The sequence below is a fragment of the Mustela putorius genome, unplaced genomic scaffold (assembly GCF_011764305.1).
Source record: "Mustela putorius furo isolate JIRA1106 unplaced genomic scaffold, ASM1176430v1.1 tig00000450_pilon_pilon_pilon, whole genome shotgun sequence".
Lineage (NCBI taxonomy): Eukaryota > Metazoa > Chordata > Mammalia > Carnivora > Mustelidae > Mustela > Mustela putorius.
The window spans coordinates 26,192,444-26,480,801 of NW_025421385.1; the positions used below are offsets into that span (position 1 = coordinate 26,192,444).

Below are 288,358 nucleotides of genomic sequence, written 5' to 3' on the forward strand. Positions count from 1 at the left end.
TAAAGGTTGACAGCCAAGTTGTCTTACCCATAGAAATAACAATCCAGATATTAATCTCACTAGCAGATATCTTACACTCATGAGCTGTCTCCAGACAATTAAATCAAACAACCTTAATACCTACACATCCAAGCCTATATTATGGGCAGTGCTCAGAAATTTGTGGGTCAAATCAGTTTTATAGCAGTCATTCTTGAATTAATCCCACTTAAACACTTAGAAAAATTATCCACAACTGTACTGTAATGTCATTAAGAAGCTAAGTAGTATTGGGGTACTTGGGTGGCTTGGTCAGATAAGTGTCTGACTCTTGATTTTGGCTCAGGTCATGATCTCAGGCTCATGAGACTAAGGCCCACATCAGGCTCCAGCAGCCTACTTAAGATTCTCTCTCTCCATCTCCTCATGCCCCTCCCCCATAAAAAATTTTTAAAAAGTTTAAAAAGAAGCTCAGTAGTATTAACCTTTAAAAGGTTAAAGACAGGGGCACCTGGGTGGCTCAGTGGGTTAAGCCTCTGCCCTTGGCTCAGGTCATGATCTCGGGGTTCTGGGATCGAGCCCCGCATCGGGCTCTCTGCTCATCAGGGAGCCTGCTTCCTCCTCTCTCTCTGCTTGCCTCTCTGCCTACTTGTGATCTCTATCTGTCAAATAAATAAAATCTTTTAAAAAAAAAAAAAGGTTAAAGACAGAGTTTAAGCTTCTCCTTAATGATATGCCACAACTAGACACATCAATGTAATTTATCACCTTCATATCAATAATTATAACCCTATATGTTATATTTCAGCTAAAAATTTCAAATCACTATGACCCATCAAACCCAAATTAAAAACAAAGACATGGTAGTACTTCACCCTTTGAGAGAAAAAGTAAGTGAAAATCTATTTGCCTCTTTTATTATCCCAGTAATGATAGAGTTATCTATCATAATTTCAATTACTATATTCCCTACAACCTAACCAACTAATCAACAATTATCTAATTGCTATCAAAAATGACTAATTCAATTAACATCAAAACTATTAACTATCCATAATCATAGGACACAACCAAGGACAAAACTGAACCCTAATACTCCTCTTACTCATTCTATTTATTGGCTTAGCAAGCCTACAGGGCCCACTACCACACCTACCTCACAACTCCCAGTGAATCTAGGGATAGCCATTCCACCTTGAGCAGAGATAATAATTAATGGCTTTGTCAGGCCCAACTTCTACCCCAAAGAATAACCATCCCACTGATTCGAATACTAGCAATTATCAAAACCATTAGCTTTTTCATCCAACGAAGAGTACTAGCTGTATGGCTAACTGCCAGTATCACTGCTGAACACCTACTCATTCATTTAATTGTGGGAGGAAGCCTTGCGTTAATAAACATTAGCCCCACTATAGCTCTCATTACCTTCATCACTCTTAATTCTACTATCCTTGAATTCACTGTGGGCTTAATTCAAGCTTATGTATTTGCTCTACTAGTTATCCTTCACCTTACATGCTAACATCTAATGACCCACCAAACCCACACATACTATATAGTAAACTCCTGCTCCCAACCATTTAAGGCACTCTATTGGCTCTTCTTATAACATTGGGTCCATAGCTTTTACTTTACCTCAATCTTCCTATTATCTCTAGGCATTAACAACTAATATCTTGATGATGTATCATTGATGAAGAGACATTATTTGAAAGAGTACATTCCAAGGTCATCACACACCAGTTGTTCAAAAAGGGTTTCAGTACGGAGTAATTCTTTCATTATTTCAGAAATCTTTTTTACTTGCTTCCTCTAGGCTTTTACCATTTAAGTCGACCTCCAACACCTAAACTAGGTGGTTGCTGACCACACACTGGCATCCATCCCCTAAATCCTCTAGAAGTACTGTTTCTCAATACTTTTCTCCTATAAGCTCTGGGCTATATATATCACCTAAGCCCACAACAGCCTCACAGGAGGAAATCACAAACACAACTTCAAGCCCTATTCATTACAGTCTCTCTAGGAATTTATTTTACCTTATTACAAGCCTTTGAGTATTATGAAACATCATTTACAATCTCAGATGGAGTTTATGAATAGACATTTTTTATGGCTACAGGCTTTCATGGACTACGTGCAATTACTGGCTCTACCTTCCTCATCATCTGTCTCCTGCTGCAACTAAAATTTCATTTCACATCTAATTATCACTTTGAATTTGAAGCAGTTACTTGATATTCACATTTTGTAGATGTAGTAGGACTATTCCTATAGGTCTCCATTTATTGGTGAGGGTCTTATTCTTTTAGTATTAAACAGTACAATTCCATTTAATCAGTTTCAGTACAACCTGAGGAAGAATAATAAATATTAACCTATCAATTAGCACACTACTAAACTCATTGCTTGTATTAATTGTATTCTGACTTCTCCAGCTAAACATCCACATGGGGGAATAAAAAATCCCCTATGAATGTGGATTCAACCCCATAGGATCAGCCCACCTATGCTTCTCCATAAAATTTTTTCTGGTAGCTATTACATTTCTGTTATTTGACCTACAAATGCTGTTCTTCTACCTCTACCTTCACTGTCTCAAACAGCCTAAAAACCATCCTTATCATGGCTTTAATATCAATCTCATTACCAGCCATAAGTCTCACCTATGAATGTGCCGAAAAAGAATCAGAATGAAACCAAATGATAATTAGTTTAAACTAAAACCAGTGATTCCATTATGGCTAATTTCATAATTATCAAATGTCTCTAGTCTATATCAACATTATTCTACCAATCATTGTATCCTTAATGGAACTATTAATATACTGATTTCATTAAATACCATTTCCTTGTTTAAAGGGTATATTTATTCACCATTTATAGTAACCATAATAATTCTAAACACTCACTTTACAATACCTATCATCTTCTTAGTATTCATGGCATGTGAAGCTACACTATGATTATTTCTACTAATCATGGTGTCTAATATTTATAGTACTATGTACAAAACCTTAACCTCCTGCAATGCTAAAAATCATTCTAACCATTATACTACTACTACTGACATGATTATCAAAAAAACAATTTAATTTAAATTAATGAAACAGCCTATAGCCTATTAAATGGCCTTATTGACCTAATATTCCTAAATCATCTTAACAACAGCCTCAACTTTTCATTACTGTTCTTCTCTGACTCCCTATTGGGACCCCTATTGGCACTAACATAACTTCTTTCACTAATACTTATAGCTAGCCAATTTCATCAATCAATGGAAATCCTAACCCAGAAAAAGCTGTATAATACTAATTCTATTATAAATGTATTTTTTTAATTTTATGTATTTATTTAACAGAGAGAGAGAGAGAGCACAAGCAGGCAGAGTAGCAGGTAGAGGGAGAGGGAGAAGCAGGCTCACCCATTGAGCAAGGAACCCAACACGGGGCTCAATCCCAGGACCCTAGGATCATGACCCAAGACAAAGGGAGCCACCCAGGCATCCCTACAAATATTCTTTTTTTTTTTTTAATTTTACTTATTTATTTAACACACAGAGATCTCAAGTAGGCAGAGAGACAGGCAGAGGGAGAGAAGGGGGAGGAAGTAGGCTCTCTGCCGAGCAGAGAGCCCAATGCGGGGCTTGATCCCAGGACCCTGAGATTATGACCCAAGCCAAAGGCAGAGGCTTAACCCACTGAGCCACCCAGGCACCCCCCCTACAAATATTCTTAATCATAACTTTCATTGCCCTAGAATTATATTACATATCCTATTTGAAGCCACACTAGTACCAACCATAATTATTAGCACCCAGTGAGGGAATCAAACAGAATGATTAAATGAGGGGCTCTAGTTCCCATTTTATACTTTAGTAGGGTCACTCCCACTTCTCATTTAATTAATCTACAACCAAAACCTCATAGTCATTTAATTTCTTAAGTTAGTACTGAGGCTGATCAGTGTTCAACTCTTGATCTAACATTTTCCTGTGATTTGTATGCATAATAGTGTTCATAGTAAAAATACACCTTTATAGGCTATACCTCTGACTGCCAAAAGCACACATAGAAGACAGTATTACATGGTACTTGAAGTGGTACTTGGAATAAATCTAACCAGAGACAAAGCATCTATACTCAGAAAACTATAAAATACTCATGAAAGAAATTGAGGAAGACACAAAGAAATGGAAAAACCTTCCATGGTCATGGATGGGAAGAACAAATATTGTGAAGAATGTCTTTGCTACCTAGAGCAATCTACACATTTAATGCAATCCCTGTCAAAATACCACCAACTTTTTTCAAAGAAATGGAACAAATAATCCTAAAATTTATATGGAACCAGAAAAGACCCCAAATAGCCAGAGGTATGTTTGAAAAAGGAAACCTAGCTGGCGGCATCACAATTCCAGACTTCAAGCTCTATTACAAAGCTGTCATCATCAAGACAGTATGGTACTGGCACAAAAACAGACACATAGATCAATGCAATAGAGTAGAGAGCCCAGAAATGGACTCTCAACTCTTTGGTCAACTAATCTTTAACAAAGCGGGAAAGACAGTCTCTTCAACAAATGGTGCTGGGAAAATTGGACAGCTACATGCAGAAGAATGAAACTGGACCATTTCCTTATGCCACACACAAAAATAGACTCAAAATGGATGAAAGACCTCAATGTGAGATAGGAATCCATCAAAATCCTTGAGGAGATCACAGGCAGCAACCTTTTTTTACCTCAACTGCAGCAACTTCTTCCTAGAAACATGCCAAAGGCAAGGGAAGCAAGGGCAAAAATGAACTATTGGGACTTCATCAAGATCAAAAGCTTGTGCACAACAAAGGAACCAATCAACCAAACTAAAAGACAACTGACAGAATGGGAGAAGATATTTGCAAAAAACATATCAGAAAAGGGGCTAGTATCCAAAATCTATGAAGAACTTATCAAACTCAATGCCCAAAGAACAAATAATCCAATCAAGAAATGGGCAGAAGACATGGACAAACATTTATGCAAAGAAGACATCCAGATGGCCAACAGACACATGAAAAAGTGCTAAACATCACTCAGCACCAGGAAAATACAAATCAAAGCCATAGTGAGATACCACCTCACACCAGTCAGAATGGCTAAAATTAACAAGTCAGGAAAGGACAGGTTGTTGATGAGGATGCAGATAAAGCGGAACCCTTCTACACTGTTGGTTGGAATGCAAGCTGGTGCAGCCACTCTGGAAAACAATATTGAGGTTCCTCAAAAAGTTGAAAACAGGGAGTGCCCAGGTGGCTCAGTGGCTTAAGCCTCTGCCTTCTGATCAGGTCATGATCTCAGGGTCCTGGGATAGAGTCCCGCATCCGGCTCTCTGCTAGGAGGGGAGCCTGCTTCCTCTTCTCTCTCTCTCTGCCTGCCTCTCTGCCTACTTGTGATCTCTCTCTCTCTCTGTCAAATACATAAATAAATAAAATCCTTACAAAAAAATTTTTTTAATTGAAAACAGAACTACCTTATCACCCAGGAATTGCACAACTGGGTATTTACCCCCAAAGACACAAATGTAGTGATTCAAAGGGGCATGTGCTCCCCAATGTTTACAGCAGCAATGTCCACAATAGCCAAACTATGGAAAGAGCATAGATGTCCATCAATGGATGAATAGATTATGATGATGTGATACACACACACACACACACACACACACGAATATTATACAGCCATCAGAAAAACAAAATCTTGCCATTTGCAGTGATGTGAATGGAACTAGAGGCTATTAGGCTAAGCAAAATAAGTCAAATCAGAGAAAGACAATTATCATATGATCTCGCTGACATGAGGAGTTTGAGAAACAAGACAGACTTCATAGGGGAAGGGAGGAAAAAATGAAACAAGACAAAACCAGAGAGGGAGACAAACCACAAGAGACTCTCAATCTCAGGAAAGGAACTAAGGGCTGCTGGAGGGGAGGGGTGTAGGTGGGAAGGGGTGGCTGAGTAATGGATACTGGGGAGGGTATATGCTATGGTGAGTGCTGTGAATTGTGTAAGGCTGATGAATCACAGACCTGTACCCCTGAAACAAATAAAATATTATATGTTAATTTAAAAAAATAGGTGAATACAGGATTCTATTAGTTACAGCAATACTAAACCTTTTAATGAACTACATAGCCCACATAGGAGCACCTAAATGTATAAAGGAAACTTTAGCACACCTAAACAGAGAAATTAACAATAGCAATACAGTAATAGTAGGAGATTTTCACACCCCACTTACATCAATGGATAGATCATCCGGATGAAAATAAGGAAACATTGGCCTTAACTGACACATTAAACCAAATGGACTTTATAGATATATATATAGATATATAAAGCATCCTATCCAAAAACAGCAAAACACACGTTCTTTTCAAATACACTATTCTTTTTCAAGAATATATCATTTATTATGTCACAAAACAGGTTTTGATATATTTAAAAAGATTAAAACCGGATCAACCATCATTTGAGACTACAATGGTATAAAACTGAAATCATAAAGAACCTTAATGTGAATTTTATGTGTGTGAACTTTAAATATGTGAATTTTAAACAACATGCTACTGAACAACCAATAGGTGCATGAAGAAATCAAAGGGGAAATCAAAAAATACCTTGAGGTATAAAGCACACACTTATCTTGATGAACACTGAGTAATATATGGAACTGCTGAATCACTATATTGTATATCTGAAACTAATTAAAAAAAAACACTGTATGTTATCTACACTGGAATTAAAATTTACAAGTTTAAAAAAAAACAAAACAACCTCGAGACAAATGAAAATACAAATATAACATCCTGGGCACCTGAGTGGCTCAGTTGTTTTAAGCGACTGCCTTCAGCTTAGGTCATGATTCTGAGATCCTGGGATCAAGTCCCACATCAGGCCCCATATCAGGCCTCCTGCTCAGCAAGAAGTCTGCTTCTTCCTCTGACCCTCTCCCATTCATGCTCTCTCTCTCTCTCAAATAAGTAAATAAAATCTTTTTTTTTAAATAAATAATTTAAAAGAAAAAGAAAGAAAATACATCCAAACCCATGGGATGTAGCAAAAGCAGTTCTAAGAAGTTCGGAGACCAAAATTCATAGCATAGCAATAGGGGTCTACCTCAAAGAACAAGAAAAATCTCGATCTAACTTTACACCTAAGGGAACAAGAAAAAAAAAAACAAATGAAGCTCAAAATCGGTAGAAGGAAGGAAATAATAAAAATCAGAGCAGCAGGGTGCCTGGGTGGCATAGCTGCTTAAGCATCTGACTCTTGGTTTTGGCTCAGGTTGTGATCTCGGGTCATGAGGTCAAGCCCCTTCTCAGGCTCTGCACTCAGCACAGAGTCTGCTTGAGACTCTTTCTCCCTTTACCTCTCCTGTCTGTGCCTTATCTCTAAAAAAATAAATCCTTAAAAAAAAAAAAATCATCCAGGAGCACCTGGGTGGCTGAGTCATTAAGTGCTTGCCTTTGGCTCAGGTCATGATCTCAGGGTCCTGGGATCGAGCCCCGCATCAGGCTCCCTGCTCGTCAGGAAGCTTGCTTCTCCCTCTCCCACTCCCCCTGCTTGTGTTCCCTCTCTTGTTGTGTCTCTCTCTATCAAATACATAAATAAATCTAAAAAAAGAAATCCAAACAGAAAGAAATGAAAGAGACTGAAAGCACAATAGAAAAGATCAAGGAAACTAAGAACTGGTTCTTGAAAAGATAAAACAATTGAATAATATTTAGCTAGACTAAGAGGAGGCTCAAATAAATAAAATCAGAAATGAAAGAAGTTACAACTGATACCAAAGATATACAAAGGATTGTAAGAAACTACTATGAACAATTGTATAATTGTCCAACAAATTGGACAACATAGAAAAAACTAATACATTCCTAGAAACATACAGACTTGCAAATTTAGTCATAAAGATATAGAATATCTGAACAGACCCAGTACTAGCAAGGAGATTGAACCAGTAATCGAAACCTCCCAACCAAAGTTCAGGACCAGATGGCTTTACTAATGACTCCTACCAAATACTCAAAAGATTTAGTACCTATACTTCTCAAACTTCTCCAAAAAATTTGAAGATGTGGCAGTGCTTACAAACTTACTTCACAAGATCAGCATTACCCTGATAGCAAAACCAGATAAGGCACCACAAAAAAACAAATATACAGGTCAATATCCCTGATGAACACAGGTGTCAAAATCCTCAACAAAATATTAGTAAGCCAAATTCAACATTACATTATAAAAATCATATGTTATGATCAAGTGGGATTTATTCCAAGGATGCCAGTATAGCTCAATATATGCAAATCAATCAACATGATACACCACATTAGCAAAATGAAAGATAAACATATCAACTCAATAGATGCAAAAAGAACATTTGACAAAATTTAACATCCATTTATGATTTTAAAAATTATCAACAAAATGGGTCTAGAGGAAATATACCTCAATACAAAGGCCATATACAACAGACTCGTAGTTAACATCATACTTAACAATGAAAAACAAAGAAACAAAGAAAAGGAACAAGACAAGAATGCCCTCTCTTGCCACTTTTGTTAAATATGATATTGGAAGTACTGGCTGGAGAAATTATACAAGAAAAAGATATAAGAAGGCATCCAAATTGAAGAAGAAAGAAAGTAAACCATTATTTGCTGATGACATGATATTATATAGCGAAAATCCCTAAAGATTCCACCAAAAAAAACCATTAAAACTAATTAACAAATTTAGTCAAGTTAAAGGGTACAAAATCAATATACAAAAATCTGTTATATTTCTATACACTAATAATGTCAGTAATGCACTAATAATATAGTAACAATAAATAATAATATACTCATAATATACATATTATAAATAATAATATACTAATAATACACTAATAATATCAGAAAGGGATATTAAGAAAACAGTCCCATAATTACATCAAAAAGAATAAGAAACCTAGGAATAAGCTAAAACCAGAGGTGAAAGATGTGTACGCTGACAACTATAAAATAGTAATGAAAGAAATTAAAGATGACACAAATAAATGGAAAGATAGTCCATGCTTCTGGATTGGAAGAATTAATATTTTTTAAATGTCCATACTATCCAAAGAATCCAATACCCAAAAGATTCAATGCAATCCCTATCAAAATTCCAATCGTATTTTTTTATTCACCACACCCAGTGCTCCAGCAATACGTGCCTTCCTTAATACCCACCACCAGGCTCACCCATCCCTCCACCCCACTTCCCTCCAAAACCCTCAGTTTGTTTCTCAGAGTCCGCAGTCTCTCATGGTTTGTCTCCCCCTCTGATTTCCCCCAACTCACTTCTCTCCATCTCCCAATGTCCTCCGTGTTATTCCTTATGCTCCACAAGTAAGTGAAACCATATGATAATTGACTTTCTGTGCTTCTCCAATGGCATTTTTCACACACACAAAAAAGAACAATCTTGAAATTTTTATGGAAGCACAAAAGACTCCAACGAGCTAAAGCAATCTTGAGGGGAAAAAAAAAAAATCCGGAGGCATCATGTGCCCTGATTTCAAGCTATATTACAAAGCTATAATTATCAAAGCGGTATGGTACTAACATAAAAAGGAACACAGATCTGTGGAACAGAACAGGGAAGCCCAGAAATAAACCCACACATATTTGTCCGAATAATTTATGACAAAGTAGCCAAGAATATACAATGGGGAAAAAACAGTCTCTTCAATATAAAGTGTTGGGAAAACAGGACAGCCACGTGCAAAAACTAAGACTAGACCACGACCTTATACCATACACAAAAATTAACTTATAATAAATTAAAGGGTGTAACATAAAATCTGAATCCACAACACTCATAAAAGAAAACAAAGGTGGTAAGCTCCTCCACATAACCTTTGAGGATGATTTTTTGGGGGGATTTGACACAAAAAGTGAAAGCAACAATACCAATCTGGAAAGAACACAAAGATGTGGAGGCTAAACAGTATGTTACTGAGCAATGAATAAAACCAAGAAATCAAGGAGGAAATTAAAAAATACAGGTAGACAGGGGTGCTGGGTGGCTCAGTGGATTAAAGCCTCAACCTTCGGCTCAGGTCATGATCGCAGGGTCCTGGGATCCAGCATAGAGCATCCGGTTCTCTGCTCAGTAGAGAGCCTGCTTCCCTTCCTCTCTCTCTGCCTGCCTCTCTGCCTACTTGTGATCTCTGTCTGTCAAATAAATAAATAAAATCTTAAAAATAAATTAAAAATAAGAAATACAGGGAGACAAATGAAAATGAAACAAATGAGATGGCCCCAAAATATTTGGGACACAACAAAAGCAGTTCTATGATAGAAGTTTAAAACAATCAGGCCTACCTCAAGGAACAAGGAAAATCTCAAATAAACCACCTAACCTTACACTCAAAAGTTAGAAAAATAAATTCCAGAACAAGTAAAAAGAAGAAAATAAAAATTAGAACAGAAATAAATGAAATAGGGACTATAAAAATGGAAAAGTAAATGAAACCAGAGATGGAATTTTGACACAATGAAATTGATAAACCCTAAATCAGACTCATCAGGAAAAAAAAAAGAGGTTTCAAAATCAGACATGAAGGGGAAATAACAGCTGATACCACAGAAATACAAAAAGCCATAAAAAGGGATCATAGGGGAAGGGAGGGAAAAATAAAACTAGACAAAACCAGAGAGAGAGACAAACCATAAGAGACTCAATCTCAGGAAACAAACTGAGGGTTGCTGGAGGGGAGGGAGGTGGGAAGGATGAGGCGGCGGGGGGGGGGCGGTGGACACTGGGGAGGGCATGTGCTATGGTGAACCCTGATGAATCACACACCTGTACCCCTGAAACAAATAATACATTATAAGTTAATTTTAAAAACGTTATAAAGAGAATATTATGAAAAATTGTATGGCAACAAATTGGACAACCTAGAAGAAATGAATAAATTTCTAGAAACATATAATCTTCCAAAATTGAATCAGGAAAAGACAAAATTTGAATAGATGGATTCCTAGTAATGAAATTGGTCAGTAATGAAAAAACTCCCAACAAACTGAAGTCCAGGACTAGATAGGTTCGCAAGTGAGTTCTACCAAGCTTTTAAAGAATTAATACCTATTTTTCCTCAAACTATTCCAAAAAATAGAGGAAGGAAAATTTCCACATTCATTCTATGAGGCCAACATTACTCTGATACCGAAACCAGACAAAGACATTATAAAAAAAGAGAACTACAGGCCATTATCCTGACAAATATGGATGTAAAAATCCTCAACTAAATCTTAGCAAACCATATTCAACAATACATTAAAAGGAACATTTACCATAATCCAATTCCACCATGATCAAACTCCAGTATTAATTCCAGGAATGCAAGGGAGGGTCGATATTCATAAAATATGATACATCACATTAACAAAAGAAAGGATAAAAATTATATGATAACCTCAACAGATGAAGAAAAAGCATTTCACAAAATACATCTTTTTGTGATAAAAACTCAACAGAGTGGGTTTAGTGGGATCATATTTCAACATAATAAAAGTCAAATGTGGAAAACCCACAGTTACCATTATACTCAATGATAAACTGAGAGTTTTTTCCTCTAAGATCAGGAATAAGACAAAGATGTCCAGTCTATTCAACATAGAACTGAAAGTCCCACCTGCAGCACTCAGGAGAAACAAGTCATCCAAACTGGTAAACAAGAAGCAAAATTGTCACTGTTTGCAGATGACATGAAACCATGCATAGAAAACCCTAAAGACGCTACCAAAAAAACCATTATAGCTGATAAATAGCTCAGTAAAGTTGCAGGATACAAAATTAGTATGCAGAAATCTATAGCATTTCTGTACACTAATAATGAAGTAATCAAGAAATTAAGAAAAGAATCCCATTTTCAATTCCGGCAGAGAATAAAAATCCTAGGAATAAACTTAATAACTAAGGTGGTAAAAAAAAAAAAAATGTCCTCTGAAAACTATAAAACACTGATGAAAGAAATTGAATACAACGCAAGTAAATGAAGAGCTATTCCATACTTGTGGATTGGAAGAATATTATTTTCTTTTAAAGATTTTATTTATTTATTTAACAGAGAGAGATCACAAGCAGGCAGCGAGGCAGGCAGAGAGAGAGGAGGAAGCAGGCTCTCTGCTGAGCAGAGAGCCCGATGCGGGGCTCGATCCCAGGACCCTGAGATCATGACCTGAGCCAAAGGCAGCAGCTTAACCCACTAAGCCACCCAGGCGCCCCTGGAAGAATATTATTAAAATATCCCTACTACCCAAAGCAATCTGCAGTCAGATTGCTTTGGGTATCAGGGACAGGAACAAGGTCAGACCCAATAAGGTGGAAAACGGACTCCAGCAGAAGAGGAAAACAAGCATGAGGATCATTTAATGAACAAGTGGTCTTAGCTTCTTTAAGTTATTTGGAGCTTGGGATGGTAGGAAAACACCATTACAAAAATTGCACTGACCTACTATCTCCTGGATGGACTCAAATACATTATGCTAAGTTAAAGAAGCCAGACACAAATGACTACATACTCTAGGATTCCACTTATAGGAAATGCAAAAAAAGTCTGTTTAACACACAAGAATATAGGTAAGAGGTTGCCTGGAGCTGGGGTACGGTGGTTATGGGGCTTAACAGGCATGAAAGATTTTATTAGGACAATGAAAATGTTCTAAAACTGGATTACAGTAATGGATGCACAACCCAGTAAAAAAGTTTTTACTTTTACAGAGAAGTCCTTGAGTTGCACACTTGAAATCGGTGAGTTTTATGGTATGTATACTTCAATAAAATCAAAATTGGGGCACCTGGGTGGCTTAGTCAGTTGGGCATCTGCCTTTGCCTCAGGTCATGATCTTAGGGTCCTGGGATCAAGCCCCAAGTCTGCTTCTCCCTCTCCCCCCCCCACCCCACTCATCCTCTCTCTCTCAAATAAATAATAGCTTTAAAAATAAATATAAAATCAAAATTAACTCTGGCAGCGAAATAAAAAGGAACAAATGAATCTTTGGATAAGCAACATCCAGGAATAGCCACCTGGAGAGTTGCAATGTCAAGTAAAAGGCAGGTGGCAGGGAGCAATTGAGATTAAAGCTTGTTTATCAGGTTCCGGCTGGGAGGAGAAGGACTAGGAGGACTATTTTGAGCACTGGTCCTTAAGTCAGAGTTCACCTCTTGGGGCACAGCGCTCTCTCTCCCGAGTCTGCTCCTATAAGCCCAAACTGCAGATACCATGTCCTGCCAATAGCGCCCTGAATCCACTTCGCAGGCTTCTCTCTGCTGAGAAGCTCAAGGCCTCCCGCAGGCTGGTTACTGCACCCGCTGAAGGCAGGCAGAGACTACAGAAGCAATCAGGCTCCCGTTAACGCTGCGTGAACTAAGAAAGCCATCACTTTCTCTGGCGGACAAGGGAAAACGACCTGGTGGTCCTTTGTGGGAGTGATTAATGCCCAAATCACCCCTGGCATTGTCAACAAACTGCCTTCATGGTAATACATGATTTAGAAGATGACTTACATCTGAGTTGGCAATGAAATCATAATGCTCTTCTCCGGTTCCAAAATATTAATGGCATTGGTATCAAAGCTTCCAGAGCTTCCAGCCATTTTGAAGAGGGAGTCAAATGGAGGTTAACCTGAAAACAAAGTCGGTGTCAAGACAGAACAACCCTCAATTCTGAGGGAAACAATGGATGTGAACCCTGTGGGATTTCTCCTGGGACCCTTGGGCACTGGCCCTGCAACTGGCCAGTTCCAGAGAGCAAGGTTCCCGGCAAACTTAGCCCCCAAGAAGTTGCATGTACCTGTGGGTCTCCAGAAACACCAGGAATTCCATAGCTCCTAGCTCCGCACTGTTCTGCTCTTGCCTCAGAACTTAAAATTCCCTCCAGTTCATCCCAGGTAGTGGCTAAATGCCAGTATCTTTGAGGGGGGTAGGGACGGGAATGGGGTGGGGGGGACTAGAAGGGGCTTCATCCCTTGTCAACTCCTGAACTTCTTGAGTTGATTTTGCTGGTTCCAAGTGAATAACAAAGCTTCCAGGGATTTAAAAAAAAAATTTTTTTAATTAAAAAATTTTAAAAAAAAAGGGTTAAAGTGGGTTTCAGGTTTACTTGGCAAGGGAGAGAATGGTCAGAGTCAGGAGGCAGTTCTGGGAAGAGGTGATTGATTCCAGAGGGGAAAATAGAGAACAAATCCCGCAGACAGTTTGCCTCTCACTCTTGCTCTCAGTGGTTCAGTTCTGGAGTGCAGCCTCACCTGTCATGATCCCCAGGGGTCCCACGAGATCAGGAGCTTCAGCGGAGAGCAGGGATGAGGACAGCAGAAATACAGAGGTTTTGCAGCCTAAACCAGCCCAAACTGGTGAAGAAGGAAAATTATTAAACGTCCAGGAACCAGAACCAGTTCACATAGATTTTGTAACTTACATACACATTGTTTGAAGCACAGTGATTTTCTCACAGAAGCCATATACCCTTTAGAAGCTGTCTTTTACTAATACTTTTAGGTGTTGCACAAATGATTGTTGTTTGTAATTTTTTAACTTTGTAATTTAGATGTGCAGAAAAGTTGCTAAACTATACAGAAAGAACCCATATGCCCTTTGCTCAGATTTCCCTAATCATAACAGCTTCCATAGTGATAGTATCATTATCAGAAACTGGAAACCATCTCAGGCTATAGTACTATTAAATAACCTACACACCATATTCAGATGTTGCCAGTTTCCCCACTAAATGTCCTTCTTCTCTATACCAACAACAAGACAGAAGAAAGAGAAATTAAGGAGCCAATCCCATTTACAACTGCACCCCAAACCATAAGATACCTAGGAATAAACCTAACCAAAGAGGCACAGAATCTATACTCAGAAAACTATAAAGTACTCATGAAAGAAATTGAGGAAGACACAAAAAAATGGAAAAATGTTCCATGCTCATGGATTGGAAGAATAAATATTGTGAAAATGTCTATGCTACCTAAAGCAATCTACACATTTAATGCAATTCCTATCAAAGTACCATCCATCTTTTTCAAAGAAATGGAACAAATAATTCTAAAATTTATATGGAACCAGAAAAGACCTCGAATAGCCAAAGGGATATTGAAAAAGAAAGCCAAAGTTGGTGGCATCACAATTCCGGACTTCAAGCTCTATTACAAAGCTGTCATCATCAAGACAGCATGGTACTGCCACAAAAGCAGACACATAGATCAATGGAACAGAATAGAGAGCCCAGAAATAGACCCTCAACTCTATGGTCAACTAATCTTTGACAAAGCAGGAAAGAATGTCCAATGGAAAAAAGACAGCCTCTTCAATAAATGGTGTTGGGAAAATTGGACAGCCACATGCAGAAAAATGAAATTGGACCATTTCCTTACACCACACATAAAAATAGACTCAAAATGGATGAAGGACCTCAATGTGAGAAAGGAATCCATCAAAATCCTTGAGGAGAATACAGGCAGCAACCTCTTTGACCTCAGCCGCAGCAACATCTTCCTAGGAACATCGCCAAAGGCAAGGGAAGCCAGGGCAAAAATTAACTATTGGGACTTCATCAAGATCAAAAGCTTTTGCACAGCAAAGGAAACAGTTAACAAAATCAAAAGACAACTGACAGAATGGGAGAAGATATTTGCAAATGACATCAGATAAAGGACTAGTGTCCAAAATCTATAAAGAACTTAGCAAACTCAACACCCAAAGAACAAATAATCCAATCAAGAAATGGGCAGAGGACATGAACAGACATTTCTGCAAAGAAGACATCCAGATGGCCAACAGACACATGAAAAAGTGCTCCATATCACTCGGCATCAGGGAAATACAAATCAAAACCACAATGAGATATCACCTCACACCAGTCAGAATGGCTAAAATCAACAAGTCAGGAAATGACAGATGCTGGCAAGGATGCGGAGAAAGGGGAACCCTCCTACATTGTTGGTGGGAATGCAAGCTGGTGCAACCACTCTGGAGAACAGCATGGAGGTTCCTCAAAATGTTGAAAATAGAACTACCCTATGACCCAGCAATTGCACTACTGGGTATTTACCCTAAAGATACAAACGTAGTGATCCGAAGGGGCACGTGCACCCGAATGTTTATAGCAGCAATGTCCACAATAGCCAAACTATGGAAAGAACCTAGATGTCCATCAACAGATGAGTGGATAAAGAAGATGTGGTATATATACACAATGGAATACTATGCAGCCATCAAAAGAAACGAAATCTTGCCATTTGCGACAACATGGATGGAACTATAGCGTATCATGCTTAGCGAAATAAGTCAAGCAGAGAAAGACAACTATCATATGCTCTCCCTGATATGAGGAAGTGGTGATGCAACATGGGGGCTTAAGTGGGTAGGAGAAGAATCAATGAAACAAGATGGGATTGGGAGGGAGACAAACCATAAGTGACTCTTAATCTCACAAAACAAACTGAGGGTTGCTGGGGGGAGGGGTGTTGGGAGAAGGGGGGTGGTGTTATGGACATTGGGGAGGGTATGTGCTTTGATGAGTGCTGTGAAGTGTGTAAACCTGGTGATTCACAGACCTGTACCCCTGGGGATAAAAATATATGTTTATGAAAAATTAAAAATTAATAAAAAAATAAAAAATAAATAAATGTCCTTCTTCTTCCCCAGGTCCCACATTTGATTTGGTTGGCATGTCTCCATAGTCTTCCATTTATGACGGTGCCTTTTTTTTCTTCTTTCATTGCCCTTGAGACATGTGAAGAAGACTGGCCTGTTATTTTGTATAACGTCCTTCATTTTTAGTTTGCGTGGTGTTTTCTCATTACTAGAATGAGGCTATGCGTTTTTGCTAAGAATACCCCAGATGGAATGATGTTCCCATCTCATTGCATCGTAACAGGGGTACATGGTGTGGAGATGCCTTATCCCTCGTAACATTAATCTGTATCACGTGGTCAAGGTGAAGTCAGTTGGATTGTTCCACTGTAAAGTTACTTTTCCCTCTGAAAGATTTCGCTACTCTAAAGATAGTTATATTTTGCCTAAATTAGATAAACGATTTAAACACTACCTTTTGGAAAAGTACTTGAGACAAATCATAATGAAAGATGTATACAAATAAAGTTCTTTTGTGTCCTATCTCAATGAAAAGTCCTTACCATCTATACTATTCCCTGAGCCTGGAAGAAGTCTTGTTATTTCCTTGTAAAATCCAATCATCATAGTTTCTACCAAATCTCTCTTCGAATTATCCCTCAGCTGTGTCCTCACCACGTTTCATAATCCATCCCCCTAAATCCAAGTCTGGCTCCCCTCATATTCTATCTATGAACTAATTTCAGAATAAGCTTTAAAAAGCAAGTAAGGGGGCACCTGGGTGGCTCAGTAGTTAAGTGTCTGCCTTTGGCTCGGATCATGATCCCAGAGTCATGGGATCAAGCCCTGCATGGGGCTCCCTGCTCAGCAGGAAGTCTGCTTCTCCCTCTCCCACTCCCCCTGCTTGTGTACCCTCTCTCGCTGTGTCTCTCTCCGTCAAATAAGTAAATAAAATCCTAAAAAACAAACAAACAAAACAACAACAACAACAACAAAAAAGCTGGTAAGGTTGGGTCACCTCCCTCTTGGATCCTTCAGTGGCTTCCCACTGCCTTCAGGCAGAGGTGATCTGTGCAGCAAAGAATGGAATGAGCCCTGCAGTTGAACTGGTGATAAAATGATCCCCTGAGCAGCTGAACACGCTAATCTCCGTTACAAATCAGAATCAGCTGGGGAGCTTATTCAAAATACAAATTTGCAGGGGTCTGACTCCGAGAAGGATCTGCGCTGTAACAAGCTTTCCAGGTGATTCCAAGGTGGAGATCAGCTGAGGAATCAGTGGTTAACACCCCAAAATGCTGTTCGATCTGAAGGGGGACTTTTTTTCTCTAGTCTCCTAATTCATAATGCTATAATTCTCAACTTCTGTATAGCGGTTGCCATCCTGCTGTGAACCTTAATTTATTTAAAATTACATTAAATAAAAAATCAGCTAAATGAGAAGTCCTGGTATATTCTAAGTTCTGTGGAATTTGCATATATGATAAGGATGCTTTAATTTTTTTAAGCCAAGTGATCATTTTATTTTCTAAGACTCATTAAATTTAAGTCCCTCGTGGTATGGATACAACCTTTTGGGAATCATGACATGAAGTCTTACTGTCCTATTTTAAAGATCCCAACAACCGCCAGTATCCAGCACAGGCATTTGCCAAGCTCGGCTTCTCATCTTTTAAAATCCAGGCTGGGCACTGTGCCTGGTCAGGGAGTGCAAGAAATGTTACGTGTCATGTGGGCACCCAAAAGACAAATACAGTCAGTCCAGTGCTAAATATGTCGTTTTAGTCATTCCCAATATTTTCAAATCTAAATAAAAGTTAAGCAATTTCAAAAAAAAAAAAAAAAACACAACAACAACCCAGCGAGGAATTATTTATTTCAAGTTTATTATCTTTTAATAGGGGTCAAGACATTGCAGAACCCCTACGTCTGACTTATGTAAGCCTCAGAATAATTCCCCACAGTAACCCTTAGCCTCATTTTTAAGCAAAATACATAGGACACCAATGACATTTAAAGTTCAATTTAAACAGATGAAGTTGGCAGCCATTTTGTCTCCCAACAGAATAAAAGAAGTGGCATTTAATCAGACTCGTTACAGTCAACATACACCTCCTTCCACTCTGGGCTTACGTGTTTTGCAGTTAAATTTGCTGGAGAAATGCTGGGAGAGAGGAGATGGGGAGCAGGGGGTCCGTGAACTGGCCCATGGTGGGCTATAACTACCTGGTTCTCTAAGCTTCCCTGGCCTCAGTCAGACCATGTGTACTTCCTCTTCAGGCCAAGCATTGACTCCTTTGCCATGCCTTCCTTTGTTGGCTATGTCTGGGGACAAATGTATATATATTTTTTAACTCCCAAGAAACACTTGAACTGTAAAATATGGCAAAATCTTGATGAAACAATGGCTTTTCTGCTCTGATTAGTTAATGAGAAAACTATAGGTACTGAAATAGGTCTTTATCACAGACTGAGCGTATGCAAAACAGAGAGAAAAATGGAAAATGCATGACGTGGGAACATTCCATTCGACTATGTTTAACTATTTCCTCTTTAGTTTGGAGTACAAACTATAAATCCAAGAAGTGCCAAATTAGTGAGTCATAGAATCAACTGAGACAACTCATCAGGGGTTTCCCCAAATGCCAGTCTCATCCTGTGTGGCGTTTTCCATTTAGGAACACAGTAGCATTTTTATTAAAAGGTCAGTGATTGAGTCATTACCACAGTACCAGGCCACATTGCATTTTATCTCTTGGGAGTATGTATCTTGGAAGAATTCTGGGCCTTTTTCACAACAAAGCAAGACATCTCAGGGTAGAAACCGGATACAGATAAGAACCTTCCACGGAGCCAAGAGTGATGGTAAGCACCTAGATGAACCATTGGAGCTGAGGGTTGAATTGTGCCCTGAGGCTGCTGGCTCGTGGATGCACTTGGGTAAATGACTCTCAACTTCTGAAGCCACAGCTTCTTCAGCCACAGAATAAAACTATTATTTACCCCAAAGGACTAATACATCCCATATGGATTCAAGGAGGGAATGACTTGGCCGAGGGCAGCTCTTCTCCTCTAGCTGGTCTCTCACTTTTCTTCTAGGGACCAGTCCTTAATCACAGTGAAGCTCTGCTCCATGCCCTACACTGGTAACTCTGGAGTCTCAACAGGCTCATTGACCTGCCCCCTGCGGACAGCATTCTGTCATCTGCCACCAGGTTCCAGAGTGCTGGCCATTTGTCCTTACTCTCAAGCTCCAGGTAGTTCTCCCCAAATCTCTGAATTTCTTCAGTGGGCCTCTTGGAGATCTCTGGCTCCCCATAAACTTCCTGTGGGCTGTGGAGATCTGGGGGCTATACTGGGCCCATCTGTCATGACAACTTCTCCTTCAGGGATGTGCCATGGTCCATGTGCCAACCAGTGGATGTTACCAACCTCCCAGGGATCCAGAGGTTCAGGGCACAAAGCCCTTTGCTGTTGCCTCTACCAACTGACCTTGACTTTGGACATTGGCCCAAAGAGGGGTGGTTAGGACACCTGGGTCTCCCTGACTACGTTCCCTCATTTTCTCTCCTCATTCACACATGCCACCTACCCTCTGTCATACACTTACTTCTCTTTATCCCTGCCTTTTTTTTTTTTTTTTTAATGATCTGGTCCACAGGACAGCTCTTGACAGGTGCTAAAGAAATTCTCTCGCCACAAAGATTGACTTTCAAACAAATGATTTTCTGCAGAACCAGAAGTCCTCTTCTAGATGTCAAAGGCTGGACATTGAATCTTTCTCTTTGCATCCCTGCTCTGACACTCTTAATCTTCCTTCAACACAACCTAGATACTCCCAGTCAGAAAAGGCAAATCCGTATTTGAATGTCCGTATTTGAATATATTTCAAAGCACACACACATTTTTCAGAATGTCACATCTCTTCCTGTAAATTTCTCACTCTGCTTCACGTTTCCTCTCTCCTGATTAACAAGGCTAAAAAGATTCCCCCCAAAAGATTAGCTTAGACTGGGAACTTGAGGGATAACAGGGAAAGGGGACAGCTAAGGATGAAGCAACACAGGGACTTCTGGCTTTACCACATCAACTCTTGCCTTTCCGTCATGTGTATATCCTCAGACGACTCCATCAAAACCCGCCATCTCCTTTCCTTTAAATCCTTTTTCAGAAGATGATGTGTCCCCTGCTCTAAGAACTTGAGAACAGATTTTCAAAACTCTCCCAGCTACAGAAAGGTCTTTTGCTACCCCCAACGATTCATGATCAGCACTGAAAGAGGCTGTACATTCTCTGTCATGGTTCTATGAAATTCCTTTTGCAGACATTTTATTCCACTCCTCCCAGGGCCCGATGCTGTAGTCAGGAGGCATGTGGAGATGAGTAAGTCAGGGCATGCGTGGCTGGAATTTACAACCTAGTGAGGGCACAAGAGGAGACATGAACAAGTCCTTAATTAGCTGCAAAACAATGGAAAACAAAATGCAACAGAAGTGCTAAGAGTGGATCCTAAAGGCCAGTTCTCACATGTCATCTCATAGAAGCAATCCTGAGTCATGTGCTGGGAAATGCTCCATGACACTGACTTCTCATAATGACCATCAATAAAACCACTTTGAGCCAACCATCATGGTCCAAATCCATTGGCCGCTTCTTCTCATCATTCTCCTTCTCCTCTACCTCTTCCTCCTCCCATTCCTCCTCCTCTTCCTCCTTCCCCTCCTCCTCCTCCAAGGGTTTTATTTATTTATTTATTTGTTTGTTTGTCTCAGAGAGAGAGAGAGAGAGTGAAAACAAGCACAGCAGTAGCAGGCAAAGGGAGAAGCAGGCTTCCCACTGAGCAAGGAGCCAGATGTGGGACTAGATCCCAGGACCCTGGGATCATGACCTGAGCCGAAGGCAGATGATTAACTGACTGAACCACACAGGCGTTCCATGTCCATTGGCTTCTGATCAAGAGGAGGAGACTGAAGCACCAGCAAGGGCCTTAGGCTACCTGGCACTTCTCTACAGCAAGCTTTGTTAGCAGCTGGGTGGGAGACTCCAGTGGTTGGTATAGAAATCGGCAGCAGTTCTATGTGATGTTCTAACACACATGACTGTGTGTGTTAACACAGCTGACTGAGAACAGACATGTGCTTTGGAAACCAGATAAGTGGAAGGTAAGGTTGCTTTTGTGCCATGAAACTTGAGACTCTTTCTCCTCAGAATTTTTATCCAGATGGAAGGCAGAGAGAGGTCTACAAAGAAACAGAAGGGCACAATGAAACAAAGAGAGGTGGCAAGGGTTGGGTTCGCTCTGAAGGCGAGTAGGAAGAATACTCAAAACTGAAGACCATGGACATTCCTAAATACTGGATCCAGGAGCTGCTGTGTATTTGATAAATTCAGAATAACTCTTTTAATGAAGGAGCTAATGGAGTCAACAACTAGAAAAGGCACCATTGGAGGGAAGTTGGTAAATATAATGGGGGAAGAAATCAAGCAAAATGTAAATAAGCAACCCAAATATTTATTGGAAAATGTTGCTAGGACATCAGAAATTTTAAAAGATCCACTTAAATAAATACCCAAGGGTCTCTCACTTTACATCATGTGCTGGGAACTGCCAAAGCCCTATCATGATGACCAGGGTACACCACTCTGGGCCTGGAATGTGGCTAATGTACTTTACTCCATTGTTCTACAATCTGACAGTAGGAGTAATATGCTTAGGAAATTGTTGCTGAGGCTGAAGTCTTAAAAAAGTGTTAGTCAAGGGGCTGGGTGTGTGAGGGTTAGCCAACTCTGTATAATGAAAGGGATGCTGATTCTGGCCATTTTTATGTCTCCACCTAAATGAAAAACATGGTGTTCTGGCTTGCCATTTGGATCTTAACCCAGAGCACCTGAAGCAAGAGTCTACAAAGCAAAATGCAAAACCACAAAAGAAAGTGGAAAAATGGGACTTTACTGAAGGTGTCTGCTTGGGAGTGAGGCCAGCAAATACTCTTGCTACATACTTTATTTATTATTATTAATTTTTTTTGCCACATACTTTAAATAGAATGTGAAAAAATCTGTGACGCAAAAATTCAGTAGAAAGAATAAAATCTAAATGACGAATCTGGACATGAAAGTAAGGAAGCAGGACAAAACTTAAGTCATTTCCTGGTATCAACTTTCTGAATGTTAGTTACAGATGGCACATAGAAACAAAGTATGGAGATCTGATGGATAGAAAACTTTGTAGCCAGCCGTATGATGCGAGGACAAAGACTCAGCACATTTCTTAACTCTGCCATCAGAGGAAGTGGGGCATTATTTATAATTATTTATACATGGTTTCTTCTCAGTTTAACAAATGTGTTTAAGGCAGAAGACTACAAGATCTGGGTGTCCAGAATCAAACTCCACCCCCATAACAAATATGCACAAATTGATGGCTCTGGAGAGATACAACAGAAAGGGAGAAAGATGTGTACAACTCAGACAGGTGTGCCCTGAAAAAGGTCTTGTTAAGGAAGCAAAGTGAAACATCATAAAAGCGAGGGTCCAAGGACAAATAGGAAAATCCTATCCCATTGGGTGAAAATAGATGGAGAAAACTGAGGAACTGAAACAATCCTCGGGCTGTACTTGTTGCCTATCTAGACCTTAGACTCACATCTATCAAATAAGTTGGATTAGACAACCTCTGAGGTCAGATTCAGCTTGAAATTTCAATACTAAATGATATGTGGGCATCAGCAGAATACAGAAGAACTAGAGCACAGCAGAGTTATCCCATGAAATGTCTTCTATGACAAACTACATTAAAACCAATACAAAGCCCCCGTTCCAAGGTGGAGTTTGAGTAAAATATGGAGCACCGTGGGATTTATGCTACAAAGACTTTTTGAAGTCGGTTCTCTGGCACCATGAGGAGGAGGCTACAAATGCAAGAGATGAGAGAGAAAGTATAAGGAAACAAAATTTTTTTAACCTGATATTTACAATGAGTTCACATTTAATATCTTTTAAATTTTCATTGGTTGGGGGGCAAGAAGAAGAAATGCAAAGTTGTTTCATAATTTTAAAAAATTATAAGCACAACTTTAAAGCACTTCACAAATACACAGGAATTCCTATTTTTATCATGTAACTAGTTCAGTGGGAACACAGGCGCTCCAACTTCCCAGTGTACTCAGCACTTCCTTGGGGGACATTCAAACACATGCTAAAAAGCAGCAGTTGATGACCACCATTATAGACGGGCTCTTTCTTTCTTTCTTTCTTTTTTCCTTTTTTTTTTTAAGTTTTTTTTTTTTTTAATTCATTTGATAAAGAGACAAAGAGAGCACAAGCAGGCGGAGAAGGAGTGAGAGAGGGAGAAGCAACTCCCCACTGAGCAGGGAGCCTGACATGGGGCTTGATCCAGAACCTGGAGATCATGACCTGAGCTGAAGGCAGATGCTTAGCCATCTGAGCCACCCAGGTGCCCCATAGATGGGCTCTTAAAACAACAAATATGGCAAAATAAAAATCTTTATTGATGGAGGGCCAAATGACACTAAATGCAAAGGAACAAGTTGAAGGTCCTAGAAGAGCTTAAATTTTTAGTATCTGAGATCAACATTAGCATGAATATTAGCGCAAGTTTACGAATGGTTTAAAGTAAGCTTTTAGAAGTCTCTCGTGCTTTTAGCTGAGCTCTTAGAAATCTCTTGTGCTTTCATCCAAACTACGGAACAAGAGAGAATGCATTTCAAAACAAATAAATGGTAATAACGTTACACCAAACATCCTACATATTAGATAGACCTAACACTTGAGAACACATGGCAATTTTCTGGGTTGTTTTCTTACTTAGCTGTCTTTCTGACGCTTCCGTCTCTCCTCCTGTCATCCTTGCCAAAGATCATCAGTGAGGATACAATGGAAGTTTCCTTGCATTAAAACGAGAGTCTACACTGCTACACTCAATATGCTGTCACAAGTATAGGCAGCTGCACCAAGCCAAGAAGCAGCCTAAATGTTTAATGAAGCAGGAAAGTCATTCTTCAGTTGTAATGCAGACCCACTAGATGGTCTGAAAAGATCACCTCTGTTTGTTTTAAACTGGGAATAGATTGCTGAATATTTAATGAGCGCCACAGTATTTTCCTCTGTGAAGGGCCGAGCAAGGGTCAGGTTATGGCTGCCTGCTGCTCCTGCAATTTCCGATTCCCTCAGGTTTATTAAAGGTGGGAGAAATCAAGGTCAAACTAAGACCATCTTCAGCACATCCTCTGTAGTACTGTATCCATGGAAAGAAAAATGGGAGGGCACATGCCTGTCCTAATGAAGAATTGTTAAGAATTAGGAGCAATCTTTCAGGAAAACCAAAGTGGAGGCCACACATTTACTCCCCTTATTCACAAAAGCGGGGAAGAACAACAGGGTTAGGAAAGAGAAGCCATCACGCGTCCTTGCGACTCCGCTAGGAAAGAGAGCTTGCATCCAGCTGGCTCCATTACTTACTTATTTGTGGTATTAAGGACCCCATACTACCTGAACAATTCTAGCCCAAGAAAAAAGTACTTTAGTGAACAATTTATCCATAACCAGATACCATCTTTAACTGATTTAGAATCTGTTGCAGTGAGATGGGTGAGAAGTCACAGGGGTTTGGATAAGGATGACAGCAGTAGAAGTGGAAGCAAGAGGCATTTGCTAGTTGACCTGTTAGAGAGTGGGGGGTGGGGGGAAGCAGGGGCCCCTGGGTGGCTTCGTGAGTTAAGCATCTGACTCCTGATTTCAGCTCAGGTAGTGATCTCTGGGTTGTGGAATCAAGGCCCATGTCAAGTCCCCAGGCAGGCTCCACACTCAGTGGGGAGTCTGCTTAGGATTCTCCCTCTCCCTCTCCTTGTGCCCCTCTCCCACCTCTCTCTCTCTCTAATAAATGAAATCTTTAAAAAAAAGAAAGAAAGAAAGGCAGTGTGGCTGTGTGGTTCTGTTGGCTAAGCATCTGCCTTCAGCTCAGGTCATAATCCCAGGGTCCTGGGATTGAGTCCCATATTGGGCTCTCTGCTTAGCAGGGAGCCTGCTTCCCCCTCTCCCACTGCCCCTCCCCCTGCTTGTTCTCTCTCTCTTTCTCTCACAAATAAATAAATAAAATATTTTTAAAAACTAAAAAATGAACTTTAAAAAGAAAAAAATCATCAAGGATGACTCTAAGGTTTTGGCCAGACCATCTACTGAGGACAAGGAGCGAGAAAAGCAGTTAGAAGAGGAAAATAAAGAGTATAGTTTTAAACAATGATAAATTTGAAATGCCCTTTAGACAACCAAACCTAGGTGTCTACTAGCCAGTTGGATATACTGAGCTGTCATTCTGAGTCAAGATATTTGGGATGCACATTGTAGTAATGGAATATAATTAAATAAAATCACCTGGGTAATGGAGACCAGAAGAACTCTGAATACTGAGCCTGAGGCACTCCAACATTTAGTGGTCAGGAAGTTGAAAGGAATTCTCCAAGGAAATTGAGGAGGGGTCCTAGTATGTAGGAAGACAGAAGAAGTAGGTAAAGTTAGTCACATGAATAAATTGTTTCAAAGAGAAAGTAATGATATGTCAAATGTTCCTGGTAGGTTAAAAAATGTGAACTGAGAATTAGTTATTGGATTTGGTAACATGGAAGTCATTGGTGACTTTGATAAGCATCTTTGAAGAGTGGCCAAGAAAAAAGCCTGAATGGAGAGGGCTCAGAAGGGGAGAAAGTGGAGAATGTGAGGTATAGATGGATATTTCAAAGGATTTTGGTGCAATGGTAAGTGAGGAAACGGTAGAGTGACTACAATGGCAGATGAAGTCAAGCAGAAAGACTTTTGTTGTTTTGTTCTGTTCTGTTTTGAATGGGAGATATTACCCTGTATTTGTATGATGATCAAAATAATCAGAAGTGAAGAAAGAACTGACAGTGAGGAAGGAGACTGATGTCCTGCAGTAAGCAGAAACTGATGGCATTGATGCACAAATGGAGGGGTAGCATTCATACAGGAGCATGGACAGTCATCCACTGTAACAGAAGGGAAGCAGTCGTAGGTCCACAGGGGAGCAGATTAGTAGATATAATGGAGGTGTGTTGAAGTCACTTTTGAATTGCTTCTATTTTATAAGGTTCTTATATTTTTCAGGAAGTGGATTATCTCATGTAGAATGTTCTCTTTTTCATGTAGAATATTTTTTAAGAGTTTATTTATTTATTTGACAGAGAACACAAGTAGGCAGAGAATCAGGCAGAGAGAGACGAAGGGAAGCAGGCTCCCTGCTGATCAGAGACTCCAATGTGGGGCTCGATCCCAGGACCCTGAGATCATGACCTGAGCCAAAGGCAGAAGCTTAACCCACAGAGACACCCAGGAACCCCTCATGTAGAGTATTTTTGGCTGGAAAAAGCAACATATCCAAACAAAAGTGGCTTAAATAATGGGACCATTATAGGAAATTCCAAAGTAGACCAGTCTACTTCCAAACCAGTCCAAGGTTGTTTTTTTTTTTTTTTTCCCTGTAGCTCAGGGATGACTCCAAAGATCCAGGCTCTTACGGAATTTCCATTTGTAGTCCTCAAGTTGGGTTCTCCAACTTGTCCCTTCATGATTGCAAGATGGCTGCTCCAAACATAAGAGTATCTTGTGGAAGAAGAGAGGCATAGAGGAAGAATAGCAGCATTGCTCCTTATATGTCTCTTTTTTCTAGGCAGGAGCCCTTTCCCAACCAGCAGGCTTCCTCTCAGTCCCACGGGTGATGATTCTGTCTCATACTGTGTCCTTGATGGTAGATAGACCCGGCAAAGTGAGCATCTGGTATTTCTGACACTTTAGTGGGGAAGTCTGAAGATTAGCCTTTGGGTTGGGTATCAACATTACCAGCCCCCAAAGTAGAGATACTGATTAATCTTGGAAAAAATTAACAGGTATGAATTTTAAAATTTAAGGATAACTACTAAAAAATAGAAATAAAGTGAATAACTTCCTTATTTTGGCTTGAAATGAAGGACAATTTACGAAACAGGGGCAAAATGATTTGTCCAAGGTCAAGTAGGTAAGACAGAAAACTAGTGCTCATACATCTGGATGCCTAATCTAGAACTCTTTCTGCAAAAACAGCTAGTCCTTTGATTTATTGTTCTTACAGTTATACCCAGTGGTTATATTACTATCATTAAGTGAGCAGTCTTCCTGTTACACACACACACACACACACACACACACACACACACACACCACCAATCTCCTGATTCATTGTCACAAGACATTTGCTTTATATTTCAAAAGCAATGATGAAGTTGTATTATTCTATCAGTACTCCCTCCCATCTTCTTTAGACCCAAACTATGCATTCGCACAATACTTAACTAGGGCTAATGAGACAGTCAGAGCCTAAGCACTGTTCAGCTTTCTTATTTTTCCATCATTTTGTCTTCAACTGCCCTGACTCACTCTTCAGCCTCATTCATCCTCATTTTTATAGACTCCATTTGGGACTGCATCTTGGTAATAGCATTTTTTATTTCAGTCTCACTGGATTTTAGTTCTTTTATTTCTACAGTAAGGGATTTTATGCTTTTTTCAAGCCCAGCTATTATATCTATCTTTATAATCTTTATAAATATATAATATATAATATATAATCTTTATAATTGTTGTTTTAAATTCTAGTTCAGACACCTTACTTATATCCTATTGATTAAGCCTCTGGAAGTGAGTACTACCTCCTATTCTCTCTTTTGGTGTGAATTTCTCCATCTCACCATGTTGTCCAGTAAAGAATAGAATAAAGAAAAACAATAAGCAATAAAAACAACAGTGACAACAGAAAAAAACAAAAAACAGAACAAGAAAAAAAAAACAGGAAACAAAACAAAGCAAAACAAAAAACTAGTTCCTGGATGTGTTTTAGTCTGCTTGTTAAAAGAAACTAGATCTCAAAATAAGAAAGAAAAACATATACATATAAAAAGAAAATGAAATAAAATACAAATGAAAAGCAACAAAAATAAAACATCTATATAATGTATATATAAAAGTGAAAATTTAAAAAGAATGAAAAAGGAGTTGGAAAAATAATAACTAAAAAAATACTGAAACACTAAAGAAAAAAAAATGCTACATATTGTTTTCCCAAGAGCTGAAGCTTTGCAGCCCTCTATGATCCATAAATTTGGAGCAAGCCAGTTGTTCCTGCTGGTCTTCTGGGGGAGGGGCCTGCTGCACTGATTCTCAGGTGTCTTTGCCTGGGCAGTATTCCATCCCCCTTGCCAGGGGTCCAGGCTCTGTGTAAGTGGCTCCGGCTTGCACTATGTGGTGCTGTTTTGCTCCCTGAAGGTTTTCAGCACTATGGGTGGGATGAATATGGTGGCACCCGGCTCTCTAGCCCTGGAACTGAAAAGTTCTCACCCTCCACTCTTCAGTGAGCCCTCACATAAAAGCAGTCAATCACTCTTGTCTCCTCAGTTTCCCTCCCAACTCTGTGTTCACCCAGCCTGTGGCTGAGCATTTTGATCTCGGGCATGTGACCCCATTTTGAATCTACAGACCTTATAGACTCCCGCAGCACAGACCCATGCTGGAGGGGGAGGGGGATCTCACCATACATCTGCCTTTTGCTAGACCCCTGCCTAGAGAGCGGTCACCCAATAGTGTAGCGGTTCGTGGTTTATGGCAACACCATGCAGAAAGTCAGCACCTAGACTCACTGTTTGGAGCCCACTTCCCTGCTCCAGTGCTAGGACCTCTGCCATACTCAACACCCCCATTTTTCCTGCAACTCCAAGGGTCCTGAGACCATGCTGTCCCTACCTGTGATTCTGTCCTACTCTGTCACCTGAATACCTTTAAGCCAGGGATGTACTCCACTGTAGTAGACTCCTAAAAGTTTCAATTTTGTGCTCTACTGCTTATAATATTTTGCAGTAGCCTCCTTAAGCAAGCTCCTTCCCCTCCATCATACCCTCAGATATGTCACCCCAGATTCAAGTCTCCATACTTCCTACCTTCCAAAAAATGGTTGCTTTTCTACTTGTAGAATTGTAGCATTTCCTTTCTCAGGTCTCCATTTGATTTCACAGGTGTTCAGACTGATTTGATACCTAGTTGTATTCAAGGCACCAGACAAACTTAGGGTCCCCTTACTCCTCTGTCATCTTAACTCCATCCGGAAAGCCCAAGCACTAAAGAAAGCTGACAGGTCCATATGAACAGTCTACGACCTTGACACAGTTTTACCAACCATCAAATTCCCATATCTCTGAGTCACCACTACCCATCTTGTTCTCCATGCTTTTCATTTCAGAGTCCATGTTTGATGGCCATTCATCCAATTGTGTTTCTTCCCCTCCCCTTTCCTTTCTTTCTTTTCAAAAAAAAAAAAAGAAACTAGGAATTCTAGTACTATGGAATAAGTTTGAGAATGGCCATCCTTGTCATGTTCCTAATACTAGAAAAAAAATTTCTCAGGTGTTCACCATTGAACATGATGTTAGCTGTGGGTTTTTAATATGTGGCCTTTTATTATATTAAGGTATGTTTTCTGTAAGCCTACTTTGTTGAGAGTTTTCATCACGAATGGATGTTGATTTTTGTCAAATGCTTTTTCTGCATGTACTGAGATGATTACATGAGTCTTACCCTTTGTTTTGTTAATGTGGTATATGATGTTGATTGATTTGTATCCCCAGAATAAATCCCACTTGATTGTGATGAATGATCCTTCTAATGTATTGTTGAATGTGATTTGCTAATATTTTGTTGAGGATTTGTACATCTATGTCATCAGGGGTACTGGCTGGTAGTTCTCTCTCTCTCTCTCTTTTTTTTTTTTGTAGGGTCTTTGTCTAATTTTAGTATCAGGGTAATGCTGGTCTAGCAGAAAAACTTTGGAAGCTTTCTTTCCTCTGCTATTTTTTAAAAATAGTTTGAGGAGAATAGTTATTAGTTCCTTTTTAAATGTTTGGTAGAATTCACCTGTGAACCCATCTGGTCCTGGAGTTTTAGCTTTTGGTAGTTTTTTGATTACCAATTCAGTTTCATTCTAGTAATTATTCTGTTCAAATGTTCTATTTCTTTCTGATTTAGTTTTGGAAGATTGTATGTTCCAGGAATATATCTATTTCTTCTAGGTTATCCAATTTATAGTCATCTTTTCTTACTTTTGTTTTTATTGTGGTAAAATATACATAACCTAAAATTTACCATTTTAAGTGTATAATTTAGTGTCATCAATATATTCATATGTTGTGTAACTATCATCACTATCTCTGTCCAGAAGTTTTTAATCATCCCAAACAGAAATTCCATACCCATTAAAAACAACTCCCTATTCCCTCCTCACCAACAGCCCCATGGTAATCACTATTCTACTTTCTATCTCTGTAAGCCTGTCTATTCTAGGTAGTTCATATAAGTGCATCATACAGTTTTTGTCATTTTATGTCTGACTTATTTCACTTAGCATAATGTCTTCAAGGTTTATCCATGAACTTATCAGATTTCACTCCTTTTTATGGCTGAATAATATTCCATTGTAGGTATATGCCACATTTTGTTTACCTATTCACTGTTGATGAACGTTTGGGTCGTTTCTATCTTTTTGCCATGTGTTCATCACCTTGCCTAAGATGGAGGATTGTCTTTCCTTCCTTTATTCTTAACAGTCAGCTCCATTCGTTCCTGGCTTGTTTCCTATAAACCTCATTACTGACCTTACCTACACATTATCCTAGGCTACTTTCGTCATTCTCATTCTGCCATTTTAAGATACAAGACTCCTCCTTCTCCCACATCATTTTGAACACTTCATTTTCCAAAACAAAATGTAATTCTCAGATGCTTCTCAGTGTACACATCCAAGAACAACCAGGGACATACTCTCCTTCCCTCCACACTAACTCAACTGGATTTATTTCAGTCTATACTCTGGTTCATTCAGTCCAAATATTTAGCCAGTATTTACACAGGACCTATTTACCTTCATAAAACAGATCTTTACTACCTCGTTAGAATGTTTCTGTTCCTCTTTTTCCAGCCATCTTCTCAAATGTTCCTAAAACATTTCATTCAATGTTCATAAATCATTTTCCTTTTAAGATTTTATGATAATTCCTGATTGTCACTAACTGTACCAAAAATGCTCTTGATCTTTGTAAATGGATCTATTGCAGAGATACTTGGAGCTAACTCTAAATGTCCATGTGATTATTATACAAGTAAGAACTTGGAATAAGGGTATAATAATCACGCCTTTTTATTTTATGATGTTTTGACCTCTTAAAGGCCTTGCTGGCTAGGGAGAGAATGTTGCTCCTAGAGCTAACTAATTCCTAGAGATAATAAGTATCTCACCTCCAAACATGCCTTTAATATACAAACCAACCAATCACAAGTCCATATCTCCAAACACCCCCTTCATCTAACTCACACACGAAGCCAGTATTTCCCCTGTCCTAAATCAGCCCAGGGCCCAGTATCAGAAAACCACACACCACCATTATTACAACCCAGAGCCCACTGAGATTATCCACACTAGCCACTTCTAAACCGTTCCTCCCACCCTACCTTGCCTTTCCTGCAGGAAACAAATAAAACAAAACAAAACAAAAGGCTCTGGGCCACGCCGTCTGCCTCTCAACCCTATTGGGTGCTTCCCCATGTGGTCTTGTGGGGCATGGCATGCCCTTCCACCCTCTTCTTTTAGGAACTGTGAGAAAAAATTCTTTCAATGGCATTAGCCTTTCTGTGGGATTTCCCTAAATTAAAAGTTCTGAGGGGATAACTGAGTCAAAAGTCCAGTCCAAATCACCAGTGTTATCCATGCATTGCAAAGAGGAGGAAAAGTCATGCCAAGGTTTTTCTACCAACTTGTTCTGCCCAAACAGAATTAAAACCATGCTGTGCATACAGAAGTTAATATATTATGCCTCATGCTGTTTTCTTGAAAGGCCTGCTTACTAATTTGGCCCTTGGCTATTGTCCAGGACGTTTGATTTTAGAAGGGCTCCCACCATTAGCTGATAAGAGTGTCTCACTCTGTCTGAACTATTTGTACAAACAATGTGGTTTATGATAAACACATATTTTCCTTCTAGGAGTGTGGATTTGGGAAGATGCCAGGCAGAGGGTGTCCCCAGTAAAAACCCTGGATGCTGAATCTCTAAAGAACCTCCCTGGTTGGCAACATTCACACTGTCGTGCATCACATTGTTGGGAGAATTAAGGTCATGCTATGTGTCTCCACTGGGAAAGGACCCCAGGAATCTAGCACTCAGTCTTCTTGGATTTTTCCCCACACCCTTTTCCCCTCTGTTGACAGTGTTTGGTATCCTTTCACTATAGTAAATCATAGTCATGAGTACATCTAGGAGCTGAATCCTATGAGTCATGACAGCCATTCTTCCCATTGAGATGCTGTAATTTGTCCTTACTTTTCTAATCAAAGCAATTGTGGCCTACATCCATCATTCACCAAGGCTGACACATACTGTCATCATTTTCAAGGTTCCTCGCTCTCCCTAGAATTATGGAAGAGCCCCGCAAGAAGCTCTCAGTCTGTGGCTATTGCTTCCTGTCCTGGGGCTCAGGCACTCTTTGGCGGTGTCCCTTTCAGTGGTGCTTCCTGCTGTAAGATATGGACATCCCACACCACCCCCTCACGTGCCCTCACAGTTCAGACAACTCAAGGATGAAAACATTCCCTAGAGATTCCTTCCCAGTCCCTTCTTTCTTCTTCTTTCAGACAATTGGCTGAAATCCTTGCTTCTCAGTGTCTGGTCACCAGTTCCTAATTACCTTCATTCCTTCTAGGGACTATGGATCCCAGAGCACCAGAGCAAATTCTAATATCTAATGTATGGGGGTGAGGATGCATGTGTGTGTGTGTGTGTGTGTGTGTGTGTGTGTGTGTGTTTCTGTATGTGTTAAGAAAGCAGAGGGAGAATAAGGGGCGGGGCAGAAAAAAAAATCTATTTTTCTATTCACAACACATTTGATACCAAATGTGTGGATGTTTACCACCAACCAACTTTTCAACTTTCTGGACACTAACTGGGTGTCACATTTTAATGTGATTCAATTCTGACATTGACTGGGGGATTGAGTATCAGACCGTCCAAGCTGAAGGCTCAACCCTACAGCAGGGCCACCCCTGCCAGATGCCGCTCACAAATCTCACACCTCCAGACTTCTGGCTGACTTGGCTACAAATCAGAGGTTTATACGGTTAGATAATTTGCTATACAATGACTCACAGAAATTAGGGAAATGTTTTACTCGGCATTACTTAATTTACTGTATTACTGGTATTACTGATTATATTATATTACTGATTATATTATAAAGGATATATAGATAAACAGCCAAGTGAAGAGGTACAAGAGCAAGGTCCAGAAGGGTCCTGGGCAAAGCAGCTTCTATTCCTGTGAAGTTGGGATATGTCAACCTCTTAGCACATGGATGTGTCCACTGACCAGGAAGCTCTCCGAACCCCATCATTTAGAGTTTTAATGGAGACTTCATTAGGTAAACGCAATTGACGAAATCATTGATCATTGGTGATTAGTTGCTCTCTGACTCCCCCTAGAGGTCAAGGGTGCAGCTGAAGGTTCTAACCCTCTAAGGGCATGGGTACTCCTCCCACAACCAGCCCTAACCCTCAAGGAGTCATCTCTTAGTATAAAATGAAGTATGGCTGAAAGGGGCTTATTATGAAAAGCAAGATGCTCCTCTCACCCCTATCACTCAGGAAATTCCAAGGACTTTAGGAGTTCTATGCCAGGAACTGGAGACAAAGACCCAGTATATATTTCTTATCATATCACAAAGTTAGGGGAGAGTGAGTGGGAATTAATCCTTTATATTTGAATCTTCTATAACAGTATGAATAAAGCATAAAATAATAAACCAATAGAAAATAGTAAACCTGAGTTTTATTAAGAAACATTCTGACCAAAGTCATTTACTTATTAAGAACAGTCAGCAATTTTTCTTCCATATCATCTCTCTGCTACGAGCAGACAATTCACTATTACTCAGCCTTTCTCTAATATACAATCTCAGCAGGACATCTCCAGTCTATTTAGTTTGTAACATGCACATACACTTCCAAAAACAATTTACGTCTGAGAAGAGAGATTTCTAACTGAAGCAACTCTTGGGATGGCAGCATTAAGATTAATTCTGGAAGACTAACAATCATTGATAACAACCACAAAAGCATATCTGACATAGATATATTTAACTTTGACATCCTAATTCCTGTTGAGAGCATGGGCAAAAGGATTCACATTTCTCTACGCCAGTTCTAAAAGGCCAAGAAGAGGTGTCCCTGGTACTTCGCACATAATGCAAATCCTGTAGATCCACACCCAGAAGCCCCTGTTAAGGCCATTTGATAGTACTGTGCTTTAACTCCCAGTCTGGGGCCAATGGCGATCCACTTTGTGCCAAAGTTTTCTCTGTAAAGGACACTGCTGAGGCTTCTAGAGTAGTATTAAATATAAGGTATGATTCTCCAGTAAAGGGAACCAGGTTTTCTTGAAAGAAGAGCTGATTTTAGGCCACGAAAATCCAAGATAAACTGGAAGCATCTTTTCATGCCAGCAAGAAAGGAAAAGCTCAAAAAAATAAATACAAATGTGAAAGGTGGGAGTACATTGAAAGGACTCAAGATGAATCTGAAAGAGCTCCCAGTGGACAAAGCTGGAACAATCTGAGCAATGAAATGAACACAGCATTGGATTATCACCCAGGGCATAACATAAATATCCATGGGTCCATACTGATAGAAATAAATGATTGAAGAAATAAATGTAGAACAGACAGATCTTGATTACAGAGGAAGGAAGGTAATGTATGTAGATACTCTACCCTCAAGTAGGTGAAGCTTAATCCTCTCCCGCTACCCCTGCTCACACCTTGACTACTTTCAAAAGACAGACCGACGCAAGGGGGGGAAGTAAGTTTATGGTGAAGCAATCTAGCAAACACTAACCTAGCCAGGTGGCCAACGTTGACATCACCCATGATAAGCGAAATTCATCATATGTACTCTTTGGTATAATGCGATGAGAATGGCACTTTCCTTCCCCAGTATTCATCCCTGGAAGCCTCAGTCTAGTTATGAGAAAACACAGACAAATAAAAAATTGAGTGACAATCTATAAACTACCTGGGTAGTACTCTTTAAAACTATCAAGGTCTTGACAAAGAAAAACTGAGAAACTGTCACAAACCAGAGGAGATTAAGTAGTCATGACAACTCTACGCAATGGGACATGCCGGATAGGAGCCTGGACCAGAAAAGGGATAGTAGTGGGAAAGCTAGTTAAATCTGAATAAAGTCTGCAGTTTTGTTGATAATATTCCAATGTTGATTCCTTAGTTTGACAAATATATCATAGATTTTGTAAGATGTTAACAGTAGGGGAAGTTAATGGAGAGTATATAGGAACTCACTGTTCTATATTTGCAATTTTCTATAAACCAAGAATTGCTCCAAAATAAAAAGCTTTAAATATAAATGAATGAATAAATAAGTGTATTTATATATTTAGTATCTATTTAATAAAGATATATTTGATATAGTTAATATACTTAATACATTAATTATATAATAAATTATTATAACATTATATAATAATTTATTTGAAGTTCTGATGGAACAACATATATAATAAATAAATTTTAAAAATATGTACTTAATAACTATATATTTATTTATATTTATTATATTTATTAAATGTATCTTTATAAATATATTTTTATATATTTAATATGTATTTGTATATATTTATGTATTTATAAATATATTTAATAAATATATATATTCAAATCCACATATTATGTACTGAGCACTGGCTCAAGCACATAAAAGTGTTTCTATTCTATTTATTCTGAATTTGCTTTGCCTGGAAGCTGAAACCTGATTTCTTAAAATCAACCAGAAAGAATGGATATAGAGATGAACTTTCTCCTCTTGAACTAAAATGGTATATAGAAGTTCTTTCAACCCTATGGGTAGAGCCTGTGATGTGCCGGAACAGCAACTGCCAAAGTTGAGCAAATAAGAATTATAGGTCTGTGTCAAGAAGGCTTCATTTAAGCCCTTTGTAATTAACAGTTTGCTTCCATGCCTTAATTCAGCATAAAAGAAACCACAAAGGAACCAGCAGTCTTTGCCATTAAGAATTGCCAGTGGAAGTGTTATTTGCAGTTATTAACACTTTTCAGTTGCGATCCTTGGTAATTACTTCTATACTCCAACATCATCTTCAGTTTTCGCTTCAATTTTTTTTTTTTTTTTTTTTTTGCCAGTGCAGGGAGGAGGGGCAGAGAGAGAGAGAGAGAATCTTAGGCAGGCTCCACACCCAGGGCAGAGCCCATCACCTGGCTCCATCTCACAACCCTAAGATCATCACCTGAGTGGAAATCAAGAGATGGATCCTTAACCGACCAAGCCACCCAGGCACACTCCCTTCAATTCTTTCGAAAACACTTATGTGATACACAGGGCGTTGAAATTAATTTTACCTGCAAAATCAAATTTTAGAAACTATCATTTAAAAAGCACTTGGGTCATTTCCTCAACTAATATCTATTTGAACAAAATAAAATTTCCTCTTTTACACGAGATTTAAAAAGTTAAACATGCCAATAACTAATTTTATACTGTACATTTGCAACTTACTTTTATATACCTAAAAGCATCCTTACAATAACCCTTTTGTGTGGGCAGGACAAATGCCATGAGGGTGAAAAGTCAGGCAAGCTGACTTATGTCACACCGGGATCTCAGCAGCAGACAAGTGGTAAATCGGAAAAAGCTCTCGTGGGAGAGACTAGATTTAGGAGAACTGGCACTTTTATAGACAACCCCCCCAGAGGGAAGACCGTGGCACTCATCACAGAGAAGGGATGGGCTGCATCTGGCCTGGGCCAGAAGACACCTCATCTGGAGTTGGGGAATGACAGAAAGAGCATCATGGAGCCTGTGGAGAGCCTAGCTGATGACTATGGTCCCGAGAGAGAGAAGGTATCATGGCCCTAGCTATGGCAAGTCTCTGATCCTGGGTAGAATATTAACCAAAACCCAAGCAAAATACCTCACGGGGTACTTCTAACTTTTTTCCAAATTGTCTCAGAACCTATCCAGAAGGCAGTCTTTTTCTGGAGACCTCAGGACATCAGCTTAGAAGCCTGGAGAGACAGGTTGTAACAGTCACTCTCATTTTTTCCAAATTAAGAAGTAGGTTAAGTGATGACAACCAAGGTGAACTCTGTGGCCAGACTGCCTGGGTTCAAATTCAGATTCTCCCACTTCCTGGGGTGTTAGCCAGTGCTGGCCAGCCTGTGGTAACAAGGAGCCCCCCACAAAATGTAATAGTTCTTGTTTGTTTTTCATCTGTGTGATACCCCAAGGAGGCTGTTCCTGATTGATGGGAGTGATTCGAGGACCCAGACTCCTTCCACCTGCGGCTCTGCACCCTGCCAGTGCCTCGTCCTCATCTTCCTCTAGCCGGCAAAAATGCACGGAAGGGGCACTCCAGCTTCTAGAAATGGCACACGTCTCTCACGTGCCATCAGCTGGTACTTAGTCCGGTGCCGCTCTTTCCACAAAAGAGGCTGGGAAATGTCAGCGGGATTCGTGTCCAGAAAGAAGAAACAGGTTTCGGGTGAATGCGGTCTGCTACCCTACCTGTCTGACCACAGGAGAGATATTTCGCATCTCTGTGCCTTATTTCCTCTCATCTGTAAAGTCGGGAACCTACTACCACCTGCCTCAAAGAGCCTGTAGGAGAAGGAACGAGCTGACACACCAAAGCGAACAGTGCCCCGTCCTCCACCAGCGTTCCTCAGACGCTGCCTCTTGCCGTCATCAGCAGCATCTTTGTCACTGTGGTCGTCGTTACCATGTTTATTTGAAAACGAAGTGGCTCGGATTTAAACCTGCAGCTCTGGACTCGGAAATCAGGAAGAATTCATCCTTCTCTTCTAAGAGCGCCGCTGCAGGCCCAAGCAGCCACAGAAAATGAGTCAATTCTCAGCTTTCCTCCTGAAATACAAATATTGTTTCTCTAAAAGACATAGATGAGAAAATGTGGTCACAATAATTGGAAGCAACTGTTGGGGCTAATGGAAGAACGCTGTAGCCTTATTTGATTTCGTAAGTAATATTTCAGGGTTTCTTCTTATTTTGAGATTTTTCATTTCAATGAAAGACAGCAAAGAAATGCCATTCTGGGAAGAAAATCCAACTAAAGGCTCATTGTTCCCTAGGTCTGTATTTTAAGGGGATAATATACATATTTGATTTTTTTTTTTTTTCAGAGAACAGCTTAGTATCTCTCCTTACACATTCATTTATTCAGGACCTATTAGAGCAGCCACGGAATGCTTACTCGATTATTCCTTGCCCTTCTAGCCTTTTGGCTAAAGCAGATTATATCATTCCATTTTTAGTTAATTCTATTTCATTTGCTTGAGTATTGAGAAGAGTATCAGGAAATGAAATTTTCCTTCGGTGGATAAGCCGGACACTTTTCAATCAGGTAAATAAAAATAGTAGGACACATATCATCCCTCATGAACGATAAGTTTTTCATTCAATTTTCATTTTCATCCTTGAGCTACTGGGCCATCTCACATTGCCGTCTGTCTGCATATAAACGGGGGCTTTACTGCAAATGCACTGTGATTATGATTCATTCTCAGGCTGCCTGTGCAGCTTGCCAACGGCCTCGACTCGTTTATTATTTTATCTCACTCGCTGGATGGGAAAACCCACAGCATTCTTGCTCCAGGCCTGCAAGACCGTCTCTGCTGAGATGATGTGATACTGGGCTTGAAGCATCAATTTATTCTCACCCGAACAGGAAGCATTAAACAAGTCAATCCTGAGAAGGCATAATCTGGTCCTTTTGTTCACTTTCAAAGTCACGGAGGGAGAAAGAGAATCTGCTTGTGCCTTCTCTCCTCTGTACTCAGGAAATTCCAGGTGCAGCATTTTTCAAGAAGGTGTCGAAGGAAAGAATGCCGTGATGTGTGGGTCTGGAAAGTGTCCTGGACACTTCTGTGGGGATGCCTCCCCTTTGTGGGTGATCACTAGAGGCCTCAGGGAAGTCCGTGAGGGAACTTTAGATAGAGTGAGGTGACAGGGACTGGGAGTTATCTGCAGACATCTGCTCGCCACTGTTCAAAAGTAATGGAACTGTAGCTGTGTCCATGGCTTCCTGGCATGATTACATTTCCCGAGTGTTCTTGCAGTGATGGGCGGCCGTGGAGTGAAGATTTCACCCAAGGAATAGGAGAAGTGATATGTGCCACCTCTGAGTCATCAAAGTGGCCTCTGTCACCCCACCATTCCCTTTCCTACAGGTCAGACCCTGAAGGTGGGGCTCAGCTCAGACAAAGCAATGAAAAGCCCTAGGGTCTTGCTATACTGGTGAGGTCAGGGAATGGCAGCATTGCCTCATCAAGGAACTGTTAGAAATGCAGAATCTCGGGTCCCTCCCCAGACTTTTTTCTTCTTTTTTTAAGACTTAATTAATTAACTTATTTGAGAGAGAGAGAGAGAACACAAGCAGTGTGGGAAGGGGCAGAGGGAGAGAAGCCAGGCTCCCCGCTGAGCAAGGAGTCCGATGTGGGACTCTGTCCCAGGACCCCGGGATCATGACCTGAGCTGAAGGCAGATGCTTAACTGACTGAGCCACCCATGACCCCCTGCCCCAAATCTTCTAAAGTAGAATCTGCCTTTTAACAAAATCCCTGAGGAATTCCTAGGCATCTTAGGTCCGTTATTAAACGAAAAAAGACTGAGACAAAGTGAAAGTTATTTAAAGTCTTATTTTATGATAAGTATTAGAAGTCAGACTGATTGGCCAGTGGAACAAGACTGATACAAGGTGAAAGTTATGCAAAGCTCTATTCTATGCTAAGCATTAGAAGTCAGACTGACCGGTCAAGGCTGTGTCTGAAGAGAGAGACCACCTCCACCTTACAGGCTCAAGAGTCAACTGACTCCGAAGAGGGCGACCCCTCCCCATCTTACAGACTACCTTTTATACAGCAAAAGCGTGGCCACATATAGGTGGCCAATGAGATTGTAACACACAGAGAAAGTTGCATAGTCATGTTAGGTTACATGCAGATGGCCAATTGAATTACAATTTACCCTTTAGTACCTGTTTGAACTAACCTATTACTCTGGTCAGAATTGGCGCTCAAGTTTGGCGCCCAAAAGGCGGAGTTTGCATTCTTTGGTGGTTAGGGAGACAATATGTGTACTTTTACTGATTGGATGTCTCCACCTGGCCTAACTTGTCCTTGTATTCTGGGCTCTGTTATTAGGAACTAGCCGGGTTTTACTCTGGGGGGGGCGGGGCAAGGGCAGGGTCAGTGTAAGTTTTATTGTACAAACAACAAAATGGCTTTTAACCAAGATGGAGTCACTCTGGTAAATAGGTCCTTACAAGCACATCAAAGATTGAGGCACACTAGCCAGGAGATGGCAGAGCCATGACTTGGAGCCGAACTGGGTCCTCATATGAACAAAGCTACCACACTGACCTACCACACTCACTCTGAAACTAGTACGTGAGAGAAAGAAACTTTAAAAAAACAAAACTATTATTATTATTGATGTTGTTATTAATGTCCTGCTATTTTGGAGTGTCTTGATGATGAGTCTTAGATGTACCCTAATACAAACAATGTGACACTGTCAACAAGGTCTTATTTGTCAGACCTTAAATTAAATTTCTTATGGGAGTTCTTATCCCCAAACAGATCAGTCTTAACAGCCTGGACTATTCTCAGCTTAAAGCTCTACCAGGTGAGAGTTCTGGACCCAAAGACAGCTGACACTAATGACTAGGGATCCTTGCCCTACAAGATTCAGCCGCTCAAATCTCATCAGCAAAGTCAGGAGCTCAGAAAGAGAATTCCCAGTGAAAGTCATGATAGAGTCCAGACTGGAAGTTGAGAGGAACCGAAATAAGTGAAATGAGAGCCGTAAAGAAAGCTCTGGAATCCTCATGGCTCTGGAGCAGCTACTGTCCCGCACCCCCAGCCTGAACCCCTGTCCTCCCCGAGTCCACTGGCTTGTTCAGAACATGGGGGTTTGGGCCCTATCCATCTTTGCCCCCAAATTATTTTAAGGTCAACGTCTTATCTATGAAGGAAATGACAAAATTGTATTTGTGAATGGTATTTTCCACATGAACTCAATCTCATTTAATTCTCTAATGGCTCAGCACATGTGACCCGGCCCTCGGTTCGATGACTTACCACCTGTCCGGCATTCCCACCCTTCCTCCCCTCCTCATCACAGGCCTGCTCCACGTATCCCACACAGAACGCCTGCCATTCCTTTGGGACATTCCCTTTCCCTTCTCTTTGGCATTACATGTGCTTTTTCCTATAGCTTAAGTACTCAGATTTCCAGAACAACGGCCTTTCTCTACCTGGGAATCATTCCTCAAGACCAAATGTAACGCTTCTTTCTCCCAGAAGGCTTACTACCCTGGTTCCACTGTGGCTCTAAGGCTCTCCCTCTTCTGTCGACAGCAGCTGGTAACTCAAAAGACATTTTTCTTTTCTTTTTTGTTTTCTTCTCTTACTTTCAAATTATCGGAAATACTTAGAGGGATGAACTTTGTATTTAAGTTCATCTTTAAGAAACAAAACAAATGAGCAAAGGAAAAAAGAAGGAGAAAGAACTTAACTATTGAGATCAAACGGATGGCTACCAGAGGGGAGGTCGGTGGGGGGATGGGTGAAATAGGTGATAGGGATTAAGGAGTCACCTGGGATGAGCACCAGGTGTGTAGGGAAGTGTTGAATCACCATATTGTACACCTGAAACTAATATTACACTGTATGCTAACGATACTGGAATTACAATAAAAAGTTAATGAAAATAAATAGGTAGACGAATAGCTAGATACATTCACCTTTGAATTCTCCATGGCAGAGTCCAGCTCCATGGAAGGTAAGTGACTGTTTGCTAAATAAATTTTCTCTTCCACCGCATTCTCCCTGGGCCTATTCATGCTTAACTGTTCTAATTGAGCTTCCTTTGTAAACTATATGTACACAGATTCCTGGCTGCAAGCTTCCATTCTTAGGACCCATGTACACTTTCAAAAGAACATGTAAGTACTTGGAGAGCCTAAAAAATGTGCAAAGAGAAGGTATAAAAATAATGTTGGTTGGTCAACTGAATGAAAGGTTTTCTTTAGGAGTTTTTAAATAGGAGTCTGCCGAGTCACTCAAGTAAAAATTTGAATTTTCTGCTAGATTTAAAATATATACACATTTCCATTCTGTGCCTTTGTCAAATTTTTAATTTTCCTATTAAGAATTTGCTTTTTCTATTTTTTGAAACTTTGTATTTAAAAGAATCCTCTCAACACGTGGGTTTACCTTCACTATTCTCCTACTTTACCCTTAGTGCCCAGATTTTGGTTCCCACTACCATTTCCACCACAATGAACCAGGGCTACCTCCAGAAATGGCTGATTCCAGGTCTGAGACAGGAAATGTGTAAGATACTTTATCACACCAAAAAAACAAGAGCGCTCTCAAAGACTTCTAGAAACACATCAGCTGGAATCAGGAAGCAACTTGCAGTGGCTTTCACTTGCCAAAAAGGGACAATTTGGACATTTATAAAATACGTATTTAAGATAAATATAAATTTCAATGGATTGAAATAAATCAATTAAGTTTTTAAAAAAATCCATGGATTTGTAATGCCATGCGCACCCTTAAAACAAAACAAAACAAAATTAAGAACCCTCATTGATTACCTCACTAATCATAGGCTCTCTGGAACTGATTCACTAGTCTAAAAAATAGTTTGAAAGGGAAAAGCCAAGCATTATTCTACCTTTTATTGTAGGAAATATACTCCAGAGAAGGTAAAACCGAGTTCATGCACCTTCCCATATCTGCACAGCCTCACCTGCCCCTGAGGCGTGGCCCCTTCTTCAACGAACATCCCCATCGCTACCACGGTCACCTGCTCTAACACAGCAGCTGTCTCAGCCTCCCCTGAGGTAAGAGCTCGGCTCTGAACGTGCGGCCATTCCTGCTGCTGTGGGGCACCAGGAGCTCTAGTGCCCAGGTCCAATCTGAGAGCATGAGCAGAAACATGCTGCCTCTTCCAAGTGCTTGTGGGCCCAGATAATAGTCTTAAACATTAGGACTTGGGATATGGCTTCCCCAAACGCTGCCTGGGGTAGTCTGAGAGTTCAACCTGGAAGGTTAGAGGAGTTGACAGCTTTTGAAGTGAACTTCGAATTTTGACCAGTGAGAGACAGGATATGAGAAATCATCAGCAGATAGATTTCCCTTCCCTCCTCCATTTTGGACTATTCCAACATGTAGTGTGTCACAACTCCAGAAGCTGTCCTGTGTGACCAAACAACTAGCTGTGTGGGAAGCTTTACCAGCTCAGTAAAATACCTCTTTGCATTTGGTTTTCCTCCTTCCCTGCCTCGCTTCCCGTTTTTTCTCACTCATGCTATCTTGAGTTGCATCTCTTAATAAAACTTTAGCATGCAAACTTTGCCTCAAACCTTGGTTTCTGGGGAACTTAGTTAATTCACAGGGTGACCGAATGGATGAAGGAGTGAAAAACAAAATTGGGATTATGTAAGTTCATACATGACAAAGACATGATAGTCTAGAACATCAGCATTTTGCTATTTTATAAAATAAGATATTTTATACCTATTAATGGCTATACTAAGTTTTTTTTTAATCCATGGATTTGTAATGATATGCTTACCCTCCTAAAAAACAAAACAAAATTTAAAACCCTAATGAAGGGGCACCTGGGTGGCTCAGTTGGTGAAGCATTTGCCTTTGGCTCAGGTCATGATTCCAGGGTCCTGGGATCGAGCCTGCTGTCAGTGTCCAGTTCCCTGCTCATCAAGGAGTCTGCTTCTCCCTCTTCCCCTGCCACTCCCCCTGCCCCAGCTCATGCTCTGTCTCTCGTTTTCTCTCTCTCTCTCTCAAATAAATAAAATCTTTTTAAAAAATAAAAACCCTAATGGATGCAACGAGGGAAGTCTGTACTCTGATTTCTGTGGTGGGAGAAAGAGTCTTTCTTCTCACAAAGACTTACATGATCAGAGAGTTCCTATCACTTGTGTCCTCCATACGTGAACTCACCTCTCTAACCTGATACCATAAGCCTGGCACACTTCAGCCAACATAGTCTCTCCTTTCTACAAATATAACCTGCACTTTTTAAAGATCATGCCATCATATCCATTCTTTGACCTTCTTTGAAAATTCCATACAAACTGCCATCTTGGAATGTGTGCAGAAGGACTGGAAGGGAGAAGCATTGCACAGATCAAAGATCCTTGCCCAAGGGTGACTCAAGTTTATGCCAGTGATGCCCCAGTTGAAAATAAACTTTCCTTGAACAAGTTTTCCTTGAATATTTTCCAAATAGAAGTGACGTTTTTCCTCCCAACAGTCTCTAAAGCACTTGTTTTGTAATTTTTGCAAGTTAGTGATTACTTCCATCCTTTTCAAACTGAAGTATTTACACCCACATGGACAACAGACCAGGATTTAGTCAAAACCGCGGGGTAAACATGGGACCTTTCCTAAGTTGTCAGTTTTACTTAAGTATTTGAAACATTAAACAAAATTTTAAAGCGTATTTTGACATTAAATATATAAACAAACACATACACACCCGAGAGTACATATCTTGCATAATTTTTTCAGGTAAAACGTGTAGCAGGCAGCTTTAAATTTGATCCTAAACTTCCCTGAGTCACACTCCTTGTCTGAGGGAGGTGGAGATGATGTAGGTAAGCAGGTTGGTCATGATTCTGGTTTAGTAAGGGCTTGGTGAGTCTGAAGGCATCACATACACCTCCACTGCTTTTATTACACAGAACTTAAAGTTTTTTGAAAATGGGTGGTTACTCTGATAAGAAGACAAGACTGCCTTCTGGAAGGAAAATATTGAGACCTCAGTCCTATTTTTTAAAGGTTCAAGAATTTGGAAACATGGACAGATAGAATAGGATGTTCCTCATAAAGGCTATGTGGCAGGAAAGAGCTACAAGTCTCCTAAAGGACAGCCCTATAAAGATAAGGGTGGCTTTTGCACCAAGTGTCAGAGGTCCTCCTTGAGACAGTGGCTTGGTCTTCAGATCCCAAATGGTAACCCATTTGTTTTGGAAAAAACAAAAGGGTACACTGAAAGACATCATAACTTCTTCTGTCAATGTCCATTGCAGACTAGAGTTCTTCCTATAATGGAAAGGTTCGTAGGGAATATTGAAGGTCCAAGTGAGTCCTTCATTCCTGTCATGTTGCAAGCTCATTCTATACCCTTGTTGTAGGAGAGTCACCCATGTCTATTCAAAATCTACATAATAATTTTGGCTTTCAGTTATTTTATATAATAAATACTCTGATTGATAATTTAAAAAAAATAACTCTATAAAAAATGCCACTGAGCTTCTGATGGCAATAACATTGAATTGGAAGTGTTTTTGGTAGTATGGATATTTAAAAAACATTTAATTTTCCATTTAATGAACATGAGATGTCTTCCTACTTATTTGTGTCATCTTTAATTTCTTTCATCAATATTTTTCAGTTTTCAGTGTACAGATCTTTTACCTGCTTGGTCAAGTTTGTTTGTTTGTTTGTTTTTTAATAAATATTTTTTTCTTTTTGGGGAAAAAAAAACCCAAAGTCTAATACACGGTCAGACTAAGGCATTGGCTTGAAGAGGAAGAAGCAGGGGACTCTGCCAGTACTAGCAGAGACTTTTTAAAAATTATGTGAACTGCACTTTCTAATCCACTTACTTCCCCTTTGTTCTAAACACAACTACCACCCCTAGTTTATCTCTATTTAGCTGCAGAAGATCAATAATGATGATGATAATGAAGACAGATACTGTAGATATGTATGCATATGTATACACATACATTGTATTCTTACATGTCTCTCATTTAATATTAATTAAAATTACATTCTTGGGGCAGAAGACCTCCTCCAGTATTTTTCTCTTAATGCTCCAGAGCATGCAAAGCAGGCTTCTACACACCGTGGGTGGACACTCAAGGAAATTTATCAACTAATTGATGAAGTTACTGCAGGGAATGTCATCATTTGCTTTGCTCTTCCAGGAAATGAGGATTTGGTTTTTATGAATACCAATAAAAAGCTGCTTCTCTGGGTTTCAAAACATCATTTTCTTCACTAACACATTCATATTTCCCAAACATAATTCTCCAAATTCAATGATAAGAAACCAATGGTAAAAGGTTTAAGAGATTATATCTTATTGCATGAAACAATTCTTTTATGCAGGAATTCAATTTTGCTGGGAAGGCTGGAAAAGACCTCAGTCTATGTCAGCACAGAGATGGATAAGATTTAGTGTTTTTTGTGTGTTGATGTGGGCATTATCAGAATTCAAGGCATGCTCTAATTTTCCTTGGAGTACAAAGGATGCAAGAATAGGGAGCTAGAGGTGCCTTACTGGTGAAGAAACAAACACACATATGTGCATATGTTACACTGGGCTTTTTAAGGGAAATTGTTGGTTTAGGTAGCAATGATCTCTCATTACAGAGCAACCTCTCTTTGGGCCAGCACCCACAGAATCATATGCTTGTGCCAAAACATTTTGTTTCATGAAGCACTTTGGACTTTGGCCATAATGAGGATCTGTGAATCTGACAAGGTCAGTAAAGGTCATCAGTAAAGACCCAGAGTCTACAAATCAGACCCAGCCAACTGAGTTACAGGACTGCTATAATAAGAGTACCGGCATCAGCAGAATTACAACCAACAGAGAAAAATAATGACTTTATCAATCAGAGTGCAGAAAATGGCCTGCTTATTAACAGGCAGCAACAGAACCAGCTCGCATGGACTGTGATTTCTAAGACTTCTCAGAAGTGCCCAGTTTGTTTTATTCTTTGTTTCTTACTCTGAGATTCACAGTCAAAATTAATTTCATTTGGGCTTTTTCTATCTACTTTTTTCCTTGTTAGTCTGGTACTCTGTTAATGTAATGTAATTCCAATTCCTAGCTGTAAGGAGAAAAATAACTTATGCCCAATACATGAGTACTTGTTATGATAACTAACCAAAGAGACTAAATGGGAAATCAGCATTTGCCAATCTGCCATACTCTTTTGGTGCACGTTTAAATATACATTATAGATTTCATACTATATTAAAATTGTGAAACTCATCACATCTTTCTATTATTTCTTAGTGGATAAGAATAAACCAGAGATTCTGAAAAATCCACCTCTAACATCATTCCAGTGGGGAAAAATGGAGAGCCTATCCCCTAAGTTCAGTAACAAGACAAGGATGTCCACTCTCACCACTTTATTCAACGGAGTACTGAAAGTCATAGCCACAGCAATCCGGCAATAAAAAGAAAAAGATGGCATCCAAATCAATAACAAAGAAGTAAAACTTCCACTATTTACAGATGATATAATACTATATAGAGAGAAAACCTGAAAGACGCCATCAAAAAACTGCTAGAACTGATAAATGAATTCAGTAAAACCACAGGCTACAAAATCAATGTGCAGTTATCTGCTGCATGTCTATACACTAATACTGAAGCATCAGTAAGAGAAATTAAGAAAACAGTCCCATTTACAATTGCATCAAAAATAAAAAGATACCTAGGAATAAATCTAACCAAAGAGGTGATGGAACTGTACTCTGAAAACTATAAAACACTGATGAAAGAAATTGAAGAAGACACAAAGAAATGGAAACACATTCTGTGGTCATGGATTGGAAGATTAAATACTGTTAAACTGTCTATACCACTCGAAGCAACCTACGCATTTAATACAATCCCTATCAAAATACCAAAAGCATTTTTCACAGAAATAGAACAAACAATCCTGAAATTGCATGGCGGGGGGTGGTACCTGAATGGTTCAGTTGGTTCAGCACGTGATTTCAGGATTGTGAGTCAAAGCCCCATATTGGGTAGAGAGATAACTTAAAAATCTTTTAAAAATGTTAAAATTTGGGGTGTCTGGGTGGCTCAGTTGGTTAAGCTACCACCTTCAGCTCAGGTCATGATCCCACAGTCCTGGGATCAAGTCCCACATTTGGCTTCTCCTGCTCTGCAAGGAGCCTGCTTATCCCTCTCCCTCGGCCTGCCACTCCCCCTGCTTGTGCTGTCTCTCTCTCTCTCTCTGTCAAATAACTAACGTCTTTTTTTTAAAAAAATGAAAATTTGCATAGAACCACAAAAGACCCAGAATAGCGAAAGTGATCTTGAAAAAGATAAGCAAAGCTGACGGCATCACACTTGTCCCGACTTTAAGTTACATTACAAAGCTGTAGTAATCAGAACAGTTTGGTCTGGCACAAAAACAGACACATACATCAATGGAACAGAATAGAAAATGCATAAATAAACCCCTGGTCAATTAATCTTTGACAAAGCAGGAAAGAATATCCAACGGGGCAAAGACAGTCTCTTCAGCAAATGGTACCGAGAAAACTGGACAGCTACATGTAAAAGACTGAAACTGGATCACTCTCTTACACCAGACATAAAAATAAACTCAAAATGGATTAAAGACCTAAATGTGAAACATGATACCACAAAAATCCTAGAAGAGAGCACAGGCGATAATTTCTCTGACATTAGCCATAGCAACTTTTTTTGAAAGAACCCCCCCTGAGGCAAGGGAAACAAAGGCAAAAATAAACTATTGGGATATCATCAAAATAAAAGTGTTCTGCACAGCAAAGGAAATAATTAACAAAACTAAAAGGTAGCCTATGGAATGGGAGGAGATATTTGCAAATGACATATCCAATAAAGGGTTAGTATCCAAAATACACAAAGAACTCATAAAACTCAACACCCAAAACCAAATAATCCAATTAAAAATGGGTAGAAGAGATGAACAGACATTTCTCCAAAGAAGACGTCCAGATGACCAACAGACACATGAAAAGATGCTCAACATCACTCATCATCAGGGAAATGCAAATCAAAACTACAATGAGATACCACCTCACACCTGTCAGAATGGCTAAAATCAAAAACACAAAAAACAACAGGTGTTGGTGAGGATATGGAGAAAAAGGAACCCTCTTGCACTGTTGGTGGGAATGCAAACTGGTGCAGCCACTGTGGAAAACAGCGTGGAGTTTCAAAGGGATACACATACCCCTATGTTTACAGCAGCATTTTTTACAATAGCCAAGATATGGAAGCAGCCCAAGTGTCCATCGATTCATGAATGGCTAAAGAAGGGGTGTGTGCGTGTGTGTGTGTGTGTGTGTGTGTGTATGCACACACGCAATGGAATATTATTCAGCCATGAAAAGAGCAAAATCTTGCCATTTGCAACAATATGGATGGAGCTAGATAGTATAATGTTAAGTGAAGTAATTCAATCAGAGAAAGATACCAAATGATTTCACTCATATGTGGAAATTAAGATACAAAACAAATGAGCAAAGGGGAAAAAGGAGGGAGACAAACCAAGAAAGAGACTCTTAAATATAGGGAACAAACTGATGGCTTCCAGAAGGGAGGTGAGGGGGGGAATAGTAAAATAGGTGATGGGGATTAAGGAGGACACTTACAATGAGCATTGGGTGATTAAAATAAAAACTTAAAAAAAAAAAAAAAAGAAGAAACCAATGGGAAATTTTAGCTGGAAGGCTTTAAGGAGCACATGTTTAGGCATGAATGCTCACATCAGGTAGATCCTAAGGAAGATGTTTACTAAATAACATCAACAGCCATTTAATAAAACATGACTGATAATATTATTATCATTATTGGGAGTGTTAACACACACAGTAAATTAGGGACACATTTTTAATAGGTAATGCAATAATCATTATATCAAACATCAAATTATATATATATATACATATATATATACACATACATAGAGATATCATATATCAAATGAGTCTTGGAATTGTTTTGATTAGAGAAGTACATAGAGTAAAAGTTGGGGAGAAAATGGACTTTAATATCTTTTTCAATCAGCTTTCTTAGCTTTTATACACTAAATGTTTCACAAATACACGTATGTGGCCATTACCATAATTGAGATGTAAAACATTGCTAGCACCCAAAAAGATTCCTTGTGTTCTTTTGCATTCAGAACCCCCTTCCTCCTGGCCCCGGGGAACCAATATCTGATTTCTGCCACTATAGGTTGTTGTTTTGTTTTTGTTTTTGTTTTTTGCCTTTTCTGGATTTTAAATGAATGGCACCATATGTATGCATAGTATGGGACCACCTTTTTTTGCTTAGCTTAATATTTCCGAGATTCATCCACCTTTTTGCATGAAAGAGTAGTTCTTTTTTCTTGCCATGTTGTTCCCCATTGAGCATAACTTGTTGGACCAATTACTTTCGACTTGTAACGTAATGCAGTGAATTTGGTATTTTTACTTTATTAATTTTGATTAGAGGCATCCAAGTGTCATCACCATGAAAATGTCCAGATGGTTGGACTGACCAGGATTTTGGTTAAACAAATACAAAAAAAAAAAAAAAAAGACATCTGAAAGCGTAAAGAATTTAGTAAAGAATGAACATGGTACCATCATTAGGGTCAGTTATTACATTTCCACTATTATGGTAGGTACATGGTTTAAATAGTTTTCCTTTTTGGAAAAGTCATTCTTCATTTCCCTGATCAGATAAGCTTTCTTTTATATTTAAGCAATATTCATTCTTTTTTGTATATGGTGAGTAAGAAATCATCTTCATATCACCCTCTGGATTTTTATTCTCTGCCCTTCACAAGTTGGCATGATCCTTTCATGTTCCTTGGAAACAGTGGATTTTTTACATAATTACTATAAACAGTGAATGTTTTTGATATTTATAATATTTGAGTTGTTCAAATAAATATCTGAAACAGAAAACAAAATGAGAAATAAAACAGGGGCACGTGTTGGCTGGAATGTCATATGACATGATAAGAGTCACAAGTCAGTAGAGCATGTGACTCTTGATCTTGGGGCTGTAAGTTCAAGCCCCACACTGGGTGTAAAGATTATTAAAAAAAAAAAAAAAAGTCTTAAAAAAAAAAGACAATTAAAACAAAAAATATGAGGAAGAAAAAAATTCCAAATCCCAAGCTCTGAGAAACTCAGATACCTGTCTTGTGTGTTTGTCAATTAGTTTAATACTTAATATATAGTTAGATAAAAAAAGAACTCTCCAACAGATATTCGCACAAAACAAGAACTGAAATAAAGCTCTCTTGAATTTCTTCTCATGAAAATAAAGTTGAAAAGCAGTTTGTGCTACCAAATCACTGGTGGTATATTTTGCAAAAATGAGACAAAACATTTTAATTGAGTAAACAGAGACTCCGTGATACTATGGTGAGCTTAGCAGACAGATTTCTGGCTCCTACTGGGCTCACGCTCTAGCTCAGGGGTCAGGGAGGCAGCAGCAGACATTAAAACCTTTAAAACATTTATTTAATAATGTAATAAGTGAATAAATGTTATGAAGGACTATAAAGCAGGGTCAGGGGCTTAGGATGGCAGGGGCCGTTTCAGGTGGGGTGAGCAGGGGAGGGCTCCGTGAGGACAGATGGGAGAGGGAGGCAGGAGCTGTGTGAGGGCCTGGGAGAGAAAAGACAGACAGAGCTTCGGAAGGGCAGAGCCAGTTCACTTCTGGCTGTGGTAGACATGATTCTGAGCAACTATGGTCCAATCAGATCTGAACCATGGCTTCTCCAGATAATTGAAAAGAGCATAACTTTCTCAGTGAAGGATAGTTTGCTGGTGTGGACCTAGGAAGCAGAGGGTTGTCCTGAAAAGGGGGAAGAGTTACTTCCAGCTGCAAATAGCCCCCTGAGGTCATGTGGACCAATTCTTCCACTGAAGACAACAATAAAATCTGGAACTTTTTTCTAATCTTAAAAGCATCATAGAGATAAAAAAATGGATTTACGAGGGCTAACTTTGAAGAGGAAAATGGAACCTTTTCTATCCTCAGTCCGGAGGAAGCAGTCAAAAGATGATTTGGGGAGAGCAGGGAAGTGGTGTGGAAGAGAATAAAAAAATCAGAGTCCAGTACCTACCAGGGTTGGAAGCTGCTGAGCTCCTCCGCTAAGTCCTGGGCTGGGGTTCCCAAGGGCGGCACCATGGAAACAAGTCTACGGTTTGCAGGCCATGGACCACTGGCATCTTCAGAGGCTGACAGAAAAGATGCTTTCTGCAGGAATAAAACATCAGCTTAAGTCCAATGCCAAGCAAAAAAAAAAAAAAAAGTAAGATACACGAAGAGATGAAACAATGTGAACCACAGACATAACGGACATAACAGAAGGTCTGAAGAGACCCATGGGAAGGAACTCCAAACAGTGGAATTATCAGACACAAACTATCACACGGTTTTGCTTATCACGAGCGTGGTGATAAGGGCCAACCTTGGAAATGCTGCCAAGGTGCTGGAAATTTAAAAGGAACATTGCAGTTTGAAATAACCGAGTGCAAAGTGTAGAACTAAAAAAAAAAAAAAAAAAAAAAAAAAAAGTATATATAATAATTGAAATAGAGGGAACAATAGATAGGTAGCTGAAGAAACTATTCGTGAAATGCAAAAGAATTTCAAAGAAACTGTCTGGAGTGAAGCACAGAGAAACAGAAAAGTGGCAAATGAAAAGAGAGGGTAAGATGTACAGTGGCTGTGTGGGAAGACTTAGCATGCATCTGATTAGAGTCACAGGAGAGATGAGAAGAGTGGAGGGATATTGGGAGAAACAGGGGCTGAAATTTTTAAAAACATTCACCCACAGAGTCCAGGCGCCTGACAAAGTCCAAGCTTTATGAATAGTCTCTGTTAAGGAAACAAGTTTAAACTACTAGTGTAGGTATTTCCTGAAATTTTTTTTTAAGATTTTATTTATTTATTTGACAGAGAGAGAGAGATCGCAAGTAGGCAGAGAGGCAGGCAGAGAGAGAGGGGGAAGCAGGCTCCCCACTGAGCAGAGAGCCTGATGCAGGGGTTCCAGGACACTGGGATCATGACCCAAGCCGAAGGTAGAGGCTTAACCCACTGAGCCACCCAGGCGTCCCCTGAAATTCTTTTGAAGTCTAATATGGAACCCAGATATCTAGTCAAATGATCGGGATAATGACATCAATGCAAGGAGCTTTCTTTTAACTTTTGAAGTAAAGGGAATAGGTAGTAAGAAATTAATTAAGACCTACACCCATTACCAAGCTCTTTTGCAAAGCATTTCCCCCAGCATCTCTCAAAACTGGTTTTGTTTTTGTCTGAGGACTGTAGCATTCATCATGGTAAAATGCTTCAAGTTCTTACTCAAAATTATGCTTATGTACCTTAATTATAAAAACCTAAAGGGTTAGGACTACACCATCAAAGAGAAAAAAATAAATATTTATCTACAAATACTGTCTTATCAGATTCTTCAATATCTTCCACTTAAACATGAATTTCATAATTTTATTTTTAAATCCCTTCTTTATAGCAAAGACTCTTTTTTTTTCTTCAAAGAAAGGCTGCCTCTTGAATTTACATTTGCTGGAAATTTCTCTCTCATTCTAAGTGTAATATGGGAACTCCAGCACAGAAATTGTGCTGGAAAATACCAAGGGAAAATACCTTGCATGAGTCATATAATAGCAATGCACAATGAATCAACAATGTTAAGAAGTGTTTCTTACTGTATAGAGGGAAATAAGTATGTACATCTTTTTTATTGAACACATTTTCCCTTTATCTTTACCTTTGTTCTTGGTATCACTAGACTTCCCCTGGCTGGTAGTTGAATAAGGCCCTGATATTTGCTTCTTCTTCCCTGCATCAAAAAGGAAAATCCTTGTGGATTAGCTTTGTGTATTTCATGCTTCCTGAATATGGCCTCATTTTATAGATCTCCAGATCCATGTCTCTAATTAAATATTCCTTGGGAGTCATAAAGTCTTTCCTTTAATATTTAAGTGTGACCATGGCAAGTCACCACTTTGCTCGGAGTCTCTACTGATGAGGGGAATCAGGCCCCCACACCCAACAGAACTTCAGCAGATGCTCTAAAAACTAAAGCTTAAGTGACAATGAGACATTGAATATTATTCCAAGTACTGCTGCCCCTATAGATTATGTGTATCTATACAACCATCAACTATCAAAGTTGATTATCAGTCTTCCCTTCAAATGGTCTTTTTGGAGTTTGCTAACTTAATACATCCCCTCTCCTACTGGGGAACCAAGAATGGGAGGTATCTTCTCCCTGTCCTGAACACATGGAGACCCCTCCTCCCTACTGACACAAGTCAATTTTTGGAGGTGATCTTAGCATGTACTCATGAGAGTACACCATCAGACAATTCCCAGTTGAGGGACATTCTGCAAAATACCTACCAGTACTCCTCAAAAGTGTCAAAGTCATGGAAAACAAGGTGAAAAAAGCAAGGAGAAACAGTCACAACCAAGAGATGCCTAAGAGGACATGATGACTAAACGTAATATTATGTACCAGGTAGGATCCTGGAGCAGAAAAAGAACGTTAGATAAAACCTAAAAGAACGTTAGATAACGTCAGAACAGACCAGTTAGCAGTAAGGGGATTAAATCAGTAATTTAAAATCTCCCAACAAACAAAGTCCAAGACCACATGGCTTCCCTGTGAATTCTACCTATCATTCAAAAAAGAATAAATACCATTCCTTCTCAAACTCTTCCAAAAGACAGAAGAGGAGGGAGCACTTCCAAACTCATTGTGCAAGGCCAGCTTTACCTGACACCAAAACCAAACAAGGATGCTACAACAAAATAAAAACACAGGCCATATCCCCAGTGAACATACAGATGTAAAAATCCTCAACGAAATACTAGCGAACAAAATTCAACAATACATAGAAAGAATCAGACACCAGGATTAAATGGGATTTATTCCACAGACATAAGGATGGTTCATTCAGCATCTGCAAATGAATCAAATGTAGTGATACATTACATTAACAAAATGGTTAAAAATAATGTCCATAAATGTAGAAAGAGAATATCACAAAATTCAACACCCATTTAGGATAAAAACCCTCAGCAAAGTGGGTAGAGAGGACACATACCTCAACATAATAAAGGCTGTACATGACAAATCCACACCTAACATCATACTCAACAATGAAAGGAACAAGACAAAAATGCTTACTCCTGCCCCTTTTATTCCACGTACTATTGGAAGTCCTGCCCAGAGCAATTAAGCAAGAAAATGAAACAAAAGGCCTCCAAATCAGTAGGAAGAAGTAAAACTGTTACTATTTACAGATGACATGATACTATATATAACAAAACCAGAGAGATTCCACCAAAAAAAGTATTAGAACTAACGAATGAATTCAGTAAAGCCGCAGGATACAAAATCAATATATAGAACTCTGTTGCATTTATGCCATTAATAACAAACTATTAGAAAGAGAAATGAGGTAACAATCTCATTTACAAATGCATCAGAATGAATAAAATAGGGGCACCTGGGTGGCTCAGTGGGTTAAGCCTCTGCCTTCAGCTCAGGTCATGATCCCAGGGTCCTGGGATTGAGCCCCACATCGGGCTCTCTGCTCTGCAGGGAGCCTGCTTCCTCCTCTCTCTCTGCCTGCCTCTCTGCCTACTTGTGATCTCTGTCAGATAAATAAAGAAAAAATCTTTAAAAAAATAAAAAGAATGAATAAAATAACTAGTTATAACTGAAGAGGTGAAAGACCTCTACACAATGAAAACTATAAGACAGTAACGAAAGAAACTGAAGAAGAAACAAATAAATAGAAGATATTCTATGCTCATGGATTTGAAGAATTAATATGGTTAAAATGTCCATACTACCCAAAGCAATATATAGACACAATGTAATTTCTATCAAATTCCAATGACATTTTTCACAGAAATAGAACATAAAATCTAAAACCTGTATGAAACCACAAAAGAACCTGAATAGCCAAAGCAATCTTGAAAAAGAAGAAAAAAGCTAGAGACATTGTGCTTCTTGGTTTCAAACTGTATTACAAGACGGTAGTAATAAAAACAGTATGGTAGTGGCATAAAAACAGACAAGTGGATCAGTGAAACAAAATAGAGAGACCAGAAATAAGCCCACACATATACAGTCAATTAATTTATGGCCAAGAATATACAATGGTGCTGGGAAAACTGGACAGCCACATGCAGAAGAATGAAACTGGACGACTTTCTTAAACCATACACAAAATTAAGACCTGAAACCATAAGACCCCTAGAAGAAAAGATAGGCAGTAACTTCTTCGATGTTAGTCTTGGTGATGAGTTTTTAGAATTGAAACCAAAAGCAAAAAAGCAAAAATAAAACAGTGGGACTAAATGAAACTAAAAAATGAAAGTAGAACTACCATTGGATCCAGAAATTTCACTTCTGGGTATTTATCTGAAGGAAACAAAAACACCAAAGATATGCTCCTCCCCCCTCCACCCCGTGTTTACTGAAGCATTACTTACAATAGCCAAGACATCGGAGCAACCTATGAATCTTCTGACGGATGAATAAAGAAAATGTGGTGTATACATATATACACACACCCAGGATTGGTTTTTTTGTTATTACTCAAGGTGTCTTTCCACACTGCCATCTATCATCACTCCAGTTTTATAGACAGAGAAACCAACTTGTAGGAAAAGCAGACAGGCACACATATACATACATACATACACATACACAACAGGCTATTATTTAACCATTAAAACAGAAGAAAATCCTGCCATTTGTGATCGCATGGATGGAGAGCGTTACACTAAGTGAAATAAATCAGACAGGAAAAAAAATAAAAACTAATACCATATGATATCACTTACACATGGAATCGAAAAAAACAAAAACAAAACATATTTGTAGATATAAGAGGACCGATTGATTGATAGATGCCAGAGGCAGGGATCCGGTGGGAAGGGAGAGGGAGGAATGGGTGAAGTTGGTCAAAATAAATAAACTTCTGGTTATAAAATAAATGTCATGGGCATGTACTGTGCAGCATAGTGACTATAGTTAATAATACTGTATGTCAAAGCTGCTAAGAGAGTAGATCTTAAAAGTTCTTATCACAAGGAAAAAGATTTGCACCTGTGTGTGTTAATGGTGTTAATATGACTTACTATGGCAATCATTTCACAATATATACAAATACCAAATCATTACGCTACACACCTGAACTTAATATAATCTTACATGTTGGTTTTATCTCAATTCTTATTTTTTTTTTTAGATTTTATTTGTTTATTTGACAGAGGAAGATCACAAGTAGGCAGAGAGGCAGGCAGAGAGTGGTTATATCTCAATTCTTAAAAACAAGGGAAATCTGAATAAACTATACAGATATTAATTAATAATAAACTATTAATATTGGCTCATCAATTGTGACAAACATACCATACTATCATTAGATGTTAACATCAAGGGAAACTAGGTGTGGGGTATATAAGAATTATATGTACCATCTTTACAACTTTTCTATAAAGCTGAAACTATTCTAAAATGAAAAGTTTATTTAAAAAGAAGAAAGTTTGCCATTCTGATAAGTTAATTGCGGTTTGCAATCTCCAGCTTCCGACTGATAAGAATTTCCCTTCTTCCATCCTGCACTGGTCTTTATAAATGGAAAAGCATTGGGTTTTTATGTGATCACTTGTTTCTTAATATTTGACTTCTAATTCTGAGTCTGTGGCCTGCTTTTCCTACAAGTCAGTTTCTCCACCTATGAAATTGGAGTGGTGATAGATAGTAGTAGAGAAGGACACCTTGAGCAAGAACGAAAAACTACTCCTCTGTTTGGTTATGTTCAGCTGTAACATTGGGTTCTTACCAACGTGCCAAAACCTCACCAACAGAGATGGGCAGGTTAGCTGTCCCTGGTCTTTACCTGACAGTCAAAGTGGACCTGGATGTGGATCCTTCCTTCAGAATGCCTCATTAAATTCTCTTTAAAAAAAATGCCGGGACGCCTGGGTGGCTCAGTTGGTTGGACGACTGCCTTCGGCTCAGGTCATGATCCTGGAGTCCCCGGATCGAGTCCCGCATCGGGCTCCCAGCTCCATGGGGAGTCTGCTTCTCTCTCTGACCTTCTCCTCGTTCATGCTCTCTCTCACTGTCTCTCTCTCAAGTAAATTAAAAAAAAAAAAAAAATCTTAAAAAAAAAAAAACGCCTTACCTTCCTGGCAATTTCTGAGTCTCCCAGACAAGTCAGTATTTTACAAGACAGGCTAACCAGAAACTCTCGCAGAGCCCTCTCAGGGTATCATCAGCTCATTTATGAAGCACAAAATGTTTCACCTCAGCTGTTGTCAGAAAAGGTGAGTGGAAAGATTCATCAAATGACACTGAGAAAAAAATATATATTAAAATGTCGCACTAAAACCAAGAACTTTTCAAAAGAGTCTCTTTGTTTTTCTGCCTTGATGGAGCTCTACATGTAGATTTATCTTTCATAAAGGAGAAAAGCACACAATTAATCAAAGACAGAAATGAAAAGTCATGCTGTCTAGCTTTATTGCATTAGGAAACTATTTCCAGCATTGTTTATTTTGGCACTGCTAACACGTGTTGAAATGAATTTGAATAATAAAGGGTAAGATCTTTAAGAGACATACCTATTTTTATACTGAGGAAGGTAGGCTATCACAGCAAAGTATGAGCGTGTGTGTGTGTGTGTATGTGTGTGTAACAAAGTACAGAGAAGTTATGATAGGATCAGAAACCCATAAGTTAACCTGAGATGACACATTGGAAAAATAGACCTATATATCCAAGCTTTCTGTGTTGGAGACATTTACAATAAAACGGCCTGAAATGTACACAAAAGTCTGAAGGAATTAACACCCTTTTCACCTAAAAGTTCTCACTGTTTTGCCCCCTACCATCTAAACACTTTTCGTGTCTGGGGAATTCTCCTCCTTAAAAGTTCTGGTCACAGGTAATGGCCACCTCCTAGCATGCAAGCTAAAACAACCAGATTGTTGCTCTCACAACATCTCAATACCCCTGCGGCAGACTTTGACAGGGGACACAGAAAAGCAAGAACAGGAGGGGATCTTCTCCAGCAGTAGCAGCAGCAGGAATATCAAGGACTCCGAGTCCCAAGGGGCAGCAGCAGCCTGGCCCCACAGGTGGAGCAGCCTGTCCAATCCACAGTCTGCACAAGTCAATGATCAAAGAGCCAGGGGCAGTGTCCTCACTGGAGTGACTTTGTGGTATAATTTTAGATGCCTAGGATTCAGGTCCTAGGGCTTCAGGAGCCAATTCAGAATTGGGCTGCCTGGTTTCAGTGGGGATACCAGAATCCAGCCCTCTTGGTATTTCTGTGAGTTATCCCGTATCTTCCCAATACAGTTCTTTCCTGCTTAAGTCAAGGTGAGTTGGTTTATTTTTCTTGCAACAGCATCCTAACTGCTGTGGGGACGGCTGCAGGCAATAGATTCCCAGAGAAATAGGGCAGAATCGGAGACTGATTACTTGACCTGGCCAAGGTAAAAGGCAATGACAATTCAGCTATGATTGAAGGATTAGGGGTCGGGGCAACCCTGACCCTCTTAGCACCTGCGAAGGTGAAACAAGGCATTTCATTATTTCTCCATGGTCATCAGGAATCAAGTGCCCACTGAGGGGCTATTGCCATGGACTGGTTTCTCAGCTTTAGCTCCACTGACATTCTGGGCTGGATCATTCTTTGCTGGGAGGGCTGCTCTGTGTGTGCACCGTAGGCTGTTTAACATCCCTGGGTCTGCCACAAGATACCCATAGTACCCTCTCCCACAGCTGTGACAACCAAAAATGTCTCCTGGCATTGCCAATTGTCCCCTCGGGGGCAAAATCGTCCCCAGTCGAGAGCCACTGTCATAAAAGAACATGGCGAAGCTGATGAATTAAGGGACTCTGGGGTGGATAATTTGATAAAGGAGAATGAAAATCCATAATTCTTATATTCTTAGTTCAAGGATTGGAGAGAAGACCAGGGACTCCACCTGACTTTGCCAAAAGACTCCTTTCCCAGTCACAGCTGCCAGGCTATGAGAGCCAAAGGTCAGTCTCAAACTTGAGCCTCACTCTACCATGTGGCTCCCAAAGCAGAGACAGTGGTGCTCAGAATGTTGCCAATGGGAAGCCATATGGAACTTGAGGCAAGCTTCTCTTGAGGGACTTGCTTCTCCAGCTTCTGGGCCTGGTGGGGAGCCTATAGACAGCGTTCAGCTGTCAGCCCTCTTTTGGAATTACCTCAGCTAAAAGGGGACATGACTTTGTCCAAGGTCATGCCCCCTTCCAGCAGAAGTCGACATCCAGAGACTGATGAAAAAGGGCTATAGATGCCCAGCTCCCTGACGTCAAATTTGGGGACAACTCTAAAGGGCCATCCAGCTCTCAAACAATTCGGCAGAAGTTAACTGGGCTTTCTGGACACGGGGTGGGGGGTGCTGATTTATAACTTTTGCCAATTTCTGTGCACACTAGTTCTAACATACCACTTGTCACAGTCCAACTTCTCTCTCAGTACCTTTCTGCTTTCTTTCCTTGTTATCTACAGGTGGTGATGCCAAGACCATGTCCTGAACAAACTCTTGGACTCCAATCTCTGTTTGTCTCAGCATCTGCTTCCAAGGAAAACCAACCTTGGAACAAATGGCAACTCAGGAAAATGGTTGGCCGCTAGAAGGGAGAATACGCTCCCATTAGAGAAAAGAGCTCACTGTTCAAGTCACAAAGAGCCTCGCTCATCACAGAGTTGTTTGGAACTTATTTCATAGGCAATGATGTGCAGGGAAAGTTTTAACTAGGACATTAACAAGATCCGATATATATTTGGGAAATCTGTTCTGGAAGCAGACTACAGAATTAAGTGGAGACTTATTGGAAAACAGCTGCCATAGTCCACTCGGGATAGTGACAGTGGGAATGTCGAGGAAAGCCCACAATAAACTGGAAAGATATGCTGACAAGATTAGATGTGATGGTGGGAAAGGGAGAAAGGAGTCCAAGAGTAAGTTAAGATGACTACTAGTTTGGGAGACTAGTCAGATTAACTCACGGCAGAGAACTTTCGGAAGAAGATACATTTCCACTATGTTGACGTTAAGGTATAACCACATGGATCAATAGGATAGAGTTATTCAGAAGGGGAAGGCATACATGATATAAACATCTGTGTGATATGTCAATTACTTAGATTCATACCTATTCCAAATCAAGGCTATATATGTACATGAAGGCAGGATGGAAATAAGTAAATGGATGAAAAACTGAGGTGAAGAGAATTGAGCAAGAGGTGAGGTTAACACACAGACTTTAAACAACAACTACAGAGAGGCCAACAAATTTCCCTGAACTTCCCAGTTGCAAAGCAGAGGGAAGAACAATCAACCCTATGTTTCATTGAGACCCTCAATTAAAACCAAGTCAATGGCTCCAGAGAACCACTAATTCCTACTGAGATCAGAGGGGCAACATCTTCTGGGACTAAGAATCAGTTGGATATGGAGAAAAGAAGGTTTGTAAGTGAGGCCCATGATGGGAATGGAGGTGTGGGAGTTGGGGGACGTGGGTGGTGGTGATAACAGTAGGCACAAGGACAGTGTGTGTCATGAGAAGAGAAAGGACCAAGGATGGAACCTAGGAATACCGACATTTAAAAGAGAAGTTGGAGAAACAGAGAAAGAGAAAGAACAGAGAATATATCAGACATATGAATTGCAGACACACAGTTCGAAAGTACTTAGAAGTGTGTCTTATAATTTTATTGTTTATGTCAATGACAATAGAAACCCTAGTCTTGAAACATACCAGTAATAGCCTTCAAATGCTTGCCTGGGGTGGGGGGAAACCCCATATCAATCTCGTTTCTATTAGAAAACACAAATAAAAACTACTGTCAGAACATAACCCAAAATGCAAAAGAATATTAGGTTATATCGTTGATGTCATGGTTACTATGATATGACTAAAGGGATGTAACTGGCCATGTGAGGATGTCCATACAAGACTTTAACAATAGCCACTGTCTTCAGTCTAATTTTAAAGTAAAAAATTATAATTCACATTCACCTCAGAAATAACCGTGTCTTGAGAAAAAGATACAGTTTTGAACAGTAAGCTTGTCCTAACATCCTGTCTTAAGACTATACAAGTTTTGTGGGGTTTGGGGGTGTTTTTGTTTTGTTTTGTTTTGTTGTGGTTTTTTGTTTGTTTGTTTGGTTGGTTGGTTGGTTTTTTGGTCTTGCATACGAATTCTTATCTATGTCATCCTACCATAAGAGAATCACCTGGTTTACCTATGGATTAGCTGATAAATGAAACCAGATAATCTTTGCCCTGAGGAAACTTGAGGCCTGCATATTCTCAGAGAAGGAAGGCTTGAGAGCATTCGCTCGAGAGGTCAGTGCAGGTGCTGCTTTCCTTGAGGGGTTTGGGAAAAGATGAAATAGCACAAAATGCAAAGAAATGATGTAAATAGAAATGAGGGAGTCCTCAAATAGTTCCTGATGTCTTCAGTCAGTGGAAATGTCATGGGGAAAAATACACTATTTTGTACCAGATTTTTAAATAGCCATAGAAAATAGGAGTAGTCTGTGCATCTTGTATGAGAAAAGAATAAACAGATGTAAAACAGACAACCAGATGAAAAACCCATTGAAGAGAACTGGATGATTCATGCACTACAAACAGGTTGGGACAGCGTGATTTATCTCCATCTGAGAACCGAAACCTACGATGCAGAAAATGAGGTTAAAATGAAAAATGTAGGAATCTTGACAAACAACAGAACAAGAGCTAATCTATGTTTAAAAGAAGGGCATAAATTAAAATGAAGAGCCAAAATTCTTGTAAAGAATCCAGGAATCTACTGACATGTGTTGGCAAGCAAATAGAGTTGGGATTTTTCTTTAGAGAACTTGGGATTCTTCTTTAGCCCAAGATGAAGCATAGATCCAGAATGACATGACCCACTGCCTTTCTTAATAAAATGATGACACTTTATGAGTGGTAGAAATATTACAGAGGGCCCCAGGCAGGACAGTGGAAGCCGCTTAGATTTTTCTTTGTGGTGGATGCAGGGGAATAATTAAGGGTTCCCCGAGACGTAGTTGCACTCAGACAGTGAGCCATTGCCAAAATCAAATAAAGACAACCTAGAACCAAACTCGGAATTCAACAGTATTCTGATAGGATTCATAATCAAAATAAAAGATCAGTTACCAGGTGGAAGACAAAGTGGTAGGGATGCGTTTTCTTTCTGCAGATGAAGGTTTCCGGTGGAAGGAGAGCCATGTCAAAGGTAAAGATGAACACACGCTCCAACCTCCGATGTCCTAGTGGGAAGACATTTCCAGAATTCTACAGTATAAACTATTCGGGTAAAAGCAGTGTTTTCCTACACTTAGAAGGAGGAATGTCTCCATTTTTCCTGTTCCCACTTTCTAAGATCAAGGCCCCACGTTTTCTGGAAGATGTCTTTAAACAACTGAAATTTCATTATGGTAACAGTTGGTTAACACAGCCCTGTTTTCTTTTTAAACCAAGAGCAGTATCGGGTACTGATTCATGGCTTTTTATTTTTCATTTTGAATTTTTTGTAATGTGAAACTTTATTGAAATACTTATGCAGAGAGGCACCTGGGTGGCGCGGTGGGTTAAAGCCTCTGCCTTCGGCTCAGGTCATGATCTCAGGGTCCGGGATTAGGCCCTGCATCAGGCTCTCTGCTAGGTGGGGAGCCTGCTTCCTGCCGCCCCACCCCGCCCCACCGCCTGCCTCTCTGCCTACTTTTGATCTTTGTCTGTCAGATAAATAAATAAAAATATTTAAAAAAAAAAAAAGAAATACATATGCAGAAAGTGCACCCATAAAACGTGTATGGTTCGATTAATTTTCACAAAATGAACACCCCTATGAAGCAAGCGTTCGGATGAAGAGCTAGAACAGGACAACACCCACCGAAGTCCTCTTGTGTCCATCCCTGTCACTCACCTTCTCTCAAGGGCAACAATCATTTTGAATTGTAACACAATAAATTAGTTTGGTCTGGTTTTGAACTTCACAGAAATGGAATCACACAGATTTATATATTATTGTATTCAGCTTCTCTCATTCAGTATTGTGGGATTCACTTATATAGTTGCATGCGGTTTTACTTTGATCATTCTCATTGCTATGCAGTATTCCACAATTTATATATCTACCCTATCATTGATACATATATGTTGGGGGGGGGTTCCTTCAATTTTTGATGGGAAAACACTGCTATGAATACTTCTACATATCTTTTTGGGGAACGTGGGGGGTGATTTTGGAATCGTTCAGATGTATTGGCTATATTTTTGATAATTTTGAATGGAACTTAAAACGCTTATCTTTTCTCTCTTTTCAGTGTTTCCAGTATTCCTTCATTAATTCTTGAGAACATCCACTCTACTATATGTTTTATGTTAAATCTTTCCCTAACAGTGCTTCTAGGGATTGCTTTAATAAATGGCGAAGGCTTAAGCTCCTTGAACATATTACTGCATGATACAGAAATTCAACAGTAATCAAATAAGATGTCACTATAGACTTCTGTTAATGGACGTATGGTAGATGAGGTTCACAACCAATGGGAAGTGCTGGATAATATTTATCTTTTAAAAGTCTTCTTAAGTGCATTGACAAACTGCCTAGACTAGACTATACGGAACACTCAGGTCAAAAACTAAAGGGAAGAATGCAGAGAGGAGAGGACACTGATGTGCCTTTCATCTTGCAGGCCTGTACTGGAGTGAACAGAATCCTTAATACGTGCAGTCTCCTGGGGCTGGGCAAGAGAAGATAAAACCCAGGGCTTGAACAAACAGTAAAGCTAGGACTCAAAGACACTCCCAGTGGAAGGATGAACTAGAAATAACCCCTATCTCCCAGGAAATTGCAAAGATAATCACCAATGAGTGGAAGAAGAAAAAAACATGTAATAAAAAATAACTCCAAACTAGTCCATAAAGTCTCAATAAGTTTCAAAGGAATGGTATCAGAGAGACCACATAGCTTAGAAACCAGCAACAAAATAATGGCCAGAAATATCTAATATTTGAAAACATAGAAATACACTTCTAAGTTATCTATTGTTCAAGGAAGAAGTTATAACAGAAATCAGACAACATTTAGAACTGAACAATAATGAAAATTCTGCATATCAAAACCTTTGGCACGCAGTTAATATAATAATGAGAGAGATATAGAACCTTTGATGCATCTAGTAGGAATGAAAAAGTGAACGAAGAATTCAACTTAAGAAATTAATGGAAGAACAGCAAGATAAATACAAAAAAAATATGGAGGTAAGAAATAATAATGATAAAATCTGAAATTAAACATCAAAAAACAAAGGTACAATTAATAAAATTGACAAAGTTCTGGTAAGACTGATAAAGAAAAAAAGAGAAGAGGCACAAAGAGCAATGATAGGGAAAAAAAGGAAACATAACTACAGACTCTATAGACATTCTAAAAGGATATTAGGAATGACTTTATACTAATAAATTTTTTTAAAGATTTTATTTATTTGACAGAGAGAGAGAGAGCACAAGCAGAGGAGCAACAGACGGAGAGGTTGCCCTCTGAGCAAGGAGCCCCACGTGGGTCTCCATTCCAGGACTCTGGGATCAATGACCTGAGCCGAAGGCAGACGCTTAACCAACTGAGCCACCCAGGTGCCCCATACTAATAAATTTTTTAAAACTTAGATAAGATAGATTCCTAGAAAATTAAAACTTACCAGGACTGGCTCCTAGTAATTGAAATATCTAAAAAAAAAAACGGACTTGGTGATCCAATACCTTCCTATATGAGAGATGATAATAATTTTTTTTTTCCAATGCCTCCATATTTTGGGGTAGTTTGCACACAGCATTAGACTACTACAGCAGTATCCATATTTGTGATAAAGGTCTCTAGGTAAATTTCAACACAAACTAGAGACATACTGATATTAAGGCATTATGATTAATTTTAGATATGATTCTGGTATTATGTTAAAAAATAATTCCTTATCCTTTAGAGGTGCATTTTTGGATATTTATGGGCGAAATCATATGAAATTGGAATCTCCCTTAAAGTAATGAAACGGGTAGGGGGTCACACAAGACTGACCATGTGCTGATAGGGCATGGAGGCGGATGGCAGGTGCAGGGGTCTATCACATCGTTCTCTTCACTCTTACCTGTGTTTCACATTTGTCATAACGGATTTTTTTTTTTAAGTTCTCAGGGATGAAACCATAACTTCCATATATTTTATACAGATGATTGTGATCTAGTCAATAGTTAATTAACAAACTTTAAGGTGAAGTCAGCATTGCCAACATAAATTTGATGCAACTTCTTAGATAATTTGGATACCTCGCTGATCTATTTTAGGGAAAATACATGGCAGCTTTAGCTCTGAACACACTTTAAATACTTTTTAGACTACCACATCTCTAACAAATTATTTCCTTTGTGTGAAATAACCCAAACACCCCATCATCTTGCCCAGACTGAATCCTTACGTCCAAACTCATCCTCTTCCTAGGATACCAATATTAATAGCAATTTCATGCACAATCTCCAGCCTCAATTTCCCTGCCATATACCCACTAGAGTGCATGTCATTCCCTTCAGAACAGGTACCTCACTCTATCTACTTTGTGTGCACGGTCCTAGCAGAGTCCCAGTCCCAGTCCAGTCCCACAGTCCCAGCCCGTGGCTCATGCTCAATAAATAGCATCTTTCCGGTTCCCACCTCTTGCCAGCTCCCACCTCCCTCACTGGCTTATGGTGAGGCTTCAAACAGATGACAACAAAAACCTTGTAAATTGGATGTCTAATTGTTCCAGATCTTCTTCTCCAGGTAGAAAGCAGGCAGCTCTCACCTGTTAAAAGAGGCTTCTTGAGTGGAGGAGGAAGCTCCTTCCCTCACTCACTCCAGTACCACAAGAAAATGGAGTATTTCTTTGTTCCCTGACTCACCAGTGGACTTCCCCAGCATGGCATAGAGAGGCTAGAGCCAAAGGGGGACAAAGCCCCGATTTGATGCCAGTCCCACCATGGCTGTCTCCACAGGGACATGTATGTTACTCAGAACACGTTTGGGCAAAAACTCAGTCACTTCAGTTAATTCAGAAGGGGCACAGTGAGCTCCTGGGAAGGAGCCACATCATACCTAAAGGGCATGAAATATAAGGAATTTTCCTTTGTCACCTCACTCAACTTAAGGTATCTTTTTTTTTTTTAAGTTTTTATTTATTTATTTGACAGACAAGTAGGGAGAGAGGCAGGCAGAGACAGAGAGAGGAGGAAGAAGCAGACTCCCCGCTGAGCAGAGAGCCTGATGTGGGGCTCGATCCCAGGACCCTGGGATCATGACCTGAGCTGAAGGCAGAGAGGCTTTAACCCACTGAGCCACCCACGCACCCCTTAAGGTATCTTCTTTAGTAGCTTCAGTGCTAACCAGAAATACTACAAATCTCTACTTCCTTCATCCCTTTGCTCTTGACAAGGCGAAAGGAATTTGAAAGGGTTCTGAGATCAAGCCCAGAGTCAGGTTCCCCCGCTTAAGATTCTCTCTCTCTTCCTCTGCCCTTCCCCCTCTCTCGCTTTCTTTAAAAAAAAGAAATGTCAGAGAAATTGTGGGGGTTTTTTTTTCAGCTTCTTTTGCCTTTCTGTAGACAAAACAAAATAATGGGTTATTATGCTTCACAGGAGCATGGAATAATTTCAGTTAAATTTGAGATTAGTGTTGAACATGTCAGTTATATCATTTTAAATTGATTTCTCTATGCAAATCAAGAAAGAAAACAGAGTTCTGGGATGAGTCCCAAAGGAGGTGAATAACCAGCCACTCTGTGTGGATTTGTTTAAAAAGCCCTAACTGAGAGGTAGTCTACATAATCCTATTTTTTTTAAAAGATTTTATTTATTTATTTATTTGACAAAGAGAAAGATCACAAGTAGGCGGAGAGGCAGGGGCGGTGGGGGGGGGAGGCTCCCCACCGAGCAGAGAGCCCGATGCGGGGCTCGATCCTAGGACCCTGAGACCATATATACTCGCTGTAGGAGTTATTTTGCAAAAAGTGTCACAGGACCATATACACATTGACGAGTTCTGTTTTCTTTGGCTCAAGAGAAAACTGGCATTTCTCAAAACACTAGAGGAAGTAACGACCTCTCTTACCAACCATATTTGTTCTCCAGGTCTCCTGCATCAGCTCAGCACTAGTGGAGACTTGCGGCCACCCACCTGCACACTTGACAATGGATCTGATCCATCTCCATGTGTGCCTTTGAGACGGGGGTGGGGGGAACAGGAGCTGCTCAAACTAAGATTGTTTGCTTTGGTTCCCATTTCCACTGAGGATCCATTCACTTGTGTTTTCTCCTCTCAGACATCCGTTTTGGCTAGTGAACATATGGAGAAATTTCCTATGGCCTGAATGGTGTGTGAATGTGCGTGTGTCTCTGTGTGTGTGTTATTTAGGTAATTTAGGGAAAAAAATACATTTGAAAGATAAACCAGTGAGCACCTGGAACTGATGTCCTTTAACAAGGTTTCCTGTTGCCTTAAATGTCTCTTACAATCATGTACTTGCTGGTGGCTGACAGGATTCAAAAGGAAATTATGCCTAACACAGACCAATACTTTCCCAGATTCGGGAGAGCAGCTTGCTGTGGGGCTCTGCTTCATCGAAGGGAGCCCTGCTCTGTTGCAAGAATGGCTTGCTCATTCTGGTAATGAATTAGTTGTATTAACAGGCCAGAAAGAAAACAACAATCTGGGGATAGTTTCTATAAAACTCGACGTTTCGTCCAAATGTAATTAACACAGACCATATTTTTTGTCCCTGCAACTCTGAAATAACTCAGAGCCAGAGGTTGAGTTAATCAAACCTAATCTTTTGTCCACATTTGAAGAAAGGTGTCACTTGAATTTTCCTTTCTGCATAATCACTTTTGAGAGAACCATTAATAAGCCTCTTGGTTTTTCTTTTTTCAGTGTGAAGATATTTTTTAGTGAGAATCACACAATGGAATCTGCCAGATTAGAGATTAATTTGGAGATACAGCATATGTAGGGGGATCAACAATATGCAAATTTTGTAACAAAACAGTTATTAGGGGCTCCTGGGTGGCTCAGTCATGTGAGCATCTGACCATTGGTTTTGGCTCAGGTCATGATCTCACAGAGACTCTGCTCCGAGCTCCGCAGGGAGTCTGCTTGAGATCCTCTCCCTCTACCCCTCCCTCCTACATGCATGCATGTGTGCTCTCCCTCTCTCTGAAATAAACACACAAGTCTTAAAAAATACTTATTAAATATATATTAGATAGACCCTGACCTCTAAAGTTATAGCATACTAGGTCAGAAGCTATAAATGTAGCCTTGCTTTTATCTACTCATTGGGAAGCAGTAGAGAATTGCCATAAAATATACACACATGGGCAACGGAATGAGTCAAGGTTTTAACGACGCCTCCACCAGTTTTGGCTACGGTGGGAATTGAAGGAAATTGCCCGAGAGTGCTCTCGGTTCCAATTTCACATCCACAGACAGGGGTAAAGATACCTACCAACTTCACTGAGAACCTGAATGAGAATTTACGTAAAGCACCTAGCACAAAATAAGTACTCAATGAGCGGTAGTTATTCCTACCACCTGCTTAACTATTATGTGCTTAATAACTATGCTGTACGTGATAACAAAGATTATGCAGAAAATTGGAAGAAATAGTAAGAATTTATCTTATTCAAATTAGCATTAACTCAAAGTGTTAGTACACTAGTTTTCTGCATAATTCACACTGTTTTATCCATATACACTTAGTAGGTTATTTAAAACACACACACACACACACACCCCTCAGCGCCTCTGAGACAGCTGACGTTCAGGAAGCTTTCCGAACGCCTGATGATTTGACTACAGCACACCGACTCAGAGAGTGGCAAAACAACACAGTGTTTGGGTACAGAACATGATTTCTATTTTAAATATCTTAATCCTTTAAACCTCAGTTTCTTCACCAGCCACGGTTTCAGATGGAGAGAGAAGGCAAGGCAATCACTTGCCGCTTTCTGCTCACTTCTCCACTAAGTGTAGGAGCCTGGATTAAAAGATGACTCTTTCCCGACCCCCAAGGATGTGCATTTCGCTACTGTACTCTACGGCTTCCCAAGTGAGGGATAAAGACAGGACTGCACCAGAAGTTCCCCAACAGCCACACTCGTGAGAAGCAATGTGGTACAGGGGTGAGAAGGGCGGCCCCCTAGAACCCACGGCCTGAGTTTGAGCCCAGCTCTGCCTCATGGGCTAGGAAACCTTGGGAAAATTACTCACCTCTGTGCCTGAGCTTCCTTCTGTGAGAACAGAAACAATTCCTGCCCCTAAGTTTATAGGAGGATTTAAAAACCTTAAAATATGCAATCTGCTCAGAACAGCGCCTGACCTATAATAAGCAGTTACTACCTGTTACGTACCTTGACGGACATATGGGAATAAGGTTTTACTCTTTCCTTCATTTGTTTGTTACAAGATCTGAGGGATGGTGACTCATTTCCACAAATTTTTCACTTTGTCCTAAAACCTGAGGATGTGCCTTTTATCTCTTACGCATTCGCTACTTCAAACACCACTTGTATCTGGTTTTTCTTCCTTCCTCTTTCACAGGGATTTCTGGGGATTAAAGGAGATATTTCTAACTCAAGTTATCCCTCCGTGAGGACTGTAAGTGGTATCTATCTTTGGGGAAATGATTCCCAAATCACTAAGCTTAAAAAAAATGGGTCATTGGAACTTTCTGAAAACTGCCAAAAATTGGGGGGCGGCTGGGTGGCTCAGTGGGTTAGGCCTCTGCCTTCTGCTCAGGTCATGATTTCAGGGTCCTGGGATCAAGCCCCACATTGAGCTCTCTGCTCAAGTGGTGGGCCTGCTTCCCTCCTCCCTCTGCCTGCCTCTCTGCTTACTTGTGATCTCTCTGTGTCAAATAAATAAATAAAATCTTAAAAAAAAAACAACTGCCAAAAATTGTGGAATTGTAAGGTAAGCTCCTACCTGGGGAAGTTGGCTCTTACCATGAAACTTGGCTTTCAAGTCAGCATTTAAGGCAAAAAGATAAAGATAGTTAAAAAGCATTCTGGAGCATAGCTTAGAGGGCAGGACAACAGTTCTGTTTTTGTTTTTGTTTTTAGTAAATCCACTCTAGATACTTTTTTCCTCCAGCTTTAGAACAGATCGCATTTCTTCTGTGGAGCACCAGATGAGATAATTGGCTTGTACTTAAGCCAGTCAGTATGAAAAACATGGACAGCCTAAACCAAGCACATTTATATATGCTGTCTCATTTACTCCCCACAGTTAACCTTATGAAGTATTAGGAATCCCTTTTTTAAAAAAATATTTTATTTATTTATTTGACAGACAGAGATCACAAGTAGGCAGAGAGGCAGGTGGAGAGAGAAGGAAGCAGGCTCCCTGCTAAGCAGAGAGCCCGATGCGGGGCTCGATCCCAGGACCCTGGGATCATGACCTGAGCCAAAGGCAGAGGCTTTAACCCACTGAGCCACCCAGGCGCCCCAGGAATCCCTTTTTTTTACTGTGAAGGATTGAGGCCCAGCAAAGTGCATGACTTGCCTAAGTCACCAGCAGGTAGACTGGGAACCGGAATTTTGACCTTGATTGTCTTGGACATGGAAGCCCCTATTTTCCCTCTAGATGCTCCCTCTGCCTAGAATCACTCTTGCATGGCGGTGAAGGAGACAGACCGTCCTTCACTCTGCTGAAGACTGCTTAGCATCTATTAGAGGAAACACTGAATTTAGGCCTCTTTAGCTGGACTTGAATACAAAGAAGCTGGACGAAGTCCAACGAAGACTAAGGGACTGGTTTGAAAGAAGTCCCAGGAGGGCTTCGGTTAAGAGTGGAAAGATTTAGAGAGGGACAGAAAGGCCATTACTGACTCCAGCGGGTTTTAGAGACATAAATAAGTGATGCAGGGCAGCCGGGGAGGAATCAGGCTGGAGGGCTGTGGGGCTTGGCGGCAGCCCTCCTCGGACACAAGGCTGGGTGGGGCCTCCTGTTCCACCTCCTGGTTCTAGGAATCCACCCTGGGCATCGCTGATGAATGTAGCAAAGTCGAAGGGAAACCAGACGTGGCTGTCTTCCTCTCATTTAATGATGGGCAAATGAGACCCAGACACTCAATTCACAGGAAAAGTGACTGTTCAATGGGCCGCCCCACAGTACGGCTTGACACAGTGGTTTCCAGGGCAGAACTCCAAGGACATCAGTGAGAGGGGCCACGCCTACCCTTCAGGCCTGGAGAAAGTGCACAAAGCATACTGAGTGACCCCCCCAACTGCCCGTGGGAGGTTATCAGGGCACAAAGAGGGCAACATTCCCCATGGCTCGTCCCGTCTACCTGAGGCCCCCAGCGCAGCCCAGCGCCTGAGACCAGTTACTCAAATTGCTGGTCACGGTAAAGGCAGGATCCTTCCTTGTGGTCTTCCTCTCTCTAAAGGGTTCTTTCCCTTTTCATTGCATTTTTCTGATTATACATACAATATAGTTAACATAGAAAAGAAAAAAACAGAAAAGTACACAAAATAAGATAAACAATGTAAAGAAGATGACATAGTTACTACATGTATTTTTCCTTATAAAACTTAGATATACAATAGTAACAATAATTCTGATGAGATAGCCTATGTGCCAGAGACTGTACCAGGAGCTGAACTGGCACCTTCTCACTCAATGAACGCAGTCCTGGACTGGAAATATGGGACACTTCCTCCAGGTCCAATCCCGTATGGCCCTCTTAAGGAGTCAGATTTTTTTCTTCTCCTTTCTTTAAAAACAAAACAAAACAGCAATAAATAAGTAAATAATAATCCAATGATCCAGAACATCAAAATGAGTTAGATCAGTTTATCATCTTAATTATAGTCCCAAGGGTATGGTTAACATTAAAACCTAAGAACTAACATGAATGAGAAGCCCTGGGCCAGAGGCCCCTCTGGACTCTGTTAATCTGGAAATTCCGAAATGGCCCACCACACTTCGTCACCAGGCCACAGGTAAAATTGTCAGTCTAATTTCAGAACTTGTTTGGAGTCTGTGATTCAGCCCAACTTTATTTTGATGGCCTTCTGTAAAGGTCTACTATTCTTTTCAGTTCTGCAATTTTCAGTCATGTAATTGTTAAAGATGATGCTGATACAAACATTTTACTACGCTTTATGGAAGGTATAATAAAAAAAGACCAACACATCTAGATAATCCATTTCTAAATTTCACCTATCATTTCTAAATAGAATTGTGTATGTAGACTAATACTAAAAAATAATCAATAAAATGTGTAAAGTCCTTACCGAGGAATTCACATTTCCCTCATCCTGATTTCACTATAGCTGGTTTGCGTTTCTCTTTTTCAGTGTTTTTCCATTTCTCTATTGGCTCTGAGCATTAATTTTCTCCTCTGGAACTCAGAGATAATTTGTGTTTTAAAAATCCTTTAAGGCTACTGAATTTTAAAATGTGCTTTTTAAATTAAAATCATAGCAAAAAACCAAGTCTGAACAAAGGGCTTACTATTGTGAGACACTTTTACATGGAAAGTTTTCCTCTTTGCATTGTGCCTTAATTCCAACTATTACCTATAAGACAGAAAATCAGACCTGTCCCGTTCACTATTCCGATACATTAAAGCAACAATATCAAGTCACTCAAATCGGGTTTGAAAATATGAGCTGTAAGCAGAATATATTTAAAGGCGAATTTGCCTTCTTTCCTGAGTATATTTTCCTTGGAATGTGGGTTTTGGAATGAACTGCCAAACTCAAACTGTGGCCAGGCCATGACGATGGACCCTAGAGCCATAGAGGGGGATTTGGGTGACAACCCATTTGTGCCCAGAACAGTGCCTGGCATGTAGTCGTACTTCATAAATATTTGTGGAATGAATGAATTTGCAACTGATACAGTGGTATGAGGAGCACAGACAGAAAGGGACAACTCTGGTCTCTACCCCTTACTGTGAACCAAGCCAAAGAAACCTCAGTTCCTCCCCAGGTCCTGCAAAAAAGGCAGGGTCACCCCAGTCATTTGGTCTTAGGCATAAAGACCGGCTATCATTGGGTTTTTGCTATGGAGCAGTTAAGACCTCTTCACAATGCTGACCTGGACCTTAACTGTTGATCGCCTATTTTTTTAAGAACGTCTCTGACACAAAGTAGAGAAACAGAGGTTAGATAGTAGTGAGCCACCTGAGTATCTAGGAAAGAACAACAGCTTGTATGACCTAGACATTGAGATTGGTGTTCTAGTTACAGTACTCGTCAGTTTGACTGGATGCACAGAAGAACATTCTTTTTGAATGGTTATAATACTTTAAAATGTTTAGTTGGCACTTGCATATATTTGGACTGATTCATTGGCGAAGGGAAGATTTAAATAAATTTGTTACTGTTTACTCTTCACATACTATCGCCGTTTTCTCCCTTTTTCTTTACAATTATTGTTTTATTCAGACATAGTTGAGTACAATTAACTTTTTATTTAGTCAATTGGAACAGGAATATTTCCCACACAGTTCTCACTCATTCGTTCATAGATCAGTGTTTGTTTATATTTCTTTAATCTGCTCCATACTGATAGTCTGGACCTTACTGTAATTTTTATGCCAAACAGTTTTACTTACTGTCTAAAAATTAACTCTTGTTCATTTATATCCTAAATTTCTTGAATTTAAGTCTTTTTTTTTTTTTCAGGAAAAGAATATATGTAAAGATAATGATGGCATACTCTTGCTGATGTAAAAATTTACATATTATTATTTTCCCCCAAATTTAATATTCTATCCTAACTTCAATCTTTTGCCTTCTGCACTACATGAAGATATATCTTGAAATGAGGAATGAAACTGAAAATTGCCTGGGCCTCACTGGGACACACAGAAGTTCATTGTTCACGACTCAGGAAATATCTCAAGATGGATATTCTAAACTAACGAGAGCCGTTCCAGATACCAGTGTCTCACTAAACTCCTAAGAATCTTGAATGCCTCGAAGACCCCCCAATCTATTCCAAGCAGATATTCCTGCTATTACACATAGAGACTAAGGGCTTCTGGGTGGATAAATGCTCAGCGTCCTCTGACAAGATGTGACCTTCACCTGAAAGCTGGGAGCACTGGAAACTCTCATAGGAACGACTCCAGGAGCATGTTCCAACAGAGATGACTCACAAAGCTTTGGGAAAACAAAGGAAAAAAAAAGCCAAAAACAAACTAAAGAGCAACCTCGATACAGCACACAACACTTGTTTTAAAAAGCAACAGAAATGACTGAGGTTTTTCCTGGGTGCCGATGGAGATCTAGTCAGGATGGCTCCCTCCACCAGACTGCACACCAAAACATTTCCTATTCCCCTGGCCAAATCCACCCCCCAGCTCCCACTGCCCAAAGGCCTACTGGGCTCCTACCCGCCTCCACACATTGCTGCTTTCCATTCTGGGAGCAGCTCTGACAGCCTTGACTCTGACATGTGCACAAAGACGAGAAGGTCAAGAACTTTTTGCCAGAAGAGCGCAAGATGAGTAAGAAGATGAAGTCTAGACAACTCTAAGTGTTTTGATCTAGAGCCTAAAGAAGTTAGTATTTAAGTGGGAGAAATGTCCAGCTTCAGAGACAAAATAAAAAAGGGAAAGAGAAAGGATAGATGGAGAGAGTAAGTGAGAACAAAAGAGGAGTAAGTGTAACCAAGGAAGCACAAGATTTGTACACTGAAAACTAGAAAACATTGTTGAAAAAAAAAGATCTAAATAAATGAAAGATATCCCATGTTCATGTACTGTAAGACTTAGATGGCAATACCACACCAAAATAAAAAGCTTTTACACAGCACAGAAAACCATCAACAAAATGAAAAGGCAACCAACTCAATGGGAAAAGATATTTTCAGATGATATATCCAATAAGAGGTTAATGTCCAAAATATATAAAGAACTTCTACAACTCAACACCAAAACAAACAAACAAACAAAAACAAATAATCTGATTAAAAATGGGCAGAGGGCCTGAATACGTATTTTTCCAAGGAAGGCACACAAATGGCCAACATTCACATGCAAAGCTGTTCAACATCAGGGAAATGCAAATCAAAACCGCAATGAGATATCATGTCACACCAGTCAGAACAGCTAGACAAGAAAAAAGATAGGAAATACAAAGTATTGGTGAAGATGTGGGGGAAAGTGAACCCTCATATGCTATTGATGGGAATGTAAATTGGTGCAACCACTGTGGAAAACAGTATGAAAATTCCTCGAAAAAAACACAAATACCACATGATCCAGTAATTCTATTACTGGGTATTTACCCAGAGAAAACAAAAATGTTAATTCAAAAAGATACATGCACCCCTAAGTTTACTGCAGCATTATTTACAATGGCCAAGACATAGAAAGAAGCAACCCAAATGTCCATCAGTAGATGAATGGATAAAGAAGATGTACATGTATATGTATATGTGTACACACACACACACACATGCGTATAATGGAATGTTACTCAGACATAAAAAAGAATGAGATCTTGCCATTTGCAGCAACAGAAATAGATTTATGGTAATATGCTAAGTAAAATAAGTCAAAGGAAGACAAATACCATATTATTTCATTTATATGTGGAATAAAAAAAACAAAACAAAGAAACAAATAAAAATCAGAAACAGAACATAAATACAGAGAACAAACTGGTGGTTGTCAGGGGGAGGGAGTGGGGGGATGGGCAAAATAGATGAAGGGAATTAAGAGGCACAACCTTCCAGTTATAAAATTAAAAAGTCATGAAGATGAACGGTACCTATAGCATAGGGAATATAGTCAATAAAACTGTAATAATGCTTCATGGTTACAGATGGTAACTCCACTTAATTGTGAGTACTGCGTAATATATAAAATTATGGAATCTCTATATTGTATAACCGAAACTAATACATTTTATGTCAACTATACTTCAATAACAAAATATTTTTAAAAATAAAAAAAGGAGGGGCACCTTGGTGGCTCAGCTGGTTAAGTGGCTGACTCTTGATTTCAGCTGGGGCCGTGATCTGGGGCTTGAGAGATGGCGCCTGGACAGGCGCTCACCACAGAGTCTGCTGAAGATTCTCTCTCTCTTCCTTTCCCTCCCCTCTTTATGTTTTCTCTCTAAATAAGTAAATAAAGTCTTTAAAAATAAGTAAATGGGGTGCCTGGGTGGCTCGGTGGGTTAAGCCTCTGCCTTTGGCTTGGGTCATGATCTCAGGGTCCTGGGATCGAGTCCCACGTCAGGCTCTCTGCTCAGCAGGGAATCTACTTCCTCCTTTCTCTCTGCCTGCCTCTCTGCCTACTTGTGATCTCTGTCTGTCAGATAAATAAAATCTAAATAAATAAATAAATAAAAATTTAAAAAGGAAATTTCCTCTTTAAGAACTGCTTTTAACCTATGCACCCAAGCAATCCTGCACACAGCTTTCGCTTATGATAGCAAAATATTAGAAACAATCTAAACAGTTAAGGAGATAGATACATTGTGATATCCTAATAATAATACCATAAAATCACAGAGTAGTTCTCAAGAATGATTATATGTGTACGAAAAGAGAAACAAGCTCCGACTTATTTTGATGTCTGAAAAAGATAAATGACAAATGTAGTTTGATGCCACACGATGTAATTTGTATATGACATTATATTAATATATTATTTGTATAATGAAAAAAAATTTAATAATGAAAAGCAAATGAGGGATGTAGAGAAAAAGAACTATGGGAAATTACATGGGGATTAAAAAATGAAAGAACCGGGGCGCCTGGATGGCTCAGTGGGTTAAAGCCTCTGCCTTCGGCTGGGGTCATGATCCCAAGGTCCTGGGATTGAGCCTCATGTCCGGCTCTCTGCTCAGCGGGGAGCCTGCTTCCCTTCCTCTCTCTGTCTGCCTCTCTGTCTACTTGTAATCTCTGTCTGTCAAATAAATAAATAAATTCTTTAAAAAAAAATGAAAGAACCATGGAAGAAAGAAGGAAGGATGGAAGGATTAAAGGAACGAGGGTAGGAAAGAGGAAGGAAGAAGCAGGGCTAGGGCTAGCGCCAGGCTGGAGCCACACCAGGAAGCAGGAGCTATTAACAAATAAATGCATACAAGGAGGGAGGCTTAGAGGGGGGACAAGTTGATGTCAAGGAGAAGGAAAAAAGGAAGACTCTGGAAGCCTCACATTAAAGCTTCCCCCAAGAAAAGTGACTTGAATGAACCCTGGCTTAGCACTTAATCTGTTCCTAGTCCTTTCCTGTGGTATCATTCCTTTCACTGTAGGTGCGTGCAGCTTCGATGGTGCGAGATGAGCTGACTGTGTTTTTGTCCAGCCTCAGAAGTTTAGTCAAGAGACTGTCCCAAAGGACCTGAAGAAATGGAGGCTGTGGATCATGAACTCATAATCTTCGAAGTAGAAATGCAGCTGGGAATTCCAGGGAGACCTACACCTGTGGCTGATCTATAGGGTACCATGTCATTGGAGTTTTGGTTTCATAGGGACTCTGCAAGGAAGATCAAGGCAAGGATTCGTATGGCTGGGAAGAAGAAAGATAAATCAGAACACAACAACGCAGCAATATTTAATATAAAATTTACCAAAGAAGGGACAACACCGAGTGTAGTAATGGGCTGAATATCTAAACAACGCATATAAGCTTTATTAGTTACCACAAACTTAAGGGCTTAAAATAACACACATTTACTAACTCATGGTTTGGGTGGGTCTGGAGTCCATGCATGACTTAACTGGGTCCTCCGCTTAGGGTTTCCCAAAACCACAATTAAGGTGTCCTCTGGTCCGCATTCACATCTGGAGGCTTGACTGGGGAAGAATCTGTTTTCAAGCTTACTTCAATGAGTTCATTTCCTTGTGTTTGTGGAACCAAGGGAAATGGCTTCTTGGTGGGCGTTGGCTAGAGGCTGCTTTTAGCTCCTAGAGGCCACCTACAGTTCCTGCCACAGGGACTTCCCAACATAGCCACTTCTTTCAGCAAGTCAGAGAGGACAATCTCCAAAGACAGTCTGCTAGCAAGACGGAGACTTTTGCAATGTAATGCAGTCACAGGAGTGACCTCCTTCACCGGGGCTATACTTACTGCTTATAAGCACGTCACAGGTCCCATCTACACTCAAAAGGAGGGGATCCCACAAAGCTGTCCACACCAGCAGGTGCTGGGAATCATGGAGTCACCTTAGAGTCTGTCATACATGGATGTCTTTGCTGCTTCTGAGTTTTTAAATCAAAAATAACCATAAATACAATCCTTAAAACTTTGTGATGTGCAATACTAAATAAGAAGTAAAATCTAAACCCAGAGTACGTCCGGTATCAGAGCTTGTGACCTTCACACTTCCTTGGCCGTATTTCAAATGTAGATATACATAACATGTAAATATACACACCATGGGCTAGATTCAGTTCAAATTTTATTTCTAAAATTTCCGAGTAAATCTCTGGAATGAAGAGTAACAGCAAAGACTGACCAGAGGAGTGTTTTCTAGCTGTGCACAGTGTTTAGGAATATGGGTATTTGGCCCCCAGTTTCAGCACAATTAGAAGAGGTTAATTTTACAGTTTATATTAATTATTTTGGCAATTATTCTGGGGACCAAAAGAGACACTGATTATTCAATAAATGTTTGCTTCTGGAATCATCATCACCAACTCTTAGCACCAAGTAAAAGTGAAGGTGCTAAGAGAAGGGAGACGAAATCCTTGAGTAACTTTGTGTGTTTCACTGGTACCTCACTGACTACCCTATGGTTTGATCACCAAAACTAAACAAAACTTCACTAATTTCATGAGAGGAAAATGCATTTGAGTGTTGCCTGAAATTGTATGCATTTGGCTTAGTGCTGATTTGAAGATTTTCTGTCATTTGTATTTTTAATTTTTTCCTTCTGTGGTTGTTCGTGCTTTCCCAATTTTTTTTTCTTTTCTTTTCTTTTTCTTTTCTTTTTTTTTTTTTTTTTTTTTTTTTTTTTTTTTTTTTTTTGAGATATCCATTGATTTGACCTTTCTTTGTCCCATGCACCCAAATATTCTCATCCCCACTCCGGTCATTTATTTCGTCATTTTGTTTTTGGCGTGCCCGCGGAGAGGGGCACACATAGAGTTGCTTTTCATTTCAGTAGTCAATTCCATCCTTCTCCAGAACAGCGAACACCAGGTTTGTTTCCTAACCGTGATCAGTGTTGACTTCGGGAAACCCTTCTTGGCAAACTTTGGTCCGCAGCGCCCGCCAGCTTTGTCCGCAGACCTGCAAGCTGGTGGCCGCGCCGCCTGCTGCGGGGAGGCTGGGGCGGCCCGGGTCCCTGAGCCGCCGCCGCCGCCGCCCCCGCCCTCCCCGCTCTCCCCGCTCTCCCCGCTCTCCCCGCTCTCCCCGCTCTCCCCGCTCTCCCCGCTCTCCCCGCTCTCCCCGCTGCGCCCCGGGGCGCGCGCCCGTGCCCGGCCCCCGCCCGCGCCGCCGCGCGAGCTCGGGAGTGGGCTGCGGTCACGGCGCGTCCCGGCGCGGGGCCGACGCCGGCCGGGTGGGCGGCGTGGAGTGCGCGAGCCGGACGCCGGGGGCTTCGGCGCCGGGCAGCCCGACTCAGCGCGCTCGGCTGGGAAACTTCTGTAGGCGCAAGGCCGGAGCTCGGCGCAGGGTCGGGGAACGAAAGGTAAGGAGGGGAGCCCGGGGGCGCCTCGGCTGCCGCCTTCCGGGAGCTGTCCGCACCCTCGCACCTAGCGCGCTTTGGTGCAACTTTGCCGGCGCGACTTCTACCCCGGCCCCGCCCCAGGTTGGGGGCTGCGAGGCCGCCGACCCCCCGGGACCGCCTTTGCTTCGCCGCCCTGTGCCCCGCGCTGCCAGCACCGCCGCTCCGCTCCCGGCCCCGCTCCCGGCCCGGCTCGGGCCAATTCGAGCCCCGGAGTCCGGGTGGCGCCGCTCGCAGCTCCGCCGGCTGAGAGTCCGCCGCTGAGGGCTCCGCGCGCACCAGCCCCTGGCAACTCCAGTCGTCTGCCCTCGAGGTGAATCTTTCCCCCAGATCTTCTGTTTGCCCCCCTCTTGCCCAGGCACCCTGGAGCCCAAAGAAAGGGGCCAGATTTTCGAGGGAGAAAAGCTGGTCCAAGGGACCCTGACAGTCTTAGGGTTCGTGGGGAAGTGCAGCGGCTGGGAGTTCCTTTCCCTGTCTGCTAAGGGCCTGACTAGGGTCAGTGTTTTCACACTGAGTTGGGGACACGGGAAAGCTGCCTCATCAAAGGTCAAGCTGACCTGTTTTCTCTACTTGGGGATCCACCTTGGGAAAAAAAGGAAGGAAGGAAGGAAACAAAACCACCAAATTACCTAATCACCAAGGTCAGTTACAGAGGTATAATACATTGTGAGGGTCTGTATTTTAGGAAAAGATTAAAGGCACAGAATCAAAATACAGTAATAGGGCTATCCCCCCCCCAAAAATGTTTTAGCCAGGAAACATTTTTAAAATATGAAAAAGTTCTACATGTGACTTATAAATGGAAAAGCACAATTAGAAGCCCACTTTTGAACGTAATTTAACTTGATTTAGTAAACATTTAGAATGGGACAATCTTCCTTCCTGACTTTTTATTCTAATTCTTGTACTTGGGTTTGAATTTGCAAGCTTGGACATAAAAATTGAATTTTATGGAGCCTTAAAAAATTATTGGTCCCTGTTCATAGTAAGGTTTGGTGGTGGCTATTTTCTGTTCTTTTTAATATTAGGGAGTATTGCGTGGTCATATTCCTTGCATGACAGGACAGTAACCTGGCATTGTTCTTTGAGCCAAAAGTAAACTAAACAAGAACTACATGAAACTAAATACAAACAAAACAAAAATTAGATCTCCTTCCACATTACAGAATGAAGAGGTCTAGCTGATCTCAGATGATTTTAAGGCTCTTTTCCTTCCCCGAAGACCAGAGAGTTTAGGATAGAAATACAAACTGAAATGTAGAGTAAGATATTTTCTGTTCCAAAATTTTATACTCATAAACTGGGAGACACTGGAGAAATGAGTTTCTTTCATCTCAATAGTGTCTCAAAATAGCTGAATCATCGTGCATCCTGTGCTTCTAAATGGTGACATTCTTTGCTTATTAAATCAAAACATGTGCTGGAAAACCAAACTCCCAGGCTTCTTAACCACAAGACTGACTAAGCATTGACACATTGGAGCATTCACGTCTGCTTATTTTGAAACAGTCAAGATCAAGAATGGTTATGAAGTATTGGCTGTAGTATATGAGTGTAAGAACACATCAGCAACATGGCAGGCAAGAAGTTTCAAAACTGCTTTGGAAAATATCCAAATGATGGATCGATCTGCAAGCCTGCAAATTGCAGTTGAAATTGGTTTTTATAATTATGGTTGTTGGCCAACTGAGATTGAGAACTATAGAGAGTAAGTCAGAATTGACAAGAGTATATTGAATCATTAATTAGATTTTTTTTTTTTTTGAGGAAAAGGGAAAATGTTTCTGTTACCCAAGTAGTTACAAGAGAATGTCTTAAAGTGCAAGTTATAACAAGCATTTTTATTTAAGATTTTATTTATTTATTGGTTAGAGAGAGAGAGAGAGACAAAGAGCACAAGCAGGGGGAGGGGCAGACAGAGAGAGAAGCAGGCTCTCTGTTAAGCAAGGAGCCAGATTCAGAACTCGATTCCAGGACCTGGGAATCATGGCCAGAGCAGAAGGCAGACACTTAAACGGACTGAGCCACCTAGGCATCCTATTATAGGCATTTTCTAAAAAATTAAATAAATTACCGAAAGTTGTTGACCTAGAGCAATGCTGGATCACCCTCTGACCCAAAGAATACAAAGACTGATTCACACAGACCCAACATGAGACCTTCTCATTTTGTTCTTCTTCACTTGTATTCTTCAACAGAATAATAAACTCTGGTGACTCTTACACACACTATGAAATTGGTTCTAGAAAGATAATCAACTGGCTGAGCCTAGACTAGAATCTTCATTGCTCTGGGCCTCATTTTTCACTCCAGACCATGCTGATAAAACCACTGAGGTTGCGGAGGTGTTGTGACTCCTGAACAGGTCAGTAAATGGAAGACCTGGTGACTGGCACGTTGTCAGAACACAACTAGTCATAATTTTCCCTGTCTCCCTAAGTAGGTGTTTGTTGATTGACTGAACAAACTATAGGATGAACAGTAGGTACAGTTTTTGCTTTTATTTATTTTTTTTAAAGATTTTATTTATTTATTTGACAGAGATCACAAGCAGGCAGAGAGGCAGGCAGAGAGAGAGGAGGAAGCAGGCTCCCCGCTGAGCAGAGAGCCCGATGCAGGGCTCGATCCCAGGACCCTGAGATCATGACCCGAGCTGAAGGCAGCGGCTCAACCCACTGAGCCACCCAGGCGCCCCCAGTTTTTGCTTTTTAATTCAAAAACTCTGTGTAGCAAAATCTTGATAATAGTTGAGTCTGGATAATCAGTATATGGAGATTTACTATCTAGTATTTTATCTATCTTTGTATGTGTTTACTCATAAGAAAAAGAATTTAATCATGGACCTGGAAAAAATGCATAAGATACATTTCTAATCTTGCACTGCACTTTAAATTGCAATTTTAAAATTATTCTATATGGCTTGGAAGGATAGACACAATTATATATAAGGAGTGAGTGGGTGGAGAATGGTACTTGAGAATAATCCATGGGGATCTTCAATTTCTGAGGAATTTTTTTATTATAAAAAAGACTTTTGGGGCGCCTGGGTGGCTCAGTGGGTTAGGCCGCTGCCTTCGGCTCGGGTCGTGATCTCAGGGTCCTGGGATCCAGTCCCGCATTGGGCTTAGCGGGGAGCCTGCTTCCCTCTCTCTCTCTGCCTGCCTCTCCATCTACTTGTGATTTCTCTGTCAAATAAATACATAAAAAAAAAAAAATCTAAAAAAAAAAAAGACTTTCAAAATGACAATGATGTTTGTTATTGCTGGTCATTGGGTTCATGGATTTTAGTACTTTGAAATTTTTGTATTTAAAAATTTTCAAATTAATATAAAATCACCTTATTTTATAAAATTGTTATAAAGAATGCAAACAATACAGATATATACAAAGACAAAAGTAATGTATCCCCCATTCAGAAATCATCATCTTTAACATTAAGTGTAGATGGTTCCATGTCTTTCCTTGCATTTGTACAAATAGAAGGATATAGATCATGTATTTATTAATACATATGTATTAATATGTAACATATTACTCTGGGGACACAAATAATGTGTATAATCTAGGGTTGGTTTGTCTAATTGTTTGTGTTCAATCTTTGATGGACATTCTAGAAAACTAGCTTGTTTGAATTTTCATTTATGAGACTTTAGACTATCTCTTAAAATATAGTATTTATTTAAAAATTTAGTATGCAGGGACACCTTGGTGGCTCAGTGGATTAAGCCTCTGCCTTCGGCTTGGTCATGATCTCAGGATCCTGGGATCAAGCCCCACATTGGGCTTTCTGCTCAGCAGGGAGTCTGTTTCCCTCTCTCTCTGCCTGCATCTCTGCCTATTTGTGATCTCTCTCTGTCAAATAAATAAATAAAATCTTTTTAAAAAAATTTAGTATGCAGTAACTAACTTTAAATGAGTCTTACATAACTTAGGTTTATTTGCATATAAGAGATATTTTTAGCTATTTAAAATAGATCTCATAATTTGAAAGTAAGCTTAAATTGTATCAACATTTGAATTTCACTAAAATGCAAGCTCCAGGAGGGCAGGGATTTATTGAATTATTGCATATTAATTAACAATATTTTTCTGGCCATTTGAAATTTCATGACACAGTCAATTATGTTATACTGTTTGTTTTGAAATTAAGCATCATGTCAATGCAAGGGAAATATTAGGGAACAATTTAAGCATAGCACAGATTTTTTGCTTGCTCGTGGATCATTTACTCAACCAGAATACCAGATGAATATATTAAGCTATAACCTGCTGACTTGAGCCATATAGGAATACACAACGCACAAATACCCGTACACCTGAAACATCTGCCAGCTACCTTGGTTCACCACAGGTCATCCTGCAAGAGTGGGTTCTGCTATTCTTTTGCAGTGGCACACTTTTCTGTATAAAAACACAACCTTCAGCATCCTGAGAATGTCTAAGCATCTTGATTCAACATGTCAAATAGTGCATACAAAAGGAAAGGTTCAATAATGAAGAGAAACTTGAAATAATCAAACATTTCAAAAGAATCAGGAGAATATGTATATTTCCAGAAATAAGGGATTGGCCTACATTGCTTATCCACAGGCAGTGCTGCCACAATAAAAGGAACATCTATGGTTGGAATAACTTCCAAGTGTTACAAGTCAAGAAAAACAAGACCGAAAGAAATAGAAGAAATGGAAAGATTGTAGAGCATGTGGATTGAGGACCAAACAAGAAACAGTCTCCTACAATCAAAGAGAAAGCTCCTATCTCTGTGCAAACACCTTGAAAGGAAATCTCCATACCCTGCAGAAGTGCTCCTTTTACCACTAGTGGTGGCTGGTTTGGTGGTTTCAAACATCACTGGCCCTGATGTGTGGTCCACCTGGTTTATCTGGCCAGAAAAAATGAAAAAGACTCTACCCAGTTAGCTAGATCACATGAGCTTTTAGGCATGTGAGAGAGAAACATGAGAACCTGAACTACATAAACATAGAAAGGTGAGTTCATTTGCTGCATATAGGTCACTTGGAGGAAAAGGAAGTGAAGGTGTCTACCTTTGATTCATATCAAGAGAAGACCATTTAATGGATCCATGGATCCGGCTTGTCTTGCATTTTTCATCATGAATGTCTGGTGAACTTACTGCTTGACATGATAGCAGCTGCTCGAAAGTGAATGGCCTGCTTGTGCCAAGATTACTGCTGTTTCGTCAGATTGAGAATTATAGGACACTGATTGGTCCAGCATGGGTCCACCATCCCATTCCTGTGTTGCTCAAAAAGTTGTAATTTCTTTTTTTTTTTTTAAGATTTAATTTTTTATTTCACAGAGAGAGAGAGCACAAGCAGGGGAAGAGGCAGAGGAGGAGGGAGAAGCAGGCTCCTGCAGAGCAGGGGAAGCCTGATATGGGACTCCCATCCCAGGACTCTGGAATCATGACCTGAGCTGAAGGCAGTGGCTTAACCCACTGAGCCACCCAGGTGCCCCCAAAAAGTTGGGGGCAAAAAAGTTTTGGGGGCAAAAATGCCACCCAGGTGCCCCCAAAAAGTTGGGGGCAAAAAAGTAATTTCTTAAGAAGACATTTAAATTCACTGAATCTAGAACCGAAGGGAGAAAACAAGAATGTTATTGATTTGTTCCAGTAAGTCCAGATATTTAGATTCAAACTGTACATGAAGCAGTGTGTCATTATTTGCATGTCTGTCTGGGAGTGATTCTGAGCTCTATCATTTGTGTATCCTTAGGCAACCTCCTTCACGTCCCTGTACCTCAGTTTTCTCATCTGTAAAACAGGGACAACAGAACTGTATATTTCAAAAAGTTGTAAGGATTAAATGACACAATATTTTAGTATTCTTAGAAACATGCCTGGCACATAGTAAATGCTTAGTAAATGTCCAGTGCTGGTAGTAACGGTGGTAGTAGCAGTCATAGTAGTAAATGAGGTTCAAGAAGATGGCAATGAGATATTGCATTAATTCCCCATCGCTCAACTCATCTGAATGTCATGGAGTCACACAATGAGAAGAATTACAGAGCTATTTATTTGAGTTTCTGTAGTCTGTCTTTTGAGTGTTAATCTCTAGATGTGTCTGAGACATCAAGTATTTGCCCTATGCATATGGCTTGGTTTTGCAAAGAACTAAGCTGGAAGTCACCCAAGGAAACTTGGTATTCCAGGAATTTTGGAGATTGTATATGAATGACATAATTATTCTGGAAATTGCCCATGTGTCCAAATGCTTGACAGTGTTGGGTGTCTGACTCCACTAAGAAGAACCTGTAATGTATAACTGGGAACCACTGTGAATTTACATGTAATTCCCAGGGCCGTTCTTGGTGTCTTGTTTTCCAGATACTATTCTTCAAAAGTATTACTGTTCTTACCTGATTTTCCTGATTTAAAGCTAGCAAAGATTTCATGTCTTCTTCCAACTCCATCATAAAATGCAGATTATTAGATTAATGAAAGTCTTGTATAGTAAGTACTCATAATTGGGTGTGTGTATTAGTTTCCTACTGCTTTATAACAGAGTACAACAAATAGTGGCTGAAAACACCACAGACTCATTATCGCATAGTTTTTGTGGGTCAGGAGTCCAGGCACAGCTGAACTGGCACACTGCACTCCTCGTTTGGAGTCCAAGGCCCTCTTCCAAGATTTTCAGGTGGTTGGCAGAATTCAGCTCCTTGTTGTAGGACTGATATTCCCGTTATCTTGGTCACTGTTAGTTGGGGACTACTTTCAGCTCACAGAGACAGTCCTTGGGTTGTGACCCCCATAAGCAGTTCACAGCATGGTATCTGCTTTCTTCCAGACCAGTAGGAAAATGACTCTCTAAGTTTCCCTCTCTAGTCCTACAATCTTATATAGATTAATAATCACAGGTGATTATTCTAGCACCATTTGCCATGTAATGTTAATCAAGAAAGCCTCTGTCCCATCTCATTCACAGATCTGCCACACTCAAGGAGAGAGGATTATAGCATGTGTAAACCAATGAGACAGGAATCTTGGGGGCCATCTTACAATTTTGCCTATGTGATAAAGTGAGAAATCAGACACAGCAGCAAGTAATCAAATGGACATTAGCAAAGATATGAGAATCAGAGAAGTCCGGTGCGGGCTGTAGGCACATTCTTTAATTTTCTCGAGTCTCAAGAGAAGCCAAGTTCTCATAGGTATGGAAGGTCAAAGGCATATTCCAGCCCAGAAGCCTAGTCATACATGAAGAAACTCGTATATTATATGAAAACAAAGGCTGGTATAGACCCTGTGGAATCCAGAAGACCACAATTCAATCTCCACTACAAAATTTATGAGATTATCTGTCTGGGATTTCCAATGTATTCCATGAGGTATCATCAGAAGATGAAATGAGAAAATGAAACAATGGGATATAGTTGCTTGGGAAAGTGTAATTCTCCCAAGGCAAAAGGAAAAAGTAGTGACTTCCTTGGTAGGATAAAGAGGCCAAGAGCTATAGTGAGTTTGGCCACCACCTATGTAGGCAGAAACCAGATGGCGACATCTATGCCATGGATAACATCTGATGATTGTAGCATGTGAATATTGTAGCCAATATCATTTACATTTATATCAACTCTCTGTTCTTAATCTTAGATAATTCTTCCATATTTATACACTTCTACATTATACATATGCACTGTTTGCCCAGTGTCATGCCAAGTCTTTTTCATTTCCTTTCTCTGTTAGTTGAGAGGCTCTAGACCGGCACTGTCCAAGAGAAAGATAATGCAAGTCACATACGTAATTTTAAATTTTCTAATAGCGACATTGAAAAATAAGACATGGGCAGAATTAACTTTAATGTTTTATTTAACCCAGTATTTCTAAAACATAATCATTTCAGCCTATAGTCAATATAAATGTTATAATGACATATTCTTTATCTTTATGCTAAGTCTTTGAAATCCACGTATATAACACATCTCAATTCAGGCCAGCCACATATGGCTAATGGCTACCATATTGGACAGCACAACTCTAGAGTTCTAGCTAAGGCCTCGGCTCATGGGCATTTAATTTCAACTCTCATTCTCTCTGTGCTCACTTTCTAGCTCCTCTTGCCAACCCCAGGCTTTCTTCAGTATTGCCTTGCGCAATAGGAACTATTAAATATCCCTCTGTCCTGCCTATTTTCTGCTGTGAACTCTGCAGGTATACCAAGAATATTCGGTTAATTGAGGATGAAACTGTGTTCCCCTTTCCTCTGATTTCTTCCCAAACTTTGGGATATCTTAAAATTCCAAAGGGTCTTCAACCCTTCTTTGATCCTCTGTCTCAAGACATTTCTTCCTTTCACTTCTCCCTCACAGTAGAATATATGCTTTCCTGTCTTTCTATGTCCAACATCTAAATCATTGATTCAGGTATTAGATCTCACTGGGGCTTCTTACTTTTTCCAAAATTATTCTGAATACTGCATTTACAGCTGGGCATTGTTATCCTTATCAGTCATTGAACGTTTATTGAAGACTCACCCTGTGCTAGACAGAGGGGAATTCCATAAATATTTCCATACACACACACGTAAAATAATCAACCAAGGGCACCTGGGTGGCTCAGTTGGTTAAGCAATTGCCTTCAGCTCAGGTCATGATCCTGGAGTACCAGGATCGAGTCCCACATCGGGCTCCCAGCTCCATGGGGAGTCTGCTTCTCCCTCTGACCTTCTCCCCTCTCGTGCTCTTTCTCTCTCAAATAAATAAATAAAATCTTTTTAAAAAATAAATAATCAACCAATAAAGCTGACATATGACCAAATATATATGACCAATGATCAATATATATATAAAATGGTCAGTATAACATAACATATGATGGAAGCCATGTTGACAGATAATAAAGGCCATAAAATTTCAGAGCTAGAAGGTGCAATTCAGGCCACCCTGTTAAGGAAAGCCTGCTGCAAAATATCCACAAGGCTTGCGCCCTCTTGGAATCATGAGTGGCAAGGAAGGAAAATGCTTCCCCACCTGAGCAAAGCATGGGAATGAGAACACACAAGGCAAAAATGTGCCTTTCCAGCTCCTTCAAAATAGGAATTAAAATCAGATCCTTTACCGTACAGGCTGTTCTGGTGTCTCTCAACCTCACCATCCCCCAACAGTTCTTAACCCTGGTTGCTCATCAGAAAATGCCAGTGCCTGGGCCTCACCACAGTCAGTAAGTAATTAAGTGAGCAGTCTCTAGAGTGGGGCCCCAATCATAAACGCAGTGTTAAGACCTGCAGTCTGAATTCTGTTCCACTACTCGGCTCTATATTTGAAGCCATGCTAGGAAAAGTCTTCTATTCCTTACCACATAGAGTCATGTTATTTTAGAGCCAAAAGGGACCTCACATTATTTTGTCCACCTTCCATTTTACCAATGAGGAAACAGGTCTAGTAAGATTAAAATCACACAGCTCTTTAGGGGCACGGCTAAAACTAGAACTTTGCTTTTAAGTAACACTGTCAGCCGAACCGAGCAGACGCAGAATGGAGCACTAACACCAGCACTGCTGGCCCCGGCAGACAGTGACGATCAAAAGCACAAGAATAACCAGTGCAGAAGGACAGCCAGTGGTCAGCCAGGAAGGAACAAAGCAAAGGTCCGGCAAACAAACAAGGATAATTCAGAAACCATGCAGGAACAACGTAAAACAATGACCTTCAAACTTGAATGTGCATCAGAATCAACTGGGAACTAATTGGAAGGGCATCTTCTTGGGTCCCTTCCAGGCTCAGCAATTCTAGGGTGGGGCCAGGGAAGGGACAGTCTAACAAGCCACCCGGGTGACACTTAACATCAGTGACTTGAGGATACCTGCTGGGAAGCACTAAATACTAATCTGAGGTACAAGAGTAACATTGTCCTCCAGGGATGGCTTCTTGGCCATTGGAAAGTAAAGACTCAAGGGTGGGTTGGTTATGAGGGTACCCCTACCAGCCGTAGGAGATCAGGACCTGGATAGGGAAGAACAACTGAGATCACCCCTGCAGGAATAAGTATATTTAGAATTTGAAATTTAAAGTTGGGTAGCCACCAACAGTAACATTTGTATTTGCGTATTGAACTGTAATCCTCTGGGTGAAAGAAAGCTTTTAAAAAACTGAATTCTCCAAAAGGCTCAGCTTTGTAAAAGACAAGCCACAAGTACGGCAACACCATCTCTCTATTATTTTTAAATTTGCCAAGAAGTTTTAATAGAGATTTCCTCATCTGAATCTTTGAGCCCCCTTTAGAGTGGACCGAATAAGTGATACTACCTCTGCTTGACTGATGAATAAAGATGCCTGAATTTATCTAAGCAACAAGGAGGGAATGAATGCTTACATTCTCTAAACCCGGCTACTGTGGAAGCAGAATAATAAATGTGGTGTAGTCTGTGAGCTTCGGAATCAGGCAGGACTGTGTGGAATGTTAGTCCCCGTATGAGCAGGAGGCCTGAAACAATTTGCTTACCTTCTCTGGGTTTCGATTTTTCTCATCTGTAAGATGGAGATGTAGTACCTTCCCCAGAGGGTTGTTGTGAAGGTTCGGTGAGGTAATTTCTAAATACTTCTGGCAAGTAGGTCCTGAGTAAGTATACCTCCCCTTGAATAAGTAGAGAAAACCAGCTTTAAGCAAATGATTATTTTTGCATATGGAACACATACCAAAGTTAGGATCTATTCCAATTAATGAGTAGAATATTGATGGCATTTTTATCTTCTGGGTTGCCTAGCAACCAAAACTAACGCAATACCACAAGCTACGAGAGTTGTTGTTTTTAATCAGATTAAAATTCCACTGCTCTTAAGGAACTCAATTTCTATGAAGACAAAAGGATTCCCCTATGAGTTTGGAGCTGTGCCAGACGTTTAAATAAGCAGTGTCCCACCTCCTCAGTTATTTTGTACCAGACTTTCTTGGATGTTGGAATAGTCCCTACTTCTTTTCCCCTGGGTGACAGAAGATTTTAGATCATCCATTAAATCGGAGAGAAAATAGGCATGGAGAAGGCAGCCTGCTTGCCCCTGGATAGCGGGGTACTCAATCAACGCTCCCCGAGGGCCAGAAATACAAAAACATTTGTCTTTGCCCCTTAAGAGTTTCAGAAGCTAGGAGAGGAAGTCCGCCAGTGTTGAATAATAATACAGCAAATTATTTCACGAGTGCCTTTGTAGGTCTATCTCCCTGGCTCCGGGGTGAGCATTACGGATGGAGCCGTACATGTGGATATGGAAGGTCTTAAATATTTGGTGTTAGGATTATTATTTTCCTGGCAAACCAATCTGGACAGAATATCCCACTGTGTCCCAACACGTTCATATCCGATTCCCAGCCTTGAAAGGTGACCCTGCGTGCTGGTGAGGGCATGGCATTGAGCGGACTGGGACTCCTACCTCGCCACTGGGACTTCCTGCCTCTCTTACCTCAAGCCCGTGACTTGGCCAATCTTGTGCCCTGCTTTTCTCATTTGCAAGCAGGGCAACGAGCCTCCCTCACGGCAACGAGTCTAATGCAATGAGATATTAAACGTACAAGTTTTAAATAGATAAACCCAATTTCAGAGCTAGTCTTAATCCATTGGTCCCAATTCTCCATCATATTTCATGGATCATGCTCATACCTGCCTTTAAGGTTCCTTTCTAACTTATTCCTCTATAACTCAGGGTCTTACAGTCTAAGGAGTAGAAAGGGGGGAGCTGGGAATTATTGTGTTTATTTGCACTTAATTTGTGTCTCCATCATTTGTCCATGTGCTCATTTCTCTTGCGGGGAAGGTGGGCTTTGTTGCTGGAGAATCTATTGTGCTACTTCAGCATCTCAACGTTTATTTACCCAAAAACAGGACTTAAGGCCTCCAGACCTTCTAAGCAGGCAGCTGGCTGATGAATCACGTACAGTCAGAGAGTGCTGCTGGCACACATCAGAGGAACACTCACGCCCGTCACCTGCCCCTGTCAGTTCTTTCTCTTCTAATAAAATACATCTGTTTTGGTGACTGAATAAAAACACACCAAGTGGAGAAAGGCTGAGTGTGGAGTAATTTAATCAGGGCAAGTCAGCACTCCGTGTTGCTGTGTGGAGTGATACAGGATCAAGGATAGGAAGATGATTTGGTAGCAGCTTCTTGAAACAGAAGCCGCTGGAAAGGACCGGAAGTGAAGTTCCTCTGATGAGCACAATGGGTCACCCTCCTGGAATGCAGGTGGCCCAGTCTGTCCCCCAAGTCCCGATCGTCAGGGGACAAGATTCCCAGAAGCTCCCTTCTGCATTGCCGCATAGGTTTTACATGGCCCTTCTCTGTTAGCATCATTTTAACATTTTGTTGAGGATTATAAATTTTTAAGGAAGTTCAAACCGAAGTTCAGAGCTCTGCCAGCAGTGCTTTTTAATATTGGCTTTCGCGGCTGTGTTAGGTATCCTGAGGAACTGATTAATTTAAAATACCCTAGTTTTAAAAGTGAAACAGCAGGGAGACTGACATTTGCAGTCTGGTATTCTGCGGTTCTCACTACTCATTGTATTTTTTAAAAAATTTTCTTTGTTGTGAATATCCAGTAGTGTATAATTCTGTGTTGCGCTTAAAGAGGAGAAAGTAAACACTTTGAGGGTGCTGTTCTGCCCCGACTCCCATCATCTCACAGAGTGAGGGAGGAGGCACGAACTAGGGGGCACGGGGGGGGGGGTTAAAGTACATTTGAAAGTAGCTTTAGTACAAATAACAATGCAAGTTCTAGGTCTGTGTTATTTACTTTTTCTTTTTTTTAATGATTCAACTGGTGATGCTGTTAAAGGCATAGTTACTTGCTGAGAAAAGGATCCGCTATCCAGGATGAAGAGCCAGAACTCCAACAGCGGCTCCTTTACTTCCATTTCTAGTTCTGTTGGTGATTATACTGTTCCCTTTTTTACTTCAGCCAAGTCATTTTCACCTCTCCATGTGTATTTTTTTTTTCTATGAGACAAGATCTGTGATATTTGATATTTTATTAACAGGTGTTCTGGAAATGATCTATCTCAAAAATAAAGGCACTAAATATAGCACTTAAGTTCAAGGCTTCTGAATGTTGTTATGGTTTAAAAATCCAGTCTACTGAATGCTTCACAGTGAAACTACTTATTGTTAAGAAATCTGGGGTAAATGATACATATCCTACAGCTCTATCATCCCGGGTGAATCTCTCCTGACTCAGATCACACATTAGCATTTTTACCATATGGCTCAAAGGGTAGAGAATATATGTGCAGAGGAACAAGTCAGTAACATTTTTTGACCATCTGGTAAATAAATGTGTAAGCAGCAGGAATTTTAATATTATTTATTTAGTTATATGGGTGCAGACTTTAACTTGAAATAACCTCTAATACAGTAAGGTAGATCTGAATTTATATGTCTCAAATAATTTTGATCTAATTCATGAAACAGAATCCTGGTCTACTCGGTGTTCTTAAAATCAGACTCCTGACAAGGATAGAACTAGAGGGTACTATGCTGAGCGAAATAAGTCAATCAGAGAAAGACAATTATATGATCTCTCTGATATGAAGAATTTGAGAGGCAGGGCGGGGGATTGTGGTGGGGGTTAGGGAAGGAATGAAACAAAATGAAACAAGATGGGATCGGGAGGGAGACAAACCATAAGAGACTCTTAACCTCAGGAAACAAACTGAGGGTTGCTGGTGGTGGGGGGTATGGATAGGGTGGTTGGGTTTTGGACATTGGGGAGGGTATGTGCTATGGTGAGTGTTGTGAAATGGGTAAGCCTGATGGTTCACAGACCTGAACCCCTGAGGCAAATAATACATTATATGTTAATTTAAAAAATCAGACTCCTAATTACGTGTTTCTCGTGTTTTTTGTTTTAGTAGGGCTCCTTACAGTGCCTCATTTAAAGTCTTTTTCATGAGAGGCCCCATGATTGGATCCAGCCTCCAGGCTTACGGGCAAAAGTTCTGCTCTATCCTGACCCCTGGGTGACCTGAGATAAATTATTTGGCTCTCGAAGCCTTGAATTTTTCATCTTAGAGAGTGAATACCATTGTCCAACAGTTCTTTCTCGGAGGGTGGGCCACGAAAGGCCATGGATTGGTGCATCAGAATCATGTGGTGGGGGGGTGCTGTCAAGATACTAACACAGGCCCTACCTGTAGCATAGGCCCTCAGACAGTCTGACTCAGTATGCCTGCACAGCCTATGAATCTGCATTTTTAGTCATTGTCCCAAGAGATTCTGAGGTACACTGAGCTATTATTATGAAGACGAGTTGATGAAAACACCTAGCTTTCTAGCAAATATGTAGTTAACAGCTAGGTCTAACAAATATTAAAATTTTGGGAAATAATTTTTTATTATTACTAAACATAACCCTAAAACTATACATGTTCTATCCTAGAAACTTAACAGCCTTTGTGCTCTCTCTGTATTATTCTTTTTAACTAGAGCAAATATATAATTATGTCAAAATAAAATGTTAAAATACATTCTAACTTCATAGAAAATAGGATACCAACTTGAATAGTAATGCTGGGGATTCAGTTAAATATACCCCTCAATTTTCCTTGTCTAATTAGATCCTTCTTTTTTTTCTTGTCCAGGAAACTGTAAAATATCTGTGGACTAGATCTTATGAACTTAAAGTCTAGTCTGTGGACTAGACCAGATGAACTTAAAGAAGCTAGCCTGGGATTTTTAGTGTTTCAAGATCTAATCCCTCCAACCCCAGGGTCCAGGCTGTCTCCGGTTTTATAAGGACGTAGGGAAACTCTGATGATGGAAGAACAAAGGACTTAACTACTCGCTTCCGTATCATCTAATGTCAGCTGAAGAGTGAACCAGACAGAAGGACAGCCATGGAGAGAAACTCAAGTCTGTGGACGAACCTGATAGATGAGCACCCAGTCTGCATCACCTGGAAACAGGAGGCCGAAGGAGCCATTTATCATCTTGCCAGTATTTTATTCGTCGTAGGTTTCATGGGCGGCAGTGGATTCTTCGGGCTCCTTTACGTCTTCAGTTTGCTGGGCTTGGGTTTTCTCTGCTCTGCCATCTGGGCTTGGGTCGATGTCTGCGCGGCCGACATATATTCCTGGAATTTCGTGCTGTTCGTCGTCTGTTTCATGCAGTTCGTTCACATTGCGTATCAAGTGCGCAGCATAACTTTTTCCCGAGAATTCCAGCTGTTGTACAGCTCCCTTTTCCAGCCTCTGGGGACCTCGTTGCCCGTCTTCAGAACAATCGCTCTGAGCTCTGAAGTGGTGACTTTGGAAAAGGAACACTGTTACGCCATGCAGGGGAAGACCTCCATTGATAAACTCTCCCTGCTAGTTTCGGGGAGGTTCGTACTCTTGGTCCTTCCTCTATAGTAGTGATTTCCGCTGTACAAGCTACTAGCTGGTGTTTCTTTTTGCTACGCTTTTCTATCTTAACGTAACACAGTCCTGGGTGGTTTTTAGCACTGTGAGGCATGAGAAACCCCTCGACACGTACGTGAGTCACGGACATAGGCATTTAGAGTATGTGCTGTTATTTACTCGAAGCAGGATATAATCTAGAGCCTTAATATTTCTTCTTATAAATTTGTCTGGATGTGCTATTTGTTTCCAAGCTAGTCATTGAGCATCAAGAACAGGATGGTGCCAGCTTCAATTAACAGTATACTCAATGTGGGCATCCAAAGTACTTTAAGTAAAAGACTCTGATGGGGTGTTCTTTCAAGTAATAGAGAACATTTAAGTTCTATAATGATCAATTTTTTCAGTATATTCTAGAATTGCCCACTTGCTAGAAGCGGGGGCATATATTTGTAGGTAGATAAATTTTGAAAACACAAGGTTTGGGGGAAGAAACAATAATGTTTAAATGTCTTTAAAAGCTTAAATATTTAGTCAACAGAGGTATCTACAGTGATATTCCTTTATATTCTGCAGTGTTTCCCTACTTAATTTAAAATCTGACTGAGTGCATTGAAACTTTGTCTTGAAGTATCTTGAAATATAATAAATCCACACAAAAGGGCACATACCATCCATGTACACTTTGATGCGCTGATAAATTTTACCTAATATTCTAGAATCCCAACTGTGAGGAACATCTGTACATGTTCAATCTTACAGGAGATTTTGTCACTTACTGTAATGTATGAATTTAATATTTTAGCCTACAAAATTTTAAAAGCATAAAGGCCACCAGAGATCTAAGATACTGCTCCCTCCCCTTTGCCTCCGGTTATGGGCTTGCTTTCTCTTTCTCTCAAAAATGATGTTCTTTGTGTTTGGGTAGGATCAGAGTGACCGTTGATGGCGAATTTCTGCATTACATTTTCCCCTTCCAGTTCCTGGATTCGCCTGAATGGGACTCACTGAGACCCACAGAGGAAGGCATCTTTCAGGTAAGGGATAACTGGACTGCAGAGTGAGCACTGTCTCTTCCAAACAGATGTTTGGTTTAAAAACCGGCCACCAAGTAAAGCAGAACAATGATTTATATTCAACTTTGGAATGTACTTTGCAGCATGCATTGACTCCCAGTTCTCTTGCTGATTACCGTGTCTGTGGAGGGCCAGTGACAAGAAAAAGAACGGGTTTTGTATATGGCAGAAAGAGTCCACAAAAGATGCTCTTCAATTTTCCATTGCTTAGCTGCATATATGGAGATTAAAATATAATTAATTGAGATTTAACTATAAACAAAACACTGCCACTGACACAGTGTAGAGAAACACCAAGAATTATTGCAAAAATGAGTGATTCTTAAGATTTAAAATGCTAATAGATTTCAGTTGTTTTCTAGAAAAAAAAATAAAAGTGCTAAACTTAACCATCACTACTCTGCTGCTGTGTCTGATAATTTCAAAAGATACTTACTTCAGTGGATTCTACTATGGTATATTGTTTTCCTACAATGAATACATGTAACATACGTGTGTTTATGCAACTATAAATTCATATACATATGCAGAATAGGTAAATAAGTTCCATTTTGTGCTACAGAAATGATTAGAATTAAATATTTGTCTGCAGTCTTTGGGACTGACTTGGAAATATTTCTCTAACATTCGCCAACTTCATTATTTTTTAGTATCAAGTAGCTCTCGCTTCAGTAAAAGACAAAAATACATCTACCCAGATTTTGAAAAGAGATGGATTGGGAATGGGCACAACGTTGTGATTGTTCATGTTATAAATTATGTATGTGCCAAGACATTTTGTAGTTTCTCCCCATTTTTACCCTATATTGTGAGTCAGTTTTTTTAACCCAAGAAATCAGCAAGTGAAAGTCATTTAAAATAAGGGCAAAAAAAAGGGGGAGGGGGAGGCAGAACTTTAGTGGCTTCCTAATCTTTGTTTTTTATGTGGCCTTACACTTTTTTTTTTAGGTAACCCTCACAGCAGAAACTGATTGTCGATATGTGTCTTGGAGGAGAAAGAAATTGTATTTGCTCTTCGCTCAGCATCGTTACATCTCCCGCCTGTTTTCAGTTTTAATTGGCAGTGACATTGCAGATAAACTCTATGCCTTGAATGACAGGGTATATACAGGAAAAACATACCACTACGATATTCGGTTACCCAACTTCTATCAAATGTCAAGTCCAAAAATACGCAAATCACCCCTGACAGAACATTTCCGGAATTCCAAACGGGGTTGTGATAAGTGATATCAGACTCGGAAGTTTTATAATCATAGAAAAGACCCTCTTTGTCATTCCCCAAATGAAATACAGAAAATTGCACTCACTATTATTTTTATAAATCAAACTCCGAGGCAAGATGCCACTGCCAGCTGTTTGACTCATCTCAGTTTCTGCATTGTGAATCAAGTTTACAAATTTCTCTGTATTTCTTATTGGAATAAATTGGGAGGGGGAAATGAATAACTGTGCACAGTTTCTCCTTTTCTGTGTCAGAACTGGAAGAATGGAATATTGTGTTCTCAAATACTTCCTCAGATCTATTCAAATCTGATGTCCTGCCCTATTGAGTTGGACACTGCTTCTCAAGCAGCAGCCAGAAAGTGCTCTCAGCATGAGAGTGGGCTGTGACTGTCCACATCAGTGTTTCCAGAACTGACTTTTGGCCACAACCTCTGACAAAAGCAAGGTGGATTACTGTGGTAGGCAGCAATTATTTATTTTAAATGTGAAGTTGTTTACTATGACTAGAAAGTAGAATAAATGCAAGAGATGATCTGTCCATCTTGAAGGCTATTTTATTGCAACAAATACTTTATCAGCTCAATCTTTAACATTTTAAAAGAGGCATTTCATGGAAGACAAAGATGTATATTAATTACGTATATTAATTATGGAGTAAAAAGAATATCAATTACGGAGTAAAAATACCCTGGAACAAATAGTAAAAACGTTGCACAGTGTTTCAGTCTCACACGGTTATAGCTGAAAGAGCAAGTGTGAATGGTCTGACTGGACAGCAAGGGACCCGTAGCGAAAGCTCTACCCACCACACAAAGACAGGAGACCCTTTGACATCGTAAAGAAGAGCTGCCAGACAGATGAGCAATCTGATCCGTATCTTCAGAAAACTGGTTCTCTAGAGATCGTGAGCAGGCCACGTTCTTTGGTAGAAAGATAAATCATCAGACATTTAACCAATATGTATTGAGCACCTGCTTTGGCTCCTCGTGCTGTCCTGAGTACTAGTAATACCTCAGGTAACAGATCCCATGCCTCAAAGAACTTACATCCCGGGGAGAGAGAGACCAATAATAAAATCAAATAGAAAAACCTGGGGTTATAAAGAGTGTCACCAAGGAGGGAGAGAGATTAATTAGGGATGGTGGGTAGAATGGGGCATTGTCATTTTAATAGGATGGTCAAAGAAGGCCTGAATGAGAGGGTAACCTTTGAATAGAGACCTGAGGGAAGTCAAGGAGCAATCCATGCAGACACCTGGGGAATGGGCAATCTGGGCGAGCAGAGAGAAAGCAAATGGGTGGGCCTTTAGATCTGAGCAGGACCAGCCAGAAGACAGCATGGCTACAACGGAATGAGCACTAGGGAGAGATGACAAAGAGAATTTGGGGCAGATTGGGTGGGGCCCAATAACTCACTGTAAGGACTTTGGCTTTTATTCGGAGAGTGACCAGAAACCACTGGGGAGTTTTAAATAGAAGGTGGTATGATTGACCCTATTCAATAAATTCAACTATCACATTGGTCAGCCTAGTGAGAACACACTAGGGGGGAAGGGGAACAAGAAGAGTGGACTTGGAAGGGGAGATGAGGGTTAAGTGTGAGATGCCTGTTGGGTCGGAGGCTCCGGGAATGCAAGAGGAACAACAGAAATGACCACTGGGCCACCATCGTCCAGGACCTCCCCCTCCTTAACCCTTGACTCTCCCACCAAAAGGATGTATGCCCAGGACACCTCTCTAGAAGTAACCGGATACCTATGCAGGAAACAGGAGCATCAGGACTCCCCCATACCTTCCAATCACCAAATACCCTGCCTTATATGGCTGTAAACCTATGCCCTGTCTTAACCCAGATAAAAGATTCCCCCAACCCACTCCCGGCGCCACTTCCCCGACTCCTCTCGCCCAAGGGCACCTTTAATAAATCTTGCCTGGTGTTGTGTTTATCTCACCTGTAAAACCTTACAAGACACTACTAGACACTTAAATAGAATAAACAGTTGGATAAGTCTAGAGTTCAAGAGAAAAGTCTGGGCTAGAGATAAAAATCTGAGCTCATGTCACCTACAAATGATATTTTAAAGCCATAAGACTAGATGAGATGGCCAAGGCAGTAAGTGTAGTTTCAGAAGAAAACCTATTGGGAGGACTTTCCCTTGGAGCCCTCCATTGTTAAGAGGACAGGGAGATGCGGAAGAGTCAGCAAAGGACAAGAGAAGGGGCAGCTAGTGAGGTAGGAAGAAAACCAGAAGCGTCAGGTCCTGGAAGTCAAGTGAAGAAAGTGTTCAAGGAGAAGGGAGCGATGAACCGTCTCAAACAGGGCTGACAGGTCAGGTGCTGTAATGTCTGAGAAGAAACCACGGGGTTAAGCAGCATGGAGGTCCGCAGTGAACTTGACAGGAACAGTTTTAGTGCACTGATTGGGAACGAACACTTGACTAAAGCAGGTTGAGGGGAAAGGAAAGGCAAGAAATTAGAAAAGCAAGTACAAGTAAGGTTTTCGAGGCATGTTGATATGAAGTTTAATAGAAAGGAACGGTAGCCTGAGCAGGAAGTGGGGTCAAGAGAGAAGAGGCTTTTCTTGGTTGGTTGTAAGATAAGGGAAATAATGGTGTATTTGTATGCTGATGGGAATGATCCAGGAGAGAGCAGGTGAATTGCTTGAGGGATGACCTTGAGCAGGTGAGTGATGATGGGATCCAGTGAACTTAAACAGGGACAGGGACAATCAATCATTAGGAAGAAGAGTAGGCAGAAAGTATGGGGGAGCGCAGTTGCTGGCAAATGAGAGATATACTAGCTTGTGGAAGTTTCCTCATGATTCTCTTTTCTCAGTGACCCAGGAAGCAAAGTCAGCAAGAAGGGTGGGGGAAGAAGTATTGGGGTTATGTAACATACATTATCGTTCTGTACATTAGCATCTGCTGCAAGTGGGACAGTGTGACAAGGTCTGAATCCTTAGTCTGGATGAGCTCCTGAACTCAGCCAGTTCAGCACGAACTAAAGGAGTAGTTGGAGGGGTTGGCTCCCAGCCCCACATGGCCATCATGGGCAGCTATTACGCAAGCAGACACAATGGCAGCTCTCTGCTGGGTACAACAGAAGGCCTTCAGCTATTAAAGTACAGAGAATCCTAAGGAGAAGCCACACCTTAAGTTAGTACCAGCTAATAATTTCACAGGTGTTCCTGACAGGAGAGCTTTCTAACCAGGAAAAACAACTGAGAACAAACCACAGAGAATATGGGATGTAGACTTTTGGTTCAAATCATGTTGGCAGAGGGAGCAGAAGAATTTTCCAGAAATTTTCCAGAAATCTAACCATTTTTAGGATGACGACGAAAGAGTACCAACAGAACAGGCTAAAGGGATGTTGAAAGAGGAGGTACGGACATGAACCTGACCTTCCTCCCACTTGTGCGTAGGGCCAGCAGCAGCCCTCCTCTGTAGAACGGACACACGACCATCCACCACCTGGTTTGCACCCAGGTGTTCTCACGTCCACAACAATACCAAAGTATCAAATCCCTCTACTAACCTCCATGTACACACACTGTATGTGTGGTTTGAAATGTCTAGCAAACCACAGTTTGCTCTCTCAAAATACTCTGATCACTTGAGACAGAAAGAAAAAACCACAGACACCAAAAAAAAAAAGAACCCCTGAAGCACAATATCACAGTGCCCTTAAAATTTAATTTCTATTAGAAATTGGGCTCATTTCCATCTCAGCCTAATTGTCTTCAGCCCTAAATCCCTTTGATTTCTTTATCACTGGCGAAAGTACAGTAAGGTGAGGAATGGGTTGTTTCCTTGTGTTAAAACGGCTTTCTGGCTTTGTACACAAGCTCTGTACACGCATAAATAAATAAAGCACCTTGTTCAAAAGTATGAAGAATTTTAAACGGGGAAAGTAGAGCACTGAACCGAATGCAGAGCTTTTTGTAAGCCTGAGGCCCTTTGCATGCCCACGAAGCTGATCCTGGTCAAGAGTTGTCCTTATGACTTAAAGAACTGGGGTGACTGTCATTTTCTGTCCTAAATTTTGTGGTCGGAAATAACCCTAAGAAGGAGCCTGGGGCTGGGGGTGGTGGGAAGGAAGAAGTGGCTTAAAGTGAGCCCATGAACACTCCCCCCAGTTACCTAGGCAAGTTGCCAGAGGCTGCGGGCCCCGGTTGCTTAACCTTCACTGCAGTTGGATATTTGAAGGCTTCTCGTTCCCCTCAAGAGCTTGTCCTTTGAACTTGACTTCACCTCCACACAAAGCACCAGGAAGATTTGCCCTGGACTCTGCACCTCAAGGAACTCATGGTGCTAAAATTAATCCACCATAAAGAATACCGTGATGCTCTCTCAGCACTTACGGGCTGAGGAATTTTCTCTCCCCTTCAACAAAGGAGCAGAGGGCAATTCAGTTGCTCTCAGCTCATCTGGATAAGCTTTGGATGTCATTTTGTTACACTGCACAGAAGCAAAAGGACAGAATTGATTTGACAGAGCAGTTACTAAGTGAAATCCCCCAACCTAGCTGGCAAGAGCCAGAAGAAAAACATACTAAGCAGACAATACAAATTATAACAGCGATACATTATACACCATGTACTTGAGACTGCTGGTTTAACCAAGGACATAAATACACATGTGGCATTGGATTGCACTGACTGGGTTCCACATCGTGATAGGACACATGGTTATAGAAGAAATTAGCCTTCAAAAATGCTGCTCCCAAATTAATATTATTTTTTAGCAAATGACAGCTTACTGAAACGTGGCCATCAGTGAGCCCAGTTCCCTTATTTTTCTTCCTTCTACTAAAATTTAATACCTATGTATCAATAAAAAATAAAATGAATATTAGTATCGATAGACTTATAATAAAATACAAGTTCAAGTTGATAGAACTGTGTGTGATTTCAAGTTCAAAATCTTACAATAATGAAAAGATGTTGCAAGTCTGAAATATTACTTTAGCTCTTAGTCATCTGTGAGTGTTACCATCATTTTAATGCGGGATTGTACATTTGCATGTAACATCAGCACAGTTTCAATTTAATCTGAGGTTTTATTAATATGCTAAATTCGACTAGTTTTAAAACCTGCTAGCTATTAAAGATTGACAGGGAACTTTTTTTCCCCCCCGAAGAACTGATTATTTGTGTCTTGAACTATAGTTTTTCCCTTTACTCTATTTCAATTCATGCTTTAGTGATCCTAATAAATATAATTTTATTTTATTTATAGGATTCCAAAGCTATTTGTTTTTACATACTTTTACAGTAGGATTGTAGCCCCACTTGATATAACGTGAGATGCTTAGCATGATCTAACATGTGATTATCACTCTTACTAAATATAAAATTATCTCCCAAATTATAGAATCACAAAGCAAAATCCTACATCGATTTAATACTTTATAGTTTACAAAGCATGTCCACATATTATTTCCTCTACTTGTTTCTTGAAAGAATCCCACTTTATGGGTAAAGATTAGAGAGGCTGGATTACAGTAAATGGTGACACTCAACTCCACTGTGTTCTTCCAAATCAGTGTGCTTGCATTTTGCACGCTACATGGACCATGGTGCTGAGTGACTTGAAGGGAACTAAGATGCCCCCAATCTGAACCAAAAGAAAAGTCAAAGCCAAAAGGCTAGTTATACATCTGCTGAATTTGTTGGTGACAGCGCAGGGACCTAAACATGAACCTTTCTTCTTCAGAACCATCAGCAACTCACTTGAGTTCAAATGAGGCTTATAAGTAACATGTGCAATTAAATGTAACCTTATTAAAATGGCTATATGAAAGAGCATGGCCCAGCTTCTCTGAAGAGTTTCTTTGTTTGTTTAATTCGAGAGGGAGAGAGAGAGCATGAGTAGGGGAAAGGGCAGAGAAAGAAGCAGGCTCTTGGCTGAGCCGCTGAGCAGACAGCCTGATGTGGGGATCGATCCCAGGACTCTGCGATCTTGACCTGAGCCAAAGGCAGATGTTTAACTGACTGAGCCACCCAAGCACCTTCTTTGAGGTTATTTAAATAAATTCTTTAAATCTGGGATTTGTCCCCTATCATTTCAAATATTCCCATGTCTTATTTGTGATCTCTCCAGAAATTTTACTGAGAAGCCTTCCTTATCTCAGGCCACCAGGCTTTATGTGCCATCACCCCCCAACATACAAGTAAATTAATTTAGTGTCCCCCCTGTAGTGCTGTTTCTCTCTCTTTTCAAAGATGGAATAAAATTATATGCACGGTGAAACTTTGTAAACAGAAACATCTTCAAATAGTAGCCAGTGAGGTCTCCAAGATACAAAAGATATTTTTCAGTGCAGTATAAGAGGACATTTGTGAAGAACAGGGTATTACTATGGGTAGGAATCGGGTCATCTGAGATCAAAGTTTAGTAAATGTATGAGCATAATATCTATTTTTCTGAGGAAAGGAATTTTTTTTTTTCAAACTCTCCCTCTAGTCTATATCTGTTTGGGAACAGTGCCTAGTACATGGTAGCTGCTTTGTAAATATTTATTGAGTCGAAGGAAAGTAATTGCATCTGTTCTTGAATCCATATCTGAATTTTAATACTGATTCCCCCTCCCAGTTGGACTTTGACTATGCAGTGCCACTGGCAGTTTTCTCATGAAAGAAAATTAAAGACCTGTAATAATATTTTTTCTACATATCATTTTTTCTGCATGATACAGAACTATCCTATCTTTAACGTGACTTCAAAGCCACATTCTTCTTGCTGATGTTGAACTGAGTTTCAGCAATATTTGTTCAGAATGCACAGTTATTAGTTTTCAGGTTCCAAGATCATTCTCTGGGTTGAAAATTTGCAAGCTGATTTAGCTTAGAGTCTCTTTGTGTTGGACACATGTGATGGAGTATTGTGTCCCCTGAGAGTAATTCTATTTTAAATGATAAATAATATAACAGTTTTTGTATTTCATGTTTCTCAGAAATGTAGTTTGTAGAGTTTGATCTCCTCTGAGGTCAAGTACTCATTAAATTATTTTTGAAAAAAAAATGAATAAAATGTGTAGGACATATGAAATGGGGAAACACCACTCCGATGTGTGCAAAACACACCTTTTTAAAACCTGTTAGTGATCTCATCCTGTTCTCATACCCTCTCGCCTGTGATGGCAGAAATACTTGATCCTGACACTTAAGAACAGTTTCTTCCCCTTTTAAACAATCATTTAAAATAATTCTGTCAGTCTTTCTGCTTCTCTCCTTGCTCTGGGGGCAGGGGCAAGTTTACAAGGCCTCATGGATGAGGAGAAGAGGTGTTTTGGCCTCTCTCTGTCTTCTGAGTCTTCCCTGGATGGACAGCAATGTTGCTTGGCCCCTTGGTCTCTGGGGTTCTGGGCTGATGGCCCCAAGAGTGTGGCTGTGACACTGAGGTCTCTGCATTCTTCCTCCACTGCACCCTGACCCCAGGCATTTCTCACCATCAGACCACTCCGTGTTTCTAAATGAATGAAGAATGAATGAATGAATGAATGAATGAATACATCTTAGGCTTAGATCCTCATCTCCTCCCCTTCTTCCAAACCTATCTCTTCCAGCGTGTTCCTGTTTATCACAAGTCAGCTAGATGGGAGGAGGGAAGAGAGGTCGACGGGAGGGATGAGGGTGGGCAGGGGAGTGAGGTGTCACTATTATGAAAGAGAAGCCACCATAATTCTGATAATGTGATCTAGAACATCACGTGTCATTTTGTTGTTATTTATTCCTTTTATCAGAAAAATGATGTGATCATATTATAAGTAAGCTGGACTAAAGTGAATAATAAAGACAATAATTCCACCATTCCAACCTGACTTCTGTTAACGTGTCGGTGTATATTTCTTGTTACTTTCCCCATTCATAATAACTTAAGTTGTAAAACAAATTCAAAAATATTTCGTGTTTCTTCTATTGGAGAATAACAGTACTTGAAACAAAAACACTCGATTATTCCATCCACTAATATTTACTGAGTTCCAAATATATGCAAATCATATGCTAAGTACCATGGAGATATGAAAGGTAAACCAAACACACTTCCTACCCCCAGAAACTAACCACTTAAAAGGAGAAATAGACCTGTACATAAATGTGCAAAACAGCAAGTGAAAAAAGCCATAACAGCGTTAGAGACTAACTGCTCGGGAGAATCCCATTTCTGTAATTTCACTTTGAAACGTGTGGGAATCACACACCAATACATTAACCACTGATAATATAAGTACCAAATGCCAAGGCATTTTTAATGACTTCATCTTATGATGGTCATTAATAGCAATATTTTTAAAAATATTTTATTTAATTATTTGACAGAGATCACAAGTAGGCAGAGAGGCAGGCAGAGAGAGAGGAGGAAACAGGCTCCCCGCTAAGCAGAGAACCCGATGCGGGGCTCGATCCCAGGACCCTGGGATAATGACCTGAGCCGAAGGCAGAGGCTTTAATCCACTGAGCCACCCAGGCACCCCTAATAGCAATATTTTTTACCTGATTTTTTTTTGCTATTCAACATACATCTTTTAGGTACTGAAGTATTATTTATTCATTAAAACAGTCACCTGAAGTCATCTGCAAGATTTCCCAACTCACTTTGGAATACTTTGTTGCTTTTAGATGCCATTTTCTGAGCTTATAATATATTCATTGCACTTCTCTTCAGATAACTTGAAGTATGTAGTTGATGTTACCAACAAATTCCTAAGTTGTGGCAGGCAGAGAACTGTGTACGAAGAGTTTTATACAGGGTGTTAAAGCCAAATTTGTGTTCTATCCAAACATGTGCTTCCCCAAGGTATTTCTAATTCTTCCCAGACTTTGGAGACTCAATGACTCTAAAACCCTTACCTTGTCAAAGCATGACCTTGTTCTCCCAGGAAGGTGTGTGGCACTTTTGGTGGTTTTCAAGCCGAATACCATTGTAACCATTTTGGGTTCTAGATTATACCAAATAGGTTTGGTCTTGGGCTAAAAAAATATTTCATCTTGTTTACCATTTTTTAGGCCAGATGATAAAAATGCTGGAAGCAGGCTCATAAATATTTTATTCAGTTTTATATATGCATTAAGCTCAGGAGGTGTCTTATTTTCATGAATTTATTACAACAATTTAAGTAGTAGTAGTAGTAGTAGTAATAATTTGCATTTAAATAATTCTTTTCTCCCGAGAACTCTGAGTGCTTTTGCACATCAATTAATGCCGGATGGCAGTGTCATTATTCCCAACTTTATTTTATTATTCCATCTTTATAATGTGTTGCTCTGGGTTTTTGTTTCAAGCTGATGTCAATTACTGGGCTGGCTATTATCGGACCTCGCATTTACCTCCAAGACCAGCCCTTTTTGAAAATTAATTACACAAGAGAATGGCACTGCTCTGCAGAAACTCTATGAAGTTCTGCTTTCACCAGATGGAGATTCCAAGTCACCCCACAGCTTCACTATCCATCAGAATTTTATCTATACCCTAGACGACGCGTTACCAAGAATTGCCAGAAGTTATTTCTCTATCATTCACAATTTTTCCTTTATCACCACCAAATGCCTCATATAAAGAAGTTATTGACACACTAAAAAAATAAAAAATTGTACCTTTGAAATTGTCTTCCTTAGGGTTGTTGCATTTTCTCTTCTCTACAAGTAGAATTGATTAACTGGGGATTCGTAGATGGGGTTCGAGGGTCTGTGAATTTCTAGAAAGTCCCAAAAGGGAAAGAATAAAACACAAGAGAGGTCATCACAGTGATTGGAGCTAGACTTTGGAACCTGTCTTCTGGGGGTGCCTGCCTGGGGCCTAGCACGCAGTTTTGTTTTGAGGACCCAACTGGGACCCCAGTTTGAGAGGTCTGCGAGAATTGATTGTGAATTCAGTTATTTCTCTGATCAGCTTTTCCCATTTTTTTCATCTTTTCCCATTTTTTAAAAAACCATAATTCTGTCATGCTTAACTCCTTATAATAGCTTCATTCTTTTTGAAACAACTTCCTAAAAGATTAAGAAAACTGATTACTCACTTTATCTAGGTCATTCGTTTGTTGTTGTCAATATTTAAAACACATAATTCACAAATGCAACTCTTCTGCTTTAGAGTGAAAGCTACATGAGGAAGAATAGACAGAAGGACTATCAGGCCTCTAAGTTTTTGTTTTTTTTTAAAAGATTTTATTTATGTATTTGGCAGAGATCACAAGTAGGCAGAGATGCAGGCAGAGAGAGAAAGAGGGAAGCAGGCTCCCTGCTGAGCAGAGAGCCTGATGTGGGACTCGATCCCAGGACCCTGAGATCATGACCTCAGCTGAAGGCAGTGGCCTAACCCACTGAGCCACCCAGGCACCCCGAGGCCTCTAGTTTTTGACATAATAGTCACCGTGTACATGTTTCTGCCAACCCCAGAATGGTAAATTACCGTACCTTAGCTTTGCCAAGTACCCGGTTTCTAGAATCTATACTACTGCATATTTCATGAGTTTGCTTTTGAAGCCAATATCTCATTTCTGACTACTCCAGGGAAACCCCAAACCACTGGAAATTTTAGCATATGCCAAAGTCCTGTAATTTACAAATTTTGTTTGAAACATCAGTCTTGGGTCTGCTGGAGTCCAGTTGTTTACAAGAGGCAAATACATAAAAAATAAAACTACCTCTTAGCTATTTCATGTGTTCATAAGATATTTCAATTATTTCACCAGACTAGGGAATTTTGATGACTGAAATTCTAATAATTTTTATTCATTCTGTACCATGTGCAAAGCACTGTAAGGGGGATAGAAAAAATGTCCAATTAATGTAACAAAGACCTGATGCCAGACATTTTTTAAAAAACATGGTCTCTAAAGTCAAGATAATCCTGTCAAATATGAATTCTTATCCTGATTTTATAGACAAGTGATTGAAGCCCAGAAGAGTTTAATAAATGATTTGAATTCACCTAGCTTTTTAAATATAGAACCATGGTTCAAATCCAGCCTCTAATTCCAATCCCTCCACCCTGCTTTTGACTGCCTTCATAATTCATTGTCCTCTTAAAATCCTGAGTCACTTTTCATTTAGGAGTTTTACCCTTTGGGTAAAAACTCATTTTTATTTTTATTTTTTTAAGATTTTATTTATTTGACAGAGAGAGACACAGCGGGAGAGGGAACACAAGTAGGGGGAGTGGGAGAGGGAGAAGCAAGCTTCCTGCGGAGCAGGGAGCCCAATGAGAGGCTCAATTCCAGGACCCTGGGACAAGACCTGAGCTGAAGGCAGAGGCTTAATGACTGAGCCACCCAGGTACCCCTAAAAACTCATTTTTAAATGAATCGGTGGTAATGCAAAGTTTTTTTTGGAGCTTCTCCATGAATTTAGAAATATTTAGATAGATGCTGTTTTAATTACTTTTCTACAGACTGTGGGCTTCATATCCCTTTGCTTTGAGACAGTTCTCATTTTTTATTTAGCCAAGATACAAACACCTGTTCAATGTATAACCTGTTTCGTTATTTTAAACAAAATAACCAACTGTGTCAGTTTGAATGTCATTAAAAATTTAGTCATTAAAATGACTAAATTGAAAAAAAATTCATAATACCAAATACTAGCAAGAATGTGAAATAACAGGAACTCTCTCTCATTGGTGGTGGGAATGGAAAATGGCACAGCCACTTTGGAAGGCCGTGTGGCAGTTTCTTACCAAGCTAGCATAGTCCTACTACAGAATCTAACAATTGCTGTCCATGGTATTTACCGAAATGGGTTGGAAACTTGTCCACTCAAAAACCTACACACCAATGTTTATAGCAGATTTATTCATAATCACCATAATCACCACACACTGGAAGAAACCAAGATGTTCATAAAATGGTGAATGTGTAAACGAACTGTGTATATCCATCCTACGGAATATTATTCAGTGACTTTAAAAATGAGCTATCAAGACTCAAAAAAAAAAAAAATGGAGGAAACTTCAATGTATATATCTTAGGGAAAGAAGCCAGTCTGAAAACTCAATATTCTATATGATACCAACTATGTGACATTTTGGAAAAGGCAAAGCTATGGAGACAGTAAAAAATATCCGTGATTGCCAGGGGTTAGGGAGGGCAGGAAAGAGAGGGATGAATAGATGGCGGACAGGGGATGTTTAGGGCAGTGAAACTCCTTGCGATGATACTATAATGGTGGGTACTTGACATCACTAAAAGAAAACTCTATTTCCTCTCCTCATAACACTAGGCACCAAATGGGGTGGGGGTAGGGTAGTTCCCACACTAACCAATTCTCCAACTCTCCAGACTCCAAGCGGGTGTCTTACAATGCAATTCTGACTGAGTTAGTGCACACCCTCAGGTTGGGTCTCAGTTCCACACGAGTACCTCCTTACTGCAGAGGCCAACCACAAGTAGTGGGCCCCCAGGGTCATACTTCTGTCTGACTTGGCTATAAATTGGGGTTCCCTTGACCTTGTCCTCAGGTTTGATAATTTTCTATAACAACTCACAGAACACAGGGAAACACATCTGCTGGTATGTAAAGGATATAATAAAGGATACAAATGAACAGCCAGATAAGAAAGTACACGGTGTAAGGTCCAGAAGGCTCCTAAGTGCAGGAAATTCTGTCCCTGTGGAATTGGGTTGTGCCACCTTCCCAGTAGGTGGATGCACTCTCCCAAGCTGAATAAAACTCCTTCGTTTAGGGATTTTTGTGATACTTCATCATGTAGGCAGCATCAATTATTCATTCAGTCCCCAGCCCCTCTCCCCTCACCAGTAGATGAAGGGTGTGGCTGGAAGTTCCGTTTCCAATCATGGCTTTGGTCTTTCTGGTGATCAGGCCCCATCCAGAAACTAACCAGGAGCTCACCCAGAGTCATCTCATTAGAACAAAAAATGTTCTTCTCACCCAGGAAATTCCAAGGGAGTCTAGGAACTCTGTGTAAGATGCTCCTATCATCCCCATCACTCGGGAAATCCCAAAGGCTTCGGAGTGCCATGTCAGGAATTGAAGGTCAAACACTGAATATTAGAAAAAAAATGTGCCCCAGCATCCCATCACTCAAGAAATTATAGAGGTTTTAGAAGCTCTGTGAGCGGAACTAGGAAAAAACACCAAATGCATAGATTTCTTACTATGTCACAGGTGGATACCCAACATGATACATTTGGCAAAACCCATAGGGCTATACAATGCTGAACCCTAATGTAAGTTTTTTCATAATAATGTATCAACAGTGGTTCTCCATTGTGACAAACGTATCACATTAATGTAAGATCTTAATAACAGGAGAAACTCTGAGCCAGGGAGAAGGGGGTATATAGAAACTTCCTAGACCACCTGCTCAATCATGTATGAACCCAAACCTGTTCTAACAAAACAAAGTCTATTAATTCTTAATTTTTTTATTAATTTTTTATTTTTTAGATTTTTAATAGATTTTATTTCTTTATTTGAGAGAGAGAGAGCATGCACGTGCCAGTGGGGAGAAGAGCAGAAGGTGAGGAAGAAGGAGGGGGAAAGAATCTTCAAGCAGACTCCATGCTTAGCGCGGAGCCCCACCCGGGGCTGGATGGCACCACCCTGAGATCAGGAGCTGAGCCAAAACCAAGTTGGATGCTTAACCAACTGAGCTACCCAGGTTCCCCTTTAATTAATTTTTTTAAAAAAAGGAGAGGTAAAGAAATTTCAAAAGTCAACAATATTGGTTGTCAAAATGGTCAATGAAAAATTTGATGAAACATTTAATGCAAGGAACTAAGGTATACAAACAATCTAATTAAATTAAATTTAATAAAACTTAAATTTAATTAAATTTAATAGTCCATGTTTGATCAGAACTGTCTACCTAGAGACCATACCAGAAGAAGCTATGGTCTCCATAAAATGAGAAAGACTGCACTGATGTCAATCATGGGCAGATATGGATATGAAAGATAACGCTACATACTTTTAAAAACAGGGACTCCCTGAGGTCTTGTTTTATTTTCCCAAAACTTACTCTATCTGAACTTTGAAATTTCATCAAGGCTTTGTCTAGATAGCAAAAGCAGTCTAGGATGCCCATGAAGAAATAAAGGTAGTTCTAATTACGTCAATTTAAGCTACATTAGCCAGAGGTTTTGCAGAGGAGACAGGCTGGCCTTTATTTTGTCATTTATCCCTTGTATGTATGTTTTTAATTTTATACTTCTGTGAAAGTTACTTCCTTGCATGATATCAGTTTCCAAATAGTGTTCAGAATCTTTCAGTCTGACTTCTCCGTGACAAGCAGGAGGACACCAGGGAGCAGAGGTCATTCCCAAAACCAAGTTTTGTGTCTAAAATTCTTATCTTAAATTTTATAGAGCTATTATTATTCATACATCTGTGATAAGAAACTTACATATTAAATCATATTTTAATCCTTAGGTGCAGAATAGTGTGACACTTTTATATTTAGTTCAGCTTCTTCTTTCTATGAAACACATACTCAGAGAAAACACAGACTCTATCAAATGCCAGTTCTCAAGTCTTGGGATTTTGAATCCACTACTCTTTTATAAAAATATACAATCTTTATATGATGTATAGGCCTTAGAGGCATCTTATTCTGCCAGGTAAGGAATGAATGTGCTCTATACCAGCTGACTGTAACCATACCTCTGGAGTCTGGCCTTCCCATCTGCAAAAGCCAGAACCTGGGATATACTATTTTAATAAACATGTTTTTAAATTACTATAAAAGTAACATACAATCATTGTAGAAAGTTTAGCAGAAGGAGAAGCAGGAGGAGGAGTGGGAGGAGTTGGAAGAAGGGTAGAGAGGGAGGAAGGAAGGGAAGAAAGGAGAGAAAAGAAAAATCATTTACAGCCTCAGCACTTTGAGGTAAGGAAGGTACGCATTTTAGAGCTTATCATGGATGATTTCTAATATTCCACACACCCCTGTCACTTGCCTTTTTCTACTTAGCATCTCTCCGTGGGAAGCAATATAGCTAGAAATAGAAGGTAGCAGAAACATGTACCTAGTGGACAAAGGCGCAAGCTCTGGAACTAGACAGCCTGGTTCGCATCCTGGACCAGCTCTTTAGCTGGGCTACCTGGAGCAGACCACTCTGCCTCTCTGTTTCCTCAGCTTCCCATTTATGAAATGGTGATAATACAGTTATCACCATTTCTTCATAGGGTTCATTGTGAGGATTCAATGGCTTAATATTTCTAAACCACTTATAACTATACCCAGGACAAAAGTATACTCTATTATCAAAGGACAATAGTAAAGAACTAGAAAGTAACTATTTTAGGCTTTACTGGGGCATATGGTTTCTTTTGGAACTCCTCCATGCTGCCTTTGGAGCACTAAAGCAGCCATAAATGAGTGAGTATAGCTGGGTTCCAATTAAACTCAATGAACAAATGGGGCACCTGGGTGGCTCAGTGGGTTGGGCTCTGCCTTAGGCTCCGGTCCTGATCTTGAGATCCTGGGATCAAGCCCCGCATTGGGCTCCCTGCTCCCAGGGGAGCCTCTCCCCCTGCCTGTCCCTCTCTTAAATAAATAAATCTTTAAAATAAATAAATAAACTCAGTGGAAATTGAGTTTGAATTTCATATAATACTCACACATCATGACATATTATTCTTTTGATTTTTTTGACCAATAAAAAATGTAAAAGTTGTATTAGCTATGCAAAAATGGATAGTGGGCAGGACCTTTCCACCATAGATCACCAGCCTCTGCTCTATATAATTAGCTGACAGTATTAGATTTCTAATAGTTCTCCAAAAATTTTTAAGTAGACTCCAATCCCAACATAGGGCTCTAACTCTTGACTGTAAGGTCAAGAATGGCAGGTTCTACTGATTGAGCCAATCAGCTGCCTCTCTACAGCATTTTTTTTTCTTTGCCTGCTTAGAACAAGATTGTTTGAATGTTCTATAACTTACTTAGTCGCCTAAGGTTAGAATTTAGGTTATTTCCAGTGTTCTTTATTATAAGCCATTCTCCAATGCATATCCATGAAGAATCTTTGGGCACATACATTATTGTATCTACATCTTTAAATGTACTTAGCAGTAGCTACCAAATGGCTGGCAGAGTATCTAGAAAGAAACAGACTCTGAAGAAGTAGCCTTGAAAATGAACCTTGAGTAGTTATAACAAATTTCAAACACGTTAGAGAAGGAGGTTTATCAGTATAATATATATTCATATACATAGAACTCACTACATACAACATCCCATTCTAAGCCTCTTGCATAGATTAAATCATCTAGTCCTCAAAGCACTCTAATGAGGCACAGGTGCAATCATCATAGTCGTCATCACCATCCTTAAGGTACAAAAGAGGAAACAGAAGCACAGAAAAGCTAAGTAACTTTCCAAGGTCACACAGCTAGCTGGTGCCTGAGGCCGGTTTCAAACGCAGCCTGTCCGGCCTTAGGCCCCATGTTCTTGAACACGGTGTCGTCCTGCCTCTTTCTTGGAGAGACTTGGCAAGTGTGTACTTCCGGGTACCCACCTTGTAATGCACCTGTCGTCTTTTTCACGTTGAGATCATGTTTGGCACGCACCATCAACCTCATACTCTAATAAGCGGCACAAATTGTACCCCACGATGGGACATTTCGAGTGGAAACGGAATGTCCATCTAACCTTCTTCCTCTTTTGTCCTCCAGCCCCTCCCCCAGAGCCAACTCCTCATTAATTCGCCCTGCATTTCTTACCCCAAATAGGTGTCCTCTGTGAAAAGTAAAGATTGACTGGAGCACACTTTCATATCTCGGTTTCCAACTTAGGGTCCCAAATCTACCAAATTCACTTGGCAATTTCGGGTGGAGCTTCGCTTAAAGGAAAGGGCCCTGAACGGCCACGCGAATGCAAATTTCGGATAAGTGCCCTCCTTCTTTGAAAACGAACAGGGCTTGGGTCAAAGGTCCGTCCGGCGCGGCCCCGCGGCCCCAGGGCTGGCTTCCTCCGACCCCTAGCCGGTTCCCGAGGGTGGTGTCCTGCGTCGGTGCGAGCCAGCCAGCCTCCGCGGCACGGGCTCCGAAGCGGAGCTGCGCGCTCTCCCGGCCCTTCCTGCTGGTGCTGAGAGGCGAGCGAGTGTCCCAAAGAGGAGTTACGCGAGTGGGTCCTTCGACTTCGAGGGGAATGAAATTCTAGTTCTCATTTTTATCCTGCTTTCTCTCCCTGCCGGGGTCCTACCTCTGGAGTTAGCCCCTTGGAGAGGAGCCACCAACGCCGCGGGTCCTAGAATGCTGCCCGCCCCCCCACCGATGCCCAAACAAGGACAGAATCGAGAAGTAGAGAGGAAACGGGGAAAGAAAAAAGCGGGTGTTTCAAACTGATCACCGCGGTGCAGACGCGGCGGTCGCGCCGGAGCAGCGGGGCCGCGAGGCGCGCCGAGGCCCGGGGCTCCGCCCGCCGGGGGGCGCCGGGGCGGCGGGCGCCTGCGCGGTGCGGCCCCAGCCCGGGCAGCCACCGTCGCGATGCCTATTTTAGTCAAAGCCGCTGCCGGCGCGGGGACCCGGCACGGGCCAAGGAGGCTCCGGACCCGCGATCCGGGGAGGCTTTCGCCTGGGGCGCCCGTCGAGCCGCCGCGTCGCTGTCCCCGCGCCCTGCCACTGTCGCCCCAAACTTTGGCCAGCGCCTCCCGGGTTCGGTGCCAGGGACAAGCCAGGTAAGGAGCGGGAGGCGTAGCTGCCGGCGGCTCCCCCCGCGCGCCCGGCTATTTGCAGCCTCGGGCTCCCGGGGCTAAATCGGGAAGCGAAAGTTGGATCGCCGCTCCGCTGGGAGCAACTTTGTCAGCCCCGCGGCGGCTGCGGGTTCTTCGCGCCCGGGCCGCCGGAGTCCTGCCCTCTCCTCCCTCGCCGAGCCGTCGCCCTCGCGGGCTTCCCTGTTCTTGGAAGCAGCCTTCCTCCCATGTCTGGGGTCCACGGCCACAGACCCTCAGGCGTCGGCAGCTGCAGCACCGGGTCTGGCAGCGCCAGCGTCCCCGGGCGCCCCAGCCCCACTCGGGGGCTGGTTCCCGCGCTCTGCCTGGGACAAGCCCTTGGTGGGCTCGGCATCTCTTCGTCTGGCTGGACGCCCGGGTCTCCTGGCCCCTAAACCCCTAAGGCTCCACCTTGCCCTCTGTAGGGCCGCCCGGGGCTCCTGCGGAGGCTGCGCGCAGCGCGGCGAACTGTGTGGCCTGCCCTGGGCCGGCGCTGGGATTGCCAGGAGCTGCACGGGGCTCACCGCAGACCCCTCGTGGCCCGAGTCTTCTGGTCAAGGGCAACAATAGTAGACACTGATCATCTTTTAAGGAGCGAGGTGAGCGGGCTCCCTGGGGAGAACGGATGGCTGGGGACCCCGTGAACCTCGCCGCCCGCCCGCGCCCTGGTTTCTGAGGCTTTGGGAAACGTGTTGTTGGCCAGACACGTCCCAGAAATTGCTTGCTTTGAAACAAGAATAAGTGCGAAAAGACTCTTGGCAACGTCATGCCCTTTGCCATTCCGCGGAGGAGCGAAGCTTTGGGCCGATTTACAGAATGAATCAAGTCTGCCAGCACGACTTTTGCTCATTGCTGCCTTTTGGTTTTTGTAGTTTGGTAAAGGGTTAATGTTAGTTTCACCGTGTAGCTATTTAATCCTTCAGACACCTATTTGGAAATAAATAGATAAACAGCACTTTACGAGACCAGGTAATTAAAAAAATTAGACTCTGAAGAAATAATAGAACGAAAATTTCTCTTGATTCAGTCAAAATGAACCTGAGCGTTAACCAGTTTTTTAGTCTAGCCTGCCTCCTTAGACTCACTGTCTCTATAAGGATAGTTCAGTGTAAACGACTTAAATCCATTGAAAGTGATCAAAGGGAGATGAAACTGGTAAAATCCAGTCAGGATTATTGGCGATAGGTAACTGGCATTTCAAAATTGGCATGGAGATAATACACATAGATAAATAATAGAGATACAAATAAATAATAAATTATATAATAAATGTATTATACAGTGTTAGCTATTCTACAAGCTAAATGCATATAGAAAATAAAATAGATACGTATTTAAATACTTATACCCTTAATAAGGTGTGGCTCATCAAAATATGTTGTAGGATGATCCCGCCTCTTAAAGATTCCTATTGCTATTTCCTTGGTTCTTGTGTCAGTAGATTGTGGGTTTCCCTCTCATTTCTCTCAGAGCAGATGTTGGTACCTTTAGTGCCACTTGAAGAACGTTTAATAAAAAGCCTGATATTGAGCTAGAGTGGATTAGTTGGCAATACAGGTGCCATTGGGTGGAATATATATGAACTTATTATATAAATATGTATTAGAGCCTCAAGCTATTAAAACTTGGAGGAGGTTCAAAGACCACTTAGTCCCACCACCTCTATTCCCAGGAAGAAGCAGACACAAGGAGTGGAAGTCACTTTCCTTGACTTGCCAGGCTTACCCCTGGGCTTTTGGTCTAGAAACTGACTTTCTTAGTCCCAGGAATGCTGGGCACTTTCCTGCCTTTACTACTAAGGTTTGGGGAGACTGAAAGTGACTTCTAAAAATGTTTGTCGTGTCTGTGTCCCTTCCATATGGCTTTCAACTCTAGCATTCTCTGCAGAGGCCTTGGGTATACATAGATGGCTGTGACACTGCCTGTGCCTCATAGAGAACATAGGTTAGTTAGAAAAGCAAATAGGACACATTCTAAAACGCCATAGAAATGTAGTTAGTTTAGGTAATGTTAATGAATAAGCTGACACTGACACTAGTTTATGAGTGAGAGAGGTCCTTGAACATCATTCTCCTGCAGAAATTACAGGATTAATTCTCATTTGGTCCTTGAGAGCAAACTTTGTATAAATGGAGCTATTCAAATAATGATACCTCTCACCCCAATAGGGTTATAGTTTTATTGATTTAAAAATTTGGAAATTAGCTGAATTTATGTAGTTTTTTTCCTTGTTGTGGAAAATCAGTATCTATGTCAACTATTTATCTTATATTATGAAGTATTTCAGAATTATATGAAGAGAGCTTTAATTGCCTTGATCATTTCACTCATAGTTTGTAATGCAAGGATGTTTTATCATCTTAAGAGATGTAGAATTCTTTTGGATTTGTCTAATAATATCCTTTCAAAATGCCCAATCTGTACCAATTATTCTACCACCTAAAGCCTTTACTTTGATATGGTGGGGGGGCAAATATAAAAGTAAGTTAATTGTGTGATCTTATTATGGAAAGACATTATTAGATTAAATTTAAAGATATTTTTCCTCCCCGTTTGGAATTCTTTTTCTGAAACAGAATAATTCATATAATCTGAAAACCTATGTGGTTTTTGTCAGGGACCAATTTGTATAATTAATAATAGAAAGAGTTTTTTAAGTACCAGAGATGGAGGACAAGTAATTTAGTTAGGAAATGGTGCCACTTTGTGTTAAGGTTTAGGTAAGCATGTGCAAAATGTGTACTCTTTGAACTGTAGTTGCTACAGATTTTAATATGAAATAGTTGAACATATATTCATTACCTCTCCTACATATAAGTAAACCACAAGTTTACTACTTTGTAATTTGTAACATTGCTACCTAGTGGAGTTTTTATGGGAACGAAAGTATAGATTTAAATTAGACAATGAAAGGAAGAGTTAATTTTATATCGTATGTATAAATGATTAGTAGTGTATTTATTATGTGTATATATGATAATATAGAATGTATATGTGTATGATGCAATGATCTAATGACAGTATATAACTAGAGCCTTCTAAATATACTAAACCTTCAAGTAGTAAACATGAGAAGGTTAATTTTTTTGACATACTTAAATAATCAGTTTTTCCTGTTATTTTTTTCTGTGTTTGGATTCAGTGTCATAGTGGGAATGTGACGAAGACTTTGTAATTGCTGTGGCTTATGAACATTGGTGGTTATCTTTTAGAGTCATTAATTTCTCATTTCTCTCTCCCCCAACGTGTATGTCTATATAGATATATATATATTAGTGAATGGTTGTGTACTATGCTAAATATTTTATATATTTTACTTCATTTCATTTCATTAGAAAGTCAAATGAGGTTATTACTATCATCATTTAACAGATAAAGTAGTAACACTTAATATGTGACTAGTTGGAGTCAAACGTGGTTCTAATTCTTAAGCACCAGAAAAGTCTATCTAACCAACAATTAGTTCACAGAAATCATTTTGATACAATACATATGGGTAGAAAGAGACAGCTGCCATTTTTATAATTGTCCTTTTGTGTCTTTGTTTTTACAGGGATTTTCAAGATGAATTATACCAAGTCCAGCCCATTGACAGAATCGACTGCAATAGGTTTTACACCTGAGTTAGAAAGGATCATACCTGTGCCTTCCAATGAGACCACATGCGAAAACTGGAGAGAGATACATCACCTCGTTTTTCATGTAGCAAATATTTTTTTCACGATTGGGTTGGTTATTCCAACCACCCTTCACCTTCATATGATACTCCTTAGGGGAATGTTATCTATAGGTAAGTTTCCTAATCGAGACCTTTGTAACTTCTCTGGAACTGGCAATGGATGGGCTTTCTGTTGGGGGCTTCAGGGCATCTCTTGTCAGGTCTGTCGCATACCAAAAATACAGGTCTCTGTCAGCAAATTGGCAGCACGTTAATCAAGTAACTTGTAACGTAGGCCTTTACATGCCCTTATTTATTTTAGGCAAGACCGTGTGTGTTTTGTATATTGTTTAGATTTTCTAGATATCAAAAAATCCATTTGTATGTCTGAGTGTGTGATCCAAATCCTGGTTCTGCCACTTGCCAACTGTGTAACTGGGGCAGATGATTGAAACTTTCTGCTCCTCAGTTTTCCCATGTGTCAAAGGAGCGCAAAAATAATACCCCCTCTTAGGGTTGTTGTAAGAATTAAATGAGTGTGTGTGTGTGTGTGTGTGTGCACGTGCATGCACGCGTGTGCATGTGTACACACACATATGTGTGATATTTGACTTCTTATAGCTCCTGGCACATAGTAAGCCCTATCCAGTCTTAACCATTGTTGTTTTAATAGGTTTCTTATGGCCTATAATGTGACACTGGGAACAAAAGCAATTTCCCAGACACAGTAGTTCAAGGAAAACTTTTTGGAGGGCTCCAGTAATCCTGATGAAGCATGTCAAATTGATTCACATCAAAATGCCAGAACAATTGAATGAATTATTTTAGCCAGTGATTCTTGACCAATGACTCTCTATGTGATTGTTTCTTTGGTGATTTATGTATTCAGGTATATTTTTGAGCACCTATAAGTTCTCAGGCAAAGACTGAAGAAGGAAGGGGAGCCTGGGTGACTCAGTCTGTTAAGCGTCTGCCTTCAGCTCAGGTCATGATCCCAGGGTTCAGGGATCGAGCCCTGCATTGGGCTCCTTGCTCAGCGGGGAGCCAGATTCTCCCCTGCCGGCTGTTCTCCCTCCTTGTGCTCTCTGCCCCTCCCTCCCGCTGGTTCTCTGTGTCGAATAAATAAATAAAATCTTTAAAAAAAAAAAAAAGGACTGAAGAAGGCAGGGTCCATCTTTGAAAAGGATACTTTTTTGGGGGGGGGGCTGGAGACAAACAGATGGGCAGTCAAGTGTGAGGTACTAGATGCTATGTTGTCGGTGTACACCCAGGGCCAGGGAGAAATGGAGAGGGTGACAGGCCCAGCAGGAAGGAGGAACAAGGTCACGCTGAGGAGATGACCCTGGAGCTGGCTTTTGGAAGCTGAACAGGATTTCTCCAAGTGTGAGTGTGTACAGTATCCAGGTAAAAGGCACAGAGGAGAGGGGAATTCAGCATAATAAGGGAAGATGAAGAGTAGCTCATTATGCCTGGGATACATGAAGAATTACAAGGAATGGTCAAAGTCAAGCCTGGAAGTGAGAGACAGGCTTCCAGTTATGGAATGAATAAATTATGGGAATAAAAGGCACAGCATAGGGAATCTAGTCAGTAATAACTATAATAGCGTTGTGTGGTGACAGATGGGAGCTGCACTTGTGGGGAGCTTAGCATAATGCAGAGAGAAGTTGAATCCGTGGGTTATACACCTGAAACTAAAGTAACATTATGTTTCAATTATACTCAAAATGAATAAATAAGTAGATATAGATGGATAGATAGATAAAATAAGAAAGGGCTGGAAGGGAAGCGAGATGGTAGCTTATGGATTTCTGCGTTACCTCTGAGTAAGGCAGGGATTGCAGCAAGCATTACACAGTGTTGAATGAAAAACTAAGCAAAACCAAGCCACACCCTATGAAAAGGCAAAGGCTAATTATGAATTTTTTAAAGATTTTATTTATTTGAGAGAAAGAGAGAGAGAACACACACGTGCACAGGAGCAGGAGCAGGGGAGGGGCATTGGCAGAGGGAGAAGCAGACTCCCCATTGAGCAGGGAGCTCAAGGAGGACCCGATCCCAGGATCCCAAGATCATGACCTGAGCCGAAGGCAGACACTTCACCGACTGAGCCACCCAGGCACTCCGCTAATTATAAATTTTAAGACACAGTTTTAGAGGTAGGATAGACCAAGGAGATCATCTAATCTGACCAAGAAGAAACCTGGAGAATTTCAATGACTCATCCAAAATTAAGAATGTGAGAATGTGGCCAAACCAGGACTATAATTCAGGTCCTTGTCTTCCCAGTCCGTCGAAGCATTATTTTTCCCTATCCTCTTTAATAATTTTTAAAATTCCACAAAATTTGCTATGAAATGTTATTTTAAGAACTTAAAAAGTTTTACATTTTGGTCTACTCAGATGCCCCAGATCATTCTGATGAAATAAAAATTGCAAATGGATAAGTTTTTAATGTGGGAGGTTAGCTTTTATGTGCATATATAGTTGATATATTTGTATCATATTGATCATTTTATTATAAGTTAAAAATATATATGGACTCTCCCACCACAAATGGATCAAAGGAAACTGGGACTTTTCCTAAAGTGAGAGAATTGATTAAAGAAAAAAAAAAGGCAAGAAGTTTTCCAGAGGTGAATGGAAAATCATCAAATGAAAAATTCAAATGGGTAGAAAATCTTGGTAAAATATGCAGGCTCACCAATGATCATGGAAATGCAAAACAAAATAAAACCTCAGTATCAAATTAAGAGCTTTCAAATTTTGTAATATTAAGAACTTGATAGTGGCATTCCCAACTAGTAGGATTACAAATATCTATATACCTTTGGGAAAAAATTCTTCAGTCTCATCAAAAGCTATAAAGTTCATTTCCTTGACTTACTGTCAGGTAATCCACCCTAAAGAAATAGTCAGAAAAACATTAATTCTTAATGTATAAAGGTGTTTTGGTGATGTATCAAAACTTATACGCAAAAAATCTCATCTGTTTACCAGTTGGGAAATGGTTAGATAAATTAGGGCTTAATCAGCTACAGTCATTAAAAACTATGTATATGAAGAGTTTTAACAAAATAGGGAGATTACCACAATAAGTAAAAAAAGTAAGAAAGTGGGTTTTAAAATTTTGTATACTGTAGGTTTGCCATCAGGTAAAAATGCATCAAGACTGTAAGGAAGTATTAGGTATCAACAGTAGTAGAATTGTGGGGGGTTTTTCTCCTATAAAATATATTTTCTACATAAATTTTCTGCAACAAAACATGTTTTTCTTTTGTAGTAATAAGACAAAAAACCAAAATGGAACTTAAAGTAATGCTTGGCTTAGGTTTTTCTTTTTTTTTTTTTTTTTAAGAGCGAGAAAGAGAATGCAGACGTGTGTGTATGCACAAGCAGGATGAGGGGCAGAGGGAGAGGGAGAGAGAGAAAGATGGGCTTCCAAGCAAGGCCTGGCCCAGTGTGGATGGGAGGTGGGGGGAAGTGCAGAGGTGGGAGGGTACGGGGGTGGCTTTATCTCAGGACGGTGAGTTCATGACCTGAGCCAAAATCATACTTAACTGACTGAGCCACCCAGGTGCCCGTGGCTTAAGTATTTCTAAAATGTGTTGTTTTTTTTTTTTTAAATATGCAGAGGATATCAAATGTATTAAGCTTCATCCTGATGCTATTGAAGACATCTAACACATTGACTTTGTTACTCAACAGGATGTACCCTTTATATTGTCTGGGCCACTCTCTACCGATGTGCCTTGGATATCATGATCTGGAACTCCGTATTCCTGGGTGTCAACATTTTGCATCTGTCATATCTTTTGTACAAGAAAAGACCGGTAATTACTAAAATTAATGTGGAGGAGATTTTAAAAGAAGAGATTTTTAAAGCCAAAAAGCTTTTAAAGTGCTTTGTTAGACTTGAAAATGAACATGAACATTTAACATCTTTAATCCCCTTAGTATCATTTCTTCGATTTGTTCGTATATGTCTGAAAGGGAAATATTTGAATCCCATGAACTTTGTTCTACAAATGAGTCTTTTTAAAAAGATGCATGTATTTATTTTAGAGAGAGAGAGCAGGCGGGAGGGGCAGAGGGAGAGGGAGAAAGTCTCATGCAGACTCCGCACTCAGCAGAGGTCCCACACAGGGCTTCACCCCACAACCCCAAGGTCATGACCTGAGCCAAATCCAAGGGTTCGGGTACTCAACCAACTCTGCTACCCAGACACCCCTACAAAAGAGTTCTTTAAAATTTTTTACATCATTAAGGCAATTTACACATGAGAGAACATTTTTTGTCATATAACTCATTATTTCTTTTGTCTATTGATTTTTAAATGTCACTTAGAAATATCTTTGCCCAGCTGTAAAATTAATTACTCATGGGCAACTTCCTTGAACATACTAATGATTTACAAATAGTTCCTGCTATTTTGTAAATGTAATGACTTTATTTTTTTCATTACATTATGCCCAAAATATTCATTTAAGAAAATCATCATTTTGGGAGGGTATTGCCAAAACACTAATATTTAACCTTTTTCTCAACATCCTGTTGTGTTTCCTTGGTCATTCCAAGAACCAAAAGATGTAAATAGGATACGAAAGCAGTGTGGCTTCTAGAAATCACTCCCTGTTTACTAATGTTCAAAGTACACACTAATGGTTCAAAATACACACAATTATTAAGTAAGGTAAAAGATACAGGTCTTGTCCTCATGTTCAGTGCCAGACATGTGCACAGAAAACAAGACATTTCACAGGAAATGATTGCTTGAATGATATAGATGATACAAGTAATGGGCATTCTACTAAAGTGTAACCTCAAACATTGCAACCCAGCCCATTTTGCTTACTATATGAGTTCTCTCTAGGTTCCCCTGTGTCATAAACAACTTGAAAGTCTCAGTGACAGGTCCTTTCTCTCACCCACCTTATACGTGGACTCTAGCAATTGTGTGTCAGCTGTGATTCTGGGCTGTGTCTTCATTCCAGGGTCTCTGCTGAAGCAGCAGCTTCTGTTGAGACATGTGTTCTCATGGCAGAGAAAAAAGTACAAGAGAACAACAGAGAAAGACCTGGCGTCTCTTAAAACTTCTCCACAGAAGGAACATAACATCAGTTTTATTCACACTCCATTGGCTAAAGCAAACAAAATGGGCAAGAGTGATAGTGTGGGAATGGGCTGGGGTCAGGGAATGAATAATCCTTTCACCAGGGATGGGAGAAGCAATTACTTGGAAATAACAGTATCATCTACCACCTTAAGGTTGTTTTTCAAATTCCTGTCAGCCATGATTGTCACATAACAAGTGCTCAGAAAAACACGTGATGAGTGATAGCTTTCACAAGAAGAATTAAGAAGGCTTCATGAAGGAATTGGGACTTGAGCTAAGACTTGCAGAATGAGCAGATTATGAATTTGAGTTTTAGATTCAGTTCCTGTGTTTATTACTAGGTCACATAGGCTAGTGTGTATCTCGAAAGTAGGACATATTTGTGAGTAAACTATCTTAAATCCTCATTACTAGAACTCTGAGGTAGAGGAGGTAGATGGTAGTGATAATGAGGATTATAATTTCTATCAGAACTTGCTGGAGCCCCAAGCTCTGATCATAGGTTTAGAAGTTGCTGATGTGGTGATGGCAGTAGCATCAGGTAAAAACACTCACACAGTATCTGTGTTTTTGTTTCTTCTTGTATTATAAGCCTACTTTCTTGAAAAGTATCAGTGCCGGTTCTTTGTTAAAATGAACATGGCAAGAGCATCACAAAGGCTGTAGAGACATCTGAGTGGCCATCATGATGTGGATCTATAAACTTTAGAGTGTGGCTGTCGTGGATTTCATTGGGACAGATGATCTTTTGAGTCCCAAAGTTCATTCACATCTTTCCAGTTTTCCCAGACTAATGCTGGGCCCCAGTATGGCGTGTGACCTGGGTCTTATCTAACAGCAGAGGTGATTCAGCGATTTTGCTTTTCCCTCCCTCCAACAGCCAGACTTAATTCGGCGGGCTCTTGTTCTACAGAGTATTTTACTTTAAGAAGAAATTGCTACACCAAAACCTTTTACTCTCTTTGCTTGGCTTCAGAATAAATAAATCAGAAGCAATGATCGCAGCTGTGGATGTTTGTTTTCCTACTGTGATGCATTAAACAATACTTAGAATAGGCAAAATGCTTAATGCATGTATTTTCATAGATCTCTCCCAAGTTGATCCCTATTTTATGTGCTAATGTTTTGCGATAACATTGAAAAGTTCACAAAATTTCTTTCTGTGAAACAAAATTGTTATAAAGACAAAATGGTTCTGTGTTATTTTAAGGAAATGCTAAGATTGGAAAGGTCTATGTTGTGGTTAACATTCAAAACCTCCACAGCTGCTCTGCAGTGCATGGGAAGAGATGTGATCAATAGTGCAAATCTTTTCCATATGCTCTTGGAGTTAACTGCAAAAGTGCCCTTTGAGCATCTAAGCTTATGCCATTGCTTCCTGTCTGTGTATGAGTCCATTGAATGAAATGCAGAAGGGCCATGGTGCGCGTTGCAGATCTGTTTCTTCTCAAGCCTGTATCGAGACGGCAGAAGCCAGTGCTCCGCTGTGGCTGTGTTATGGCAGCATCTGGTCATTGCTGCATTTCAGGTAAAGATTGAGAAGGAACTCAGTGGCATCTACCGCCGACTGTTTGAACCACTCCGTGTGCCTCCAGATCTGTTCAGAAGATTAACCGGCCAGTTTTGTATGATCCAAACCTTAAAAAAGGGCCAGACGTATGCTGCAGAGGATAAAACCTCAGTTGATGACCGTCTGAGTATCCTTCTGAAGGGGAAGTAAGTGTGCTCTGGAAATTGAAATTCCCAGATCGCCTGGAGTCTTCTCATGTCCCCCAGAGGAGGGAATGACTGGAAGGGAACCATGCAGATCTTCAGGTCACAGAGTTTGTTGGTGGTAAAATCCCATTTTATGACTGCATTTTAGAATAGTACAGAGCAACAGGTTAGAGTTACATAGAATTGACCGCGTGGAATCTTGTGGATGTTAGGATTTCCACCTGTGAACATTTTGAATCTTTACTGACCATTTTTTCTTTTTTCCCTTTAAGTTAATGAGTCAACATTGAAGTAGGTTTAAGTTAGGCATTAAACTTCCAAGCATGTGCTTGTTTCCCAAGTGATTTGTTTATTTTTTGAATATCACAAAAATACAACTTCTAGGAACATCAGCCTTGTGAGGAGAGAGTCACTATATACTGTTTCGGCATAATTATTAATATCAACCCTTTCCTTCTCAAAAGTATCTGATTTTGAGTAATAAATTTATGGTTACTCTAGCTATATGGGTAATGACATCCATGGGAAGGCACATGTCTTCTCAGTAGTGGAACCTGTCTTTTATTTTTTTCTTGTTGATGAAATTTATATTGAAGTAAATATTTATGCTTAGAATTATTTTTTGTCTCTATGGAGTCTTTAAAACTTCAGTACAAAATGTCAACACGTAATATTAAAGACCAGAATGTTATTTGTGAAATATTATGTGTTTATTAATATTAATTTCTGTTATCAGAATGAAGGTTTCCTATCGAGGACATTTTCTGCATAACATTTACCCCTGTGCCTTTATAGATTCTCCTGAATTTAGATCAACTCAGATGCACAAAGGTGAAAAATTCCAGGTATGTTTTGTCATGATTTTCAGAAGATTGGAACTAGTTCTTGTCTCATTTGAAATCCAAAAGTTACTGATAGAAAAGTGATCTATTGAAAAAAGAGATTACCATATGGTACATATACATATAGCATGACCCCATTTTCATAAAACTTAAAAAAATAGTATCGCTACGTGCATAAAAAGAGGTCTAGGAAGATATAAACTACTTTGACTGTAGTGTTCACACTGTTATTTCTGGGTTGTGAGTTTGGCTACTTTTTTATTTTCTTCCTTTTTGTCTATTGGAATTTTTATAATTTTTTTGTAGAAAACATCTAGTGCTTTGATTATGGGAAGAAAGGAAAATGCCAGTTGTAGATATTCAGTTGTTCCTAAAACATGTGATTGGTTACTTTTACTGGGAAAAAAAAAATAGAAGCCGGCTTTGCCCTAGAGATCATCTTTAATTAATCCTTCTGAAAAAACTAATGACTTTGCTCTTTTATATTTAATGACTACCTTAAGGACAAAAGATGAAGTTCTTTGTGGCTAAAAATTACTCCATCATGTGGCATTTTGGTTTTATTCTGTAAGCATCCAGCCCTCCTATTTTGTTCCCCACTTACCTGATAGGAGAGTAACCAAGAAACTGGGGGAGAGTTCCCTTCAGTCTCAGCCTCCAGGGAAACAGCAATAAGGAAATATCCTGAGAAGATCCTGAGCAGGAGTATAAATGTGTGTAAGTAGGAAACGGAATAGAAGGGAGGTTATCACCGCAGGGAGGGAATGTCAGGGTTTCTTGATGACACATCATATTTCTTACCTCAATTTGGGTGACATACACTTTGGGAGGCCACATGGAGATAAAAGGGAAAACTGACAGACATACGGTTGAGTTTCATCGAGCTTATATGGTTGAGGCCCTGCCCCACTCCTCTGCCACCTGAGTAACAGGTCTGAATAATTGCACGACCTGCGCAAGTTACATGTATTTACTACAAGGTCTCATGCAAGTTCATTGACGGGGTGTAGCACTGTTCCCAAGCTGGCTGAACTTGAGGTACAGAAGTGGCAAGTTCGTGCTATATCATGGCTTCTCGAAGTTACACTCTCACCTTGTGTTTGAGAGGGTCATCCGTGCACTGAGACCTATGTTCTTACTGTGTCTTTCATCACCACCATCTACAAACGAGTACAAGGCTCCTCTTCCTCTTTCCTTTCACCTGCCTTCCTTACAATTTCTTCTTCCAAAGCCCATTTATCTTTTGCATCCATTTCTCTGTGTAGAATAACAAGGAACATTACACAATAACTCAGTCTCTGGATAACCCTGAAGAGACTGGAATTTGGAGGGGGGAGTGAAAACAGACCCCTCTTTGTTTCTAGAAGCAGTGCTACCTGAGAGGTCAGGCATATGAACACATGCTGTCTTCTCCATTGGACATCAAATGATAGTTTCATTAAGTTAACAAAAAGGAAAGCCTACCACGAGCTGGTTTCTTCTTGGGGACTAGGGATTAGGATTTGGTAGTTGAGAAATGTTCTTGATAATTGCTGTGGAGATCCCAAAATCATGACCAAGATCGAGGTATTGTAGCTAGGAAAGGATATTTATTCAGCCTTTCCAACACCAGCCATCTTTTGTTTGCACAGAGGTGGTGTGGCATCTTCTGATTGGCCAGTGGATAAATACCACTTTAGCATCACGGAACCTGTGTCCTGCACAGTTGAAACAGGCTCCCTCCAAGCAAACCCTTGGGAGAGCTTGTGTTTTGATTGTTCACAAAATGTTCCCATTGGCAGATACTCAGGAGTAAAAATAGCTGTTGCACATCTGGGTAGAAGTATGCAGTGCCTCTTTCTGAAGCAAGCTCCCCAGTGAAACACGGAGCCTGCTCTGACGTCACCACCTGTGCCCGTAGCAGGGGACATTTGACAGTGTCAGTGCCCACTCTCCTCCACGTACATGCTTGTACCTGCTACTTCGCTTTTCTTTAATTCTGAACAACTCAAAATATTCTGAAAAGGAGCTCCTACCTTTGAATTTTTATTTCTTTAAATTCCTCTTTGGTAAGGGTACTAATGAATTAAGAAATAGGGTGGAAAGAGAAAAGAAAGGCAAGTGGGCTCAGTGACTGCCTCTCAAGCTTGCGCAGCACATGTTGTCTGGGTGCACGTATGACCGTTATGAGAGGCACAGGGACAGAGCTGAGAAACAGATTCAGAGCCGGAACTCACAGGTGCCGTTTTGGTCCTTACCCACCAAAGTTGCTGCTTAGAACTCTTGAGAGCCTCTTGGGTATCTTTATTACAAAAGGCAGAAGTAGTCTCTTGTGTTTGGTTTCTTCTTCATGCAGCTGTTTTATGTCAAGTGAGCTTTGCCCTTTTCACATTTATCTTTTATATTCTGTCTCCCACTGTTGCTTTCCCCTGGTCAGTTGCATATGCTGTGCTAAGAAGCCTGAAAACCAAAGCTTTATTGGTTTTAGGGGAAGAAGAACGTCTTAGAGACCCCAGCCCTCACGAAATCAATGAACACTAAATTTTCACCTGTATTTATAAGATTTCATTTATTTATTTGACAGAGAGAAAGATCACAAGTAGGCAGAGAGGCAGGCAGAGAGAGAGAGGAAGGGAAGCAGGCTCCCTGCTGAGCAGAGAGCCCGATGCGGGGCTCGATCCCAGGACCCTGAGATCATGACCTGAGCCGAAAGCAGAGGCTTTAACCCACTGAGCCACCCAGGCACCCAAATTTTCACCTGTATTTAAGCCGGACTTTATCTTAGTGTTAAGTAAATCTTTTGGCTAAGCTGTGAAGCCTGTTGATCTACCAGCTTTGACCCTGCTATATTCTAGTGCTTAGGAGAACTCTAAGCATTGGTTGAACAGATGAGTCCTAGGACCTTTTCAAGTTCCTGATGTGCGAAATGTTATAAAATACGTGAAGAAAAATAAAAAATTCTCCCCTGAAGACTGTGAAGCAGTCATACTCTTGAACAGCTGTTTCCAATCCTGACACATGTGGCAATTCCCCGAGACACCCTTGTTCCTGTGTAATGTCTTCCCGTTCTGTGAGGGTGTAGAATCTAAAGGGAGGGACAGGCCTAATGCCTTGATGTAATCAAGGCAAACCTGAGGCAAACACTTCGTCCCCTCCTCTCCCTGAAAGAAATCCTTTTGTATCTCCCATTGCCATGCTTGCATTTATGTCCTCAATAAAACCCTTCCCCAGAACTGAAGCATGGTACTCCTGAGGTACCCAAATGACTTGACGAGTGAATTTATTTTACAGAAGCTTTAAAAATTCTTATATTGCTTTATAGAAATTCCTCATTAAAATATGTTTTACTTGGCTGTTGTGATAGGAAGTCATTAAACACAAATATCTACTTGGCAGAAATGAAGCATTAGCCATCGTGTAAAATGACCTCCATCAATATGCTAATAGCCACGTACTTCCAATCAAATGCCTGCACTAAGGGACTTACAAGATACTCACACAAACTGTAGGTATAGCTTATTATTTGAATCCTATTGCTAAATCTAAATTTAATAATAATTTGCACAGGTTTAAAGTATTTTTCAACCATCAACAAGATATGTATTTGCTAAGCAAACAATAGTATCAGAAGTATCTTTGCCTCTGAGGAAACTTGAGGTTGTTGGAATGGTTGAAAAGAAGTCAAATGCACTGTATGTCACCTAGGTACGATTCCTTTTTCTTTTCCTGGATGACTTCCAGCTCCTCTAACTTCTGACTGCATCACACCTTTTTTGTTCACGGATGACCTCTTTGGCAAACGAGGAACCTCCAACTCCTAACCCTTTCTTCAGTGCTTGGGTACAGGGCTGTGCTATAGTGAGTCCCAGTGCTCACCTTTCTTGAATTACTCCTGTGGAATATTATTCAGTGGCCTCATGTTTATTTACCCATCTCTTAGTGTTTCTGGGAACTCCTCAGTACTGGCTCGAGCTTATACTTCTCTTCTTAAGAAAATTTTTTACGGGGGTGAGGGAGTCAGATGTCTTTACTTACTACCATCTTCCTCCACTAGAATGTAGGCTTCATGACATTGTGTTCAGCTGTTCTTTGTATGAAGAACTCTTAATGGAATCTGAGCCGACCTGGTGGTCACTTAGTCAAATTACTTTCAGTGTGATCCTGTTGCTGAATATTGGACACATTAGGTAGGGTTTGGCCTAGTGGGAAAAGATGTCTGGGCGCGAAGTCAGAAGTACTCAATTCCACCACTAGTCAACATGTGTTCATGAATACGTTTTTTGGTTCTTGTCATTTGGCATCTGAAATATGAGGAAGACTACTACTTGCCTTATCTGAAAGGCAATTTGGAGGCACTTACTACAGATGTTAAAAAACCTAAATGTTTAAAAGTGCAATAAATGTATAAACTCAGTGGCAGTATGTGTGTCATTCCCTGAAGTGTCTCTACCCTTGCTCCTGTTCTATATTTGCCGAAACAATTATTGTGTTTTGACATAATTGTCAATTACGACACCACCGAGGGAGGGTATCAGCTTCCTTCACTAGAGTGTGAGCTTCCCAGGGCAAGGCTCTTGTCCTTGTTCACACTGTAATGTCAGTGCCTTTAACAGCGTCTAGTATAAAGTAAGTGCATGACGTGTGTTGAAAGAATGAGTAGAATTTAGTTTTTTATGGAGTCACAGAGCTGATGATGCGTTTCTTGAATCCAAATGTGCCTGGTTTTGGAGATTCCTGCCCTTAATATAATCAATAAGTACAAATTTTTCCCCCGGGAGTATTGACCCACTTTTTAAAGTAGCCAAACCCTGTAAGTTGCTAAAGGTCAATTTTCAGCTATTGATGTTAGTTGCAAAGCTGGGTTTTCCATTTTCTCTTTTCGTAGACATAAATACCCCTTCATCCTCAAAACTATGTTTAATTTTGTGACAAACCAAGGGGAAATGGTGCCTTTGGAAACATTTGCTCTGAGGCTCAGATAACAATTTCACGTGAATTAAAAAAACCCTTTATGAATTTACCTGGACTGAGATTGGGTTTAACTCTGAGGATATAAACATGGATTTTTGCCTTCAACAGTACTTGTGTTCAGTTGTTACTTCCTTCGTATAACAAATGTACACTGAGAACCACTCTGTGTTGGGAGCTGGGCATTCAGACATGAACTTGCACAGCCCCTGCTCTCAAGAGTGCCTGGTGGAGACAGATGTGTCCCCAGATGAGTGTGGGTTCTGTGATTTCGGTGCCACATGGAGTTCAGCGGAAGAGTACTCCTTGATGACAGGGTACCCGTGTGCGAGGAAGGACTTCCTGACGCGGAGCTGTGAGGGCATAACCCCTCACTCTGGAGAAAGAAGTTATTTGAAAAATCTCGAGCTCTGTGCGGTACAATTACAGGATTTTCCACTTTGCTGTGGAACAATGTTCTAGGAAAAGATATAGTCTCCCAATCCTGAGCTCCCAATATAGTCTCCCAATCCTGGGGGATCTCTGTGTGAGTCCCCAGTACCCTGGGGCTAGCCCTGAAAGGTCACACTCAAGAAATACCTGTGACTAAAGGACCCAGAGGAGGACCCTCACTAGCCACATTCCTCAGCTAACAGCCTGGATTCTAAAACCAGTTCACAGGAGTTAGTTTTCTGCTTCACCAGGGTGTGTTTGCAAGGTTGGCAAGGCAGAAGGTCTTTCATCTATAACTTGCCTCAGGGATCTTACCTTAGTACTGTTGCCTGAAGTCATATTCTTAAACCTCTGTTGTAATCATCTGGATGTAAGGAAATATTTAACCATAAATTCTATGTCTAACTGGAACATTGGTCTAGTACAGACTATTAGTTTTTTATGGAGTCATAGAGCTGATGATATGTTTCTTGAATCTAAACGTGTCTGGTTTTGGAGATTCCTGTCCTTAATATAATAAATAAGTACAAACTTTACTCCAGACCTCACACCAGACCTCACGAAACAGAACAACAACAAAACTTGGAGAATTTGCTTTTGGTTTGTAGATTTCTTGATTTTAACCTGAATTTAAATATGATTTTATAATAGCTATAGAAGTTTGCGTGTCTAGATCTTGCTTTAACTTAACTAATATGAAAAATAATTGCTTTAATAATATTCACTAAATTACTCTATTCTTCCTTTCTCCAAAATTATTGTACTCATCATTCATAAACATACTTTTTCCTTCCTATGTCTGTTTCTCGGACAGGTCACCATCATTGCAGATGATAACTGCAGATTTTTATGCTGGTCAAGAGAAAGATTAACTTATTTTCTGGAATCAGAACCATTTCTATATGAAATATTTAGGTATCTTATAGGAAAAGACATTACAAATAAGCTCTATTCATTGAACGATCCCACCTTAAATGATAAAGTAAGTGGGTTTTTTTTAATGAGTGTGTTTATTTTGTTAAACAATGATGTATAGTGAAACGTACCTCACTTTATGCAATACCTATTTTTCTGAATTTTCATGTATTCATCATGTTTTAAGTAAAGCGGGGATGCTTATAATATAGAGACCCTTTGAGGGAGTTGTTTCTCAAGAGGATGGACATATTTTGTAATTATTATATTTGCCATCACCTGGTGAGGTGTCGCTAAATGTCAGGGACCTCCGTTTGTGGTGATGTGGTGCTGGTCTCTCACGAAGAGTCTTTTTTTTTTTTTTTTTTTTTTTTAAAGATTTTATTTATTTATTTGTAAGAGAGAGAGAGTGAGAGCGAGCACAGGCAGACAGAGTGGAAGGCAGAGTCAGAGGGAGAAGCAGGCTCCCTGCGGAGCAAGGAGCCCGATGTGGGACTCGATCCCAGGACGCTGGGATCATGACCTGAGCCGAAGGCAGCTGCTTAACCAACTGAGCCACCCAGGCGTCCCTCACGAAGAGTCTTTTAATCAGTCTAAGGAAGACAGTACGTGAGTTGGAGGTAGGGACGGGGTGGGGGGGTAGAGGCGACCAGGAGGGCAGCGTAGCTGGGAGGCTGCTGACTGGTCACTGCAGTGAGCAGGAACTTGGCATTTTAACACTGGTGTCCTCCAGTTTGGGACATCCTCATGGTCAAGCCCCCTCCCAGAAAGCCCATAAGTGACTAGTCAGGGAGGGGAAGGAGCCTGTGGCAGTGCAGTTAGGAATTTCAGAGCTGTAGGCATCTTCTCCAGGTTGCAATGTGATCTTCATTTCCCCACGTCTGCTTAGAAGGAAATTATAATGATGACAGAAGAGAAATTGCAGAACATGGTTTCTGTGCACATGAGCGTGTGCTCTCTTTAAGTTCTCTTGCCTAGGACCTTTATCAAATCAAGGTGGTGCTTATTACTTTTAGATTAATAAATAAGCCACTGAGTATATTACATTTTTGTAACGTATGTATCGTTACAGCTTATAATAAAAGTTATAGCTAACATTTATTGGCCACTTACTATGTACCTGGTAGTTCTTTATTTCAAGGAAAAAATAAATGCTGTTTACAGGGTATACATGACCTAAGTCCCAAAGATCTCAGAAATCTTAAACCTTTGCTTTGTAGAAGGCCAAAAAGCTGGAACACCAGCTCAGCCTGTGCACGCAGATCTCCATGCTGGAAATGAGGAACAGCATCGCCAGCTCCAGTGACAGCGATGATGGCTTACACCAGTTTCTTCGGGGCACTACCAGCATGTCCTCTCTCCGTAAGTTATCCCGAACAGAGAATCTTCCAGGATTCCGCTGGATGTCATTGGAAATAAACAAATGACAACCGTGATTGGAAAAATAGCTTTGCAAGTAACAGTTGGGTGACCTGAAGGTATCAACAATAATAATAATTTTTTTGTTGCTTTTCCTTTTCCATGTTGCACCTCAGCTTAAATCTAACACGAGAGCTCTTATTGCTTAGTCCAAATTTCAGAACTTGGTGGTTTGTTTTGCCATGGACTCTCCTTCAATACTGGTTCCCTGGGATAACGTGAGAGAGTCCGTAGTGTTTGCTGGATACTCGGGTTTGTTGTTTCCATGATTTTTGTTCAAGTGAAAAGCTAGACCCTGCAATGTGTATAAATAAATAAATAAGTAACACAAAATAACCCCTTTTATTGGTGAAGATTTTGTTGGCAAAATCAAACGGATTGATAGCACACTGTGGTAGTAAAGCAGCCAAGAAGCAGGAATTCTTGACTGTCGCTGTCTGGAGAGGATAGGGGTACAACCTCTATGGAAATAGGACATGTCTATTAAAATTTAATGTGCACAGATTTTGACACAAAATTTCACCACTAGAGTGTTACCCTATGAATATGCACAATGGCGAATAATACCACATTAAGTGCTATTCATTCCAGCATTTTTCTACAATCGCAAAATTCTGGAGCAAACCAAAATATCCATCAGAAATAAAATTGATAAATGTTTGATAAAAAAGAAAATGATAGGAAACAAAGGCTGAGTGTTTTACTGCTGACTGGTTATCTCAATGTGAGCCCCAAGAGTTAACAGGGGATTGGGTGCTGGGATGTTCCTGAAGATGAAGGAGACCACCCAACACCCAACACCCCATGAGTTACTTCCTTCACACACAGCCACTGACAGGCAGGTTTTCCAAGATTGTGCTGTAGGTTAGATCATTTTAAAACATCTTAAGTAAGGAACACTTTAAGAAACAGATGTTGAAGATTAGTAAATAATATGAGAGAAACTAAATTATTTTAAGAATTATTCCAAGAATGGAAGTCTAAGCAGAACTTTGAACAAATTCATTTGAAATAACAAAAAGATGAATTCTTCCATTGTATAAAACAAAAAACTATTAATGTTTCTAATTGTGTGTTAGTCCAAAGTAACTTTTAAGGAAATCCAGATACACATTCAACAATACTAAATGCTTATGTAAATGATCTTGTATCTTTGGATGCTGTAGACAAATTGGATTATGGATGTTAAGAATCACATAGCGTCGAGGGGTTGGAATTGGCAAAGCCATCGAATCGGCATAAACTTCCAAAGCAAAGTCTAGGCAGAGCAATGTGTTGTGGACCCAAAGGAGAGTCACATCATTTCACATTTCACAAATGAGAAATGGGAGATGGTTGTATCTTATTCTAATGTAACTTTTGAAAGTACTGACTGAGGCTGACCAAACTCTCCAGTCTGATAGCATATCAAATGCATTATCTGCTCTGTTGAAACAGTTTGGTGGTTAATAATCATTTTCAGGTGGATAATTGCATGTATCTTAATTGCATATATAGTGATTACTATACTAAGAAAGGTCAGCAGAAAGGGAATTTTTTTTTTTAAGATTATTGTTTATTTATTTGACAGAGAGAGAGAGAGAGAGATTGTGCACAAGCAGGGTAAACAGCAGAGGGAGAGAGAGACGCAGGCCCTCCGCTCAGGAGGAATACCACTGTGTGGCTTGATCCCAGAACCCTGGGATCACGACCCAAGCAGAAGGCTGACACTTAACCAACTTAGCCATCCAGGCGCCCCAAGTTGTTATTTTTGTTGTTGTTGTTGTTGTTGTTATTGTATTTTATTGTATAAGCTAAATCTTTTGGGAGTAAGATAACATGTTAGAAAAAATTTATCTAGAGTATGTTGTTTAAACAGAATAAAAACACGTGTTCACGATTCACACTTGTACTGTTTGTGGCACCAGAAACCTATATTACCAGGTGGCTTGATCACCCGTGTGGTGTTCAAATCTTGCACTAATGATTATTAGTTGTGGAACTGGTACGTGTGGGTTTGAGTGTGGTGTGTGTGAATCACGCAACAAAGTCCTGCTCATCCCTACTTCCCTTTGACTAATCCCTGTTCTGAGTTTCTTGCCTTCACTTCCTTCAGTTTAATGGAAGACATTGGTCCTTGAGCACCGCACTGACACTAACTATGAATTCTTTCATTCATCCTCGCCTCTGATTTGTCAAAAACCAGTTAGTTCTGGTTTCTCTTTCTTAGGTTTTAGCTCAGAACTCCTGAAGTCTGGGTTTCTTGTTTGTGTTTTGTCTGCCAGACCCATCAAGATGCTATCGACTTTCCCATATTACAGATGACATTTTTTTTTAAGATTTTATTTATTTATTTGACAGACAGAGATCACAAGTAGGCAGAGAGGGCAGGCAGAAAGAGAGGGGGAAGCAGGCTCGCTGCTGAGCAGAGAGCCCGATGCGGGGGCTCCATCCCAGGACCTTGAGATCATGAGCTGAGCCGAAGGCAGAGGCTTTAACCCACTGAGCCCCACAGATGACATTTCTTATAAAACAGAGAATACAGAACCAATCTCATATGACTTCGGCTTACCACTTTTGGAGCACGTGGGAAGTCTTAGTAAATGTGAGTCTCCTCAAACAAGTGAGCTTTATTCCGAGAATCTGATGGGCACAGGGGGCAACTACGGCCGCTCCTCTCAGCAGCAGAGGCAGCTTCACGAATGCTAAGGAGAGACGGGAACAAACATTTGTGGTGGCGGTAGCTATTGTTTTTTTAGCATCTCTGGACACAATCACATGCAGTCCTCTAACCCCGCACGGCAAGGTATAGTGGGTTTTTGCTAGATGACACAGCACTAACAGCCTCCCAGACCTCTGGCTGGGAGGAAGGGGCTGCTTTCTGACGCAAGTGCACCCGGGTGCTACTCCAGGCCTATGTCCTCCTGAGACTCGGATGCAAAGAGCAGCCGCTGGTTGGATGACCGCCCTCCAGGCAGGGGAAGGCAGTGACGGCGGAATCACGTGATGGCTCTGAACGCTCCCACTTAGAAGTAGCACATGCAGGGCGCCTGGGTGGCTCAGTCGGTTAAGCGACTTCCTTGGGCTCAAGTTATGATCTCCGGGTCCTGGGATCGAGCCCCACATCGGGCTCTCTGCTCAGCGGGGACTATGCTTCTCCCTCTCCCTCTGCCCTTTGCCCGCCCCCACGCTCGTGCTCTCTCACTCTGTCAAATAAATGCATAAATAAAACCTTTTAAAAAAGAAGAAGTAGTGCGAGCAATCCTGCGGGGGCTGAGCAGGAAGGCCCCTGAGGCGGGAGGGAAAGCAAGCGTTTTGACAGTAGCTTGGGTCTAAGTATTACTTCATTTTATACCCGAGGGAATTAGGAATCTGGACGCTTACTCACTTGTTCCATTTGCACAGGGAGAAGCTCTGAGATACAGAGCTAGGTGTCCTGTCCAAGCCATACTGCTTGAACACATTGCCTCTCTGTTTTAAAAGGAAAAGACCAAAATATGTGTGTAACACTTGACTGGCGCGTTATAGTTTACCCGTCACTTCCGCTCCCATTCCTTCATCTACACCTGACGACTCTGCAGCAAGACACAGTCACTATTAGTATACCTACGCCTTTCCTGAAGGGGCCACCTGTCCTCAGTGAGAAGGCTGTGCTTACCCCCAAATCACTTCTTTCTCCTGCAACCTACCTCACTGGAGAAACCTACCACCCCCGCACCCCACCAAATTCCTCCATTATGACCAAGTAGTGCTGCAGATCGGTTTTCACAGACCCGTTGATTCCCATTTTGATGAAAATTTTTGCTTTCTTCATTGTATGCGGGGTTCACCATAGGAACATTTAAATTATCCAGTAATGTCCTCCAGTTGTTTAGTGTTGGGTTAGCTTTCACTTGGCCTCATATGTCTTTCAGAATTACAAGCAGTGCTGCTCTATAAAAATTACATGTATTTTGTATATTTATTGTATATGGTATATTGTAATATTATATGTATATTTGATCAGCATGTACCCATTCCATTTGGTTGAAAGTCTCTGAATCTCTGGGCTTCCCCTCCATCTCTCTCTCTCTCTGTTTTTGCATTTTTGTTTTGTCTTGTCTTGTTTGTCCAACAGAATCTTGATTCTTAAATATAATTGTGAATATGAATCACTTAGAGACTTTATTATAGATTCTGATGCAGAAGACTAGAAAAGGGCCTGGCGTCCCCCTGTTTAACCAGTGCCCCAGGGGTGCTGATGTGGCTGTCCCCTGAACCACTCTCTGAGCAGTGAGGAGTAAGTGTCCTCCCTATAGTCTGGAATTTTGCTGAGTGCAGCCCCATGATGGTTTCTTGTATTTTCCATCCACTGGTAGGTAGATCTCTGGGCCTGTGTAGATTCTGGTGAAAGCATGAAAAAAAATGGGTGCTGATCCCACTTTTTTACATCGCACTCTATTTTTACGATATCAGATAACCCTAAATCCAGAGCAAGATCTCTACTCTTTGCCATGCAGACTGTGTATTCCACATCAAATTATCATTTAAAGACAAGAAAGTAATGAGAAAGTCTGAGAAAAATTGCTTCCTTCCCATTTACTCAGTGGCCCATAATCCACTCAGCTCCCTTTGAGTTTCCCGTGGTTTCACTTACTCGTTTCGTGTTTGGGAAGCGTGCTGGTGAGGCAGAAGGACCAGAACGGACGAGCAGGGCAGGGCATGTGGGAAGGAGTGTGTGTCCTCACGTGGCTACAAGCTCTCTTCTCTCCGCTCCTGCCCCGAGGGCCTCACCAGGCTGCCTTGCCATTTTCTCCTGCTTATGAGGTTTAGCTCCTACGTGTGATGCAGAACACACAGATTGATTGGAATTGGCAGGTGCATCACTGACGAGCGGTGCTGGGCACTGACGTCGTCATGACAACGGGAGACCGTATTCTGTTCCCTTAAAAGTTGTAGAACTTTATTTTGGTTAATTAGGGTTAAATAACCTATTGTGTGGTTTGTTCGTTTGTTTGTTTCTTAAGTCCGGAGGCATTATAGAAAATGCATTCCATTGGAACTTGTCTTGGATAGCTTTTATTTTAAACCATGTTTTTTTTTTCAGAAATTATAATTAAAATGTATGAATTTTAAAGACACTGTGAAAGGGGCTCCTGGGTGGCTCGGTGGGTTAAAGCCTCTGCCTTCGGCTCAGGTCATGGTCTCCGGGTCCTGGGTTCGAGCCCTGCATCGGGCTCTCTGCTCAGCAGGGAGCCTGCTTCCCTCTCTCTCTGCCTGCCTCTCTGCCTACTTGTGATCTCTCTCTGTGTCAAATAAATAAATAAAATCTTTAAAAAAAAAAAAAAAAGACACACTGTAAAATACTTAGAGCAAGGTTTAAGATGTTTTTTGTTATTATTGTCAAGATGGTGTTCTGGACACTCTCTTAATTTCAGGTGACCTGGTCACACAAATATGCCTTAAGTGAGCTTGCCTCTGGTTGGTGGTCTTACCTGCAAAGAAGAGCAGCATATCTGACATAAAGAGTTTCTGTCCTCTATCTTATCCATTTATTTACCTGGAAGGATACAAAAACCCAATATAGCATTCTCAGTTTCAAGGCTGGTTTCATGAAATAACCTGTTCAACTCGATTTATATTCCATTCACCCCACAACCGCTGTAGACCAATAAACAACACCCTTGACATGAATCGTGTGGAGAAGTCGAGAGGAGATGGGATCAGGCAGCAGAACTACTGAGGGAACACTTCTCAGACCCACCCAGATGGCAAGAGAAAAGCCGTGTCCCCACTTTGTACGTTAGTAAGGAGCAGCTTAGGGAGGCTAAGTAACGGGGTCAGGGCCCCTGGGCTAGCTCTGAAACAAAGAAGTGTTGAATTTGTTTTAAGTTCTTGTTTTACATTTGACCCTATGCATATCCGTATCCACTGGGGAGTGTACCTTTGTTTAGGGATGTTCAGCCCCTGCCATCACAGCTGATGCACCTTTACCACGTTCATACACGTTCTTATCTCATCGTCAACCCACCCAGGAAGGTTGGTGTGTTTTTCCCATTTAGGGTTGAGAAGTATGACATTTATGTCCTCTGAGTCCTTGGTCCCCCAGCCAGCAGGGACTGTGCTCTCTGTCTCCAAAGACACCAATCCATTCACTGTCCTCTATCCTCACAGTGTTTTCTCTGTAAAATGATAGTATAGGGATTTTATACAGATACACATTTTTTTTTAAGATTTTACTTGTTTACTTGAGAGCAAGAGCCCACAAGTCAGGGTAGGGGGACAGAGGGAGAAACAGACACCCCACTGAGCAGAGAGCCCTATACAGGGCTTGATCCCAGGATCCTGGGATTGTGACTGAGCCGAGAGCAGCTGCTTACCTGACTGAGCCACCCAGGCGCCCCTCTAGTTACACATTTAAACTTTTAATAACAAATTTAAAAATTAACAAGTTAAGGGTAGCCTAGGTGGCTCAGTCTGTTAAGTGAGTCTGCCTTCAACTCAGGTCATGATCCCAGAGTCCTGGGATCTAGTCCTGAAGCAGGCTCCCTGTGGAACAGTGAGCCCAGTGCAGGGCTTGATCCCAGAACTCTGGGATCATGACCTGAGCCGAAGGCAGAGGCTTAACACACTGAGCCACCCGGGTGCCCCTACCCTTTCTTATTCTTTCCTCTTCTACCTTTACATTGTTGTAGGTCTCTTCCTTAACTTTTAAACAATCACAATTGATAACAAGTATATTCTGTTATTTCTTTTTTTATTTTTTATAAACATATATTTTTATTGTTATTTCTTTTTTTTCCAAAATACTTTTGTTGTCATAAAATACTCATAACATCAAATTTACCATCTTAACCATATCTAAGTGTACAATTCAGTGGTATTACGCACTCTACTCTCTTTTGCAACAACAATTAAGTCTTCTTGCTTTCTCTATGATTTGTTTTGCAAAGTTTAAGCAAATAAACAATGTTGACATTATTATGCTTTATTCAGAACCAAATAATGGACTGAGACTACATTTCTTTCTTTTTGGTTATAACGTCATGATTCCTACCTATTCTGTTCAAAGGAGACTATTTCTAATATCAAGTTCAAATAGATTCTCTTTTCATATAAAACAGAAAATCATGGGGCGCCTGGGTGGCTCAGTGGGTTAAGCTGCTGCCTTCGGCTCGGGTCATGGTCTCAGGGTCCTGGGATCGAGTCCCGCATCGGGCTCTCTGCTCAGCAGGGAGCCTGCTTCCTCCTCTCTCTCTCTCTCTGCCTGCCTCTCTGCCTACTTGTGATCTCTCTCTGTCAAATAAATAAATAAAAATCTTTAAAAAAAAAAAAAAAACGGAAAATCATGCCACAGTTTACTTCATACTTTTTACTTGCTCTCCCTGGAGGGTTTTTATTGTCTTGCTTTGGGATCCATTTTATTCACCATGTCCCTAGTATCTTCTAGCTTCTTATTCATTCTGTCTTTTAACTGAAATCCAGTTTGTTTCTTCTTAAAGTCTTTAAGCACTTTTTCATATTTGAACCGTGCCTTATCATACTGCTTTTTGTCTTTATCGGTATTTCTAGTTGCCTTTCTTTCTCCCCATCCTTGCATTTTCTTCTGTCTGTACTCTCTCAGTACATCAATGGTGTATCCCCCTTTCTCAGAAAACTTCCTCACAGAACCTTCCATTCTATCTCATCCTAGACGAGTTGTTGTCTGCATTCTGTGCACAGCTGCCCCCAGGAACTGCCTTCCCCATCCCCTTGAGTTTATTCACCACCCGATGATGTTACGGCTTTCTCCTTGTGGGCAGGAAGGGGCTGCAGGATGCCACGGTTCCTCGGCTGTTCACCCCTGTTGCCGGGCAGCTCAACACCCTGACCACCCATGTGGTCATTAGCCACTGATCTGCAAATGACCTGTTGGGCTGAGAAAACCTCCTCATGGGAACCACTAACTCTCTCCAACCTATTTCCCATAACTTGTACATTTCTTTGGTTGGGTCCCTCAATGCTGGTGCCTTCGTTTCTCTAAGGGAATTAAGGACAAAAGCTATACCTACCCTTCTTCATTATTTTTCAGAAAGTTTCAATCCAAACTCAGTCTCTTCAATTTAAAAAAATCTTATGATATACATAAGGAAGGCAGGAAAAGAGATGATAATCCTCTCTAGCCATGAAGCCATTAAATCCTTTCCTATCCCCATTCATCAAAAATTGTATAACCTAATTAAAATTCTAAACCCTTTGTAAGGTTTTTAATTACTTGCTAAAACATTTGGCCAGATGGTTAAACATAATAAAAATAAGAGCAATTTGAAAGGAGTGAGGAAAATGTCATCAAAGTTAATGGAATAAAGGGGGAAAAATCATATAACATTGTATTAGATAGTTGACAAAAGTGTTCCCTCTTTATAAAAATTGAGCATCTTAATTGAGTATCTTAATCTTCTTGAGAGAAAAGTCACTTGACAAATTTCATATTGGGTTTTTATATTTATTTGGAGATCCAACCTGAGGTTGCCTGTTCATTCTCTCGAACAGGTGTGACCTTCACTCTGGATTTAAGCCCCAAAAATATGTCTGTTTACTTTGACTTGCTAAGAGACGCCCTTGGGCCCTCAAGTAATTAGAAGCACACTGAAACAGAAGAAGCTTAATAAGGACAGAATTCTGTCAAAGGGAATTTCTCTTACCTAATTTCTCACTACTTTGGATACTAGAATTTTGACTGTTAGGTAAGATCTCCGTGGTCTGCCTGTATAAAGGCTTCCCGCAGTTCTTTGACTCAGTCCCTGAGGAAGGCAGGAAAGGGTCTGGTGGGGCAGGCTAAGCTTGTCCTCACAGAGGCCCATGACTACCTTCCCCTGGCAGGGAACAGCCTGCAGGAGCCACACTGACTCCTCCTCAGGGGGGATCCTGCACAAGCCGCTGAATGGGTCAGCTGAGGAGAGCCTCAACTTTCCAGATCCAAATCCTCTGGTGGGCATCCACAGTGCTGTCCCGCCCTGTGATCTGACAGGAGTGGAAGGGTCCACTGTTTGGTTCAGGGGCTCTTACTGCTAAGCCTCTGTCTTCTACACACGCTCAAAGCTCATATTCTTGAGTTTGAGTTTTTCTTTCTTCCCCTCAGGATTGCTGTTCTCTCTCTCAGCTGCACACACCGAACGTGGTGTACAGCTCAGAGGAAATGCCACTCCGCTGGCTGTGCCTTCTGGGTGCCTGGGATCCATGGGAGGGATGGAGAAGTCTTTCTGACAGAAGATTTTTTTTGCCACTTGGTGTGATATGAAACATCCCCCAGCAACAGTAACTCTTGACATAACTGTTTAACAATTTCACACCTGATAAATCTGGATTGCGGTTCAGCCTGCGACTATTTGTTTTACATACTTTTATAATAAACTGTAAATTGGCACCCAGAGCCAAGTAGAAGATGATTATAGCTAACAGCAAAAAATAATGTTAATTATCTCTTTTTCATTATAATAAATACCAAAGGATATAGTTAACCACTTCTGTTTCCCAACTGTAAAAGCGGTTTTACTAAAGGAAGGGTAGAAACCAGATTTCTGGAAAATTTATGGATATGGAATTATTAGTCTGCCTAGAATTTGAGTAAATGAAAAGTAAAGCATCCTACGGAGGTCACGTACCTCATAGTAATGACCTTGAGGGACAAAAGTAATTTGAAAATGCACTTAACTAAAGATAAGCTCAATATCTTCCTCTCTCCTGTCCTCGTGCTCGTCTATCTAGGTAGGTTTAGCCCCTCCTGGGCAAATTTCTGATGATGTGTTGGTGCATAAAATTAATGAAAAACCAGGCAAACTTGTAGAAAGAATTTATTCATGTTCAACTTGGGAAATGTAAGATAGTATCCTTGAAGCAGAACGTTCTCTCTTCTTTTTTTATAGTTTTTGGAGTTTTTGTTGTTGTTCACACTCCAAATTGGGCTTAGCTGTATTAGTGGACCAAGAGCTTACCTCTAACAGCACAGTGACAGTGACTGGGTCTTCCCGCCGAACCGGTGGGTCCCCCACGGAGGCTGGAGAGCAGGAGGTGTGGGCAAGTGAGCTCCTGCTCCCCAGAGCCCGACTTCCTCCTGGCCACAGCAGTGCCAGATCTGCAGGTAGACCAGGTGACTGTCACCCTTGGCCTTCAGTGGCAGAGGAGACCCAGGCCAGCTGAGGTTGGGACAAAGTGTGAGCATTCTCTGCGACCCTGATTCCTGGGTCAGGCTGCCAGCTGGCTCCGGGTAGCTTCCCGTGGTTACTGACAGGCCCGGTGCCCGCTGCCCTCCGGCGCATCTGTGGCAGGGAGGAAGGGCTGTAGGGCGCGCTGCTCTGGGAACTGGGACTGGAGGGGCCTGTGCGCTCTAACCCAGCCCTGGAGCCTGAAATGGGAGTGAATCTAGGATCCTGTGAGAACGTTAGCGGGAACACGCAGTCTTGCGGGCCGGGCAGGGCCAGCCCTCCATCCTGCCAGAATGTGATCCTGCCGAGGCGGCCCACTTCCTGTGAGGAAGAAGTTCTAACACCACAGCCCCCCCCCACCCCGCCACGAGTCTTTCTTTCACAGGCTCTCCAGGCGGCCTTTGCTTTAGCTTCTGAGTACAAAGTAGAAAAATTGTGTGGATATGTGAGCACGAATGGCTCTAAAAAGTGCGTTGAGTTCCTGAGAAACGAAGTAAGATAGAGTTAGAGACTCTGCAAGTCATTTTTATTTCCCTGACATTTAACCCAGCTTCTAGCAGCTTGTCATCACTCAGGGGCACCTTTTGCTAACTGGGTGAAAACTTCTTGGCAGGTGATGATCCGGCCGAGCCTACTGACGTTTATGTGAGGGGAGAGTGCTCTTGCCCGTGCGCCATGTGCTGCTATAAGCTGTGCTATAAGCCCATGCTATAAGCTCTGCTGAGTCGATTATAGAACAAGGATCCCCCAGGGAACATGACACAGAATATAGTGATAACAGTCCCTTCTCATCGCAAGGTTTACTATATCCTGAGACTCCCTGCACATGAGAAATACAGGTGGTTCCCCACCCCCATCCGAGACTAAAGGTGACGGCCATGTGTCTTTGCCTCATGTTCAGGCTCAGCCTTCTGAAGGCCTCATGTGGAGTTTCATGTACTAAGTAATAATCAAGGACATGGCTATGTGGGGGCTACTTCTGCAGGACAGAAGAAGGTATGGTTACAGCCCTCAAGGTGCTTGTTTTCCAGTAAGAAACAGAGGCACATACTTGTGATCACAGTGAACTACAGAATGTGGAAGGGCTGTTGGACTCTGGGGAATGGAATCTCCCCTCGTAAGGAATTAGGGAAGACTCCAGACGAAGAAGGTGGAGTTCGACCTTGACATTGAGGAGTGGATAGGAATTTGATGAATAAGGATGGGAATGGAGAGGCCACTCCAGGTGGGAAGAAAAGCAAGAGAAGAGGGAAAGGATGAGTTGGATTTAGGGCGCAGTGAGGTTTGCCAGAGCTTGGACTGGAAGGGGAAGGAGGCCAAACTTGGAAGCCCTGGGGAGCACCCCAGGACTGTGGGTGACTCCCACACTACTGTTTTGTTTTTTTAATACTATGTGGTAAGCACCACAGCTCTTCCTTGGCCCTGGCCAGTGTACTGGGGAATGAACAAATTCTTTCATGGAGAAGTTGAAAGTCCTTGCAAGGTTTTCACCAGGTCATTTCCAGTTGTCTTGGGTCCTCTCCTCATTCTCTCTCAGTGGGAAAACACACCAGTTGGTGACGGAGCTGAGAGGGCAGAGAACATTTTGGCCCCGATGTAGATGGCAGCCGCAGGGTCCCCTAGAATGTCTCCCCTGTTGATAGATGGGCTAAAATCCAGAGCACGAGTCCCACTTCCGCCATCAAAATTAACTGGGTGTGTTTCTGTTATGCGTGTTACACAATCACATCTGAATCCTTTGCCTTATTGATTTGGTTTAATGCTCTCAGACACACCATCTTGTTTGTTCAGAGAGTTTTTATCCAATTGCAAATACTCAGTCTGAGTTACTGTTTCATGAGGCTCAGTCATACCTGGAGGCTAGACATACGACGGAAGCCGTGGCTACTTTTTAAGACAAATTTTGCTGCGGGGCGCCTGGGTGGCTCAGTGATTCAAGCCTCTGCCTTCGGCTCAGGTCTTGATCTCAGGATGTGGGATCGAGCCCCACATCGGGTTCTCTGCTCAGCAGGGAGCCTGCTTCCCCCTTCTCTCTCTGCCTGCTGCTCTGCCTACTTGTGATCTGTCAAATAAATAAATAAAATCTTAAAAAAAAATTTTTTGCTGTATGTGGGACCGTTTCAACTGAGAAACACAAACCCCATTCAAGTACAAGTCCCGCATGTTTTTATCTGCCATTCGTACCGGCGATAATGAATTTTAACAAACGTTCTAATTACTTAGGCCATTGCCCTCCAAAGACCATATCAATAACTCATTTTATTAACTTGCACACTGACAAAATGACTATTGCATCCCAGGCACGGAGGTAAGAACTGTCAGCCACTTAGTCCTCTGAACAACCATATGAAGTAGATAAGAGCAGTGATTCCTATTTTACAGATAGGGACACTGAGGCAGGAGGACGTGAAGTAACTTGCCCAAGTTCACATGGATAGTATTCACTGCCATTTGAGTAGACCCGCAAATTGAAGGTTGTGGCTGGTGGTCATGCCATCACCTGCGAGAAAAAGGACCAAAAGACTTGCCTGGGTGGTTCGGCCGTGCGGTAGTTTGTGACAAAATTATGTCCCTGGATCATCTTTTTTTTTTTTTTTTTAAAAGATTTTTATTTATTTATTTGACAGAGAGAGATCACAAGTAGGCAGAGAGGCAGGCAGAGAGAGAGAGAGAGGAGGAAACAGGCTCCCTGCTGAGCAGAGAGCCCGATGCGGGACTCGATCCCAGGACCCTGAGATCATGACCTGAGCCGAAGGCAGCGGCTTAACCCACTGAGCCACCCAGGCGCCCCCTGTCCCTGGATCATCTTAATAGAGGCTCATCATCTACAGTTAACGTCAGTAGTTGTCTCTCAATAAACTCAGGGTTTTAATGGACCATAAATGCTTGAAAATAAACAGTAACAGAAAATAAAGTTTCCATGTAGGCACAGCACACACAACTATGCCAAACTATACCAAACTATACCAAAGCCCAGGCCAGTGTAATTCCTAACTTTTTTATGTTGGAAGCTGTGGCCGTTGGGAGTGGCATTCCACCAGTGTGTGACTGGGACCGTGCAGCTCGTCATAAACACGGAGTGGCATTTTCTACCTGCCCAGCCCCCTGCTGAGCCCATGACCCCATTCTTTTGTCTTATCCCCCAACAACGGCACTAGATGGGCCCTGGGAATATCTCCCTATAACAGGTATGGAAACCGAGGCCTAGAGAGGATTAGTGACGGAGCATAGATCACACAGCTAGGAAGCAGCACAGCGGGGTTCTGAACCTGGGAACTGTTTTTTGAGGCTGGGGCCTTGACCATGTGCGTGCTGCACGCCACCTTCCCCCGTGCCGGGCCCATCCTTGCCCACAGCCTCTGCTGTCAGCTGCCCACGCTTGCCAGGGATTAACAGGTGATCTGGATAAAGCTCTTGTAGCAGCTCTGCTTCATGCCTTAGCCGGGGCCCACTATCCACCTCTGCTCTCTACGAGGTATTTGAAGTCAGGTTTCACCATCATTCTCCCACCATCAATCTTAAGTCCAGCCTGAGGTCAGCATTTGCTGATTGACTGACGGACGGAATACCACTCCGCCCCGTTGGAGGGCAGCACACGCACACACACACACACGGCTGTGCGCAGGGCAGACAGATGAATCCTGACACTCGGTGTGGGAACTTTGTGGAGGGGCGTTTGTGCTGTTCGGGGAGCCGCTCATCAAGCACCTTGAGACGTCTGTGCACCCATTTTTAGTAACTCTTCTTACTTTTAAACCACGTTTTTTTCCTCTCTCAATCATGGTGTCCCTTATGTGGTAGATACTCAGTAAGCCTCTGACAAACGCATAAACAAAGGAGGGACAGACCGAGTCATTATTACTTCACTTCTCGGATATAAAAGGCTTTAAGGATGTTCCTGCCCTCTCTGCTACTTGGGATTGTATTTTCTTCACCTGGCTTTTCCTTCCTGTTTGCCTGGACTACCCCCCACCTGCCCTGCCCCCCTCTCCCTCCTCCTCACCCCTCCCTCTCCCATAGCAGTCCTGGCAGTGGCTGGACAGGTGGTGGCAACAACTACTATTTTAGGTGGTGCCACAGGTGGTGTTAGCTTCCATAGCTTTGGGATGGAACTCTTCTTTAGGGAAATTAGGAATTAAATTAGCTTTTGAGGAACTCAAGTCACCACATAGATTAATGTAGGAACATGCATTCTGAGTCCTAATCACACTTTAAGGCAACCCTCCTGAAACTGCATGTGCACAGGCACTGGAATCCATTCCATGTTTGTTCTCATGGCTGAGAGTCATTTCTTGACTTCGTTGTTTTCTCGAAATGCTGAATTGAAAATACAATGTTTAGGGGAATTACATGCCTGGTCCTAGCGATCGATTCCCAGAGAGTTTTACTCATTGATACATCATCCCAGCATCGGCGCAGGCTGGACAGTAAGTGGTTTTCCTCTTTGTGTCTCTGACAGATGTGCCGTCCCCACACCAGCGGGGCTCTACCAAGATGAAGCCCATCGAAGAAGGGGTCGAAGATGACGACGAGGTCTTTGAGCCCGTGTCTCCAAACGCACTGAAAGTCCATCAGTTGCCCTGACCAGAGAGAGAGGACAAGGGACCTGAATGGAATCTGTCTTGAAAAATACCAGCCCTTCCTCATGGCTTCTTGATTAGTCTGCTGTAGCTCTGGTAGTCTGAGGGCAGGAAAGTGAGGAAGGGTCAAAGATGGGAAGGTTGTTTTAGCTCTCCTTTTTACTGATCAGCTTTTTAAGCAATTATTTTACTGAGCCTTCTGACTAAACCTAGTTCTATTTTGAGATCTATATTTTCACAGTGTTTTCTAGATATATTATTGTTTTAACTTAGATCTATCAAGGCAAATACCTTTTCACTTTTTTTTTTTTTTTTCCTGAGTTGTGGTTCATTTTCCTCACAGTTTTTTTTTTTCTCCACTGTGGCAATGGGGTTGTCCACTTGATAGGTTTAAGAAACAGTGTAAGTTCGAAATTGAGGTTGAGGTATCATTAAAAGGCAGGGAGTCTCGAGGGTTGTTCAACTGAATTTTTAGCTGGAAGATTGTAAAGAAAGATGTGATTTGGCTGGTGTTTATTTTTCCTCCCCGGCCAGACACATGACCCCAACTAGATCACCTTACTTATTTGGGCATTGTGTGGAGAGCAGGATAATGAGGAAAACTCATCAGCCTCGGCTCATGTTACCCTTCCAGTGTGCTGGGTGCAATCAGGTCTGAAACCAAAGCTGGAAAGAAAACAAATGGAAGCAGTTCTGAGCTCAGCTTGACCTTTAGCAAAAACCCAGCTCACCTGTGATTTGGAGCCACCTTGTCCCACACACCCTGGTCTGGGAAACACCTGACTTGTGGTAGGGTGTCCAGGGGCTAAGCAAGGGTCATAGAATGAGGCGATTGAAAGAGCATTTTCATTCTGTGGTCTGAAGTTTCAGACAGTTCCTCCAGAGTCACAGATGTTTCCTTAAAATGTGCCAAATAGCCAGAGCTGGGAATGCAAATGTCCACAGAGCTTTGGGGGCAGACCAAAGCCATGTCATGGGCACCCAACCTAGATGTTGCTGTGAGGGCCTTGACTGCAAATCTCCCTTTTCTCCTGGAATCGTGTTCCAGGAAACAGTGATGGGAAGTGGGAAGTTGGCTGAAATCAGCGGTCAGACGGGTCAGCGTGACGGAGGCACTCAGCTGGGAGAACCCCTTTGATCGACTACACTACGTCATACGCCATGACGATTTTATTTCATACACTAGAACCCAGTTGAGTTGGTCCTCTGTTGTATTAAACGGCTAAAACAAAGTTCCCAATGAAATTACTTTTAGGTAAGTTGAGCCCAAAGCAGCCTGTCTTGCCAAGAGGTGATTTCTCTCAGAGAAGGAAGATAAGCTACTCGAGGGTCACCTCCCTTTCGTAAATCTACTTTTTTAAGGCTAATAATTTTAGTAATTTCACTGGAGTTAAATTTTCGCACTCGGTCCCTCACTAAGAAAATTTCCACCAACGGAGGGTCCAGCTCCTAACATCTCTATCAAATGTTGCCTAATTAACGCCACATTGGAAAGGCTGATTTCACTTCACCTTAACACGGCCTCTTTAGTTTCCTGAATTATCAATGTATTGGGGGGAAATGAAGCACAGGTGAAGGATTTAGCCTTGGCTTTAAGATTGTAGAGATTCATTCGGTTGGAGGTCCCTTGCGGTGCCTGAGACCCCACGTGTGGTAACTGTAGCTAATGGCGCTGGTACTGCTTTCCTCTAACTGTCGGGGTAAGGTCATATGGACCACTTAGTTTCCACATGCATAAGACTAATTTGCAAAATCACTCTATAGAGTAATTAGACATGACACTCTTCCCTGAAGAGAAAGTAATTTTAGATTCTGCTGAGGCCACGTTTGTAATGTTCTGTGGATCCACAGAAGCTTGGGGTTTCTTAACCTGACCCATGTTCAGGGGTGTCCCATTTTGTCGAGCTGAGACCGTGGGAAGGATCCTCTCTAATGACCAAGCTGCGCGTGTTGGGAGGCTATTTTCTGCAGCACCAGGAACAAACATTTTTAAAGGCAAGCTGCTAAAACCAGACGATCGGAATTCACTGTTTATTAAAAACCCATGTGTGCGCATGCGTGCACATCAGCTCCATTCATAACAGAGATAATAATCTCGAGCTGAGGAATCTTAAAAGAACCACTTAGCCTGAATGGGAAACATGAACCTATTTTTAAATACACACTTCTGAGGAAGACAATGAGGCTTGGAGAAAAGGAGGTGCCGGCCACTGGCTAGCCCTCCCACATAGACTCGATAGCAAAGAAGCAGATAAGAAGACAGAAAAGAGTTTTAAGTTGTAAGATCTCATGTGGATGGCTTTGAATTCATTTATACCAGTGAACAAGTGTATCTTTGTGAAAGGCATAAACACATAGACCAAAAAAAAAAAAAAAGCGTTTGCTGCCAAAGCCACTGATAAAATGCTTCTTGTGTTTTTTGGTGTTCACTTAGTTGTGTGACCGAGGCTTGGAAAATGATCTCCAAAAATTATTCTATATATAACCCCACATCTACTAGGTTTAAATGCAATACCGAGTATGTTGTATGATTCAGAAGTGTAACATTTACACATGGATGTATGTGTCATTTGTAATATTCTTAAAGCCCTCATATTTATATTTATGAGATAATAGCACAGATACTAGATAGAAACCCAATGATGTTTATATATCTTAAATTAGTAATAATGGGTGCTATATGATTGTCAGTTACTGCCCGTTGCTTTCTGGGGTCTTTTCTACTGCTCCCCATGGTTCAGTTGCCCTGTCACCATTGGACATCTTTGTGTTTCGCTGCCAATAGTATGTGCCCCGGGAGACACCGCCTTCTTCATATCTGGTTCTTTTTCCATGTGTCTGAAACATTTCTGGTTTTATAACCTGGCACTGCCAATTCCTGGTTCCCGGGTCCTATCCTGGCCCCAAAGGCAGAGTTCCTTGGATGCTGGGAAAAAAATCTTTGGGAAAAGTTGATGTACCCTACACATGCTGCCCTGTCCTTGGTGCACCGGGGGAATGACTCCAGCCTTCCAGGAAAATCGTCCTGCCAGTATGTGGATGGCGCCCAGCGAGAGTTGGGGTGTGCAGGGCAGCCCGAGTACTGCTCGGTGCCCACCTCCCTGCGTACCCCAGAGACCAGATCCAAGGGATCACAGTTCTTTATTTCCTCTATCCATTTCTTTGGACATTTCTAAAGCCTCTTTGCAGAAACTTCAGACCTCGCCATGCCTCCATTTCACCTCCCTTTTTTCCAACGCTGGTTTCCCAACCTCCTTTTCTACTTCTTTCCAGCAGCAGTGGTTAGAAATTCCCACCCGTTCGATCCCAGCTCCCGAGGACCTGAAAGAACAGGGTAGTGTGCCGGGAAGTCAAGGCTGCCGTGTAATCACGCGTCAGTTTTGCTCCAAGGATGACACATTTCCTCACCGACGGCCTTTCTTTGATCCTCACAGGAGCCCTGGATACCTCAAGTGTAACCATATATTGTGTCATTTCAGAAACCGGCTTTTAAGCACTATTTATAGGTTAATCTGTTATACTTACAACCTAGTTTTAAAGTACACGAGGATTTTATGAATGCTTTATACAGACACATTTATAGGAAAGTCAGTCTTTCTGTTTTTAGGTGCCATCGACATTGATACCATTTACTTCAGATCAATTGACATTTTGTCTGAATAGGGCCTTAGAGTTGAAAATATCTCCATATACTGTCATTTGATCAAATAAATTTCTTACTTAGAAAATATGACGTTCACTTCATTCCTCTTACAAATAGCCGATTTGCTCCGACTCTATGCCTAAAGGCGGGGGTGGGTTCATTTACCCTCAGGTTGTGGGAATTGCTCTGGTTTGCCAAGTGAACTTGGGTCAGTTCCACTTGATTTCAAAGCTCTGCCCTCTTGGCTGCCTTCGGCCCTGACAAGAGGCAGCAAGACAGTGCTGACGGGATGCCGGGATGCCGCCGCTAAGGAGCCTTCCGAGTTTCACTGTGGGACCACGTGCTTGCTCCAGACACGTTCCTGGTTTCACCTCACAACACTGAAAAATGATTTTCTGAATTCTGTTTATTTCTTTGACATGAAAAATGATTTTCTTTCCAGCGATGCTCTTCCTCTGCTCCTAGGCCTTGTTCTCCTTCCATGTCGGCGCCATTTTCACAGTCCCACCGTGGCCTCTACCAGCTTCCTGCGGGCTGCGACAGCCCTGGGTCTTGGACGTCAGACACTACGTTAATATTTCCTTGCTGTTCACCAGGGGCAGACATAGCCCCAATGACTTTGAAGCTCTCCCAGCCTCCTTCTTCATCCTGAGAAAATCTTCCTCCAGCATTTTTTTTTCTTTTTTAAAGATTTTATTTATTTATTTGACAGAGAGAGATCACAAGTAGGCAGAGAGGCAGGCAGAGAGAGAGAGAGGCAGAGAGAGAGGAGGAAGCAGGCTCCCCGCCCAGCGGAGAGCCCGATGCAGGACTCAATCCCAGGACCCTGAGATCATGACCTGAGCCGAAGGCAGCGACTTAACCCAATGAGCCACCCAGGTGCCCCGTCCTCCTCCAGCTTTTAGCCGACGCTTTCTAGGCTTCTTCCCCCAGCGGCTGGGCACAGCTGCAGGTTCCACGATAGGACTGGCCGTGGCTGGGCCAGACCCCAGAGCCCATCCACCCCCAAGCCCCATAGCGAAGCACGGTTGGAGGGGATTTGATGCTTGGACTCCTCGCATGACTGGCCCACAGGACAAAACATGATGTGAACAAAGCTGAAACTACCTCACCCCGGAGAAATGGAAGTCCCACAACTATAAGACGGCTCTTAGAAGAACGGCAGCCAGGGAACCTGGGGGGCTCAGTCAGTTAAGCGTCTGTCTTCGCCTCAGGTCAGGGATTGAATCCTACGTAGGGCTTCCTGCTCAGCGGGGAGCCTGCTTTTCCCTCCCACTCTCCCTCTCTGTCTCTCTCAAATAAATAATAAAATTTAATTTAATTTAATTTAATTTAAAAATAAAGGCAGGCTGCCTTGAGGGGAAAATGATTATCGCCGCTTACTTCTTGATATCACCGGCAGATGATGAACATTTACCCACCGGCTCACCTGTTGGTGGTTACAGACAATTACCCTGTTTTTGCAGAGACTGACGGGCATGAACACAAGTCCCTTCGAAGGAGCTCAGACAGAGGCTGTAGACAGCACTGCTTGTCGAGGCACAAGACCCCGTTTTCATCTGCTCTGAATTCATTTCTCTTAAAATAGCTGCTATCTTGGGGATCTAGCTAAACTGTTTCAATGTGCTTCTCACTATTTTTGTTATTCTTATCTGATCTCTTTAAATGTCCCTCCTTAAGAGTATGGATATATTTTGCTCGTAAGAATAATTATAATAATTTACATTTTTTGGTACCTGTATTATATAGAGAGGCCTTTTTTTTTTTTTTTTTTTTTTAAAGAAAGAAATACTAGAAACTTTTATTGAGAGGTGCCTGGGTGGCTCCGTTGTTAAGCCTCTGCCTTCAGCTCAAGTCATGATCCTAGGGTCCTTTGATCGAGCCCCGCATCAGGCTCCCTGCTGGGGGTGGGGTTGGAGCCTGCTTCTCCCTCTCCCCCTGCTGCTCCCCACCTTGTGCCTTCTCGCTCTCTCTCTCTCTCTCTCTGTCAAATAAATAAATAAAATCCGTTTTTAAAAATCTTGATATTGACCTTCAAATTCACCTATCCTTTATGTGAAAATGCGGGTTTAGTTACATGTTACGTGTCAAACAGATTTCTTATCTCTGTTGTTCACCTCAACCTCCCTTTTAGCTCAAAGCAACTTAAAAGCACTGGCCTGAGTCCTACCCTTCTCCTTGGACATGGATTTTAGGTCAGACAGATACAGTTCTGAACATTGTCTCTGACTATGGGATCTTAGGCAAGGTGTTAAACCTTTTAAAGCTACTGTGTCGTCATGCGTCCACTAGAACTTTTCCCAACACATAGCTGGTACTCAGTAAATGTTTTCATCCCTTTCCCTTCTTTTCCATTGGTTTTCAAGTTCAGTCCTTAAAGCTTCTGGAATCTTGGCAACCACAGTTCTTGTAAGGAGCCAAGGGGCCAGTGCCAGCAGGACCTGAGGGACAGGCAGAGCAGGGAACTGTTACCATGACCCCTTCTGCTTATAGCAGAAATGACTGAAGTCCCCACGAGTCCTGCGCTCCATGTCCTTGGATGCACTTGACTGCGGCAGAGAGAGGAGCCCATCCTGACCTCAGCAAGTGGCCCCAGAAAGCGGTAGGCAGGGGAAGAAGGCTGTAGGCACCTCTCTGTGTTGGCTCATGAGTAGAAAACAATAGCTTTAGGCTAAATAATGCTTTCCATGAGGTTCTTCTCTAAGAACCTTAAGCGCCAGTCAACATTTAACAAATTATTTGAACTAACAACCTTGCTTATCTATCCACGGCGGTGACTGAATTGGGAGCACCTGGAATGGATACGCACGCAAGACATTATGGGTAAGTTCTGACAGCAGGAAGGATGGAGAAAAGTTTATCTTGACCCCACAGAGTGTGGGAGAAGGAAGAGAATTTATTCCTGATGCAGTTCGATTCCTAAAGATAGTTTGATTGCCAGGATATCAGGAAGGTCACATTACCTATCCGGATCTCAGTTTTCTCTGGAAAATGAGGTTATACCAGGAGAGGACTTTTCTGTCTCTGCTGTCCGTAATTCCAAGTGTGTGCCCTTTTTAAAAGCTGACATAGTATCTCCTCGTTTCACGTGTCCATTATCCATTTGACTCAGGACTTTTTTTTCCTGGTTGAGGATGATTTGGGGGGTTAGGCAAACTCTCAGCAGCTGCGCCACCTCTGACTGTCCTACCTACCAAGGGCAGTCACATCCTTGCCCTATCCTTCATAAATGCCATGCTGGTTTGAAGTCCTGAGAACATTATCAATACCCAGGACTGTGTTGGGTCCTTTCATCAGCAAGCACACCATGTTTCCTTTACTACCATTGAAAGGGGTTCTTGAAAGTTCTTATCAAAGCAGCAGCTTGCTGAAAAACCGCTTCTTAACCCTTCTCGAATGGTGATGTCTGAAGTTTTCCTCCAAAGGGGACAGAACTGTAGAGTTTCAGAGCAGATAGAGTATGTAAATTTCAATGAGTTCTCAAACTTGAGCAGGCATCAGAATCACTAGGAGTCTCCAGCTTGCTGGGTCCCACCAGCAGTGTTCAGCTTAGCGTATCTAGGGAAGGGTCCAGAAGGTTTCATTTCCAATAAGTTCCCAGATGGTATTGACCCTGCCATTCACATGACCACATTTTGGGTCCCCTTAACTAGCCCAGCTCCCTTATTAACAGACAAGGAGACTATGGCTGGGAAAATTGAGCCCAAGAAAAATTAAAATCCAAGTATTCTCATTCACTCCCCAGTGACTTTCAGTCAAAAACAACTTTTTTTTTGGGGGCTGTAGGCCAATAGTTTTCAAGCTTTTAATAAAAAAAAAAAAAAAATCCCTTAGGGCACAAGTATAAATACTCTAAGAACTGCTAGATCCCACCTCAATGTTTTTAGAACACCTGCTGCACATCGCCTTCAGAAACTCTGATGTCATTCATCCAGGTGTCAGGCTTCCCAAAAGCTCTGCAGATGATTCCACAGGTGGGAAATGGGAGAAGCCCTGGTCTGAAGGAAGGCCTGGGCATCACAGGTAATATGGGTACAGCTTCGGGCTGGTCCAGATTTTGCAGGCAAATGCTTTCCTGGTCTTGCCTCCTGCTCTAGGAACCATCAAGGAGCAGCAGTGGTGCCAGTTTGCTGTTTGAGAGGCAAACAGTAGAAGTGGGGAGCATTGATGGAGAAGCTCGGACCAAAGAGAATGGAGGCCATCTGGTGGAGGGGGGGGTGTGATCTTTTTTTTTTTTTTCCTTGTGTATGTCAACATTTATTTTTGATATATTTATTCTTTTTTATTGAAATACAATTGACATAGAGCATTATATTTAGTTTCAGGCATACAGCATAATTATTACATATATGTATATACGGTGAAACAATCCCCACAGTTCAGTCTAATAACCAACGGCAACCACAGAGTTAAAAATTTTCTTTCTTATGATGAGACCTTTTAAGATTAACCCTCTTAGCAACTTAGAAATACACAACACGTATCACTAACTATAGTCACTGTGTTGTACATTACAACCCCAGGACTTCTTTATTTTCTAACTATAGGTTTATACTTTTTTGACTACTGTGGATGTGTGATTTTATTTTATTTTTTTAAAGATTTTATTTATTTATTTGACAGATCACAAGTAGGCAGAGAGGCAGGCAGAGAAGAAGGGGAAGCAGGCTCCCTGTTGAGCAGAGAGCCGGATGTGGGACTCCTTTGGAAAACCAGAGTCAGAAGCTTACTGCCTGCTTCTGGTGCCCAGAATGAGAGAATGCTTTGGCTTTGACTTCTGAGGTGTCTCTTCTAGCTCCAAGACTCATTATGAGACCTGAGCAGTCGATGTCTTCTCCCTGAGTCCAACTGTAATTCTTTTGTAATATAGGAATATTAATATCTACCATCTTTACCTTTGAAGAACTTCGTGAGAACCCAACTTAGCGCACTGTGGAAACTAGAAAGCACTATAAAAATGAGACCTATTATTGTATTAACCAGTGACACATACATGGGGGATTAAGGTGAAAGAAACATCTCTTGACTAAATCATATCCAGATATTCTCTTGGACCTTGTATCTCATTTGTCCTTGCTTCCAGGTGCATCTATTCAAATCTAAAACCCGGAACACCTGAGTGTACCATCCTGTGAGCATTTTAACAAGATACGTTTCTTCTCAGATAATGGGGAAACAGATCTTTTTAAAGATGCCTGAGAAGAACAACATCCGAATTTTAAGGAATAAAATCCCAACTAAAAATTCTAGAAGTCTTGTATTTCTTATAGCTTGAGAGGTGGATGAGGAACTTATGGGTTAGTAATGCTGTGTGTATATTTAATGCAGTATGGGTGTTTATAGGTTGGAATGACAAGAGGTCCTAGAAATGCTTAGATAAAATACTTTGTCCTATAGGGCACCTGGGTGGCTCTCCCTTTGGCTCAGGTCATGATCCCAGATCTTGGGATTGAGCCCTGCATCAGGCTCCCTGCTCAGCAGGAAGCCTGCTTCTCCTTTTCCCACTCCCCCTGCTTGTGTTCCCTCTCTCACTATTTCTTTCTCTGTCAAATAAATAAATAAAATCTTTAAGAAAATAAAATAATTTAAAAGACTTTCTCCTAGACAAGTTACCTTATCAGTGCCTTTTCAGTGTGATGAACTCTACATTGACAGCCTGTGTCTTCTGCATAAGAACCCATAAATTTATCACATAAATTTTTCCTGGGAGGAATTTTCCTAGGCAAATTTATCAATCATATGAAATACTGAAAAATCCAGTAGTAGCTAGGAGGCAAGGTTAAAACGGTTTCAGAAAGCGAGTGAAGAGTGCCCTCTGGTGGTATTAGGCAGTAACTGACATGCGTCAATGCTTGGTCTTCGATCGTCATTATTAAACTACAGTTCTACAGTTCCTTAAAGTCAGACTTTCATCCTAACCATTAGAAATTTTTACACTTCCAGTGATCCATTATGCAATGTACTACATTAGGACATGCTGTTTATATTATGTTGTGTTATGTTATGTAGGTTATCTTTTACATAGTGCTAGAGAAAATTTTAGTTAGACTGCTCCACTAAGAAATGATTTAGGGGAAAAAAAAAAAAGAAAGAAATGATTTAGGGGCACCTGGGTGGCTCAGTTGGTTAAGCAGCTGCCTTCGGCTCAGGTCATGATCCCAGCGTCCTGGGATCGAGTCCCATATCGGGCTCCTTGCTCCGCAGGGAGCCTGCTTCTCCATCTGACTCTGCCTTCCACTCTGTCTGCCTGTGCTCGCTCTCACTCGCTCTCTCTGACAAATAAATAAAATCTTTAAAAAAAAAAAAAAAGAAAGAAATGATTTAGGGGGAAAAAAAAGAAAGAAATGATTTAGGGGCACCTGGGTGGCTCAGTTGTTAAGCGTCTGCTTTTGGCTCAGGTCATGTTCCCAGGGTCCTCTCGGGCTCTCTGCTCAGCAGGAAGCCTGCTTCTCCCTCTCCCACACCCCCTGCTTGTATGTGTTCCTTCTCTTGTTGTGTCTCTCTGTGTCAAATAAATAAATAAAATCTTTTTTTTTTAAAGTGTTTTTTAAAAAATGATTTTTAATTAAAAAGAAGCACTAGAGGTTGCTAATATAACACTTCCAAATGAGATCTCTTAAATAATTAGATCTTGGCCTGCAGCTTGTTATTGCTTGTTTCCTTATTTTGTTTTTGGGTGGGGCTGGGGTTTGCATTGGAACATTTAGCTATTGTGATGGGGTTCTAATGGAACACGTGGAATCTTTGGCAGGTTTGGGGACTAACCACCTGGGATAATCTAGTGTGATTCTAGAGGAGCACAGAATATTGGGCCAAATGTTAGTCCAGGGTCCCTTCCAACCGCTCTGTTCTATGTTAAATTTTCCCTAGCAATCTGATGCATCTCAGCAGTTTGGAAATGTTGTACAGTATTTATACACAAAAAGAAAATAATGACCTGGAAATAGAGCGGGCAGTGGCAAGCCTCCAGATGGCTTCAACAACAGCTCCTCTCACTTCAGCCCCTCCTTTGTATTTTCCAAATTTTCCACCTTAAGAAAGTTGGTCATGATGAGATTCTATTATTTTTTTATTTTTATTTTTTTAAGATTTTATTTATTTATTTGACAGAGATCACAAGTAGGCAGAGAGGCAGGCAGAGAGAGGGCAAGAAGCCGGCTCCCTGCCGAGCAGAGAGCCCAATGCGGAACTCGATCCCAGGACCCTGTGATCATGACCTGAGCAAAAGGCAGAGGTTTAACCCGCTGAGCCACCCAGGCGCCCTTCTATTGTTGTTTAAAGGATTGTTTTGGGTGAGTGGCCAAAGCAACTTCAACCTAGGGCTAGCTAAACTAATATCTGGACCAGCCAATGAAAATTACTTGTACAGAATTAATTTCACAAAGAAAAAAGGAGAATTTGAAGAGCCAATGTAGAGATAACTGTAATGGCCTGAGTATGTGACATAATGATCTAAATGAAATAAGTGAGAAATAGAACTTGAAATATCTGACATGTGAGTAGTGAAGCCACACTTCTAGAAGAAAACATGGAAAAGCACCAAAGGACCACAAAACAATAATACATCTATTTGAACCAATTCGAATGTAAATACAGTTTGATTCTTAAGTTGTCTTTCCTTGCACTCTGACTTTGCCGTATTGCTGTTACGGTAACATACGAGTCCAGTATTCTTAACAAAAGAGCAAAACTAACCATGTTATTTGGGGTACATGCAAAACCCCCAAGGTTAGAGTTGGTACTTTAAAGAAATTAAAACTGGAGCAGGCAAATAGCTACAGATCCTAAGCAGCTGAGAAATTAAATAATGATGGGGAACCTGGGTGGCCCAGGGGGTTAAGCCTCTGCCTTTGGCTCAGGTCATTATCTCAGGCTCCTGAGATTGAGCCCCATTGGTCTCTCTGTTCAGCAGAGAGCCTGCTTCCTCCTCCTCTCTCTCTCTGCCTGCCTCTCTGCCTACTTGTGATCTTTGTCTGTCAAATAAATAAATAAAATCTTTAAAAAAGAGAGAGATTAAATAATGGAGGTCCTTGTCCTTCAGAAAACAGCTAGCATCTTCAAAACACTGATTAATTTTAAAAACAAAGTACACAAATGTATCCTAGATAGGAAACTTTTTAAAGTAGAAATTTTGTTTTATTTTTAGAGATTCTATTTGTTTGAGAGAGAGCGTGTGGACACACACACAAGTGGAGGGGGGCGGTGGGCAGAGGGAGAGGTAGAAGCAGACTCCCACTGAAAAGGGAGCCTGACTCAGAGCTGGATCCCAAGCCCCTGAGATCTGACAATCTGAGCCAAAAGCTGACACTTAACTGACTAAGCCACCCAGGTGACCTGACATTTTTTTTAAGAAACATGCAGTCTCAGAAGTATTAACCATTTTCCAGATACCTAAAACCACTTCAGAAGGAGTGTGTGTGTGTGTGTGTGTGTGTGTGCACGCGTGCATGCGCACACTGGGGGGGAAGGGGATTATAAAAGGTAACATATGCTGATTTCTAAATTGAGGATGACAGAAATAATTTGAGCAGCGGTAAAAGCTTTTCTTTTAAGTTTCAGTTGTTTCTAGAAAGTAAAGCAGACAAGAGAACCCTATAGTTTTTTGAGAGGAAAAAAATCAATTTCATGAAAATAATGAGAAAACTGGAGCAGAATCTATCACAAAATGATAGATTGTAACATAAGCAATTTTTTTTAATTTAGTAGCCTACCAAGCAAAGCTTCATAGAAAGGTTCTTACAAAAAGCTATGTAAGAGGTGGAAACGGGAGTAGGTTGTACAAATGTACCATTTTGTGTACACATAAGGAAAGCCTAGGATTCTGGGGCTTTCTATTATTCTGCTGTTCTTTATTACAAAAAAGGAAAAGAAATATTAATTGTGGAAATATCCTGGATTCCCCCTATTCAGTTGTCAGTCTCCTACCTATGGTTTAAGCACTGTAACTTTGTTCTTTTCCCCAGTGTAACTCCCTGGAGAGGACAAATGCAGTGAGCCAGGCTTCTCCAAATCAGCACTTGGGTGCGCCACCATAAAATGCTTGTGTATTTCTAAACATTATAAATGCTCAGATCACCTGAAGCCACCGCTTCTCAATGATGCTCTAGGGAGCTTGTGCCCACCCCCTTCAAATGGCTACTTCAAGTCCTCCAAAATGGCAACCCCCCCGGCACTGGAGGATGAGGAAAGCACCATTCACTCTGTTAGCATCCAGCCAAAGGCTGGACTAAGGTGAGACCAGAGAGGTGCTCAGGGCAAGGTACCACCCTGAACATGGACACTTCTTTACATTTTATACCATAGCCACCTCTTGCCTCCTAGTTGTGGCCCTGATCTCCTCAGCTGCAGTTTTCTGCTGAGTCTTTTCAGTCAGTGACTTGAAAGGAATCTGTAGAAAGATTTCAGGGAATACCTTCTTTGCGACCCCTCTTCCCTGGGATTGGTCTCTCAGTTTTCTGTTGTTTTGGCAGTCCTGAATTTGTTTCCTCAGCTCAGGAAGAATGCCACTTCCCTTTGGGGTTTTATCATTCTGTGGTGTCTTCAGGGAACCGGAAAGTGCCCTTAGGGGGAAAGCTGGGGGTAAGTGGGTGCTCACCTCCTATGCTTTTTTTTTTTTTAAAGATTTTATTTATTTATTTGACAGACAGAGATGACAAGTAGGCAGAGAGGCAGGGTCGGGGGTGGGGAAGCAGGCTTCCCGCTGAGCAGAGAGCAGGATGTGGGGCTTGATCCCAGGACCCTAAGATCATGACCTGAGCTGAAGGCAGAGGCTTTAACCCACTGAGCCATCCAGGCGCCCCCCCCTTTTTATTAACATATAATGTATTATTTGCCCCAGGGGTGCAAGTCTGTGAATCATCAGGCGTACACACTTCTCAGCACTCACCATATCACATACCCTCCTCAATATCCATCACGCAGCCACTCTATCCCTACCACCCCCGCCCTCCAGCCACCCTCAGTTTGTTTCACGAGATTAAGAGTCTCTTATGATTTGTCTCCATCCGATCCCATCTTGTTCCATATTTTCCCTCCCTACCCACCATGACCCTCCACCTTGCCTCTCAAATTCCTCCTATCAGAGAGATCATATGATAATTGTCTTTCTCTGATTAACTTATTTCGCTTAGCATAATACCCTCTAGTTCCATCCACATCATTGCAAAAGGCAAGATTTCATTTCTTTTGATGGCTGCATAGTATTCCATTGTATATACCACATCTTCTTTATCCACTCATCTGTTGATGGACATCATGCCCTTTCCATAGTTTGACTATTGTGGACATTGCTGCTATAAACATTCAGATGCACGTGCCCCTTCGGATTACTACATTTGTATCTTTAGAGTAAACCCAGTAGTGTGATTGCTGGGTCATAGGGTAACTCTATTTTCAACTTTTTGAGGAAACTCCATACTGTTTTCCAGAGTGGCTGCAACAGCTTGCATTCTTACCAACAGTGTAGGAGGGTTCCCCTTTCTCCGCATCCTTGCCAACATCTGTCATTTCCTGACTTGTTAATTTTAGCCATTCTGACTGGTGTGAGGTGGTATCTCATTGTGGTTTTGATTTGTATTTCCCTGATGCCAAGTGATATTGAACACTTTTTCATATGTCTTTTGGCCATCTGGATGTCTTCTTTGCAGAAATGTCTGCTCATGTCATCTGCCCATTTCTTGATTGGATTACATGTTCTTTGGGTGTTGAGTTTGGTAAGTTCTTTGTAGATTTTGGATAATAGCCCTTTATCTGATATGTCATTTGCAAATATCTTCTCCTATTCTGTCACATGTGTTTTGGTTTTTTGACTTTCCTTTGCTGCGGAGAAGATTTTTGATCTTGATGGAGTCCCAATAGTTCATTTTTGCCTTTGCTTCCCTTGCCTTTGGTGATGTTTCTAGGAAGAAGTTGCTGTGGCTGAGATCAAATAGGTTGCTGCCTCTGCTCTCAAGGATTTTGATGGATTCCTGTCTCACACTGAAGTCTTTCATCCATTTTGAGTCTGTGTGTGGTGTAAGGAAATGGTCCAGTTTCATTCTTCTGCACGTGGCTGTCCAATTTTCCCAACACCATTTTTTGAAGAGACTTTTTCCATTGGATATTCTTTCCTGCTTAGTCAAAGTTTAGTTGACCATAGAATTGAGGGTCTATTTCTGGGCTCTCTACTCTGTTGCATTGATCTATGTGTCTGTTTTTGTGCCAGTACCAAACTATCTTGATGATGACAGCTTTGTAATACAGCTTGAAGTCTGGAATCGTGATGTTGCCAGCTATGGTTTTCTTTTTCAACATACCTTGGGCTATTTGGGGTCTTTTCTGGTTCCATATAAATTTTAGGATTATTTGTTCCATTTCTTTGAAAAAAGTTGATGGTATTTTGACAGGAATTGCATTAAATGTGTAGATTGCTCTGGATAGCAAAGACATTTTCACAATATTTGTTCTTCCAATCCATGACCATGGAAGGTTTTTCCATTTCTTTGTGTCTTCCTCAATTTCTTTCAGGAGTTTTCTGAGTACAGATTCTTTGTCTCTGGTTAGATTTATTCCTAGGTATCTTATGGTTTTAGGTGCAGTTATAAATGGGATCGACTCCTTAATTTCTTTCTTCTGTCTTGCTGTTGGTGTATAGAAATGTAACTGATTTCTGTGCATTGATTTTTGTATCTTGACACTTTACTGAATTCCTGTATGAGTTCTAGCAGTTTTGGAGTGGTGTCTTTTGAGTTTTCTACATAAAGTATCATATCATCTGCAAAGAGTGAGAGTTTAACTTCTTCTTTACCAATTTGAATGTCTGTTATTTCTTTTTGTTGTCTAATTGTTGAAGCTAGGACTTCTAGTGCTATGTTGAATAGCAGTGGTGTCCTATGTTTCTTTCTTTTGAATTTGGTGGCCTCTCAAATGTCTGGCTACATTGGTTGACCTCCAATCCATTCATAAAGTTTTTTCATAATTTATACCATCAAATTCATCTCTTTACTGGTTGACTGAACATGAACTACTTAGTCTTGACTCCAGTTTTTTGTTGATGCTGTTTCTTCTGTCTCAGAGTCTCTTCCTTCTCCAACCAAACCAAACCCAAACCTCCCCCTCCACCTCAATCTTATTTCTTCAAACCACATATGCAATTATCAAAAACTTGTTTCTGAAGAATTTTTCTTGATAAGACATGTTTAATGATGTTAATGGGAAAGTGTAAAAGTTTCCAATCCTATTCAATAAAACCTAATTTTATTTTAAAAAATTCAATAAAACCTCATTTTATTTTAAAAAATTTAAATTAATATTTATTTCCCATAAATATTAATTTATGGGAAATAAATTAGAAGAGAGTTAAGGAAAAATATTAATGGTTATTTCTAGATAATGGGATTATATATTTTTCAAAATGTTTCTCATATTTGAAATTGATGAAATATGTCATTGGTTATTTCCAGGTGATGAGATGATGTACTATCTTTTCTTTCAAGGCTCTCCATATTCTTTATAACAAAATACAATGCTACTTATATAACAAAGATACTCTTTTAAATAACGATTATCAATGAAACATTTATGCACTCACTGTCTCACGAGCATGAGATCTTCACATCCTAAAATCGTCTCCACACAAGATGAAATACCTCTACTGAATTAGACATTAAAAAAGGGTTAAGATGGTAAATTATGTGTTTTTTACCATAATAAAAAAGAAAAAGCAGCAGGAGTCATGGTACCACACACACACACACACACACAAACACACACACTTACACACCCAAAGGAAAAGGAAAAGGAAAAGGAAAAGTGAATCATCCAGGTGTAGAGCAGAAATGAAAATGAGTTTAATTGTCAGACTGGTCAATTTATAGAACACAACAGTTTTATCAAATTGTTTTTATAGTATGCCAATACTATATACATAGTTTGATAAATCTACATTCACATTTTAGATATTTGGTACTGGTATAATCTGGCTTTGATTGTCCTTTTTGAATACTTTAAAACTACTAGGAAAATATTGTAGGAAAATTTTAAAATGGTTTTTCCAAAAGGGTTGAACATTTTTGTGTTTGGGGCACTTTTCATGACCACATGAAGTATGTGTCTTGACTCCCACGCTTGCATACTCCGTTAGCTAACCCAGGATGATTCCTGATGAGGACAGGACTCACCTTTCCTCATTAAGATTTAGATTGAATGTATTCACCATCTGTATTGTCATAAGTTCTACATTTCTAATCACTGATATCTGAGGGTAAGTTAAAACTTATGTTCAGAGAGGTGTAGATACTGCCTAAATGGCCTTTTATCCATTCTTTTCTTTAAACAATCATACAAATCATGAAAAATCTCAAAAACTCATCATAAATGCCAACGTTATATGTTTTATTTTTTAATCAAGTAATTTTTAAACCTCAAAATATCCATAATTGACAGAATAAGACATTAGGCATGAAATGAGAATATAAAATCCACGATCTGCAGAAAGGCAAACAGTACTCCAGTCCCTCAAGATGACTGTACATGAGTGAAATGCCATTCCGAACATCTACTCCTTTTTTGTCCTTTAAAAACATATAGTTCAAGTGTTTTTTTATTTTCACTTGTAAACAACATGAGCCAAAATGGACAATGAGGTAATCTAATTACTACACAGGATAATTTAAAAAACACTAGATAAAACACCATATTAAAGACATATAGAAATCAGTGTTCACTTTGGTCTCTAGTATGGTTAGAGTTGTTAATACCAAAAAGCAACACACACTAATTAAAGCCAGCTTGGTGGTGGGTGCCAGTGGTTGATAGATACTAAGTAATTCAAGAGGTAGTCAACACCATCATTTTCAAGCTGGTAACACTCATAGGTGTTAAGCCACAGATGTATTAAATATTGTAACAGTTTGTCACAGTACAGTACTTTACCATAACTTTGCAGCTTTGTTCCAAATATAAAATTTAAGAACGATTCATAGGTCAACCTCTCACGCTAACTGAACAACTATGACACAGATCACACAACCACCACATCTTAAAGAGGCTGCTGACAGCTATGTAAGACAGAACTTGAGGCTTTTCACGATTTGTTCTTTTCTAAAACAAATAAATCTCATTAAGACATCTAGAAAATTAAAGTCAGTGCAGCTGCACTTGTACACACTTTCCCAAATTTTATAACCGAAGGGGAAATACACATATATATTTTACGATAAACATTTCTTAGAGAAAACAGATAAATTAATTTAAATTAACTTTAAGACTTAATGAGATTTCCCATGTCCTGTATAATTCATCTTACAGTGAATGTTACAAAGTCTATTAACACTTATGGGCTTCTATTCACAAACTAAATACAACTAGCAGTAACTTGGGGCCACACTGGTGCAAAATAAAACTGGGCCAGAATATCTTAAAATATTGGCATTAAAACATCCTATGTTTATAGATGGATCGATGTTAATACCGTGATGTTTCTTGATCTTTTTCCCTACATTGCACACCAAACTTCCAAGTTATAAGCAGGTAAAAATCTTTTAAAATGTTTTAGTTGTAAAAATACATCCAAAGTCTTCGAGTAAATACTAGAAATGCAAGTATAAAAAGGTTTCTACTATAATCTGCCATGTATTGATGAATAGCTCCCAGGGCTAAGAGTCGGGCAGAGCATCTTTCTTAGGAATTACACTTGTGTTGACATGGGGTTGAGATCAAGGAGCAACTAGTTCACACACCTCCTGCCCATCCCATTAGTAACCTCCGTAAACTGATGCTTCACACAGACCCTTCTCCTCCGTAGCTAGAAATGGCATTGCACATTTACTCTATGTTCACTCCTTGGCAAGCCAGTGCTAGTTCGTTATGTGCCTAGGGCAATAATGCTGAACTATGCTTGGCCTCAGGGCAGCACGAACACACAAATGGAGATTGGCATCCTTTATACTTTTGCCCAGCATGAATACACTCATACACCAACTTCTTCTTCTGCTACCCCTTCCTGCCCTTCACCTCTGGGCAGAGCAGCTATTTCCAAGATTGCCTCTGTGTTTTGTTTTGCTTAAGTGGAAGGGTGCCCATAAGTCTTTAAATTAAATACCTGATAACTTTAAAGAAATGGTTGGAGACTTTGCTAACTAAATGAGATGTGTCCTCATTCACAAGTGTTTGTTAGAAACATAGAGTTGTGAATTGCTATCTACAATACAGATTAAAAGGTTCTGTACCAGAGGATTATCAGCCCCTGTACGGCTGGAGCAGCACAAAGGTGAGCTATGCATCAACTATGAGGTAGCCTTTTGCTGTAAACAGAATATTTCACCCATGTAAATGGACATGTGCTCACATCAGTGATATTCACATATGCAAGAAGCTTGGGAATTTTGCTTTAGCATACTTTTCACAGGAAATAAAAATAGGAAAACAGATATCTGATATTTGGAAACTGTGATCAAACTCAGAGGTAGTTATGACTAACATCAGTTCATAATACTTATACAAAGGTCTAAGTTATTTGGTTTGTTTTGAGTAAGCAGGACTGTAGACTATTCTGAAAAGAAACAACAACATTATATGGTATGTTCCCTGAGCAAAGTTCTTTGTCCTGAGTATGTTATGTAATAGTGATAGTATTTTTATATAAAAAATAAACCCCAGCTTTTAATAATAAGATAGGTTTGGTATGTGCTCTTGGTTCAGTCTGGTAAGATGCTTAAAATGATTTTAAATTGCACCCATAAGGTCCAGTTATAAAATGCTTTTCTTTCTTTCTTTTTTTAACCAAGATCTTAGCTCTGAACTTTTTATATGTAAACAGGGAATGTCCAATTCTCAAGTCCATAACTTCCTATGTCTATAAGGTCAAGGAACTTTGGTTTGAATTTTCAAAGTGACTTATTATGTTTTGCATTTTTACCATTAAACCTGCTTATTTTGCCTGCTAAAAATTAAGCAATGCCACTTTGATTTGTCTACATAATTTAAATAAGCTTACAATCCTCACATAAGGCAAGGAAGTACTTCTCTATAGCTATTTATCACATTCAATATCGTCAAAGGTAAGCTTTGCATCACAGCACGTGGATATTCCAGAATACACCGTGGAGAGTCTCACAAACACTGTCCCAGAATTCAAGCTGATAGGTAAAGGGCTGGCGGCCCAGCCGGAGGCATTTGCTCTTGATGGGGCCTTGCTCAAACCGCAGGAACTGCCTAAGACCCTCAGGGCAGGACAAGTTGGGGAAGGAGCAGAAGCTGCTCGGCAGAATGGATCTCATTTGACTCATGCTCTTGTCTTCTTCTGATTATCTGAGCTTACACCAACAGGCTCACACACAATGTTGTCTATTGCCAATGTTAAGCATTATAACTAATCGGTACCTTCTTGGAGATGTTTCAGAAATTTACCCATAACATCTAGAACCAGGAGGACACCAACATTTTTTTAATTTTTTTAAATGACTGAAACCTAAAGGGACCAATATGAGGACTGGTCCCAGGCCAGCTGACTCACATAATTGAGGACCAACCTGAGAAGCGTCTCTATCTCCATTACTGAATGTCCACCCTGAATGCACCGTTTCGGTTACTTCAGCATGAGTAATGAAGGGAACCTCTGTCAAATTCATTTTAATGTACGAAATTCTTGTCGCTTCTGGTGGGAGAGGCCCAGCCCCTCGGCCCCAGGCCCATCACTCCAGCTGCCTGCCACCAAATGCTGCACTTTTCAATATCCTTCCCAGGGCAAACGTATTGGGCAATTATGAACACCCACTTAAATGTTCATTCTCAACCCCGGTATTTTATTCTCACCTGTGCTGTTTTGTTTTAGAAACAAGTCAGATAACTCTCTTGGGGGAGGGGGGGTAATAAAAAACAGCCACAAAAAAAAAAAAATTACACCAATGACTGGAGCTTTCCTCCAAAGTCTTCAGTAGTAAACAAGGAGACCCCTGCTCGAAGTGGTGGTTTGGACTGACTTCGTCAAGGGAAGCTGCTGTTGCCACAACCCCTTCAAAACTTCACAACACATAAAAGATTATAATGAGCTGGCATCAAAATACCACTGAAAACAATCAAGTCACTACGTTACTACATTGCCCTCCCCCTTCATTTTTCTGAATAGGCGTCTAACTCACAATCAAAATGCTTGAATTAAAAACATGGAAATATCGGCACGGAAATTACACATTCATTGTCTTTTCTGGAGCTCTGTATCCCAGATTCCAAAAAGCTTATGGCAGTCAGAGGCATGTGGAGTTAAGGTACTGCCTTCAAAGGGGGTGCGGGTAGGGAGAAAATTCTCTATAGATAACAAGAAAAAGAGACAATCCCAAACTTGGGAAAACTGATGACGTAAAACCTTTAGTACCATATGATTGGCAGCTCTGAGATCTGAAGTAGCCTTTGGTTCACACAAAAGGTAACAGTCATGTTTTTATTTTAATGTAATATAAAGGGAGTGGTATTTCAAGAAAAAAAAAAACCTCCAGGGGTTAGCTTTGAAACCATCTAAAATGCTTCCTACGGGTTTTCGATTCTCGGGGCTGTCCAATTCCGTGAGGGAGGGTGTGTGCTTCTATCTAGAGACGCACATACATAAAGACAAATCTGCTTTATATACGTGTCCACATTCCTGTATCGATGCCTCCTACACACACACACACACACACACACACACACACTCAGGCTCTCTCCCTCTCATACATGCACATACAGATATACATAGTATTTCATTCTCTGAATAACATAAAACATGACACCCTGCTCAAATGTAATTTGCTTAGAGTGATTTGTCTGTTTAAAAAAATTCACAGTTCCTCAACAGTAGTTAAAAATCCCAAGTCAGCTGCTGCTGTGAAATACTGCTCCCCTGTACTTGCATGAGGTAGACTTCCCAACCGGGGAAAGAAAATGATACACTTAGGAAGAAGCACTATGTCTTTTTCCTTTTTTGAACAGAAGGCCCCTTTTTGCTTGGTTCTTCCGGCGCTGCAGAGGACTTCGCCGAGGAAGCTTCTTGAGAGGACCTGCCTGGCCATTCTGAGATCTCGAACCTGGCCTCCTGAGGAAACGGCGGGGACGTGCAGCCGTGCCCTCCCCCCAGCTCTCGAGGAAAAGTCGAAGTGCATGGCTGTGCTTCTGCTTCCTGTCTTCCCTGAGAACTGGCGGGCGGCTGCGCCACAGTCTTGTGTGGGCAGTTGGCCACCATGTGTGCGATGCTCTGACAGTAATGGCACTTCTTTGGCTGAGGAGGTAGACTACATTCCTTAGCATGATGATCAAGGCCACCACAGTTGTAGCATCTGCAACAAGAACAGCGGAAACGTCTCAGCAGCGGGGAGCAAGTGTCATAAAATGTGTTACAGATTAAAAAAAAAACAAAACTGTCGATGAGGTCAGCCCGTTTTAATGTGCCTTCTTAATAAGTATGTAATGCTATTTAAGTATGTAATGCTGTTTTTAAAAAGGATTTTATTTATTTATCAGAAAGACAGAGAGAGAGAGAGAGACACTGCACAAGCAGGGGGAGCAGCAGGCAGAGGGAGAAGCAGGCTTCCCACCGAGCAAGGAGCCCAGTGTGGGACCCATCCCAGGACTCTGGGACCATGACCCAAGCTGAAGGCAGACGCTTAACCCAATGAGCCACCCAGGCGTCCCTGAAATGCTGTGTGCTTCCAAGACCATCTCACCAAAATGCTCTCACGAAGTTACAAAGCTATTTGTGCTAAACGCAACAGTCCATGAAAAACGAGTACTAAAACATGAAACACTAGTCACTTCCGTAGAGAAATGACTTTTTTTAAAGACTTGACAGGTTCTTTTAAGAGAACAGTGTAGTCCACTAGAGGGCAGCCAATGTTCAACAAAAAACCACCAGCTCGCTTTAAAAAGAAGCCCTTTAAAAAAACAAAGCTGTTGTGACATAGAAATACACACTGGGAATGCACTCCGCAATTGAGAAAATTATAGACCAAATTAAATTTCATTTTTTTAACAGTTCTTTGCGTGTTAACTATGTTGACTGTGGAAACCAGATGAACTGAAAGAATTTTATCAAGGGAAATTTGATATATAAGAAGTCAGATGTCTATGGTAAGTGATATCTGGAAAATTACCAAGTAATTTGAATCAGAGGAAGCTATAAAAGCTAAATTCTGGGAAGAATTTATTTTCTTTTCCCTCTGTAAGAAATTAGTTTTCCTTTCAGGTAACTTCTTTTCAATTGAAATAAACCTAAATCTACCCTTAATTAGTATTTCAATGCAGACTGGGGGCATGGCTTTGTGTGAGATGTCTGAAAATCTGACTTTGTTTCTAAAAGCTGAACAAGTAAATTAATTGGGAGATATATTTGCTCAAATTTAGTTAGATTTTCTTTGAAAATTTTACATTCAAAACAAGCGGAGAAAATAATATTGTATACTTACAAAGGTTTTTAATCTACTTGTTGACTATAGAATGTGCTTGTTTTGTCTCCAAATGAAATTTTTTAAGAGTTTTCTGTTTTAAATTTATTTCCAAATACATTTAAAATAATTCTTCGTATTAAGAATCTGTAATTCTTAATACGAAGCACAGACAAAATAATAACAAAAATTAATTGTAATTATGTATGTATGTGTGAGAGAGAGGGAGAGAACAGCAAGTTTAACAACATATACTACCATATATTTCAAAGACAAATGACTAAACTACTAACCAACCGAGCAGTATATGTAGGACAATTAGTATTCTGTTTTCTGGGTCAACGTATGAAGAGTATTTTGTTGTTATGTGTTTTGTTTAGTTTTTACCAGGCAGAAATTAGGGTACCTATGGCCTATTTCTTCAGTTACCAATATTACCTTACAGATATTAGAATAACAGATTCACAACATGGGCTTTTGTTCTTTGTAATGATTAACAAATATTTATTCCAAGGAAAAGGAATGCATCATATTTTTTAAAATTTAAGGGAAGAACTGAAAATCCACTTTTTCTGATTATTTATTATACAATTATATACCTTAATAAAATAATATTACAATCCAGATTCAACACTGTTTCAGCCATGTGTTCTAAGAGATCGTGCAAAATTCAAGAATAAAAATTACCAATGAAGGGTTGAAATTCGGGTCCCCCAAATAACACCCTCAAAAATGGCATCTTTGAAAAATATAACCATATTACTTCTCAATAATGTTTTCCCACACAGTTTTCCTCTACCATGGATTAAGTGAATTCTTAAATTAAATTTGCACATCTACAAAATGTCTCCTTTTGAATTTAATTCACTTCCTTAAGGATAACATCCACTCAGGAGCTCATTGTTGAAGAGGAGAAAATAGGTTAAAGCCTTCAGTAATAGAACAGGCTCTCCTGCGGACACATCAATTTCATCCATCACTGTGGTGTGTGCAGCGTTACCCAATGCAGGGATCCGTTCTGCCTACTCAATTTACCAAGGGCCTCATGTCAGGATTCCACTTTTACAAATGGGGCCTTCCATCGTATTCTGTATGTGCATTTACCATTACATTTGGGTTTAAAACATCATTTTAAAGGATACTGTATAATGTTTTGTTTCCTTGCATCTTGATCTACTCCATTCATTCACTTTCCTAGCTTCTCAGATATGTGTTATCATGAGGCCAGACTGTCTTCCACACTGAAAAGATTTGCATTCAGTGGATATGTGCTCAGTCTTAAAAGCAGAGGAGTGGTATTTATTCCCCTCTTCTATTTAATCATTCAGCGTCAATCACACTTACTAAGAGTGCAGATCACACCCCATTATGAAGCCCTGTCCTTCTCCAAGGACTGATACCAAAATGGAAATGTTCAGCTACCTTTCAGCCAACAAATGATACCACACCACACACCCCGTACAAGATCTACGTGGTACTTGTTTCAGTGTCCACACCTCTCCCAATCAGCTGGCTTTTGTTAATTTGAATGAATCTTAACATCTGATGTGAGCATAAAAATGGCATGTGTGCCCTTGTATAGTTACATGCTTAAGAAATATAAGGACCCAGACTCACAAGCAAAAGACTACACATGAAAAAAACCATAATCATACTTCATTATACATTCCTATACCCAACAATAAAAAGTAAAATCATACATAGTATTTTATAAAACGATGAACCAATAGCACAAAGGATATTTTACCTATTGAACATAAAGTAAAATAAAAATGTTTAGATTAGTCTCAGAACTTAATAAGTTCTTTGTAAAATTATAAATACTTTAATTCTAATGAGTTAGCACATTCTACAGATATTACTTCTTATTTAAGATGCTTTTGAAGATGGAAAATAACAATAAAAATGGAGCCTATTTTTTAAAAAATTATCAAAATAAGATGAACATTTTTAAATGAAACAATGCCAACAATAGATATAGTAGGATAGAAGCATCCAAAATAGCAAAATAAATAAAAGCAAATATTTAGGGCTTGAGAACTATATAATTATGTTATGAAATAAGTAATTAGGGGAGGTCTTAACAAACTAAGCCCAAACAATGACATTACTTAATAAGTTAATCAAACATATGCAAAGTTCTGAGGATTCCAAAACAAAAATGAAAATTCTCATCCTGAAATCAGAATTCAGATCTGCTATGACCCTTTGAAAAATTCTCATTTTTGAGGTCCAAGCTGCAGAACAACTAATTTATGTTTTCAAATGATAATAGTAACAAGGATTAGAACTGAGCTCAATTGAAAACCACTAGGTTAGAATACGGATGTTAATTTTTTAAATGATACCTCAATGATTTAGATGAAATAATTAATCAATTGTATGTTCTGCCTGGATCTCAAAAGTGATAATAACTTGGGGAGAGGGATGATACTTCATGGAGAGCCAGCTTTCCCTATCTAAAAGTGTAATGGGAATAGCAGAAGATAGGCACTTCTAAGTATTTGGAAGTGTTAACTTTGTAAGCATTTATATGGAAAATTAAATCTACATTCTGGGGGGCTTGAAGGGGCATTAAGGACAAAGATACAGAGATCTGGAAGCGTCTCAAGAACAAACAAATACTGAGACAACAGTGAGTCCAGTAGTATCGAGGAGAGAAAATGGAAAAGAGGACATATAAATCCAGGGAAAAGAAAGATGTGAAAAACAATCCATAAAGTTTCCAAGCGGGAGGACAGAAAAGTCACAGATTGGAAAGAATTCCGGAAACCAATTTGGAGAAAGAATAACTGACTCTTGGAAGAGATTGTTTATCAATCTTCATACAGTCCAACTAAAATCCGGAAATGATACTAACGACATTCATGACTACAGTTTTTTCATTTTATTTTTAAAGATTTATTTATTTTAGAGCGAGGGTGTGAGAGAGGGCGAGTGGGACCGCGGAAGGAGGAGAGAATCCTTAAGCAGACTCCCTGATGAATGCAGAGCCCCAAGGGGGCCCGATCTTATGACCCTCGGATCATGACCTGAGCCAAAACCAGGAATCGGATGCTTAACCGACGGAGCCACCCAGGCCCTCCAGTGTAGTTTTGGATTTTAATATGACTGACACTTGTTATCTAATTCAATTGTCTGCCAATCAACCCAGCCACCTGGGAGTGTGAGATGCCAGTGTGGGAGTGGGAGGAGGTGGATGGCAGAAATGCTATCAAAGAACCTAAGAGAGCTAAAGAAAAGGAACAGATCCAGAGAAGCTTTTGATGGAAGCAATTTGCCCACCCCGTACCTCCTGAGGGTCACAGATTCTTCCAGAAGGCCCCATTTCCTTTTGATAGTGTCCATACATTCTAAATTTACACCTGGGTATAGTTTATTCACTTCACAGGATCTGCCCCCACATACCAAGAGGAGAGTTAGAAAACTTGGACAAATCCAGAGTTGGAAAAGCCTTTCAATAATGCACACATTTTCAGATCTCTATCAAAGCAACCTATTCTTTACATGAATCTGTTCCTTGTATCTCATTCTTCTTATATCATCTCTTGAAACTGTAAGCCAACTCAGCAATAAACATTTTAGTAAGATTAATTTTTATATATTTTTCTTAAGTACGGTGGTAAAAACATTGAGTTTTTAAAAATACTGGCTAGTGGTGATTTATGACTTAAAAAGTTGGGGCTCCTGGAGGGCTTAGTCATTAAGTGTCTGCCTTTGGCTCAGGTCATGATCCCAGGGTCCTGGGACTGAGTCTGGCCAGGGTTCCCTGCTCAGTGGGAAGCCTGCTTCTCCCTCTCTGACTTCCTATGCTTGTGTTCCCTCTTGTGCTGCGTCTCTCTCTGTCAAATAAATATATAAAATATTTTTTAAAAAAAGTTTCTTATGGAACAAATACATATTTAACACCAAAAAAAAGTATGTGTATCTGTATGAAGCCAGTATCCCCCTAAATTACCTTAACTCATGTGAAAAATAAAATGAGTTATAGAGTAGGGCTGAACATATTGTTAGCAGAATTAAAATAATAATAGAAATAATAAGAAGTTGGGATGCCTGGGTGGCTCAGTTGGTTGAGCAGCTGCCTTCTGCTCAGGTCATGATCCCAGCGTCCTGGGATCGAGTCCCACATCGGGCTCCTTGCTCGGCAGGGAGTCTGCTTCTCCCTCTGCGTCTGCCTGTGTTCACTCTCTCTCCCTCTCTCTCTCTCTGACAAATAAATAAAATCTCACAAAAAAAAGAAATAATAAGAAGTTTAATTTATTAAAAGCTTACTATGTTCCAGACACTGTATAGAAGGTTTCTAATGTGTTATATAATTTACTTTTCCCCACCAAACCCTATATAGTAGGTACTATAACATCTCCTTTGTGTTGATGAAACAACTAAAACTTGAGTTTACAAAGAAGGAAATTTTAATTGAAAATAATTTCCCCTGCATTTTCTTTAAAGATTTTTTTTTTTTTTTTTTTTTTTTTTTGGACAGTAGGCAGAGAGGCAAGCAGAGAGAGGGGGCAGCAGGCTTCCTGCTGAGCAGAGAGCCCAATGCGGGATCATGACCTTGAGCCTAAGGCAGAGGCTTTAACCCACTGGCCATCCAGGCACCCTTTCCTTGAATTTTCATTATATGAAAAATTATACCTAACAATAGATGTAAATTTTATTACATGTAAGTCTAAAAAATAGAGTCTTAAATTTAAAACAGCAACACACACATACAGATTTGCAACAGATTATTTCCCAAGATGTGGCTCACTGCTGAGGAGGAGATGAGTGTCTCTCACTGAATGATCCCATCTATGCCATGAAGGTTGGGACTAATCTAGTACAGAGTTTTCAATGCCAATGCCCAGTTTTATTTCTATTCCTCTTGTACCATAGGTGGAAAATTTTTGTCTAAAAATTAGTAAATAATTTTCCCATTTTCCTTAATCATATATGTTTAAGTCTGTAAGTCAGAACTGCAGGATGACATGTTATAATCAGAGCTATCAAACTAGCTCAATAAAATGCCAGTCAAAATAAAGAACTCTGACATTTTAGTTAGCCCATGAAGACATATTATGATGTGAATGATTTATTTAGGCCTTGAAATAAATACTACAATGAGATTCTACTGGTTGGAGTGAATGTAAATTGAGATGCCATGTTTTCCAGGGCGATTTGACAGTATATTTAAAAATATTATATGGCACATATATTTTAAAAATAAAATAAAATAAGTATTATATAGTACATATATTTTAAAAATAAAATAAGTATTATATAGTACATATATTTTAAAAATAAAAATATGGTACATACTCTCCCACCCAACAACACCAACTCCAAAAATCTGCCTGTAGAGATACACTATTACATTAGAAATAGTGTTGCCCGTATCAGTAAAAAATAGAAAAATCGAATGACAATAGTAATACTAACAATAATAATAAATGCTTGTGATCAAAATTGGATGATCTGCTCCAGAACTGACGTTCTTCACCACTGAGCTACAAATGTGTGGAAATGAGAGCCCACGTATATCAAGAAACGCTGCAGATATTGAAAGAAATGAAGTAAAAGAACAGTTTTTTAGATCTGTATGTATCCAAACGAAAAGATCTCCAAAATAAATTAAGTAAAAAAGGCAAACCACAGGATAACACATATAGTATAATACTAACTTATGTTTCAAAAACTGTATATGCTTCTAGGTAATAGTACGCATTTTTTCAAATGATGGAAAACCCCTGGCAGGATAAGCGGTAAACTCAAAGGGGTTACATCTGAGGGGAAGAGAGGTATAACGTGAAGGAGGACTTTCATGTTTACTCTCTAATTTTTGTAGAGTTTCCTTTTTATTTATTTTTTATTATTTATGTCTTTATTTTTATTTTTAGAGAGAGAAAGGGAGTATGCGTGGTGGCGAGGGACAGAAGGAGAGGGATAAGGAGAATCTTAAGTAGGCTCCATGCCCAGTGGGAAGCCTGACACGGGGCTCGATCTCACAACCCTGACATCATGCCCTGTGCCCATACCAAGAATCTGACGCTTCACTGACTGAGCCACCCAGGCATCCTGAGTTTCTTTTTTAAATAACAGGTAAGAATTTATATGTTGTTCGTGTAATTAGAAAAAGAGCAATTCAATAGCTCCACCTCCATTTTGAAATTCAACCATTATTACTGTTTGTCACTGGATGGTGAACTTGTAGACCAGCAGTTCTAGAAACATCTTGAAAGCTTTTAAAAAATACTTATACCGAGATGCTACTCCACACCAATTAAATTAAAATTTAGAAGATGGAGGCCCACGTCTGAATACTTTTTGAAAACTTCCCCAGTGGTAGTGAGCAGCTTCTTAGCACTGACAACCGTACAAGGAGGTCACTCATAATCCCAACCATTATGGAATGTGGTTCAAAAAAGAATTTCAAACCTGGTGATTCACAGACCTGTACCCCTGGGGATAAAAATATATGTTTATAAAAAATAAAAAATTAAAAAAAAAAAAAAAAGAATTTCAACTGTTTCAACAGATCACGGATGCCTCAGAAAGGAGGAAGGAAGGAAAGGAAGAAAGAAAAAAGTGTGTATGTATTTTATTTCCTTACTGGGAATGAAAAATGATTCCCTAAAATCTCCAGTTGTGGGAACACAAAAGCCCATCACCTTTTACCATCACTGATCCCTGCTAATTGTGGAAGTAAACCAGTGCAAAGAACTACTGCGTTTAGCTTTAGATGTAGTTTCTCTGCTTCTGAGACCATTATTCAATTCTGAATTCATCAGCCAAGGACGGATTCAATGTGTAAGAACCCATGTCATCAAATAGGTGATAATTTACAGCTCTTCATCAATTGCTACTTTCTCTTAACTTTACAATCATTACCAATTAACATTTATTGATTTCCTATAATAACTCAAGTCTCTATCTTCTGTTGCTTGCATCTAAAATAATTCTCAAAAGCATATAAATTTAGTATAGATAAGACTCCTGCAAACATTTCTATGACCAAGTTTTGTTGGCTATTACATAAAATTACTTCCTTATGAATATAAATATAAAACCAAGATCTTTGCTTTTTATAAAAATCTATTAGCCATGGCATTTTTAAAAGCTCAAATATTTAAACTGCATTTCACCTGAAAGAGTGCATGGATAAAGTAACTACTGCTCACTCTGTCTTCCTCAGAGAAAGGGAAAGTACAGAATAGATGGTTGAAAGAAAACTGGCTTAGTTAGGCTATCTTCAGGGTAGGTTTTCAATATAGTTTTTTAAAAAGCAAAATTCAGTTAGTATAATTGCCATTCAGTTCTTTCTGGTGCAAAATTAATGGCAGATGTCTGGATGGCTCTGTATTGTCTAGTTCTAGTCAGAGTAAGGGTCAGTCTGTTGTGGCAATGAACTAATGTGAATTCTAAACTCGAAAACTGCTGGTAGTGTAGGGGCACCTGGCTGGCTCAGTCGGAAGAGCATGTGACTCTTGATCTAGGGGTTGTAGGTTGGAGTCCTAAGTTGCGTGTAGAGATTACTACAAAAAATAAGTAAACTTAAAAAAAAATTGTTGGCAGTGCAAATAAACACTCTAGGTCTCCTCCAAACTTTAGTGTTCAGACCATTTAACTAAACTGATCTGGGGTATGCACTGAGTTCAGAGGGTATTTTTTACTTACCAACTATTGTTCTATCCTCTTTCATCATCTGGTTCTATGATGGGAAGTTGTCTACATACCTTGTATCAGTGAATTCAAATGCTTCTAATACCCATGTAATCATTGTCATAAATTGAAAGGAAAAACAAAAAAAGCACTTAAGAATATCTACTATGTGCAGGGAGAAAATTATCTGAAAAATAATGTTAAAAAGAAAATCCATACTAAAGGATCCAATTTTCCAGAATGAAAAGGAGATCAATTTCCCAGGGCAACCGATTAATTAAAAAAAAAAAAATCAACATAAGAAATATTTTATTTATATTTCAGAGCACTAGGGGTAAGATTATAAAAATTTTTCAGAAAATTGTATCAACAGTAATGAACATTCAATGATATTTAGATGTCTTACAACTAAGACTGGAAACAAGAAGAAAATTTAAAAATGCCCTTAGCATTTTGGAGAAAATTATTTCCAACATAGTAAAAAATATAAGTACAACTTGGCAGTAGACAGTAATGGAATGTATGTAAATAGAGAGCTGAATGGTAAGACTTATGTATTTACATATTTTATGTTCCTTAATGTCTTCTGACTGCTTTCCGAACCATCTTATGTTTATTAGTTTTGGGACAGTCTCTCTGATAAATGCCATGGCCTGTCATCTGTATCATAATGCCAGCCAAAAATGCACCAAAGTATCTTGAAAACCAGCTAAAATATTGTAATAGTTCTATTTGCAAACCTTTCATCATCTTATGATAACAAAACGGGAAGATGGAAAATGTGGGGGGGGCAGGCATGTAACGAACGGCAGTGCTGGGTTTCCAGCAAAGCAGGGATGAAACACATAGCGGTTTTAAGAGAAGAGGACACGGAAGGAGAGAGAAATCACTGAAGAAACAGGGACAAAGGGAGCCTTTCTCATGGAAGGGCACTTCAATCAGGTATAATTATAAGCCAGACATTTTGGTATTTCATTCCACTATGGGTAGAAGTACTTGGTAGATCTTGTGGCGATCCCACGGAACAATAATCATTTGTTCAGAGTCTGCTACTTTGTACCATAGCTTAAGAAAGAGCATAATAATGAATTCTAGGTCAGAAGCTAAATCTGTATTTCAGATAAAAACGTTATCTCCCTTGTAGGTAACAAACAACATTCCAGCCAGGTAATCAGTTCTGTCTAACGGCAAAGTTGAAAAAACAAGGAGAAAGATGTACTTAAACACAGATAACTCAATGCTTTCCAATGTCTTGGAAGAAAAACCAGTTTGTTATGAAATTGGACCCAATCTCACAGGCAGTGGACATTCTGCCAGCATGGCTTTTATGATCCAACACAACTAAGGAGGAGTGTCCAGCTCAAGTCATCTATCTCTCTCTCTCATACATGTGTATACACACACACACACACACACACACACACACAAGCATGCGCCACAAGCTGTCCTACAGTAGTAGTATGTAGCCATCCAAACTGTGTATTTAAATGTATCCTTGTTGGAACCAAGTTCAGTTGATCCACCATATTTGTCACAGTGGCTTTTAGGTAGAGAGTATTTTTAGGTTACTGCTGGTATCAAATATAAAGGAAAGGAAAGACAGTCAATATTTAACTAGAAATGGTTAAAACTAGGTGTCTGCTTAAATGGGAGAATCAGATTATAATATGCAACCTGAAAATGGTTCAATTATCTATTTTAGCAGTCTTGCTGAAAATTTTAAACCCCCAGGGCTAACTGCGTTTCCCTAGACCATTTCACATCACCAGTGACATAGGGACGACTTTGGCTGTAGGTTAAGCCTTGGTACAGGCGGAAGAAATACAATTCCACTACTGCTTTCGGGTCAACTTTGATAAATTTTTTTTTCTCTTGGTCATCACATGATTTCTTTCTTTTGCAATGTAAACCAGCCCTATTTTTATGTTATTTTACAAGTCATTCTAAAGTGATAGCTCTCTCTTTAGATATATGTTGACTTTTTTTTAATCTATTAAAGCACAAGCAATTTTAAAAGAGTAGTTTCATCATGACTACTTGATGTGTGAAACAATTTATCTAGAGAAATGGACATAAACGTCAAAACAATATGTGAAAGAATTTAAATACATTATAAAAAACACCTTAGGTTTATAAACAAAGACTATAGAATAAAATTTACTGGCTCATATCTTATCACACCTTGCTGTTAAAACACAGAAGGAAGAGAAGGCATGAGGAATTTCAAAAGAAAGAAAGATGTACAGAGTCAAGAATCAATTTTGCTGGTATGATTGATGCCCTGCACAGGAGAAGGTTAGATTATAGTTCTAGATATATGCTGGTTGTTTGCAAGCTGGAGGCAACAAGAGGGCTAGATTAGAAGATTTTAGCCAAGTGAGCTATTATTTAGCCAAATGGGTTATTGAAAGCGTTGATATTACTATGACTAAGTTACTTTTGGTGCAAGTCAATATTGGTAGTATTTGAGTTTCTATGAAGATAGACGGTTTAAACACCTTCCAGTTGTTGTATTACTAAATTAACACTGAATTTCCGCTATATTACTGAATTAGTAAGAACTATGTATAAACTTCCCATTTTGACAATGTTTATATGGGTAGCATTAAACCTATTTATAGAGGGCCTGTTGTTCTAGAGTATGTTGCTTAGTACGATCTACCCAAAATGTATCCTCAGGATGAATCGTGTGCAGGAGGCCAAAGAAGACTGTGCTAAACCTTCCCCATTTCTAGGGCTATTCAGGAATCTGGAGTTAAAACTATTCTGCTGAAATCACCAATGAGAGGCTTCTAATGATCAGTAAGTTTGGTCTCCCGTTCTAGCATCAGCTAGTGCTGAGGAAAATGATAAACTACAGATAAGAAGTACATGACCTCTGTCCACTCCTCCTCTAGCCCAGCTGGTCTTTCTGTGACTATTTGTTGTCTTTTGCCAAGAATCAGCAGTTCTTAAATTGTTCACCACGTAGGTAGGTAGGTGAAAACCGAATGAAGAAAAATTGTGACTATGTCTAGATAACCTCCCTAAATGGTGATATCAAGTCCTTTCTGTATAAGACTGATCTTGAAAATTAAAGCTTAAGGTAAAGTCATGGATGGCATTCTTGGCTTCATGGCTACTTCTTTTTTTCCTTCCTTACTGGCTGCAGCTGCCCTTCGTGTTATCCAGCTGTTTACATGAAGAAAAGCTTGGGGGTTTAGCTGCTAAGGCATCCCTGGCAGATCTTTTCTCTGGTCACGGATCCCTTAAGGAGTCTTGTTTTTTCCCTATTTGAACATTTTAAGGCTGTGACCCCGTGAACACATGGCCATGGTTGTAAAAGAAATGGCTATCAAGCCAAGGATGGAGGTTAAAAACTGAAGGTAGGCATGAGAAGGGCAGACAGGTCCACCTCAGAGCCAGGATTGTTTACACATGTTCCAGTACTCGTAAGTGCTAAGAATAGGGCTAGATTCTGCACATTAACAGATTTGTTTGTGCATACTCTATAAGCCAAGACAAGCTCCTGAGTATCTGAGCAAAGGAATTTTCACCTCCTCTGGTCATACTCTGAATTTGGCTGATAAGTTTGTATGAAGAATTTAGTTTATTCCTTTAGTGAGACAAAAGAAAAAGTCACTGAATGATTTTTTGATGTTTTCCTAACAAAAAATAATATTGAAAAGAATGGCAGATATAATGAAAGGCAGTAAATTTGGCTAATACTTAATCTTTTTACTTTAAAAATGTACAGATTTCAGAAAAATAAATATTTTAAAATATGGTAGCTGCAAATGGAAAAGTGCTATTTATTTATCACACTGAATGTGAAGTTCTCTTTAGATGGTCTATTTTTATAACTTAATTGAATATAACACATTTATAGGGGGAAAGCTGTACTTCAGTGGGAAACTGCATTGTCTAGATCTAGAGCTCACACTTATGGATTAACTGATTCTGATTTAACAGAGTAATTTTCCAGCTCTTTAAATCGCCAATAACTGATAGCAATGCAAAGCTGTTCTTGACCATACAGAGGCAAATTCTGTCCTGTCAGGTTCCAGTGACATTTCCCATCCTGAAAGAAGCATGTTTTTCATTCATTGGATATTGATTTCAATATTCCTGATCTAAAAATCTGTCTGTTCTTTGGACTGTCCTTTGTACAGGTTATTCCAGCTGTTTTCCTCATTTCATTGGATTAAATAAAATCTTTAACATTTGCTCATTTTGTATCTGTATCAGAGTCAAGATGTTACCATTTTTTTAAATTATCCTTTAATTCTCACACAGTAAATATTTAACCACAGAAGCCACTGGTTAAGATGCAAAGTTCATTATGATATCGTTAGGATCTTACTCTTTAAGCATGTAGAATCTAGAATAAAGTAAATGCACAACTAACTTTAATCCTCAGGTTTACTGAACCCGTACTAGTTTCTACGTTTATTCTCAGTGATCTTATTTTTTTTATACCTTGAAATATTTTGTTCTTTCATAATCCTGGGAATTACTTCCAACTTCACTGAAAAGGAGGTTAAAATAACACAAAAATTTTAATTTTTCTAAAAAAGACATGTAAATGGCCAACAGATACCTGAAAAGGTGCTCAACATTGCTAATTATCAGGGAAATGCAAATCAAAACCACCATGAGACATCACCTCACTCCTCTTAGAATGGCTATACCAAAAAGACAAGGGATAGCAAGTATCAGCAAAGATGTGGAAAAAAGGAAATCCTTGTGCACTGCTGGTAGGATTGTAAAGGGTACAGCCACTGTACAAAATAGTATGAAGGCTTCTCAAAAAATTAAAAATAGAAATACCATATGATCTGGGCATATATCCAACTGAAATAAAATCACTATCTCAAAGAGATATCTGCCCCCACCCCCATGTTCACTGAAATATTATTCACAATAGCCAAGACTAGGAATGACCTAAAAGTCCACTGATGAATGAACGGATAAAGAAAATGTGGTATACATACACATAAGGGAATATTATTCAGCCATAAAAATGGAAATCCTGCCATTTGTGACTACATGGATGGATCTTGAAGGCATTACGCTGAGAAATTAGTCAGATGTAGAAAGACAAATATTATATCATTTTACATGTGTGGAATCTAAAAAAAAAAAAAAAAAAGTCAAAGTCACAGAAGCAGAGAGTGGAAAAGTGGTTCCTGGATTTGGGGAGGAAGAAGTGGGAAGGGGTTGGTAAAAGTATACAAATTTTCACCTGTAAGATGAATAAGGTCTGAGGATCTCAGGTATAAATAACATGGTAACTACAGCTGATAACATCGTATTGTATAACTGACACTTCCTTAGAGAGTAGAACTTAAGTCTTCTGCCAAAAAGAAAAGAAAGAAAGATAAATATGTGAGGTGATGAATGTGTTAGTTAACTAGTTAACTAGAGTGTGGAATCTTTTCACAGCATATACATATACCATGTTATCACAAGTACATTGTATTTTACAATTTCATCTGTCAATTAGACTGCAATAGAGCTGAGGTGGAGGAGAAAGAATATTTCCCATACAGGCCTATGTGACACCTTAATAGCTTTTTCTCTTGTCTCATATTTAACAGAATTTTCCCCTCAGCTTTCCGACTTTTCGACTCACTATGATGGAAAACACTGAAACAAGGGTCAGGAATCTTTGGCCCTTCTTTTTAGTTCTAATACTAACTTTCCATCTCACTTGTAAGACGGTGCTAGGACTTGAATTCTCTCAATTCTCTCCCATGATCTTGGTATCACCGTACCCTTGTAATCAACTCAGACTGGTTTTTAACTTTCTCCAAGAAATATCTGCCAGCCCAGTAGTGGGCAAAGCAATGGGAGGCAGAAGAGACCCAAATTTATCTAGCGATGCTGTTGGCAAAGTGGATGTTGGGAAAAGACAGGAGGGTCAGGAGGACTTAATTCATTCATAAAAAGCCTTATTGAAATGAACACTCCAAACCGAGAGGCAGGCAACTGAGACCAGAAGAACTCAGATGATGAGAAAAAGGGAAAGAGGATTTGCGATACCTACCCTCAACAGCTCAATTTCTTCTACTTTCATAACATTAGTATCAGTAACATTACATGTTCATTTGGAATCAAGATTATCTAAAGCATCTCTCAACTGCCTCATGCAATCCTGGAATCCAAAATTGTTGGCACAAAACTTAAATCAGCTTAACTGATTCTGCACTGCCTCCACAATATTCTATTAATTATACAATCAAATAATTTTCTGATAACTGGGAAATAACCATTTTGAACATAAGGTTTTCACTGAAAAAAAATTTTAATAATGTAATCATCTAGAGGAGTGACTAAATAGTGAAATAAACCATCACATTCCATCATCCCTCAGCTTCATTATTGCATTGCCCAAACTCAGGAGACAGAATTTCCATAGTCTTTTTCTTTTCAACCTTTTATTAAACAACATTGAGAATTCAGAATTTTTCGTTTCCTGTCCATAATGGCAAAGAGAAGAAAATTGACAGAAGATATTTTGCAATTGTTAGACAAGTAAGAACACAAATATAAAAAGAATAGACAGCAGTACTCCAGGCTAATGATGATGGTAAAACTACATATAAGCTAAACCTCAGATTATGAGCCATTATACCAGATAATATCCTAAATATATTTTCTCTAATTGAAAAACAGATGAGTGGACAATAGGTTTCTATGAACAACAATGAAATCTGTTATCCAGTTAGTCATCCTACAGGGAGGACGCTGTCATCATGCAGTATTTTTTTGACCAGAAATTTTTGTGAAAAAGACACGTATTCTTTCACCTTTTATCAAGTTTGTACTAAGAAATTTACTTGCTATGGTTCATAAGTGGGCAACTGCTGACGGCATTATTGAAAGGAGGGAAAGAGCACAGAAATCAAAAGGTTCACTGAACTGATCATTCTAATCAATAGTATGAAGGTATTTTACTATTACAGACTGAAGAAATTGAGCATCCTATCTTCGACAAAACTATGAGCCATGAAACTTTTCAAAGCACTGAATTTTGTGGATAAAAGTGTAAGAACCAGGATGCCTGGTGGCTCAGATGGTTGAGTGTCTGCTTTCGGCTCAGGTCATGATCTTGGGGTCCTGGGATCAAGTCCTGCATCAGGTTCTCGGCTCCTTCGGGGGCCTGCTTCTCCCTCTGCCTCTGCCTCTCATGAATAAATAAATAAAATCTTTTTTAAAAAAGTATAAGAACCAGAGGTAATAACAAAGCTGGACTCTCTTAGAAATATATTTAAAATCTGGAGCAAGATTTGTAAGATGAGTATGTTCCAGGCCATCCATGAGCAATTATTCGCATATAAAGGATAATGCCCATTTTGGATACATATATCTTCACACCGGAAAAATATGAAATAAAGTTTTTTTGGTTACATTTAAATTCTCATTAATTTCCAATATAGCTATTTTTCACATCCCTTTATTTTTTATCTGTAAATTATTTGTAAAATGACTTTCAAAATGTGTTCCAGAAAGAGTTCCTTGGACTCAAATGGCAAATAGTAATGATTGCTCTTCCTCACATACAGCTGGCTAATAACATACAGAATTTGATAAATGGTGTAAAATAAAGTGCTGTACCTTTTCAAGAGAAGACATAATCACAGTCATTGGGAACAGGAATGGTTTTGTAAAGGAGTTGGTCTGGTTACAACAAGCTAGGTAAAATTTATTAAAAATTATTGAGGTTTGGGGCACCTGGGTGGCTCAGTTGGTTAGTGTCTGACTTTTGATTTCAGCTCAGGTCATGATCTCAGGGTTGTGAGTTCAAGTCCTGTGTTGGTCTCTGCACTCAACAGGGAGTCTGTTTAAGATTCTCTCTCTTCCTCGGCCTCTGCTCCTCCCTCCCCTACACTCACTCTTTCTTGCTCTCTCTCAAATAAATAAATAAATCTTTAAAAAAAATAAATGAGGTTTACATAGACTGAAGGAAAATATGCTAGAATATATGGCACGAATGGCACGAATACAAAACTAGAGGATATGTTTAGGAAAGCGAGTTGGGTAGCCTGGAAAATAAAATGGAAAACCAAGATTACAGAACAGAATTTTAGATATATTTTATAATTTACTATTTTTAAAACCTTTCCCCTTAGAGTTGAAAGAACTGAGTTTTGAAGTTGATAGATAACATTGCTCATAACCACAAACCCAGTAATGGAGAGCCCAAGATTTCAGCTTACAGCTCCAATGATCCATGAAAATCATTTAATCTCTCTGGGTTTCCTCATCCATAAGTAATTTTCATCATCCAGGAATCCTTTTTTAAAAATGATAATAACTCCCACTTACTTCTTGTGGTTGCTGCTAGTCTTGAATGAGATAAATATTTAAAGATGCTTTGCAAACTACAGAGTTCTATATAAATAGTAGTTACGATCTCTTTTCCTTATCTTGGATATTATATTCCCAAAACACTTTCACCCTAGTTGTAATAAGATAATTAATGGTAGAAGAGCTGAAGTTCTCATGAATGAGGGGAGGCAGGCAGAAGAGCAAAAATAAGTAACAGGAAAAGCTTAAAGTATTTTTTTGCTTGGTATTATTCTGCATATTTATTTATGCTCTATAATTAATCTGCATTTAAGATTCCTTATGTCACTGTGATTTCCTTTACCATCTCCTCCTCTTATATACTGGGAAATTCACTTACTTTGTTGCAGATGTCACACAGTTAGTGTAGATAGGTCACTGTTAAAATGTTCACTATTTTTCTGGTTTATATTTTGTAGTCCCTAAAAATCAAATCTCAGAATAACTCTGTTTATTTAATAAACTGTATCAGAAGACTTTGTAGATAAAGAAAATTATAAAGATGTTAATCTGTGTATCATACAGTTTAGGTATGGGGAATTTGCTCATTATTCTTATATTTTATAATCTTTTCTTTCATCTGGCCTTCAGGATACTTTATTGGATTTTTCACTACCCTTTTTTCCATTATTTTCCTACCTTATGCTTTGTGCCTTTCTGGATTCACCAAGATCTACACTTGTCTATCATCTCTCCTTCAAAAAACTGATCCATTTCCCTTAACAAATTACTTTCTTTATGCTGATCACTCACAAATTATTCCCACCTTGATGTCTTCCTGTAATCTCCAACTCAACTCATCTCTTTGAGGTCATTTGACCCCTAGTTTCCAGATCTCTTCCAATATTGGTTGATTTTCCTATAAATTCCATCATTCATCACTATATTCACACTGCTTATTGTGAAGTTACTTGGTTGACTCAAAGAAAAGGAAAAGATATTAAAATATTCACTGCCATTTGTCTTTCATTTTATTTATTTATTTTTTAATTTTATTTATTTATTTGACAGGCAGAGATCACAAGTAGGCAGAGAGGCAGGCAGAGAGAGAGGAAGGGAAGCAGGCTCCCTGCTGAGCAGAGAGCCTGATGCGGGGCTCGATCCCAGGACCCTTGGATGATGGCCCGAGCCGAAAGCAGAGGCTTTAACCCACTGAGCCACCCAGCTGCTCCTCATTTGTCTTTTAAAAGCAAAATGGAAACATAAAGCTCTCTTAAACCTATGAACTCTCTTAAACCTATGAATAATTTCCTTAACTTCTTGTCCATTTGGGGACTGAGCCCCCATCTCCTATCTTTGCACCATGTCAAAGATCAATCGTGCTAACTCATACTTCAGGTACATCTGTTAGCCCATTTGGCCCACTCAGTCACCAACGAGTGGTGACTGGTTACCTTGGTTAATTTAAATGAAACAAACAAAAATTTATAAAAATCAGTCACCCTGTATTACTTTTTAAAAATAGTGTAACAGAAGAATAAAAACTGTGAAAAGGAAAACTATTATAAGCTGTTGGAACCTGAGGGTGAAAAGAAGAGTATTTAGTACCAAAAGGGCAGGATCATTAAAATCAGAGAGGTGTTAAGTGGCCAATGTCAAAAAGACATAAAAGCATGAATTCCCACCTAACATACTTTTTGTTCTGAATATTATGGTCATGGACTCTAGTCAATATTACAGAGTAACAAAGACTCACTGAGCTGTCATGTAACCCTATGGCAGAAGCCACACCTCCTGGGCAAAAAACTACCAAACTCAGGTCAATTTCCCTTTATCTAGTCATCTTTTGACAAGTCCTCTGGACTTTCTGACTTAGTTTGAGTAGTCACTATTTAAGGAGTTTTCAAAGAAGTAGTAATGGCAAAAGTTAACTATATACTGATGTGCATCTCTGGAGATACCAGACAGAAGCTTGAAGTCACAGATTTGGGGGAATATCACGGAAAGGACAGACAGTCTTAAAGCCATGGGATGAAGGTCAAGCAGCAAAGTGTGAAGAGTGAGAAGAGGACTCCAGACAAAGACATTCTTCTATTTAATAATGTTCAAGTGTTAAAACCAGTTAGACATCTAAGAAGGAAAAGTCAGAGAAGTAGTAGGAAGGCACAAGAAAAGAGACATTTTCCTCGTTAAAAAACAAGATGCAGTTTTGGGGCGCCTGAGTGGCTCAGTTGGTTAAGTGACTGCCTTCGGCTCAGGTCATGATCCTGGAGTCCCGGGATTGAGTCCCAAATTGGGCTTCTTGTTCCCTTCTCCCTCTGACATTCCCCCTTTTGTGCTCTGTCTCTCTCTCTCTCATTCTCTCCCTCTCAAATAAATAAATAAAATCTTTAAAAAAAAAGAAAAAAAAAGATGCAGTTTTGTATTGGAGAAACTGGCTGAAAGTGTTAAAAAAAAATGAAGTATTAAAATAGGTTGATAGACTTAGCAAGCCGGAGAGAAAGAAGCCTCAGGTAGAACATAGTGTGAATACGAACGAATTAAGGAACTGTAACTGAACTGCAGTGTCAGTATTAAACTTAACTTCCTCGGGCACCTGGGTTGCTCAGTTGATTGGGCGACCGCCTTTGGCTCAGGTCATGGTCCTGGAGTCCTGGGATCAAGTCCCGCATCAGGCTCCCAGCTCCATGGGGAGTCTGCTTCTCCCTCTGACCTCCCCTCTTATGCTCTCCCTCACTCTGTCTCTGTCTCAAAATAAATTAATTAAATCTAAAAATAAATAAATAAATAAAATATTAAACTTAACTTCCTCAAAGTCCAACATGCATATCTTAGGAAAAATAGGTCTTCTGAGGGGATTCACTTCCTCAGAAAGCCCTTTCCAAAGCCGTACATTACATATTCTTTTAAAAATGACCAGAGTCCAATAGAAAAACATTCAAAAGACACAAACAGGAAATTCACAAATATAGAAAGAATAACAACAAATAGTCTTAAGTACACTCACCCAAACAAAAAACTTTTAAAAATCAGTGATACAACGAACCATGAGAGGCTGTGGACTCTGCAGAACAATCTGAGGGTTTTGGAGGGGTGGGGACTAGGAGGTTGGGTGAGCCTGGTGGCGGGTATTATGGAAGGCACATATTGCATGGAGCACTGGGTGTGGTGCATAAACAATGAATTCTGGAACACTGAAAAGAAATTTTAAAAACTGAAAAATTTTTTTAAAAACCAATGATACAAAAAAATGAATGATACACTTTTCAAAGTAGCATATAAAAATATTCTGACCATATCATCAAAAACAACTAAAAATACTTGATAAAATATTTTTAAAACATCTTTTTAAATGCATTACTGATCAGGCAAGAAAATAAGGAATGCTTAGAAGTAAAAAAATGAAGTGAAAGCAGGAAACTAGGGCAGTAAGTGGAGCATTGAAACAGACTCTCACCCTGGAGGCATCACAGAACACTGCCAACCTAAGCTTTGACCTTGTAAGGGCGGGGGGGGGCAAGGGGGGGGTCAGAGGGAGCAGAGGGGTCAGGAAACAAAGTCCAGGACCTGCCTGGAAGCTGGGAGTCTTATTGGAGATCCTGTCCCACAGAGCTGGAACCCCCCCCCCCAAAAAACTCCCCTCACAGTGTAAAGATAAAAGATAAACTTGCCCAGAAGAAGGGGATGGCATGGAAGCTTGTCTACACAGAACACAACATTGGGAGGAACGTCAGGGGAGGAAGTTCTCCCCTGAGAACTGGTAACTATAACCCAGACTGTGTATGGTGTTACAGCTCAAGAGGGCATATGGCATACACTGAGAATTCATTATAAAATGGTTCCCGGTTGGTTCAGTGCCTCCAGGCACACGAGGAAGCAAACACAAAAAGTCTCTGGAAAAAATGTACCTTTCAAGCCAGGAGTGAAGAAATTCATTTAGATAAAAGTCCAAGAAATATCACTGGTTAAAAAAAAATCATAAAAGACAAAAGAAAACAGGGCACCATGAACTAAAGACAGTAGAATCAGACCTGAAGATTTTATTGGGTTGATCAGATTCAAGCTGTAAAATAAGTAAGTTTTGATATGTTTAAAGTAATGGTTCTTAATATTATCAGGCCAATGTCTACCTTTTTTTTTTTTTAAGACTTTATTTATTTGAGAGAGAGAGAGAGACAGAGAGTGAGAGAGAACACGAGACAGGAGAAGGTCAGAAGGAGCAGACTCCCCACAGAGCTGGAAGCCTAATGCGGGACTCGGTCCCGGAACTCCGGGATCATGAACCAAGCTGACGGCAGTTGCTTAACCAACTGAGCCACCCAGGCACCCTAATATCTACCTTTTATAGTAACTATTTTTAATGCCCTTATTCCTATCCTGAAAGAAATGTAAAATAATATATAGACACATATCATGCATACATGCATATAATTCTTATTCCTTAACTATAATATATAGAAGAAAAAAGTAATTTATCATAAAAGAATACCTACTTAATAAAATATGCAGAAACCAAACTATGTTAGAAGACAGTACACTTGTCTATGTAAATAAATTTGGATTTAAGAAAAGCCATTCCATACAAGTACAGGAAAATAAAAAAGAAGAGTCACAGCGAAATACTAGAATAAAAATTAGTGTGAGTACCCCAATATACAATAAGAAAAAGGAAAATGGGGTGCCTGGGTGGCTCAGTTGGTTAACGATCCAACTCTTGATTTCAGCTCAGGTTCTGATCTTAAGGTCGTGAGATCAAGCCCCATGTCAGGATCCATGCTGGGAATGGAGCTTGCTTAAGATTCTCTCTTCTTCTCCCTTTGCCCAGCACCCACCCCCTACCCGCGCCCTTAAAAAAAAAGAAAAGGAAAGTCATCTTAATTAAAGAAGCATAATATTTCAAAATAAATTAAAAAAACACTCAACACATAAAAAATAGAAAATAAAATATTCTTCAAATGAGCTACACCTCACTTATACATGTAGTGCCTAATTAATTCCTCATGCTATAACATGGTAGATGATAATGATGAAGTACAGGAAAGAAATTTCTACCGCATGCTGACACATACATCCAGTATTGAGCATACCAGAAAGACCCTGGCGGCCGTATCTTTTAATGGGAGATAAGACTGGAAAACGGCGGATGGACTGGAAAACAAAATATAATATAAGATATTCTAAAACAATTGTTTCTGGAAACAGTATCACAGTAAGGCTGAAAAAACAACTTACAACTGCAAATAAATAATTTCTACATATAATTTTTCAATATAGATGTTTCATCTCTGTTATTAAAAAATAGGAATATGTAGACTATGTAGGGACCACACCCTAGAGGAGGGGCTGCACCCTAAACCAAACCACATTTACACTAACCTAGAATAAAAACAAGGCTGGCAGAATAAAAATTTACTAGTAATTCAGCTGCCTGCCAGAACAACACTCAAGAAAGAAGATAAAGACCCGGACTCCCTAGAACTTATCCGCCACAACATTCTGAATACAGTGAAAAAAAATTAGTAACATGTAAAGAAACAGGAAAAACCAACCCCCATTCAAGAAAAAAAGTAGTCAATAGAAAAGATAGTTTTTCTTACTGCATATTGGTATACTCCCACTAATTTTTATTCTAGTATTTCTCTTTAGCTCTTTTTTAAAAATTTTCCTGTACTTGTATGGAAGGGCCTCTCTTAAATCCAAATTTATTTACTATAGACAAGTACATTCTCCTCCAGCATGGTTTGGTTTCTGCATATTTTATTAAATAGGTATTCTTTTACTATAAATTACTTACACTCACACATGTTATCATAGCTCAAAACAGCTATGATAAATACATTCAACTCTATGAAGGAGAAGGATATGATAAATGAAAAAGTGGGGGATTTTGGCAGAAAAACTAAAAACTATAAAAAATAAGCCAACTGGAAATTCTAGAACAGAAAGCCATATCTAAAATGAAAAAGTCACTGATTAGGTATCAGCATCATAGAAACTGCAGAAAAAGTCTGTAAATTTAAAGACTGATTAAAAAGGAAATAATACAGATGGATTACAGAGACCATAAGGGACTGAAAAATATGAACAAAGCTTCTCTGACCTGTGGGGGTGATAAGAAATGGTATATTATAAATGTAATTAGAGTCTCAGAAAGAGAAGAGACCTACCATGGGGTTAAAAAAAAAAAAAAAACCACACCATGGAATAGAGAAATTAATGACATTTAATGTCTTTGCAGAAATAACGGAGGCCGGGTGATAAATGAGCACTCGAAACATGTTTGTAGCACATGAAACATCATTAACCAAGAAGAAAGGAGAAACCGAAGAATAGAAGGGGGAAATGAGAAAAACAGAAAACAAACAGCTTGTATCTAAATATATCAATAATTAACTACAAGCAGACTCAATTCTCAAAATAAAAAGTAGAGACTGTCAGGTTTGATTTTTTTTAAAAAAGGATCTGAATGCCTGGGTGGCTCAGTCAGTTAAGCATCTGCCTTCTGCTCAGGTCAGGATCTCAGAGTCTAGGGATCAAGCCCTAAATTGGGAATCTCTGCTCAGCAGGGAGCCTGCATCTCCCTCTGCCTCTCACCCAGCTGATGCTCATTCTCTCCCTTCACCTCTTTTTCTCAAATAAATAAATAAAATCCTTTTTAAAAAGATCTAATTATATCCTGACTATTGGAGATACACTATATAGAGAGTCACAGATATGTTGGAATTAAAAGGAAACATAAAGTACTCCATGCACACAATAATCACAAAAATGTTGGTATAGCTATATTAGTACCAGACAAAAGATACTTCAAGATGAGATATATTACAGGAGAAGAAATGGGAAATTTTGTAAACACAAAATGTCAATCCATCAGGAAGTATAATAATCCCACTGTGAATGCAACTAATCTGTTAGCAACAGAGTTTCAAAACAGGAAGCAAATACTGTCAGAACTCAAAAGAAAAAAAGGAAAAAAAGAAGAAAGAAACCCACAATTACAGTTGGATTTTTACGACTCTTTCTCAGTAACTGATAAAACAAGTAGACACATATCAGTAAAAACATAGATAATTTCAGCAACACTATTACTAAGAGACATCATAGAACAATGCACTCAATATAAGCAGAATATACATTGTTTTCAAGTGCACATGGAACATTGGCCAGAACAGAATAATGGCTTAGGACATAAAAGATGTCTTCATGAATTTCAAATACTGAAATCCTATGAAATGCATTTTCTGATCACAATATAATTAAATTTAGAAATAAATAAGACATACAAAAAAAATATTTTAGAGATTACCTAACACATTTTCAAATAGCACAGCTCAGAGAAGAAACACAAGAGTAATGAAAAAAAATATATGTTAAAACTCATGCAATACAGCTAAAGCAGTGCCTAGAGAGAAATTCAGGGCTTTAAATGTTTATATTAAAAAAGTTTTAAAAGTCAATGGTCTAAGTTTTCACCTTAAGAAGCTAGAAAAAGAGCAAAATAAATCCAAAGTAAGTAATATGAATTAAGTAATTGAGTAGAAATCAATGAAATAGAAAACAAACAATATTGAAATTTAACAAAGCCAAACATTGGTTTGAAAATTTAACAAAATTAATGAACGCCTAGGGCGCCTGGGTGGCTCAGTGGGTTAAGCCGCTGCCTTCACCTCAGGTCATGATCTCAGGGTCCTGGGATCGAGTCCCACATCGGGCTCTCTGCTCAGCAGGGAGCCTGCTTCCTCCTCTCTCTCTCTCTCTGCCTGCCTCTCCGACTACTTGTGATTTCTCTCTGTCAAACAAATAAATAAAATCTTTAAAAAAAAAAAAAATTAATGAACGCCTACTAAGACTGGTCAAGAAATGAATTACCAATATCAGGAATGAAAGAGGCAATATTGCTACATGTCTTACACATATTAAAAGTATATAACGTAATATTATAAATAATTTTATGCCAAAAACATTCCACAACTTAGATAAAAAGGACTTATTCTTTGAAAAAACACAATATAAGAAAACAAAGAAAATCTAAATTGCTTTCTATGATGGTTATTAATGTTATGCATCAACTTGGCTATATGGTTATTGGTCAAACAGCAGTGGCCCTGTTTCTGTGAAGGTCATTTTTAGATGTGATTAACATTTAGTTCAAGAGACTTTGAGTAAAGCAGACCACCCTTCCTAATGTGAATGGACCTGATCTAATCAGTTGAAGGCCATAAGGGAGAAAGACAGAGGTCCCTGAGGAAAAGGAATCTTCCTGCAGACTGCCTTTGGATTTGAGCTGCAACATCAACTGTTCCCTAGGTCTCCAGCCTGTTAGCCTGCCCTGCAAATTTGAACTTGTCAACTCCACAACAGCATAAACTAATTACATATTACTATATATTTATAGCACATATATAGTATATATACTATAACAACATACTATACTGTATATAATATTATATGTAATAAGGTATGCTATAAAATATATATATATTATACTAGTTTTATTTCCCTGAAGATGTCTATTACACCTTAAATCTGTTAAAGAAACAGAATTTATAATAATAAAAAAATCCCTACAAAGAAAGCTTCAAGCCCAGATGGTTTCACTGGGTGAATTCTATCAAATATTTAAAGAAAAAAATTTTAAACAAATAATACAGTCTTACAAAACCTCTTTCAGTATAAAGATAGAAATAGTTAATAAGATCTAAATAATCTGATACCAAAACCTGACAAATATAAGAAAATAAAACTATGCAATAGTATTCTTCATGAACACACAAATCATTAGTAAAATATTAGCAAAAAGAGTTAGCAATATAAAAAAAATTATGTATTATGAGCAACTGTAGTTTATCCCAGAAATATATATTGGTTGGTATATCATCAGAAAACGGGTATGAAGAGGAAAAAGATAAAACTCAGAGGAAATTTTCTCAGTGCATTATCTGTCAATGAAATTGTATCAAATAAAGAATTCTCATAATTCAGTAATAAAATGGCTACCCAATTTAAAAAACAAATAAGCAAAAGAAAAATACAAATGGCTTAAAATACATAAAAAGATGCTCATTCATCATTATGGGAATGAAAATTAAACCCAAAAGGTGATACCACTCACTATACAATAGGTAGGAAGCCCAATACTAAAAACACTGAAAATTTAAATACTGAGGAGGATATGGAACAACTCAATTCATAAACATTGCTATTGTAGAAAAACTGGTGGTTTCTTATAAAGTTTGGCAAGCTACTCTATAACTCAGCAATTCTACTTTTATGTAATTCTTTAAGAGAAACAAAAATACATGTCTACAGAAAGACTTATAAGAATGTTTATGGCCCTTTTATTCATAATAACGACACACTGCTAATGTGCCAAATGTCTATCAACAGATAAATAGATATATAAAGTGTGGTAAACTCATACTAAAAACTACACTAATTAAAATTAAAATGACCCAATAACATACAAAACAACATTAATCTCATAATCAAGTGTTTAATAAAAGGAACTAGATGTAAAACTGTATACGGCACGATTAATTTCATTTATGCTAAGTTCAGGCAAAAGCAATCTATGGGAACAGAAATCAAAAGTAGTTACATATAGAAAGCATAGCCTGGTTGGAAAGAGGCATGGGATATCTCCTGGAATGATAAAAATGTTCTATATCTTGATGATCATATTTGTTATATGGATGTGTATTTTTATCCCAATTCACCAAATTATACATTTTAGATGTGCATTTCTTTATATATAAAATAACCTCAAATATAAAAAAATTATGGAAAAACCGTTCATAATATGAAGTATTTTATTTTATTTTTTTAGAGATTTTATTTATTTTATTTGACAGACAGAAATTACAAGTAGACATAGAGGCAGGCAGAGAGAGGAGGAAGCAGGCTCCCTGCTGAGCAGAGAGCCCGATGCAGGGCTCGATCCCAGGACCCTGGGATCATGACCTGAGCTGAAGGCAGAGGCTTTAACCCACTGAGCCACCCAGGTGCCCCAATATGAAGTATTTTAAAGTAAACCTTATACTCATGTGTATATGCTAACTTGATATTTGAATTTAAATCTATTAAAATAAGTCTCAAATCTACTTTACAACATATTTACATTTGCCAACTACAAATGCATACTGATATCGATGTCCTTTATTGGCCAATCAAATACTAACAGTGGTATTTTTTTAAGGTTTTATTTATTTATTCCACAGACAGAGATCACAAGCAGGCCGAGAGGCAGGCAGAGAGGAGGGAGCAGGCTCCCTGCTGAGCAGAGAGCCCAATGTGGGGCTTGATCCTGGGATTCTGGGATCATGACCTGAGCCGAAGGCAGAGGTTTAACCACGGAGCCACCCAGGCACCCCAATGGTGGTATTTTAAACAAAGTATTAAAAAAAAATCCAAAACAGGGGTGCCTGGGTGGCTCAGTGGGTTAAGCCGCTGCCTTCGGCTCGGGTCGTGATCTCAGAGTCCTGGGATCGAGCCCCCACATCGGGCTCTCTGCTCAGCGGGAAGCCTGCTTCCTCCTCTCTCTCTGCCTGCCTCTCTGCCTGCTTGTGATCTCCGTCTGTCAAATAAATAAATAAAATCTTTAAAAAAAAAAAAATCCAAGACAAAGTATAACCTTCCCTCAATTTATAGTATAGTTTTATTTCAATAAAATTTGATATATATATTATAATAGACCACAAAGTATTTGTGCTTAAATGTAAAACAGAATTTAGTTTGAGGCTTTGATATTTCTAAATAGGTTTTTTACTAATATGAGTACTGGCATGTATATTTACAAAAGTCAAAATGTAGATAGGAGAATGTGTAAGTTTTGGAATACTGCGTCATACACTGAAATTATCTAGCATTCCCACATAAATAACTATCCTTTCTTATCACTGATTATCATTTGTAAGGGAAATGACCAAAATCTGCCCCACCCCCAAATTTCCAAACACCTTCTTTGTGATGGTACATTGCTTGTTGAGAACCATTAATTTAAAGAAACTGCAAAGGTTTGAACATATGGTCAGGAGCAAAGGACTCTAAAACACCACCAAGCAGATTTTAAAAAGAAAAAAAAAAATACTTAGAAATAGAAAAAAAATTAGCAATTGAAACAGAAAACTCAAAGAGGAACACCTAGGTAGCCAAGTCAGTTAACCATCTGCCTATAGCTCAGGTCATGATCTTGTGGTCCTGGGATCGAGCCCTATGTCAGGCTCCATGCTCAGTGGGGATCTGCTTTTCCTTCTCCGCCTTCCCCTCCCCACTCCCACTTGTGCTCATGTGCTCTCTCTCTTCCAAATAAATAAAAAAAAATCTTTTTAAAAATTAAAAAAAAAAAAGAGCTCAATGAATAACTTAAAAAGAGCAGAAATAGGGCTCAGTGGGTTAAAGCCTCTGCCTTTGGCTCAGGTCATGATCCCCGGGGTCCTGGGATCGAGCCCCGCATCAGGCTCTCTGCTCAGTGGGGAGCCTGCTTCCCCCACTCTCTCTGCCTGCCTCTCTGCCTACTTGTGATCTCTGTCAAGTGAATGGATAGAATCTTTAAAAAAAAAAAAAAAGCAGAAATAGCTGAAGAGAACATCAAGAAATGTTTCCAGCAGTATGACCAACTAGGTATCTAAAGAACACCAGGTACCAAAAACATACAGTTCCATGCACTACTGGGCTTGCAGAAAATAATGGAATTAACCCCCTCAAATAAACCCAGAGGTAGAGCTAAAGGAAGGAGAGGCAGGGGTCCCCTAATGGTGAATGATAATATTAGTACTCTAACAGGTAACTAGACTGAGTCATGGGGCCAGCAGCATCTAGACTCATTTCCACACCAAGGCAGAGATCCTTGAAATTAGTTACACAAGGCTATTAAAACTATTTCTAGGCAGAAGCAAACACAATTCTTTCAAAAGAAAACTCTTCTCAACTTAGGCCAGCACTATTTCCATAAATTATAATCAAATATGTATAAGCTCATAATCAAAGATCACGAGACACTAAAAAATAAACTACTATAAGGTGAGGTTCAGCAGAAAAAACAAACTATAGATTTAGACTTCCAAAACAGTTACTGGAATTGTCAAAAGCAAACTATAAAGTAGCCAGAGACAAAGAGATGAAGTTTTAAGAAATAAAAGATGAAATCACATAAGTGAGTAACAGCCAAAAAGAGACCAGCAAAAATACCCAGGCACATTTGAAAATATAAAATTCAACAGAATATTTGATATCAAGTTAATAGTGTTGAGATTTAAAACTCAGTGGAATTACTAAACAGCAATGTAGATATAGCTAAAGGTAGGGTTAGTGAACTAGAAAATATATCTAAAGAAATCACATGAAACAGTGTAGACAGATAAGATTATAAAATGTAAAAAGTTAGGAAATATCAGTAAAAAAGTAAGAATGTCTAACATACGTCGTGTGTGTGTGTGTGTGTGTGTGTGTGTGTGTTCGAGAGAGAGAGAGAGAGAGAAAGAGAGGAACAGAGAGACAGAAATAGAGAGAGACATTATTTGAAGAGATGATGGCTGAAAATTTTCTGAAAGGGAAAAGATTTGAACATGTATAGAGAGAGGGCGTATTACATATGCCAAGGAGGATAAACAAAAATGAACAAAAAGATCTTACAAGAAGCTAGACAGAAAAGATCACTTGCCAAAGAAAATAGCAATTAAAGTGATGGCAGGCACCTTTACCTGCAATAATGGAAACCAAGAATCATAATAATATCTTGAAATACTGAGAGAAAATATCTGTTAACTTAGAAATGCATATCATGTAAAGCTAGATTTTAGGAACAAAAGTAGAATAAAGATTGATTCAGATAAAAACAAAAGAATTTGTCACAAACAGATATTTCTATAGAAATTTTTTAAAAGATATATATTGGGAAAAAGGAAAATGAGAAAGAAATTCAGACATGCAAGAATAATGAGTATACAGTTTGGTAAACATGTAGGTAACAATGACTGATACTACTACCAGTACTACTATTACTAATGATTATTTGTAAAGTTAAAAAGCAAAATTGAAACATAGCCTATATGCTTGGAGGAGGAGGTTTCTAGGCCTCTAAATATTCTATATATTATTGTTTGATGGAAATGAACTAATACTAAAAATACTTAACAACTATTACACCACAGGTACCAACCAAATGGAATGGTCAGTAAAATAAACAGTATGAGTATACCCGTGTGTAACTGCTTAATACTGGTCTTAGTTAAGCTGTGGACTAACTGAACACTTCGTTAATTTATGTAAGCATGGTAGGATTTCAAGGGAACCACGAAAAAATGGGAAATAAATAGACTGTATTACCTTAGGACTACTAGGTATTTTTTACTAAAAAAATAGATTTAAAAATCATACACTTTGGCAAATACATACACACAGATTAAAAAAAAGAGAGAGATCCAGAAAACTACATATCTAAAGTTTTCACATTGGTACTCTGATAAGAGTATGGTCCTTTCTTTTTTTGGCTTGTGGTATATTTTTAAGTTTTAATAATGCTCATGTACTGCTTCTGTAAGAAAAGTTTGTTTAAAAAATAAACAAACTGAGGGGCTCCTGGGTGGCTCAGTCAGTTCGGCATCCACTCTTGATTTCCATTCTTGTTGTGATCTCAGGGTCCTCGGATGGAGCCGCCTGAAGACTCCCAGCTCAGTGGGAAGGCTGCTTTTCTCCCTCTCCCTCTGCCCCTCCCTTCACTCACATACACATGCACACACCTGCTCTCTCTCTCAAATAAATAAATCTTTAAAAAAATAAACTGAGAAAGAAGCAAGAGGCAAAAGCATATGTTATAGTATGCCATCCTTCATAAGAAAAGAATCTATTTATTATGAGCTGCATACAATCTAGGGGGTTGGAGAAAGGAATGTGTTTATAGATAAGACTATATGCTAAATAGGAATATATCCTATCTTAAAGATAGTTGGTTAGAGTGAACACATAAAATAGAGCTACTACTTTTTTAAAAAAATTTATTTACTTATTTGACAGAGAGAAACACAGTGAGAGAGGGAACCCAAGCAGGGGGAGCAGGAAAGGGAGAAGCAGGCTTCCCGAAGAGCAGGAAGCCTGATGTGGGGCTCGATCCCAGGACCCCAAAATCATGACCTGAGCAGAACACAGACACTTAACTGACTGAGCCACCCAGGAGCCCTAGAGCTACTATTTTTTAAATGAAACATTCTGTATATACATATATGACTTGAGAAAATTGACTTGAGAAAATTTAAATATCAACACCAAAACTGAAAATGCAGGACCTGGGAAAAACGTATCTAGCCCAGTGAACTATTTTTTTTTCTTCTAATTTTTCTCTTAAAGATTTTATTTATTTGACAGAGAGTGACAGACATAGTGAGAGAGAAACACAAGCCTCAGGAATGGGAGAAGAGGAAGCAGGCTTCCTGCTGAGCAGGGAGCCTGAGGCAGATCTCGATCCCAGAACCCTGGGATCATAAGCTGAGCCGAAGGCAGATGCTTAACTACTGAGCCACCCAGGCGCCCCTAGCCCAGTGACCTTTTAAATGATAATACTTTGTTTTGATTTCAATCTCTGCCCGCCCCCAGTTTAAGAACAAAAGACTATGTAGCTTGTACAGAAAAATTAATAGTGAAGTCACGTTTCTGGCTAGATAAGGAAGTAGTCATTTAATCTACCTCTTTAACCTATAAGCACCAGAAACACTGCTTTGTTAAAGTCCCCACCAACCTCCGTCCTGCCAAACCGAACAGCTGCTTCCCATCGGACCTTCTCAGCAGTGTTACCAGCACAATCCCGGTCTCTGAGACAAGGCTTCTGATGAACCACTCTCCTTTTTTCCTCCCTAATGCCCACTTTTTTTTTTTTTTTTAAATGCTCACTCTTTCTTAGCTGTATCTTCTGTTGTTGTTGTTGTTTTTAAGGATTTTATTTATTTATTTGCTTATTTCAGAAAGAGAGAGAGAGAAAGGAGAGCACGAGGGGGGGAGGAATAGAGGAGAGGTACAAGCGGACTCCACACGGAGTTTGGAGCCTGACATGTGACAGGATCTCATGACCCCAAGATCACGACCTGAGGCAAAACCAAGAGTTGGATCCTCAACCGACGGAGCCACCGGGTGCCATTAGCTATACCTTCTAATCTCAACTTATAAATTTTTGTCCTCAAAGTGCTATCATCCATCCCCATAGCTTTCAATACCATCAGGACATTGATGGTTCCCAAATTTAGATTTCCAGTCACTACCATTACCTTGAACTTCAGGAAAGAATCACCCGAATATCCATTTGACATCTCTGCTCTAGAGTCAGGTCAAAATAAGTATGTCCAAAACAGTACTCCTGACTCTCCACTCTGCCTGCCTCCATCCTCATCTCAGCAAATTTATACCCTCCTCCACCCAACTGCTTACACCAGAAATTAGGAGTCACCCCAATCCCTCTCTTTCTCTCATGCTTCATACCCAGTGGAACAAAAGTTCTTGTGGGCTCATTCAAATTACCTCCAGAATTGACACCTTCTTTCCAAGTCTACATCCCTGCCCAAGTCCCCATCACTTCTCACCTGCGTACATTATTGTAGCAGCCCCCAAAAGAGTCTCTCTGCTTCTGTTCCTTCCTCACCAAGGCCTGTTTTCCAAACTTCATAAACAATATGTCCTCCACGGCCCTATCCAATCCAGACCCTGCTAATTTCTCAGCGCTCATCTTGTACTTCTCCCTTCAGTTGCTTCACTCCCTACCAGCTGGCCTGCAGACCCTCAAACAGGCTGAATTCATTATTGCCTCAGAGTCTTTGCATAGGTCTAGCCTTTTGAATAGAAATCACTTTCCCCAGAGCTGTACAAGGCTTGTTCTATCTCTGTACAAGGCTCAGATGTCATCTCCACAAGGCATTTCCAGACCACTTGACCTATATCCGTCCTACTGTTGTCCCCTGGCACCTCTCCCTGCTGTATTGTTCCTCACAGCAATTACTACTACCTGACTTTACGTTATGCCTTTATTTGTATATCTGTTTGTCTATCTGGCTCAAACGCTAAAATGTTTGCTCCAGGGGTGCCTGGGTGGCTCAGTGGGTTAAAGCCTCTGCTTTCGGCTCGGGTCGTGATCCCGGGGTCCTGGGATCGAGCCCCGCGTTGGGCTCTCTGCTCAGCGGGGAGCCTGCTTCCTCCTCTCTCCCTGCCTACTTGTGATCTCTGTCTGTCAAAAAAAAAAAAAAAAAAATCTTTAAAATGTTTGCTCCAGAATGACAAAACCCTTACATATCTCATTTTCTGCTATATGCTCAGTACCCAGGACAAGTTTAACCCACAGTGGATAAGCAGCAAAATGTGGTGGAATTAATGATTTTAGAGGTGATGGAACTGAAGCATAAGGAAAGTTAACTGTCCAAGGTCACAGCTACTTTATTCAAGAAACATTTACTCAGGATGTATATACCACACCAGGTGCTTGGACCTAGACATACACATTGATAAGGAAGATCAGATCCTGTCCTCATAGGATTTTACATGTCAAAAAAGCTCAGATCACAGGTCTCATGGTCTACTGTTTTTTCTAGTACAAACACTTTTTTGAAACTTTAAAAAAGTCCTTTGGAAGAACTGAACAAAGCTAGACTACAGCATTCCTTAGCAATTCAATTATAACCAGGTGTCCCCTGAATGCTTATTAATAACTGCATTTATTCCTTTTTTTAAAATTGAGGTATAATTCTCATACATTATATTGGCTTCAAGTATACAAAATAATGATTCAACACTTGTATATATTGTGAAACAATCACTAACAAGTTTAGTTTGTTTTCTTTTAGATATATTTACTTAGCCTAGGTGAGCCTCATTTACCTTTTACAGCATCATTTGTAATATAGTCTTAAGTATTTTATACCGTGCCTTTAATTTCCTAATAAAACAAAGTACCAAATTCAACATTTCTCAGATACTTTGGTGATCTAACTTAAACAAGAAACAAACTTTAAGAAAATTAATAAAGCCTATAATTGGGCTGAGTATATAAAATATAAAGTGATTTTAAAATATTTTAAATCATTTAGTACCAATTAAAATTACTAATTGTGAAACATGCCATTTCAGAAAATAGAATGAAAACAGTACATGGAAAAAAGAATATCCAAGCTTCAGATATACATTTTTTAAGTGGTATTAAATAGTACATCATATATTGCTCATTAGGAGAGAGATGTGTTCAAATTTAGAGTTCTGAGTACTGGCCAGTGTTTGCTCAGCAACCCACCTACTGGACTTTCAAAAGCAGCCTAACCATACACTACAGGACATCGGACACTTCCTTCCTCAGCCAAAATACAAGTAATTTTTTTTACACTTGTCCAAGTATGTGCAGATAAGATAGTTTTTTCATTTTTTTTAAAGATTTTATTTATTTATTTCTCAGAGAGAGAGCGAGAGCAAGCACAGGCAGAGAGAGTGGAAGGCAGAGTCCGAGGGAGAAGCAGGCTCCCTGCGGAGCAAGGAGCCCGATGTGGGACTCGATCCCAGGACGCTGGGATCATGACCTGAGCCGAAGGCAGCTGCTTAACCAACTGAGCCACCCAGGCGTCCCTAGTTTTTTCATTTTTAAAGAAAATATAATTTTTTAAAAGTGGATTTTAGGGTTACCCAGAATTTAATTAAGCAGGCCCACCTATATAAAATATATGTAACATGAACAAAGAGTTCCTTCAGGTATTCTTATATTTCTTCTTAATATATTTCCTCTTAATTTGTGATGAGATTATTTATCTGCTTTTTCCATTACTACTCTTAACAGTCTATTAGACTATTCAAAACACATATACCTGTAGCATTATTTTTCCCTTCTTTGACAATGCCTTTCTAATACATCATAGATCTAAATTTTGCTAATTGCCCTGTTATAAAATATTAAATATCAGAGGTAAATTTTTAAATTATTATGAATAGATACTAAACTGCTAAAATAATTTCCAATGACTATATCAATTCAACTCTTAAGAGTATGGAAAAAAATAGATGAAGCTATATGAAGTAACAGCTTACAGATATGATTAGATTTATGGCTTCATTAAAAAAATTAAAATTTCTGGGGCACCTGGGTGGCTCAGTGGGTTAAGCCGCTGCCTTCGGCTCAGGTCATGATCTCAGGGTCCTGGGATCGAGTCCCACATTGGGCTCTCTGCTCAGCAGGGAGTCTGCTTCCCTCTCTCTCTCTGCCTGCCTCTCTGCCTACTTGTGATTTCTCTCTCTGTCAAAAAAAAAAAAAAAAGTTTAAAAAAAAATTAAAATTTCTATTTATTTAACTGTACTCAGATTTACAAACTACAAAACTGAGATTCCTGTACCCACAGGAATTCCATGAGTAAAATAACTTGAATTCCATCAAAATACCAATGGAATTCTTTTAAAATTCATTCAGAAAAATACAAGAGAATTGCTACAAAAATATTTTAGAATGTAATAAACGGAGATTTACCTTCCAGGTCCTAAAGGGTATTACAAATATATAAAAATTAAAACAATTGGTGGAAGAAAAAAACAGGACAAACCATGCAAAATTAAAGAGTCCTGAAGCATACATACTAGAAGTATTATACAGAAGAAATCATTATATAATAAAAGTGGTTTCACAAATCATGGAAAGAGTCAAACAAGACACAGAGTGTAAGAAAATTCAGAATAAAACTTCATATTACATGAATTTATGAATTAAATTTCAGAAGGATTTAAGAGTTAAAAGAAATAAACCAGAAAAAATATAGATCAATATTTATAAGATTACCAGATGGGTAAGAAACAAAGGCAGAAACAAAATGTAAGAACTCACCAAATGAAAAAGCAGTAACACTGGACATGCCTAAAATTATCATAGATGAGGCAAAATTATTATTTGTAGGTGAACATATTTTATACCTTGGAAGCCACAAATGCATTAAAAATTATTAAAATTAATAGAAGACATTAGTAAGGTGGCTAGTTACAAAATCATATAAAATCAATCCTATTTCAAAAAAAAATTATAAAAAGAGGACAAAAGAAATGCCATTTTCAATAACACACACGTAGACACAAAGATAACATACCGCAGGAGAGACTTTACATATGTGCTTAGATGCATGCAACTTTTCTTTTATGCTAACAACGTACAGTTTTTGTTTTTTCCATTTAGGTCCTGCATACCTCTTATTAAGTTTTATTCCTAAGTGCTTTCATTTTTTTTTGTACCTTTGGTAAATGGAATATATTCTTCAGTGAACAGAGGAAGATACAGAGAGGGGCTTTCCTCAGCCATCCATCCCTCCGTCCTCCTATCTCCCTTAGCAGAAGAGTCATGCTTTGATACGTTTGTTTATAGCCAGCTCAGAAGAGCAGAAACTATACCTTCCACAGTTCAGAGATTTGCCTCTGCCCAAGAAACACTCAAAGCCAGGTCCGTATTCTTGTTAAGTGAAGAAAAACCATGACTGGAGAAAAACAACAATAACTCATAGGGACAATGTAACCTAGGGAAGAAAGATACACTTTTAAGAAAATGTGGCTCCCACTGAAATTCTCTCAAGAGAATTTTAATGCAAACCAATTAGATTCGAACAGGAAACACAAAAGCTCTCTGGAACTAAAAACATGATTTCAAATTTTAAAATTGAATAGGAAAAAAAAACAGTAACAGGAGATAGTCACACCTGAGAACTCAATATTCTGGAAGTTCAAGAACAATCTTATAACAAAAAGCAAAATAGGACATGGGGCAGCTGAGAGAAAAATGAAACAAAGATCAATTCAGAAGCACTAACAGCTGACTAACAGAAGCTCCAGAAGGAGAAAAGGAAAAAAGAAGAAAGAGGTAAACAAGTAACAGAAGATAATTTCTCAATTTCTAAGAAATGAATATTTAGTACAGGTGCCACTGTTTTTGAAGTAAGATTTTAACACTTTGAAGTAAGATAGACAACACTTTCATTTACCTAATGGCACAAATTCCTCATATTGTTGGAAAGCGGAAAGAGTTTTGCATTCTCACTTCTTTGGTGTAGCTCTGTTTTACAAACAAAAGTTAATTTTCCTGATCTCATCAAATATCTCTTTTCCTAACACCCTGATTTGCCCCTTAAAGTCCTCCTTCCCCTACTTCTAACCCTTGTTATTTGGATAGGGCTCACCTCACCCCTCAGCTCAAGGGCTGGGCAAATGACTCAATCTAGCAAATCAGAGTGTTACATTATAGTTCAGATCAATAAAATCAATCATAAACCTTTGTTGGAATTGCTCCTAATTCTATCCCCCTGGGCATTTGGATTGAGCACTCAGATCTAGATGTATGTGAAACTATTCTAATTCCTGGAATTATAAATTATGTGAGTCAATACATTTCCTTTTTTTCTCTTTACGCCAGTGGTTCTCAGACTTCGGAGTACAAGATCACCTGGTGGGTTTGTTAAAAACAAGATAAGACAGATTGCTGGGATCCATATCCCAGGAGAAGTCTGGATAAGGCCTGAGAATCTGCAATGCTAACAAGACCCCATGTGATGCTGGCACTGCTCCAGGGGCCGTGCTTGAGAACAACTGCCTTAAGCCATTATGAGTTAGTTCATATTACTTACACCTGAAAGATTAGGGACCACTATTATCTCCAGTCAGATGAAAAACAATAACCCTTGGAGCAAAATTTAAACTGAAATTTTAAATTATCTAGAAAATAATGAAGATAAGTAGAAATTCATACCAAAACCTGTACGACAATAGTTTTAAGGAAAAGGTCTAAAATCCTTATGACTTATAAAAACAAAGACTGAAAATATGCTAAATATTCAACTAAGGAAAATAGGAAAATATAACCAAATTAACAAAAACAGAGGACTTGATACAGGTAAGATCTGAAAGTTTAAAAAAAAATAGAAAACAACAAAAGCTGCAGAAAACATACATAAGATTAAAGCTAATTATTTGAAAAGCCTAATAATCTATGAGAAACCTAAATAGGAGGAAGGAGAGAAAAGAGAAATGTAAATGCTAGGGACTGTTAAAGTTCACTTGCATATATGAAAGAAACTAAAAGAATATGAGAATCTTATTGTCAGTTTAGAAACAAGAAATCTAAAGGAAGTAAATGATTTCCCAACAAACTACACCAAATGTGACCTAACAAGAAGCAGAAAAACCTAATAGATAAGTCTCTGGAAATATATAAAAGGCAAAGGGCTTAGATGTTCTGTAGCTTAGTTCTATCATCCTCTTTCAAAGCTGTGGGTTCCAAATTATTTTGATGATGCATACTTATTAGTAAAACACTTTTTTAAGATTTCATTTATTCATTTATTTGAGAGAGCAAGAACTAGACAGAGAGAGAGAGCGAGCAAACACCAGTGGGGGTGGGGAGAGAGGCAGAGGAAGAGGAAGGCTCCCTGGTGAGCCGAGAGCCCAACGTGGGGCTTGGTCCCAGGACACTGGGATTATGACCAGGGCTGAAAGCAGACGCTTAACCAACTGAGCTATCCAGGCGTCCTTCAGTAAAACATTTTTTAACACCCATCCCAATATAGGCTTATTTGTTTGTATTTATAAATTAGATATGCACTAGTATACTCTACAAAACAACAAAAAGGTAAATAAATATAAAAACAGGTTGTGATTTTTTTCACATAAAAGAAATTGAATCTATTATTTTGGAGTGTAAACTTTCCACTTAGGAGTTCATTATTTTAATTGTTATGCTTTTTACATTATTCTACAACAGAGAAAGAGACAGAAAACTACCTAATATATAAAGCTAGAATAACCCTACTAAAAAAACATGATGCAGAAAACACATTAAAAAGTCCAAGTGTGTGTATGGCCAATAAAATTATGAAACTAAATACATCAGAGCACATCATGACTAAGAAGGGTTTTGACACCCCCAAACCTCCCCAGCATATGAGAATCGTTCAACTTCATAACATCTACAGATATAATTCATTTTATCAATAAAATAAAGTTGAAAAATACAAATTATGTCAATAGATGCTTAAGACTTTTGATATAGTCCAGCAGCCATCCACAATAACTCTGAGGAAGAAGGAAGCAATTAAACATGATGATTATTTACTGAAAAGCAATAGCAAACAGATTACATTTGAAATATTAAAGCCATTTTCATTAAATTAGAAGACGGGATGCTTGCTGACATCAGCATTATTCAACATAGTTTAGGAAATTCTAGTCTATTCTATAAGAAAAGAAAATGAAATAATAGATACAAGTATTTTAGAAGAGTCAAAGCTATCAATCCTCCACACCTATAACTTTTCTTTATAGTAGCAAGAACTAGTTAAAGCTAAAGGAAAAAAAAAATCATTCATAATAGCACCCAAAATTATAAGAATGTGTTAAAAAAAGGAAGGTATGGAATGCTACTGAAGGACACAAAATAACTTGAAAAAAATGGTCCAACAGTTTATATGCTCCTCCTATTCCCTTCCTTGCCTCCCTCGAGTAAGCACTATTGTGAACTAGGGTTTATTATGTTTTTATATTTTTACCACACATAGAAGATCTTTAGTATCATTGGTAGTTTTCAAAAATTAGTAAAGATGAAAATAATATTGCATGGATCACTCTGCAACTTGCTTTATTATTCAACAGTATAGTAGGCTTTAAAAAAAAAAAAAGTTATCCAGATTGAAAAAGGAATTCAAATTTGTCCGTTTTAGCTGTCCTAAGAATATGCTATAATGTAACCATTCTTTTGTTAATAGACACTTAGGTTGTTTCCATTTTTTTGCTATTACAAATGATGTAAGAAAAAAATAAACATTTTTGTAAAATTTTTTTTTGTCTACATGTGCCCATGACCCACAATGAGAAAACATTTTGCATTACAGTTTCAATACTCAAACACACACACATACACACACACACACACAGCATAACCCAAAATGTTTATGAAATAATTACTCTTACATGAAATGCATTCTGAGGATTTTTATTCTGTAATCTTTCATTAAAAAATAATAATGCTGGTTATAACCCACCAAGCTAACATAAAGAATTAGTGGGCGCCAACCCACAGTTCGAAAAATAATGTCCTAAGAAATCCACCTAGAAGTGGAACACAGGAAACACAAACAATTTTGATTCTACCAGATATTGCCAGTTTGCTCTTTAGAGTATTGTCCTGGGGCACCTGGGTAGCTCAGATGGTCCAGCATCTGGCTTGGGCTCAGTTTGTGATGAGGGGGAGTCTGCTGCTTGGTGTGGGAGGAGGTCTGCTTCTCTCTCTCTACCACCCTTCCACCCCATGCTCTCTCTCTCTCTCTCTCAAATGAATAATAAAATCTTAAAATAAATGAAGTGTTATATCGAGTCCCACCAGTATTGTATAACATTCTTCACAATATTGTTGGACTTTGAAATTTCTGCTTAATTGAATGAGAGCAAAGAGATATACCATTTAAATTAGTAATGCTAAGCATCCTTTTGTCCAGTGAATATATTCCTCTTTCATAAATTACTGTTCATTTCCCATTGGGTTTTTACTTCTTTTTTATTTGTAGTCCTTTATATATTTTGGATATTAAATTCCTTATCAACGACATGCATTGCAAATATCTTTCCCACTCCATTTTCTAACTTTGTTTATACTGCTGATGCTGGATTGTTGCATGTCAATTTGGCTATGGCTGGTAACTATGTTTCTCAGAATCTCTTTCTCCCTAAGGGCGCTGGGTTGGAGTTAGCCAAAAGAGAAATTTGTATAAGACCTGGAAGGCAAAAATGAAGCAGAAGCCATTATTCTTGGAGGGTCACCGTGGTCAGACACCTGCAAATGCAGAGAGGCTGCAGCCACAGAGAAAGCCATTTCCATAGATCTTCCCAGATCTATGCAACACCAGATGTGCTTGGCTTTTTAGAATTCCCTACAAGGTCTGGTTTGTCTGTCTACTACAGGGTTTGTGCAAAATGGTTAGTCGTTATTTCTTTAATTCACTGACTCCTCCCTTCTCTAGCAACTTCCATATTTGCTTAAGATCTAAATCCCCTAGGAGCACTTGGGTGGCTCAGTTGGCTGAGTGTCCAGCTGAGTGACTGACTCTTGATTTTGGCTCAGGTCATGATCTCAGGGTCCTTAAGATTGAGCCCTGTTCTGGGCTCCATGCTCAGCGTGGAGTCCGCTTACTTGGGTTCGCTCTCTCCCTCTCCCTTTGCCTATCTCCCACTCACTTGCGCGCTCACTCTCTCTCTCTCAAATAAAATCTTTTAAAAAAGTACTATTAAGATCTAAATCTCCAATTTTCATAATACTTAGAGTTCTATCTTCCTGAATGAAACCTTTGCCAGGTATAAGTTATACATTCTGAAGTAGTTAATTTAATCTTACATCTTATGATTTGTGCTTTCTATATCTGGTTTAAAATTATTTTTTTGCCCAGACCTAAGAGCATAATGATATTCTCCTATATTTCCTTCTAATAGAGTTGTAAAGTTTTGCTTTATACTTTTAGGTCTTTAAATACGGTATGAGGTAGGGGTCCACTTTCATTCTTTCTCTATAGACAGATATACTCCCAGGACCATTAATAATATTTTCATTATTTTCCAAGATCTGAAATGCCATCTCTGCCATGTATCAAGATTTTTTAAGATTATTTATTTGAAAGAGAGAAAGAACAAGCAGTGGGGAGAGGGAGAGACTGAGAGAGAAAAAGAGAAGCAGACTCCCTGCTGAGCAGGAAGCCAACTGCGGAACTGCCATGTATCAAGATTTATTATATATATTCTCTTAAGGTCTATTTGTCTTTCACTGGGCCATTGCATCACTTAATTACATTTTGTTACCTAGTTGCATAACAAATATTGATATCTGGTAGAAAGAGTGCTCACACTTTGGTTCTCGTCTACAAAACTGGGGGGTTATTATTGGCACTATAAACTTCCAAATCAATTTTAGAATCAAGCTTACTGGAACTCCGAATGGAATTACATTGAATTTGTAGATTAATTTATGGTGAATTACCTTCTTTAAAATACTGAGCCTTGACATTCATTATTTTGTTAAATATACCTTTCTCCATTAATTTGGATCTTTTATATCTCTCAATATGTTTATCATTTTCTTCCACAGTTTTGTTAGATTTATTCCTAGGTACAGTGTGTTATGGTTAGTGTTCCAGTTGTAAAATAAACCTTTTTTTGAAATTACAGTGATTTCCTGAAGTATAGAGCTGTTTTGACATTGCTGATAATTGTTTCTTTTTCTGATATTCAGTTGTTCTTAGTTCAATTTTCTTGTACTGAACTTATAACTAGTAATGTTGTTAAATTACTTTCTTTATTCCAACTATTCTGCTAATTTTCCTGTAGATAACTATGGATATAAAATCCGATTGCTACGTATAACAAAGCATTTCATTTCTTCTTTTTCAATCCTTAGATTTTCAATTTTGCTTACTTTTCTTATTGCATCAGTAGTACCTCCAGTTACAGTATTCTCAATAATAAACCCAAGAAAGGACTCTAAATGGGCTACTAAAACTGAGGGGACTAAAAGCAAACGCTTAAATCAGGGAACACAGTCTTGAGTCAGCCAAGTAGGAAAAAGCAGGAACTGACTTAATAGCAGTTTCATACAATGGTCCTGTTAAAAAACTGCTATCCAGATAAGCTTTTGTTTGTGACTGTGCAGAATGGCTAATGAGGAGGCAGGCTCTGTATGAAGAGCCCAGGTTCAAATTGAGCTCCTCTAACTATGGCCATATCCTGCTTTCCCAATTAATGAGAAGAGTTAAAAAATTCAGTTGTCCTTGTATACGATTTTTGAAAGACAGAGTTTAACAAATAATTATAAAAATTGTAGATAGTATCTTTAGCCTTCATGGAAGGGTTAAGTAAAATTTTTTGCATTTCTAGGGATTCTTAACATTTTCTATAGCCACTAAGAGTCAACAGTAACTCCCTCCCAAAAGAAAGGAAAACACCTGAGTTTTGTTCCTTATTAACTCCTATATTTAAAATAAGCCTACAACAGACAAGACTAAACTTAAAAATTTTAGAGGCGAAAATTCTTGAATTCTTGTTTGACCTGAGATTTTTTCTTTCTTTCTTTTTTTTTTTTGACTTGAAATTTTCTTTCAAGAAAAGATGGCAAGAGCATTTTTCCTTTAAAAAACATCTTCTAAATTTTTATTCTCTGCTTATATGCAAATATTTATTCTCTGCTTACACTTTAAAAACCGTCCTTCATTATGTGAAAATGTATATGCTAAAAACATTACTTTATATAAAAGCTTATTATGAATCTGATTTTACTAAAATAGAATCTGATTTACTAAATTACTACTTTTTACTGGTAAGTGCAAGCAGATCAAAATTTATACATTATAAATTATAATATAAATAAGGTAATCCTATTTATTCCAATAAAATAAAATCTCATTGCACTATGAGTACAGTTCAAGTCATAACTCTCAATCTGTTCAACCAAATTTCAAAAAATTAAAATTCGAGTATGAATTTGAAAGATCTTTGCATAGGCTCTTCAGAACAAAATTTGACCTGTACTTCCTTATTAATGGAGAATAAAGAAAGACTAGCTCAAAGCTGCTAACAACTTGGTAATTCCCTGGATTGTTACTTGGGCTTGGGGCTTAGGACTAGTATTTTAGTGGAGGGATTTAGCAGTGTAAAGAATGGAAATTTTTGGTTGATTAGTCTCCATCTTAATCAGTCCTTATTGGGTTCACACAGAAACACAATGGATACCATAGTGGATATAAACTTGATGATTTATGTTTTATAAATTTAAGAGTGATACTCTGAACAATGTCATATGTTCATTAAATATATACATACTTAGTATTAAAGGTTAAATTAATTTCCTTTTTTGAAAAGAACTCCAAATTTTGAACTACTACACAATTCTCATAACGAACCATACTATGAATATTTGATCTCACTTTCACCAGGAACATAGGAAGAAAATCATATAAAGTTACTTATTAAACCTGCAATTCCTAGGGGTGCCTGGATGGCTCAGACAGGTAAGCGTCTGCCTTCAGCTCAGGTCATGATCCCAGGATCCTAGGATCAAGCCCCGCATGAGGCTCCCTGCTTTGTGGAGAGCCTGCTTGTCCCTCTCCCTCTGCTGTCCCCCCTCTTGTGCTTGCACTTTCTCTCCGTCAAATAAGTAAAATCTTTTAAAATAAATAAATAAACCCACAATTTCTACTTGAAGTGTCATGAGAGTTGCTTCTGGAACATTTTTTTCTGCATTACTTTACTATTTATTATGCTTAGAATAAAACAGCAATCAGAAAATCAACCTCAAATTATGATGATTTGCCACTTGGCTTCTGCCCACTCTCATCAGGCATCTGGGGAGACCTATGCAGCGCCAAAGGAAGCTCAGCCCCACACAATGTCTTGTGCAGGGTGATGAGAACGGCACATTGTCTGCCCAGTCTGAACAGAGGTCACAGCAGGGAGAGCATCTGCTAAGATAATGTGAATGAAGGAAACAACTATAATTGCCTCATTAAGAGATCTCTGGCAAAATAATCACAAGAAGAAAGGACTTGGGAAACCACCCTAAAATTAAGTCTACAATAAGGAAAATTTGGGGGTAGAATAAAAAATGCTTAAGAATTAAGGAAATGTGGGTATTCCATTGGTTTTACTAATGCCCTTAGTCACTATATAGATGAATGGAAACTTCGATGCAACAGTTCAGTTATTCAACTCCAGCTCTGCCAGTCATTAGTAGGAAGCAGAAGATGCAAATCCACAGCTGTCCAGGATACAAACAAATGTGAAATAAAGGGTAGTGGGGAACTGTTTACAAGAGACAAAAACTAAGTAAGATTTAAAGTTTATATTTTGCAATTATAATAAAATATAATTAAAGGAACATCTCTACAGAGAAAAGTAAAATATAAAAGACCAACGTCTAAGAAAGACAAAGGAGAAATTGTCTCTACTTGACCAATTTACGTTCTTCTATTTTCTACCACTACCATTTAAAAATACATTTTTCTTAAAGGTCAACAGTATATAGTTACAACTAAATCCTGTCACTTTCTAATTATCAGCCAATATAGGTACACATACATTTCATTCAACATTGTTGAATAAAATTATCTCATGATAAAAGCTAAAGTAAATGTTATTCCAATTTAAATTTAACTTAAACATCCAAACTGGACACAAGACTAAAATGTACTGAAACTGACAAGTTATTTTGCGTTTTCTGACATTTTGAGGTTAAGCTTGGTGAACTTAATTTGTGCTATACAGTTAAAATTTATTATTAAATAGAATCTTCAATTACGGTTACTAAATTTTTCTGATTCCAACAAAAACAGTAAAATTAGCTTGTTACACCCATAAGCCAGGTTTAAAATAAGCAAACTATTTGATGACTTTGATGTTTTGCACCCAAAATGTGCTGGCTAATTTTTCCATTCCATTTACCATTCCGGTCTTTAAACTGCCTTAATCTCCTGCCCTCAGATGTTGACCTTGTAAGAATAGGGGTCATAGGTCAGAATAGACAGACCTCAAAGGATCTGGACTATCAATTCATGCCTGAGAGATTTCTCTTCCACAATAGGAACCTACTAAACAGCAAATTCCTAAATCTAATCACACAAGTATCAGGGTAAAACAGTTATTTATTGGAATTTGTTGATTTACAGTTTTCAAACATCACCAGCATCTAAAGAGCATTTTTCTTTTTATTTTGGGAGCAGGTTCTGGGATATAATAAACATGAAAATAAAATCACTGAAGAACTTTTAATGTGAAACAGATATCCTTAATAAAATGGCATCATAAACTTAAGTAGATTTATTATTTTCAGTGATGCTATGTATGTAGATTTCAAAATGAGAATAACATAGCACTCTAATTCCTACTATAAAGTAACTGAAAAACTTCAAGTTATACCACAAAGATAATGAGAGAAAAGACATTACATTCTTGAGGTAGGTGGGGGAGGGGTGGATGAGGGTTATTTCTAGTTAGTTTTGAGCTCATTTGCTCTAAAGGTAAATAAGAGCATTAAATAAATATTTTTTCTTTTTAATAAATGAAAATACAGTCTTTCAATGATAAAAAGCCTAAGCAGATTTTAAAAAAAAAATCTTATGGCTTCCAAAACCTTTTTCTAAATTTAGGGAACTTGAAATTAAAAAATTATGGCTCTGTAAAAATAACTTTACTATCATATATCTTCACTTTTACTTTTAAACAAAAGGCAGGTTAGCTCTTGAGAATAAATTAGACATACATATTGAGATTCTGTTTATATTCACCTTGGTCTTTTTGACCATAAATTTCCATTCTAATACTACTTTAATACTGGACTATAAAGAATGTCCAATTTCAAAATCAGTTTCTAAATCTACATGAAGAACATCTTAAAAATGACAAATTAATCTTTTCAATATGATCAAATCAAAGGAACTTCCTACACTTCAATGTGAAAAGCAGTAATACTAAACAGAACAATTAACCTTCTTTCTAAATGAAATATATTAAAACTTCAACTCGTGAGAAAAATCAAAAAGCTTAATCATGTGCTATTGCAGTGATGCAAATGAAATACTGCTTGAAATGAAATGAAAGCAGTAAAACATTGGTATTATATTTTATTATTTAAAAAATCTCAGGTCAACACTGTTGAAAGGAACTGCATTATAATGTGGTTGGGTCAAAAGACGTGGAAGGTTAAAGAGAACAAAGGAAATAGTCGCTACCCTAGGAAAAATTTAGAATTAAAAAGGGGGTAATAAAAGAAACCATAAACAAAAAAAAAAAAAAAAGAAGAAGAAGAAGCTTATATGTATACACCTAATAGATACATTTACCATGTATATATGCACTTCAAATATTTTTAAAGCTTACATACATTTTTATTCCTTAATTATTGATTAAAATCATGTAATCCTCATAGAAAGATTTCCAGACCATCTGTTCAGTCTGTATCATTTTTACTAATATAATACATTTGTTAATATAAAATAAATTTTATTACATGGAACATTTAATTCTATATTATAGTCTGACATGATTATTCCACATAAATCCTAAAAATTAATAGTGGCAAATAGAATAACCATTTTACTGTCTTTTCCCACAATTTCATTCTTTAGAAGTTACTTCTTTTACTTCACAGTAAATTGTGGCTTTATAAAAAATAAAAGTTATCAAGTATAGGCCATATTTTGAGGGGAAAAGTACAGTTTTAAATTAATAACAACCTTCATTTTATTATAAAGAGACCTTTATAGGAACCATTACATCTCTACTCTTTTGATAATGTACATTTTAAAAAATGGCAAAAATAAGTCTGAAATTATTTCATTTAGAATTTTTCAAAAACATTTTAAATGTGGAGGATTCAAAATAAGATAACCACCCTGCTACTGAGTAACTGGACACTGGTAACTGTGGTAACTAAATTCAGAAGAATTTTAAAACAGAATGAAAAAAAAAACCCCACTTTCTTTTGTAAAATAGTTTATGTAAAATTAAAACAGAATCCTTAAAATTACTTTATATTTCTTGCCACAAAGACATAAATCTTCACAAAATATTGTTCTATCATATATGTATATATATATATGTATCATATATATATTCTATATTATATTCTATATATATTCTATCATATATATATATATACATATATGATTTTAGAGTTGAACACTTTGAGTGATGGAACCAATTTCATATTTGTTAAGTATGCTAATTCCATGTAATAAAAATTTTAATAGAGTTTTAATGTTTTAACTTGAAATGACAGAAATTAGATTAAACATATTATTCATGAAAAAAATGAGCCTGGATCTAAACCTCAACCCGATACAAAAATTAACTCTAAATAGACTGTTATGTAAATGTAAAACACAAAACCATAAAACTACAAGAAGAAAACACAGGGAAAAAATCTCTGTGTCCTGAGGTAAGCAATAATTTCTTAAACATAACATTAAATAAACATGACACAAAATAAGAGATTGATAAATGTCCTTATCAAAATGCAAAACTTTAGCTCTGTGACAGATACTTAAGGCAGTGGTAAAAATAATCCACAAACTTAGAAAAAAAAAAACACCTGAGTCATATGTCTGACAAAGGATTAGTAGCTACAATTTTTATATAATGAGCTCTCAAAATGCAACAATAACAAACAATCCAGTAAAAACGGGCAAAAGGTATGAACAGACACTTCACCAAAGAAGATATAAGGATGACACAAAACATTTAAAAATGTCAATATCAGTAGGAAATGAAAATTAAAACAATGATATCACTACACATCTATTAGAATAGTTAAAATTTTTTAAAATTCTGATAATATCAAATGCTGACAAAGATACAGAGCAGCCGGAACTCATATACTGTTGGTGGGAATTCAAAATAGTACCAACACCCTGAAAAAAAAAATTGGCATTTTCTTATAAAGCTAAATACACACCTATGGTCAAATAATCCAGCAATCCACTTCTAGATAAATGAAAATTTTGTTCACAAGAAAACCTATATATAAATGTTTGTAGAAGCTCTGTTCATAATTGTCAAACTGGAAAAAAAGCCAAATGTCCTCCCACAGAAGAATGGATCTACAGTTTTATATCCATTCAATGGAATACTACTAAGCAATAAAAAAGCATGAACTATTGATACACTCAACAACTTGGATGAATTTCAAAGTCATTATGCTGAGTGAAAAAAGTCAATTTCAAAAGGTTATAAACAAAATTAAGCCCAAATTAGTAGAAGGAAAGAAATAACAAAGACCAGAGTGGAAATAAATGAAATAGAAATGAAAAAGACAACAGAAAGATCAGTGAAACTAAGAGCCAGTTCTTCAAAAAGATAAATAGAAAAGACTGGCATGCCTGGGTGGCTTAGTTGGTTGAGCCTCTGCCTTCGGCTCAGGTCATGATCCCAGGGTCCTGGGATTGAGACCTGCATCAGGTACCTTGATCAGCGAGGAGCCTGCTTCTCTCTCTGCCTACCACTCTCCCTGCTTGTGCACTATCTCTCTCAGACAAATAAATAAGTAAAACCTTTTAAAAAAATAAAAGAGAAATGCCTTTAGCTACACTTACCAAGAAAAAAGGAGAGATGATTCAAATAAATGAAATTAGAAATAAAAGAGGAGACATTGTAACTGACGCCACAGAAATACAAAGGCTCAAAACAGACTGTGAAGAACTATACATCAACAAACTGGACAACCTAGAAGAAACGGATAAATTCCTAAAAATATACAACCTATCAATACTAAATTATTAAGAAAAAAAATCTGAGTATACCAATTACTAATAAGGAGTAATAAAAAAAATTTCCTAACAAGGAAAAGTCCAGAACTATATTGCTTCACTGGTAAACTGTACCAAACATTTAAAGAAGGCTTAATATCAATCCATGTCAAAGACTTCAAAAATAAAGAAGAGAAGGGTACACTTCCAAACTCATTTTATCAGGCTAGCATTATCCTGATACCCAAACTAGACAAGGATACTGTAAGAAAAGAAAATTACAGGTCAGTATCCCTGATGAATAAAAATTCAAAATCCTCAACAAAATATTAAAAAAACTGAATTCAACAATACATTAAAAGGATCATACATCATTATTAAATGGGATTTATTCCAGAATTACAAGGATGATTTAATATCTACAAATTAATAAATGTAATACATCATATTAGCAAAATAGAGAATAAAAGTCATATGGTCATCTCAATAGACACAGAAGAAACATTGGACACAATTCAACATCCATTCATGATAAAGTGGGTATAGAGGAATACACTCCAACATAATAAGGGCCATATATGACAAGTCTGCAGCTTAACATTATCCAATGGTAAAAAGCTAAAAGTTTTTCTTTCAAGATCTGGAACAAGACAAGGATGCCCACTCTTGTCACCTTTATTCAACATAGTACTAGAAGAACCAGCCAAAGCAGGTACATAAGAAAAAAAAAAGTCTTCCAAACTGGAAAGGAAGAAATAACACTGTTTCCATTTGCAGATGACATGATATAGAAGCCTCAGAAGATCCCACCAAAACACTGTTAGAACTAGTAAACAAATTCAGTTAAGTTGCAGAATACAAAATAAATATATATAAATCATTTGGTTTAGTGAACTATCAGAGAAATTAAGGAAACAGTGTCATATACAATTGCATCAAAAAGAATGATATACCTAGGAACAAATTTAACCAAGGAGGTGAAAGATCTACACACTGAAAACTACAAGACATTGGTGAAAAAAAAATTATAGAAAACACAAATAAATGAAAAGCTATTCTGTACTCATGGAAGAAATAATATTGTTAGAATGTCCATATCACCCAAAGTGATCTACAGATTCAATGGAATCCCTATCAAAATTGCAATGGCAGTTTTCACAGAAATAGTATACACACATCTAAAATTTGAAAGGAACCACAAAGTCGCTGAATAGTCCAAGAAACCTTGAGAAAGAACAAAGCTGGTGGCATTATATTCTGATTTCAAACTTTTGTGTTTTTTTTAATTTTTCTTTTTTAAAGATTTTATTTGACAGAGAGAGACACAGCAAGAGAGGGAACACAATCAGGGGGAGTGGGAGAGGGAAAAGCAGGTTTCTTGCTGGGCAGGGAGCCTGATGCAGGGATCAATCCCAGGACCCTGAGACCATGACCTGAGCCAAAGGCAGACACTTAACGACTGAGCCACCCAGGCACCCCAGATTTCAAAATTTATTATAAAAGAATAGTAACTAAACAGTATAGTACTTACATAAAAAGACTCATAGATCAATGAAACAGAACAGAAAGATCAGAAACAAACCCACACATATATGGTCAATTAATTTATGACATAGGAGCCTAGAATATACAATCAAGAAATTAAAGTCTCATCAATAAATGATGTTGGGAAAACTGGGCAGTCACCTGTCAAAAAATAAAACTGGACCACTATCCTACACTGTGCACAAAAGCCAACTCAGAATAGATTCAAGACTTGAACATGAGGGGCATCTGGGTGGCTCACTGGGTTAAGCCTCTGCCTTCAGCTCAGGTCATGATCTCGATCAAGCCCCAATTCAGGCTCTCTGCTCAGCAGGGAGCCTGCTCCCCCCCCCTCTCTGCCTGCCTCTCTCTGCCTACTTGTGATCTCTCTATCTCTGTCAAATAAATAAATAAAATATTAAAAAAAAAAAGAAGAAGAACATAAGACCGAAACCACAAAACTCCTAGAAGAAAACACAAGATTTAAGCTCTCTGACATCAGCCTTGGCAATGATTTTTTTGGATTTGACAACAAAAGCAAAAATAAACATATCAACTAAATAAAATTTAAAAATTTCTACACAAAAGAAACCATTAACAAAATGAAAAGGCAACATATAAAATGGAAGAAAGTATTTGCAAATTAGATATCTGATGAAGGGTTAATATTCAAAATATGTAAAGAACTAATACAACTCATTAGCAAACAAACAATCTGATTAAAAGTGGACAGAGGAACTTAACAGGTATTTTTTCAAGGAAAACATATAAATGGCCAACCGGTACATGAAAAGGTGCACAATATCACTAATCATCAGGGAAAGTCTAATCAAAAACACAATAAGACATCATTTCACACCTGGCTATTAACAAAAAGACAAGAAATAACAAATGTTGGCAAGGATGTGAAAAGGGAACCCTTATGCACTGTTCATAATAGGAAAGAGAGGCTACATGTATGGCAGATTCTTATCACTGCTGCTCGTTATTTTCACTTGTATTACATTGCCCTATTTATCACAGTTTCTTTTGAACAGCTTTTTAAATATTTGGGAAGTGTATATTGCCACCTTCCCCCTCCTGGTTCTCTGCACCCAACTGTCCCACTATTGGTGTGAATATAAATTATTCAGCCAAAATGGAAAATAATATGGAGGTTTTTCAAAAAATTAAAGATAGAATTACCATACGATCCAGCAATCTTGCTTCTGGGTATATATTCAAAGGAAATGAAATCATTGTCTCAAAGAGATGCCCACCTGCAACATGTCCTCTGTAGCATTATTTACAATAGTTAAGAGACAGAAACAAACTAAGAGTCCACCAACAAATGAATAGATGATGAAAATGTGAGATACATACACATATACACACATAAATACTAATCAGTCATTAAAAAAAAGAAGGAAATTCTGTCATTTGGGACAACATGCATGGATTTTGAAAGCCTTATCCCGGGTGAAAGAAGACAGACAGAGAAAGATAAATACTGTATTACCTTACTTATATTGGAATCTAAAGAAACCAAACTCATAGAAACAGAACAGATCAGTGGTTGCCAGAGGTGGGTGTTGGGGGCTGGGTAAAACAGGTAAAGGTGATCAAAAGGTACAAACCTGCAGTCAAAAGACAAGTAAGTTGTGAGGTTTAATGTACAGTAATACATGGTGACTAAATTTAGTTAACAATACTGTATAGTATATTTGAAAGTATATTTGAAAGTTGTTAATTGTAAATCTTCAAAGCTCTCATCACAAGATAAAAACTGCAACTGTGAAGTGATGGGTGTTAACAAAGCTTACTGTGGTAATCATTTCCCAATATATACATATATGAAATCATTATGTTGAACACATTATAGCTAATAAAACTGAGGGGGAAAATGTATAATTACACACCTAGTTGTGAAAAGACAAAATTATAGTGATATGGGTCAGTGGTAGCCAAGCGTTTTAGGTGGAGTAAGAGTAGCTACAAAAAACAGAGGGGGGGAAAAAGACAGAGGGTCAGGACACTCGGTGGCTTAGTTAAGAGTCTGACTCTTCATCTCAGCTCAGGTCTTGATCTCAAGGTTATGAGTTCAAGCCCTATGCTGAGCTCCACACTAGGCATGGACCCTACTTTAAAAAAAGGGAAATTTGGGGGTGGGAGAATGTTCAGCATCCAGATTATGATGGTAACTACATGAACACATGTGTGAAAATTCATAGAACTGTGCACCAAAAGAAAAAAGTCAATTTTACTATACCACAATTTAAAAAATACAATAAAAACAATTCTCTAAGCAAAACAAAATACCCAGAAATATATCAATGCTTACTTTTTAAAATAGAAATTAACAGGAATTCTAGCTTTCTAATACTTTAGCAAATCAAAGCAAGTATTTAATATCATTATTTTAAAATTTTGTAGGCTATGAGTTTGAAAATATCTTATGTCTATAAGTAAGAAGTACTCAAAAACGGATGAGAACATGTTGAAAGAGTACAGAAGGGGGCATGGGATAACTGGGTGATGGGTATTGAGGAGGGCACGTGCTGTGATGAGCACTGGGTGTTATCCACAACTAATGAATTGTTGAACACTACATCAAAAATTAATGATGTACTATATGCTAACTGAACATACTAAAAAAAAATTAAAAATTTAAAAATAAATAAATAAATGACATAGAAACCAGCTGGAAGGGCCTCAGTGACAGAAGAATTGAGCATTAAAGTAAATACTGTAATTTATTGAAAGAAACAGAAACTCATGATCTGTATTGGGACAATAAATAAGTGAAAAAATGGAAAGTCTGATACAGAATGGGATATTTACATAACCTCAAAGTGTCTCTGACAAATTGCTAGTTAATTATGAAAAGAAAATGTAGCGGGAAAAATCAAAATCTTCTGCCATCTGATCGGATACAATGAGAAGAATGTAGCATCACTTCCATGACATTCTTGTCAAAGAGAACAACCTCAATCTAATCATAAGGAACTACCAGACAAACACAGTCTGTGATCTGGATTCATCCTGGTGTTTTTCCACTTGTCCCTCTAACCCTAATACCGCCTGTAAACTAAAAGTCAGATCGAAAGGATTTTGTTAGGTTCAAGATACACATTTTTACATAATACTTCCAATTTAAGGAAACATAAGTGTTGGAGAAATAAGTTTAAAGACACTCACATGAATTCCAAATATGGCACATTGCATAAAACCATTCACCTAATCTCTTTAACAAGTTAGTGTCATAGAATTCCTTCCTAAAAAGGATGTGTGCGTGTGTATAGGTGTGTGTGCGTACATGTACGTGTGTGTGTAGGGAAGGGGTGTTCTAGATTACAAGAAACTTAAGAGAGATAAAACTAGGGGTGCCTGGGTGGCTGAGTTGGTTGAACAATGGATTGTTGGTTTCCGCTCGGGTCATGATTTAGGGGTCACTGAATCATGCCCCATGTCGGGCTTGGCAGGGAGTCTGCTTGACATTCTCCCCTCCCACTGCCACTTCCCTCTCTAAAATAAATAAATAAAATCTTTTTTAAAAAAGACATATAACTAACTGAAAGCCATGTTCCTTAACTGCATTCTGATTTGAAAAAAGCAGCCAGAAAAGATAAGTTTTGGACAAATGGGGATTTTTTTTTTTAAGACTTTACTTATTTATTTGAGACAGAGAGAGATCACAAGTAGGCAGAGAGGCAGGCAGAGAGAGAGAAGGAAGCAGACTCCCTGCAGAGCAGAGACCCCTGATGCGGGGCCCAATCCCAGGACCCTGAGATCATGACCTGAGCCGAAGGCAGAGGCTTTAACCCACTGAACCAACCAGATGCCCAAATGGGGAATTTTAAAAATGTATCAGGTATTACATGTTACTTTAAAAAAAAAAAAGATTTTATTTATTTGACAGAGAGAGACACAGTGAGAAAGGGAACACAAGCAGGGGGAGTGGGAGAGGGAGAAGCAGGCTTACTGCTGGGCAGGGAGCCCGATGTGGGACTGGATGCCGGGACGCTGGGATTATAACCTGAGCCACCTAGGTACCACAGATATTAGATGCTATTAAGGAAGTACTATTTTGATGGATGAGGAGGCATGATATTACACTGTTATGCACCTATAATATACTTTTTTTTTTTTTTTTTTTTTTTTTTTAATTTTTTATTTTTTATAAACATATATTTTTATCCCCAGGGGTACAGGTCTGTGAATCACCAGGCTTACACACTTCACAGCACTCACCAGATCACATACCCTCCCCAATGTCCACAATCCCACCCCCTTCTCCCAAACCCCCTCCCCCCGGCAACCCTCAGTTTGTTTTGTGAGATTAAGAGTCACTTATGGTTTGTCTCCCTCCCAATCCCATCTTGTTTCATTTATTCTTCTTCTACCCACTTAAGCCACCTATAATATACTTTAAAACTTAAAAAAAAAAATTCCCAAAATGTTTACAATTACTGCATTATAGTGTGGGTATATATGGGTAATGATCATAGCATTTTTTCAACTTTTTTGTATTCTGAAAATTTTCATAATAAAAAGTTAAGGGGAGGGCAACTGGCTGGGTCAGTCAACAGAGCATGTGGCTCTTGATCTCAGGGTTCTGAGTTTGAGTCCCACATTGGGGGTAAAGTTTAGATTAAAAAAAGAAAAAATTAAATGGGGCACCTGGTTAGCTCAGTCAGTAGAACATGACACTCTCAATCTCAGGGTCATGAATTCAAGGCCCACATTGTGCATAGAGCCCACTTAGAATTTTTAAAAACTAAGAAATTAAAAAGTAAAATGGAAGGAAATAGAAGGATCACACAAAATATTCAGAAAAAAAAACCAGTGTAACAAAAATTAATCCAAGAGCTGTTCCTTTAAAAAAAATAAAAAACTTAAGGAAAAATGTAACAAAAAATAGATAATGGGAAGTAACTAGAAAATCTAGACTATTTTAAGATCTTTGAGGATATTTTACATAACTAAGCAAATAAACATGAAAATCTGGATCAAAGCACAATTAATATTTATTCTCTTTATTGAGGCTTTCTCCAGAAGCAGACTAGTTAATAACCATAGAAAAAGGCAAGAAAGTTACAAAAGATCTCTGAAGTCTTTTGAGCATTTAGGGGGCAAATGAGTGCATTGGAGACTGTTCCAAACATCAGTTAACACTGCCACATACTGCTCTCTCATTGTTTCAGTTTCTACGCAGGGGTCTGTGCTTATTTGATTATTTTATTGCAGCCTGCCTTTGTCACTTTACAAAAAGGGTAGAATGCTAATCCTAGTGACAAAAACTATAAACATCTTGAACTATGCAGTTGGAAATCGTAAGATACCAAATTGTGTAAAAGCCTTTATCACAGTAAGACATACAACAAACACAAGCAGTTATTCACCTTCTGGTCATCACTAACTTCTACCCTCTCGTTCTTTCTAGCACCCAAAGTGCAGCAATTCTAGAACCCCATCTGTAACCCACCCACCATGAGCCTGCCACCCAGTTTATACTGTATAATCCATCATTACAACTGCTCCCTTGCATACATTGTCAGTGCCTTCGCTTCTCCCTCTTTGTTATTCTCAACTAGGAAAGCCCCAACTCTAATTATATCCATTTCTGTGCCTATTCCACTGCTCACAAAATCACCAGTGGCTGGAGAAAGAACACAATCATACCAACTGACATTACTTTAAATTCATGTCCATTTATCTTCAGTGGGTTTTTGGTATAGCCTGGAATTCTACCTTTTCTCCATAATGCCTTCACTCTTTTAATTTATTATTTCAGATTTTTTTAAAAGTACTTATGTATTTATTGAGAAAGAGAATGTGTGCACTTGATTTGGGGGAGAGGCAGAAGAGAATCTTTAAGCAGACTCCCCACTGAGCGTGGAGCCTGACATGGGGCTTGATCTTACAATCCATGAGATCGTGACCTGAGCCTAAACCAAGAGTCAGACATTTAACCAACTGAGCCACCCAGGAGCCCCTTGATTTCCTATTTCATACGTTCTCTCTTTTTAAATCTCCAAACCTCCTTTCCTAAGCAAGGAAAGGACTCCAGCAAGCGTCCTCCTCTTCCCTGTGTGCTCAATCTTCCCTTTCCACTGGACACATAAGCAGATTATGCATTCTTTGCCTCAGCTACTGCTTCATTTTTCTGCTCTCATTTAGAGGAAAACTCAAAAAATTGTCTACACTTGCTGTCTCCACTTCCTCGCCTTTCCTTCTGTTGAACACAACCCACTTAGACTTTCATTCTCAACAGTCCACTGAATCTGAGCTTGTCAACTTCACTGGTGACTTCCTTGTTGCTAAATGCTCAAGTCTTGGTGGTCATCTTAATAATTTCACTATCAGCACCTTTCCAACACTGGGGACCCCTTCCTTCTTGAAATACTACTTGCCTTGACTTCTCAGACAAAATCCTCTTGATTTTCCTATTTCTCTCCTTCTAACATAATGCCCTTTACTATTCCTCCTACTTTTCCTGATCCCTAAGTGCTGGAGTGCCCTTAGGCTGAGTTTTCTTCTCTTTTCCATGTATAATCCCTCTGACAGTGACCTCATTCAATCTTAAGGCTGTAACTATCTTTCTGCTGGTTACTGTCAAGTTTTTCTCTATAGCCTTGGAATTCCATACTTATGTATCCATCTGCCATATCTATTTTCCCATTTGGATGTCTACTATAAATCTCCAGCTTATATATATCTGAGACCATACTTCTCATTTCCTCCTGCTCCTTCCCTAATCTTTCCTCTCTTGGCAAATGACCCCTCCATCCCTCTGGTTACTCAGGCCAAACAAACCTTGGAGTCATCCTGAATATTCACTTTCTCTCACGGTCCACATCTGATCCAACAGTAAATCCTGTTGTCTACTTTCACAGTGTCAGGATTTTTGTTCCTCACCTCTATGCTACCATCCCAATCTGAACCACCATTACCTCTTTTCTGCATTAATGAAACTGCCTCAGAATTGAGTTAAATTATAGGACATCCAGCTGGTGTTACGGAGGACTGCTTAGTGTGGGGGTAAAATCTCCACACATTTGGTGTCAGAAACCAAGAGTTGCGTAAAAGTAAAGGAGATACACAAGAGAAGAACTATAGGGAAGGACAGGATTTTTCACAGTGGAAAAGAAGAAAACAAGAGTTCTTTCCTAAACAGAAAACTTCCAAATCAACCACAGCAAATGAATACCTTGATAGAAACATGAGCAAAACACAAGAAACATATATTTCATAGAAGGAAAAAATGAGGGGCGCCTGGGTGGCTCAGTGGGTTAGAGCCTCTGCTTTCGGCTCAGGTCATGATCCCAGGGTCTGGGATCGAGCCCCGCATCGGGCTCTCTGCTCAGCAGGGAGCCTGCTTCCTCCTCTCTCTCTGCCTGCCTCTCTGCCTACTTGTGATCTCTGTCAAATAAATAAATAAAATCTTTAAAAAAAAAAAAAAAGAAGGAAAAAATGAAAATTGACCTAAAATTATATTTAACCTCTAATCAAAGGATGCAAAGGAAAAAAAATGAGCTGTATGTCTTAACCTATTTGAAAGAAAGAGAGACAGAAAGTATGTGCACGAGCAGGGGGAAAGGCAAAGGGAAAGGGAAAGAGAGAATCTCCAGCAAAATCCCCATGAGCACACAGCCTAATAAGGGGCTCAATCCCTGACCCCGACCAAAGTCAAGAGTTGGATGCCCAATCAACTGAGTCACCCAAGTGCTCTGGAAAAGATTTTTTAAATGACATCATACAGGGTCACCTGGCTAGCTCAGCTGGTAGAGAATGTGACTCTTGATCTCAGGGTTCAGAGTTTAAGCCCCATATTGGGCATGGAGACCACTTTAAAAAAAAATTCAGGGCAGCCTGGGTGGCTTAGTTAAGCCTTGGTCTTTGGCTCAGGTCATGATCTCAACATCCTGGGATTAAGCCCCACAGGCAGGCAGGCCAGGCTCTCTGCTCAGCAGGAAGTCTGCTTCTCCTTCTCCCTCTGTCTCTCTCCACTGCTCATGATTTTTCTCTCTCTCAAATAAATAAAATCTTAAAAAATAAAATAAATTGAAAAAAAAATTCAAAATGTATATTTAAGGGGAGCCTGGCTGGCTCAGTTGGTAGAGCACGTGACTCTTGATTTTGGGATTATAAATTTGAACCCTATATTAAATGCAGAGATTACTTAAAAAAATAATAAAAATCTTAAAAATAAAATAAAATGACATCATTCAATGAACAGTCTCATTTTTTAAGGGGTTGTATATTGGCCCTAATCATTTCTGGAGAATAGTTTGGAAATAGATAGTAAAAATTTTTAAATGCATTGTTTTTGATCTAGATTTTTCAATATTTATTCCAAGGATATAATCAGACAATTTTTCAAAAATGTACACATATGGATTCCACTCTGGGACTACTGATAATGTTAAAACATTCAAAATAGCCTAGATTTAACAAATTACTTTAACCTTGTTTAAATTCTGGTGCATTCAAAAAATAAATTCTGATATCTTCACACAGTGGGAATTTACACAGGTGCTAATGACCACTATGAAATGTTCCTTGGTATAATATTAAGTGAAAAAAAAAATGCAAGTTTCAAAAATACTCCATATATTCCCACCTTAGTTAGGATTCTAAGTGAATTTTTTCCTGATTTTTTATAATTTTTATATTGTTCAAATTTTTTATGCACCAGTTATCTTTTAAAAACAGACAAAATAATAAAGGTATTTTCATTTTAAAAAACAGGTGACAGGACGCCTGGGTGGCTCAGTGGGTTAAAGCCTCTGCCTTCGGCTCAGGTCATGATCCCAGGGTCCTGGGATCGAGCCCTGCATCGGGCTCTATGCTCAGGGGGGAGCCTGCTTCCCTCTCTCTCTGCCTGCCTCTCTGTCTACTTGTGATCTCTCTCTCTGTCAAATAAATAAATTAAATCTTTAAAAAATAAAAAATAAAAAGCAGGTGAGGTGTTAGTAAGTCCAAGCACTGTCTGTTGAGAACCCTGACTCCTCATTTGTGATCTCAGAACAGTCTGGTGAAAATAGTGCAGAGTTCAAATTGTAAGATAGACTATATTCCCTTTTTTTTTTTAAGATTTTATTTATATATTTGTAAGAGAGAGAAAGAGAGAGTACAAGCAGGAGGGTAGCAGGCAGAGGGAGAAGCAGGTTCCCCTCTGAGCAGGGAGCCTGGAGCGGGACCAGACCGTGGGATGATGACCTGAGCAGAAGGCAGCCACTTAATCAACTAAGCCACCCAGGCATCCTGATAGCCTATATTCCTGATAAAGTTTATTCATCTATACAATGGTGGCATTTATTTACTTTGGCTAATTTATTTACTATTGGCTAAGTCCAATAACATAATAAAAATGAAAAAAATTTTCAGAATTTTTTTCCAAATACAATAAACTCATAAACTAACAAAGTAAAATGATTACCTATCTCCCTTTGGTTTTCTTTTTTGTAGTGTCTTCCCTTTGGGTCTTCTTTCACTTCCTAAACAGGGGCTCCCACCAGGTCCAGTTACCCGTATTGATTCAAGGCCTTTGGAAGATTTTTTAAATGTGAATTCCACTGGTTCTCCTTCTTTTAGGCTTCTAAATCCTTCCATGAATAATTTGCTCTGTAAAGTACAGGGGAGGGAAAGAGAGAAAGAGAAATCATGATTATTAATACTTTATAAGTTTTCTCTATGACTTAAAAATTAATATAGCAAGATAGTCATTACTACCCATTATAAATCATAAAGTCTCTTTAAGCTCAGTAAAAGTTATACCATTTGGCAATACTTAAAAAAATTTTAATGTGCACATTATTTGACCCAGCAATTCAACTCTGGGCACTCTCCTACAGACATACTCACACACAGAAGTTCAAAAACAGATGGAGAAGATGACCTACACCAAAATTCACTACAGTACTATCTGTTAAAAAAAAAATTACAACTGCCCCCATGTCCATCAATGGGAAACCGATTACACAAATTACAGTAGAGCTATATTATGTAGTACTATTAAGCCATTAAAAGAAGATCTATACGTCTTGCCATTTAAGACATGGATGGACCTAGAGGGTATTAGCCTAAGTGAAATGAGTCAAACAGAGAAAGAAAAAAACTATATGATTTCACTTATATGTGGAATCTAAAAAAACAAAACAGAAATAGATCCACAAATACAGAACATGTATTAGGGCAAAATGGATGAAAGGTAGTGGGAGATACATACTTCCAGTTATGGAAAGAATAAATCACCTGGTAAAAAGTCAAAGAGAATATAGTCAGTAATAGTGTAACAGCATCATATGGTAACGATTGTAGCTACACTTGCAGTGAACACAGCATAATGTATAAACTTGTATGCTGTACATCTGAAGCTAATGTAATATTTTGGGTCAACTCTACTTCAATTAAAAAAAACATAATTTTTAAAAAGATCTATACGTATTAATGTGAAAAAATAAACACGTAATATCACTGAGTAAAAATATATAGGGAAGGACAGCATATCTACCATAATTTCATCTATGCAAATAAGTTTTTAACAGATAAATGCTTATTTTTATAGAGATAGGGTTTCACAAAACAGTCATTTTCTTCAGTCTTTTGTTTTGTTTTGTTTTTGGAAAATGTGGAAGGTTGTTGGTATACATATTATTATAATTTCAAAGGAAACAGATTTTTTAATTTAAAAGATGGTTGATTTTTGTGGGGAAAAATGTTCCTGATTGCAAAAGTGTAACCTTGGTTACAAATATTAATTGGCTCTTTTGATCTAACTCTTTTCATCAAAGCCAATGTGTGAATTCAAAATATACTAAAAATAATCAAATCGTTAGTTTTATTTCTTAAGACACCTTTGTGTATTTTATGGGTCTAATTTGGAACATCATGTAGTTTTCAAAGACTTTTATGAATTTGGGGGTAAAAGGAAGCAAAACTAAATATGATGGAGCCCTTAGGTCAAGTCCATTTCTTTAAGTAAATAGCTATGCGGCTTCGAATGAGCCATTCCATCGCTTTTCTGTTTATCCATAAATTTAAGGGATTTGAGTTTCCCCACGTGTGTTCTGTGGCACAATCGTTCTGAGAAAGACTCCATGAAAAAAGGATTTTGTGGTCAAATAAGTTTGTGAAATGGTGTATCTTGCTTCTCCTCAGTTGAGTCACATTAGCATATTAAAGTCTCTGAAATTCTATACCCCTCCCCTCCACCACCTAAATAAAAATCTTGTTTGACTGTGTGTATTTAATCCAGCAATTTCCTGACCAAACTGATCCCAGAGCCCGCCCTTTATGGCTGCGGTTGACAAGCACACTTAGCGAGATACTGGACCACAAAGTCTTTACTCCTCCCAAGTCCATGACTCTAAAGGCAGCTGAATAACAACATACAACCGAATAATTATATGGGACGAATAAAAACAACACTTCAAAATTTAAGATTAAAGGAGACTATTCACAGTGAAAGTGATATGACACATGAAAACAAGGTTTTTAACCAGTCATCCGATGCTTCAAAATCCTTCATGTGGAAGTCTGCAAATTGGCACCAGCTTCTTTGCCGTCGGATGCTATGCAGAAGTCAGGAGGAAAGAATCACAATTGCCTATGCTGTTTAAAATTAAATATATATATATATATATATATATATATATATATAGTTCTTAAAGCTTTATTTAATATTTTCATATCTTATTTTTTCCTCCTAGGCTTTATCCTCACTAATTATAAATAGTCCTTTTGCTTTCATTTCCTTTCTTACTCCCTACTCAAGAAAAGTGCAGATTATCAAATCAGATGGAAGTGGAGCATACATGAGTCAATTATAGTAATTAAGAAAATGAAGGGAAAACAGTTTTAATTAGAGCTATCATAGGTTCATGTGTTTTTTGCTGTAATAAAAATTCTATCACTTATTTTCTCACAGTTCCTAGTATATAGGTGTTCTTTATTTTCTATTATAATTTTTGATAGGTTTCATTAATAAATTGAATTACTTCTCCAAATTAAAGTTAAAATTCTACCCTTATGGTCCGTTAAGTTCTGGCTTTTCTTCGTGGTATTCCTAAGGAATATTTTTTAAAAATTCTATCTCATATTACTCCTTCCCCGTATTAGTACATAAGGCAATTCAGATTCATACTAATTGACAAGAACTATTGACAAGGAACAATAATATCCCTAAGAAATTATAATCGCTTTGCAAGAAACAGATAAGGATTCAGAGATTATTGTATCTTTGTTACTATATCAAAATTGCTGTCACATTGGTGGGAAAGATTTATTGAAAGATAGGGAATTCTCTATTATTTCTTCACAAAAAATCAACTTCTCCCCTTGACTCAAAAATTTTAATTAAAGGTGCCTCCATTTTTCCAGTCACACTATTTCCAATCCTTAGTTATACCCAAACCATTCACTGAATCTTGTGAATTCTTACTTCACAATCTGTATCATTGGCCCAAACCATTTTGTGGGATTGCCACTGCCCGACTTCAGGCCCTAACTATCTCCTACCCAGATGAACATAATGGTTTCCTCGTTGCTATTAAAACGTCGAGTCTCCTCCCTACACCACAGCATCTTCCATATCCACACAGTCTCTCAGAAGAAATCTTACCCTACTAGTCTCCTGTCTCAACATTCTAAAATATCTCTCCTGGACTGTAGGTTGAGACGATTCATAATCTTATTTTTAGTATGCCTTCCAATTCTTTTCCCATTACTGTAAATCACAATTTCTCCATTAGTAAAGCCGGATGACTTGTACTTCCCTGAAAACACTTTATTTTCTCATCTCCACACTCCAGCTTATGCTGGTAGAGACGCACACTCCTAGTCAGAACTGCCTGTCAAAATCTTACTCAATATTCCAGACACAGTTCAAATGATCCTTTGTGTAATCATCCTCAACAGCTGCAAGTTGTAAATTCTCTCCTCTTTCATTTAATTGATTCTTCTGTAGAGTTTTCACAATATACTGCTGTATATGAAGTTACTAGCCTTACTTTTTATTTGTTCTTTTGGCTTTATCTTCTCCTGAAAGCCAGGAATTTTGATATATATCTTAGTATCTCCCAAAGGGCTTATTTAGCAAAATGCCTGCAGATAGATATCATTCAGTATGTACTTAAAAGAACTGTAGACTTAACAACAGTTAAGATCCTTAAGGGTTATTTAATCCAACTCCCCCTTGGGGGGAAAAAAAAAAAGGTGAACTGCAGTTGAAGGAGTGAAGTGAATTGCTCATGCAAATTCAAATTTTTCAGCTTCTACTTCTACTACATAAAATAAATTCTCATATTTTTAATGTCAAGGTGACACTGTGTATGGTACAAGTGGGATAGAATACTTACATACTTATAGGATTATAATGTTTCATGGTAATAGCCTTATTCCCTAACTCCATTCCTTGTTCTTCCTTCTTCTACACATATTCTCCAATCATCCTCATTGAGGTGCCATACAATCCATCAAATTCTGCCTACGGTGAACAGATTTATGTAGAATTTTCAGAATTCTAGATTTTTGAAATAAAGATTTATGTTGATTTTTCCTTGACCTACACAGAAGACCTTCATAAGGCAAGACTCTGGTGTTTGGGCTTATATCCCAACTGTGCCATTTGTCTGGACAAAATGAAAATTTATTCTCTATAGGACAGCATCACAGTTATTGAAGGAATAAACGAACAGAGGAAAGAAGGAGCATTTAGAAAAAGGTGCTGACATGAACACTAAGATATCAGGCACTTACAATAAGGACAGGCCAATTTTGAATGTATTCCTACTAATTCATCTGACACTTTTCATTCATGTTCTTCTTCCTCCAATCAAATAAGGTGACCTTTTCTCCCACTTCCCTTTATTCCAAATTTTAAAATTCACTGTGGCTCAAATTTATTTCAGAACTAGAAAAATACTGGCTTTCGATTTCCTTGTTATACTCCCTTTCCTCTTCCCAATCATTTTAAAATGACTTGCAGAGAATGGCAGTAATATGGAGACAAACGAGAATGGTCCAAATGCTATACTTTATTTGTCAAGTACCTCTATCCAACCTTCCAGTTAGTAATAGGATCATTTATTGCTCTTGGCACATGCTATTTCTTTCCAACTAGACTGGGAAGGCCCTGAAGTGTTGCTACAGTTTTGTGTTTGGTTATCCTTAGAAGAAAGAGTATATTTTCCTCTCTAGGAAGCTTAAGCTGACTTCTAATTCAAGATGGTCTCATGTTATTCTTCAAAAGCCACCAAACTGACAGTAAAATAATAAAAAGAAACAGACTCAGAAGAAGGGTGTCTTCTGAGACACCCATCATGGTGTCTGGGTGGCTTCGTTGGTTAAGTGCCTGACTCTTGATTTTGGCTCAGGTCACGAACTCAAGTTGTGAGATCAAGCCCTGTGTCAGGCTCTACCTGACCATGCAGTCTGCTTAGGATTCTCTCTTTCTCTCTCCCTCTGCTCCCACCTTAAAATGAAAAAAAAAAAAAAAAAAACAAAAAAAGCCTCTCCCTCTGCCCCCCTAAAAAAAGAGGGGTGCCATCAACAGAAAGCTAATGCAAGAAATTTCTGGAAGTTAGAAAGCCGACTGGGGTACCAGGCTGGCTCGGTCAGAAGACCATGTGACTCTTAATCTTGGGATGTGAATTTGAACCCCACATTGGGTATAGACATTACTTTAAAAAAGAGAGCTCATTGATTAATTAAATTGAAGGAGCCACACCCTAGAAAACCAATAAAGCAGGCTACAGCAGAAGGAGAAACCAATATTCCTAAGATACCCCAGAGAGGCTATGTGGAGACTCAACATGTACAATGAAAAGCAAGAGTGAGAAGTGGGCTTGGAACCCAGGGGATTAATGGAAGGTTTGTAATGGACTAGATGCTTTTATCCTCTATCCCTATTCCTACCTTACACGTGCAAACAGCCAAACATTATCCCAAAACAATTGTAAGGCTGTTCTCTTAAGACACTGAAGGTAATATCTCGACAACTGGTGAAATAATGGATCCTACACACAAATCCTTATTTATTCTGGCAATTTAGAATGGGTTAGAGAAGGACTATCTCCCTACCCACTCAACCTTCAATCATTCCTATCTCTCATTCTTATCCCTCATGCATATATCTGCAGGGCCAACTAAGAATCACAAAACATGGGCGCCTGGGTGGCTCAGTGGGTTAAGCCGCTGCCTTCGGCTCAGGTCATGATCCCAGGGTCCTGGGATCCAGCCCCGCATCGGGCTCTCTGCTCAGCAGGTAGCCTGCTTCCCTTTCTCTCTCTCTGCCTGCCTCTCTGTCTACTTGTGATCTCTGTCTGTCAAATAAATAAATAAAATTAAAAAAAAAAAAAAAGAATCACAAAACATGCAGCATAGTAAAAAAAAAAGATCAAGATAAATGAGGAAAGGAAATTTCATGCACCATCTAATCAGTATCTCCAGAGATATCTGAAACAATTTAACATCATAAAACAAAACAACCATAACCAGAGAATTAAAAAAGAATTAATAAAGTCAAAAATGATTGTTGAAATCAAGTGGGATGGAAGTAAAAGATTAGAAAGTCACCCGGGACATAGAAAAAAGGACCCCCAAAAATGAAATATATGAGAAAATATTTCAGAAGTAAAGAGGACTAATCTAAATGGGAGAGATAACAAAGAAGATGAAGGGGTGCCTGGGTGGCTCACTCAGTTAAGCAGTTGCCTTCAGCTCAGGTCACAATCTGAGGGTCCTGGGACAGAACCCACTGGGAACCCATTGGGCTCCCTGCTCAATGGGGAGTCTGCTTCTCCCTCTCCCTCTGCCTGCTGCTCCCCTGCTTGTGCTCTCTCTCTCCGTGTCAAATAAATAAATAAAATCTAAAATCAAACAGAAAACAAAGACAATGAAAGAAGAAAAATGAAATATAAGAGAATTGCCCAGAGCTAAGGGAAATGCCAAGGAGCGGCCCTATACTGGGTGGAGGCATAAAACTTTTATGTAAGATGTACATTTTTTAGTGTACATTTTTTAGTGCATGGAGAGAGAAATGTTAATGGGGACTGAAGATAATTATCCAAACTGACATAACAGTTTAACCACATGCTTGTCCTGCAGTATCATTAATACATGTCTGTGATAACCAGAAACTTAGTTTAAGGGTACTATTAAGGGTGTGACCAAAAATGAGGTTGAAAATGCTAGTTAAAGCCAGATAATGGAAAATTTTAATTGCCAGCCCGAGCATTGTATTCTATCTAAAATAAAAATCTACTTGATTTTTTTTTTTCCTGGGTTTTAGATTGAATGTGTGTTTTAAAAAATTTAACTTCTTTGGCAATACTGTGGATGTGTGGGGGATATGAGCAACCTACGTGGGGGTGCCTGCTACAAGGTACAATCATAACCTTAGCAAGAGATTGTTACAACTAATCTGAAAGATGAAAGAAGGAATTGATTTTGCAAAACACTTAAGGAGTCATACTATCATCTCTTCTAAATTATTACTTGTCCCATGTAACAATTCACTGTTAAAATGGATAGTGGTGTTCTAATAGTAATACTTGTTTACAAGATGGTCCAAGAGCTTCACCAAGAAAGGATCATCTAACTCAGTCACCTAGGAGACAACTCTAAAAATCACAATCTGGCTTTTTCCTTTCTTTTTTACTATCATTCCTTGATAGTTGACTCTCTAACTATAACAATAACTTTAAATGATTCACTCCATTTTTAAGACAGCATAATGAGAATATAATTAAAAATTAAATTGTAGGGGTGCTTGGATGGCTCAGTTGGTTAAGTGTCTGACTCTTGGTTTAAGCTCAGGTCATCATCTCAGGGTTGTGGGATCAAGCCCCAAGTCTGGCTCCCACTCAGCAGGGAGTCTGCTTGAGGGTCTCTCCCTCTCTCTCTCTCTTTCTTTCTGCCCTTCCCCCTATGCTTACATTCTCTCTCTCTCTAAAATAAAATAAATGAATCTTTAAAAAAAATTAAATCGTAGGGGTGCCTGGGTGGCTCAGTGGGTTAAGCCGCTGCCTTCGGCTCAGGTCATGATCTCAGGATCCTGGGATGGAGTCCTGAATTGGGTTCTCTGCTCAGCAGGGAGCTTGCTTCCCTCTCTCTCTCTCTGCCTGCCTCTCTGTCTACTTGTGATCTCTCTCTGTCTAATAAATAAATAAAATCTTTAAAAAAATTAAATCATCGAAGAATTCTAGTCCAATAAAGCTGGGTGATAAGAGGTATGTTTAAAAAAAAAAATACAAAACCTCACAGATTCCTGTATAACAGTTAATAGTAGATTAAAGAGCTGAAAAACTTCATGAAAATTCAAATATATTGTTTCTTTTCAATATTTTTATGAGGCAAAGACTGTTTTTCTCTAATGTAGTAGTGGAAAAATATACCGTTAATGAAGGGGAATTAATTATTACACAATATACAGTTGTAGAGGTATTATACAACATGCATAAGTAATTCTGGGACTTCCAAAGATTATATGCTTTTGATCTACATGCCAAGATACTCCAGGATAATTAAGCCTGCACCCACAAGAACACAACAGAAAGATCACTAGAGTAAGCAGGGATCTAGCCTTGGCTCCATAACATAAGTGTGGTACAACCATGGACAAATTGCCTACAACTGAGTAAGTCTCCACCTCTTGTTTTTGTTATAGACACAGATCTCTAGCCTTTATTATAACTCTTCTGGAAAAGAATCTGTGTCTTCACTGTCTTTGTAGACATAAGTAGAATATATTTTAGCTAATGTTGAACTATCCTTTTATGTATTATTATTATTTCTTAATTTATTGAAGAGTAGCAAGACTTTAGGTCTTACTTAACTCAAATTCCTTTTCTTTTTTTAAATATTTTATTTGTTTATTTGACAGCTAGAGAGAGAGCACAAGTAAGCAGAGTGGCAGGGAGAGGGGCAGAGAGAGAAGCAGGCTCTCTGCTGAGAGCCTGACGCGGGGCTCGATCCCAGGACACCGGAATCATGATCCGAGCAGAAGGCAGCCTCTTAACCAACTGAGCCACCCGGGTGCCCCTTAACTCAAATTCCTTAAGAAAACAAAAACTAATGATGTACTGCATGACAACTAACATAACATAATAAAAAGGGAAAAAAAAAAAACTAAAAGAAATATGGTAGCAGTGTCAAGTATACCCAAGAGAATTAAAAAAAAAAAAAAAAAAAAGGGATGCCTAGGTGGCTCAGTCGGTTAAACCATTGCCTTCAGCTCAGGTCATGACCCAGGGTCCTGGGATCGAGTCCTGCATCCAGCTCTCGGCAGGAAGCCTGTTTCTCTCTCCACCTCTGTCTGCCACTCTGTTGCTTGTGTGCTTTCTCGTTCTCTGGCAAATAAATAAATAAAATCTTTAAAAAAAAAAAAAAGAAAGAAAGAAAGATGCATGCTGTACTCTAGAAGTTGAAGTTTACTGACCTTTACCTAAATAGATCAAATCCAGCTGAACTCCAATCAAATCACTAAATTTCACATAAAAAATGGGATTTTTCTACTTTCCTTGAATATGAAAGGAAGCCTTTGGAAAGTCCCTCCATTTGGCCTGTCCTTCAAAACTGAGAAGGGCAGCACTAAAACTAGCAACACTACTAGGATGGCATTTAAGAAGGCATCATGGAAAGCATACAGGTTTAAAGCATACACAGTTTAAAGGATTTGAATACTGGGTTTGAATCCTAATTCTATTACTTACAACCCCAAGCTGCATGACCATACACATATTAAAAAAAAACTAAAAACAAAAAACAAACTTGTGCTCTCGTTTCTTTATCTGTCAACCCATGATAATAATATCTTCCAGAAAGAGAAAATATCTACTACAGTTATGGTTAGATTCCAAATAACTAGTGTAAAATGCCTACAACAGTGCTTGGCAGGGGTGCCTGGGTGGCTCAGTGGGTTAAGCCTCTGCCTTTGGCTCAGGTCATGATCCCAGGGTCCTGGGATCCAGCCCTGCATCAGGCTCTCTGCTCAGCAGGGAGCCTGCTTCCCCTCCTCTCTCTCTCTCTGCCTACTTGTGAACTCTCTCTGTCAAATAAATAAATAAAATCTTAAAAAAAAAAAAAAAGCATGATGTTTAGTGTAGCATTCTCCAGAACGTTTCATTATTTCCTCAATACCATAATCACAATATGAATATTTAGAACATTGAAGCTATAGGTCTCCTCAATTCATGTTCATCTTTTATATCCTGTTTTAATATTGCTTAAAATTTTTTCTGTAAAATTTCTTAGCTGATAAATTAAATTGTATGAAATTAATTCTCATTGTGGGAGAATCTTATTTTACTGCCTCTCTTTGAAAATAAGAGATACTTAATACATGATGGCTAAAAAAAAATTTTTTTAATCCCTATCAAATCTAAGCTTCAATGATATTCATGTTTCATGAAATTGAAAGATTATACACTTCAGTTAGATCTTACTTAAAAATACACATCTCAAAAAATGGTGCTAGATTAACTGACATCTGCATGCAAAAAAAAAAAAAAAAAAAAAAAAAGATTCCAAACAGTTCTTTCACGAAAATTAACTTGCCATGAATCCTTGAGTTAAATTTAAAACACAAACTATAAAACTCCTAGAAAATACCACCGGAGAAAACCTAATGATCGTGGGTATGGTGATGACCTTTCAGATACAACTGCAAAGGCATGAAACAGAAAAGAAATAATTGATAAGCTAGACTTGATTAAAATTAAAAACTTTTGCTCTGTAAAACATGCATCTGATAAAGAATTACTTTTCAAAATGCACAAAGAACTCTTAAAACTCAATAATAAAAAAAGACCAACAAACTAATTTAAAAATGGGCCAAAGACCTAATGTACATCTCACCAAACAAGATATGTGGATGGCAAAGATGCATTAGAAAAGATGTTCAGCATCACGTGGTATCAGGGAAATACAAATTAAAACACCTGGTAGAATGGCCAAAATCTGAAATACTGACAACACCAAATACCAGTGAGATATGGTACAGTTACTGGTAATACCAGGGCCTCTCAATCATTGCTAATGGGAATGCAGAATAGCACACTCACTCTGGAAGACAGTTTCAAATATCTTAACAAAACCAAATATACTCTCATCACGGGATCCAGCAACTGTGTTCTTTGGTATTTACTCAAAGGAGCCGAAAACTTATGTCCACACAAAAATCTGGATATGGATATTAATAGCAGCTTTATTCGTAACTGCCAGAACTCAGAAACAACCAAGATGTCCTTCAGTACCTGAATATATAAGCTGTGACATATCCAGAAAATGGAATTATTAATCGCTGAAAAACAAATGAGTTATCAAGGTGCATATTACTAAGTGAAAGAAGTCACTTTGAAAGAAGCCAATCTGAAAAGGCTACATATTGTATGATTCCAATTACGTGACTTTGTATAAAAGGTAAAATGGCAACAGTGAAGAAATTAGTGGTTTCTAGGGATTGGGAAGAGTGGAAGATGAGGAGGGATAAATAGGTAGAGCATGGAGGATTTTTAAGGCAATGAAAATGGTCTGTATGAAACCATAACAATGGATAGATGTTGTTATACATTTGACCAAACCCACAGGACATCAAGAATGAACCATAATATAAACTAAGGACTTTGGGGTAGTTGTGATGAATCAATGTAGGTTCATCAATTGTAAAAAATATACCACTGTAGCAGGGGATGTTAAGAATGGGCCCCAACCCACACCACACCCCAAGCTCCAGGGAGTGGAGAGGGGGCTAGAGATTGAGTTTAACTACCAATGCTCAATGTAGGTATTGTAGGTCAGTGTAGTAGGTTTTATAATGAAACCTCCATAAAAACTTAAAAGATCTGATTTGGAGAGCTTCCAGGTTGGTGAACCCATGGAGGTGGTGGTAAAGTCTTGTGTCTAGAAAGGGAGTGGATGCTCTGTGCCCTTCCCACATACTTTGCTCTTTGCATCCCTTTCATCTGCTTATTCCTGGGTTATGTCCTTTTATAATAAACTAGTGATTTAGTAAATAAAATGTTTCTTTGTGTTTATGAACACCTCTAGCAAATTAATCAAACCCAAGGAGGAGATCACTGGAAACTCTAATCTATAGCCATTAGATCAGAAGCACAGGTGATAAAGTGGACTTGGGACTACTATCTAAAGTGGGGTTCTGGGAGCAGTCTGGTACCAAGATCCCTTAACCTGCACGATTTGATAATAACTGCTGGCTGACAGTGACATAATTGAGCTGAACTGTAGATTGTATAACCCTCAGCTGGTATCAGAGAATTTGCTCGATGATATGGGGAAAAATTTCACAAATCTGAATTGGAGTCAGTATTTTACAGAGCAACTAGAACTCCCATACATTGCTGGGAGGAATATAAAATGGTAGATCTACTTTGGGATTAAGTTCAACTTCTAAAATTTCTAACAGAATTAAATATATACCTGTCTTATAACCCAGTATTTCACACTCCTATTTATTTATTCAAAAGAAATGAAAACACATGTCTACTCAAAGATTTGTGGAGAAACATTTATAACAGGTTTATCCATTGTAGTTAAAAACTAAAAACAGGTTAGCCTTCAGTAATAAAGCAGATAAATAAATTGTGCTATGCACATACAATGGAATACTACTGAATAAAAAAAGGAATGAACTACTAGCATACACATCACAATACTTCTTAAAAACTGTAAAGGGTCTTTGACTTTTACCTCAAATGAAAGGTGAAAGCTGGGCGCCTGGGTGGCTCAGTGGGTTAAGCCGCTGCCTTCGGCTCAGGTCATGATCTCAGGGTCCTGGGATCGAGTCCCACATCGGGCTCTCTGCTCAGCAGGGAGCCTGCTTCTCTCTCTATCTCTGCCTGCCTCTCCGACTACTTGTGATTTCTCTCTGTCAAATTAATAAATAAAATCTTTAAAAAAAAAAAAAAAAAAAAAAAAAAAAGAAAGGTGAAAGCTTAGCCTGCTAGAATTTCACAGGTGCTTACAAAGCACAGTACTATGGAGTCAGAGACAAAGGACAGTTTATTATTCAGAGCAATAATAGTAACAAGTAATCAGCATTTTTGAGCTGGTTCTACAAGTCCTTATTCCCACAGGGTGATAGGAAGAAGGCCAAATGAAACCTACACATGGTGTGTTGCATTACAAGAGAGGAACACTGAGCTTAGGGAAGCTGAATTTTTCATAATGGGCAGTAAGCACGCTTGCCCTTTACTCTGGAAGGAAACACTATCTCTGTGTTCCAAGGTAGTTTGCTGTATAAACATCCTTGAAAAGGTAGCCCAGAACAAAGAAGAGCCGTTGCCCCACTCACAAGTCATGCAGCAATCTGAGAGAGCTAGAGAAAATTGTCTCCCAACAATACTGAGTGAATGCAACTTTATACAAAAAGAGTACAGACTGTGTATTCCATTTGTTTGGATTTCTAGAACACACAGATATGACCTATGTAGGAAAAACATTTAGAATAATTGTTGCCTGTGGATGGGTGTGGGATAACTGAGGAGGGACATGCAGAATCTTCCTGGAGTGATAATGTTCACCCTGACAGTGGTTCGGGTTACAAAAGTATAGACATCTGTCAAAGTTATTGAAAGGTACTTAAGGTACTTAAACTTTGTGCATTTCATCATATATCAATTTTATCTCAGAAAAGATATTGAACTCTAGTTAATGATATGCATGATGAAAGATTTAGGGTAAATTGATGTCTGCAACTTCTTTAGAAATGCATCAAAAAGTTAGGTTAATGGATCCACAGGGACATAACAGGTGTAGAGTTATGTGACAAAAACAAGTATAGGAAAACGTTAATTATACAATCTAGATGTTGGATGTAATGGTGTTCACTGTTGAAATTCTATCAACTTCTTTGTTTCAAATTTTTTATTCAAAAATACGTAAAAGTACATCTTTAACAGATACTTCATGGGTGAGAAACATCTTGGCATACTTGATTTTTTAAAAAAAGTATTAAATTGAAATGGAGGTTTTCATTATTACATTTATAAAGTATCTAGTAAGACCAATGTGTACATGGTACTATATTGGACATTACCAACAAATTTCAGAAAATCAAATATTCTAGTGACTTACAATCTGAAATTCTATATTACTTATGTAATTGGAAAAGGAGAGAAGGTGAATGGCAGGATGGTGAGAAATAGAGAGAGATGACTAAGAAGTAAGAAATGAGACTAAGGGGGCGCCTGGGTGGCTCAGTGGGTTAAGCCGCTGCCTTCGGCTCGGGTCATGATCTCGGGGTCCCGGGATCGAGTCCCGCATCGGGCTCTCTGCTCGGCAGGGAGCCTGCTTCCTCCACTCTCTCTGCCTGCCTCTCTGCCTACTTGTGATCTCTCTCTGTCAAATAAATAAATAAAATCTTTAAAAAAAAAAAAAAAGAAATGAGACTAAGGAAAATGAATAATATTTTTATAGTCATCTACAGAGAGAATCTGAAGAATTAATGTCAGGATGTACACTCTAGACTGCTGGACTAATGCCCAAATCAGAAAGGCAGCAGGAAGGTGATTTAGGGAAAAACACGTGGGAACACAGATCATGAAACTAAAGCAAAAAATGATACAGAGATCATGCTTTCCTTTTATGCATATTTTCTGAGGAGTTATACTTGATCCTTTCCTCCCAGATAATTTCTACCTTCAGCTTGGGGCTGATTTGGCTTTGAAAACACTATGATATTCACTCTTTATTACAATGGGGATAAGTACAGGGAAGATGAATCAATGAGAAGTGTGTTTACTTTTCCTTTAGAGCTGGCAAAAAATTAGAAACCTCTCAAACTGCACATATAATACTAAAGATTCTGAACTTATCTTTTTTGTTTTATCCAATGGAAACAAAAACAAATACAAAACACCACATCAGCTATCTACAGCTAATACTACTTGCCCCCCATCTGAAGCCCTATGAAAGAGTGATTTTTTTAAACTAAATTTTTTTTCTTTTTTTTTTTTAAGTAGGCTCCACACCCAGCATGGAGCCCAATACAAGGCTTGAACTCACAACTCATCTTAAGACAAGACCTGACCCCCAAAAAAAAAAAAGAGTTGAAAGCTTAACTGACTGAGACACCTAGGTGCCCCTAAACTAAATTTTTTTTTTTTTTACAAATTTAAACTCTGGAAATGCTTCACTGACTCTAAAATTTACTTGAATTTTTACTTTTAAGTATATTTTTAAGTGCATTAAAATCTATAACATCAAAGTCATATTATGCTCTTAATTAAGTTAGGGAAACCATAATGTCTCTTGGCACGACGAGGTTTACAAATTTCGTGCATGTGTGCAGATTTCAGAAGCTTCTACTGGTATCTTTCAGTGAGTGTATTAAAACTTGTGCTTTGGGGGTGCCCAGGTGGCTCAGTGGGTTAAAGCCTCTGCCTTCAGCTCAGGTCTGATCTCAGGGCCTTGATCTCAGGGTCCTGGGATTGAGCCCCGCATTGGAGGGGGGGGGGGCTCTGCTCAGCAGGGAGCCTGCTTCCTCCCTCTCTCTCTGCCTGCCTCTCTGTCTATTTCTGATCTCTCTCTCTCTGTCAAATAAATAAATAAAATATTAAATTTAAAAAAAAAACTTGTGCTTTAGATTTATAGTACAGTAGTATAGTTCTGTACTGCTCTTTCATTAAAGCTTTTTTTTTTTTTAAAAGATTTTATTTATTTGACCGAGAGATCACAAGTAGGCAGAGAGGCAGGCAGAGAGAGGAGGAAGCAGGCTCCCCGCTGAGCAGAGAGCCCGATGCGGGGCTTGATCCCAGAACCCTGAGATCATGACCTGAGCCGAAGGCAGAGGCTTAACCCACTGAGCCACCCAGGCACCCCTTACCTCAGGTTTTTTTTTTTTTAACTATTTGATTTTTTTTTTTAAGATTTTATTTATTTACTTGACAGACAGAGATCACAAGTAGGCAGAGAAGCAGGCAGAGAGAGAGAGGAGGAAGCAGGCTCCCCGCTGAGCAGAGAGCCCAATGCGCTCGATCCCAGGACACTGGGATCATGACCTGAGCTAAAGGCAGAGGCTTTAACCCACTGAGCCACCCAGGTGCCCCACTATTTGATTTTTTTTAACTCTTACTTTTATAAAACTAAACTTAAAAAACAAAATCAGAGAAAGAGATCTAAATTCACTGTTTCTATTGCCTCCTGATCCATTTATTCCTCAGTCCTTGGTAAAGTGACTTCTACACCAAACTATAAAGAAATGCTTTCACTAAGGTCAAACTTTGACTTCCTCCATGAAGATCCAGAAGACTCTTCAGTCTTACCGTATTTGTCAGCTTTATAGCACCTGGCATTAATCACTCTTTCACTGCTCTTGGCATGTGGGACTCAAAGGCCTAAATTTCTTTCTTTCTTTCTTTTTTTAAGATTTCATTTATTTATTTGAGAGAGGGACTTGATTCCGGGACTCCAGAATCATGACCTGAGCTGAAGGCAGGTGCTTAACCAACTGACCCACCCAGATGCCCACCTAATTTTATTTCTTATACCTCTACTCTCTCCCCCTCAGTCACATTTATAAGCTCATCTTCCTTGACTTTTAAATTATCATTGTTCCATAATGTTCCATTTTTGGCCCTCTCACTATATTTGCTTTCCCTGGGTATTTCTTTTTTTTTCTTTTTTAAGATTTTATTTCTGTAAGAGAGAGAGAGTACAAGCAGACCCCCCACTGAGCAGGGAGCCCTATGCGGCGCTTGATCCCAGGGCCCTGGGATCATGACCTGAGCCAAATGGAGACGCTTAACCAACGGAGCCACCCAGGTTCCCCTCCTTGGGGTATTTTCCATATTCCCTTTTTAACTACTACTTATATAACTTCCATTATGGTATTTCCGGCCCAGACTTCTCTACTAGACTCTAGTCTCATATTATCTAACTGCATATTACATATTTCCATATGACTTTCCCTCATGTCTAAAAGTGAACTAGCCCATATCCTCTACTACTATTGGTAAACACATACAAAGCTTACATGCCAGAAATTATTCTAAGCATTTCACACATATTAACTCATGTATAAATGAAGCTAATGAAATAGGTGAAGGGGATTAAAGGTACCAACTTTCAGTTGTAAAATAAATAAGTCACAGAGATGAAAAGCACAGCATGGGTAAGACAATAATATTGTAACACTGTCATATGCTGACTGTATTTAATATAATGAGCACAGAGTAATGTGTAGAATTGTTGAATCGCTATGTTGTACGCTTGAAATCAAACACGCCTGTCAACCATACTCAATAGCAAATTTTTTTAATGAAGCTAATAAATGAAATTAAGGCTCAAGAGACTAAGTAACATACCCATGGCCACAAAGCTAGTGAAGGGGAAAGCCAGGATTTTTAAACCAGGCTTCAAAGTATAGCCTCCTAAATACACTGCATTACCTCACTAGTCAATTCTTAATGTACTCCTTACCAAGTAAGGAGTCAGAATTCTGTCACCTGAGACAGAAATCTCCACCTTCCTCAACCCCACACCAACCACCAATTAATACTAATTTTACTTAATATGTGTAGACTCTGTTCCCCTCCTTCATTTTCCTAATAAAATTCATTACTTCTCGCTTAAATTGGGGAGGAAAAAAAAAGAAAAGCTTCCTATGGTTTCTTTGCTTTTAATCCATTCTCTACATTGTTGCTAGAGTGAACGTCCTGAAGCCAAGATTTGCTCCTTCTCTCCCCGTGTGTTCACATTACCCTGCTCATCAATACAGGCTTTAAAGGTTTCAGTGTGATCCCACAGTGCTCAGCATGAAGTCTGAACTCTGAATGCTTTCTTTTTTAGCCTTTGCCTATATTCCCAGGCTTCATTTTTACCATACCCTTCTACTCCTTCTCTATGCTTTAGCTGTACACCTCACATACCAGGGTCTCTGCGCACACTACTCATCTGCCTTGGAATACACCCTTCCACTATGCTCTTCTCTTCCTTCTCTACCATGGCCAGGGGTCAGTTAAATAACCTTCTTTTCTGTTTTTATAATATGTGGTACACATCTATAACAAAACTTTCTCACCCATTACTGTAATAATGTGTCTATCCCTCTGAATTGGCTGTAAGCTCTAAAAGATAAGGGTAACATACCATTTCATCCATCCAACAGGAAACTGAGGCAGACAGGTTATGTAAACTCACTAATGCCAAAGAGCTAGTGATCAGAGGAAATAATACCTAAATTCAGATCTACATAACTCCAAAGCTAATCAAGGTCTTTATACAGAAGCAATGAACATGATGAAAGCAGTATCTTGATAAGCTGCTACAACTTAAGACCAACAGAATCATTATACTTCTTGGTATCGGTTTAGTGATTTACACAGCTAAATGCTGTCTTAAAATAATTGTGTAGAAGGACAGCCTTCTCTTAGCAGCATCAACACACCTCTTCTTTCTTTTTGTATTAGCTCTTCCATTCAAAACCATAGGTCGGGGCACATGGGTAGCTCAGTCCTGAAGTGGCTGCCTTTTGGCTCAGGTCATGATCCCAGGGTCCTGGGATAGAGCCCCACATTGGGCTCCCTGGTCTGCAGGGAGCCTGCTTCTTCCTCTCCCCCTCCCCCTACCTGTGTGTTCCCTCTCTTGCTGTGTCTCTATCAAATAAATAAATAAAATCTAAACATTTATAGGTCTTTTATAAAAGTTGTATCAGAAAAAAAAAAGTAATAGCAATTAACTGTTACAACAAAAGACTTTTAAAATATTTTATTTAAAAGTACAATTTAGAGATGAAGAAATTAAGTCTCAAATTACTTTGGGAAATTAAATGCCCAAAGTCTTAAGGCAGCAAAAGTAAAAATAAACAAATGAGACTATATTAAATTAAAAAACTTCTGCACAGCAAAACACACACAGGCACAAAACAAAACCAAAAAAATCAACAAAATGAAAAGGCAACTTACTGAATGGGAGAAAATATTTGCAAGTCACATATCTGATAATGGGCTAATATCTAACATATACAAAGAATTCATACAACTCAGCTGCAAAAAATCAATCCGATTGAAAAATGGACAGAGGGGGTGCTTGGGTGGCTCAGTCTGTTAAGCATCTGCCTTTAATCGCTTCTCGGCCTTTTGGCTAAGATCAAGTGAAGCATCTGCTTTTAGATCAGGTCACGATCTCAGGGTCCTGGGACAGAGTTCCATTCCTCCCTGCCCCTGCTCTCTCTTGCTATCTCTCTCTCTCTCTCTCTCAAATAAATAAGTAAAATCTTTTTTTAAAAAGGAAAAGAACAATGAACAGAGGATCTGAATAGACATTTTTCCAAGAAGACATACAGATGGCCAACAGATACATAAAAAGATGTTTAATATCACTCATCATCAGGGAAATGTAAATCAATACAACAATGAAATATCACCTCATACCTGTTAGAATGGCTGTTTCAAAAAGAAAAGAGATAGCAAGTGTTGGCAATAATGTGGAAAAAAGGGAACCCCTGCACATTGTTGAGGGAATGTAAATAGGTACAACCACTATGAACAATAGCATGGATGTTCCTCAAAAATATTTAAATACACCTAACATATGATCCAGAAATTCTACTTCTGGGTATTTATCAGAAAATTAAAACACTAATTCAAAAAGATATATGCGCCCTCATGTTTACTGCAACATTATTTATAATAGCAAAGATGAGGAAAAAACCTAAGTGCCCACCAACTGAATGTATTAAGAAAATGGGACACATATTATGTGCTTACATATATTATGTCTGCGTGTATGGAATGGAGTATTTTTGAGCCATAAGAAAAGAATAAAATCTTGCCATTTGCAACAACATGGATGGACTCTGAGGGCAGTATGCTAAGTAAAATAAGTCAGATAATAAAAGATAAATGCGGTGATTGCACAAGTGGAATCTTAAAAAGCAAACAAACATAATTCCAAGCTCGCAGATAAGGAGAAGAGACTAGTAGCTGCCAGAGGCAGAGGTGGGGAATGGGCAAGACGAGTGAAGCAGGTCAGAAAGTATTTCCAGGGGCATCTGGGTGGCTGGCTCAGTTGGTTAAGTGTTGGACTCATGGTTTTTGGCTCAACGTTGTGATCTCAGAGTTGTGAGACTAATCCCTGCTTCAGGTTCCACACACAGTGGGAATCTGCTTGGGATTCTCGCTCCCTAAAATAAATAAATAAATCTTAAAAGAAAGTATTTCTGATAATAACTTTCCAGTTATAAAATTTCTGGTTATGAGGTATATTTCTAGCTACAAAATACTTAAGTCATGAAGGAAAAATGCCCAAAGTCTTACATTTAGTTAGTGGCAAAGCTGGGACAAGATCACATTTTCTATGTTGGAAGTAAGCATTCTTTTTTACTACCTACATAATGATATTTCTCAGAGACCCAACTTTAAAATATTGTATAGGTTAACAAAGTAAATCTCTATGACTGATTAACTTGAATGAAGCCTTCCTCATAGTAAAGTTAGCTAACCTGCTAATCTACTGTCATTATAATATATTGTCAAAGTTGTGAGAACTACCTTGGACCAACTTTAAAAAAACTATGGTTATTTCTCTTCAATAAACTTACACTTTAATTAAAAGACATGGTTGAGGCAACATCGCTGACCTCCTCAAAAGACATGTATACATACATATCTATATCTCCTCTAAAGGAGTACAGACCAATTGAATTTTATGTAATGGATAGACATGTTCTACATTTGCGCTGTCCACGGTGGTAGCTAATAAGTAGCCATGTGTAGGTAACTAATGAGCACTCAAGATACTGTTAGTGCAACTGAAGACCCAAATATTTTATTTAATTGTTCTTAATTTAAATTTCAAGAGCCACATAAGCTAGTGAATACATCTTGGAAACACAGTGTTAGAGTTACATCATAAAGATCTGAGAGGTACTTTGCAAAGAAGGTTTGGAAAGATTATATCTCTATACTGTTCAGTTCTATTAATGTAAAATAATTAACACAGAGTAATGACTATGAGAAGTGTTTTTATAATTTTGAAGTGTTTTTATAATTCCATGTTTTTATAACCGTCTTCCTCCAATCTTTGTCTCAGAGACAGGATATTATATGCTATGGGAGAAAACCTTTCTAGCAGGTACAAGGTTGGGCAAAGAATGAACAAACCCTCCTCCTCTAAAAAAATCAGAGAATCTCTTCAAGTGCCCAGCCTGCTCCAATGATCACAGAAGGGTCAGGAAGCCCCAGGGGATCTTTCCAGGCATGAAACAAGTTCCACAACTCAGCTCTAATTTTTCCACTGGATGAATCACTGGATACATGTAAGGCAAGGTCCCAGGTACACCAAATAACAATTTTTACATTACTACAAATTATACAACCAAAGACAAAAGAATCACATGTAGTTTCAGGCAAGGGCTTCATTACTTTATGACTTACATATGGATTTATGTATTACCTATGGATTTTCTAATGCTTAAATATTTGTCTATACATGTCTCAAAATTATCTTTCAGCCAGGGATATGGATTTTTTAGCATCAAGAAAAATGTGGAGAAGGGCTCATTTTATTCATTGGGATATCATAATATTTCCCTGATTAGGTCATCACCTTTTAGTAATACTGCTTTAATTTCTATATTTTCATTAGCATACTTCCCTATATTTATTTTCTCCTGTATTCTCCATCCATTTCTTCAGCATCCTTCATTAGCCTGTTAATAATTCTTCCTTTCCCTAATTAAAAGGGAAACGACCCTTTTCCCTTATAATCTTTCCAACCCTCACCAAACCTAAATAGTATTTTATAAATGAACTATCTGTTCATTTTTTGAAAAAAGCACATTACATAGGGATTATTGGTCTCTTAATGCACTCAGGTGCCTCCTGGCTTTTTCACCTAGCTCTGTTGAGGCCCAAAGGTCACAGATAAGAGAACATGTGGATGGGTCAACACAATCACTTACCACCATAAATAAGTCAGGCATAAATCTTGCTGACAGTGGGAAGTCTAAGCCAGGAAATAATACCAAACAAAATGCCATCTTCAAGCATAAAAACACATGATTTGTGTATGTTCCAAGGACAAATGATTTCTATGTTGTTCCAGAGGCCCAGCACGTAGACACTGTACATATCTGTATGTATGTGGTGCTCAGTTTGCTTAAAAATAAACAGCAACTCAGGGCCAGGGCTATCACAAACAGGTTTCTAAAAGGTTGTTTGTTTGTTTTTTTTAAGGTGTTTATTTATTTTTCTTTTTTTAGAGAGGGAGGGAGAGATGGTAGGACCAGAACAAGGGGAAAAGAAAGAGTTCTAAGCAGGCTCCATGCCCAGTGCAGAGCCTGACACAAGACTCGATCTCACAACCCCGAAATCATGACCACGGCTAATAAATGAACAGTTGACACTTAACCGACTGAGCCACCCAGGTACCCCTATAATGTTTTAATAAGAGGGTGCCTGGGTGGCTCAGTGGTTAAAGCCTCTGCCTTCAGCTCAGGTCATGATCCCGGGGTCCTGGGATCGAGCCCCTCATCGGGCTCTCTGCTCGGCGGGGAGCCTGCTCCCTCCTCTCTCTCTGCCTACTTGTGATCTCTGCCTGTCAAATAAATAAATAAAATCCTTAAAATATATATATATTTTAATAAGGATGAGCATCTGATCAACTTAGAAGATCCTGCATATGGTGGTGGCAATGAGTGAAGTTATAGTAAGTCAAGGCTTCTAACAGGATGAGACAAACAGACAAAAAAAGCCTGAAAATACAAGCAAAATACAAAATAGATACAAACATGTCACTATATCTCTATGTTTTCACATCTAGCACTTATAAACTACTTTTAAAATTTATGGGAATTGGGGGCGCCTGGGTGGCTCAGTGGGTTAAAGCCTCTGCCTTCGGCTCAGGTCATGGTCCCAGGTTCCTGGGATCGAGCCCGCATCGGGCTCTCTGCTCAGCAGGGTGCCTGCTTCCTCTCTCTCTCTCTGCCTGCTTCTCTGCCTACTTGTGATCTCTGTCTGTCAAATAAATAAATAAAATCTTAAAAAAAAAAAAAAAAAGATTCTCTCTCAAAAAAAAAATTTATGGGAATTGGTTATATGAGCTGGGGTTTAGTAAGATGGAATTCTTTGTAAACAAGAGATAATTTATCAAGGAGATTCAATCAGCAGCATGACTTTGCTCACATTGTATATATTAATAATACCTAACTAGGGTTGTTATAATAATTAGATGAGTTAATACATGTCAACTGCTTAAAACAGGAGCTGGCATGAGGTAAATCTTATGCTTAAATCATGCCAATATTAAAAGGGGACTTTGCATGTAAATGTGATAGCATTTAAAAAGTATTTATAAGTAATTGCTATTGCTTTTTTTCAATCTCCATACATAGCATGTGTTCATTTTATAAAATACAGATAAGGAAAACAGAGGGTAGACATTGAGCTATGAGCTGTGTAGTGTGTAGGAGTTGGCACCACGGCAGAAGACATCAAAACTAAAATCAAGAACTACTGGGCTGCCCCTGTGAGACACTTCCCCAACCAGAACCAGGCCAGGATACATAATAATAATAATTATTGTTATTATTGACAATAATAATTGTTAAAATCTAGATAATAATAAAGTTCTGCTGGCAGAACTACCTTGACTTCCACCACTATGAGTAGACAATGACTAATAAAGGAGATGGTGTCTCCACATGTGAATGGTACCGGTATGTGTACAAGTCCCTCTGCCCCACAGCCTGGGTGTCAACCTCAGATGACCGACCACCAGGCAGAAGGCACATTTTCTGGCAAGATTTGAACCACCTCTCCTTTGCCCTCCATCCTTCTCCCAGTGTTGTGAAGAAGGTACATGGCGATCCCCATCCTGGGATCCTGAATCATGGCTTAACTAATAATAAATACTTCTTGGAAATGTGTTTTAAAAAGAAAACAAAACAGAAGAGAAGGTAAAAATCACCTGAAATTCCATCACATCACTATTGCTATTTTTTTATGATTTTATTACCCTATTTATTAACCATAAATTTCCACTTTCTCATAGGTATAGATAGAAGGAGATACATTTTTTTTAAAACATTGAGACCCACTAAACCCAATGTTTTATACTTTACTACTTCTCATCCAACAAGGTAACTAAATATCTTTCCTTTGCGTTGAACACTTTGAGGCTGTGTTTTTTAGCAGCCAAATGCTCCCCACTCCCATCTTTTCTCCAGGTGTACTCTCAATTTTTGAAACTTCTATATTAAAAAACAGGGACAAAGCTTCTCCAGTTGGACAGAACGAAGTTGTGCTCAGCCTCCCCATCTCCCATTGGTCCTCAAAGTACCCCCAAGGAAATCAAAGACACTTCTGAATACAGTTTAACAATATAAGTTAAAAAGCATCATTTTTAAAAACTGGCTATATTACATGGAGGTTTATAATTTAACCAATCATCTAATAAAAAACATTTAGTTTTTTCCAATTCTTTGTTTTTATAAAAAGTGCTATGAAAAAACATCTTTATGTACACCCATCCTATTCATAGGCTTTTGATGTATACTGCCAAATTATACTGTAGAAACTTGCATAAGCATATATCTCTGCCAGAGGTATAGGAGAATATTTCTCTCCATATTCCACAGCATCAAGTATTATCATTAAAATAATAATAATAATAACGTGTCAAACTCTCATCTGTTAAACATTGCTTTAAGCTTTTATTTGTTTAGTTTCTGTATTTTTACTTTCATGAATTTCTACATTCCTGTCCTTTGTCTGTTTGACAAAGTTGCTTGTTTTTTCTTACTAATACAAGACTTCTTTATACTGCAATGATATTAACCCTTTGTTGATGTATTGTAAATAATTTTCTTAATTTGTACTCTGTCTTTCAACTTCCTAACAAGTTTCTCCAAGAGATTGAAGTCGGGTTAATGATACAAACAGTTAATATGAAAAAGACCTACCCATATTTAATTTATACTTAATATATTCACTTTACTTAAATGTCTGAGATTTTGATCTATAAATGTACTTTATAAAATTTGTACTTTATAAAATTAAAATATATTTGGAATAAAAGATTTCACTTATTATATAAACAGCCATCATTACTTTTATAATTAACACATAATCTATATATAAATTTGACTTTAAGTGTCAACATTAGTGAATGACTAATGGTACTGGATTCTAAGAGGAAATGAATGAGCAAGAAGAAATTAATTTTTTATACATGCAGTTGTAACATGACACAGCTGTGACATTTGGAGAGAAAAGGTAGTTATAAAAATGGTGAAGGTCAAAAAGATATTTAAATCACAAATAATAACTTGATTATTATCTAGATGTCACAATTACCATGCTAAGAGTAAATTTAGATGAAATAAATAATCTAATCCTAAATTATTCGGGTATATGTTCATTGTTAAGTATATTCCCTATTAAAATTTAACACTGAAAAATCTAAAGAAAATGATAAAATGTTAATGAATGTTACCCTCTTTTAGCTGCACTTTATTGTTTAAGAATGAAATGTGGTCTCAGGATTTCAATTATATGATGGGTTTGAAGTCCAGTGCAATGAACTTCAATCATTTCTAGGTTTTCCCTTATGGAGTTTTATAATATAAAACACTTCTTAAAATTACAGGCCATGAATTAGATTGATTTTAATATTTTGTTATAGGATTTATATTACATATCGTATCTAAAATTATTTTATATATATGGTTAAAATAAGTTAGGTATAATATGCCTTTTAACTTTTATAGTGTAAAAAGATTTAAAACAATCTTTCAATAATCAGGCTTCTCCAATAATAGAAACTTTCTCTCCTTAGTTTATTATGGTATATAAATAAGACTTTTTTTTCAAAGGCATCTAAAGAAGACAACCTTATCAAACAAGCACAGGGGAATAAACTAAGGATAAAAGGCTAGTGTTCCTTCCAATGAGCACTACCAACACTAATGGGGATGCCAGACATCTTAAACCCAGAAATATCAGTCTTTGCTAATGCTCTCAAACTAATTTTTATAGGAGATGAACCCAGCCACATGCAGATTATAAATTCTGATTTCAGTATGAGTATCCACATCTTACCAATTGCAAATTCTGGCCTCATCATAATTTTCTAATATTTTTAAAATTTTTCTTTTATAAGATTTTATTTTTAAGTAGTTTCTACAACCAGCGTGGGAGCTTGAACTTACAACCCCGAGAACAAGAGATGTGTGCTCTGACTGAGCCAGCCAGGTGCCCCTCATTGTTATTTTCCACCATTGTCACCAAATGTCCAATCCTCAACCTAAAAATACTTTATCATTTTAACCATCAGGTATATTTTGCAGCTTTCAGGATATCTTGAAGAAATAGTGTTGGTGGGTGTTACAAACTCTTGTTGATATTTTATTATTATACATCATCCAACTGAGAAACTATGTATACAGATAATGGTTCAACTTTGTCAGTTTCAAGGATTCAAAAAAATTTTTTACAAGATTTTATTTATTTATTCATGAGAGACAGAGAGAGAGAGAGAGGCAGATGGAGAAGCAGGCTCCCCACTAAGCAGGAAGCCCAACACGGGACTCGATTCCTCGACCCTGGGATCATGACCTGAGCCAAAGGCAGATACTTAACCATCTGAACTGAACCATACAGGCACCCAAAGATTCAAATTTTTTTATTCTTCTCTTCCCTTAATCCATCACATCAGTAACAGATGTTTGTTAATTCTTCCTCCCAAATATCTGTTATATCCTCCATATTACTGCTTTTCCCTTTCTGAGAAAACAGCCTCACCGACAACTACTACAATGATACTTATCAAACAAGACCAAAACACAGAATAAAGTGTATGATGGTATATTAAGCAGATATTTTTTAAAGTTCAGAACACAAAATAGTAATTTTATGGACAAATATTTTGAAGGAAAATATTTTGAGTTATAGGCAAGGTAAAATGTTCATTAAAATCATTTTAAGATATTTAATAATTTTAAAAGGCAATAGTACTGTTCACAAATACTAATTTCATCATACCATAATCTGATTCAGAAATCTATTTAAACTATATTCAAAGGTGATCATTTAAAAACCATTCACCTGGGGCACCTGGGTGGTTCAGTCAGTTGGGCATCTGACTTTTTGTTGAGGCTTAGGTCATGATCTCCTGCATCATAGGATCAAGCCTCATGTAAGGCTCCATGCTCAGTAGGGAGTCTGCTTGAAGATGCTCTTCCTCTTCCCTCCCCTCCCTCTCTCTCTAAAATAAATAAATCTTAAAAAAATCATTCACCAGTTGGTCACTCTTCTCCTTACCTTTCCATCCTTCCAAAGTTCCCTTAATTATCATCCTTACTATACCCCAACTATAAACTTACTAGAGCATAAAGCACTTCTAACAACACCTAACATTTGTCTCTGTCACCAAGACTTTGCTGAATTCTCTTATCTCTGTTAGAGACTAAGAAAGACAAAAAGGAGCTCTGGACAGCCAGGAGTTAGCCTGTCACTCTCAGTCAGGTCTTCTGTTGCTGGGAGTTGGCTTGGCACTTAGAGCTATGCCAGGGTGTTCATAACATTTTATTTGAACATAAACAATTTCAGAGAACACACAAAATCAAACAAGGCCACTCTAACTTTATGTGAACAGAGACAAAAACAACACTGTCCAAACCAAAAAATGGTTAAACACTCCCCTTTCATGGCTAATATGTCTGTTTCCTTACCAACTCTAGTTTTAGCACCATGATGTTATTCCTGCTTTCTAGCTAAGAATTATTAGGATCCCTAGGGCCCTGACTCAGTCAGTTAAACAGCTGCCTTCAGCTCAGATCATGATCCCAGAGTCCCGGGATAAAGTCCTGCTTCCAACTCCCTGCTCAGGGGGAGTCTACTTTTCCCTCTGCTCCTCACCCTGCTCGTGTGCTCTCTCTCTCTCAAATAAATATATAAAATCTTCAAAAGAATTATTAGGATCCCCAATCACAGAATTACTTCTGCTTTTTGACAGCATCAAACCCCTGTTTTCTTGACCTTCCCCCAAATCACTTAACAGGAACCCCAATCCTAGAAGTCCTTTCTAACGCCTTCTCACTGAAATGCTTCAAGGTTCCATGTACCCCAGTGCTACAAGTTAATAAATCCAATTTTTTTTATTCAGGTGAGTTCCTGATGGCATTTTTTTACATATTTATTATTAACAATACTATTCGCTTTTTTAAAAAGGATTTATTTGGGGCACCTGGGTGGCTCAGTGGGTTAAGCCACTGCCTTCAGCTCAGGTCATAATCTCAGGGTCCTGGGATCGAGTCCCGCATCGGGCTCCCTGCTGAGCAGAGAGCACCTCCTCTCTCTCTCTCTCTGCCTGCCTCTCTGCCTACTTGTGATCTCTGTCTGTCGAATAAATAAATAAAATCTTTAAAAAAAAAAAAAGGATTTATTTATTTTTAGAGAGAGCAAGCAAGCACGCAGAAGAGACAGGGAGAGGGACTGAAAGTTTTAAGCAGAGTCCCTGCTGAGTATGGAGCCTGACGTGGGGCTCGATGTCACCACCCTGAGATCACAACATAAGCCAAAACCAAGAGTCAAATGCTTAGCTAACTGCACCACCCTGGGGCCCCAAATACCATTAATTTTTACAATGGTTTTCATTTTTATATATTTTAATCTTATCCCCCCCAAAATCTAAAAAGTCTCTTTTATTTTCTAACATGAAGCTGTATTTAGTTTCAGTATATACTCTTATAGTTCATACCATGTTTCATCCATTTAACTTATATGTTAAACAATTTTTTCCATCACAAGCACATACACATTTGCTCCTTAATTCCATAAAATGGTAATTTCTGGGATGCCTGGGTGGCTTAGTTGGTTAAACATCTGACTTCAGTTCAGGTCATGATATCAGGGTCCTGGGACTGAGCCCCACAGTGGGTTCCATGCTCAGTAGGGCGTCTGCTTCTCTCTCACTGTTTGCCCCCAGCCCTTCCCTCTCTCAAATAAATAAAATCCTTTTTTAAAAAAGGTAAGTTCCTTAAGAGTACAGTCATTGTGATGCACATTGAATAATATATAAAATTACTGAATCATTTTATCATTTTATTGTGTAACTGAAACTATTAGTTAATTATATTTTAATAATATTTCAATAATAAAAAATGATAAGCTCCATGTGGATCAAAATATTTATATTTTTATAACATTACAAAGAAGGCTGTCATTAACTCCTTTTATTTACTGGAAATTCTGATCCTGGCTTCTTCAACTCTACATTTCCTTCTTTTAAGATGCTTTCCTACCTTAGTTTCACGACCACCTAAATATGATGGCTTCTAGCTAAACCTATAACCATAATCGATACCCCTCTTCGAAGACCCACACAGATATCCAAATGGATGGTCAAAGGGCTCTCATGTTCCCCATTTCTAGAACAAAACTCAGTATCTAGTCCCCCAAACTTTGACACTCTATCTCCTTCTCCAACTTCCATCCTTGGGTCTCCCCCAATCACTCAAGCACTCAAGTCAGAAATCAAGTAGTAATTCATATTCTTCCTCTTCTCTCATCTCCCACAACCAACAGTTTGCCAAGTCTTGGATATTTTGGGTATATTCCCTAACTTTACTTCTCTCCCAGTTTATATCTAGTGTAACTACCTTAGTTAAGACCCTGACCCCCTCTCCCAAACTGCAGTTCTCTTACCTATTTAAAATCCATCTTCAACCTAACGCTGCAGCAGAAACCATCTAGAGTAACAATCTGTTCCAGTTAACTCCCTGCTTTTAATTCTTCAATGACTTAAAATCCATTAAAATCCTTCAATGGTTCCGCAGTATCAATAAGTTAAAGGCCAAACCTATTTCTTCTACCTCCTCAATGGACCCTCGCACACCGTCCCCTCACCCTTTAGTCCAGTGATCTGAAGTGTTCAAAAAAATGCCAGGCATCAGGTATAATGCTCCCTCTGTTGAGAAGCACTTCCTCAAGATGTCCGACAAATACTCTGTTCTCACAAGCTCAGTTTAATATTCATCTCATATATAATAAACACTTTGACAAATTAAGCGTATCTCCTTTCAGAGTCCAATATACAAGTTTCCCTGACAGCATCGAAATCACTACGAAATAGGGCGGCCTGGGTAGCTCAGTTGGTTAAGCATCTCCCTATGGCTCAGGTCATGATCCCAGGATCCTGGGGTCGAGTCCCATATTGGGCTCCCTGCTACGTGGAAAGCCTGCTTCTCCCTCTGCCCTGTTCATATGCTCCCTTGCTCACTCATTCTCTCTCAAATAAATAAAATCTTTAAAAAATTAAAAATAAATAAATCACTTTAATATATGTCAGTATTTACAGTTTCTTCTCCTACTCTGAACTGCAAGGTCCTTGAAGACAGAACCCATGACTTAATATAATTTATATCCAAAGTAACTAACACTACACCTGGCACAAAGCAGACCTAAACAAACAAGTTAAGTAACTCATTTGCAAATTCACAGCAAAAGAAAAATTTTATTTTGCCATGAAACCTCATCTAATTAAGGTTAAAGGCAAAGAATATCATATCAAGCATTGCTGTACTTTTTAATGACAAAAACCTCCATAAAATGCTACAAGAAAGAATAATTTTACAAGAAAGGGTAACCTTACATGATGACCATCTTATTGCTTTCAGAATTGCTACCTACGCCAATGCTCATAAGAAATAAGATTTATGGGGCGCCTGGGTGGCTCAGTGGGTTAAGCCGCTGCCTTCGGCTCAGGTCATGATCTCAGAGTCCTGGGATCGAGTCCCGCATCGGGCTCTCTGCTCGGCAGGGAGCCTGCTTCCCTCTCTCTCTCTCTCTGCCTGCCTCTCCATCTACTTGTGATTTCTCTCTGTCAAATAAATAAATAAAATCTTTAAAAAAAAAAAAAAGAAATAAGATTTATGATCCTACCTATAATACTATGTTTTAGTTTGTTTAAACAAACTAAACAATGGCTGTTCAATAATAAGTTTTAATAATGCCAATATAAACATGTAAAATCAGGCACTTACAAGTGAAAGAGAGCATTTTAAAGCTTTAAAAATAAAACAAAGAAAGACAACTTTATAATCTCAGAGTACAAACTGATATAACCAATGTAGAAAACAATTTAACATTTCTTTTTTTTTTAAGAGTTTATTTATTTATTTGACAGAAAAAGTGAGAGAGCACAAGCAGGCAGAGCAGCAGTGGGAGAGGGAGAAGCAGGCTCACCACTGAGCAGGGAGCCTGATGTGGGGCTTAATCCCAGGACTCTGGGATAATGACCTGAGCAGAAGGCAGACACTTAATGATTGAGCCACCCAGGAACCCCCAATTTAACATTTCTTAATCAAATTGAAAATACACAGGTTAGGGCGCCTGGATGGCTCAGTGGGTTAAGCCGCTGCCTTCAGCTCAGGTCACGATCTCAGGGTCCTGGGATCGAGGCCCGCATCGGGCTCTCTGCTCAGCAGGGAGCCTGCTTCCCTCTCTCTCTCTCTCTGCCTGCCTCTCCATCTACTTGTGATTTCTCTCTGTCAAATAAATAAATAAATTATTTAAAAAAAAATAAGAAAAAAAAAAGAAAATACACATGTTACAACCCAAAAATTCTATTTCTAGGTTATATACCCTGGAAAAATGTTTGCATACATGTACCTGAAATTTTGTAAGAGAATGCACAGTATAGTATTATTCATAATAGCAAAAACATTTAAAAATCAATTGATTAATAACAACAGAATATAGCATATTCATATGATGGCATACCCCATGACAGTAATTATGAATATATGGATATTTATATATGAATATGGACTAACTATATCTATATTCAATAATATAATCTTAAAATATTAAGTACAAAAATCAATTTTGATATAGTAAAAATTATAATAAAGAATGTTTTAATTAATTTCTAATTTACTTTTAATCCATTTAAATGGGGAAACTATAGTGTCACTGCTATATTAGATAAGAATTTCTCTTTAGCAGAACTTGAGTGGCTCAGTTGGTTAAGCATCTGACTTCACCTCTGGTCATGATCCCAGGGTCCTGGGATCGAACCCCAGATTGGGCTCCCTGATCAGCAGGGAGTCTGCTTCTCCTCCTCCTTCCCACTTCTGCTCTATCTCTGTGTTTCTCAAATAAATAAGTAAAATATTTTTAAAAAAGAATTTCTTTTTATGTTTTTTAAAGTATACTTAGTTACTTATTTGATTTTTTTTAATTTCCATACCCAAAGCAGGGCTCAAACTCATGATCTCATGATCCTGAGATCAAGAGCTGTATGCTCTTCTGACTGAGACAGCCAGGCACCCCCAGGTAAAAATTTCTTAAAGCAAAAAATTAAGCTCACAACTACCAAACTGAAATTATTTCCTATAGAATAAAATGAAGAAACAAAGTCAGCACTGTCCAGTAGAACTTTCCATTTTAATGGGAATGTTCTATATCTATACTGTACAATAAGATAGCTATCAACCACATGTAGCTACTAAGCACTTGGCTACCACAGAAGAGAAACTACTTTTTTTTTTTTAAAGATTTTATTTATTTGACAGACAGAGATCACAAGTAGGCAGAGAGGCAGGAAGAGAGAGAAGAGAAAGCAGACTCCCCACTGAGCAGAGAGCCCGATGCGGGGCTCGATCCCAGGACCCTGGGATCATGACCTGAGCTGAAGGCAGAAGCCTTAACCCACTGAGCCACCCAGGTTCCCCGAGAAATTACATTTTTAATTTTAAGTAATTTAAAGAGCTACATTTTATAAGTGGTTATCATATTGGACAATGTAGCACTAAATATTTCTTTGTAGAAACATAACCTAGAAGAATAATTATATAATACATACTCTAAAATATCTAGTTTTAGCACCTAATTGTTATTGATTTTCCTTGATAAAAATCCATTACTTTATAAAGTTCTTTTCCTTCTCCATTCTCACAATTTAAAGCAAATTTCAGATGTTTGATGTATAGGTGCTTTGGTTATAAAAGACATTTTAAGTACTTACTCTAGGTCTTTTTTACATCTAAAATCTCCAATGAAACTATGTAACTACTAAAAAGTACACAATTAAATTTCCATTCAGCCACTAAAAATTTAATAGGAAAAGCTCTGTTCTCACGGGTAAGAATACCAGTTCTAACTTCACTTACTAGTTCCGGCACTTACTAGTTCTAACTTCAGTCAAATTTATTTAACCTTCTGAGCCTCAAGCTTATCATTTCAAATGAAATAATATCTAATTCAGATGAATATAAAGGGTAAGTGAAATAAAATGATAAACTTGCATTACACAGTGTCTGGCCTCCTGCCCCTGCCTGCTTCTCTGCCTACTTGTGATCTCTCTCTGTCAAATAAATAAGTAAAATCTTTAAAAATTTAAATAAATGCATTTTGATCAGTTCTGTTTTCTTAAGCACAATTATAAAGAGGCTGAACACGTTCCTTTCTTAGCTACTCCCAATATTTAACTCTGGTGATCTATAAAACATTGCTGAGCTCATTTCACAATGTGTTACATGTCTGTTATGACTTTTTGACATATACCTATATTTTGACAAAATGCTTTTAAATATGTTAAACCGTTATATGTTATGATGATGTGAACTATAGCATGAAATATTTTTCTGATGCTCAGGGTACATAATATGTTTTTTTCTAAGTTATTCAGAAAAAATCTCTAAGTAAAAATAAATGAAGGAAAGAAGAAAATGCCCTTTAACTCAGAAATGAGAAAAAAAAAAACATGGTGTGTTTGTTTTGGAGAAAGCAAAGGCTTTTTATTTAGGAAGAAGGGGAAGGAGTGGCAAAGGTACATGACATTTAGTAAGTATCTAACAAGGGTCAGAAAGAATTTTTATTTACTTTGAGTTCTAAGCTTTTCCCTTAAACTTGGTGAAACTCCCTCTTCTTGAGTAAATGTATTAGTTGGGCTGCTCTGGTACAAGGCTCTGTATTTTATACATTTGTACTAGATATATTGTTTTTAGGTAATGTTTAGACATCTTTGAACTTTTTTTTTTTTAAAGATTTTATTTATTTGACAGAAAGAGAGATCACAAGGAGGCAGAGAGGCAGGCAGAGAGAGAGGAGGAAGCAGGCTCCCTGCTGAGCAGAGAGTCAGATGCAGGGCTAGATCCCAGGACCCTGAGATCATGACCTGAGCCAAAGGTGGAGGCTTAACCGATGGAGCCACCCAGGCACCCTGAACTTATTTTCTTAACCAACATTTAGGTAGTGTCCAAAATAAGTTGTGTCTTTAATTTACTCTACTAATTACTCAGACTTAAGAATTAAATACAATCTTGGGGTGCCTGGGTGGCTCAGATGGTTAAGCGTCTGCTTTCAGCTCAGGTCATGATCTCTGCCCTGGGTTCGAGCCCGGAGTTGCGCCCGGAGTCGAGTAGGACTCCCTGGTCAGTGTGGAATCTGCTTCTGCCTACCCTTCTACCCCTCTGGCTCATGTTCTCTCTCTCTTAAATAAACAAATACAATCTTAAAAAAAAAAAAAAAAGAATTAAGTACAATCTTGTTTTCACTATTTTATTATTTTCTAAATGTTATTATCTTTGTTCCAATAATTCCGTGTTAATTGAAGAGATTAAATTTTTATGTGTACCAAAAATTAACTTCTATTCTTTTCTATTCTGAAGGAAATGGTTATTGGATCCAAATATAATTTTTATTTTTATATTTTTTCAAACTTTATTTCTAGATAATAATTTTAAAGTTTTATCACTAAGTTGGAAGCTTTCTGAATACTTATTATGATTAAATGATATATCTAGTATTTATGGTGGACAGAATTCTAGGACTCCCAATTACCCTAACCTTTTAAAATTCCTTCCTTTATCAAGAAGACTGGATATCATTCCTATGATCCTGATCATAGATACAAATAAAGTTACCAACAAGGTGACTTTAAGTTAATCAAAGAGGGGATTACAACGTATGTTTCTTGAACTCTATGTAATCATACGTTAGAAGAAGAAATTTTTCTCTGGCTGTTGGGAGAAGGGAAAGTCAGAGCTTTGAAGAAGGATCTCACCTTTGAAGAAGGATCTCACCACCCTTGCTGACGTAAAGACAGATGGGAGGCAGGAATGTGAGTTTGGCCTCTGGGAGCTGGGAATGGTACCTTGCCAACATCTGATAAAAACATGGAAGACCAGTCCTACAGCCACAAGGAATGATTTGTACCAACACCAGGAATGAGTCAGAAAGAGAACTCTGAGTGAGAGATGAGAACACAGCTGGCCAACACCTGGACTTCAGCCTTGGGATATTCTGTGCAGAGATCCCATTTACATTGTGTTGGACTCCTGCTCTATAGACTGTGAACTAATAACTGTGTGTTTTAAGCCACGAAGTTTGTGGTAATAAAAAACTTAATTCAATATCAAAGTGGGAAGAAGGAAATGACGGGCAAGAGGAGTGCTTTAAAAAATGTATATACATCATAAACTGCAGGGAGTAATGTACAAAGTAGTGCTCAAGACCTAACCAACAGCTGAAAGATAACAGTCCCAGGGTAGTAGAACCTCTTACATAGCATCCACCTATTGAGGCAGTGTAGAAGATTTAAAAGAAGACCTGCACAAAATTTTAAGTCTTTGAGATTTGTTTTCTATTAAGATTTTATTTATTTGGGGGTGCCTGGGTGGGTCAGTCAGTTAAGCGTCTGCCTTCAGCTCGGGTTATGGTCCCAGGGTCCTGGGATCAAGCCCCACATCAGACTCCCTGCTCAGCAGAGAGCCTGCTTCTCCCTCTCCCTCTGCCTGCCACTCTGCCTACTTGTGCTCTCCATCTCTCTGTCAAATGGATAAATAATATCTTTAAAAAAAAAAAAAGATTTTATTTGACAGAGAGAGACACAGCGAGAGATGGAACACAAGCAGGGAAGTGGGAGAAGGAGAAGCAGGCCTCCCGCTGAGCAGGAAGCCCAATGCAGAGTTCGATCCCAGGACCCTGGGACAAAGACCTGAGCTGAAGGCAATCGCTTAACCAACTGAGCCACCCAGGTACCCCTGTTTTCTAACATTCTTATCTATGAGTGACTCTCCTTAACCCTTCAGATTATAAGGATTCTGAAGACCAACAGTAACCTACCCTCTGTACAAAACAGAAAAGTATCTGGGTGATCATTGGTACTTATTCACTAGACTAAATGAAGAATAGCTTCATCTCCTTGTTGCTATACTACTCAGAGGATAGTGATGTCTAAATAGCTATGTACGAACTCAACTGATGTTTTAAACCCTGTGTTAAAGAAATGTAAAAAATAAGAACAATGGCTATGCTTGTAAGCTGTCTTCCTTAGGGTTTTTCTTTTACTCAGAGATGATATCCCTCTTGTGAAATGACAGTAATTACGAATAAATAAACGTCCTTCCATGGCAAAACAGCCACTGGAGAGGTGTGCTGGGGCTGACTTAGACCAGCTCAAGAGAACTGACTGTTAGTCTGTAAGAATTCTATGAGATCGTTGTTAAAAACAGCGGTTATTAAAAATTAAATTGTAGGGGCGCCTGGGTGGCTCAGTGGGTTAAAGCCAGGGTCCTGGGATCGAGCCCTGCATCGGGCTCTCTGTTCAGCAGGGAGCCTGCTTCCTCCTCTCTCTCTCTGCCTGTTTCTCTGCCTACTTGTGATCTCTGTCTGTCAAATAAATAAATAACATCTTTAAAAAATATTAAATTGTAAAAACATAAAATTATATGAACAAAAGAATAAAAATACTTAAAACTCATTGCTTCCTAGTTATTGTGCTATATTTTACTATTATCTTTATTATTACTTTACATTTACTGAATCTGTACAGTAGAATTACTACATAATGGTACATCACTGTGCATTTCTTCCTAACTCCACACAGACATCACACTGATAGCTTGAAACTAATTGGCAAATGCTACAAATCAGGGCTTTTTAAACAATTTTGTTGATTGTCTAGACACTGAGGAAAGTCACGGAGAAACTATTAATAAAGCAAATGAACTGTAACAGTTATCATGTCTATAGCTGTTATACTGGAAATGCTATAAAAATAGAGGAATTCTTACAGTGTTCAAAAACTGTTTTTCAATTCAGCAAAGCTTTTAATAAAGTTCTGATATACATCTTTGTCTTTGTCATTTAACTTTTGTGTTGTTACTCATTTTACATTCATGTTCATTTAACATTCATGTAAAAACTACCCTTGATCATCAAATGCTATCAGAGTTTAGCTATAGACGTAAGAGTTCCAGAATAAAAAAAAATCAACAAAAGCATTCCGTGAGAAACAAGTGGCTACACAGAGTTTATAATAAACAATACTGTATATGTATTATTATTATTTGTAAACTGTATTCTATATCATTTATGTCAGTAAAATGCCTAATATACACAAGATGATTTTTAGAAAGCCAATTATTAAAAATTTATCAAATCATCTATATTTCTTGAAATGTTTTCTGCTCTATAAATTACCAAAATTACAATCAGTGACATAGAAACAGCATTTACATTTTTAAATAATTTTTTTTTCCACTTGTAGAACTGTTAGTCCTCAGTAGGAAACGGGAGTTGTAAGCAGTGAGACATACTCTAGTTGAGAGCATGGTAAAAGTGGTGATAATCCAGTCACAGTGTAGGTGTAATTAGAGGATCAGCACTGCCAGTAAACTGTTCATTACTAGACCACAACAAGTATGTAACCTGAGGACAGCATTTGTGCAAAAGTATTCGAGCTGCAACAGATCAGAAATTTTTAAAAATTAAAAAAAAAAAAAAAACTTGGAATCACTGCTCTAGGACACCAACATTTGCCACAAAACTACAAATGAATTGTCCTCTTCACAGGGGTAAGTTACCTTCAAACTGCTGTTTCTCAAAAAAAAAAAAAAAAAAGCCCCTAGACTACAGGCCAGAGGCTATTACCAGAAGCTATATAGTTAAAGGCAACTGTGTATGACTGTGTATCACTTGTTTTTTTTTTCATCTGATTCAGAATCTATCCCGGCCAGATTTCAGCTTCCCTATACCACCACAACCACCATTTATCAATCTTGAGCTATCCTCACTCTCCTTTTAAGTTGCCCAGACCCACGGTTGATGTTTTCTAATACTTACCCGATTTTATCTCATCTGTTAAGCTATCTGTTAAGCTACTTTCGTTCAATGAAACACTATCTGTCCCTGGGTTTTCTGGATGTCTTAAATACTATCTAGGTCTCTGGTTTTGTAAAATAAAAACATTATCATCACTAATAATGTTTAGCAGATATTTTAAAGAGCTTTAATTTTTTCTAACTTACTGATAAATTATAATCTGAAGAGTAAAGATGTTAATATTGATTAATGCACAGATTTTTGGCCATCAGCCAGGAGTTTCTGAGTGCTTGCCCCATGGAACCATGTCCTATGAGACTGATAGCACAGTACTGTATGACAAGGCATTAAGAAATCATGTATTTGGGGCGCCTGGGTGGCTCAGTGGGTTAAGCCGCTGCCTTCGGCTCAGGTCATGATCTCGGGGTCCTGGGATCGAGTCCCACATCGGGCTCTCTGCTCAGCAGGGAGCCTGCTTCCTCCTCTCTCTCTGCCTGCCTCTCTGCCTACTTGTAATCTCTCTCTGTCAAATAAATAAATAAAATCTTAAAAAAAAAAAAAAGAAATCATGTATTTAATGAAGAAACAGGCTGAATTCATATAACCAAGAATGTCCCAAACTTCCTAAAGATGGACTTTTTTTTCTGCTCAAGGAACACTTAATATACAATGAAACAACAACTTACTCGTAAAATATGCTTTAGAGCATTAGTCATCAGTCTTACCACTGAACCTAAGGCCATTCAAATTAACTCCTTCCTATGATAATCCTGTGTATTACCTAATATCACTAAGTGCAGACACCTTTATGTAATGTCTAAGGTATTCCAAATACGCTTTGCTCATTTTGTCAATTTTCTTTTCAGATCTTATAATCTACTTTTGAGGCTTTAACTTGGCTGTTCAAACTTGTCCATGACCTAAAGGCACATTCTTTTAATTCTGCTTCTAAATAAAACAGTATTTAACATGTTTAAAGAAATATCCTTATTAATAAAGAACAGTATAGTAACTCCCCCTCGTTTTTTGGATTTCATTGTATTAGTTTTCTCTGTTAGCATGATTTCCTTTTATTGAGTGCTCTGGAATTGCTTGGCCTGGGTTTTTGTAGGAAAGTCAACACAAACTAGGAAAAAAATGCACTCATTTTGCTTTGTAGGCACTGTCTCTTGAATAGGAATCAGCTTCATAAATTAAATTATGCAAGTACCAGAATTAATAAGAATCACTGCGGATATATGAATTATAGGAAAATAGCTCTTCACTCTCCATTACAAATGAGGTAACAAAAACCTAAGAATTAAAAGTTTGTAATAAAAACATAAAGTGACAGAGAAAGAAGAGCAGATATATGCAGGGCAGCAATGAGCAAATGATTGAAATTTCAAGCTAGTTTTCTTTTGTTAAAAGCAGCTTCTCCAGTAAAGAAAAATTGATTAATCAGAGAAACTGACAAGGATCACAGGAACCTGGTCAATTTCTCTTAACAGCCAGCTCCACTTGTTAAAGACTTTGAAGCAGAAAGACACCGATTGTCAATTTCCTACAGAAGCTCTTTACACCAGGAAGAGAGTGTGGGGGTGGATGTTGAGAAAGAGGAGAAAAAAAACCACACAGAATGGTGAGAAGAGCAAAATGAGTGGAAAATTTTAAAATAGTGTTTTAGAAAAATGGGAAATAACAGCACAAAGAAAACAAAAACTAAGGTGAATTTATAGTGTGGGAGGATATGTCCCGCATTCTTTGTGACACTCTATTTTTGTTAGCTAAAATAAGATGTTTCAGAACCTACTGTGGTGTCCAACCTCATTTCTAATTAGCATTATCTTAAGAATAGGCCAGGCACCCTGGAGGCAAAAGAAAACATACAGCATGAAATATATAACAGAAAATGATAGCAATAGGCATACCTTTTAATATATGGCAGAAATTCAATTAATAACAGTAGATTAGGGATGGGCAGTTCCCCGTGTCTGTGTTGAGAAAATGAGTAGGATGGCCAACAATTTAAAACATGATATGAAAAGGTTAATTCCGTCTGAGTACAGACAGGAAACCTCAGTGTATGGAGAACTTACATGGGTGACAACTAATGTGGATGACTAGAAAATGAGTCAATCACTCTGGAGAAAGGTATATTTAAAGAGGATATAAAGACTGTTTCCTTTCATAGTAAATGAAAATTTTCTCCTTTATCTTTATTTCCTTTATTTTTATAAATTACACAATCTCTACTGTGTAAGACAGAACCTTAAGTGTATTTGCCACTTAAATCCAGGTCAGCATATGACCTGTGCATAAAAAGAAATATATACATTTGTGCATCTCTGAAACCAATTTAGGAATTTAAAGTTGAGAAGGGCTCCTGGGAACTCCTTGTCATTTGAAAATTTTCAAACTCAAAGAAATGCTTCTATCATTTAACACCTGCATCATTTTCTGTGCCCAGATGCTTTTCCTTTTGCTGTGTGGCCAAACATCTTCCTTTTGAAAGATACAAAAATTCACCTTCCCAGAAATGCTAATGACAAGGTTATGGTATTTAATATACTTTGGTTAGATATACAGATTCATCTAAACTTGCATAAATCTATAAATTATAGTAACAATTATTTCATGGTATTTTATTAGATTTACAACAACTATGTTACAGAATTTTAAGTAATATATTTTAGAAGTGAAGGTCATCTCTAAATGTAGTTAGCAGAACTGAATTCCACTATCAAGAGAAAAAATATTAACTTGCCTATAAAACTGAAAAACTAGCTTAAGATTTTATGATGACCTAATTTTTTAAAATTTTTGTACAAAATAAAAACTTTTTCTATACTTTGCATATGAAAATAAAAACATAGTAATATAATTCTGTTACTGTTTCTCCCAAATGGCAAAATTTCCCAAAGGATTTAAATTTAAAAAATAAATGTCTCACATATTCAGAGGTGTGAAATTATGAGTAGATTAAAGGAAGAAATAATAATATAAGTTGTTAGGCTTAGTTTTATTCCAAAAAATTTACATTTCATCAACAAATATTATTTAGAATCTATCATTCAAATGCATAGTATGTGCTTCCCTATACTTTCTTTTTGCAATTTCCAAATCCCTATTTTTTCCTATTATAATTTAATTAGTTTTAAACTCTTTTTTTTTTCTTTTAGTTTTAAACTCTTCTAATTTAGGACTGGCAATAACTTGACAAAGGGAATTGAAAATTATTTTCCCTGTTTTTAAAAAAACTTCAAGAGAAAGCGCATAAAAAGTAAATGACTCAAAACCAGAACTTAAGTTACAAAGAGAAGAAAAACAGTAAAACAAAATACAGTAAAAGTTAATAAGCAGTAATTTCCTCCAGGTGACAGGAGAGTAAGTGATTTTTCTTATGATCTTTGTATTCTTTTTTGTCTAAATTTCTTACACTCAAAATGTACTACATCTATAATCGGAACAGTACAATACATAACACTCTTAAACTTAAAATGTTAAAATGTTTCATATTTAGCTTTCAGTCCATTATGTTACTTAAATATAAACTTAGTGGTAATTTCTTATCCCAAATGTCCAGGCTTTCTAAAGTCATTTTAGACTATATTTCTGCCTAAAGAAAAGATTATATTCATTATGAAGCGTAATATATTTGGTAAAGCACTTATCAAAGTCATTAAATCAGAGGTTCTTAAATGGTGGCAATTTTGCCCTCCAGGGGACATTTAGCAATGTTGGAGACATTTCTGGTTGTCACAACTGGGGAAGTGTAATGCTGACATCTAGTAGGTAGAGATCAGGGATATTGCTACATACCCTACACAGCACAGGCTAGCTAGCCCCTCACGGCAAAAGAGTTATCTGGGCCAAAAGGTCCAACCTGACCCAAAGTGCCAAGGTTGAGAAATTCTGCTGTGGATCATTAACTTTTATTTCTCCTTAACATTATGACTATAGATACCTCATGGTATAATTTTTTGAATGTTCTAGAATTCAGACTTAGAGTTATCTCATTATTATTTTTTTCTGCTTCCCCCCAAATAAAACACCTTCTTTTACTTTGTTCTTTACGTTTCAATTTTCCTGAAATTGATTTCCAGAGTTCAAATATTATTATAAGGTTTTCAAAAAATTAAAGATGCTCTATTTTGTACTTGATATGGCTAGTCTATGTTCCTAGTTTTCACAGTGGAGATAGAAGATAGAGATGGGGGAGTGAGCGCTGGTGCATGAGGGCAGGTGTTTAAAATCACCCATCTGTTTTCTCATTGCTGTAGCTCACATATTAGGTGTTCAATAATTTTTGTTGAATAAACTAATGGAGCTAAGTCCTGACTAGACAGACTGCTTACCACTGGATTCCCTCTGAGGAGTGATGTACCTGCAGAAGCTCACCAGTGGAAGACTCTAACATCAAGTCATACCATATGCCAGAGCTTCTTTATCTGATATGCCAAACTTTCAGGCGCATATTCTTCTAGGTACTAACACAAGAGCAGCCACATGAAGGTTCTGCTCTGATGAACATATCAAGTGTAGATGACAGGAAGCTGCACGGCATTTTAAGATTATTTTTTAAACTATCGATTGGACACAGGGAATAAGGAAGAGCCATGAGTTAGAAATGACACTAAATTTTCTTTCTTTCTTTCTTTTTAAGATTTTATTTATTTGACAGAGAGAGAGAGAAAGAGCGCACACACACAGGGAGAGCAGCAGAGGCAGAGGGAAAAGCAGGTTCACAACCAAGCAGAGAGCCCAACACAGGGCTCAACCCCAGGACCCTGAGATCATGACCTGAGCAGAAGGCAGATGCTTAACTGACCGAGCCACCCAGGCGCACCAACACTAAATTTTCATATCCAAGTAACCCAATTTGGCGGAAAGCCTGAGATGCAGGAGTGTGAGAGCTGTGTCCTCCAAACTGGAATTCAGTATGTATCAAAGGAATCGTTTCTGGTGCAAGTTCTACCCAAGGAAATAAAATGAAGGGAGAGAGGAGGTAAGAGTCACAGAAGTAAAAAAACCAGTAATCTTTTAATAGTAAAATGTAAATAACTGTTCCCTCGTGACTGAGTAAGCCAATTTAAGTCTTATCCCTGCTACTGGAATTGAAACAGTTTATAAGAGAATGCCATGTACTTAGACTGATCGAGCTACCCCTTATCTTAGAAGTGGAGTCATCTTTCCCAGGGACACAGAAAGATAGAGGTGAATACATGAAACAAAGAACTAGGGTTTTGATCAGAAGGATGGAAGGAAGAAATGGATACTGGGAATGCAAATAATGGTTTCCACAATCTCAATTCTTTTTCACACAAGCCGATATTAAGATAGACTAGCCCCATCCTATACTTAAGGAAAAGACTTGCATTCATTATGCTCTTTAATTTTGTTATGAACAAAGATGTAGATAACTGTATTTTTCTCCATTATGTTTTTTTTTTAAGATTTTATTTATTTATTTGACAGAGAGAGAGATCACAAATAGGCAGAGAGACAGACAGAGAGAGAGATGAGGAGAAGCAGGCTCCCTGCTGAGCAGAGAGTCCAATGCGGGACTCGATCCCAGGCCCCTGGGATCATGACCTGAGCCGAAGGTAGAGGCTTAACCCACTGAGCCACCCAGGCGCCCCTATGTTTTTTTTTTTTAAAGATTTTATTTATTTATTTGACAGAGATCACAAGTAGACAGAGAGGCAGGCAGAGAGAGAGGAGAAAGCAGGCTCCCCGCAGAGCAGAGAGCCCGATGTGGGGCTCGATCCCAGGACACTGGGATCATGACCTGAGCCAAAGGCAGAGGCTTTAACCCACTGAGCCACCCAGGCGCCCCTCTCCATTATGTTTTATAGTGTGTGGGTAGTCTGACTTATCTCCTACATTTGCACCCTGCCATCCCTTTTACCAGATATCCTTTTCTGCATTGTATCAACTGTAGCATATCCGCATTTTTTTTTTTTAGTTAAAAAACAAAGAAACAAAAAGAGGAGGGCAATCAGGATACCGGGTACCCCCATTTCAGGCATGAGGCTAGACACTTAAAATTCATTACCTCAACTCCTCTTAACTCTATAAAATTAGTACTGCTAACTGATTTGTATAGATAGGAAATGTGAGGTAAGGTAATGTGACAAAATTCAAACAGCCAGTAAGCACTGGAGCTGGGATTCCAACCCAGGTCTATCTTCCTGCAAGGTTACCACTATTTCCATTTAATATCATCTCATCTCCCTAATGGTATTGCCACTTAAAACGTTTATTGAACATCCATGTCAGTTTTTTCCGGGCTTAAAAAGAGAATTAAACAGGTAAGTTCTCCCCCTCCAAAAAACTACAGACACTTGACACTTATCAATAAACTACTGTAATAAATACAGCACAAAAGCCAGTATCTTTTCTGCTAAGAGCTGGGGTACAAAAACCCAAAAGTGTTCTGGGCCCACAAGTGCACTGTTTACCAGACATAACTCAATGTATAATGAACACGTAAGAGTGACATAAAAAGGGAACTGAAAATAAGAACACTAGGTTTTCTAAACAAGGTAAGTTCACATATACTCTCTTGGTCAATATCAATTTTGTTAGTTCCCTATGAGCCATATATATATTTTTTTAATAAGTCATATCTTTTTATCCAATGGACAATAAGGAAAAAATGCTCCTAATGCAGTGTGATTTCTTCATTATTCAAGAAATGTTTTTGAGTAGGAATTACATAAAAAGCATGCACTTATGTATTGTAGGAAATACAAAATTTGGTAAAACAATTCCACTTAGAGTTAACAATTTTTTTTGGAGGGAAAGTGAGTGTGTACAAGTGCGGTTTGGGGCAGAGAGAAAGAATGTGAAACAGGCCCCATGCCCAGTGCAGAGCCCAATGAGGGGCTGGATCCTACCACCCTGAGATGACCTGAGCCAAAACCAAGAGTTGAATACTTAACCGACTGAGCCACCCAGGTGTCCCAAGTTTACATTTTATTTTTTTTTAAGAATTTATTTATTTATTTGACAGAGATCACAAGTAGTCAGAGAGGCAGGCAGAGAGAGTGGAGGAAGCAGGCTCCCTGTTGATCAGAGAGCCCAATGCGGGCTCCATCCCAGGACCCTGGGATCATGACCTGAGCCGAAGGTAGAGGGTTTAACCCACTGAGCCACCCAGGCACCCCGAGTTTACACTTTAGTAGGAGAAACAAAATATAACAGAAGACAATCTATGACAAGTGTCCCATTATTTATAAAAAGTTTTGGAGTTTTTAAGAAGGAACTATGCAATTCTAGCTAGAATATGGAAAGGCCTCAGGAAAGAAGAATCCGAATCTGGTTCTGGAATCCAAAAGATGGCAAAGATTTCCCAAAGTGAAAGAATGTAGGAGGAATTCAGGGGAAAGGCACAGTACAGTCTGTGCAAAGGAGCAAAGACAAAGAGGTACGTAGTATGTTTACAGTGGCAGATTCTAATAGGCAAATCAAACAATTTAAATAAGAAGTATGAAAAGAAAAAGTGGATAGGTAGACTCAATCAGATGATGAAGAGCTTGGATACCAGGCTAAAAAGCCTAAATTGTATTCAGAAAACTAACAGCCAATGAAGCTTTAGGGAGAGTGAGTATTAAAAGAAATTACAGCTATCTATGTCCATGGTAAGGACTAATGGTGGCTATACCTGCCTGATCACAAGCTGGCCCAGCCCCGGCTCAGACCTCATCTTCTACTCCCTTTCCTTGCTCCTTCTGTACATCAAATACCCAGTAGCATACTACACATTGCCCTGTCCAAGAGGCTCTTTCACCTCTCCATATCTTTGCACATTTATAACATGGAATGTTCTTGGGGCTGGCAAGGTTCTAGGTATCTCCAAGGCCAATCTCAAATGGTCTCTATCTTTGTAAAGCCTTTCCTGCTGCCAAAAGCACAAGCAATTCCTACCTTTATGCTCTTATCTGAGCATTTATCACTCTGTTGTAACTGTTAGACACACACACACACACTGCAAGCTACTTAAAGACGGAGACTGACTATTAATGATCTTTATAATGCTATAATGTCCAATAGAGTTTAAAGTTTCATTTTCCCTCCTGCCTGGGTGCAGCCCCCCCAATTCCTCTATTATAATATTCTTTTCCTTGGTGTCTACTCGTTCTTCATCCCTCATCATAAATTTACCTACCCAAAGAAGCCTTCCTGACCCAAAGACTAGGTCAGGTTCCTCACAGCTAATAGACACAGCACCATGAATCTTTTTTTCATAGCAGTCACAGCAGTTTTTATTTTATTTTCATTTGTGTAATCTGACTGTCTGTCTCCCCTACTGTTCTTTAAGCAACCCCAAGTCAGAATCCCTGTCTGCTTTTTTGCTCATAGTTCAATCTCTAGCACTTAGCGTAAGATAAGCACATTAATATAAAATTTGAACAGCTAAAAATGTTGCTGGAACCCAGAGATTTAAGGGCACAGCTCTGGGAGCATACTGCTGGCTCAACTACATGTAGTTAGGCATTTAGGCATTCTAAGATCATTTCTTCATCTACAAAAATAAGACAATAATAGTAATTGTCTTTCAGAGTTGTGAAAATTTAATGGATGTAGAATGCTTACTACAGTAGTTGGCACAGGCAAGCTCTCTATAAAAGTTACATGATAACTACTGTTATCATTCTGTGTCATTGTTACTGATGTCATGATTACCAACATTGCTTCAATACTGATTGGCCATAGCTGAAGGGCTTTCTTATGTCAGCAGAACAGAAGCATTGGTTGAGGGGAGTCACACCAGTGGCTTTGATTAAATGGCACACAGGATCAATTGGTAGCAAACTGAAGTCTATTCCTGTGCATGCAGCAGTGGGAACTCAGTATCAGCAAGCAGCCAATAAACAAAACAATTTGTTTATCTGGAGGAGGGGTGGACCAGTAGAAATAAATATATGATTGCATTCTAACTATATCTTTAAAGTTATTTTATCGAAAGATTGCTTACACTTACCATTTGTATATTACTTGAAATATGCTCACTATTATATTTTGTATTTGCCTTTTAAGTACATAATATTTAAATTTTTCAAAATATCTTTGGTTCGTTCCTTAAAATGTAAGTATTATGTAATACTTGCTTATACATTTATCATTTATTGTTACATTTATCATCTGTCAGATATAAATTAAGACTTCTAAAATCCTTGTTAGGCTAATTGTGAGATCCCATGACCATTCTGCTTAAGTTTTTCAAACCAAGGCCAAGAAATAGAAGAGATTTAAAAAATGCATGTGGAGCTAAGTAAGGGATTGCCCTTTAAGATGAGGAAATGCTAGCAGAAATCTCTCCAGTACAATGGAAGAAATTTGGACTCTTCAGCAATCTTACACTATAGTTTATAGTATTTACCCCCACGTATCTGCAGTTTTTACTCATCTTGGGGAGGAGGAAGAGATTTTTTGAACAATCTCTTGAAGGAAGCAAATAATTACAATTCTAGATCCATCAATAACAACTTATTTTCACTCTTGGCCTATTTTATAATTCAATTTGTGGATTTAAAAGTCCTCCTCTACGCAAAAATATGTTACACACAAAAATATTATTTTTAAGTTTGCCTAGGTGGCTCAGTCAGTTAAGCATCTGACACAGAGTAAAATAGTTCATACATACTTTCTTTAGAAATTTAGGTAAATGCTACAAATATCAGTTAAGTGTTTAGAAACGTTAAAATTACCGAGCCATCCACTGCTTTTGTTTATGACTCATCCTTCTCCATGTTAGGAACATCACTGGCAGCAGCCATTAGATAAGGTACAAAAGATTTAACCGAAGCTAAGTAAATAGAGGAAAAGTGGTGAAGGACTAGGCGGGACTTTGCTAATGCCTAAAGGAACAAAGTAGACTTCTTTTTCAGTAACAACAGTAATATTTAGTGTACCAAAAACGAATTTTGAATTAACTTAGAATAAATCTGAAAAACTCCTATATCTATTATTAACATTTTCTCAACCATACTCTTCTCTAAGGGATGATACTTCTGCTAAAGACAGACACTTTGTGCTGAGTGATTGCTTTTTTCCTGGTATCTCTAGAGTGAGGGCCTCAGGCTTCCTTCCGAAGGGGCAAGAGGAGGGGGAGGGGAAACAGGGCAGAAGGAGACTAACTGGAGTCCAGTTAGGGCCTTCATCATTCCTAGTAGCAGATCAAAGGATAATGTTAGGACAGGGAATACTTTGGGAATATCATAGTGCTTTAATAATCCGAGTAATTTCTTTCTCCAATTTACAGCTAAAAATTTTTTAAATGTAAGCTAAAGCAATTAACTCTCCTGTCTTAAAATCTTACTCTGAAAACATTTTTCTTTTTAGTTTTTCATATAATGTTCAATGACTCACTAGTGGAATAGAATACCCAGCACTCATCATATCACGTGCCCTCCTTAATGCCCATTACCCAGTCACTCCATCTACCGCAACTTACCTCCCTTTCCACAGCCCTCAGACTGTGAAAACATTTTCCAATATTTTATGAGATTTTTCAAAACTCATTCAGATTTTGTTATTCTGAGTAACTGAATGTATGTCAAACATTGAATCTCATAGGAAATTCTAGACTACCTTTACCCATATTAATGGTTTAATAGTGACCAGATATTTTTTTTTTAAAGTAATGGCAGAAAGGATGGGAAAGTGGTCAACACCTAACAAGGCAAGTCCCCAAATGTTATCTCTTAACAGTTTTAAAAATCAGAATGTCTTTACAAAAATAAACATGAAAACCCTAAGATAAAGAATATGTACTGAAACAAATGTTCATGTTTCTTGGCCTGTCATTCATTGCAACTATTTAAACAATTATTTCCCATTTATTATGAAGTTCATTTTAGGAGAAAGAAAATCTAGAAATTAAATCATTCATGAACTGGATAGTCAGAATAACCCACCATGAAAATGAGTAGCAATATCCCAAATGATATTACCTCCACAAATGAGCCTTATACTTTTGAACACACATGAAGTCACTTAAAGTCATCCAAATTCATTATAAAAATTATTTTCTCTGTGCAAGTTTAAAAAAACTTTGCAGAAAAAAAACAGTTATAAAAGAAAATCACTCAACGTTTCACCTACATATATTAAAATTTGTTTGAGGCAGGAGAAAAAAAGCATAGAACACATACCAAAAAATCCCAGTAGCATTTTTTTAAAGTAGGCTTTTGTTTGTTAATATTTTTATTTTAAACTTACAGTGACACTAAGATGCTAGATTATTTCAACAATAAATATCAATACTAGATTTAAATACTTAATAATAGCCTTGATGTTCTAGGAATAACTTGCTACCTAAATGAATATAAAGTAAGACCACAGAATTTAAAGATTTGGTATCCTAAGCCTTTCCCAAAAGCAAAATTTTAGTGATAATTTAAACATTAAATAAAATGTCAATAAATATTTATATTAATTAATTAAACAGAAACTGAAATATTCTGTTGTAAAACACATGTAAAATAAATCACTTGCTATAAATTTTAATGTCAAGAAAGCATGGACCAGCACATTAATTACAGACTTCATACCAGATCCTAGTTATTCAAAAGCTGATATGTCTACTTTCATTAATAGAAACTTAGGAAATTTTTCTATATATCAACAAATTTTTCATATTGTGAAATCTAATTAATCAAGGAAACTTGATATCAAGGATAACAAATTCATAGGATTAAATATCATTGCTTTTTAAGTTCTGCAAAACTATAAAAATAAAACAACGCTTTTCTATATAAAAACAGTCTGGAACATTTTATTGAAATATAAGATTTGAAATAAAAATGCATCCTAGATTTGAAAATAGTATTGTTCTCAGAAGTCTTTTAAAAGTATTTATGTGCTTGGAAATATCATGTGCTAAAGAACACTATATCTTAGAATCTTTGAAAAGATACTCTTTTAAAACTACCATTATTTCAAATATTTTACTTATTATTTAGTGAGAACTATATGGTTTACTAAAATAGAATTTAAATACTTGAAAAGATAGCTTAAGAGCAAGTTCAAATAACCTTAAAGATTAAATATTTAATGATTCATATTTAATGATTCAATCACCAATTAGAATGAAATATCAACATTTTCCTCAAATTATTTAACTTCATATTAAAATATTTGTCCATTGATATTAATAGCCTAAGAGCTGCATAGTATTTTCTCCCAAACAGCTACCTATAATGCTTATTATTACTGAAAGGTTAGACCAAAGAGGAACAAGAGAAAATGTAACCAATTAATTTCTTCTTATATTTACATGCAATCCTATAGAACATATTTTTCTTTTTTCCTACCAGCAGTTTTTCCTTGCTAAATCATTCCAACCACCATTCCTACTTCCTTTACATTGTTGAGTTCTGAGAAATAAGCCACAATTTAGAAACCCCAAATGATGCTAAAAGAAAAGTAAGTACACCAAATGTAGATAAAAAGAGTAGTATTATTTAAAAAATCTATTTAGTTACCTTTTTTGGGCTTCCTAAAAAAACAACAGCATGTATGTAAACTGAGGTAAAATTGTTTGAAAACAAATATTTTAATGCATAAAACACATGAATTCAATAAATATTTCCATGAATATTTCATACATGCATAAAACTTTGATATCTTATTCATTTTGAGATTCACTTCCATCTTATCTGTAGCTAACCAAAAGGGAAGTCACATGACTTACACAATGAAAGAGAAAGAACAGTTTTCTTTCCTTTCCTTTCTACAGGAAGAAACAAAAGCTCAGTATTAGTTATCCAAGGCCAATGGGTGGGGCCTGCAAGCCAAAAAGCTGTAATGGATTGAGGTTAATCTTAATGGGGGCCCACTCGAACCTTCTGAAAGCATCAAAAATGTGAAAACGGCAACCAAAGCTTACAGAAAATAAGAAGCATTTAATGTAAGTTAGTTTTCACATCTACAAAGTTCTATAGGGACCTAATTCAGTTTATAAACAATGTTGCTGCTTTTGTTGGGATAAAATCACCTAACTGTGATTCCCTTACAGATACACACACCATCCCCCACCAGCACACAGATACTTCACAAGCTTCTTGAATAAATAGGAGTATCCAATGTCCAGGGTGATGGGTGGTCCTGAGGTCCTGAACCAGAGCTGTATACTTTTAAGGGATGCTGAGATAAGAACAAAGTGTTTTGTGTTTGTTTAAACCTGGCTCTATATTTAAAGTCTTCACACCATTACTGATACAGTTCATAAACTTGTACTCTAATTGATTCAAGCAAATTTTAACTGTCAGCATAAATACTGGAAATTAAACATATCAAAACAAAATAAATACTTTGAGACTTATTATAGATCTGATTGAAATTAACTAATTCAGTTTACTTAAAAGTAATCACCACATTTCAAAGCTGTAAATTCTCAACCCAAGATAGAATATCGTTATCATCCCATTTTCACTACCAACAGGGTATTTTTATAATACCTTATGAAATAGCATGTATTTAAATAAAATTATATACACCAAGTAAGTTGAAATGCAATGAAAAACTTCTAAATTAGTGAAATCAACCCATGCTGAGTCACAATCAAGCATCAACTACTATGCCCATTTTTATACACCAGGCTTTATTATAAGTCTAATAGAAAGAGATTTTTTACAGAGCAGAAAGGCAGGATTTACAAGTGGCCCAAGGAAAAGATAAGCAATGAATAGTTCTGACCCCAGCTTCTCTGGCTTGATCAAGTGGGTCTGCAACCTGAGCCAAAGGGCGCAAATTCCTCACCATTCAAAATTCTTCAATGGCATGGGGGAGGAAACATTGAAAGGGGCAAACGTGCAAATCCAACTGTCCTTAGATTTAGTATTCAACTAAAAATTTTAATTAGAGAGTTAAGTAAATGAGCTCAATACTGTGTGATTAAACTTGGGATTCATAGATTAACCAGTCCTTAAAAAAAGGAAGCTTTATTTACTTATTAAAAATGAAAAAAAAATTACTCATTTATCTTCTTAAATGTGTGACTTAAACAGAACTGTGTTAGGTATGTATCTCTGACATAATTTAATCTATTTAAGGAAGTTGTTGATAGTGGAATTAGTTTCCAAGTACCAGTGTTTCCATATCATAAGCAAAATGATGTATTATTAAAGTCAGACTTTGGTAAAACAGTTGAAAGAATTCATTTCAAGCTCCACAATATATCAAAGATCCATTAAGTTTTTAAAGCAATAGGTAGAACCTGTGTTGTCAGACTTCTGTTACAAACTGAACTAAGGATAAAGAATTCCCCTGAATGAAGAAAATGTTAAGATAAAAGAATTTAGGCATTATAGTATCTGGGAATATTCTAGCTACTTACTATCAGTAATAGTCTAGGCAACTGCTTACAAAGCCTAAGGAAATAAATGGTCATGAAGAAATCATGGCCAGAGTAAAGTTAATTTGAATTTTACATAGAGCCTTTAGATAATACAGCACAATAAAACTGAACAAAAATCTTTAAGTTTTGAGCAAAATTAGAAGATTTTGAAATAAATGCCAACTTAAGACTAACAAAGTAATAAATTAAAGTGGGTTTTGATTTTAAAAAGTGGACTGTTAATAACAAAATGTTAAAGCAGCTAGTAAAAGTTGTGTGTTATTAATAACACAGTAAAATGATTCTAAACATTGGTAAAAAAAAGTTCCTACATAAGAAATCTGAAAACTATGTATTTTAAGACTGATAAGAAATCACTGTATTTAGCTCAAAATTTGAAAGCTAACATTTATTATTTTATCATAGTTGACCCCAATTTAAATGGGTAGAAGCTGCATAACTAGGTTTCATAAAAAAGTGAATGGTTCATGGGAAAAATGATCCACTGCTTTTATACCTTGTATGAAAAGAATGAGAATTGGAAAAATCTTATTAAAAAGTTTGCTAGAAAGAAGAAAATAATATGTAGCAAACTGGAGAGCAGAAATCTTAATCTTTATCACCCCACAGTGCTTTACAACTACTATGTGATCAATAAAAAAATACTTGAATAAATATAGTACCAGAAATTTTTCTAGAGTAACAATTTTCTTACAAGTTAGTACTTTTACACAGTAAACCATCTTGTCAATTAACACCTCTTAAGATTGTTTACTCAGTGAGATAGAAATTCATTAAATTTCTAACAAGAAATATGAGTATCAGCAAGCCTTATTATGCCCTTTAAGTAGGCAATGAGTTTACATTGCATGAAAAAGTACCATAAGGATAAATGAAATCAACACAGAAGACCAGTGAAATGCATACTAATTAATCTTACTTTCACAAACATAGAAACTACTAGTAAAAAAAGCAAGCAGATAACTCTGAGAAAAACAACAACAAAAAAAATCAAAATCAAGTGTGGGCTGGATTTGATAAAGGATACTGAATTGTAGTTTATGTCTAAGGTGATAAAGTTAAAAAGGCCGGGTCAATTAACCAGTTACTATGACATATCAATAATCATATAGAACAACTAAACTTCTTGTCTTCAAGGGTGAATGACTATAAAGAGACACAAGGGAACTTTTGGGGGAGATGAAATGTTCCGTATCATGACTGTGGTGGTGGTTCATAATTTGTCAAAACTCATCTAACTGAAACTTTATGTTAGAGAATTTCATTCTATATAAACTGTATCTTAATAAGCAGAGAATGCCAAAAATAAATGACATGAGCTTACTTTTAAAAATTTTAACGGTTTACATGATGAGAGTATTAATAAAAATATAGTGCTCAAAATAGAAATTTAAACTAAAACCCGGTATTCTTACATTCTTAAATTATTTTCATGTATACTACCTCAATGAGCCCTTTCCTTAACTCTGAAAAATGGGGAGGAAAGATATTAGTGAACACATTTCACCTATAGGAACACTGAAGCTCAAAAAAAGTAACTAGCCAAAACTAAGAAAACCACCAAGTGGCAGAGCCAAATCCAAACTTCCATTTCTGATCCTTTATCCCTTAGTCTACTGCACTACCACTTCTTAGTAATATTAACTATGTACAACAAACATCACTGAGTGCTTACTATCTCTCAGGCTCAGTGCTAAATGCTTTACATGTGTAATAACATTTAATCCTCATAATAACCCTATACAAAAGTGGTTACTGTTTTGTCCCCTCCCTTTATGAGACCCTAGACACTGACAAGATAACTCACTTCCTCTACAAACAATGAACTGGAATTTGAATACTGATCCATTTGACCAGAAGCTATGCCACTATATAGTACCTCACAAAGATTAAATACTTAGTTATACAGCAAAAGGTATTAAATTGTCATAGCAGGTCTATTTAAAATAATACTTTTTCTTTAGCTTATACTTAAGGATATACAAACTGGATATGTACAACTTAATACTCATATAAAATCTCATGATAAAACAAACTATTAAAACAACCTGTATAACTAATTCATTTCCAAGTCTCAATTTATATCCTGTATTTTAAACAATATTAAACACTATGACATAAAATTATAATAAAATGCTTGTAATTCACTATAATGGAAATTAAGCTGTTAACATTATATAACACATTCTCCCAATTTTAAAGAGACCACATTAAAGAAGATATCAATTTAATTTTCTACTATGAATATATGCCACTGAACATAACTTATCTGTGATTTTATTGTGACTAGGTTACATTTTAGTTTATTTATTAAACACAGACTTGCTATACAACTTTTATGACAGCCTCAAAAGTTAGGTATTAATGATTCCAATTTGCTGCTGGTTATAAAAAGATAAGACAAAACTAAATCTATCAAATGTCTATAAATCTTAGGTTAGACGGCATTTCCAAATTGTCAAATATTTAGACACTGGGGGGTTCTGTAATTTTCAGATAATTTTCCAATTTGTTACTAGATGGAAAATAAGACAATCCTGATATATCAAAATGCAATATAACAAATAGTTTTGTTACTCATTCAATAGAAGTACTCATTAAAAGATAATTTCTAAATGTACCCCACTGATCTACAATATATTTTCTTGAATATGTTACTGTTAACTTTTCAGTATTAGAAACTGTTATAATCAAATTATTTTAGAGAAGAATATAAACCATTTAAGTTTCTTATGTACTGTATATGTTACAATGTCATAACCTATAGTAACTGTATGTTGAACAAGCTGTATTTCTTATTACTTAAAATTCAGTGAGAAATATCTCAAGATATAATTATAGAATTGATAATAATTTAAAAACTCTATTTCATATGTAGTTCCAAATCAATACAAAAGAATATCATATTTAAATATATTTCCAGTTTAATTAATCAGAAATAACCTCACTTTATTTGTTTAGGTTATACTTGGATTAGAAATAAAAACCCAGCACACCATATTTTTAACTAGTAACTTTTAGGTTAATCACAATACCAAAAGAACTACTCAGTTAAGATATATAAAACTATCTGTAATTTCTGAACAGAAAGAATTCTGGCAAGTTTAAATAATAGGGCTTTCTTGCTGCCCCAGAGCAACAAAATTTACAATGATCTCACTTTTTATCCACCATGTTGAATGTAGGCAACAAAAGAAGTTTTTAACTTCCTATGAAACCCAAGAACTCTAAGATTCTGTTAAAGGTATGTTAAAGTTGTTATGCTAAATACTTGTAAGTGGTTTCTCACATATTTGTTTAAAAAACAATTCTTTGATTTATTGCCTTAATTTTTTGTGAATAGTCTTTAAAAAAAAGAAAAATAAAAAATAAGAGGAAAATACAATCATCTTTACTCATTTTTTTACTGAAGTACAATTAATATGCATCAATAGTCTTTAACATGAGGAAGACTATTTTAAACATGTGGTCAATTCACACTTCATGTTTAAATTGAATTAGGATAAAAATATCTTTTAGAAGTAAACAAAAACAAAACAAAAAAAGTGTCTTGAAAATGGACCAGCATTTGAAAATCAGAAAGTACCTAATATCTTTTAAAACAATAAAAGTCATAAAATTTTGATTTAAATGTCTTTACATGTAATTTTCTAATTAAATAGCTTTAAAGCATTTCATTTAGGATTCTTCCAAATTGGTTAACTCAG

At 38.8% G+C, this 288,358-nt stretch overlaps 3 protein-coding genes, 2 long non-coding RNA genes and 1 pseudogene across 11 annotated transcripts in view; 3 read left to right on the plus strand and 3 right to left on the minus strand.

The window, feature by feature from the left end:
* Positions 1 to 18,560: 18,560 nt before the first annotated feature.
* Positions 18,561 to 92,042, minus strand: LOC106005877. Its single transcript, XR_006606846.1, has 4 exons — positions 91,918 to 92,042; positions 52,743 to 52,876; positions 26,026 to 26,131; positions 18,561 to 21,049 (listed from the first exon to the last, which is right to left on the minus strand). It is a non-coding gene; the product is annotated as an uncharacterized LOC106005877 (long non-coding RNA).
* Positions 81,241 to 99,636, plus strand: POPDC3 (popeye domain containing 3). 2 transcript variants are annotated; one of them, XM_045080261.1, is made up of 4 exons: positions 81,241 to 81,419; positions 96,040 to 96,779; positions 97,724 to 97,832; positions 98,820 to 99,636. In XM_045080261.1, exons 2-4 carry the CDS (start codon positions 96,295 to 96,297, stop codon positions 99,099 to 99,101), a joined length of 876 nt encoding a protein of 291 aa, XP_044936196.1. In that variant the 5' UTR covers positions 81,241 to 81,419; positions 96,040 to 96,294; the 3' UTR covers positions 99,102 to 99,636. The 2 variants fall into 2 exon arrangements, with proteins under 2 accessions (XP_044936196.1, XP_004753486.1); XM_004753429.3 differs by lacking the exon at positions 81,241 to 81,419 and adding an exon at positions 81,443 to 81,768.
* Positions 97,788 to 116,467, minus strand: LOC123392130. Its single transcript, XR_006606845.1, has 3 exons — positions 115,785 to 116,467; positions 108,696 to 108,796; positions 97,788 to 98,082 (listed from the first exon to the last, which is right to left on the minus strand). It is a non-coding gene; the product is annotated as an uncharacterized LOC123392130 (long non-coding RNA).
* Positions 116,468 to 116,572: 105 nt separating this feature from the next.
* Positions 116,573 to 154,268, plus strand: BVES (blood vessel epicardial substance). Of its 3 annotated transcripts, none has more exons than XM_004753425.2 (8): positions 116,573 to 116,740; positions 120,327 to 120,563; positions 124,140 to 124,264; positions 127,076 to 127,263; positions 128,000 to 128,108; positions 134,299 to 134,466; positions 135,620 to 135,761; positions 150,420 to 154,268. In XM_004753425.2, exons 2-8 carry the CDS (start codon positions 120,338 to 120,340, stop codon positions 150,542 to 150,544), a joined length of 1,083 nt encoding a protein of 360 aa, XP_004753482.1. In that variant the 5' UTR covers positions 116,573 to 116,740; positions 120,327 to 120,337; the 3' UTR covers positions 150,545 to 154,268. The 3 variants fall into 3 exon arrangements, with proteins under 3 accessions (XP_004753482.1, XP_004753484.1, XP_004753483.1); XM_004753427.3 differs by lacking the exon at positions 116,573 to 116,740 and adding an exon at positions 116,816 to 117,372; XM_004753426.3 differs by lacking the exon at positions 116,573 to 116,740 and adding an exon at positions 117,393 to 117,742.
* A 17,671-nt stretch (positions 154,269 to 171,939) lies between these two features.
* The window catches only part of LIN28B (lin-28 homolog B), a 138,354-nt gene continuing 21,935 nt past the window's right edge, over positions 171,940 to 288,358 (minus strand). For all 4 annotated transcript variants that reach the window (XM_045080262.1, XM_045080264.1, XM_004753422.3 and 1 more), the window contains 2 exons: positions 232,675 to 232,859; positions 171,940 to 172,467 (listed from right to left, as the gene is read on the minus strand). In XM_045080262.1, the coding sequence (XP_044936197.1) occupies positions 172,098 to 172,467; positions 232,675 to 232,859 (555 nt within the window). In that variant the 3' untranslated portion in view covers positions 171,940 to 172,097. The remainder of the gene's footprint in view (positions 172,468 to 232,674; positions 232,860 to 288,358) is intronic.
* On the plus strand, positions 254,889 to 256,004 carry LOC123392142 (annotated as a pseudogene).

What these genes read in the sequence shown, in the direction of transcription:
- POPDC3 (XM_045080261.1), top strand. Translation starts at nt 96,295, where the DNA reads ATGGAGAGAAACTCAAGTCTGTGGACGAACCTGATAGATGAGCACCCA. An exon ending in TCCCTGCTAGTTTCGGGGAG is followed by an intron (nt 96,780 to 97,723) that starts GTTCGTACTCTT and finishes GTGTTTGGGTAG; the next exon opens with GATCAGAGTGACCGTTGATG. An exon ending in CAGAGGAAGGCATCTTTCAG is followed by an intron (nt 97,833 to 98,819) that starts GTAAGGGATAAC and finishes TTTTTTTTTTAG; the next exon opens with GTAACCCTCACAGCAGAAAC.
- BVES (XM_004753425.2), top strand. Translation starts at nt 120,338, where the DNA reads ATGAATTATACCAAGTCCAGCCCATTGACAGAATCGACTGCAATAGGT. An exon ending in TTTTGTACAAGAAAAGACCG is followed by an intron (nt 124,265 to 127,075) that starts GTAATTACTAAA and finishes GCTGCATTTCAG; the next exon opens with GTAAAGATTGAGAAGGAACT. An exon ending in ACAAAGGTGAAAAATTCCAG is followed by an intron (nt 128,109 to 134,298) that starts GTATGTTTTGTC and finishes TTTCTCGGACAG; the next exon opens with GTCACCATCATTGCAGATGA.